The sequence below is a fragment of the Amblyomma maculatum genome, unplaced genomic scaffold (genome assembly GCF_055883805.1).
Source record: "Amblyomma maculatum isolate TAMU_Amacu unplaced genomic scaffold, ASM5588380v1 scaffold_18, whole genome shotgun sequence".
NCBI lineage: Eukaryota > Metazoa > Arthropoda > Arachnida > Ixodida > Ixodidae > Amblyomma > Amblyomma maculatum.
The window spans coordinates 6163264-6451621 of record NW_028146743.1 but is presented as its reverse complement, the minus strand read 5'-3'; the positions used below and the strand labels follow the sequence as shown (position 1 = coordinate 6451621).

At 47.1% G+C, this 288358-nt stretch overlaps 2 protein-coding genes, 1 long non-coding RNA gene and 1 pseudogene across 8 annotated transcripts in view; 2 read left to right on the top strand and 2 right to left on the bottom strand.

Annotated features, from left to right (window-relative positions):
• The first annotated feature begins 50704 nt into the window (after positions 1–50704).
• Positions 50705–181215, top strand: LOC146171820 (uncharacterized; annotated as a pseudogene). Its single transcript, XR_014702770.1, has 10 exons — positions 50705–51254; positions 158235–158402; positions 159378–159564; positions 162699–162804; positions 168680–168738; positions 169630–169846; positions 173148–173186; positions 174345–174447; positions 174689–174779; positions 175323–181215. The product of XR_014702770.1 is annotated as an uncharacterized LOC146171820 (transcript).
• Positions 181216–181338: 123 nt separating this feature from the next.
• On the bottom strand, positions 181339–253701 carry LOC146171819 (poly(ADP-ribose) glycohydrolase-like). 3 transcript variants are annotated; one of them, XM_084586305.1, is made up of 19 exons: positions 253554–253701; positions 252449–252608; positions 252310–252364; positions 252152–252220; positions 252003–252062; positions 251816–251893; positions 251639–251728; positions 251424–251558; positions 247127–247213; positions 237579–237653; positions 224032–224124; positions 223806–223966; positions 220113–220198; positions 213853–213989; positions 209914–210061; positions 203060–203138; positions 200009–200117; positions 190550–190784; positions 181359–181636 (listed from the first exon to the last, which is right to left on the bottom strand). In XM_084586305.1, the coding sequence occupies exons 1-19, from the start codon at positions 253579–253581 to the stop codon at positions 181530–181532; spliced, it is 1992 nt and encodes a 663-aa protein (XP_084442431.1). In that variant the 5' UTR covers positions 253582–253701; the 3' UTR covers positions 181359–181529. The 3 variants fall into 3 exon arrangements, with proteins under 3 accessions (XP_084442432.1, XP_084442431.1, XP_084442430.1); XM_084586304.1 differs by lacking the exon at positions 253554–253701 and adding an exon at positions 252687–253063 and having other exon boundaries at positions 181360–181636; XM_084586306.1 differs by lacking the exons at positions 190550–190784; positions 253554–253701 and adding an exon at positions 252687–253063 and having other exon boundaries at positions 181339–181636.
• An 8801-nt stretch (positions 253702–262502) lies between these two features.
• LOC146171818 (uncharacterized) lies at positions 262503–270828 on the bottom strand. Its single transcript, XR_014702756.1, has 3 exons — positions 270690–270828; positions 269190–269315; positions 262503–262813 (listed from the first exon to the last, which is right to left on the bottom strand). It is a non-coding gene; the product is annotated as an uncharacterized LOC146171818 (long non-coding RNA).
• A 5469-nt stretch (positions 270829–276297) lies between these two features.
• LOC146171817 (small ribosomal subunit protein eS24-like) overlaps positions 276298–288358 on the top strand; it is a 23544-nt gene continuing 11483 nt past the window's right edge. Inside the window, exons 1-5 of one of the 3 annotated variants that reach the window (XM_084586286.1) lie at positions 276298–276437; positions 276815–276883; positions 284255–284464; positions 285183–285299; positions 287776–287843. In XM_084586286.1, the coding sequence (XP_084442412.1) occupies positions 276435–276437; positions 276815–276883; positions 284255–284464; positions 285183–285299; positions 287776–287781 (405 nt within the window). In that variant the 5' untranslated portion in view covers positions 276298–276434 and the 3' untranslated portion in view covers positions 287782–287843. Of the gene's footprint in view, positions 276438–276674; positions 276697–276814; positions 276884–284254; positions 284465–285182; positions 285300–287775; positions 287844–288358 lie in introns of those variants that run through there. The other 2 variants (XM_084586288.1, XM_084586287.1) reach the window with 2 other exon arrangements.

The following is a 288358-nucleotide window of genomic DNA, read 5'->3' as shown; positions in this document are numbered from 1 at the left end:
TTAGTGACGACGCAATCGCTTTCTGGTCTTAATATGCGATGCTTAATTAGTGCCCTCATTTTTAAATCATGCCCCGCGGGATTAGCCGAGGAGATGGATCTGAACGTGACGATGACACGTTTCATAGCATGTATACTGCCAGAAATGGGTGAAACGCAATAGATAGGGCGCTTGCAACCTTCGATAAATTCTACTCTTCGTTAAACTTGTGCGCTTAGGTAAAATGACAAAAACATGCGGCTCTTAAGCACACGTCAATAAATGCATGTACCATGGGCTTAGAGCACCATATTTAATGGATTAAATCTGGTACCTGACGCTCATCATATACATCTTTACTTTGCACCTAGGTCCTATGAAATTACCTGAAAAACTAAGCGCCACAAAAATATGCAGCACTTCACTAAATAAACGAACCATTACAGGTTTACGGAGCAACCAACAAATTTTGCTTCCTTTACCTAAAAAATTCACAACGATGCGCCGATTTTCGATACAGTGCTTTGATATCGAAATATAAGACAGGAATTGCAAGCAACTTGTAATGCGAAGTGAACTCAAAGAGTACGCTCTCGTTCGTATTGCTTGCCGAGCTGGGACGAGTAAATCAGTAAATGCAATATACAGCACGTTTTTTATAGCTTTTGAACATTTATTTATCCATGAAAAAACTATTGCTGGAGATGCCCCGTAGTTTGTGTCACAGTGCATTGGTGGCGGATGCTGTTTATGCAACGATACAAACGCCGTGGGTAAACCAATTCATGACGTGTGACTGGATAGGAACACACGGCTAGAAGACGACGCGGCCGACACCGCTCCCGGATTCACTTGTCGCTCCACCACTAGTGGCGTGGCCATCGCTCTGGGCGGGGTGTGTAGATTACAGCTGCGTGTTAATGAGAATGTGTGACCCGAAGCCGGACTCAAAGCCGAAGTGAGCTCGCCTAATTCACTTTAGCCTAAACACGCTGAATAACCCGTCAGTTTTTGCTGCGCATCACGTATAATGAATTAACGTGCATACATGGTGTATTGATATCTTCTTGTCCCGCTGACCGCACGTTCACGTGTCTGTGCGTGCGTGCGTGTGCGTGTGCGCGCGCGCGCGTGTGTGTGTGTGTGTGTGTGTGTGTGTGTGTGTGTGTGTGTGTGTGTGTGTGTGTGTGTGTGTGTGTGTGTGTGTGTGTGTGTGTGTGTGTGTGTGTGTGTGTGTGTGTGTGTGTGTGTGTGTGTGTGTGTGTGTGTGTGTGTGTGTGTGTGTGTGTGTGTGTGTGTGTGTGTGTGTGTGTGTGTGTGTGTGTGTGTGTGTGTGTGTGTGTGTGTGTGTGTGTGTGTGTGTGTGTGTGTGTGTGTGTGTGTGTGTGTGTGTGTGTGTGTGTGTGTGTGTGTGTGTGTGTGTGTGTGTGTGTGTGTGTGTGTGTGTGTGTGTGTGTGTGTGTGTGTGTGTGTGTGTGTGTGTGTGTGTGTGTGTGTGTGTGTGTGTGTGTGTGTGTGTGTGTGTGTGTGTGTGTGTGTGTGTGTGTGTGTGTGTGTGTGTGTGTGTGTGTGTGTGTGTGTGTGTGTGTGTGTGTGTGTGTGTGTGTGTGTGTGTGTGTGTGTGTGTGTGTGTGTGTGTGTGTGTGTGTGTGTGTGTGTGTGTGTGTGTGTCGCCTATCCTCCTAATACATATCCTACGCCCAAAGTACTTAAAATTAAATGAAAAAATAAAATTGATGGGTTTTAGTACGGTCCAGCCTAGTTTGTCGAGCGCAATCTCTGCTCTTCATGGTTTTGCAATAACTAAACTAATCAGTGTTGTAACAATATGCTCGTAAATACCTATCCAACGATATATTGCGAAATTCACCATATTTCAATGCCAATTTGTTGAACTGATTAATATCGGTAATTAGTTATCTAAACAAACAAATTATACTTTCTCTCGCTAGTAGCTATCCAATGATATACTACATTACATATTTTAGATTTAATCGGCTACTGAACCGGAGGTTCATGTTTAGGTTCAAAGTGTTTAATGTCCCAGAGTGATTCAGGCTATGAGAGACGCCGTAGTGCAGGGTCTGGAAATTTCGACCACTTGGGGTTCTTTAACGTGCACTGACATCGCACAGCATTCGGACGACTTGCTTTTCGCCTCCACCGAAAAGCGGCCGCCGCGGCCGGGATTCGACCCCGTATCCTTGAGTAGTTTTGGAACCGGAGTACCCGGGTTCGAACCCGACCACGGCGCCCGCGTTTCGATGAATGCGAAACGCAAAGGTGTCTGTGTACTGTGCGATGTCAGTGCACATAAAGATTCCCAGATTATGGAAATTTGCCGCCGCCCTCAACTACGGAACCTCTTTATTTCTTATCTTTCACTCCTGCCTTCCCCTCTTCCCTTACGGCACGGTTCAGGTGTCCACACAGTAGTGTGACAGATATCGCGTCCTTCCTTTTTTATAAACCAATTTACAAATCAGGTGTCCGTCCAGAAGTGTAACAGATACTACGCATTTATTTTCCTATAAATCAATTTACAACCTACAAGTTCATTTACAGGAAAGGAAAGACGTAATATCGAGTTGGTCTTTACGGGCTTAAAGGTCAAAGCAGGATAGGCAGTTGATACCCGAATTCGCATGTCTGAAGTCGTTGAGCTTACGAATAGGCCCCACCCAACAGCTGAACGTTTTTTGCGGCCTCGGTGCTCAGAAATATGGGAGGTGGCAAAGAATCCCTAGAAAAAGTATAAGAAACATGATATAAGCACAAGAAAATTACGCCATAAAACTGCCGCACGAAGAGTCGCGAGATAAAAGGAACCAGGAGAAGATGGCAGCTCCTTTGGAGAGCTAGTCGATACCAATTGAACTGAACTGCTGTTGAGAGCTCGAACGTTGGCGCTGCCTAGTGGCGCAGCCCAACTGCCACTCAGGTCAACTGCGATGAATTCGACTGCCTTTGAAAAGAGCCTTACAATAAGTATATAAATAGGGTAACCAAAAGGACTTTTATCTCCTCCAAAATATACATATAGCCCAAGTTAAACCAACACTTCGATGCCGAATACTCTATGTAGATTGACTTCAGAAGACAGAACCGGTGAAAATTGACGGAAGAGGACAATAGCTGTATTCTATAAGGACCCAGTATGCATTCTTCATTTCAGATCCGTTTAATCATCTGGTATTGGTCAGTGGTCTTGGTTGACATAGATGCGGCTTTCGAGCGTCCGGCTATCGAGCGACCGTTGCATCAAGGGTGACCGGACCTCATCGTTGGATGTGCATCGCAGCCAGTGCTTAAGCAAGGATTGTGGCGAAGGCGGTCGTCTACACGGGAACTCGATATTTTGTGATTCCATGATTAGCCTCTCGCTGCTTCCGCCTGATGCCGCTATCACGCTGACTTCACTCCAGATGATATAAAAAAAAATGCATATCTATTTCAGATGGATCCTTACAGAGCACGTCTCCAGGAAAGAAAAAGCTTTAAAAAAAATAAAAAGGCGAGAAAGCAAGCGCCATTTCAAATTTTAGGCCTTGGCGTTTGGGGTACAGACCCCGGCTTTCTGCGTTTTACCCCGATTCGCGATTATTCAAATGCCCTGATGATGGTTTCCTAAGCAACATTTCATTGGTGCATGTCGCGCCGTTCATATATACTTTCAATGCCGCCATGTGAAAGCGATCAGCGCCACCCATAGATAACAATCTTAAGCGCGCCGTTTTAGCGACCACTCCTGCTATGTGAATAAATTTGCGCGCGCTTTTAGGCTGCTCATAAACCGTTGGACCTTAGCCACTAACAGCTTGTCACACGTCGTAGGACGCCCAATCGCAGTGGAAGGTATGACATGTCGGATAGCCTTGTTGTCACTGTATACTGCCACACCTTCATCCTATACGACGGGTAAAAAGTATACAGGAGCTCTTTTCTTCCTGCCGCCGGAGACAGGTCGTGCATTCTCAGTATCTGGATTTCGAAGTGTCCCTCGACCTTCCGCATGCGTAAGACTGACGTTCCCGAGATGGTAGCCAGGAAGTATTTCAACCAGCTTATGAAGTTGAGGTTTCACTTGCTAACAGACGACGGCAGGATTCGTGGCGCATTTGTGCCGGCAATTCCTCTGCTCTTGCGATTCTTCGCGGCGCAGTTTAACGACGTATAGAAGTCCCCCGTCACCAATCGTGTAAGCGCCTAGAAAAGCGTCCTCCTGATACGACCAACAGCGGGTTCTAGTCTTGTGCCACGACGGCCTTTTCCAAGAAGCCAAGGAGCCTCTCTCCAAGCTGCCAGGTTTGCACGTAAGGAAATGAAGTCTTCCAAAACACGATGTGGCATCCTGCTCGGAGAAACGAGAGGATCAACTTCGTCAGATTGTACTCCGGCCAACGTATACCATTATAAATTGTTGTGAGCGTCACTCGAAGAGCGCAACTCAAGAGACCGAGCTTTGACCCCCCCCCCTTCCGAGACGTGTATCGAACATCCTCTTCCCGATCATTTTCTCGGGCTGGTAACGGCGAGTGCGGAGACCAACTAAACGAGGTTACTCGTTTTGCGGAAAAAGAAAAGCTTTTTATCGACGATAAGAAGCTGTAAAACGAACGAACCTGGGCCGTTCGCCTGTTTTCATTTTTCTTTTGTAACGGCGACCTTAGTGCCAGTTCTGCAGGTTGTGCTCCTTATCGTCAACGACACTGTGTGTTTGTTACTGTATGTTACAGAGTTTAGGTTCGCGTCAGGTGTCCTTCCACTGCGACGCAGGCAAGTTCCTGGAAAATATGCGCAAACAAAAAGCAGGAACGAGAGCTGCAGAGTAATTTCTTTGGCGTTCAATGAAGAGCACGCGCGAGAGGAACCAGTGCAGCAGGGGAACGTACTGAAAGACACACGTGCAGTGGCAAGTGCTAATACGATTTCCTCCCGTGTGTTGGCATTGCGGTACTCAACGTATGCACAGGTGTAAGTGCTGCGCTCCTGTACGGGCCGCTCTGCCCAACAAATATGAAGTTGGCAAATAGCAGTTGCGTTTCGCTTGTCTATAATAATCCTCAAGCAACACGTTCGGCGCGCAGCTACCGGGGTGCAAGAGCTACCTGAGTGAAGCTGTACGACCATGGCGGCGATGAATCGTTTCTGTTCAGACTGTGCCTAAAACCGCCGTCGCACGGAGGCTCAACTCATCTGACATTCTTGGCTTTGCAGCCAGTGTGGATAAGAAATTTTACTGCAATGTTCGCCAGCTGCTCAAAAGCCGGGACTGGTAGGCCATAGCCGGGACGTCTATGGCCTACCAGTTCACCTATCGCTTATCATTGATTTACAATATGCTATCTCCCTAAAATGGGCATCAGGCCCCGTATTCAAAAGCAGCGCTCGAAATCTAGGTTCTATTGTCAGTCGTAAAAAAAGAACGGGAAAACGCCGCTTTTGTGTAATGTTTTTACAATCAGTATGCTTTTTTGTTAAGATAATAATAGAAAAGGGAAGGAGACGATTTTTGCCAACCTCGGCACCTACCATCGGGCATGAAGGAACCTCAGCTGCGCTGACGGAAATAAGGGGCAGCGAATGGTGTGTAAGAGGAAGTAAGAGGCAAATGACAGAGAGAAAGGGTGGGATATAAGTAACCAAAACCGACCTATCATAGTCGATTTTTTTTTTTCCGCCGCACAGCGAGGGGCCACTGCCGGCGGACGGTCATTGAAACCCTGTGATAGCGAGATAGAACGGTAGATGTATAAAAAAAAGTGCGGCCTTACATATAACGTCATTGCCGTAAATAAATGCCAGCATTGTCAGTCGACAATTTTGTCAGTTGACAAGGTATGCATAGGCAACATCTCTTCAACCGCGACGCCCCTCAGACCCTTCCTAATTACTCCCTATGCACATTTACAATCCTCGCTCTTTACCCATCGTTGAAGACAATGGGACCACCATTGTCTTCACAAGGCGATCTTGATTTGAAGTGCGGTTAAGGTTCCGCTAGAACAGGTGTTAACCGCGGGCAAAATGCGCCTCCTAGTGAGCGTATAACAGCCCGAAATCCGATAACAGTGAAACCTGCGATGATAAACAAAATGAAATCAAGTTTCTAAACTCCGTGATTTTCTTTATCCCTTTTTTAATGCTCAAGCATTAGACAGGACATGCTGCGGAGAATGTAGAGTAATCTGAATAGGCGAGAGGTGAAGCCCTACAGCATCACAACCCTATTGGCCACGCAGACAGATAAAAAATGAGGGGTTACATATCTAAGAGAGGAATGCAGGTGATGTGGGCGTGCACTGATTGATCATCGAATTGTGTCACGTCACGAGACCAACTCTGGCTGATACTTTGAGATGGGAGGCGGAGATAGAAATCGAACCCATCAGGAGGCTTGTATCCCGAGTAAGGTACTTCTAGGCAACGCAGGGCTGCTTTATATCTATCGAAGTCGGTCTTTCGCATCTCATGACATTTAAGTGGGATTCGGCATCGCAGCATTATACGCGTAGTCTACAGCGTAATTGACTCAGAACCGGACCAAGATATAGCGATGGAAACACGGACAATTTCAGATGACGGCATCGCAGTTCCGACTGTGTGCCAGAGTGACATCGAAAAAAATTGTGCGTCAAGTTTGCAAGATGAAAAGTAGGATGTGAGTAGACCAGCAGAACAATCCGAATAATCAGGAGAACGCAACAAAAAGATAGCTCATGATGGCAAATAGCGCGAAAGTACACGAAGGACAGAAGGAAGTAAGAGTAAGTAAGGAAGTATATATATATATATATATATATATATATATATATATATATATATATATATTGTCACGTAGTGGTGACGAGGTCGACGACACAAATGAAGGGGTCGATGAGTGCACTAAAGAAACCTTATTTGGGCTGACTTGCGCCCGCAACAAACGTGCTCGTCGATCGTCGAACAAAGAATGCTCGTCATACTCGTCAACGCTCAATTTAAAGGCTGCACAGAACAATCTAGATAACGTAGCAAACAGCTACCAGCACGGGCTGGAACATTGTGGAAAGACACCCGAGTGGCCGGAACCTTCGAGACAGATCTCGGTGCATCTTGCGCTACAACAAAACTGATAAAGGTGTGACTCGCAACATCGAGCATTGACAAACAAAGATTACGGAACTGATACGCGGTCCAGAATCAGAGTGATAAGCCTGTATGCCGGCGGCTATTAAAAAAACAACAAATACTGTTTTGAAGGTTTCGCGGCATTAGTCCCCCCTTAAAAAAACATCGCCTCGATGTTCCAAAACAAAGAAACTTAAACATAAACACTGCAAAGTTTAAACACCACAGATTCTTTAATGCGCGTAATATGGCTTCAGTCGTACAACATGTACAATTTCTGGGCGTGCACTTCGCCGTTGTGATGCTGACATTCCGTCGGGAATGACTTCATAGTCCAGTGGTCCAACGCGGCGAAGGATTTTGTATGGCCCAAAGTATTGACGCAACAACTTTTCACTTAATCCGCGACGGCGAATTGGTGTCCAAACCCACACTTGGTCTCCTGGATTGTATTCTGCGTGGCGTCGTCGTAAATTGTATCGTCGACTGTCGGTGCGCTGTTGGTCTTTAATACGCAGCCGTGCGAGTCGTCGGGCTTCTTCTGCACGCTGCAGGTAGGCGGCGACGTCAAGGTTGTCTTCGCTGGTTACGTACGGCAGCATTGCGTCGAGCGTCGTCGTGGGCTCTCTGCCGTACACAAGCTTAAACGGGGTCGCTCTGGTCGTCTCCTGGACTGCCGTGTTATACGCGAAGATCACGTACGGAAAGATGGCGTCCCAAGTCTTGTGTTCAGCGTCGACGTACATAGCGATCATGTCCGCGATCGTTTTGTTCAGGCGCTCCGTAAGGCCATTGGTCTGGGGATGGTACCCAGTTGTTCGTCGATGGCTTGTGTGACTATATTCCAGGATGGCTTGCGTCAACTCTGCCGTAAACGCCGTTCCCCTGTCCGTGATGAGCACTTCTGGGGCGCCGTGTCGCAAGAGAATTTGTTCGACAAAAAATTTGGCGACTTCTGCCGCGGTACCATTTGGTAGTGCTCTTGCTTCGGCGTAACGGGTAAGGTAGTCAGTGGCCACGATGATCAACTTGTTACCCATAGACGAAGATGGAAAGGGGCCGAGGAGATCCATCCCAATTTGTTGAAAGGGCAAGATTGGGGGCGGAATCGGGTTTAGTAGTCCTGCTGGTCTGATCGGCGGCGTCTTGCGTCGTTTGCACTCACGACACATCTTCACGTAGTGGGCAACTTCGGCAGGCAGTCGCGGCCAGTAATACTTCTCCTGGGTTCGACGCAACGTGCGCGCAAATCCGAGGTGGCCTGCTGTGGGCTCATCGTGCAACGCCTGCAGAATTTCTTGCCGAAGGGTTTTAGGCACTACGAGGAGCTGCGCGGTCTTGTTGGGTGCAAAGTTCTTCACAAGGAGGCCATTGCTTAACGTGAAGGATGATAAATGTCGCCTGAACACACCAGGAGGGGAAGCGGTCTTTCCTTCCAAGTAATCGGCTAGCGCTTTCAGCTCAGGGTCTGATCGCTGTTGTTCTGCGAAACTGCTGGCGCTTACCGGTCCCAAAAAGGCGTCGTCGTCATCGTCCTTCGGGGGAGCATCGACGGGAGCGCGGGATAAGCAGTCTGCGTCGGAATGCTTCCGGCCCGACTTATAGACTACAGTCATGTCAAATTCTTGAAGTCGTAGGCTCCATCTGGCAAGGCGGCCGGAAGGATCTTTCAAATTAGCCAGCCAGCAGAGCGCGTGATGGTCGCTTACCACCTTGAATGGTCGGCCGTATAGGTATGGACGAAGCTTAGAAGTGGCCCAGATGATTGCAAGGCACTCCTTCTCGGTCGTCGAGTAATTGACTTCGGCTTTTGTGAGGGACCTGCTAGCGTAGGCGATTACTTTCTCCTGTCCGGCACTCTTCTGGACGAGAACGGCTCCTAGGCCCGCACTGCTCGCGTCGGTGTGAATTTCGGTCTCGGCGTTTTCATCAAAGTGGCCAAGTACAGGAGGGCATTGCAGGCGGCGCTTGAGTTCGTCGAAGGCTTCTCCTTGCGGCGCTTCCCATTTAAAAGGTACGCCAGCCTTTGTAAGCTGCGTCAACGGTTCGGCGATCCGCGAAAAGTTTCTGACACATCGTCGATAATAAGCGCATAGCCCAAGGAATCGGCGCACAGCTTTCTTGTCGGCAGGCGGTGGGAATTGTGCGATTGCAGCTGTTTTCTCCGGGTCTGGGCGAATACCGTCCTTGCTAACGATGTGATCTAGGAACCGGAGTTCTTCGTAGGCGAAGTGACACTTCTCTGCTTTTAGCGTTAGCCCCAATGACTTGATGGCTTCCAGCACTGTCTGTAGTCGTTTTAGGTGGTCTTCAAAGTTTGACGAGAAGACAACAACGTCGTCCAAATATACCAAACAAATTTGCCACTTCAAGCCTGCCAGGAATGTGTCCATTACTCGTTGAAATGTGACTGGTGCGGAGCAGAGGCCAAATGGCATCACCTTGAACTCATAAAGGCCGTCCGGTGTGATGAATGCGGTCTTCTCGCGATCTCTTTCGTCGACCTCAATTTGCCAATATCTGCTCTTCAAGTCCGTCGATGAGAAGTACCTTGCATTGCAGAGCCGGTCGAGACTGTCGTCGATGCGGGGAAGCGGGTAGACATCCGTCTTCGTTATGCTATTCAAGCGGCGGTAATCAACGCAGAAGCGAAGTGTGCTGTCTTTCTTCTTGACCAAAACGACTGGTGCCGCCCAGGGGCTGTTCGATGGCTGGATTACGTCATCAAGCAGCATTTCCTCAACTTGATCGCGAATGGCCTGCCGTTCTCGCGGCGATACACGATAAGGGCTTTGGCGCAGAGGTCGGGCGTGTTCGTCCGTTATAATGCGGTGCTTGGCCAGTGGTGTTTGTCGTACCTTCGATGATGACGAGAAGCACTCCCTGTAGTTTCGAAGAAGACTGCGAATCTGGTTTTGCCTGCTGTGGGTCAATACTGGGTTGATGTCAAATGTGGGCTGACGGAATTGGTCCTGTGCGTCTTCCAGTGGTTGGTCGTGGAGGGCGAATACGTCTTTGAGGTCCGCTAATTCATCGAAAAAAGCGATGGTCGTGCCCTTGTTGAGATGGCGGTATTCTTCAGTGAAGTTTGTTACCAGCACCTGAGCTTGTCCTTTCCGCAATTTCGCGATTCCTCTTGCGATGCCGATACCTCGTTCCAAGAGCAATTGGATATTTCCTTCGACGATGCCTTCATCGGTTTCGATGTCTGTGCTACCTACGCTGACGACGACGCTTGATCGGGGCGGCACGGTCAATTCTCCGTCGAGGATGTTTAGAACGACGTGTTGCGTCGAAGTCGTCGTAGCAGGTATGGCTTTGTCTGCAGAGAGCTTGATGAGCTTGGATCGGAGGTCGATGATAGCCCTATATTCATTTAGGAAGTCCATGCCTAAAATCACGTCGCGGGAACACGGCTGCAAGACCACAAAGCTGGTGGAGTAAGTACGCCCATTTACGGTTATTCTTGCAGTACATCGTCCCGATGGAGTAATCAAGTTGCCACCTGCGGTGCGAATCAGCAGGCCATCCCAAGCGGTTGTAACTTTCCTGAGATGGGAGGCTAACGGTCCACTGATGACTGAATAGTCAGCTCCGGTGTCTACAAGGGCAGTTACTCTGCGACCGTCGATATCAACTTCAAGGTCATTTGTTCGCGTCCTCGCTTGCACGTGGGCCTTAGTGTCCGATCTCGGCTCCGTCGTTTCTTCAGGTCATGGCCGGGGCATACCGTTGTTACTTCGCTGGGCGGCGGTGTCTGCTTGCACTCTGGTCGTGTTGTCGTCGATGTCGTCGTGTGGAGCGGCGATGAAATGGTTGCGTCGTCGTTAGTGGTCGTCGGCGGCGGAGGATCTTCATCTTTTCGCCGTTGAGCAACCTCACCTCCAAAGGTTGCTGCCTTTAGTTTCCCCTACGGTGGCTAGGAGACCGTCCTTGCACGTAACCGCGGCCCGGCGACGTAAATCGGGCATTGTACGGTGATGGGGAGCGTGATAGACGCCTTGGCGACGAGTGCTCTCCGCTGCGCAGGAAGTCGTTGATTTCCTGTGGTCGCTCGCCAGGACGGGGTCGTGGGGCGTCGACAGCGAAACCACGGAGGCCGATCCGCCTGTACGGGCAGTGACGGAGGATGTGTCCTGCCTCACCACAATGGAAGCAGAGCGGTCGGTTGTTTGCTGTCCTCCAGGCGTCGCACTTTCTGGGGCTTGGGGGTCGTTGGTAGGCTTGGCGGGCGGGGACCAAGGGGCGGCTTTCGGAAGCAGGATGGTAGCGACGAGGACTTGGGAGGTCGCGTCGGGGTGCAGGACGACATAATGCAGCTGCATAGTCCATCGCTGCTGATTCATGCACTGGAGCCGTCGGAGTCGTCGCTTTAGGAACGCCCAGCGCCTGCTGAACTTCTTCACGGGCGACGTCCGCGAGCGTCGCCACCTGGGGTTGTTGCGATGATGGCAGCATTCGGCGGAGCTCCTCTCACACGATCTCTCGGATGAGGTCCCGAAGGTTCTCTCCGCTTGCAGATGCACTGGGGTAGTGGCATGAGTAGTCTGGTTGAAGTGGTCGCTCGTAGTGGCGCATCCGGGTGTCTAACGTCTTCTCGATGGTCGATGCTTCCCTTTCAAATTCTTCCACAGTTTTCGGCGGGTTCCGGACAAGCCCCGCAAAAAGCGACTCTAACTCCTCGCATTAGGAATTTCACTCTCTCACCTTCGGTCATGTTAGGGTCGGCGCGGCGAAACAGGCGTTTCATCTCCTCTACGTAGACCAGGACGGGCTCGTTTGGTAGTTGAATTCTTGATTGGAGGAGGGCCTGAGCTCTTTCTTTTCGGACAGAACTTGTAAAGGCCATCAAGAACTGTGCTTTGAATATCTCCCAATCCTTGAAAGAAGTCTCGTGATTTCCAAACCAAATTCGGGCATGTCCTTGAAGAACAAAGTAGACCTGCCTGAGTTTCGCAGCGTCGTTCCAGCCGTTGAAATCTGCCACACGGTCGAAAAGATCCATCCAATCTCCCGCATCTTCATCCGGTAGTTCATGGAAACAGGGGGGCTCACGGGGTTGGACGAAAACAACCGGTGCTGTAGGCTGGGCCATTGTCAGCGTCGATGCCTTCCGAGATCGAATGGGGTCAGGCAGCAGACCGTGTTCGGGTTGTAGGCCTTGAAGTCGGCGGCTGGCTCGGTGACCTGTAGGCTGGTCTTCCAGGGCGACAGGAACACGGCTCGGGTCTTCGCTTGAAGGATCAAAGGCAGCACCTCTACCAGATGTCACGTAGTGGTGACGAGGTCGACGACACAAATGCAGGGGTCGATGAGTGCACTAAAGAAACTCTTTATTTGGGCTGACTTGCGCCCGCAAAAGAGCTAAGCAACTCGGCGGCGGCGATAGAAACAAACGTGCTCGTCGATCATCGAACAAAGAATGCTCGTCAAACTCGTCAACGCTCAATTTAAAGGCTGCACAGAACAATCTAGATAACGTCGCAAACAGCTACCAGCACGGGCTGGAACATTGTGGAAAGACACCCGAGTGGCCGGAACCTTCGAGACAGATCTCGGTGCATCTTGCGCTACAACAAAACTGATAAAGGTGTGACTCGCGACATCGAGCATTAGCAAACAAAGATTACGGAACTGATACGCGGTCCAGAATCAGAGTGATAAGCCTGTATGCCAGCGGCTGTTAAAACAACAAATACTGTTTTGAAGGTTTCGCGGCAATATATATATATATATATATATATATATATATATATATATATATATATATATATATATATATATATATATATATATATATATATATATATATATATATATATATATTGTGGCGTCATCCCTCACCCAGCTCTCACGGAAGTCATGTGACCGTTCTGGCTGTATATATATATTTGATGGCTAAACATTAGAGGTGATTTATGATCAGGATACCACGAGCGTCTGTCTGCTTATCTGACACACACACACACATATATATATATATATATATATATATATATATATATATATATATCAGAAAGAGTTGATGACAACTGATTATTAAATGTAAAAGGAATCGCCAAGATTTTAAAAACTTAACGGTGGATTTACTTCGACGTTTCGCCCTGGTTCCGGTCTGTTTCAAGAATGAAGAACAGGACGTTACACGCATCTTCTTAAAAACCGTTCACAGAGAGGGTGAAAAGAGGGAAGGAAACGGGTGAGGCAGAGATGTTACCTGTCGCGGCGACAACAAACAGTATACACACGCACACCAGGAGAGGGAGAAAAGAGGGGAAACGCATTTCTCCTTTAAAAAAATGAAGAAAAGAGGGAGGGGGGCGAAAAGGAGGAAAGAAAAAGACAAAACAGGAAGGGGGGGGGGGGGGCAGCACTCTACAAAGAAGGAGGAACGGATGTGCCATTTGTGAGCGACCATGGAGCGACCGTGCCGGCCCCGTCACCGGTGTGGTCCGTCGCGGCGTGAAGACAAAATCACAAGACAAAAATATGTAGCATTGTTAAGAATAAAGCAGCGAAAAAAGTCCGGGAAAGAAACATGTGTCGGGTGAAGCATAACTTTTCCTATGTTCCATGCAAAGTAGGAGTGGTATATAAGATTCCGTTATCTTGTGATAAAGTGTATGTGGGTCAAACAGGCAGATGTATCAATGTCCGGTTACGAGAGCACGAGAGATCATTAGAGATTGGTAGAGGATCGAATCTGGTTGTACATTGTAAGAGATGTGACGGCTGCCAACCTTATCTAACACAAACAGTTATTTTGGATTCCCATCCGGCACAGATTAACCGGGAAATCATTGAGGCCAGGCATATCATACGATTGGGTGCAAATTGCGTTAGTGAACCGTCAATCGCTTTGACAGATAATGAGGTTGAATTTCTTGAACATGGTGTGTGTGGGGGGTTATCATGATTCTCTTGTTTAATGTGTGGTTTGGTGCTGCTTGGCTGGGCTATATATCTGTGTTTTTTTTTTTCAATAAACTTCAGTTGTGAGTTCAGCGCTTGTCCTGTCCGTTCTTCTCCTCCGTGCACGTCTTTTGCGCTGTTTTCTATCATGTCACCATACCAACTCGCCCAGCTGTCTCTTCTTTTACAAAATCACAAAGGGTAAAAACATCCAAAGTGGCTCCAGGTGCTGCCACACGTGACGCACGAAACAGGGCTAGTTCGCAGATAAAAACCACGTGGTAGGGCTTCAGGTAGAACGAAAGGTAGAAGATGGTTTGCACGGTATGAAGAAGGGCTGAACAAGGGTAAATAGGGTACGCCTCAGTTCGCAGATGAGCCAACGTTTCGACAAGTGGACTTGTCTTCGTCTGGGCATGCTAGACGAAGACAAGTTCATTTGTCGAAACGTTGGCTCATCTGCGAACTGAGGCGTACCCCATTTACCCTTGTTCAGCTCTTCTTCATACAGTGCAAACCATCTTATTTAGACATCATATATATATATATATATATATATATATATATAGGATGTCTAAAACGAGGTTTTAAAATAAGTGTAGTTTTATTGTTGTTGTTCTTTCCCCCATTTTGTTTCCTTCAATCCAATTCCACTGCACTATTTGTACCTTTGCCCCTACCCTCTACAATGCTTTTGTAAGAGCTGAGGGTAAAATAAATATACAAATATATATATATATATATATATATATATATATATATATATATATATATATATATATATATATATATATATATATATATATATATATATATATATATATATATAGTATAAAAAAATGGACGCACTTGGTTGCTAGATGTACGACAAGGAAACATGCTTCATACTGCTTCTAGTTTTATTTTTATTTTTGGTTGACATCTCGGCTAGAGCCCTGCCCGCGGCGATCTAATTTGCTGCGTTTTGTCATCGCGCACTAACCGTCATGTCATGGTATTTTTCTATGTTTCTTTGGGATTGCTGACAGGCTTTGTTGTTCATTTTTTACTCACTGTACTTATTTTTCTCTTCACTCTACTCGTTCTTTCTACGCCTCCCGCTCCGGTTTACTGAGATTTGCGTCACTGAAGCATATCGCGGCAGCTCAGCGACATTGGCATCCGGCTCCCGGCATCAAAGCTGTGAAATCGAACCCCTACCGCTGCGGTCGCATTTCGACGACGCGATATGCAAATATGCCTGCGTACTACGCAGTGTGGGTGGACGTTAAAGAGCCCCAAGTGCCCGGGCATACTCCGAAATCCTCTGCAACGACACCCCTCACAAACCACAAACAGCTTTCGGGCTTTAAACCTAGCACACGTTACCTGGGCTCATTATACAATACCAGTAACTCAGGGGAAAAAAACGCAGGCAATGATCTCCCAGTCTATATTAAGAGCAAGAAAGGGGTATGAATGCGAAGGAAGAATTTCATTGACATGATTTTTTTCCTCTGGGTGGATTAACTTGGTAGACCGAAATAGATGCAAACACACACCAGAGATAGAGTCAAGTGGCATTAAGAGGTGATGGAGCGATCGCAGCGGACATTGTGCAGGGTTCCTGTCGCGGAATTAGCTGGGACGATTATGATAGCCGCACCGTACAATGCGGTGCCCTTTCCCTGCTTCGCTCCCTTCCCCATTTCACGTTTACAATTATAATGCCAATAATTCTCGTAGTGCAACGCCTCACCAATCGTGCGTGCCAACGTGGTCAATGTCGACTTCGAGCGACAGGCTTATAACGCGCCCACCGATGAGTCGGGCGCAAGGTCGCCTTTCTCGGGCGCTTCGCACTCGCCAGGTCGTCTGCCGTGTCGCGCCAGAAGGCTACGAAGGCGCGATCGCGCCGCTAAGCCAGCGAAGGTGTCGTAAGCGCGTACGCGCAGGTGCGTCATCCGAGCGGGGCAAGTCCGGGCACGCTGCGAGGGCGGCTGCCGGTATCGGCAGATAGTCTTGCTCGCAGCCATCTTTTGTGAATGAAAGGCGGCGCGGTCACTCACCACGCGCGTGCTTATCGGCGCTTCGAAGGTGCTCAAAGGCGAGGGAGTGTAGTACACGCCAATGCATGTTCCGGCATCCCGCAGCTGCTTCGGCCGTATTCTTTTTTTATTATTATTTAGCGTGAAAACGCTACTAGGCTTTAATGCAGCGTCTGTCGAGCTGAGAAGGCCTCGCCAGAAAAGAAAAAAAGAAGTCCGTCGGAGCAAATTCGTACCAGGTAATTAATTCCTCGTGGGGAGCGAATGCGACACCTCGTAGCCATCGTCGCTTTTTTTTTTATTATTGCACTCAAAATATACGATATTTACACAGTAACCGTCAGCTGCATTTGACAGACGTACCAGGGTTAAAATTCTTTTTAAACTTTCAAAATTTCAATATGTGGGAGGCAATCAGGTGCTGGATTCACAAGTTTTATAAGTTCACAATATCTTCCAACGCTTTCCTTATTCTCCAACTGGTCGTGCATCAAGATCTGCATGACGCACTGCCATCCTGCTTCTCCATATACTGTGCAGGCCCAACGCCATTATAAATTCATATGGAATACCGTCCTCGTTTTCAGTCGGAAGATGCCTGATTCTGTTAGGGTCAAGCGGAAAATCCTTTTTAAGAATCCTTTGTCCTTTTTAAGAGTCCCGGAAGAAAACTGCGTCCCAGCAGTCCAACAAAACATGCTCTATGGTTTCATTCATCCTTTTTACATAGCAAACGGACTCCTCATGGGACAAAAATTCCTTTCTCTTGCAACCACGCTTTAACCGGCACAGTCCCGCTATGTAGTCGAAAAAATTAAAGTTTGGGCTGCAAGAGTAATGGCAATTTTTTTTTAACTCTTTTAAGGACATCTTGACTAGGGCCTGCACTGTACACAGTCCTATACAATGGTGGAGGGAACAGTGAGTCACATATATCTCTGCTAAGTTTCTTCCGTGTCACATGACTAAGATAATCCGATGACGACCGTGTATAAAGGAAATGACAAGTTTGAAAAACTTCTTTCTAATACCTCCAAATAGTTTGAATGCAGTAGGATGTAACGACGAATTCAGACAAAACTCTTCCCAGTCTCAACTGAATGACAGCACGTAAAAAGAGATCCTCAGTATCCTTAAAGAAAATAAAACGAGTAACTACCCGCACACAAATAAATGACATAAACTAAGGCCTCCAGCGCGTACCCTCTGAAACAGATTGGTTCGACTGCTCCTTTCCCAAAAGGAACCCCACACAAACACTTCAAACACCTTATGCAACTTTTGTACATTGTCGTGACGCTGGGGCTAAGTCGACCCGGCCTTCACTTGGTAGCGTGCAGAGACTCCGGGTTCATGAAGGATTGAATCTTCGAAGTTGGTAAAATATATACAAGCAGGTTTAATGGTACTTTGAGAAACTTATTTACATGATTATTTACATGAAAAAGAAGGGTACATCAGCAAAATGGCAAGCGTTAAGAGTTCATAGCGAGAAGCTTCTGGATGAGCCGTTTACCCAGGGCTCAGAGCGTCTTTTCGTGCTCTGCAATGTCCTTAAAACCCCCTATGTCCAGCCCCCCTCTGGAGATGCTGACCAACCAGTTCCAGGGCACGCCCTTCAGATATCGGCATCCAATCGAACACATCACTGCACTGATGGTCTGAGGCACTGACTGGTCCGGCATTGATTCGTTGGGCGTGATCACTAGAGTGCGGGAAAAGCTTGGGAACGGCGAGGAGAGGAGGTACATTTCTATTCTTCAGCAAAGAAACGATAGGCTGGTTCCGGCAAGTGGATTTCCTCCTCAGAAACCCAAGCACGTGCGCACCACATACTGCTCCCAGCATTGTCCCTTTTCGACAATTGCAAATCTTTCCTGCATTCCCGGGAAATCATTTAATGGCCGTATGCGTCATGCTCCTTTCTTGTCCTGCACGTCAGCGGACGTGTCACTCTGTCGTCTCCTTTGGACAGTAGGCATTCCTCCCTGGACGATAGGGCTTCTCGACGGGAAGTGTGAACAATTGAACCAAAGCACTTCCGGCTATTTCCCGCAGGGGGACATTTCTTTGTGTTTTTCTAGACGTTCTCTTGACAGGGTCAATTTGGCATTTGCAGGGTGTCCACAAAGCAAAACAGGCTTACACAAAAGGATTCCTGGAAACAGGCTCACTTAGCGCCCTTGTACCAACAGCACATATCCACAGCACTTATCCTATGCCCACAGGCGAACAATAGAGTGCGCAAGTGCGGATGATGCACGGTCGTAACAGCCTCCTCCCCCGCCAAAAAAGTCACGGAGGGTAGCAGTCGCAGCTGCTGCATGAAGAGACGACTTAATGGCCTGCACATGAACGCTTGAAGCTCGCTGTTGCTTGTCGCGTTGTCTTGATTGTCGTAAGCCAAATTGCTTGAGCTATCTGAAACGCAACCACATGTCCAAACAAGCACTCGGCTCCCGTCTGAAGAGACCAGGTTAAAAGAAAACTGCCATCGTTGTTCGAGAAAAGCCCAGACTCAAGACGTTCAGGACCCACGTAGGCCTCGAAAACCAAACGTGCTGCTTTACATAGTCACACATATACAAGCGCACGAGAAAAAAAAAACCTTATTATCAATTTGGATACATGGTGAGGAACACCTCGGACCGCTTAGAAACAGCGGCTAAGCGCGTCCGCATTCCCATTTAACTTCCCCTTTTTGTATCTTATTTCAAAATTGTACTGCTGTAAAATCAAGCTCCACCTAAGAAGGCGACTGTTCTTCGATGTCGCAGTTTGCAGCCAAGCCAGGGGACAATGGTCCGTCTCTACGGTGAATTTGGCCCCTCCAAGATAGCACTGCAATTTTTGAATGGCCCATACAATGCAAGCGCACTCTTTCTCTGACGCGCAATAAGCCCTCTCTCTAGAACTCAGTTTTCTGCTCAGGTAGAGCACAGGGTGCTCATTACCGTCGTCATCTCTCTGGCAGAGAACAGCACCTAGCCCTCGATCACTTGCATCACACTGGACCGTGAATTCTCGGTCATAGTCTGGAGCTCGCAATACCGGACGGCTAATCAGCACAGCCTTCAGGTTTACGAAGGAGGCTTCCTTTTGTTCGTCCCAGACTACATTTGTCGGTTCTGTCTTGCGGAGAGCGTCGGTCAGAGGGCTGGCCAAAGCTGAATAGTTAGGGATGTAGTGATTGTAGTACCCAGTCAGACCCGTGAATGCTCGAATTTCCGTCTTCGTGCTCGGCCGCGGGTAGTCTGCTACCGCAGAAACCTTAATCTCGCTGGGTTTCCTGAAACCTTGACCTACATTGTGACCCAAGTAGTCCACGGTCGCCCTTGCCAGGCAACATTTCTCGGTCTTTACGGTTAGCCCAGCTTGACGCAAAAGGCTCAGTACAGCTCTTAGATGTACCATATGGTCCGTCCATGAGTCGAAAAAAACCGCAAGGTCATCTAAATAAGGCACCGCGAATGTTTCACACCCCTTTAAAACCCTATCCATGAGTCGGGAAAAACAAAATGGAGCATTTTTGAACCCGAAACTCATCATTGTTGGCTGGTAGCTGCCCGTCGGAGTAACGAAAGCCGCGTATCTGCTGGCGCGTTCAGTGAGCGGTACTTGCCAGTATCCTCGAGTAAGGTCCAGCGTAGTCACATATGCCGCTCTACTGACCTGTTCTACTCTCTCCTCAATATTCGGAATAAGATACACTTGATCCCTGGTGAGAGAATTTAGCTTTCGGTAAACTACCACAGGCCTAGGGCCTTTACCTGGAGCTTCTACTAAGATCATAGGCGGAGCATAATCGCTTTCCGAGGGTTTTATTACTCCCAATTCCAGCATGCGAGTTACTTCCCTATCCAGAATTTCTCTTTGCCTTGCAGAGAATCGGTAGCACCTTGATCGCACTGGCACCTCTGAAGTCAGCTCAATATCGTGCTCAGTCAAATCAGTCCTGCCTGGCCTGTCCACGAAGCAGGCCTCAAACTCTGTTATTATCTCGTCCAGATCGGACAGCTGAGATTTCTTTAGTTCTCCTATCTGCTCCGTCTTTTTGAGAAACTCATGTATCTTGGGATCATTGGCTTGCTCCATAGCTAAGTCCTCTCGGGTTCTACTTAGAAGTCTCGTGAGATTACTAGACACTGGCGGCAAGAGGTTACTCTCAAGAACGTCCTCATTCTGTGTCTTATCAAGCTCACTTTCATGTTGACTTATCTGAAATGCCTGCTCTCAAAGTTTTCTGACCCGCTATCTTCCACATCGACCACTGTTTTAACTGCCGTTTCCTCCGCTGTGGAATTTTCTGGTATGAGCAGTGTAGCTAGTTCTCGCGCCTTTGAACGTGTTAAGGCTTGCACAACTCTGTCTCCGAAAAGGATGCCCCTCTTTCGCAGTAGCATGTCCGATTTGTTGGAAAACAAATACGGATAGCACTTAGGAAGCTTTCCTGAAACGGCAGCCTCAGTTGTTAACTCGCCGATAGGGCCCTCGATGACTACGCTCGCGATTGGCAAGCACACACTCTGTTCCTCCACTACCTGGCGGATCCATGCACACTGTCCTGTATAGTCGGAAGGCGACACATACGCCGGATGGACAACATCCATCGTTGCGGCCGAATCGCGCAGTACCTTGCAAGGTTTCCCATTGACTACTAGGTCATGCAGGTAGGGTTCCAAAAGCTGCATATTTTCATCGCAGTCACTGACATACGAGAAAGCAATCTTTTCTTTCCGGCAGTTGACGGCAATGTGACCCTGCTCATTACACCTAAAGCATGTGAGCGGCTTCCTAGCCCCAAGCTTATTCTTTGTGTTCTGCGCGTTGGTCACTTCCCCACTTTTCTCGCTGCCGTCCTTTCTAGGGCGTTTGCCTGAAGAAGCTGTCCTTTCTTCGTTTGCAAATCTAGCAAAGTGCCTTTCCTGACGGTTATTCACACTCAACTTGGGATTGCGGGGCCTATCCACTGCTGTGTTGCTGAATTGTCGGCGCGAAGTGTACTCCTCAATGAGTTCGGCAGCTTCAGTTGCCGACTTAATTTCGCCTCGGTCCTGTAACCAATTTCTTTCTTTTTCTGGGAGGCAGTTATAAAACTGCTCCAAAAGAATTCGCTCGACTACAGCGTCCCTATCACTGTAGGAATCTGTGCTCTTTAGCCACTCGCCCACATTGACTCTTAAATTGTACAGGAATTCAGGGTAACTCTCGTCCCTGGACTTAGTAGCGCTCCGAAAACGTTGTCTGAACGCCTCGGCGCTAAGCCTATACTTTCTCAGAAGGCAAGCTTTGACCTTCCCGTAGTTGTCCGCGTCCTCCTTGCTTAGCCGCGCAATAACCTCCGCTGCCTCGCAGGGCAGAACCGTCAATAATCTCTGAGACCAAGCGTCTCGCTGGAAGGACAGTTTTTCGCAGGTTCGCTCAAAGTTAGCCAGATACAGACCGATATCCCCTGATATCACATATGGCTGCATGTACTTTGACATCTTGAAATCTGCCTCCTTGTTGAGAAGAGGTACCGCTAGCTGGGGACAATTGCCCGACTTCTTGCTCAACTCTAGTTCTAATTTCCGGAGCTCAATTTCTAGCTCCAGCCTTTTTGCTTCTCTTTCAATTTCAATTTCACGCTCACGCCTCTTTTCCTCTTTTTCCCACTCTTTCTGCTGTCTGAGCTGTTCCTTTTTTTGACCGATGAGGTTCCATGCTTCACTGAGCGCCTCATCATCGGTTCCCAGATCAGTGATTGCCTTTATAATCAAGAGTTTTCGTGCCAAACCACTTGTATCAATTCCCAATTCCTCACACAATTGCAACAGTTCCGGTTTCTGCAGCTTTTGTAGGTCCATGATCGCTCCGAGTGTCGGCTACTTCCAAAACAACAGTGCAAACTACCAAACCTAAAGGCGTTTCAACACTTTTTACCAGTTCTAAAACCTAACCCTGTTCTAGAACCTGGTCCACATCAGAAGAAAAGCCAAGCACTCACCCACACATGCGATCGATGTTCCGAGCTGCTCTCTTGTTGGCCGATTGCTGCTCCTGCTTGTTGCTTGGGATGCCACCTCCGATCACAAGATGTTGTGGCTTGTAGCTTCAGATCCACCTCCAATCACCAGATGTTGTGGCTTGTAGATTCAGATCCCAACGCTGGTCACCAGTTGTCGTGACGCTGGGGCTAAGCCGACCCGGCCTTCACTTGGTAGCGTGCAGAGACTCCGGGTTCATGAAGGATTGAATCTTCGAAGTTGGTAAAATATATACAAGCAGGTTTAATGGTACTTTGAGAAACTTATTTACATGATTATTTACATGAAAAAGAAGGGTACATCAGCAAAATGGCAAGCGTTAAGAGTTCATAGCGAGAAGCTTCTGGATGAGCCGTTTACCCAGGGCTCAGAGCGTCTTTTCGTGCTCTGCAATGTCCTTAAAACCCCCTATGTCCAGCCCCCCTCTGGAGATGCTGACCAACCAGTTCCAGGGCACGCCCTTCAGATATCGGCATCCAATCGAACACATCACTGCACTGATGGTCTGAGGCACTGACTGGTCCGGCATTGATTCGTTGGGCGTGATCACTAGAGTGCGGGAAAAGCTTGGGAACGGCGAGGAGAGGAGGTACATTTCTATTCTTCAGCAAAGAAACGATAGGCTGGTTCCGGCAAGTGGATTTCCTCCTCAGAAACCCAAGCACGTGCGCACCACATACTGCTCCCAGCATTGTCCCTTTTCGACAATTGCAAATCTTTCCTGCATTCCCGGGAAATCATTTAATGGCCGTATGCGTCATGCTCCTTTCTTGTCCTGCACGTCAGCGGACGTGTCACTCTGTGGTCTCCTTTGGACAGTAGGCATTCCTCACTGGACGATAGGGCTTCTCGACGGGAAGGGTGAACAATTGAACCAAAGCACTTCCGGCTATTTCCCGCAGGGGGACATTTCTTTGTGTTTTTCTAGACGTTCTCTTGACAGGGTCAATTTGGCATTTGCAGGGTGTCCACAAAGCAAAACAGGCTTACACAAAAGGATTCCTGGAAACAGGCTCACTTAGCGCCCTTGTACCAACAGCACATATCCACAGCACTTATCCTATGCCCACAGGCGAACAATAGAGTGCGCAAGTGCGGATGATGCACGGTCGTAACAACATTTAGACGAGAACAGTATAACACTTACATCACGTACCACAGCTTGCTGATCAAGAAAAGAGTGCAAACTGTGGCACGTCCAAACATCGAGAGGTCCAATCAACTAAAAGCTGTTGTTCTTTTCCTCTTAATTCTGCAACCTTGATTCGCCAATAAGGCTCACTGTCAGAGCAGAATTCAAGATGGACACCTAAGTACTTAGCTGGAGTTGTTGTCCACGTTACATTGGCGAAGATAGCCGGGATCCGAGGCCATTTACAATGCCAAAGTCCTAAGACCACTTCCGAAATGTTTTGGTAATTAAAGCAGACAACAGCAACATCATCAGCGTATGCCACCACACGAACTTCTCTATGCAGTCGAAATCCTGCAATACAATTGTTATGTAGGGTACTTAAGTAGAACGGTTCAGTATAGATGCGGAACAACAGCGGTGAAAGAGGGCACCCTTGGGCTTTGGCGTACAGACCGTTCGACCCGAATTCTGTTTCCAACCTTTCTGTTGACGATGAGGCGTGTTGTAACCGCTATAAGCCATTTTCACTCCATTATGAATTATCTTCCCAACATTGACATGCTCTAGCAGGGAAAGAAGAATATTGTGAGGGATACGGTCAAACGCTTTTTCCAAGTCTACTTACAGCATTGCAACAAGTGCCCCTGTAGCATCACAACTCCAGAACACCGGGCCTTCTGTATGTTTGTAACAACACTGCACCCTTTGATACTGAAGTCTGATGACTACCCACAATATCTCTCATCACACATTGAAGCCTTCTCGCTAATACTTTCATAAACATTTTATAATTCACATTCGTTAGACAAACCGGCCGATATGATTTAACTTGTTTCAGCTTCGTCGGATCATCTGGTTTAGGTATTAGTACTGTTTGTGAGGACAAAAATGAAGGTGAACGGATTTCCACGTCATAAGTCTCCTCAAATAATTTGGTTAAAACGGGCGCTAGTTCACTTTTTAGGCTCTTATAAAACGCGTCAGGTAATCCGTCCGGTCCTGGTGATTTACCACGCCACGTCAGATGCGAGAGGAGGTCGCAGAGAACTGCGTTTGAACGGCTGGGTGGTGATGCCGTTCAGGTTCAGGGCAGATTCCGGCTTTTCGAACCACGCACCGGCACCTTAGGCCAGAACAGTGGAAGGAGGGAGTGGAGAGTCGATGCCATGCAACCAGCCGGGGAGTATGCCGTTGCCGTCTCTTTTTCGCCTCGGACTAAGGCAAGAAATGGTGGTGGCTCTTTGTTTCTTTTTGGTCTGCCGAAACTATTCACGAACTTACCAATTTTGTAACGAAGAACCAAACAATTAACAGTGTGTAGCCCAGCAGACAGCCCTTTAGTGGCGCCGCCACACTTCTTGCCCTTATTGTACCCACACGCTTTCACAAGCAAGGTCGACGTGCAGAAGTTTTTCCTGCTATAATAAATGCGCGCTTTGAAAGGGTGCGCTACGAGGAGCCTAATGAGGCTGCCGATACGTGTGAAGAGGAAATGAACAATCGGCGAGACTCGTCTTCTTCATGGAGGCCATAGTGTGATGAAGACCGCATACGCTAAGTAGGTGGCAGGAAACCTTTTGAATAGCGTCGGCAAACTTTCTCGCGCGCGAGAGAACGAAAGGGACAGATGACTGCGCAGCTCATTAAAACGAGCTCTGGCTCTTTATCAATAATAGGAGCCGAGACAGGGGCAGAGTATTACAGAAGGAGTACGCAAGACAGCCCCCATCGCTTGTAATAAATGAAGAAATAGGCTCTCCCTTCGCATGGATTCCTATATAAAGACTGCGACAGAACCATCGCAAAATGCTACATTGTACCTCGTGCAATGCTATTCTGTACCTTAATTCTCATGCCGCGAAGTACTTTTAAGACAGCAGCGAGTTTAACAGCTAAGAATGCGTCGCAGGTAGCAACCCTAGAAAATGTATATAGTTACGCTCGGCCGACCCATGCTTGCGTTTGTCTCCAGACAACATTCGTGGCTCACAAAATTTGTCCGCTAGCCCAGGTATACTCGAGGGGAGCGCCGAGGTACTAAGTTGGTCGCAATCGCAGATAGTGCCATCAGAAATGTCTGCAGCCGCGACCGCCTGGTCCCCGCAAACTTCTGAATTTCTTTCGCCCACCTACATTTCGTCGCCCTGAATGGGCTTGCCTAATAGCCAGTCATTCAAGATAAAATGCTGTGTGAAAAAAAAAATAATAAAAAGAAAAGATAAAGCCGTATACGCTCCGTGCACTGCCTAAAAGGGCACCACCCGTCAAGCGGTCGTTTCCAAAAGTACGCACTGGAGACAAGCTGAACCCCACTCAAACATCGCTGCAAGGAAAACCGACTTTCGCTGCTGCGATTTTTTCTTTTGGTTCCGCTCCGGTCGGTTTCTTTTACAAAAAGCTCCTATATAAGAGGAAGTATTCATGTCGCTGCACGCATCTGAGAGAAATTAGAGAGTTTTAGCTTAGTGAGATTCGCGATCCTTTACCGTTATCCGTCACCACGCGTCCCACTGCGCATGCCCTGGTCGCCTCGACAGCGCCATGGCGCCACGTGCTGGAAGTGCTGGAAAATAGGGCATTGTGGGGATACAACAGGTATGAGGTTTTGAGGGGTATTTGGAAAGGAATTATGGTGCCCGGGCTTACTTTCAGAAATGCGGTTTTGTGCCTAAAATCAGAGGTACAGTCGATATTAGAAATAAATCAGAGAGCAGTCGGACGATTAGCACTGGGTGCCCACGGCAAAACCGCAAATGAGGTGGTACAGGGAGATATGGGCTAGGCATCTTTCGAAGTACAGGAAGCTCAGAGTAAAATATTATATGATGAACGCCTGAGGAAACTGGACAGTAACAGATGGACAGCTAAAGTATTTAAATACCTATACCTAAAAAGCGTTGACTCAAAATGGAGGAAAAGAACTAGGAAACTAACCAGTAAGTATGCTGGTCACAAGGACGAAGAAACAAGGAGCGTTAAGCAACAGGTGAAAAATACAGAAGGTAAAAATTGGATAAATTCGACAGAAAAGAAACAGAGTGTGAAATTATACCGAAAGTGGAAAAGGCAGATAAGGAAGGAAGCTTTCTTTGATAACTCAAGAGGCAGTGCCCTACTTTTTGAAGCTAGATCAGGGTGCCTTAGAACACGCATCTACAAAAAGAAATTTAACAATGAAGATGGCGCATGTGCTGTGTGTGGTAACTCCAGTGAAACAATTGACCATATTATACTCGAATGTAATGGTATCCATCAGGAAGTCGATGCAGGCGCAGCCATTCTTCCTGAAGCTCTGGAGTTTAGAGATACCAGTGGCCGGGCGAATAAACCGGCGTTGGAAGCTAGCAAAAAACGACTGGAAGATTGGTGGCTTAAAAGCAGAGAGGTGACATAATGTTAGTAATGTAGAAACAAAAATTTCATAAATAGAATGATGGTATAGTTAACCAATCTAAAACAATAATTAAGATATAGGGAGAAAAATGAGCATGATAGCTGCTGCTACCACCCCGTTTCAAAGGGGACGCTCCTATATTCCATCCATCCATCCATCGGCACACTTCTGCCGCGTCTGACGAATCAACACGTACGCGGCCCGCAGTAGACGGATCGCGGATCGCGCAATGCTAAATCTCTCTATTAATGCATATAGGCGCCAGGAGCGTCATACAAACATCCTACAAATTGCAATGTTGAGCCCAATTTCACTGTGAATATCCTCCACCGACTGATCATATATCGTTTTAACATTGCTCACGAGTTTGCCACGAGCGCTGCCACAAGTGAGAATCACTGATGCCGGATATTGTGATTACCGAGACTGGTGTTATTAACTTGCTTTTGAAGATCAATATTAAAAAGAATACCGGTCCAAACAGCATCTCAAATGCAGTTCTTAAGCGATACGCGGAATAGCTGGCCCCGTTTTTGCACAAATTTCTTACACTTTTCCTTGCAACAAGTGTACTTCCTTCCGACTGGCTATGTGCAAAGGTTATTCCGGTGCACAAAAGTGGCAGCGACTGTTTTTTTTTTTTTTTTGACACGTATAGACCTATTTCAGTAACTAGCTGCTGCTGCTGCTGCATGCTAATAGAACATATCAACAAATCCATTACAAAGTATTTGGAATATAAAATAGCCTAATTTACGTCAGACAACATGGGTTTAGAAAAGGACTATCAACAGTTGCCCAGCTGCTGGAAATAACAGACGATTTTGCAGAAGTGATCGATTCCCAGATTCAAGCGGATGCCATACTCATTGACTTTGAAAAGCATTTTATCGTATTCTACATTCTAAATTAATCGAGAAGATTCACGCTATAGGCATTAACTCTACAGTAGTAACCTGGATAGCCTCTTGCCTCACAGGCCGTACACAATCCATCGATATGAACAATGTACGATCAGAACGAGTAAGCGTTTTCTCCGGGATCCGATCCGTCTTGAGACCGATCCTATTCCTGATGTACATCCTTTGTCAAATGTGTAGAACCTAGGGGTCTGCTTCTGATCCCTGTAGTGGCGCTGATTTAGCATGAGCGGAGGTTCTTCATATTGGGGAGGGTAGGACAAAAAAAATGTTAGGCGGCTCACCAGACAGCCCGAGGTTTAGTCGGCCGGGCGGTGACCACCTCAGCTCTGGGGACAGCCAAGGATAACCTGATATCATTCCCCGACTTAACCTGCCACTTCCGCCTTGAACGAAGGAAGTTTCCGTCCCCGCACAAGCGGCTTAGTAAAGAGCACGAAATTACCTGGAGGAGACTCCAAACTCCTTTCCAAACCCGGTAGCTCTCTCACATATTTTCCCCAGCCAATTTTCTCCTGACTGCACACTGTGCGAGGAGAGAACTACCCTCAACCATGTACCCTCAACCATATAGCGGATGCTCCTTATGTATAACGACCGATGCAAACGCCGTAGGAAAACTAATTCATGGAACAACGACTTCGCAGGAACACACGACGCGCAGACAGCGCAACCGGTTCCGCTCCCGAATGTACTTATCAAACCTGCCACCAGAGGCTCGAAAATCGTTTTTCTCACCGCCTTTCACAGAACGACAGGTACCCGCTACACATCCTTATCTTGTGCGCGCCGACCACAGCGCCGCCTTTAAAGAGGAAGTTCCATTGATTTTGGAGCTGGTTTGTGCCCAAAACAAGAGTCCCCAACCTGACGAGTCACACGAGTCATATTTTGCTGAGCGAGAAAAAAAAAACGAAAACGGCTGTGAAGGCGTCACACGTTTTACGTCTTATGAACTCAGTTTTCCCTGAAAATGCATGACATTTATTATCATAGATAACCAAGGGAATCAGAGGCACTTCTATCCTTCTTGTCTTGTCGCCGATTGCACCGGTAAGGATAGTCTATACACGCGCATGGGCAGCATAATCGGGACACAGCGCTGCTTCGTCGAAGTAAACGAGCAGCATAACTTACCAAAGCGGCAGTAAAGCGCGTGCACCAGATGTGCTATGCTCTCGTGCGTTTCCCTTTCTCAGCGTACGCACTCGTGGAAACTTACCGGTACAACTGTCCACTGCTCTCTTCACCCCCGTTGCTGCGCTGCAATGTTTCATCTTCAGGTAGGATGTAACGTCACCTCGACGTCATTACTGCGTCAAATTAAATTCGTTCTTGCGCGTCACTCTCAGAAGAGCGCGACGTCAATGTGACGTCATCACCAAACCTTTTTTTTTTTTTTTTGACGGGTGCCAGCCGTCAATGAGCTTCAATCATTCATCGTCAAAGTCAATCAGGCAGCTATGGGACGAAGAGGTCTCCCGCTGAGCTCATCTCGAAATGTCATATCCGGTCGCTGTTAAACGTCATTAGCATTGGAACAAGCTGCAGCTACAAAGGGAAGCGATGCGTATGTAAATGTATGACGGGATGTGTAATGTCGAGCAAGCGTCGCTTCAAAATGACAGTGAAATGAGAGTGGGCTAAAAGTGTGGCTCGATCGCTGTTATACGGTATCAATGAACAACCGACCTCCTCAACAGTTGAGCAAGCAGTCGAAAATACAAGCTATATGTGTGACGTGACCACAGTAGCAGTAAATAGTGCATCGCGGTCGCGGAACTGTGGCTGTTGACTAAGAGGAAGAGCTTAAATGGTTTCCTTCTAAGCCGTGTAGTGAGTATCTCGTATACAAAGTGCGCGGAGTCCCACCATTCGTACGAGCAAGCACGAGAGTTCCCTTTGCCTTCAAGGTCTTTGGACCGGGGTAACGCGCAAGGAACAACACGGCATGGGCCAGAAGCAAACACCTTGGACTTTAAACTTTTGATGAAGGATGTATATCGCACTAGCTTCTCACCACGAGACGGAAAGGTTCCTGCGTTTCTTTGCTATTCCTTGCGCACCCCTTTGCCTATTCCATCGCTGATTCCCAAGAGCCTTTTTGGACTTATTTATGAAACAAATGGTCCTCTTTGAAACCAGCGGCAGTTGCTCAATTGTTATTCCGTTCAGCTCCTGAAAACGTAGTTACGGGACCGAATCCTGAACTAAGTTTGGCGGAGGCGGAATACAAAAATATATGTTCATTGCGCAAAGTATGCGTTAATAAAATAAATCGAAGTGCCAAACTGACACATTTTTCTCTCTTCTTGCTTTTACGTTTAATACATATTAAGGCAAAAGCCTTTATAGCCTCATCGTTGTCGTCAGCAAGTGTCACGCTTTTGCAGTATCTCTTTGGTCAAGACGAGATGACATCATGGAGGTCTCGACCAATCACAGAGCACCACCACAGTATGCGCGAATGCGCGCCTTATATGGCAATATGCCAGTCAATGATGAGTTACTGATTAATGACTAGTAAATAATAATTACTCATTAGTAGTAGTTCCGCAATAAATCTTTATAATTTCTTAATTACTGAACACTCATTACCAATTACTACTTGCTGATTAATAATTAATTAGTAATTACTAGACAGTGACAATTTCGTAATGAGCCAATAATTTACAAATTAATGCCGCGCACCTCGCACTAAAGTATGCGCGAATGCGTGCCTTATAATGTCATATGTCAATCAATTCTTAATTACGAAATAATGACTGATTGATTAATTATTAGCTTAGTAATAATCGTTAATTAGGAGCTAATTTTTATTTTTAAATAACTAAAACAAGCTAAGGAGTCATTTTTTAGTCATACTCTTCCATCGATGCTAATAAATAACCCAAAACAATTTTGGAACGTGGTTAAGAAAACTGACCCATCTACAATCAATCTGAAAACTACAGATGAACAATTAATTCCTAGTGAAATGTGTGCTGATGTTCTTAATGATGTGTTTACTGCTTCTTTTACGAACAATTTAATTACCGAAATTCCTCATTACCCACCGCGTGACTTCTTTGTTATGGACCCCGTTATAATGGATCCTGTGGGCGTAGAAAAAATAATTGAACAACTGAAGATGTCATCATCATGCGGAGTGGACAACATTAACTCAAAATTTTTGAAAAATACTAAAGTGTATAGTGCCATTATTTTTGCCGAACTGTTTAAACAATCTCTTGAGTGTAGCTGTGTTCCTAGCGACTGGAAGGTGGGCAAGGTGGTTCCCCTGCACAAGTCTGGGGACAAACATTCTCCTAATAACTACCGACCCATTTCACTTACTAGCATCCCATGTAAGATCATGGAACATGTCATCTGCTCTCATCTCGCCAATTTTCTTGAATCAAATTCTTTCTTCAGTCATTCCCAACACGGGTTTCGTAAAACATTCTCATGCGAAACTCAGCTTCTATGCTTTTCACAAGACCTTCATTTCATTCTTGACCGGGGTTCCATAGCAGACTGTATATTCCTCGATTTCTCCAAAGCTTTCGGTAAAGTTTCTCACCAATTACTACTTTTCAAATTAAGTAACCTCAAACTCGACCCTAACATCGTTTCGTGGCTTCAGTCTTTTCTCACTAACCGTTCTCAATACGTGACAGCAAATAAATCGAACTCTCGTTCCTCTCCAGTGGGCTCAGGCGTTCCCCAGGGCTCCGTACTTGGGCCCCTACTTTTTCTAATTTATATTAATGATTTGCCTAACAGCATTGCTTCTTCTGTGTGTCTCTTTGCTGACGATTGTGTTATTTACCGTGAAATTAACAGTGACTCTGACATTTCTGTTCTTCAGTCTGATATTAACCAAGTTTCAGAGTGGTGTAAATTATGGCAAATGGAGCTTAACATTAACAAGTGCAAACATATGCGTATTTCTCGTCGTAACAATGAAGTAGCTAATTACAACCTCAATAATACTCCTCTTGAAACTGTGTCTTCGTATAAATACCTTGGTGTGCACATAACTTCCAATCTTTCTTGGAATCTGCATGTGGAATCTATTACTAACAATGCTAACCGCATGTTGGGGTACCTGCGCCGAAACTTTAACCTTTCTTCTAGTTCAATAAAATTGCTTCTTTATAAAACCCTTGTTCGTCCTAAATTGGAATATGCAGCCTCTGTCTGGGACCCTGGCCTTGCATCTCTAGAATCTGAAATCGAATCTGTTCAAAACCGCGCGTCACGTTTTATACTTTCCAACTATCACCGTAACTCCAGTGTTACCGTTATGAAAACAACATTATCATTACCACCGCTTTCACTACGCAGAAAAATTTCTCGCTTATTCCTATTTCACAAAATCTATTACCATAATCCTGTCCTTAAGAGCCGGCTACTAACTACCCCCACATATGTTTCAGGTCGCATTGATCATCTTCACAAAGTAGGTGTTCCGTCATGTCGTACTAAACACGCCTCTTATTCTTTTGTTCCAAACACTTCTGTCAGTTGGAACCACCTTCCTAGGCACATTGCTGATATTACGGACCCAAATTCTTTTAAGACTGCCGTATGTAATCTATATTTATAGATGGTAGTCAATTCTTTTTGTTCGTTTTCGGTGACATTGTTGACTGTCGGAAATGTTTTTTTGCCTCAACTGCTTTTCCGCTTTTTTTTTTTGCGCCAATCCTCTTTTTTTTTATCACTTTTCGCCGTGTTATTGTTTCTCCTATGTTGTTTTATGCTGCACTGTACCCTGTACCAATGTATCTTTCCCACTCCCCTCTTTAATGCCTTCGGGCCCTGAGGGTATATGAATAAATAAATAAATAAATTAATTATGGCTAATTAAGTAATTACTAATTTAAGTCATATTATTAATTATAATTACAGTTGCGGAATCAGTCGCTTAATTTATAATAATTACTTCCTTAAACGCTCATAAGGCAAGCAGCAAGCAATTACTAATTGTAACTAATTAAATTACTACCAATTAATAAAAAATTATTTATTATCACTAATTATTAACAAATTTGTGCAATTAATTAAATAAATTATGTCGCCTTACACGACCATATGGCTATCAATAATCACTCACTAATCAATCAATAATTAATCAAATAATTACTAATTAATGACTGATTAATTTATATTCCCAATCAGTGACAGCTGTGCAATTAACTAATTAAAATACTAATTAATGCTGCGTACCTGGTAAAATCGCGTAGCAGAACGCAGCACTCAGGCTTTCGCCTTTCATCATTTAGTCGCCAAAGTGTCCTCGAATTTTTTCCCTAACATCGCGGTCGAGATAACCAGTGGGAATGAAACAGTTGCTGCTTATTTTCTTCCACCATAAAACATTTGCCCTCGGCAGGAACTGCTCAGAGGACTATAAACGGTCCGTGAGCTGCTAATGACGCGCAGAACACTGTAATCAACCGGCACAAATTACATCGCGAGGGCACAGGTGAGGACGTGTTTGACAAGAGTGAAAAGTGTGAACGAGGACGTCGCGGAATCTACTGGCACCTCCACCGCCCGCCGACGTAAAAATAAGAGCTTTTAACTCTAAAATAAGCATTTTTGACAACGCAGGCAAGTAAATAAGCAACAAAAATTTGGGCGACTGGGGCGCCCAAAAGAAAGGGCACGTTCGTACTCAGGGTGCCCTGTTCGAAGGCGGCCCAAGGAGGGCTTCACTTCAAAACAAAATCGGTCGAAATCAGAAGACAACTGTGCAGGAGTTCCCGGGTTCGACCCCGACCATCGGCGGCTGCGGTTCGTTGGAGGCGGAACGAAGAGGCGTCAGTGTGCTATGCAATGTCAGCCTACGTTAAAGATCCCCAGCTGGTCGAATTTACTCCGGAGAGGTCCACTACGGTACCACTTTCTCTCTTTCCTCTTTCATCCCCAGATTCCCTCCTTCCCCGACGGCGCGGTTCAGGTGTCCACAGAGCAAGTATGGCGGATACTGCACCTTTCATTTCCTGTGAACCAATTATTATTATCCTTATTAATCAGAAAAAACCTGGATGCAAGCTAGAAGCCAATATGAGATAAAGAACGGCAGTCGTAGCAAGCGCTATGAGCTGGCTTCCTGAACGCATAAACAAAATCAATCCCGGAGCTCCATATATACTGCTGTGCACAACGGAAACACAATCACCCGTCGCTTGCATCTCCACACACAGACAACTCACTTATATATCTCTGCAAAGCCCCGATATATTTACGAGCACAAAATACACACGCGCAGACAGGCTGGTAAGTCAATCATAAGGTATTTAGGTGAGCTTGAGGTGAATAATAAAGGGGAGATGGCTTCGGGAGATTACGGGAGCTGCTACGGAAACTGTCATGAGAGAAGCGAGACGGAAAGTAATTTGAAATGTGAGGCCTAATATAAAGAAAGAATACTATACTGCATCCCATGGAGTGGAGTACGTATTCCAGCATGTCTAATAACCCTGGAAGCTCATTGTTAAATACGTTTCCGTTGTAGGGTATTTGTCGCGAGTGCCAGTTGATGAAATTTCGTTCTCTTGGTGCAACCTTCAGGGCATCTGCCCTGTCAAGTCTCCCGAGGAGGCCACATTGAACTTCGAGCTTTTTCTTGTCCGGGAGTGTGTACAGATTTTGTTTTTATTTCTCTCTCTTTTTAGAAAGCATGGTGACTTTCGCCAACGGCCAGGCACTGCCCTTCAAGCCTTTTTTGACTTTGGCAGGCCTTAATGTGTATCTTGTTTTGTGTAAAGAAAATAAAGATTATTATTATTGTCCACTTCATTTGCGGAGCGCGAGAACGCATCAGTGCGTTTAACTGCGGTCGAGGTCCTCGCTGGGCCACTTTTCAGCACGCACACAATTCTCAAGCACCATGTACTCGCTTTATGAGGTTGCAATGCATGCGACCATGGTTGTTATCGCCGACACGCGAGAAAGAGGCGGGCGTGTGAGAAATCTTTTCCCGTTTTAACTTCCACTTCTTGCAAGTAGCCATCGGCAGCGCGGGTCGACGTCGTTTGTGCCAAAGTACATCTTCCTTGTGTGTTCTTGGAACAGCAGGAAAAATTCGTCCGTAAATAAGACAGAAGCCGCTGCCATGCGGACATTATACGCTTGTCCGTGTCTCGCGCACTGCGGGACTCTTTGAGGTGCGATGGAGAATATGTCCGCCACAGGCATCGCTCAGGGGTCGTTGTCTCTTCGAGAGAGCGGACAGCTCAAGTTTCGCATCCCCGTATCTTCCGCAGCATAGCCTTTTCCTGAGAGAATATTCGTCCTATACGCTGCAAGAGCGGACAGCTCAAGTCTCGCATCCCCGTATCTTCCGCAGCATAGCCTTTTCCTGAGAGAATATTCGTCCTATACGCTGCACATCCAGCGAACGTACCAATTTTTGGCTTCTCCCCAGAAGTCGCGATCGTGAACTGTGAACAATACGGGTCTTTTGCCTTTTGTTTAATCTCTGCCAGCGGTTATTTGCGCTTTCCGCATGCACAGCATCTCGTTGCTGGTTGCTTATACGGCTCTGCTTATGCAAAGTCGGTGCATTAACCCAGTTCTCCTTTAGCAACGTATGTAAATGGCTTCGGCATGAGTTCCATGTAAGAGAAGCAGTTTTTTTTTTAATGTCATAGCGTTAACGTTCCCGTTCATGATGAAATCCAGCGTCGGCGTTAGCGTTGTGAGCAAAAAATCACGAGCATGGCACTGGCGGTAGCCGGAAACTGACAGTGCCGCGCAGTGGCTGGACGTAGGGTTTGGCTGACAATTTGGCTGACAATTTGGCCTCTACTTTCATATGAAAGGATGATATCAGAACCAGCCTGCCAGTACCCTTCCATTCACGTTACTCCTTGGCTACGCAGGCATGTTTATGCGCCATGGTTAGAGCAGGTCTTTATGTGTCGGGCAGTAGACTATGCATGCTATCGCGTCATATATTTAAAGGCAGCGCTTAAGTGTTCCCCGTAATTCTCCCCTCGACACTGGGAATAGTATACGCGCGGAAGCGTATAAAATGTCTAAAGCCAACCTTTACCGGTTGTCTTCCTTCCCGCTGTCAGTGGACATTTTCCCTCTTTGAGTTATGTTTTTTTTTTCCTTAGTTCTTTCAGCGACGCACAAATAAGCCACACTTACAAATGATTCAGCCGCTTGCTAAAAGAAGAAACCGCTACTTCTGCCGCAATTTCAGCGCCTGTATACCTTCTTCACTACTCGTTTATGTCAAACTTGCTCTAAACATTTATAAATTATAATTAACCGAAATAATTAACCAAATAATTAATTTTATAGAAAAGTACCATATAATTTGTCCACAACAACATGGATTCTGGTGTCACTCTTCCACTTCAACAGAGGTTCAATCACTAGCCCAAATCATAAACACTGCTTTAAACGACAACAAACGTGTGGCTGTAGTCTTTCTCGATTTAAAAGGGCTTTCAGCACGGTCGACCATTCCATTCTTTTGTGTAAGTTAAAGCACTATGGTTTTAGGGAACGCATTTTCGAGTTGATTTCTAGTTACTTTAATGAACGTTATCAGATATGTGTCATGAATAATTTCTCGTCGTCACCGCAGCGTATGCATGCAGGTGTGCCACAGGGGCCTCTCCTAGGGCCCTTGCTTTTATCTTTATTTGTTTCCGACTTGCCGCGTGCCCTACACTACGGAGATATGCTAATGTATGCAGATGATATCTCGATAATAATTACAGGTAATAACATCGAAGAAATACAGTAAAAAAAACAAACTTAGACTTGGCCAGCGTCTCTGAATGTTTCTCAGCTAACAAAATTTCTTTTCATTTCAACAAAAAGAAATACACTATTTTTCACTCCCGCAGCAAGCAAGTAGATCTTAACTCTGTGTGCACCGGTATTGATAACTTCAGAATATATACACTGCTTCAAATATCTTGGCGTAATTTTTGATAGACACGCTGGAAAGGTAATTTATTAGCAGCAGTAAGGGGGGCGGGGGGGGGGGGATTGCATCTGGGTGCTACAGCCTTCTTCAGGCCTTCAGGCACGTGATTTCTTTGATATAAATGCATTACGTATTTTATATTTTTTTCTTTATCCACAGCCATCTCTCGTACTGCGTAGAGTCATGGGGATGAACATACAACACTTACCTTGAGCCCATCCGAAAATTACAGAAGCGATCATTAAGAATCATAACGCATTCCAAGCAGGCCCAGTAAACCATTATTCGACGATCTACGTATATTAGCTTTTGATTCATTGCGTCTGCAAAAAACAGCAAATGTCGTTCATATATCCGTCTTTCGCACATCATCCCGAACCACGCGAAATACAACACTAGGAGGCTATCATCTGCCACCTACTGACAATGTATACGGAGAACGACGACTCTCTTTTAGAGGCGCAAAAATATGGAATATTCTTCCACCCCAAGTGAAACATGCTCAAAATTTTGCTCATACATCCAAACAATACTTTCAGCATTTTCACAATGTATGCTGATTTTTCCTTTTTACCTGCTGTGTGTACTCGTTTCTAATAATGTAATTTAACATGCCTGATAAGATACCGTGATTGTTCCTACTTATGCAATTTGACAAATTTATTTCTTGTATACAAGTTTATATATCGCTCTCGCCGCTGTTCTGAGTTTGTATTGTGTATGCGAAGTGTCTGCATCTTTGTATTTTATTTTTTGGACCCATAACTAGCCTGTGGCTAAGGGTCCAAACAGTGTTGGACACATTTTTATTCTGTTTTTGAATGATAAATAAATCATTTATATTTGAAATTCTGAATGCCACGTCTACGGCTCGAATTTCGGTTGCATACTCTTTTGCTATTCACCGAAAAGGTGGCAGCAGGACAGCAGGGGACGTACGTAACCCTGCAAAGGGATGCCGGCTCAGTAGCTCGGAAACCTTAACTACAGCAGTCACTGGGCGTACGAATATCAGCTTACGACTGAAAAGAAAGAAAGAGCGGTGCCAGCCACGCGGAAAGCCGCGCGCTTCTCTATACTGCAGAGTTCAGCGCTGCCTTGTACGCGCCATAATTTATTCAGCGCACCTTTTTCTCTCCGAGCCTATCAACGACGGCCGCAGCGTGCCCGGAATTGGCGATGAAGGCTCTCGTCCTTTGTCTGGTGTATCGCGCGTCTGATACACTGTTGTTGTATGGAGCGGCTTTTTCCTTAACCAACGAACGTTCTCATTTTTTTTTTTTTTTTACTGGTTTGATTTGGTTTATGGGCTTTGACGTCCCAAAGCGACGCAGGTTATGAGAGACGCTAGTGGTGGGCTCCGGAAATTTTAACCACCTGGGATTCTTTAATGGCCTCGCACGGCACACGGGCCTTGATTTTCGCCTCCATCGAAAAACGGCCGCCGAGGCCGGGATTCGATCCCACACCCTTGAGAACGGTGGTAGAGCACCCTAACCACTGCGCCACCACTGCGGGGCATTTTTGTTACTGCCAAGACAATACACGAGATCAACTTATGCCGCAACACTTGAAAGCTGCGCATTTTGGCAACCAAAGTTGCCGCGAGTAACAAAAGAACAAATCAAAAGGAGTATCGTTTGATACCTTGAATGTAGCTGTAACGCACTTAGGTATATTTATAACACTGGAATTTGCCCCCTGTAAAATGTAACGCAGGGCTACCGCTGTTGCCCGCAGACATATTTGTCTGAGTGGGCGCATTTTTTTAGCGCCGAGTCGCGAAAGTGACACGATATTATCGGGAAGACGGCATACCTCGCTACTTTTAGTGTTGGTTATGGAGTCATCGGAGGCAATGGAAAACTGCGAGTTTTGGCCCAACGTTTATAGAGCCTGAGGCAAAAAGAAAAATATAAAGGCGTGCACCCAGTGTCAGCCAATCTTTCAGCTGAGGTAGAACTGTCTCCTCCGAGGGTAACCATCATCATTCGGGGGCTAAATCAGTGCATACGTGCTGCGCAGCCTCCGCTAACTATTTATTGGCCTCGCGCTTATAGTTAAGGCAGGAACCGCGCGGACACACAGTGAAGAGTAGTACTCTTCACGGGGACTTAAGCACGCATTGCATACAATAATACTGCTGCGTGCACATCAAAACGAGTACTTGCATAATATTGCCACACCGCTGCCCATCTTCTAGTGCCACCAAGTGGCGCGTGGCTGAGCGTCGTCCTGGTCTGTCTCGAGCTTCGCTTGATTAAAAAAAGGGCAGCTCGGTTGTTCTTCTGTTTGCTACGTGTGTTGGTGACATTTGGTGGAGGTGCTGGGTACAAATCGGTCTGAATGGCTGTAGACGTCGCATTGTCGAGGTCTGACGTGCTGGATAAAGCGTACACTGGCCTGTACATTCTCCAAGTTCTTCAAAATAAGCGACGGTCGTGTTCGCCGTCAAATGTTGGGGTTCACACGTGAAGTTTGTCACTAACACTTCGGCTTGGCCACGGACAAGTTCGACAAGGCCCCGAGCTACACAAACTTGTGGAGTGAGAAGCAGGGACATGTTAGCTTCGGCAATGCCACGCGTGTCGGTGCTGTGATCGCATTTGACTGTGACGAACTTGCTCGCTTTCGGAGGGATTGTTATGTGGTCGTCGTTGACGCGCAAGATCGTTTTGCGGAAGTCCGTTTTGCTATCAACGGCTCGCTTGGTTGAAAACTATACCGTGAGCTGCTCCCGAAGGTCTATAACAGCACCATACTCTTGGAGAAAATGCATGCCTAGAATCAGATCTTTACAGCAGTCTTTTAATACGGCAAAGGTGCCAGTGAAAGTAAAACCGCAGATCTCTATTCGGCAAGTGCACATGCCAATCGGCGTCATGACATGGCCACCGGCAGTGCGCATCATTGGCCCAGATCAAGGCGTCAGAACCTTACGGAGTGTCGTTGCTAGCTGGCTGCTCATGACGGAAAAATCGGCACCGGTATCCACAAGTGCGGTCACATCCCAACTGTTGGCGGTTACAAAAATTTCCCCGGAAACAATGCGTTCGCAGCACGTCGGTAAGTTCGTCGGATCGGGTCGTCGCCGCTCGGGCCGTCGCGTCAAATCGTCGGGTGGAGGCTGTTTAATCTGAGACGTAGCGGCGGCCTCATCCCCGGAGGTCGCCGTGTTTAGTTTTCCCGGTGAGGGGACGTGCCTCTCAATTGCCCAGAGGAGGAGTATCGACTGGGTGACGCAGGACGCCTCGGGGATGACGATCGTGGCTGCCGTTGCGGTGACGTCGGGTGCATCTCGTTAGCAGCCAGGTATTCCTCAATCTCCTGTGGTCTTTCTCCATAGCGAGGTCGAGGAGCGTTCGGTGGAAATCCTCTTAAGCCCATTTTCCGGTATGGGCAATTGCGTAGAATGTGACCAGGCTCGCCGCAGCGATAACAGAGTGGCCGTCTATTGGGTGTGCGCCACAAGTGCGCCTTGCTGATGGCGGGACGCTGGTCTTGCTGCGGCTCAACGGGGCGCAGATCTTGTTGCTGCTCGACGGGACGCAGGTAGCGAGGCGGTGGTCCGGCAACGGGGCGGAATGAATGTGGCTCGGGGGCAGGTCGACGTAGGACATCACTATACGTCATAATGCATGGCTCTGGTTGTGGTGCTAGTGGTGGCTGCACCGCTCGCCGGATTTCATCACGAATGACGTCTCCGGTAAAATAATTGACTGCAGGTGGTGCATTCAAGTGGAGGTTCTGCAGTTCTTCGCGAACAATGCTCCTCACAAGCTCCCGCAATGCCTCGTCCCAAGCTGCTGGCACGGACGCGCAGTAGGGTGTGGCCGCTACGCTTGCCTGACGACCGTATTGAGTACAGCGTTCCTGCAGTGAACATTCCATGCTCGTAGCTTCTCTCGCGAAATCTGCGACAGTTCTTGGAGGGTCACGAATGAGGCCAGCGAACAACTGTTCCTTCACCCCGCGCATGAGGTGCCGTACTTTCGTTGCCTCGGGCATGGTAGTGTCGACCCGATTGAAAAGTCGCGTCATGTCCTCGACAAATATGGCCACGCTCTCATTTGACTGCTGAGACCTCGAACGGATTGCTATCTCTGCGTTTTCTTTGCGCGTACTCGAGCTGAACGTTGTGAGCAACTCACTGCGAAAGACGGCCCAGTTGGCAAAGGACGTCTCGTGGTTTTCAAACCACGTCTTGGCCGAGTCTTGCAGCGCAAAGTACACATTCATTAGCTTCCGCTCGTCGTCCCATTGGTTGAATGCGGCCACACGGTCAAAAGTGGCCAACCAGTCTTCGACATCCTCGAACCGGTCACCGTGGAATGATGGCGGTGATCGAGGTGCTAGAAGGACGTACGGTGGGGCGTTGCTGGAATGCTGACTTGTCTGGCTGCCCGTCGTAGATGTCATGACTCGCAGTGGTGTAGTCAGTGGTTCGAACTCAGGTTGTAGGCCTCGGAGGCGACTGCTCGCTTTATGGACGGGAGTGGCGTCTGAGCGTCGATGGGCAGCGTCACTGACGTCTTCGGGGGCAACGTACATGGGATCTTATCCTGCCCAATCCACCAAATGTCACCAACACACGTAGCAAACAGAAGAACAACCGAGCTGCCATTTTTTTAATCAAGCGAAGCTCGAGACAGACGAGGACGACGCTCAGCCACGCGCCAAGACATTCGGCCACTTGGTGGCCGGACGCGGAGATTCTGGCCGCTTGGCCTCACAACGGCTTCATTTACGGTACAGCACTGTCCAGCGCCAGGTCGATGGTGTCCGCACTAAGATAAAAGCGTGCAGCCTGATCCCTTACAATCACGACTTGTAAACGTTATAGCCTTCTCTGCTAATTTACCTTTCCTAGCACATGCAGTCTTTGTCAAAAGTGTAGAACCCAAGGGGTCTGCTTCTGAGCTATTTCGTGAAGCTTGTAATGCATTTCCAATGCGCCGAATTTCTTGATGGTAAGAAGATTCTTTTTGTTCTACCCGTTCCAATTGGAAGGACCTCCCCTAAGGCTAAAACAGCGCCACTACAGGGCTCAGAAGCAGACCCCCTGGGCTCTACACTTTTGACAAAGGTTGTATACGCCTCAACAGGCCTCGGGTCTTAAGTCAGCGCTTAATACCAATCACGGGCCTCAGCTTGTCCTTGAATGAAGAAAGAGTGCGCGATTTCGCAGGGAAAGAGTGTCAAGATTTACGGACGGCTGTTTTCTTGGTCGCGGAAGATATTCCGTGTGGCTTATGAACGCTTTGTTTCCTGGGGAGCTCTGAAAAAGAGGCGCAGGAAAAAAAAAATAAATTGGTATGGGCGTTAAGATACTTATCATTTGTTTTCATGCCAGCTCACCTCTGTGATTCTCCTTGCATCATATAGCAAGAATGAAAGTCGTAATGTGGAGATCCCCCCCAAGTAGGAAACTTTTTCAAAATTTGTGTTGAACGCAGAAGTATCTGTCCTTTCCTTTTTCCGCTGAACCTAGCCTCTATTTTCGCGGGACATATGACATTCATTATGTCCTGGTAAACTTAAGAAAAACTTTTTTTCGGGATTGCTAGTCTTTGAAATACTATTTCAGCTTGCCTTTAGTAATTGAGGTTGGTCTTTCTCGGGACTTGGGTACTGATTTTCGTGCTCTTAGGTTTGATGTGATGTGATTAGATGTAATGTGATGTGATTTGATGTGATGTGATGTGATGTGATGTGATGTGATGTGATGTGATGTGATGTGATGTGATGTGATGTGATGTGATGTGATGTGATGTGAAGTGGTGTGATCTGATGTGACGTGACGTGACATGACGGGACGGGATGGGACGGGATGGGACGTGACGTGACGTGATGTGACGGGATGTGATGTGATGTGTTTTATGGCGCATAAGCAACTAAGGCTATCATACGCCAACCGCGAGGTAGAAATCATTCATTGGCTTGGTAAGATGCGTTTAAAGTATGTTTGAAATCTCATGGTTTGTTGATAATGTTGGCTTCATTTAAAAATGTAAACACAAACAATACTTCCACGAGTGAATTTTCTCCTAAAAGCAAACTTCCAAAGACTGCAATGCCACACGTCACAGGCAAGTAGTTTTCACGCTTCTGGTGATAAAAGGAAGAAGCTATTTTTAAACTAGGACGCAAAAATTGAGGGGGGGGGAAAGGACGGAGAAAGTGTGTGTGTGAGGGGGGGCGGGGGATTATTCCCGAGCCCTCTTGGCACTACACCGGTCGTCAGGGCCACAGCGGTAGTTTGTGGGGAGAAATATTCCAGCGCTCATTAGTCCACAATCGCCTTCAACCAATACTAAGATTTATTTACTTATGTATTTATTTATCCTACTGGTCCTGACTCTGGCTCAAGCGGAGGGACAGTACAGTAGTAATGCAGAGAAACTAGAAAAAACACACAAAAATAGAAATTAGTAAGTAGTATGTAGCTTGAATCCACTAAAAGGCTATATTGTTGCTTAGTACAACGTAAACAAATGCAACAAGGAAAAAAAGAGAAGAACCGCACATATAAGACTACTAAAGTATGCAACTGTCTGCACCAAACAACAGAAACAACCCAAAACATCAGAACGTGCAAGATTTTGACTCGCACGTCAAGGAAAATTTGCCTGCACTGCTTAAGGCTGAGGTAATTTATGGCAAAAACGCTTTCCAACTGTTAAAAGAAGTTCCTTAATTGTAACACCTCAGCAGGAATGGAACTCCCTTCGTTCGTAGTACGCGGAAACTATTTTGTGAGATTTTGATTTATAATATATTGGTCCAAAGGAAAAGTTGTTCATGTCTTGTCTTGTATATACAAAGAGTCTTTACATAATAAGACAGCACAAGGATTTTTTTTTTTCATTTATTATGCTATATAAAAACTGTATACAACTAACTTTAGACCAATTTTCTAGGGTGCTGATTTTACTCACCAGCATCAACAAATACGAGAAATCCTCTCTTTTATATATTGCAAAGATAGATCTGATGGCCTGCTTTGCACACGCTCCAATTTCACACCTTCTTTAGTATAAGGATCCGTACAGCCCCCGCATATTACAATTTTTATCGCAAGGTTGTTTTATATCCTAAATTTTGATATTTACAGATGTCTTTCCATGTTTCCTATTTAAGAACCATAGCTTGGAAAAACTGCTAAACATTTAGGGAGTTACGTTCTGAGCAATAGAGTTTCTTATTGAGTGTCATACGAATATTTACCTTATTATTGTTTCATTAAATACTTAATGACGTTTCAATAAATATTTACGCCCTTTGTTAATGTTTTATTATATACATAGGAGGACACACTACCTACGTGTGTGTGTGTGTGTGTGTGTGTGTGTGTGTGTGTGTGTGTGTGTGTGTGTGTGTGTGTGTGTGTGTGTGTGTGTGTGTGTGTGTGTGTGTGTGTGTGTGTGTGTGTGTGTGTGTGTGTGTGCGTGCGTGCGTGCGTGCGTGCGTGCGTGCGTGCGTGCGTGCGTGCGTGCGTGCGTGTGTGCGTGTGTGCGTGTGTGCGTGCGTGCGTGCGTGCGTGCGTGCGTGCGTGCGTGCGTGTGTGTGTGTGTGTGTGTGTGTGTGTGTGTGTGTGTGTGTGTGTGTGTGTGTGTGTGTGTGTGTGTGTGTGTGTGTGTGTGTGTGTGTGTGTGTGTGTGTGTGTGTGTGTGTGTGTGTGTGTGTGTGTGTGTGTGTGTGTGTGTGTGTGTGTGTGTGTGTGTGTGTGTGTGTGTGTGTGTGTGTGTGTGTGTGTGTGTGTGTGTGTGTGTGTGTGTGTGTGTGTGTGTGTGTGTGCGTGTGTGTGTGTGTGTGTGTGTGTGTGTGTGTGTGTGTGTGTGTGTGTGTGTGTGTGTGTGTGTGTGTTAAAGAGAGAGAAAGAGTTTATTTCCTTGCCCCACGGTTTACACCAATCGAAGACGGATTTTCGTAAATGTTCGAGGTCGTTTCGAGCAGCTATTTTTCTAAAAATGACAGTCATTCGCAAATAAACATGCAGATCAGCAGGCATTTCATCGACTATATAATTAAGACAAGAAACAAAATTGGTCTCACTACGTTGCCATGCGGAAACTTGAAGTCACCTGACGGATATTGAAAGAACAAAACTTTTGCATTGCTACCAATATTCTGTTTATTCAGATTCAAGCTTTCAGATATTTGAGGAAAGAACAACGCACTCGAGCTTTTGAAGTACCGTATTTTCCGATGTATAACTCTCACCTCTGTATAAGTAGCATCCCCCTCCAAACGGTAGCATTTCTGATAAAAACTTAGATAAGTCGCACCGGTGTATAACACGCAATCTGTCCACTCGCAGAAAGCTCGTTGAGGATCACGCTGTGAGAAAGTGCGATGAAAATACATGCTTGCGCATATGCATATATCCCGTGATAGGTAGTGATACAGGTGCGTGCACCGTCTAAAGCCTAAACAGTGGTTTTCAAATTTTTTTTATTTTAATGATACGGATGATATGTGCTCAAAGATGGCGTTTAGGCAAAACCGTCTAAGCCTTCTTCTGCCGAGTACAAACAATTCAACGATTTCAGGTGAGAGTTCCGCAGGCACTTCATTGTCATCTTCCTACTCGCTGGTGTCCATTTCCCCAACATCGTCAGCAATCGGGAACGGGGTCAACACAGCCTTCGTGAATCTTGCTGCAACTGATTTTGTAGAAATGAAGTCCCCAGTGTCGGAGAACAATTTGGCCACTTCTCCAAACGTTGCGCGCGTCCTGTTTTTGTGAAGCTGCGGTCGCCCTCGGATATCGAAAGCATCGCAGAATCGCTTTAAAACGGCGGTTCACCGAAATGTCGAGCTGCTGAAGCATCTTCGTCATGCTGCTGAGTTATGACCACTTGGATGCAGTTTTTCGCATTTATATATATATATTTTTATTAAATCCGCGATGTGAGCCCGCATACGGCCCATCACGATCATTCCCTTGCTGACGTGAAAACATCCATCAGGTAGAAACGAAAAACACTGGTCGAGCCACACACTAATCCTAGCTTCGTATACATCCATCCCAGGCAATTGATCTGAACCATCACAGCGGAAGGAAAGGAGTCCTTTGATGGCGTTTTCCGCTTAAAAATTAACATGGGAGGAAGCTTCGTGCCGCGGGCGCAGCAGGTGACATCAACGGTGAAGTGCGATTTTTCGTGATCAGTTGTCCTCACCGTTTAGTATTTTCCCCTTTCGGCGACTCTTCTCCCAAGGAGAATGTCACATGTAAGTGGGACTTCGTCCATGTTGACAATGTAGCTCGCGCTGATGTTCTTGTTGACAATTTCTGCTTTCAGAAGTGGACTGAAGCTCTCCAGCTTTTCCTGAAAGTCGTCGGGAAACTTCTGGTATACGTTGTCGTCCGCGCTCGCATCACCAACTTATTCCGCTGCATAAAGCGGAAGCGTCACGCCCTTAAATCACCTCTCTTGCAAGGGTCTTCGCCTTGAGACAGAGCTACACTGTAGACAGGCCTTCGGCGCGTTGCGAGCCCGTCCCATAAGGGGTGGCCTTTGTACTTCAGCCCTCAGCGCTGCGACCCCACTCTCCATTCGCCCCTAACGCAAACAACGAGTAACGCACGCCCTGGAGCAGGGCTACAATGGCCTGTCTCCTTCCTTTTCCTGGCCAGCCTTCACTCCAGACTAAAGGAAAGTTGTCCGCGAAAATACGGAACCTAGCTGCTGCATGCCTGGGCCGACAGGCTCGACAATTAGCTTGGCTTCTTCCCCCTTCATTATAAACTTATCAAGGCGAAAACCTTTCTAGGCTCGTGAAACGAAATCCCGTGCGCGAGAGTTGTGCGCGAGATTTCATACTGCGCGAGATTCCGCGAGATGTGTTCTTGTCTAGCGTTCATGCCATGTGCAATGCCACACTTGAACGCGCGCCAAGGAACGCCACGCGACAGGAACGATGGTGTACAGTCCAAACTCACGCTTGCCGGAGAGTGTGGGACAGATATTACGCCCTTTGCTTTCATGTAAACCAATTATAATTGTACGTAACGCGGCAACAAAAGACAATAAGAGGCAAACGATGAGAAGCAAATGGTAGGAGAGGAAGGGTATAGGCTTTCGCTGCTCTCCCTCTTGAGAGACATCGAAGAGACGGTCTAATTTTTCTATTATTATTATTATTATTATTATTGAGCAGCACATTAAACAAAGATTGATTAATTGATTGATTGATTGATTGATTGATTGATTGATTGATTGATTGATTGATTGATTGATTGATTGATTGATTGATTGATTGATTGATTGATTGATTGATTGATTGATTGATTGATTGATTGATTGATTGATTGATTGATTGATTGATTGATTGATATTATTATCATCATAAAGCTGGTGGCTTAACGACACAATTTTATCATCGGGAACTCCGTCGTGCAGCCAGGTTTTGTGTATATAGCAGGCTTGCCCAGCGAGTCAACACTCGGGGTATATGGGAGGCGTATGTTGCTTAATGTAGTCAGTGTCACTGCTTCGGCGCGGACGAGGTTGCTGCAACGCGCGCACCTTTTCTTTAAGTGCTTCTTTCGCATCTATCTAGACGTCTGTAATGGTGGCCCAGTTCCCCAGGAACGCGTGATTTCCCCTCCCTTCATCCTTAGGTTTTATCAGCTAGCTACCAGTGGTCTCTGATGCTGCATCGAGTTCATCTGCGGTCGGGTCACCAGCGCCATGCCACCGCAGTATGCCCTTTCGTGCTGCGCGAAGTGCCGCCTTGGAAAACTGTCTGCTGCGCCTGCAGTCTTAAACATCGTTGCACACAGATAGTCGCCTGTAAGACGTTCTGTCCGGCGTCTCGCAGCTTACTACCTGGTTGGCCGTTTCACACCATTCACCCGTTTCACCCTTCCCCAATACGCGCGCGACCACACTCGAGCCATGATTGCATTGGATTGCAAATTTCAACAAATAGTACGTCGATACAATGCAGGAAATTCGAATATTCTTACGCTGGGCACCATAGAGAAATAAATATATGCTTAGAGATAAAAAAAAACGTTGTCTAGAAGTGTATATAATTGGCATCTGCTGTGATGAGCTGTCTAATGAGCTGATTTTGTTCGTAATTTTTGGCCATGACCTGGTCCTACGCGCGAATCGGGATAACGAGCAACAGCTCCTGAATTTTCAATCAAATACGTGTCTCTTACTATAGAAAAAATGGTATTTGAAAGAGTTATTGAAGGCTATATGACAACGTACGGCAGGAGCAAAGTTACCTTAGTGCTCGTGGAGATCATTTACCACATTTATAACATTTAACTGTCAGCGTGATACTAACTATCCTTCAACGCATTCTTTAACCCATAGGGAACTCTCTAACTATCCTGCAAGGCATCCCTGTGTGCAGGATAGTTCCCTATGGGTGAAAATACCCTACAAATCGCCGTGGTTATTACAACGAAGAAGACTTTCAACTTTGCCGCGATATTTTTTTTTTTTATTTGCCTTTTGTTCTCATATTTGCTCTACGTCCGCCCGCCTGCCTGTTTGCTCGTCCGATTTCCTGCTTTTTTGTCCGCTCGTAGTCCACCATCGATCTGTTCCTCGACGTTTCCCGAGAAGGAAACTGCATTTCGTGAACGCCTATGGAACGAAACCAATATTATCCGGCAGTTTAACGCTCCGCCCTCCTGGGATGGATGGCGAACAAGTTAGCGATCTAGCAATAAAGTCTTCACTTGACAGGTGAGCAATATCCGTGCCACAGGGACAGTCTTAACACCAATAAGTGCAAGTGTCTCAATTTTTAATGACATTCTCGTGGCACCACATCCGCCAATTTAATGGCATTAGCTTTACTGCCATTCGCAATTTACTGTGGTGCTGGCCACAACTTATTCACTCGTGAAAGCAAAACTTGGTCTCAGTTGCTGAGGCAAAAATGCAGAGAATTTTGTTAATAATAACTTCCATTTCAAGAAAAAGAAAGTTTATTCATAACTTAAATAATACTTAATAACTTAAGGCACCTTTTTTTTTTACACTTTCGATTAAATTGACGCCATTCTTACCTACAATTCTGACTGGTACTCTCGAGCAATTTATTGGAAATTTTCGGACTGGCTAACCAGGGACAACGGTATTTTCCGGAAATAATTTCAATACCTCATTTCGACAAGAGTAACGAGGTTTTGTGCTCATGAGCACTGTTTATAATTTGCAAAATTTTTGGCTGTTGCGCGGACCTCAGACAAACCCCTGTATATTGAACCATAATGTATATGTCTTTTTTTATGTTATTTTATCCTTCCTTGTTATTTCTTGCTGTTGCTCACCTCTTTGATTTCCTCTACCGCTACCTACTATTCCTGTATTCCGCCACCCCAGTTCAGATGCTTCAGATATTAGATAGCAGATTCCGGGCTGGCAAACATGTTTCCTTCCCGTCTTTTTTTTTTTATTTTATTTTTCTCTTTTTAATAAACAACCACTTAGCTTGACGTTATCGTCATTCTGACATACGTCAAACGGCATTAAGTCTGGACGTGTAAATGACACTAACAAGCTTACGGCATTACGAATTGACTGCAATTTGTTTTGCTACGTATGGCACGGACCAAATTCTCCCTCTCACTGCCTTCTTTTCTCATTTTCTTCTTTTCTTACTCGTTGGATATAAAGATAAGATATGCAGTAAATTTATAAGAGCAAAAGCTGATACCTACATCTGTATGTGAACAATGTGAGCACAAAAACTCATTTTGATGCGTGCGTAATTTTTCTAACTTATGATTATGAACAAACTTTGATTCGCGTATCTGTATTCGTGAGGACTGCATCTCCCTTATGTTTACTACGTAGTACGTACACTACGCATATTGGCCGCAAAGACTTGGTTTCCTGAGGGGCCCTGAGTAGATGTCATATTTTTTTGCTTTTTGCGCTAAGCATAATTGCCGTAAGAGTTCATTGCATAACGAGTAAAGGAGTAACAAATTCCAATAAAACTTTTACGTGATCACTGGAGAATCTACACTGGAGAAAGCCGTAAGCATGAGTGTTGCTGTGTTGTCAGCGAGATGTGTCAACGGGATTCAGCGAGTGACAGATACTGCACCTTTCCTTTCCTCTAAACCGATTATAGAACGCCGGTGAACTTTGATGCGTTCAAAGGAACAACAAGGGGCGTTCCACTGAGACACGTGGAAACCACTGAGACACCTGACCGGAAGCTGAGAACCGAAACCGAACGTTCGCTGGCGGCCATCTTGGCTCCCAACCCAATTACACACTTAATTGGTTCAAATTAATTGCCTAATCAACCCACATCAGCTATTTTGTCACTTGCACACCTTTCCTTGAAGGTCTTATCTGATGGTACCATTCCTTTTCCGCTGTACCAACTAGTTCCTCTTTTACAGCTCCGACAAGGTCACGCCATGCGGAACCCCCCTACATAGCCGTACAATGCTTACGGATTAAAAGAGGCGAGAGCCTCCTCAGCTCATTTCTTGATTAACTGACAAGGTCTTGCTAATTATGAGCTTACAGATGTGGTGTACGAATATGTAAGCTGCCTTTGTCGGTTAACAGACCGTATTCTTGTTTTTGTGCATTCAAAAAATCCGCGCAGCCCAAAGCGTCGCCCAAGTGGTCAGCTCTTCAAGGCGTCAGAAATATGCGCCCACATTCTCATTATACAGTTTCTTCGTATCATCACCTATGATCTAGACTTTGATTCCGACCATATAAATTGTATTTATTTTTTTTTACTGCTCTTTCTGGTCCAGGTGTTAGGAGCTGTTGCCCGTACAGGCAGAATGCCCCCATGGGGACTTTTAACGTAAGAAACTGAACTGAACTGAATTATAGATGAAGCTGGTGCAGAACGCTAGTGCTCGGCCGCATTTACGGAGAAACAGCGCTGACGTGAGAGATAGTTGTGCATCATCGTAAAGGATTCTTGAGTCACTCCGCTTTCAGAAGGCTTGATGGGTCTCCCCTTTCCGTCTGTGGCGTATCTGCAGCGCAAGTTCCGGCGGCAGGTGGCTACGGAAACAGGACGTGTCCTTTTTCGAAGCGCGCGCAGGAGGAGACTCCGACAAGTGTCGCGAACATGTGGGCCGGCAGCACGTGCTTGGCGGGGGGGATGCGCCGCCGTTGGGATGCGGAGCAGAGATGCTGGCGCCGCCGCCGCGGCGGCGGCGCTGCGGTCGTCTCGGGGGCCGGCGCCGCATGCCCCGGCGGCGTCCAGTCGGCTTCGCAATGCCGCCCAGGCTGCTAGCATGACCCGGCCTCTGCCGCTGCTGCTGCCCGTGGTGCTCGTGGCAGCGGCCGCCTCGGGCGCGCGCTGCCCGCAGGACCAGGACCGCTGGGACGCGAGCAACAAGGCGCTCACGGCGTCGCTCGTCTTCCAGGGCCGCCTGCTGTCCAAGTCGGTGGACGCGGCGGGCAACCTCCTGGCGCGCTTCCGCGTCCAGAAGGTGCTCAAGCCCATGCCGACGGCGGGCCTGCGACGCCGGCAAGAGGTCGTCGTCGCCCTGGTCAAGAGTCGGCCTCCGCCCGTGCACCAGAACCGCTCGGCATCGCGCGGCCCGCGCCGCGATGCCCTCAACGAGGCCCTGGCGCCCCGCCGGAGGACCTTGTGCCCCGTGTCCGTGCCGCAGGGATTCGTGTTCAACGCACGTTACCTCGTCTATGCCAACCCGGTCGCCGGCCGCGCGGCCCGTCGACTGCTGCTGCCGGCCGCCGCTAACTTCTCAGCGGCCGCCACCCCCGACCACTACACGCGCCGCGCGGGACGCGCCGTCAAGAAGGTCGTCTGCAACGGATGCGGTGAGTCTCCTCAGCGACCCGTGAAAGGCTTAGAGAGCGTCTTGGCCCACTGCAGTCGCACGTGCTTCTGTCCGGTCACGTTTCCTCTGCACCGCTTCCTGCTCCAGCAGTCACTGGTCCGTGTCGTCCCAGCGACGTCCTGCACGAGTCATCCGATATAAAACGCGAACAGTCCGATAACAACATTTTTGGGCGCGCTAGCCTAAGTTAGGACCTCTAACTTAGGCTATCGCCTGCCGCCAGTTCCTTTCATTCGCCCGCTTTCTGTTCTTGGTGGTGCCCGATCCGGCTGCTCTTCTCAGCTGAAGATTACAGAGAGGCAATGTTGCATGAAACTTTCTACTCCACTGTTCGCACTTTGCATGCTTCCTTGTAGAATCTACTTGCCCGCCGAAGATGCGGACCTCTCCTCCGCCCCTTTCTTTTCACCTTCTTTACTTCGCACAGCAAGTTTTCATTTTAGACTCCTACCCGAACAGTCCTCAAATTGCTAACGACAGAAGCGCCACCTCGCCTGCAATCCGAATAGTTGCAGGAAAAAGCCCCAATGAAATAGGCGCACCAATAGGTCCAGCAAAGCCCTCCTCAAAAGAGAGCGCGACCGCCTTGCTCGGGTTTTCATCGTAACCTTAAAAGGCTACCGAACGCTGTCTTCACCCTCCTTGTTGCAGTGTGTGGCCCCTCTTGTCACCTCTAAATTGCCGCTAGGAGTAACCACCGACCGGAGAATTACGTCCGCGCGAGCAGCGATAACAGCGGCCAGAACGTAGCTGACCGGCGTCGTGCGAATTCCTGGCGGATTAGCGTGCGCGACGGGAATACTCCGTGCTTTGTTCGCAAAGATAAACGTCCCGCCAAAGAACGCTAAACAGATGCTAGAAGAATGCGGTAATGGCCAATGCTTGTTTAGGCAAGAACGCTCTGTCGGCGTTGCTCGCTTAGGGAGCTCATATCCGCGGGACGGCTCCTTTAAACTGCTCCGAAAGAGTGCTGACGTGAGCGCCGGCTTTTTCACAACGCAGGCTCTTTGGAGAAGCTTTGCAACGCGCACTGCTCCTTCGAGGCCTGCGTGCAATGTTCGTTTCCTTCTTTCTTTAAGGTCCCTGGCCAAGCATGCGTACCCGCTCATTGATGCCGCCTGTGCTAACGAACATCGCCGTTTTTTCTGCTCCCTTTCCTGCGCTCTTCAATATTTGCCACGTGCGGGGAATGCGTCCGCTTTCGGCGTGCACTGCACTCGTTGGGAAAAGAGGCAGGGAAAGCGTTTGCTTGCATCCATGCGCGGTGCTGGAGATGTCTGGAGCGTTCCTTTCGAAATTTAAACTAGCGAAGTTGACCGAACGGCCAGCTGGTTTTGGCGCAAATCTCGTGCGAGGGGTCTCGTGTACGGTCTTCTTGTTCCGATGCTGCGTTTGCCGACAGCGACTCGGAAACAATAAAGAAAACAGAAACGAGCAGTGTTCGTCCTCGTGTGCAGTGACGGCAAAAGGGGTTTCGCGCAAGCAACATGTTTCTTATTCGTCACAAGGAAAGGATAGCAGTAACCATACAGACGCGCTCCTGTATACTTCGTCTTGAAGGCTCCATCTGCAGTTCATCCGATTTACGCTAAAAAATGTAGAGCTTGCCTTTCTTCTCTACCAGAGAGCAAGCAAACACACCTGGCAATCATGGCAGGAAAGTGAATTCAGATTTATGCGCAAAATACCTGCAGGTATTGTTCTATTTTTTTTTTTTCTTCTTGGATCGTAATGCAACATTATTCACGAGATTAGGCAAATATTAAAAGCGCGCGCTTGTTTTTCGCGGGATCGGTGAGAAATGCTGCAGATCGGACGCTGGGCAGTTAATCCGTACTTTTTCACCGGGAAACCCATTTATTATATCGTTAAAACCTGAAACAGCATTTTGAGCGGGTCTAAAAACGTTCGACAATGATCGTGAATGTCAACGCTGTTAGGCGCCAACTTATGCATGCATCAAAGAAAGCCCTATACAGAAGGATCAGAATCGAAGTAAACTGAGCTTCTGCATCACTGCATGAGCCTCCTGCGATGCTGGCCTTACAAAAGTTAAAAACACTCATGACACAAGAAGCCGCGACTATTTCAGTGATTCGACTGCGCCTTTTCCTTCTCTGTGTGCAAGCAAACATTTACGATTTGCGCATTAGTAGCAGGGTACGTGTGAAGACCGCTCGCAACTGAGCCTGCACGAAGGGATCACAAGTGCCATGATCTGACTTCGCTTTAAACGAGCATATACTCCTCACAATGAGGCACCTTTGATGGATTCAGAAGGCGTCACTAGATTATGACTCTCTGCCGCTCTTCTTTTCTTTATTTTTTCCTGGTTTGTGTTGAATGCTAGTGTCTTTTTTCACTTTCTTTCCAGTGCTCCTTTTATCCTAACCTCACCGTGCAGGGAAAAAAAAATATGCTGTGTCACGTTTTGCACCCTGCACCAAGCTTGCGCTACTCGTTCGAATATCGGGGCGTGTAACCATTGTGATGAATGCAGCAGCGTTTCGCCTTACTGGTTATACGCTGGGCTGCATTTTCCCTCTATTTCAATTCAAACTCAAGTGGCACGAAAGAAGTACAAGATGTGTATATAGCGAACTGGTCGGATTGGTTCGTCGGAAATTGTGGATGTAGTATAATTTCTCATTAAAGCTACATAGATTATGCAAAGAGGTAGAGCTAAATACCAGAGACTACGACGTACATTAACTCGTTCCCTGTCGCTTCGACAAATTCTTTCGTTTCAAAGCAACCGCTACCTGTCTAAGGTTTCTACACTTCACTGACACCGAGTCTCTGCTCAAGGCGTATTGAGCGATACGCATCCTCATCCCCTTCAGTTTGCTTTCGCAACAGTTTATGAAAAGCAAATTTTGAACCCGACGGATTGCTTGCATCTCAGGCTGCATAAACGTAAGACGGTCTTTGCAGTGTTACGCCGGTGCTATGAGGCAGAGCTCGCCAAACGTTGACGACGTCTTAGTGCTGTTTCGGCACCGTGCTCAGTCGGGTATCAGCAGTAAAGAAATACACCACAATTATTTTTTCTTCAACACAGCCGAAGGTTATGCGTCTTATCGTGACGACGAGTAATGAAGAATATTTAATGAGTGATACGTCAAGACGGAACTGTACCTGAGCTTTCGATGTACCCCCCCCCCCCCTCCCCTTTTTTTTACGTTAGCTCATTTGTTTTGCTTACGCAATTTCCGATATCGTCATTTCTCCTGCGCCAATATCACACGGGTTCTATTTCAGGAGTGTAGCTTATCGCTCCTAACAGGGCGCCGCCGCACGCCGTATTTGGCGATAACCCCGAAGGCGCCGAAGGAAACTCCGTCGCGATCTGTCCGCCGAACGATATCGAAGCTGCAGCCTGTTTTCGAAGCGCAGTTTCAATTCCTGCTTGAAATGACCTGCCCAGAGGTGGTGAGATGAATATTTATTCAGAAGTAATGGGGCCATTGATTGCTCCGGTGGAAACTGACTAGCCCAACAACTAGACGCGGCTTCTGTCAAAGAGTCACGCCAAGATACAAAAACAATACTTGACTGTGGGAGTAAATACTCATTAGAATTCACCCAATCGCATTCTTAAGGCGACAGGGGAAGTCTACACCCCCTCAAGTGGTACTCATTCATCTAAAAATCTCCTCCAGCTTTGGAGAATCCTCCCGGACACAATATGGGGAGTGGTCAACCGCCCTCTCTGGCCTTTTGCCGCACACTTGGGTGTATATGGGTAGAGGCGTAAACAGCAGCGAAGATGACAGCGAGCGATGGGGCATCGACTGGAACTACAAAAAAAAAAAAAAAAAGGAGTGATACAAAGTGGTAAATCGACTTAAAAGGCACGAATCGCTCACCACCCTTCCCATACTGAGAGTATATCGCTACCGACAATCACTGGAAAATGACCGCCAGTCGGCCGATGAGCGGGCAGCTCAGCGCGTGTCTGGCGCGCGCTGAATGGGAATCCGGGTACGCCCGCAGTGCGCTGAAGGCCTGTTTACCGGATCGGCCCCTTGGCAGAGGCGGTCGCGCGCATTGTGCCCTGACAGGTCCGCGTGACGTTCGCTGTCGCGCTGTTGTCGGCGGCGCGCCTTCGTTCCGGAAACGGCGGCGCAACAGCCCGCGTCACTTGCCACTGGTAGCGGCCGTCATACGATTAACCTTTCCGGACGCCTCTCCGGAAGAAGCCGTCGTAAGGGGTGGCTTCTGCGCAGCGCTTCGTGCACGCTCGCCTTTTGCAGCCGCGTTGACTCGTCCGGACATCCGTGCCTTTAGCTTCGCCATACGCGAGTTCGTCTTAATGGCGTCCGCCATCGCCTTCATTCTGTACACCGATGCAGTTCTGCAGCTTGAGCCGCAGTGCTTTAGGGGGCTCTCCTGGGGAAACCACTGAGGCAATGAAGCCCTCGTAATATTCGCCGGCGCGCGATCTCGTGTTCTGAGCATGCGCGACTATACAAGTACATCAACTTCCGGTTTCTCGCCTCCAGGCTAGCCTGCAACTGTAGCTCGAAACAATCACTGAATGAAATCTAAAAGTCAGCTAGGGAAACGGTGGGTTCTATTGTGCTCTCGTCCGTTCGCACAAATATGTTCCTGTTTTCGCGCATGCGCAGGACGAAAGGTAGTGCTCCGGCGACTGTCTGGTACGAACCCCTGAGGCACTGAAGCCTACCCGTAGTCGTCCTAGTCTGGCATGACGCGCCACGTGCGGGGCGCATAATAAAGAAACTACATTACAAGAACATAGCATACGACCCCGAACGTGACTCGAACTCACGGCAAAGCCCGCAGGTCAAACCTCCATGGGCGCTGCATTAGACAACTAATCCAGCGCCGTCTTCAGCTTCCATTCGTACGCGAATCAGTCCCAAAGCAAGACCAGACGGGTACTTGCAAAGCACGTGCAAGCGAAAATTTAAACGCGTAGCCGCATCCGCTTGAGCAGTCGCGCGGCAGGTGCGGACGGCTTTTTGGACTTCTCTACGCCGTTGCTATGGGAAAGGAGGTGGCCTTCTACCACTTAATACATTTCGGCGGCAAATGTCAATCAGTTCACGCTCAGCGTCATTTGTGCGTTTAGCCGCTAAACTTAGCTCTATAAATTATTTTCTTTCGTAGCGCGTGAACTACGCATTATCTTCAGTTACCGAGAACGCAGACGAGAGTGAAAAAATCATGATTGTATTCCTTGTGTTCGCGAAGGTGTGGCAGAAGATGTTACCGCAAACTTTGGCCCACTGCTCTTCCTCTCTGAACTGAAATTTCACTCTCGTTTCGCGCCCTTTATCCTCCTCCTTATGCGTAGGGAATAGCCAATCAGGAAAAGAGGTTCCCAATACAAACAGTTCTCGCGGCCACCTGAAAAAAAAAAAAAAAAATGCCTGGCTACATGCTTGCCATCAGACATTACCTGGTTTAATTTTTTTTTTCTTTCTTCTGTCACCCCCTCTGTCTCACCCGTTTTTCCCTTTCCAATGCACATGTGCGCTATGCCTGCGTAAAACAAAATAAGAAAAACTTTATTATACAGGCGCGTTTAGCATCGGTAAAGGATGTCGTCGTGTGTGCTTGGCATCTTGAACGTTCATTCTTGTTCTTCCTCTCGCGAGCGCCTGACTTCATTTCTACCACCAAAGTTGTTACTCTGCACTGCTTATACTAACCGCCGTTACTACACTATCTGACGTAAAATTAAACAAAAAAAATAATGCGAGCGTGAATACGGTTGTTTGTTGTCATTACAATTCTGCCGTTTGATAGTGTCCTGGACAATTTCACTCTTCAGTGCTCCGAGCAAGAATAAATAAACCGGAAGGGAGGGGCTGGAGAGATAGCAATAAAAAGTCCGAAATGTTACTTCCGCCCGATCATTGCGACGCTAGGGCTCGTAAATTACTGTATCCAGTGACCGAACTCCCATTGCAGCTTTAATAAACAATTTAGCGGGTGGAACTCAAGACCCTGATAGTTGGAAATGTCTAAATATTTACTCTGTTATTTAGTACGAGACTGGAATGGAAGTGAGCCTTGCGCTTCAGTAAGGGGAGCTGCGAAAGCGCCTTCCACTGTGTTGCAAGAAAGAGTCTCTAAGTGCAAAAAGCGAGGGAGAGGGCCACAGACATGTGCGTTCAACCACGCCCGCGGATGGGCAAACGATCCGTAGAGCTCGTGGGGCATCTTACTGCCTAATTAAATAAAGTTTCTACAGGAACAGATCTTCGCTGTGAATTTCCGTTTCCGCCCCTCCACTGCGCTTCGTGTGCACGCGGCGCTGCGCGTGAACTCCAGTGCCGTCCTGTCTCTGCGAAAGGCACCCGCGGAAGTGCAGTAAATCAGAACCCCGAATCGCGCGAAGATTGCGCATCCTTCCCGCCGGACCTTCATCGCTGGCGTGGCTGAAAACTTGCAGACGGGAGAGGGTGACCGCGTCAAGCCTTCCGTTGATTTCCGTCGTGAGATAGGAAAGTTATATCTCCCTGCCTCTTTCGCACCTCGTTCACGGGCTTTTCTCAAAGGTGCGGGGCGACGCGATAGACAAGAGGCGGAGCTTGAAGCTCGCCGCCGGACGTAGTGAAGGAACGGAGGGAAGGGGGGTCAGTCATTGAGCTTCTCTCGGCAGTCGGGCTTTTAAGAGCCCGAGCGCTGTTTGCTAAGTGGCTCGGACCGCGCGCCGGAGCACCGCGGACCGGAGAGACATCGTTCGTTTTAGAGAAAGCAGCCGCGGGGGAGAGAGGGGCCTCTCCGGAAATAGGAACCCCGGGAACCACGCGGTCGAGCAGCCCTGCTGCGCGACGCTGCTTTGCAGCAGGCCCGTTCGCGCCGCGCGGCACCGCTCCATTTTCCGACTCCCCGCGCGCTCTGTCGCGCGAGCCGGGACATGGACATCGGCCGTGTTTGGCAGCACCGCGAGGCCAACGAGCCACGAGACGCTTCTTTCTGCGGAGACAATGCGCGCACTGCTTGTTCGCGGTTACTACCGCTGCGCAACCTCGACTGCTTCACTGGCGCGTTTATTATTAGGCGAAAGCCTCACTGGCATCGTGAGTAGGGCGAGCGTGTAGTGTGTACAGAAAGTGGTAGCAAAAATATAAAGTGATTTCGTGTAGTCATTGTAGCACAGCCGTTCCTTCTGCGGCGCTCGACGAGGTGTCATGCCATTCCGAGCCCCTCTTAGCATCCATCTGCTAATTAAGCCGGAGGCTAGTTTGCGTGTGGGCATACGAACCGGCGACACTACCTCTAAAATTGTAATTGCAAGCGAAGGTGTCCACCGAGAAGGGAGGCAGATACTGTACCTTCCTTTGTGCAGAAGCAAACGTTTAACGCTTTGTCAAATTCTGTGCCAGTTTCTCAGTGCTAGACTGCCAATCAGAGCCATGTCAAACAGTGCTTTCGCCCCTTAATCGGTAAAAGCGGAGCTAAATACCGGCTAATTTTGTTCAAGCGCACGCTCCACTGGCACTGACCTGAGTGTTCTCCCTGTCGGCTGCGTGGTAAGAGCAAATGAAGAATCTTGGTGATGTTTTTATAGTCTCTCTCTTCCTTGAGTGCAGAGAACGAGCCTTATACATTGGAGCGTCTAAGTCCGGTTCTCATGCCCGTAATGATATCACCTCACTCGTTTACTTCGTGGCAAAAAGTTAAAATGGTGTCAGTCTAGAGAAAAATTAAAAAAAAAAAGAGCGTTAGGATGTGTCAATAGCCTCCAGACAAGCCTGGTGTTGAAGGCGCGACAAAAAATGCTGGCGTTTTTCCTCTTTCGGAGCTGATCCGCACTGACGCACAAGCAGCCGCTGAGCAACCAAAAAAACGCTATTTTTTTTTTTCTTCCGTATAAGTCAACCATCTAGAGTGCAACGAAGAAGCGCAATCATTCACGCGTGAGATTCTGGACAAAATTATAGTAATCGAGAACCCGCGGTGTAAAGGCAGCAATCATTTTCACGGTGGCCACAGCGTATCCGCAAGGGCAGTAATAGCTTCTTCGATTCGATTTGACGGTGGTTGGCGAATTGGCTTTCAGCTCTACCGCAGCAGCTGAAGTGGGCGCTAGGTGAGAAGCGAGATTCCAGTTGGAGAGGGTTCAAGAGCGTCGTGGTTCGTACCTACACAAGCACGTTTAGGTGAAAGGTCACAAAGAGTTCATGGTGTGCATATCTCTAGCTCATTCACTAAAAAAATAAGTCTAAAGGCGGGAGGTAGAGGGGGCACCTCAGCGCAAATGGTATGCCTGTTATGTCCAAACTTCGCCGGGAAGAGGGGGCCCCGAGTTACCGTACCCGAGTCTTCCGGAAACTGGCTCCGGTCAGAAAAACGTTCACTTCCTATCGACGACGCGGTAAGTTCTGCGGCTCCAAGGGTCATCTGGCCGCATGTAGAGTTACTATAGCCGCATGCAACTCACAACGCCACTGCATTCACATTTGCTTCACTCTAGAACGCAAGGAAACAGAACCAGAAGAGTCTGGCGCCACATAGGTACAACTGCAGTAGCTGAGAGCGCCTAGGTGTGAGGAGCCATGCCGCGGCTTCGCGACAGAATCGTTGTGCGTGTATTAGTAGCACGGTTTGCGCGGGTGCAGAGTGGTAGCTGCGGTCGCCAGCGCGGTATGCCGAGAAGAGAGAGCACGCAGTCAGCGATAGCTCACACCGTCCGCCGTGCGTCTTTCTCGCCGCGGCCGCGTTTGCGCGAGTGGCGGCGCGCGACGCCGCCAGTTATTGGCGCTCGTAAAAACGCTGCGCGCAGGAGTGAGTGTAAGCCTCGTATTTCTGCGCGTGGGACGTCCGCCGCTCTGCCTGGTTGAGCACTCCCCTTTCTCTCTTTGTGCTTTCTTTTTTCTTCGTTTTTGACCCGCCTTTTCCTTTGGGTGCGCTTGATGGGGTGCCTCGGAAATTGGCAATGACTGCGCCGTTCAGCAGAATCTACCTTCCAATTTGGAAGCGCAGATCGGACACTTTCTCTTAGCTCCGAGGAAAGAAGTAGGAAGAAACAGACGAACATCCGAAGAAGTGTCGAGAAAGCGACAAAACCGCCACACTGGCGGCGAGACGCAGTTAGAGACTTTCCGGTAGCGACAGCGTGTACTCTTCTCCTCGGCCCTCCCGCCTGGTCCCTGCCTTTTTCGAACTTTTCCCTCCTCTCCCTTTCGCTTCCCGGGCCGACGCCGGGGAAGCTATTTTTCGTCCCGCCTGGAGCGTGCGAGGTGTCTTCTCCCCGCTGCAAGACACGAATCGAAGGAAAACGCGTCTGTCGCCACTTATAAGCTCGGCGAATGACCCTACTTGGTGATCGCCATGTGTCTTGGCGGCACGAATCACCTCTACCGAGAGGGTGGATTTGTCGCGGGAAGATGTACTGCCCCCTCCCCCATGCTCTCCCCGGGTCGTCAGTGCGCAATCCTTCGAACGATAGGTGTCGTTTGCAGTATGTGTGGTGACTTGGAAGTGAATGAGCTGTGTACCCGGGGTCGGAAAGGAGAGCAGCTCCTCACTGCCGCCTTCCTTCGCTTCCCCGTGGTCCGGTTGATGGATTTTGTCGTTAGCGAAACGAAAGCAGCCGTCGCCAGGCTGTTAAGAATGTTAGACGGGGCTTTTGTTTATTTTTTTTTTCTTCCCCAATTGTACCCTCTTCATTTCTCTCTGCGCGAGGAGTCCAATAGGCCGGAATAGTTTCTTTGAGAGAGGTTTAAAGGACCACTTACCACGGTCTGAACATTTTCAACAAACAAGTACAGCGCTTCGATCACGTATCTCAGATAGTTCCTGCAAAGTACTATAGCGATTCACCCCCTGAAACGCAGCTACAATTCTAATCAAAGTCCTGTCCCGCTCCATCTCGGAGAGACAAACTTCCTTTACCCTGGCATCCAAACACCTGCGATGACGCGCCCGGCAGCAACAGTATCTATCGGTCACTCTCTGACTGCCAGGCTAATGGCGAACGTAGACCACCCATTGCGTCATCCACATGTTGCGCGCGCGCATTTCCATCGCCCGTTCACGAGGTGAAGACGAGGGATCCGGGGCGTCGTATCCCATTGTTTCTTCTCTGCTTAGAGGCGTGTCTTTGTACGGGTTTATTTTTTCGGACCATTCTTCCCAAGCACACACACACAATGGAGTTCATTTCAAATGCGAGGACGATCGTGAAACTTCCCGGCACCAAAAACGAACGCGTCAAAGCAGACCTAGCTGCCCTTGTAAAACCCTTTTATGCGCTTGCTCCTCGACCCGCTGCTTTTTTCCCTAGCGGAGAAATGCGACCCTGCGCGTAAGCAACAAGGAAGAAATAATTGCCTCATAAGGAGGGGCCATGACTCCGCGTCTTCCGCCAGCATCGGAGGAGGGGACTGAATTTCGCTTGCGGGAGCTAGTCGACAAGGCAGAAGAACGAAATACCTCGGAGAAGGGACTGTGAGAATTTAGCCGGCAGAGAAGGTTAATTACGATAGCCATAACTCAGCTATTATGTAGCACTTAAAAAAAAATAATTGCGGACGCGCGTTTTCGGGACGATGTCTCACAGACACCGCGGTAGAAAATGTTTTCAACGGAAGGGTGGTCAGTGGCCCTTTAAGTATCGCCTTGCCTCTTACCTCGCTGCACTCGAACCCTCATCCCCAAGGTTTTCACCGAGGCATCGAAATCACTGCACTGGTGCTTTCCAAGGAATCTTAGTTATCAAAGACAGCTTTGATCGGCAATGGACATAAAAGAAAAACGCGCTGGTAAGATTCTTCGCTGCTTGGTTCGGACCTGGCCCTCGCAGGCACCTTGCTTGTACCTGGAAAGAGCCACGTGCCCCACACATTCGGACAGCCGGTATCCAAAGACGGATCAACATGTCTCTCAAGCACTCGTGGATTTGATGTTCGGTGCCAGTGTCCATTGGAACCAGTCGTGAAGGCAATACTGCAGTTTTCCCGCAATGAAACTGTTCTGAGCTATTTCAGGATATTCTTTTGTGAGACCAAAAATTACAGGATTGCACTTAGCTCCGCTCAAGACTTCAATGGCGAAAGCCTTTTCTTCTTCCTCTTTTGTCTACCTCTCGTCTTCTTCCTTTATCTTGCGTGTCTGTATACTTGTTATAATTTTATTGCTTTCTTTGGCTTCATCGCCAGCGACATCGGCATATCAGGACTCCTCTCCTCGGCATGAGAGAAGGAATTCCTAACTTCAAGAAAGGGGAAATTATGTCGACGTCAGAACCTATTGCAACGTCTCACTGACACATCTCGCGGATACATCTCGCAGATGCGAGATATCTAGCATGAGCCTAGAAGGGCTTTCGCCTTTAGAAAATGCCAGCGACTTGTCTGTCCCAGGACGGAGAAACGACTCGCACTGCGTGGCATGACTCGCACGATGCCGGTCGTTTCACTCGTGCAGACGCTCTGCGCTCTGCCATGGAGCCTGCGGGCGTGCCGCGGGAGCCATCTTGTGCGAAGGTCCAAGATGGCCGCGAGGCGTTCTAGGAGCCGAAGACGTGCATCTGGTGATGGTTGTTGGCGCCGAGTGTGACAGCAGGTGCACACACGCATCCCGGAACCGGATGGGGCCGGTCAACGACTCGGTCACCCGTCGTCGGCGTGTCCATGTGAGGTGGGGGGGTTGCTCGTGGCGCGTCGCCTTTGTCGGCCTGCGGCTGTGCATGTCCCGCACGGTTACTTACCGTTGTCTTTACGGCCTCTTACTCGATTATTTATCGCTTTGTCCTCGGTGGTAACGACTTCCCTCTTAATTTCCCCGACACCGTTTTTATAGGCCACGCCTGGCGGCGAGTAACGAAGCCGCGAACCGGGAGGAACAATAGGCGCTGATGCAGGACGCCCCCTTGCGGCCGCCAAGGCGGACGTCTCCAAAGGGAGGGAAAATCAAAATGACCCAAGATGCCGCCCCCTGGGAGGCGCATACAAAGAGACAAAAATGGCGGCGTTTTGAGCGGAGCAGCCGACGGGTGATATATTAATTGCAGCCCTTTCTCTCGGCCGCCGCTTTCTTTTTCTTGCCGGAGGAGGTCTTGTTTCTGCGGCGCGCTCTAGTTTTCTCTTTCACGCCGCCATTGAGAGCCGCATTGCTTTGGTGGTTATTTATCGCGCGGCCGGTTTGTGCCACGTTGAAACATTAACGCTACCCTGGCCTCCGGATACATAGCCAGATAGAGGCGAAGCGCGAGCGTTGTAAATCTAGCGCCATCTGCTGGATCTAGAATCAATAACAGCGGCGCTGCCGCCCGCCGACATGCATGCCCCTGACGTTTCGGGTTCGTCCACCGGGCGGCACGCTCTTCTGGAGCGGGGCCGCCGTTCGCGCTGTTTTGTGTGCCTGGCCTTTGTCTCCTGCCGCTCGTGCATACGTTAGGAGGAGGGGGCCCGTCTGCGCCTCTGACGTCACGCGTCCACCTGGCGCTGCGCTTGAACGTCGGGCACGCGCTCCGCGACGGAAAGCCTGGCCGGATATCTTTCATTTCTTTCCCGCCGATGAAGAGACGCGCGCGCAAATTGCAGACTCCTGTTGCTCATGCCCCTCCAGAGCTACATCTGAGCTGACATGCAGTCCAACGCGAAGAGGTGCGCCGATGTATCCTTGGCAAACCACAATGCGAGGACTCGCCGCAGTATGGTGTCTTTTGCAGTGGCAGCGGAGAGTAGTGCGTCGACAAATATGACGGGTTCTGCACTTGAACGAGGGCTTTGGGAGTGGTGGCCCCTATAAAATAAACAGCAAGCTAATTGCAAGACTCCAGTGTAATATAGTTGCTTTCTTTTCTTTTCTTAGAGGTCATCATCGTCCCGTTACGTGGCTGCGTGGGTGTCCAAGACACAACGTAAGAGTCATTGCGCATTATTGCACAGCCCTACAGGCGACGACAGTGAGTGACACCTGTTCCAGTTACCGCTGCGCGAGTACGGCTAAAACTCCCTCGCCAGTGCGATGTTTCGAGAGCAGCGTAGCGCACCGGTAGCGCACCCAGCTTCGCCTCCGGGGCGAGCCGTGACCGCGTTAATGAGCCGAAGCCTTCCGGGGAAAGCCAGGTAGATAGTGTCTCGCGGACAGGGAGCGCCTCCTCGTTAGGCAGTGCCCCCCGCACGGTAATCCCTCACTCGGCCCTTGGCTCCCCTAAATGCGGCCACCCAGAAATGCTTGGAGCAAGACGAATCGCTTTCGTTCCGGGGCGTGGACGAGTGGCGGGGATTTACCCCATCCCACCCGCAATGAAGTCATCTGGGCACAAAGAAGTGTTTACTTAACTCCGCGCGCCGGCGGCCGACACGCCGACTGTCGGCGGCGCACCGGTAATAACCGGATCGGAGTTTCCGCCGCCGTTCGGGCGGTCCTCAGCTCTTTGTGGCCGGCGAAGAAGCTGCAGCCGTGCATCGCCGCTGCTCCCCGAAGGGGTGCGCCGGCATTTCCGCATGTATGAGCACGCCACCTCACGCATCTCCCCATGATGGCGATGATGATGATGACATCTGCCGCTCTTCGCGGTCGTGACCACCCTGCTGCGGCGGCTGTCGGCACCGGGTCTCTCCGCGAGGTGTCGTCGTCTGCACTCGTTTCAAAGCCGCGCCGCCACGGCGCGGTGTTGTCAACGTCTTCGCTCAACGGCAGGCCGTCGTGCTGCTGGCTACGGTAGCGTACCGGACGTCTATGGGGAAGCGACGGCGGTTTAGCTGAATGCTTTGTGCTCGGACAAATTTTCTGTTTTGTATGACATGCCTATGCGCGAACTCTGTGGTGAAACAAATTGCGTGAACTATAGAAACTTGCGTTTCTAGGCGCTTCATTTTTCTTTTTTTTTTATGAAATTCACCGTCTCGGCGGGACCAGGCAGTATTTTAGCTTTGCAGACCGACGTCAATTATGGACGCTTCCTCGCCGGATAAAATGGAATTCGTGAGAAAACGTCGTACCAGTCTGAAATGCGGACGGAAAATAAAATGGGAATTTTGTAGCCTTTGTCAAAAGTTCAGGACGTATGGGGTGCTTTCCTCCTTGGCCACGCCATGTGGCTAGTCATGTTTCCCCAGCGATAAGAAAAATGTTTTCTGATCTTCGCCCCACTTGTATAAGTGCAGACATTAATTGATAACATAACAGACCCACTTCAGTGCGCAGAAGCAACACTGGACATGAGTTTGGTTAATTCGGCGAATCGAATAAAGAATATTCGCTGATCTATGGAATATTCAAACGACTCCACTCTGGCGCCCTTCGAGTTCTTAACCCCCTAGGCTGCGGTTTTAAAGAAGGATGTATACGAACAGGGAACGCCATCATCTTTTTTTTTTTTTCATATCTAGCTTCCAAACTGATGGCGACGCCTTCAAGGGAAGCTGAAACACTTTTTCGAGAATTTGACGTGATGCGCCCATTAATTTATGTGAAACTTGTAAATTAAGCTCACGAAATGGTTTTGCGCCGCGTCCTAAAGATATGACGTAACCAACAATTACATTCGCGACAATTTTCAGGCTTGTCCTCGTAGCATTGCGAAAATGCAGAAATACTTGACGATTACGTCATTATTGGTGACGTTTCGAATTTCAACTGCTTTCGCCCAGTTCGAGTTCTTTTTGTGAGTCATCCTATGACGCCAAGCAGCGACTCGCAAGCATGTACCTTCGTTGGCGTTGGCTACCTTCCTCAGTGTAAGCGTTTATGCGTCGGAAAGGCTTAACCTCTACAGATGACGTCCTCATCAATCTCCTTACTCGTCACCGTGTGCTACTCTTGCATGATTTACCATCAGCCTTCACAGATCCCGCTCCTTTAATTTCGCTGAATTCTAAAACCGGTTCAGGTGCCTTTTGAATCGCTTTGTGTCGATGGTGTCAGGAGCAATGTTGCTGCTGCATATTTTTGTGATCGCAGCACGACTTGCTTACGGCCACCGGGCCCAACACAACTCTCGGCCATATCATGTGACCAATTCATCCGCCATCTGCCAACGCACCTGCAGCTCCGCCATGCCTGGGGCTCATCACGCCGCACACCATGGCAACCAATTAGTGCTTGGTCATGTCACCTGCCATACAGCTGCCAACTCGACCATACCACTTTGTCTCGTGACGTCACACGCCTCGCCGACCAATCACCATTCTGCTATGTCACGTGACCTTGTGTCGCAGAAAACTTTCAACCAATCAATGGCTTTTGTGTTTAATGCAGGCCCAAACGCATGCTATGAAGCGTATTCCATATCGCATCAAAACAACACCAACTCTGACTCCGTAAAGCGTTCTGCGGTGATCGCTCTGTGTGAGCGTTGGGGCCCAGCGCCACTGTGCAGAGCATTCGTATAGACCCTTTACAGCGCGAGCGCATGGGCGCTGCCATATTTGATCACGTGACCCTTCCGCCATCGCCGGCCTTCTGGTTTGACGGCTTCCGGCCCGCTCGTACTCGGCTGCACGGTGCGGCGTACCAGCTTTCGCTGGGGACAACGAGCTTGTAGACAGGCAATTAACTTCATGTGTATGCCTATAGTATGTGTAGGTGCTAAAAAATGTTTAATTTAACCACGTAGTTCATTTATTGCGTCCTCCTAAATGTCTGCATTGGCTAGAACGTTTCGACAAACCCATCAGCCGTCGACTCGGTTTTCTGTTTTGCTTTTTTTTATCAATTCCCTCTCTAATGCTCTTTGTGGAAAACGTGACTTTCTGTAAAACTGAATAGATTACAAACTGATTATTCCCTCAAACTTATTTTTTTTTTCTTGCGCAAAGGGCGAACGCAAGCATTGCTCAGATATGCTGGCTGAGACGCATTATGAATGTTCATTTAACATTGTGCCCAATAATTACTGCTCAGTATGGACGCGCGTGTAATCCCCGTTAATTGATAAGATATAATTTTATCTCCTGTAAACGTCCTGGCTTCAAAAGACTATTACGCTGCTTGAAGGCCGCATCAGACGCTCAGCGGCGTTCATCTGCGCTCGGGCGAAGGTGACTGGAAACTGCACCGAAATTCAGAACGCACAGTACGCAGCCAAAGTAAGCGGGGATATAAAAAAATCTTATCATGGTAAATTTCATCGTTGGCCCGTGCATTAGTTTCATAAAAGCAGCAGTTATTACATGTATTTCAGCAGTACTTGTCTAATTAAAGTTTGGTTTTGTGCGGTGTTACGTCCCAAAGCGACTCAGGCTATGAGCTGGAGGACTGCAGAAATTCCCATCCCCTTGGGGTTCTTTAATGTGCACTGATATCGCACAAAACACGGGCGCCTGGGTTTTTGGCTCCAGCGAAAAGCAGCCACCGAGGCCGATCGAGATTCGATCCCGCATATCCTAGGGAATAGTACCTAATTAAAGTAAACAGATGCACTTACATGCCCACACTAGCTTTCCTTCTCTGCGCAATCAATTCGTATAACTGCATAGACATTAATAGCAACGTCAAGGTACCTCTTAACGCTCTGCGAAAAAAAACTCGGCAGCAGTGCAGACGCAATATCCAATTCCTGAGAAAACTTCAGGGTCGTTCTCACATTCCCATGGCTACTGCCGGTGCTAAAACGAGCTGGGGCGTGAGGTATAGCCATTCTCTGCAATTCACAGGCGCTTTCTTGTCCCAGAAAGGAACATGAACTCGTGATACATCTCCCAGAAAAACGGTTGCCTAGGCCATGATGTGCACCTTATGTAGAAAGCGTCTTCTGTTCTTCCGCCAATAAACAACAGGGTCATTAGCTCTACTTCCTCGCAGAATACTTCGACAATACAGATGACATCTGCATCAAAGCAGCGCTGTACACAGCAGCAGTTAGCACTGCGCGCCGATGCGTTGCGAAGGCCAGCAATGACGGCCGTCCTAGTGGCGCCACCTGTTAGGGAAGAGTGAAACTACTCGCTGTAAACGGTCTATAGACTCTCTAAGCATTGCTGAGCGGCGTTGCAGCTCCTATCTCCTATCAAGGAACTTTAGCAGCCCCTGATGCGCAGCGCCATTTGTGGCAGGAAAGTAAAATTTGGGGCGCTTAAGGCCGGAATACATGCGGCGTTTTTTTCCACGATTTTCGCGCGTCGAAAACTGCCGCGCCGACGCGACGCCCAGCTCGAGATACATGGAACGACGAAGCGGCGCGAGCGCCGCCGCGGATTCCTCGATGCGAAAGCAAATGCAGCAGCGAGCGGAAATAACCGCAGAGCGAGGTACGTGAGAGAAGCGACGCTGTCCCTTGTGGTAAAATCCCGAAAGTGCTCATTCGAATGCTACTGTGCTAAATGTAGAAAGCGTACATAGGTACGCAAGATTTGGCTCGCTCGAATGAACGAAGATACTTCGGAATGCTTGCTCGGATACCAGCGGCACGGTTTTCTTTTTTATTTTTACAAATTTCACTCCAGGGAGCAAACAAACACACAACGATCCGAGAGTAGGTCGTATACTCACAAAAAAGCGACATTCCGTGCTTGATTAAGCGTTTATTTTTACGATAATCACATTTCTGCGACCAAACTGCCCCATACCTCGTCAGCCATGGTGGCCATGTTGACAGCGGCCGCTCAAACCGGAAATGCCAGCTTTCCGCGCTCCTATTGGCTCGCGTCGACAGTCGTTTCCGGTTCGAGAGGACGCCGCGCCGCCCGCGCGTCAAATATCTGGCAGGGCCAGATCGGTGGCGGCGCGCGTTTTTTCTGACGCGGGGCGTCGAGTGCGCGCCGTCGGGCGTAAAACGCCGGTTTGACGCGGCAAAAACGCTCCATGTATTCCGGCCTTTAAGGCCGGAATACATGCGGCGTTTTTTTCCACGATTTTCGCGCGTCGAAAACTGCCGCGCCGACGCGACGCCCAGCTCGAGATACATGGAACGACGAAGCGGCGCGAGCGCCGCCGCGGATCCCTCGATGCGAAAGCAAATGCAGCAGCTAGCGGAAATAACCGCAGAGCGAGGTACGTGAGAGAAGCGACGCTGTCCCTTGTGGTAAAATCCTGAAAGTGCTCATTCGAATGCTACTGTGCTAAATGTAGAAAGCGTACATAGGTGCGCAAGGATTTGGCTCGCTCGAATGAACGGAGATACTTCGGAATGCCCGCTCGGATACCAGCGGCACGGTTTTCATTTTATTTTTACAAATTTCACTCCAGGGAGCAAACAAACACACAACGATCCGAGAGTAGGTCGTATACTCACAAAAAAGCGACATTCCGTGCTTGATTAAGCGTTTATTTTTACGATAATCACATTTCTGCGACCAAACTGCCCCATACCTCGTCAGCCAAGGCGGCCATGTTGACAGCGGCCGCTCAAACCGGAAATGCCAGCTTTCCGCGCTCCTATTGGCTCGCGTCGACAGTAGTTTCCGGTTCGAGAGGACGCCGCGCCGCCCGCGCGTCAAATATCTGGCAGGGCCAGATCGGTGGCGGCGCGCGTTTTTTCTGACGCGGGCGTCGAGTGCGCGCCGTCGGGCGTAAAACGCCGGTTTGACGCGGCAAAAACGCCCCATGTATTCCGGCCTTTACAGCTCCGCTCGCTGCTTTCGCCGCGAGCTTTCGCTAGCACGTGTACGCGCGTCGCAATGGGCCGCCTGCATTTGTGCTTTCATGGTAGGCCAGACTGCCGCTCATTTCCGCGGAGCAAACTTGATTAAACGGGAACAATTTATTAATCGCGTCTACTCTGTAGGGCAGACGATTGACGACGACGAGTCGCATTTGAACGCGAAATGCATTTTCTCAACGAGAGACAACATCGTCTTCGACGTTCAAGTCGAGGTAGGTCCGCTATATTATAGTATTTTATATGCTTAAAATATGCGAACATATTATCAGCACTGTGAAATAAAACGGCGCAATAGTAAAATGCGACGTATATATACAGTTTGGTTTATCACATCATGAATTTACTATATATCGTCGAAAAGTAACTGTACGGAGCGAAAGGAGCGTCGCCTCACGGCTGATACTGAAAAGACTGGTAATGGTGTGTGGCGGACGTGCACGAGAAGTAAACCGAGCGTCTGCTCCGGCGGCACTCCACCGTTTGACACTTCGCCGCCAGGGGAGAAATGTGGCGCTGCCGTCGCGTGACAAAACTTGAGCTTGGTTTCCCTATGGTAGTGTCAATTCATAATGCTCGCATGCATGTTCTGCGAGGTTGAGCGACACGCAGGGTTCGGCAGATTTAGCAGAGCCTGACTTCAGCCTGATGTGGAAGGCCATAAAGGCTCTCAACTCTGCCATCAGCTGAGATCCGGGAGTATAGCTTGTTACCGGTAGTCACCAGTGAAATAAGGCAGTTTTTCTCTGCGTGTCACATGACAGGAATAATGCACTGACTCAATGTCGCATGTCGCAGAGTTGAGATCAGTTTTAAGTCTTTCGAAGACATGCAGCTGTAACCATATATGATTTATAAACGTCGCAGCTAGCGCTTCGCCTTTTCACATTAACATTCGTTTGGTCGAGCATTCGCGCAGGCATCGAATAATCGCTCCAACATTCTGGTTTCGGAAAAGCTCTATTTCGGAAATCCCTACGCCACGGGCGAGTACTGGCCGTACTTATAGCTGTACAAGACAATGAAGAACACTGTTCGAAGCGGGAGGCTTGCCACGTTATGGATGGAGAACTGGGCGTTTCTGTATACATTTCGACTCAGTCGCAGAACTGACGAATGCCCTTCCTACATCCAGAGCGGAGAACATATAGCAAGGATGTTAAAGCGAGAACAAAGGCCTATCCTCTGGCACCTCCTCGCCCTTCCTTTTTTGCATTATAATTAATAATTTATTACCTGTTTTATTAATTCTTTACTTTCTAGCGTCTGACGTCGTTTCTCAAGCCACTTGCTCACGCTGATGCTACAAAGACGCCGTGAGAGTTCCACTGCGTACGCATTTCCTGCGCCGCCGCCGAATCACGCGATACAAGCGAAGCCCTGAGACCCGGTGCTCTAGAATCGTATTTCTGGCTAACGATGTCTTCCAAGAGAAAAAGTTGCCACTCTTCTGCAAAGGTAGGCGATCGGCCAATATACAAAAAAAGGCGCGTGTGGTGAAATTTCGGCGCATTTTAATAAACACGGGTGGTCAAATCAATGCGAAGCCCTCGGTCGACCTCATACAGCCTACAGCCATACTTTCGCATGCAAAGCTCAGCAAATCATAAATCACACTGATAATGAGAATTTTTAGCATTAATCACGAATCAGGGCTATCTTTTAACAAGAAAAAAAATAAAGTCGGATAAGGCTTGTCCCTTGCTTTTCGAGGCCTCTGTGGACCGCGGGTGGCAAATAAGAGCGTCATTAGTGAAGTGAGCAGCGATGACAAATTACTCCCAGCAGCAAGCATTCAAATCAGCGAGAGAGAATACTCGGCAGTGCTTCGACAGCGGCCACTTAGCATGAGCCCGGGTCGCGATGTGAGTTGGGCATACGGTCCGGCGGACACCACCGCAATGGCTGTTGACGCGACGAGCAGGAAACGACGCTCGTTGCACGAGCAGAAGGTGGGGGTAACCCATGCGCAAGGTAGTGGCACAAGACGGTAACCCAATCTTGTCGGCGAGCCCAGCAGGGCGGCAGCACCATGTGGCGCCTATGGTGTGCCGCTCGGGCGGATTCTACCAACGGCAAGCAGCGGCGGCTTTTTTTAAAATACGAACGCTCTCCCCTACCCTTGCAGCGCCGTGGCGGCGAAGTTAAAACGCGGAGAAAGGCCTCCAGCGAGATAAATAATTCGCCGCTGGGGGGCGCTTTTCTGCTTCTGTTTCGCGCCGGGTGCGAATGGGTTGTCGACAAGGGCCCCAGACGGACGGCCATCGAACGGAATGCCGCACGGCCGCCGTGCGCCGATGGAGGTCTCTCATTGGCCGAAGCCCGAGGCGAGTGCGCACGTAAGCCAATGGGCAGCGCGGATTCCTCTCGGCCCGACGCGCAAACAAGCCGGACCGCACGCGAGGGAAGAAGCGGTACATTCTTGCAACCTCGCGAGAGCGGCCCTTCGCGCTGGCTCTTCCCTCCTTTGCGCAGAGAAGACAAAGCTGTCCATTGTGACAGCTGCAGCGCCTGCAGCCTCCCGGGGCGCACGCGACTAACACAAAAACATCTGCGGTGTGCTTTGGCCGACTCGGGCATTTACACAGCCACCTCAGTCGAAACGGTGCAAAATGCGATACATTCACGCGGGTGCGAATTGTTTGGTTTGTGGCACTGGACTTAAGGACCCCTCATATCTGGTTTTGTTTTCTTTTATTTAAATCATGTTTGCTCATTTGCCCAACTTGATTGACGGCGTTGACCGGGTCTCCTCCGGTCAGAGGCGATCTTCGATCAAGAGTGCCGTGTATGCCTGCATCCACTCTCTCTTGCGCACACGATCTCTATTTATACCACCGCTCTTGCTCACTCATACGAACGTGGATAACGTTGGTATCCAGTGCGGATGGATAGTTACGGAAGTCATGATACGCTACTGTGCACTATCTTTAGCAGAGACAATAAAAGTCCCCCCCCCCCCCCCGTACTTCGCCGTAAATTGTGTACGACATCCAAAAGTAAAACAAGCCCTGTCAAGATGCTACTGTCACTGAAATAAAAAAGCCTTGTTTACTATGCCATAAGGTCTCATAGTTCTAGTTCAGAGCATATTGTCAAGCGAAGGGGGATTGTTTACCGCGTGTAACGAACGCAGTGAAGTTTGTTTTGTAAGGTTTAACCTCCTAAAGCGACTCAGGCTATGAGAGACGCCGAAGTGGAGAGCTCCGTAAATTTCGGCTACCTGGGGCTCAGTAACTTGCACTGACATCGCACAGCACACGGGCGCCTTTCTTTCCGGGATAGCTACAACTGCGTCGCGAACATTACCCGGAACGGCGAATATCACGAGCGTTCATTCCCTTTCGGTTATTGTCCTACCACCTTTACATCAATGGTAGCAGTAACAGCTGTCGGTGCCATGGTATTTACACAGAAGTGATTCGCTACCGCTGCTGCGTGCGTCATTCTTGGCAAGCTAGCGCTTCCCGAGAATATGAGTGAAGGTATGCGCGACTCTCAAGACACGAGTAAAAACCTGGCTCTAGTCGAAGGGTCCACTATAAGCCGCAACGTCATAGCCTCGCTCTTTTCGTCATGCCTCGCACGTTCGTGACCACAGAATCAGAACGAAAAGACGACGAAAACAAGAGAAGCAACGATGAGAATGCGCTCACGCATAAGCATTTGTACAGTGACACAGAGAGCGAAGACAACTTGTTTTGGGTACGATGATAAATCGCGAATGAGGAGGCGTGCGCGTACAGGAGCTTAGCCGGGCAAAGCGCAAAAGAAGCATCGAAGACTCCCCCCTCCCTCCCGAGTCCTCACACCGGAGGCGCCTCTCTGCCTCTAATCGCGCGAGCTGCGTCTTCTCCTACCCCTGCACATAGACACCGCCGCCGTGGTGGGGAGTTTTCTGCTCTCGGCGTTGATTCATTATTCCGGCGCGCGCAACGCGGCCCGGCGAAAATACCGCTCGCGCGCATCGGCGCGATATATCCGCGCGCCAGAGATCCATCAAAGTGACGGCGCGCAGGGGCCCTCCTTTCGGTGCGCGGGAGGATGATGCGGCGGCGAGGTTATGTCAATAGAGAGGCCGCGAAATAGAGCCGTCTCCGCCGGGGGGCCGCTACCTGTCCGGCCCCTCGCGAAACAGGATTGTAGGCACAAGAACAAAAGTAGAGGGGCGGCTCTGCAAAATGCTGTTCTCTCACCCGGAGAACACGAAAAAGATGACGCCGCGGCCGGGTCCATTAATCACTCAAAATTACGATAATCGGCCGATTGGATCTTCCTCGGTGGTCTGCCCCGGCGGCTCGCTCTCGTGCCTGACCCTCATCGGCGAGGGGGCCGCCGGGGCAGCCGCGTCAACTGTCAGGCGCGCCGCCGGCGACGACGACCGCGGGGCCGGACGCTGTCGTTGCGCGTGCGACCCTGGGAAAGGGGTGGCTCACGGGAGCGCGCACCGAAGGTCGCCGCGGAGCCCGGGCCGGAAGTGACAGATGTTAGCGTGGCTTGAATTCGAAAATCGGCCACTGGCGACCGAAAACCGCACGCTTTTATCGGGTTGCCAATGATCGCCAGGTGCGGACATCCGCTGCTAGTTTCTGGGAATTTTTCTTTGTTATTATCCATACCCCCAGTCCAGGAAGGGAGAGTTAACCGGAGAGATGGTGCTCGGCGACGACTAGTCATGCGCACTAGCGGCCGCCTGACGTTGGGGGGGGGGGGGGGGGGGGGGGGGTTCATCAGCCACTGCACAGTGCAGTGAATGGGTAGAGACGTTAAGGCATGCGCAGTCGGAGTGAAGTGAGGCGATATGTGGGCAGTGCCATATATGGGGAGTGTGTTGATAGTCACCGCGAGGCGTGTGCCTGTAGTCCGATCAGGACGGTGTTCGATACAGTGGAGAATGTGCGGAATGAAAAGGGGGTGGGATCGGGCCCCGCGCCATAATGCAGCCCTTTTCTCTAGTGGGCAGGAAGCGCTCGCTCGCTTAAATGTTATTCGTGCAAGATGAGTAGCACCGCGGCGCTATCGCAGCGATAACTGTACGCGATGGCACAGGGCGACGTCCTCAGCCTGTTACCCAAGTATCATTGCACAGGGCTGCCGTCTAAATGACCTTGAGCATCAGTCGAACCATCGACGTTACACACTCAAGAGCTATACCTAAAAACATCGGCCGTTGATTCCCGTGAATTCCAGCCAGCGCGCGGAACTCTGTCGCCTGGAACCATTAAAAAGAGATAACCCACCACAGAAAAGAACCATACGTGTTAGCGCGTAGCTGCTAAAATAAATTGAGAAGACATCAGAAAGCCTTCCAAATAATGGCAGCTCTTGACGTCAGTGCAAACCTTACATTACTTGTTAAGTATTCGTGCGAATGCAGCGGCGAAACTGCATCTTACGCAGTTTACACAAACTGGTCTGTTATATGGATGTGCAGGCTTTCAGCTATTGTAGCCAATAAGCAGCTGTGATGTTAGCAGTATATATAGCGAATTAACAGTGCACTTGCAGACGAGCTGCGCCTTCTAGTGAGCACACGGGTCTTGCCCCGTCAACGCAAAATCATGTCAAGTGTAAAACTGTTTTAAAAAAATCAGGTAATTTTTGTTCATAAACTATGCTACCTCCTTCTGGGCAAGAATAAAACCATCTACCGCCATTTTTGCGGCCTGAAGGATACGCCAATACTCGTTGGAGCTCCTGAGCGTCGTGCATGTGGGCTCCTCCCACAGGTCAGAGTTGCATCAGGAAGCCAATCGTTGGTCGCGGAGGCCCAGTCTGCTTTGCAGTAAAGGAAGCGAGTAAAATTGATCCCTAGCGATGTTCGCCTATACTGCGAAACGCGGCGCTCTACCAGACGCCAGCGTCGCCAATAAGCGACGCACTGATGACGCCCGCAAAACAGGCCTAAGTGACGTTGACGGACGACGGTACGCTGACAGCAGTGTTTGTCCGAGGGCCGCCCTGCCCACGGCCGCAATCAATCAGGAACTTTGACAGGGGTCGCGCGTCTGTGGCGCGTAGACGCACGCTGGCTGCGCTTGCAGGCGAAGACGTATAGCGGAGCCCGATGCAGCACCGTAACGCGGTGTGCGCACTCTTATAGCCGTGACGAGATAGAACGATAGCGTGAGCGCTTTTTCTTGTCCAGCATGCTCCTGCAAAGTATATACTGACTTGCGAACAGACGCGACAGAAAAGCTTGTGTATAGCCACGAAAACTCGGATGAAACGTTGCTGGAATGAGCGTAGACACAAAGTGTTTGTTTGCGTGTTTTCTTTCAAATGGTGCGTTACACATTAGCATCTGTGGATCGCCCCTTCGTATTCTCCTACGAACGGTAAATAGTTCTCAATCAAATTTCTCGTTGATGCGCTCGTTTCGGCTCCACAAACCCGAACGATGCCTGTGACGCGTAAGGAGTGTTTAGGTAACGTGGAGCATAACAGAAATTGCAATGTCGTAATCGATGGTACGTAATCTTGATCCACCACTAGTGCTTAAGCCGGCCTTCTTCAAGAGCTGAAGTGCCACCGAAGGACGTGGTTATAATGCAGCTTTTTTCGTGTCTCAGTCGGCCCGAACTCACCTTATACACGTCACAGCTATTGCTCGGTTGACAAAACCCAACGCGAAGCTGAAAACAACTTGACTTTTTAAATAATTAACGGTCGCAGGCGACCACCACGCGGTGAACCATGTTTTCTAATGTGCTGTTCATCATTGCAAAGAAGAAAATCTGCAATTGAATTAGGTGCTTATATAGTCCTCTAACTGACGGCCGGAATAAAGACAATTTAGGCTCCGCTATAAAATGAGCAAGCCTCTTGAACCTTGTGCCTGAGCTTTCTTAATTCCTGGGTTTACTGGTTCAGACGCCGTATCTGAACGTTCTCGTTTAGGCGGGCAAATGCTATCCGCAAGTGTCCACGAACCGCAAATAGCGATGTCTCGAGTGGAAAGGTACGTGCGTTGTGCCGCGCCTGGGTTGTGTATACGCCGCAGCATGATACGCTGAAAACACTATCAAGGCTGCGTGGTCCTGATGATTATTTATCTAGTATGTTTAGCCTACGCACCGCCGTGACATGAGCGAGACGTCAAGAATACCTTGGGACAAAATTGGATCGAGAAATGGATGTCCATGCGCGTACGAATCCAGAGAGCGAGCAGCGCGACGGTCTCCGCGCCCATTGCGCATCAGTTGGCGAGAATCTGCCGGTACGCGACCGCGGTCGTCGCCTTGGCCCTGGACTTTGGGAGTGAGCGCCCTCGTACCGATGCCCAACGAGAGTGCGGCTGACAGGACCCCCGAGCGGGCGGAACATTGATTGGCGCGGCCGTGATGGGAATGCGGCCACCGGCGGCGGCGGCGGGGGGCGCATATATCTCGGCGCGCGCGCGATGCTCCCTTTGAAACCGCCGCGCGCGCGCGCCCCCGACGACGAGGCAGCGGAATTGAAAGCGGCGGGGCGTGGCGGCGGACAATCCGCCTGGCGGCTTGCCACGCGGCGCAGACGGGCCGCTGAATAATCTCCGCCGCGCGCGCGTCTACCTGTGGCAACGCCTTGTGAGGCCAGCCGCGTGGCCTTGGCGGAGAAACGGAGCGCCGGCTTGTGTAATTTTTAAAGCAGGACCCCCGCGCCGCCGCCGTCGGGAAAGGGGGACTCAACGGGCTCATCGACGACCACCGAGGCGCGCGCCACCCGCGCTCGCGGCCCTCTGCGGACAGAGTGGGTAAAAGCTCTGACGGAGAACGCTGGCGCGACCACTGCGCACGATGCTCGCAGCGCTCTGATGCTTCCTCGCAGTGGTCGAAATCTGGCTATCCTTAGGGAACTGGGAAAAAAAATGAGGGGGGGGGGGGGGGAGGGGCTAAACTCGTGTGTTTTACTTTGTTGCCGAAACAGACGAGGGCCGATGTGAGCAATACTTCGCAGTCACTGGACAGCAAGAAGCCGCCTCGTGTGCATTTGAAAACAAACAAAAAAGAGAACTCGAAGACCGGGTATATGCTATTCACGCTCAGTATTATTTCCCTCCGTACATTGAGGAGCAAACGTCTCAGTATGACGAAAGCTGTGTAAAAGCCAATCTTGCTATAGGTGCGTGCCGATTCCTGCGTGCGCGTATTCCTCGAGGGCCAGATGCTCTGCAACGCACACCGGACAGGCAGCAGCATATGAAACTGTTCCCCCGCTACCAGCAAAAGCACCGTTGGACATTCCAGGGGCCAAGGAACGGCCTCACATGGCCTCCAAGGAGACAGCGGGAAGGGACACATGATCGCCATCTTGGAGACGCGTGATTATCGCAAAAATTGCCGCTTAAATTGAACTCGATCGCCTAGCCCTGTCCTGGTTAATGCACCGAAGTCAGGAAAAATGCAGCCATTTTTCCCGACTTGTTCTCTTAAAGAGGTATTTGTTGTCGGAGGAATCTTATTCGAGCCCCTGCAGCGTGCTTCTTACTTTCACCGCCAGGGGAAGCGAGCGCAGTTGGGCGCGCCTCCTGTCGTAGTAAACGACCCGCCGCAACTGCCGCTACGTGCGACCATCGCCGCGGGTGTTCTCGTGGTGATCTTAGTGTGGGCCTGTTCGGAAAGGTGCGGTTCGGTGGGACCAGGGGGCAGGAAAGGAGACTGTGTTAAACATCCGCGATGCCGTTGTGGCTGCCCTCACGCCAAAACAGGTCGTCTCCTAAGAATAGGTGGAAAATTGAAAAGTGCGTGTTTGTTTGCAGGTCGCACTTTTCAGCGTCCTGTTCTTTCAGCTATGTGACAGGGCGTGTGCGCATCTGATAACAGCGACGCTGCCGTATTAGTGACGTTGCTTGCCGTGGATATGATCGTCATGGTATGTCGGCTGGCTATCAAGAGAGACAATCAAATCGCAGCCCGAAATGTGGAGAGAAAGCGCAGGAAAATGCGCAGGCCGCTTTCGCTCTAGGCATGGATGTGCTCTCACCGGTGCACGCTGCGCGGCACGCGTGTGAAACGGGTGCGCGCCGTTCGCGTGCAGCAGGAAAAGGGAGCGTCCAGAACCGATGACGGACAAGAATTCTGGCAGTCAGTTGTGTCGCGTCGGTAGCAGTGCTTCGCTGTTGAAGTCCCACAGAACACACGGGCCGGCTAAATGCCTCATAGCCTTCGCCGTGCTCATATAATGGGATTATTTTCATTCAGTCTGTTGCTGCTGGGTCGTTACTGTTACTGACTACTATACTGCCCGGATTTTCGCCGGCCATTGCAAAATACCGCTCTCGCAGGCATAGTAAAAACGCGAAATGAACATGCGGAACAATGGCAACTCGGGCATTGTATTTATTTTACGTAAAAAATAAATAGACCTAACTTCTTCAGAAGTGGCCATAAGGAGGTCTCCTCGTTCAGTAGCTTGTGTACAGAGTCAGTGCGGCGACAGCGGGAATGCTATTGGGTCTCTTGCCAACCGTCGTGGAACTATGGCCACCTTGATATGTTATCAAATTTCATGCCTTTTATGCAAATCACGACATACCAGACAGCTTAACGCATATTTTATATAATGTAATACGTATGTATTTGCATATATGCTGCATTCGTACTTCTATGCCTGCCTTGTTGGCATTATCCAGCGCAAAATATTAACACGTATACTAAATTGTTCAATAACAAGGTGAATGTTTGTGCGTTGTATGAGTTTGCTGCTAACTGTTGTCTGCGTGAAAAGGGTCGACGGTCTGATCAAGCCTGCTTGCGCTGTTGCCCCCGTGCACCCTCTACGCTTGCTTAAAACTGGCAAATAATTCTTACCTCGTAAGGCTTTCGGTAAGAGCAAGGTTCCTGCCAACCCGTCGAGTGAACAATCTGGTGGCAGGTAGGTAATAACTATTTGGTCGGAAGTGCACAATTGCAGTTATAAACAAACCACACAGGGGACCCCTCTCTCACCTTGCAGCACCCTGTTATAATCCAGCTGCACAAAACTATTGCAAACCTGAAGTGGAAAGTAGGAAATGACTTCAAGTTCGTATGCTTTTTTCGAGAAGCAGGCACATGGGAGAGAGCTAACTCGAGAGCTTTTATGAGATTCACTCATCGTAATTGAACAATTACTTCAGCCTCTCCTTCCCATCCTGATCACTTCCATCGATTTTGGCAATCATGCGGCAAATCGTTCTTGCGCAAAATTAATTTTAAAGTTCTCTCGTTTATTGCCCTCTTCCCAATTGGAGAGCAAATTTTGAAGGCTTAAATTAGGCCATCTTAGGCATTTCATAAACAGAGGCCTCGATGCTGGTCGTATAATTCCAGACATTCTGCGCGCGTGCCAATGCTTTCCCAATGGTGTGACGGCATCGCTGTGTCAACCGGAACATCGTCACCTTGCCAGAACGGATTTTCGGTTCTGGCGGGCCTTTTTTTTTTTTTTTTTTTTTTTTTTGCCGCTTTAAATTACTTGAACTTGGTATTTTGAACCGCGCTTTCTTGTGTTCAAGACTTGAGACCCCAAGGAATGTGGACTGGTAATTAACGGGGACTACAAGGCATGTGAACCAATAATTAACTCCAAAACGCCGGAAAAGCGCGCAGAGTTGCAAAACACACGCCTGAGCGAACGGTGCTGTCTTGCTGCATAGGCGTCAGAGAAACAGCCCACTGCACATGAGCCCGTCAACACGTTGCATATGACTTGTGTGGCATCATTCCTCTGCCAGCGGATTGGGCAGTTTTGCGAGCCACGGTTTGCCGCATTCCGTGATGTGTTGTTCCGCAGACCTTCTCAATTGCTCTTTAGACCGCGGAGAGCGCAAAAGCGATGAACAGGCTGTTTAGCTTATATAGTTAAATAGCACGGAAGGCTGCATTTAGGAGTTCGTCGAGATGCACACATGCGACTAATGGAGTAGATTGCCTATAACAGTACTGTAGAACCAGACTTGCATATATGCAGACTGCCTTAATGTCGGTATGCGAGGTGGTTACTGAAGCTCTCGTTATTTTTAATGAGCCAAACCCAGAAACCGAAACTAAGCAAGCTTATACTCCAATAGCAAGCAAGTTCATATACATCTCTTCAGAAAACCTATGGTAAAGAAGCTTCTGCTGTAACTCCTAGAAAGTATTTGCGCAAATTTCATCTTAAAATAAAGAAATCAGCCAGATCTTGCCAATTTATGAATAAAAATGAGCGAAGGCCGCTCATGACACACAAAAGCCTCCTTTCTCTGCTTGAGCATTATGGCTTGCACTGTTAAATTTCGACCGTGGTTTCAGTTATTCCTTCTCCAGCGCTATAATTTACGATCGACTGCGTGCAATATAGAAACAGATCGGCGGACCCCTAAAGACGGCAGTTACGACGGCGTCGTTATACCCAGTCGCCAAGGAAGCAAGGATGCGCCTCTGGTACAAAGGACATCAAAAAGCATTCAGTTGGGACATTTGGTATTTACTTCCTAAATTCATTTCGTGTTACTAGCGATATGGGAGCTGACTCTAAACGCCAGGACTAACGTTGTCCTGTCGTTTTGTGTCCTATCTACCGTTTCATCACTGAATACGGATTTAGAAAGCCTCAGTCGAGTAGAACAAATTGCGTAGTCGGATACAACTCAGGAACGAGGCAGCAAATGCCCCTCAACGGAGGTTTTTCTGCTAACGGCCGCTTCTCACAACAGCGTAGGAGTAAAACCTCGAAAGGCTTCTGCAAAGAAATAAAATGAATCGCCGGGGCCTGCAGGGGGCGAATGTATTAACCATGGTTAATACATAGATTTGTTGATTAAGGCAAATTGTCCAACGACATTGGCTCGAGCTAGGGCCTCCTTTGAGGAGAATTTGCCTTTCCGTTTTAGGGCTGTGTTTGATTGTAGGTTACATGCGTTTTATACCTGGTTTACTTTTCCGCTGCTGAAGTGGGAACACCCGAATACAAAGCTGTCACGTCAGCCCTTCAGACAGAAGCTTGCTATTAACATATTGCTGAAGCACATCACTGATTATACACTCAAAAAATTTCGAAGTTTTTTTTTTTTTTAGCTGAATGTATAACAGTATCATTTCAGCATTCTTTTTAGGCAATATAAAGAAAGCGTGAGTTATTTGTGCAGAAATGTTTCTTTCTTTAAACAAAATCGAGTGAAATCTAGAGTTTCATATACAAAACTCCTAAATGCAGTTTCTATGGTGATATTAACCAAATTATTTGTATAATTTTTAGTGCATGTTTATTAAATGTGCTTTAATTAGTTTAATTATTTATTTATTATACTGTAGGCCCTGCTGGGCTATTTTAGGAGTGGGGTTAAGAAAATACATACTAAAATAGCAAATTACAAAAAAAAAATGCTAAAACATATAGGGTACACACACAGACACTGAAAATACGAAAAAAAAAAAAGAATGAAACGAAAAAGAGAACGAAGAAAAACAAACACAAAATAAAGAAAAGAATCATGAATTTACACGCAAATCATATATATAACCGGTTTGAGAGACCTATAGTTAATGCTGACAAGAAACTTGCGTGTTTTTGTCAGTTCCTGATAGGTGGATTTCGCCTAATTAAAGAAAAAAAGCTACAGATAATTTCGAACAGGTTCATCTCACCCGATGGCAGATGCTGTTAAGGAAAGTGGCAATCCGCATAAATTTTGTCAGTCGCCCCGCCGGGGTGGCGCAATGGTTAGGGCGCTCGACTATACTGTGCCCAAGTACGCGGGATCGAATCCCGGCCTCGGCGGCATCTTCTCGGTGGAGACGAAAAGCTAGGCGTCCGTGTGCTGTGCGATGTCAGTGCACGTTAAAGAACCCCAGGCGGTCGAAATTACCGGTGTCCTCCACTGCAGCGTCTCTCATAGTCTGAGTCGCTTTGGGACGTTAAACCCCACAAAACAAACCAACCAACCAATCGAATTTTTTCAGTAGCCGATGGAATGGAAGTGAACGTGGTTTCGTTTCAGTTTCATCCTCCTAACCATGCACAGTTTACGAAGATGAGTGTTGCCCCATATGCTCAAGAAACGGCGGTGTGCAAATAATGGTGCCGGACACCTTTTGACACCCGTAGGTTTATGCTGTTAAGTCTGAACCGCTTTTGCATATCATACAATGCGAGCGGCGACACGATTGAGCATCTGAGCCCTATAGAAAAACTACCGAATTTTCACACTACATACGGCCGATTTTCCAATTTTGTCGGCTTGGGAGAAGCACGCAACGTTCTAGAGGCTTCTAGTGCTCTGACTGAAAGAAAAAAATCATAGCTCGTGACGCTATACATGTTCACTCAACTTCAAGAAACTTGTTGAGGAAGCAGGCGTATGCGATCGCGCGAGCTTTATTTGTTTCTTGAAGACATAGCGCAAAAAAGACGGCAACAACTAACACAGATGTAGACAGGACAGGCGCCTGTCCTATCTACATCTGTGTTAGTTTTCGCCGTCTTTTTTGCGCTATGTCTTCAAGAAACTGCTACCAACTAGCCCAAACCAAGCATCTGTTACTTTATTCATTTTTTTGCTTGCTACATAGCCAATATATCGAGACCCGCGCTTCACACGTCTCAAAAATGAATAAAAGAACCAAGAACTATTACCATTGACTGGACAAATTATACAACGCCGTTACGTTCCTTTCACACGCATACCACAACGCGTCTGGTTAAAAAACTCCTGCGCAGATCGAAGCCGCCCCACGAGTTCTCGTTTTCGTCCCGCTTCGCCTAATAGAGCTATGCATGGCCAGTTCACTGCACCGGAGCTGCAGGCGGTCACGTACCGGTCGATTACTGCGACGGCTCTACTAGGCAAGCCACATACTTAGGACAATGTTCGTGGTAAGACGCGATTTAGTGGCCCATTTGTTTGGACATGCATGAGCCGACATCGCAATCAGCGATTGCAGTCGAAATGGACCGCCTTTCTTTCTTTTTTTGGGGGGGGGGCCTTGGAGAATCTTTTGGACAAAGCCGCTCACACGTGCATCTACAAGGAGACAGTATCTGGCCGCAGGGATAAGCCAATTTGAGTGAGCCTGCCCTCGCTCAGCAATCTCCTCTTTGCTCTGTGCTTTGCTCAAACGAGCCGCAGAGCGAATGTCAATTCGATAAAAACGCGCCCACCTATACCGGTTGCCTCCCCCATAATGCACTCTTTCCGAGTACGGGCAAATATGCACAGCCATCGCCTGCAAAGAGCACGGACCGGCGGAATGTCCTTCGGCAGATTAGAGGCGGTTTGTTCTTTCTTGGAGCCCGTAATGATCCGACCGCCGAGTGGATACAGTCTTGTTTGCCCAAGGAGGGGGCGCCCGGGTGTTCAAACAGCGCGGCAACAGTGTGTTAGCGGCGCGGCCGATCGTTGGGAGGAGGATGCATAAAACGCGGCGACCGGGCAAACCCGGAAGATTCGCGCGAGGGACAACTTTATTTACGGCCCGGGAGAGAAAAGACGCGCGAAAACACTTGAGATGGGGCTCGCTGCGTGCCGGCGGCGAAAGGCGTGTCCAGCAAACGCGGCGAGAACGGCTTTATTGGCCGCCGCACGGCCGTCAGCGGGTACTTAGCATTTTGAAGCCTAACGACAACTCGCACGTATTATTACGGGGTGAGTTATGAGAGCGCCTCGGAGGCGGCAATCAGGGCTCTGCAAAGGGAGCCGACCGGCGACGCGGTAGGTCGGGGCCCGGCAGACCACCACCGGGCTCTTTGTTCGCCGGTAGGCGGCCGGGGGGAGTGTTTGTTTGCTCTCCCTCTAATAGCGGCGGTAGCGGCGCGCGCGCCATGTTAATTAACTTTTCGACGGACGCAGGAGTGCTGTCTTTCGCGGCCGTTTTCGGAGGTATGATTTTCAGGAGGGAAATCATCGCTTGCTTTTGTCCGCGAGGCTCGCCGGCAAGAGTGATGGAGTGAGGAAAACGGGGCGGCCGCGCGCGCCCCCGCGCGGCCTGTGATTTGCAGGGGGAGGCGCCGCCGCCGCTTGCGGTGGGCCCGTCCGCCGGTGACACGCGGTCGCTAGATTAATTGCGGCGGCGCGCTTGTTAGGCTACTAATCCAGAGCGGAATCCGGCTCCCCACCGGTAACGGCTGAATTCACTCCATCCGGTTTCGCCCCTCCGGAACAAGCCGTTAGATGAAGTCATTTGCTCGAACACCGCGACTCGGCTTCCCAAGTAGCTTACTGCCGTAGGATTCGGTGCAAGAACTTGTCTCGGTGACGCTGGCGGTCTTCCCCTCTCATCTCCGTTTCCCTCTGCCACCAGTCTCGTCGACGAAATAGCGTGGATGGCCCACTTAAACCTCGGCAGCCCTTGCCGACAATCCGCGCGACGCCTTGCACTTCTGCCGCATTACGCGCAGCGTGTTGCAAGCCCTCTAGTCGGCAGCCGGGGCAACCTGCCTGCAACTTAGTGAAAAAAGGGCATTTTTTTACAGCAAAACACTTCTTCTAAAGATCAACTCACAGCTCTAATTAATGGTTGCTGCTAAAGCAGAAATCTGTTTTGCTGAACTAAATAATAATTAGGGACCGATCAGACAGCTGATTCGGCAATACTGCGAAAACAGTCGGAGCTATACCTTCTACGATTATTTGAACGCTTTAATTGCAAAGAATGATTTCACTCTGACCTAGGCTTCGCACAGGCCACAGAATTTATCTAGGATAGGTAGAGGGACAGAATTGCGTGGCATGGCGGGTGGACAGCCCTGCTTCTTGAACTGGCTTTCGCCGTCGCATCTAATGCGTTAGCTTTGGAACCTCGTGATGGAAAAAATCCTTCCGTCTGTCTGAAGCCTCGGTTGGCAGATGGCAAAGTGGAGAGAGGTAAACCCACTCTCGAGTTCCGAGGAAGAAAGGTGAAGGAGAGGGTGTGTTTGATGGACTGGAGCACGCCACGGTGCTTGCATGGTCTGAACCAGGGCGCGGCACTAATGCTAATGCTAACGCATGCATACTCTCGCACTGACCGTTGCACTTTTTTCGCTGCAGCGTGTACTTCGTGTGCAGGCTTCGTGTAGGATAAGTGTATGGGGGTTCGTCATAGATGGCACTTCGTTAAAGTAGGAATGGATGGACGGACGGGTGGGTAGGTGGGTGTATGTATGTATGTATGTGTGGGTGTATGTATGTATGTATGTGTGGGTGTATGTATGTATGTATGTGTGGGTGTATGTATGTATGTATGTATGTATGTATGTATGTATGTATGTATGTATGTATGTATGTATGTATGTATGTATGTATGTATGTATGTATGTATGTATGTATGTATGACGCTTGTTGAGGGTGAAGGTGGGCAGGACGGGCTGAGGTGGTGAATCGAAATGGCAGATGTGGGCGGTCAGCCCGTGGTTATGGGGCGCGGTGGGAATGTGCTTAATCATGCTGTGTTAAAGTGGAGGTTCCTCGCTTGTGCTGGAGGCTTGACTTCAACAGACGTCAGACTTTTCCAGCGCTTACAGTAGCATTGCACAGTAAAAACTACAAAAAAAAAGTGCTGGTCGTTTTTGTTTTACCTTCTTTCGCGTGCACCTACAGTAACGAGTCTACAGGGCATTTCACCACCAGGAATAAGATTCATATAGGGTTTTTTTTTAAGGAATCGGGTGATTTGTGCTCCATGTTCTGGTCACTCAATGAGAACTTTCACTGTAGTGAAAAGAGACAAATAAAAATGTGCACAGATGTCTATGGATGTTTACGGTCGCTCACTTTCTATTTGCGTCTGATGTTCCCATTCATTAGCAGTGGGCCACCATAAAACCGTCCCGTAGACATCAGTTGCCGTTATAGATAGCACGGAAACTAAAGATGTCACTGACCTTGGTCTCATCGACCTTTAATTCTTCTTCTCCCTCAAGATACTGTTTGGGCATTTCGTTTGGGTTGAAAACAGAGAAACCTCCTCAGGCATCTAATAAGCGTAGACAAAGCGTCATCCCTAGCTGTTAGCAAAGTTTGGAGGTGCTCGAAGCTTTGCCATCCCGGTGAAAGTTTAGGAGACTCCGTATAAGTGGTACTTGGGGATTTTTAGTTGTTTTTTCACCCTATGCTTTAAACAAGCGCGGCTAAAAGGGAGTTGGGGGGCAAACGAGTCAGACCGAATGTGACGAGGTGTTTCCCAAGCTTGTAGTCGGGATATAAGAAGCCGTGCCCCAAAGGCGAGAGCAGGATCGAAACCGTCGGCCTGTGAATCAGCGTGATTAGAGACGCGGACACAGCAGCGGCGCGCACAAGGGGTCTCCGGGAGCGCAGTGACAGCCGCCGTCGGGGCCTCTGTCGCCACCATCGGCCGAGCGGAATGCCGCCCAGGGGTGTGTGCACATACCTGCGCAGCCTCGACCTTAGCCGCCGCACGGGGAATAAAAAGACGGCAGCGCGTCTTGACCGCCCGCTGCGGATGGAGCGACGTGGCGGCAGGACAGCCGACGACGCTAGCAAGCGCTGCCGTGCTGCATCAGCAGGCGCGTGCGCGCGTGCGGCCGCCACATGACGCCATTAGCATTCTGGTTCCCGTCGGGGACTGCGTGCCGCGTGGGTCATGTATACGCAGCCTCCTCGGTCGCATGCATGTGTCACTCCGGCAGACGCCCGCGCCCGGGGCCTGCAAGAGAGTGGCGTCCTCGGTGTCCTTTGCAGAGCTGTGGACGCCCCTCGGAGGAGGCCGATTCGCGCGCCGAGAGCACAGTCGTCGGGCGACACCGCTGCGGCTGGCGAGGGCTTTGAGGCGAGCTAAGGCAGCACGCGCGGTGACAAAACGAGTCTCGTCCGTCGCGCCCAGGTGGAGACAAGGCCAGGGCGGCCCCGTTGAGCGCAGACCGGGGGCCCTGGCAAGGAACTGTCCGCCCCCAACGAAAATAAGCCGCGCGCAAGAAGAAAGAGGGGCCGTGGCCTCCATCCTTTGCCGCCATCTCGCTGTGAGCGGATAGAGTCGCCAGCCGGCGCCCACTACAATCTCGGTTATGTGCTGACTCTAGACACTAGCTGACTTGCGAAGAGGCATCACTGGGCGCCGCCGCTGGTGGTTCTCCCTGGTTAGGATCTATCCGTAAGGATACAACTTCCCAGGGAGGGGTGCTATTCTGAAGAGAATCACGACACTGTATCGACTGTGGTGGTATGTTATAGGACGCAAAACACTATACGTTATTCTTGTAGTGCGGCCAGGCCGAACCCGTATACCTTTTATGAGGACAATAACTTTTTACGGGTGGAACTGCCGGTGCTGATCAGATAGCAGAAGTTGTTCCCGCGCAGTATTCCGTGCAAAGACTCACCTCTTCACTCCACTGATGCCCATCATATTCAAAAGCCGCTGATGCCTGCTGTACTAACGGTTCATAGACATCTGGATCCGCTTCTGTTTGCTGTGTGGTGCGGCGTTCGAGGAAGCGGCAAAGGAAAGGCGCCACACGGACGCCTGGATCGGACGCCCGGCGGGGTCAGCTTCGTATATGCATGAATCGCCTGGTGACGTTATAACCTGTCCTGACGGTACATGGCGCGCCCGTTGTCGAACATAGGCAACATTTTATTGAATGCATCAAAGTTCACCGGCTTTCTATAATTCGCTTGCAGGAAAAGAAAGACGCAGTATCTGTCACTCGCGGAATCCCGCTATCATCCTCACGGGCGTGGCGCAGTTGGTAAACTGCTCGGCTGGGGATCCAAGGGATGGAGGCTCGATTCCCGGTGGAGACAAGATTTATTTATTTATTTTTAACTATCTCCCTCGAAAGTGTAACAGCCTCTCCCGACAGCTCCTGCTGACAACGATGAGGCATTAAAGGCTTTCGAATTAAAAACGGAAATCCCCAGTCCACAATGCCTTAGGCACAATGGGCTTGACATCAATCATATATCTGTCAGTGCGAAACCTCGCTTCCAGCAGCCATGTCAATCTTTCTCGTGACCTCATGGCACTGAAGATGGTGCTGTGGAATCATGAGATAAATTCTCAAAGGCGTTGGTGCGTTAAAGCAGTGCAGGCAACTGGCCGCCGTTTGCGCTATCGCATGCCAGGCTATCACGTGAAGGGCCAAGTTACAGTTGCGAACCCGTCACCAGCGGTTCTAATCTCCAACAGCGGAGAGCGCTCCTGGCCACTCGCTCGCGGCCGCAACTGCAGTGACCATTTTACCGAGGGTTGGAGCCCAGCGAAGCGCAAGCGTTCCGCAGCCTCCAGACCACAGGACCCCTGCCCCCCCCCCCCCCCCCCCCCCCCTTGTCTGGAGGCGCGCAAGCAGGTACGGGCGCCGCCGACTCGCAGCAGCCCCGTGCCCGGTGCACACGCGCGCTGGCGGGTGGAGGAGGCGTGCCGTGAGCGCGGCTAAGGGAGCGTGACGACCGCGCGTGCGAACGCCGCCGGGAGGCGCAGCGAGGGGGCCTCCTCGTCGCTGGACGCCGCAGTTCACGGATCCGTGCGCGCCGAGGTTCGAGCCTCGAGGGCGAGGAGGCGCGCCCGGAGGCGTCTGAAATAGCAGCGCGCGGCTTTCCCCCGTCCCGACGGCGGCGCACTCTTGGCCAGGATCGGGTTACGGAGGTCTCCTCCCGCGACGGGGACGACACCCCTGCGCCGCCATTGTTCGACTCACGGCACGCGACGCGCGCCCACCGCCGCACGTGCCGAGGGTCGACCTGAGCACGGGGCACGCCTCCGCGGACAGCGCGCGCCGCACGGGTGCACCGCGCTGCCTCGGAGCCCCGGCGAGTGTTTTGAGCACTACGGCTACTCCTTGCCGGCCGGTGAGGTGCTGCTCGTTGTGTCACCTACAACGCAGGGTTAGAACTCTATCTGCCGCCTCCTCTTTGTTATCGCGCACAGGACGTCACTGTATGCTCGTCTATCATTTCTAACATACAAAATACACATTCAGGAAAGAAGAGAAATTGTTTCAAGCATTCAAGCAAGTTTAGCATTTTCCTCTTGACCATTAGGCTGTACCTTCATTACTCAGCCGTGACAGTCACATTCACAAAAAACAACAAAAAAAAAAAAAAACAAAGATAGGTAAAACTAGATTTCCTCGCTCGATAGATAGCCCTTTTTGTTGAATTCTTTTGAACGAGTATTCTGCACAGCTACGCCCAATGGTGCAGCTTTTGAATGTAAATAACTAATGGAACAAATAAATGTAGGGAAAAAGAGGCGCTCGTTATGAGGTACACACAAAGGAAGTGCGATACTGGCCAACACTTACAAGGACAGGTTGCACGCAAGATATATATCAAAGAAAGTTTAAAACTTAAGACCCGTCGACGAGCTCAGTCGGTAGAGTACCGGACGCGAAGTTTGTAGGTCGTGGGATCGGGTACCACCTTTTCTTAATACTATCTCTACTTTCTAGTCGAGTATACTTATGATCGCATTATCATTTCGCATTGATCAACACTAAACAAAAATCTCCTATGCTTGTTTGGTGTCAGCGGCTCTTGGCGCCCTTTGTATGTATGGCTCCAACCTAATGACATTCTGATAATGCAGTTTTCCAATTGTCCCTACTATTTCCAAAGTATATGCGTAACAACTGAGGAAGGCGCCAGGGAAGGGTGTTGTTGAAACTCGTATGTCACAAGATGTGGTTTCATCATTTCACTAGAATTCAAGTTTGGGGCTCTGCTGCATGAAATTATATATATATATATATATATATATATATATATATATATATATATATATATATATATATATATATATATATATATATATATATTGTTTTTACCCGCATTGCTATATTCTACTTGGGCCTGCTGTAAGGACCTATAGCATTTTCTAAAGAAATAACAAACTTTCTGTAACTTGCAGTCTTAGAACACTACAAAACACGCGTTTTGTAGTTTTGAACATCGCTCTTTGCTGCGCGCTGCAAAAAAAAAAAAAAAAAAAAAAAAATCGATATTCAGCCCAACCTTTCAGAATTATTCATTCAGGTATTGCCGTTGATTTTTTTTTTTTTGCAGTGTTCTGTATTTTACTGTATTTACTTTAAGCGAATTAGGTTGTTCTAGACAAGAAGCTTTTTGCTTCTCGAAAAGGCTTCAAAATCTGCAAAAATTTAAAAACAAAATAATCATAAAATGGACAATACTTATTTCCATTTAACAAAATATCTTCAGTTTTGATTAAAATCTTCATGAACAATCCTTAGTACTTCCTCCTAACTGTAAAGTACTAAAAAAAATGCATTATATCTTATATAGTATAAAAATGAATACAAACATTCGCTGCTTCAATTTATCCTTTAGAATTGCTTAATGCTGAGTCCTAAAAGAAGAAACTATTGGAAGTTGCACTAAATAGCAACTGAATGTGGTTGTATTACAGGCGGTTTAAGTTTATTGTTTTAAATAACGTGACATTTAAAGATAGTACTCCTTTGGCGTACAAGCTTAACTGCCGCCTATATACAATACGATACAATAAGTTTATTTCCAGGTTCAACTGGAGGATTTCCCGGCTAAAAGCTGCCTTGGCAGCTTGACAGTTTACAGGAAACCCATACAAGCAGCAACACACGAGTGGTGCAGGAAATTTTCAAATCAATCATACATGCTGTAATCACATTCAATAAAAGAAAAACACATGCACACTCACTAATAAGTTTTACACTAAATGGCACAAATATAAAAACAGTTAAAATGCGTACTAATTTCAGAGAAAAATGTTGACTAAGCAAACGTTCAACAATCTACAAACGAAGGCCAAAATATTTGCGCAGCTCGGCTTGCAGCCTATTTCAGTATATGTTTTTAGTTGTGTTGTGTGTTTCGTGATAGTTTAGAAAGGAACTCAATACACCCGTCGCTGCTCTTTACGTGTCATTAACGAGGCGCAGCCGCAGGGAGAGTCATTGTTGGCATCTGGCCCGTAGCTATGTGACGCCTGTGCGATCCCGATCCAGATAGCACCACGCGTGTTGCCGCTGCACGGAGACTTCAACCTCCGCCCCCATCTTTTTCCATTCGCGAGATACTTCTTCCCTGAACTCGCCTGACGCTAACTCGTCTAAGCTGCTACCTTTGATCCAGTCAGCAGAACACGCATAACGACCCGCCGATGGTTTCGGACATCGCGTTTCGCGTGCGATTTTCCAGGCTTGTGGACGGTTGATTCGCGTTCGAGTTGTGTTGTTTCGAGTTTTTCAGCACCATCAAGCTCCGTCGATAACGACACTCGGCACCTCTGTCTGCTCGTACGTGCCACAGCGTAAAGTTGTAAAGCTCCAACAAATATGAAAGCTCGCAAAAAAAATTTTTACTAAGTTTTTTTTTCTTTTTTCAAGAAGAATACGAAACATTGGAAAATGACGACAGTGCACATTTTCATTGAGCACATTTATTTTGCAACTGACACACAAGTCAAGCAATATATTTTTACACGAAAACTGATGCTGCCCTTTTCAGAAAAAGGTGGGGACGTACTACATACCATATAATGCGGTTTATGCTACCCATTCCAGAATTCTGGGCAGTCAAACGCTTTCTAGCGCACCTTTTAACTCCTTCTGTGAGGTTGTGCACTTAAACATTTAAGTTTTGCGCACCCTATCCCGCAAGCCTTGTGCGCAGCTTCATACGCGCGTTAGTGAACCGCTACAAGCTGCTTTCCCATGACGCACACGATGGGGGAATTAGGAATAACCGATTTGCGACTAATGTACCGGTCACGTGTAGAAAGACCTTGTCATCATATGTAGATGGCTCTGAATGCTTATTAGCAGAATTCAAAACGAGCCATTCACAACCAAATTTACAATGCGTAGTGTGCCAGAAACTACGCTTGGGAATTTTGGCATTCTTTTTTTTTTTCTTTTCCTTCGGCTGGGCAATGCCAAAGGCAGAAGAAAGCCTTATTTACTCCCCAAAGTTTCAAGATATTTTTTCCCAAATTCACATCTAAAGTGCGGATGAACAACTCAGGTTTCCACGCCGTGTGGCGTGTAAAGCGGGAAAGTTAATTATATTTCTTCAGAATATCCACCTTTTTGGAAGAGCAGCCCCTGAGCCCTACCTCCGTCACCTGCTCATCTCCAAGGCGCTCCTTGGGGATAAACACTCCAAGATAATCTATGCAAATGAAAGGACACTCAAGAAGAAATGTCAGACTCATGAGCTACAGCGCAGTGAATCTCGGGAGAGGAAATGGGTGCCTTCAGCTACAAAGCAAGGCAAAAATGCTTGCGACTGCCTTGGTGAGCTAATAAGACGTCAAGCACTGGTTGCGAAAATCTGCATGCGAGGCCATGCTGATAGCCAGCGGCGTCGTAGCACACGTGAGGAAAATGCTGTAGAATGTCAGCAATCTGGAGCTTCTGAGCTTCCGCGAAAAGAAAAAGGATGAGTGGGAAGCAGCCAGAAAATTTTCTGGCGTTAAGACCGCCCAGCTGTGGAAGCGTGTTCAATAAAAGGAAGGCAACGGCTCCACGGCTCATTAGGATAGGAAGAGCCTGCGATGTAGTAGTTGACCCATGCTGGACAATAATCCATTCAGACAGCGACATCACCGGTCACCCTCTATTTCTCGTTGACATTTTACTGAATGCATTTGTTAGTAGCCTCGTGTCTTAGAACCCTCCTCGATAAAGAGAATGGCTCCTCCGGAACACAAGGAAATTTCTCTGCGCTTCCAGCCCCCTGTAGGATAATATTAGGTTTCGAGACACTGGAGCTAGCAAAAGTAAGAGACCTCTCTCCGAAGTTTTGAACTACACCGCACTGCACTGTCACGCGGCGCCCCTGTGCATTGAGACACGATTACTAATTATTACCATGGTTAGTATTTATTAATACTAATTCCAATTCGTGTACTAACCGATCGATGGCATGTCAATGCACTTCACGGTGAAAGAATTACAGGGTATGGAAAAGTTAAACCATCATTTGTCTGGCCTTAAAAAATTATTTGGGGTAGCGAATTTATTGCCCGCAGGTATCATGAACCCTGCTAACAAACAAAAATAAAAGGGTTTTACAAGCATTGAGAAGGCTCTGGATATTGCACTATATAAATGTGTCTACATGCCGTTAGTATTAAATCGACCTTTGACAATTCCTCCTAAGAGGCATCCCTTATAAGCAACTCTAAAGAATAAATTAAAACACAACATAAATTTAGATTTTTTATAATCTTAAAGAACATAATGCAATACATTTTATCCCCTACTAGTAAGGATGTAATGAGGGTTATTTAGGGAAATTTTAATCAAAATCTAAGCTGTTATTTTCTTATTCTGAATCAAAAATTGTTTATTTTTGGCGGTTTTAAGTTTTAGCAGATTTGGAAGCCCCCTAGGAAAAAAAAACATGGTCTAGAATTACTGCCAAATTACCTTAAATGATTTCAATAAACTGCACAACGCTATATATAAAAATAACGATTCAAGGGCAATACCTGAATACATCTTTCCAGAAGGCTGTGCTGAATGTCGACTTTTTTGCAGCGCCTAGCTCTTGTGGCAAAGTTTCATTTTTTTTTTCTAAAAACAAAAAACAAGAAAATAACAACTCTTCAGCCAGAAAGCAAGTGATCTGTATTTTTAAGAGCGCAAGCTGAATAGATTTAATGAGTAAATAGTGATGCGCAACAAAATTTTATATTGCGTGCAGAGGGGCTCCAAACTTGCAACTATGAAATGGTAAAAACAACGCTTTTCACCTTTTGTGACGTACGTTTTTCCAAGAAAATAGCAGAGTATCTTGCAAGATCAATGTTCAAGCCCTTGCGCCGCCACATTTGCGAATCATATATAATAATTCATTGAAAAACTAAAAAAATATTGTACTTCGATTACCGTCCTTATCTGAACACCTCCACCTAACTTCTCGTTCATAGCGCCTTCTCAGCCGTTGAAGGCAGCTAACTGGTCCGCGGGATGCGATGTGGTGAAGGGGAGTGTAGCTGAAGCTGGGTCAAGGAAGTACCTTCTGAAAAAAAAAAAAAATGTGTAGACGCACAAAACTCAAAAAGTGCAACAGATCTAGCCGGAAGTGGCACCATCAGAATTGAACTGCGGCTCACGAAGTGCCCAGTGTGAGTCTGTCGTGGTCGTTCCTTCCGTGCTCACCATGATGTTAGGGTCTCTTTGCATAGACGCTACATTTTTTTTTTTTTCTTTCGTCGTTCGTTTGTCTACACCCAGAGGGGAATCGGCGCCAACAGAACAGAGACGCGAAATAAAAGATTGAGCAAAATGCATGGTCGCGTCGGTACAGCAGTTAGGTCCACCTAAGCGATTGCTGCTCCGACCCCCAAATATCCCCAGAAAAAAAAAAAAAAAGCTAGAAAAGAAATGTTTTTCGCAGCAGCCGCAACCAAGCGACTTGAAACTTGTGCTAAGAGCCTGCTTTTGTGACGGTTAGCCTGGAATTGTAGTGCGATAATAACAGCATCACCTAATTGATAGAAACTGTGCGAAATTTGTGCACAGGGAAGCAAAAGAATGAAAGCAAAGAATTGTAAACAATACAAAAAAAAAAAGGCGAGAAGAAAATTTCAAAGCTTACGAATGCACAAATCTTAATGCGACTAGAAATTAAAGAATTCTTGAAAACGTTACAGCTTGCCGAGCATCTCGCAGCGTGCCCCACCCGATGGCGAAGCGACAGCGGCAAGGTGTATATACCTTAGTTGCACTCGCAGGCGGTTGCCTGATCGCGGCAAACAGTTGGTGGGATAGGCAGCAGCTGTGTATACCAGTAATTTGCGGATGAACGCGTCGTGCTTGAAGGTGAATTATGGAGGACCTTCGATGTCGGCACTTTCGAAGCATTGAGACCAGTACCATTAGCACTGCTAGGACAGTGTCCGAAACGGAGCCGAGGCGAAGCTTCGTTGTCGGACTCCTGCCACGGAGTCTCAAACTCGCGGTAGAAGAACCGCAGGGAGGACGCGCAAACACGCTTCGATATGCTAAGAACAGAGGCAAGCATTTTAATTGCATGCATTTCGTACATGCTCTATATCATCGCTGCTTCCTCATGAGTGCCGAACGACAGTCAGTGGACCAGATAATCGAACAGCATGGATGCATTCCTGCGCTAGGTAATGTAAACCTAGTAGATTTTAGTCCGCAAAATTTCTGGTTGACTATAGAACCGGCATACGCGCACGCTGTGATAGGCGGCGTATATACCCCCTGCCACTCTCCCAGAAGGCAGCTTATTCAGTGCCCTTTGAGAATAATACGCGCTTAGTACATATAGGACGCCGATGAAAGTGGGGGGAGGCGGGGGAATAGGTCGACGGCTCAGCTCCAGACCAGATGATCAGTGTGAAATTTTCTTCGGTTTGCTACACGCTGGCAGGCAGGTGAGGGCTTTTTCTCGTGCGAGAAAATGTGTCAAGAATGGCAAAGTGTTGGCTGGAAGTGCTTCCGATTGAACCCGCCTCACCTTGCGAGTTCAGCTTCCATCATGTGCGCCGTTGAAGGAAGAGCGAGTAAAGGCCCCCTCTGTCCCACCATTCGTTGCCACTATGCCGTCGCGAGTGAGTGCTTCTGCGCTAGGGTTTCGTATGGACCTTTCATCTATATTGAATGCGACTGAATAGCGAAGCAAATTTAATCGGGACTTTCGCAGCTGTCACGAAGCTTAAGATGCCGTCGTTATTTCACCATGGCGGGCTGCGAGCTCCTCTGTGGCGCTCATTAGACCAAATTGACGTCCCATGGTTAAGTATAGCATGCAGTCATTCCGCGTCAACTCAGAAATAAATTTAACTGAAAAGCAATACGACTAAAAGCACAGCGGGAAAACGCCGGTTGGAGCTTTGCTTCCTGTACACTCGGTCCCCGATCTAATCGTACACATTCGAAGAGACGTGCTCTATGCCTTCGAACTCGCTGTCTCGCCTATTTCGGAGGCCTACACGCATTTATAGACATGGCGAACCAGGGAATCCTCGCAATGTCGACTGCAGGGGTGGCCGTGCGGTAGCAAGTCTTTAGCTGTGCCGCCTGGCGCATCATTTCGATGTTGAGGTCAGCTAACCGAGATGACTCCAACACAGGGTCAACGACGCGAGGCGAAGTGAGCAGAAAGCGATGCTTTTGACATGGGATACCACCATACCACCGAGTCGTTCGCAGGGACACATCGATGGGCGTGACCTTGCGCTCGTCGAGCGGCCCGGTCGCGGCCATGACCAATGCGACGCAATGCGGCGCAATGGGGCTCTGACCCAGGCCGTCGGAAGCATAATCGAGCGATGCGTGGGAGTCGTGACGGAAAGCAGTGTGCTGCTGCCGGCGGCTTTCCAGGGAAGCTTTCCCCAGGCGGGGTGCTTGACCCAGCGACCTGGGGCCCGGTTGCGCGCGCTTTGGAACGCGGGGTCCGGGCGAGCGCCAGGCACTTGGCAGCCACCGAATGGGGTCGTCCAATCGCCGCCCGCCATCGCGAGCCGCACGCCCGCGGAGCCAGCACGTGCGCTGCAGCCGCTGAATGAATCGCAGCGCCGCCGCGACTTTGAATCGCGCCAGCTGCTTCGCGGCTCGGTGAGGCTCTCACTGGAGTCTGCCACAGCGCCGGTCAGCTCAGGTCTGTCAAACCCGGACTGCTGCCGTAGGGCGACTTCCTTCGTAATTGCGTTGTTGGAGCGACTGGCACTCGGAGTCTGCATTGTCTCAAAAAATGCAGATTTGTTCTATTCACCTGAACGTCCATCCCCTAGGCCGATCCCTGCGCACCCAAGAGTGGGCGATGTGTGGCATCAGAATGTGAAAATATGTGGGTATTTGTTACAAGTTCTGCGATTTTTCTTTTTACATAGTATATGGTTTGGTGTATGGGGTTGAACATCCCAAAGCGACGTCGGATATGAGGGACGTCGTAGTGAAGGGCTCAATCTGATTTCTACCAATCTGCTGATCTTCAACGTGCACTCAAATTATGCAGTACTCTGGCGCCTTGCGCTCCGCCTCCATCGAACCCCCCTTTTTTTTTTCTTTAGAATGGCACTGTCTATTTAAAAGTTACTCGAAATTGTTTACCATAAGTTCCAGCTTGAACAATCAGTGAATGCTGGAGATATAATAGTTTTACAAAAACATTATTGCCTCCCGCTACGCCGTGCCTTTTTCGTATTCGTGGCTGCTAGTTCCGTGGCATTTCTTCCCTTGTCAGTGTCAAAACACAACGGCTAGAGATTGTTTAGTTGCTTCTACGGCTGTCATTTTATTGCCGTTTTTTTTTATATATATCTTCCGTGCATATCTGGTTCCTGTCGATCCTCATCTGCTTTTTTTTTTTCTCCGCAAATCGATAGTCACATCAATCCATGGCTCAGTGAAATCTTCATTCCGGAAATTCGTAGCACTGTGCACGATTCTACAGCAGTGATGTGAGGCAAGACGGCTGCAATCAGCGCGAGCGTTTATAATAGACTGTGCCTGCCGACGTCGCATTGCTTTCCTAATTTTTCCGCAGCAAAACACTGTTTCTGCAGCTCACTCGAAATCAAGAGGTCGGGGAAAAAGGGGCGCATATCGAAGATACTTGCAGGATCCTCAACGCTTTGGCACCGATATTCGACGAACTGTCTTATGGGCCGTTAATCTCGATGCACCCGAGTGTGTTACCAGCAGCCATTTTAAAATGAAGGGCGGATGATCGACTGCCTTGTCATAATGACAAGAGCGAAATTGTAGGGACGGTTGCATCGTAGCAGCGGTGAAGACGTCAAGAGCCGCCCCGCAGGTAGAGACGCGCGGAGCACCCAAGCAGCCCCCCAAACCGCCCCCCTTTTTTCCGAAGCGTCGTGCAGCTGGCGTCGCGGCCCCGCACCTCCTCGGGTGGACAGAAGAGGAGAGCGCCGTACGTGCTCGCGGGGCGCCACCGCGTCGGGCGGCGTGTATTTTGGACCGACCTCAACCCCGAGCTACGCGCGTTCAATTTGGAGCCTGGCTGGCGGGCGACAGCAGCGGCCCGCCGGCGCCCCCTGCGCCGACGATCGGGACGACGCCGGATGACAGACTCGATCGCGCACCGTGGTACCAGAGAGCCACACGCGAACGTACGCCGGACAAAATTTGTCACCTACTTTCTTTTTCTGCTCCCCTCATTTTCCTCGGCATCACTTTTCGTGTGTTGTGGTTTTCGTTGTCTTTATCAAATAAATTTGCCGCGTTCCGTATCTAATCTTCGGCAGACACAATGCGAGAGTAGACATACAACTCGGAGACATCGTAGCTGATGCCTGTTCGTATTGCGCAGCTTTATCCCTCACGCGATGCAGTTCTGAGCATTACTTCGCGTTGCTTTCATCGTGGGCCGCAGATCGCCGCTGGCTATCGATTTAATTCTAAAAATGTTCAGTGACGAAATTGCGTTCTTGCCCCACGGTTGAGTTGAATATAACGGACAGAAACTGAAAAAGGAACGGTCAGTTGTGAGCGAATAAATACACGTCACAAACTTGTCGGAGCCAACCAACGCCTTCCTCTTGTTTTACAGAAGCAGCTGGCAAAAAACGCTTATCTACTAATTTCCGAGTGAGAAATTAATCCCAAAGGTTCTTATACAGAACAGGAAAACCTCAAGAGCCGTTTTTGCGTATAGCTCAGCATTGCACAGGAGCCGCCGCCGAATGAATGTAAATAAGTTCACAATGTCTGGATGCAGGATGCGAGAGCCACCGCTGCATGCACTGTCCAATTCCGTGAGCCCAATGAAAAGCACCACAATCTGCTCCTCGTTAGTAAAGCGGACAGAATGAAATTGCGCAAAAGCGGCCCGTTTTCATCAGGCGAACGTTGAGCGCCGAATGCCTCCGGCGCGGAAGCCCGGGCATTCTGTGGGAGTCTGCTGGAACAGGAACACACGACCTGGGAGGCCTCTCTTCTTGCATCGGCGACCACTCGCGCGTGTTGGCCCCGTTTAACACTGATCTTGTTTTCCCAGAGCTCATTTTTCTCCCCTCCAGGTCTCCTCCTTTGAAAACCGGAGCCACGTTTAACACTTGCGAACAGGCCAAATCTTCTTTTCGCCGAGGATAAGCCCGTAAACACGCCCATGGTTCTCCGCGTCGCAGGCGTCCCCCTGTGACGCGCCTCCACCCTCCATTGAACCCTGTTACTGCACCGCTACACCTTGCCGGTGGGTCGCCTTCAATTGGTTTCAGTCGTTTCGTTGCCTCTTTTCACCGCCGTTCCTAAGCGCCACTAAATGGGAGATTTTCCGGCAACGAAGCCGTTATATACTCACGGCTTGTCTCCCTCCTCGCATACGAGGGTGGTGGACTCCTGGGAAGGAAGGGTCGTTCGCTGCGTTCCTTGTGCCGTGTTTAGGACGGGGTACACGGTAAACCCACTTGCTCTTTTGCGAATTTACCACCTCGCATGGCTCTTGCATGCATCGTCACCGTGTAAACTGCTTCTCTTGAGACCTGCAACTGTGCACTGGCGCTAGGCGCTTAGCTTCACACATAAATGCAAGGTACGGTACGTGGGGCTTAACGCCCCAAGTTGCCCGCGGGCTGTGAGAGTTTCCGTAGTGGAGTGAGTGATTTCGGCCACCTGTGGCGCATCAATGGGATCGCACAAGCAAACGGGCGGTTTCGCATTTCGCCTCCATCGATATTCCCCGATCACAATTCGATCCCACCACTGCGGGGTCCGAACTCCAAAGTCTTTGAGCCGCTGCGGCGGGTAGTACGCACAAGTGATGCCCTGAGGTGGTTGTAGTCGTTGTTTACTGCGGTCGTTTAGCGGGCGGGCAAGAATTATTAGCAGTCCAGCATTCAGTTGGCTCGTGACTCCCTTCTGCAACATCGCCTCATAAGCTTTCGGAATATAATCGCCACCGAGGCAGCGCGCTCCCCCTCTCTGGCTTGTTTTTATACCGAAACATGCCAGGTGTCCACTGCCCAGATGCGCGCGTGATTCCGCGATAGTGCCAGCAGCAGAGAAAGTTCCGAGGCCGCGTCCTCGGCACTGGTAGCCCTCTCCCTCACCTTGAGCGGCTATCGGAAGAGGGCAACGGCGACAGCAAGTGGGCCAGCCAACTGCTGCTGCTGCCAGCGCCATCCCGCCGAGAGTGGAGTGTCTAACGTCACGTCGCTCCAAAAAAGGGGCAGCAGCCGCCGGAAGAGCCCTTCCGCGAGGCGCCGAAGGCCGCCACGGAAGAGCGTCGGACGGCGGCCCGAAGGCCACTGTCCTTGGTGCTTACGCAAATGCTGTCGCCGCCGCGGAAGGCCCGGGAGCCCCCTTGGCAGCGCCTCGAAGGACGGCGGGAGACGCCGCGCAGACTGCCGAAGCCTCCGCCTTTAGGGGTCCTCGGCCCTTGCCGCGGCCGAGCGCCCTCGTCGCAAGTGGGCCAGAGGCGCGGCTCCGTGGAAGGGACCCTTCCAGAGAGAACCTCCCGAGGAATGGACAGCGTCGGGGTTTCTGCCGCCGATATCGTCTCCAGGGGATGCGAACTCTACGGCCTCTAGAGGTCGTTGCCTGCAAAGAAAGCGACGGAATTTGAGCACGAGGTATATCCCTACAAGATGTTTGGCCGCATGCGCTATTTTTTGCGGTTGTTCGGAACGCTTAAGAACAATGATACGTTTCGCAGGGCCGCGTTTACAACGTATGATACGACAGTGGTTTGTGGGGTTTAACGTCCCAAAGCGACTCAGGCTATGAGAGACGGCGTAGTAGAGGACTCCGGAAATTTCGACCGCCTGGGGTTCTTTAACGTGCACTGACATCGCACAGCACACGGGCGCCTTGCTTTTCGCCTCCATCGAAAAGCGGCCGCCGGGGCCGGAATTCAATCCCGCGTCCTTGAGAACAGTAGTCGAGCGCCGTAATGCGCCACCCCGGCGGGGCATGATACGACAGTGTATGCGACGTGGAAGCTGATGGGAGTCAACTGAACTTCCCTTATAAGTGACGACCGAACACAAACCGCGAAGGGGCAAGACATAAGGAGCACAGACAAAGTACTGAACAAGCAGTATACAGATCGCTGCAGTGAACCTAGTCGAGTCTGTCCTGTGTTCATAAATGTCGCGTGCGTGCACGTGCTGTTAGCTTTTCTCATTGTCACGCTGTGCTCATACATGGAACAATGAGTCGAGGCCATGTATGGGCACTATGAACACCGCGACACAAATTGACCGCGTAGCGGCGCTGAATCCTTCAACCCGCGCATTCTGATCGCCGCGCATAACGATGCACTGAGTTAGTGTATGCCCTGTTTTACTGCACTTGCACTATAGAACTTGCATACAGTAAACAGAACGGCTACGCTCGAGCCACTTTGACCATTACGCCATCGCCGCGTTCTCGTTTTCGTAACGTCGTCTTCATCAACTTCCATCCATGCGCAATGAATTGAGAACACACCGCTATCTCAGCGCCCTCTTACGGTGCGCTGAGGAGTTAAGAAATGTTATAGTGCGCTACCACTAATGCCCCCATTTTGCCGCTCTTTGCCTCTAACGTGCTTGAACTTGATAGCCAAGCCTCGAACCAAAACTGAAAACCTAGTGAAATCCGACATATATGTTAACGCACCTAGTTCGCATTTGCCTTAACCAGGCTATCGCCCGTCATTTTTCCGACTGTCGTCGAATAAAAATACTACGGCAGGCCTTATCCGAACCCCGTACGAATTATACGGTCGGTGTTCAATTCAAAAAGTATTCGAAATATCGGTAACATATTCGGTTCGGTTTGGAAAATTTCCAAGATGCACTAGTAAATGCACCAGATACGTTAGAATAATCGAATACTAGCATATTCGATTCGCTGTTCGAAATCTTCGATTATTCGGAAAGTTCAGAGCCTTCTCATTTGCGTCGTTTCACCGCACCCAGTACGATTGCCGCGTGCCGCGCAATGCCGACCTTTGCCGTCGTCATTTCCGGCGGCAATGGGCCCGCGAAAACAAAGCCGGCGATACTCTCCGCCCAGCGCGTGGCGTCATCGGGGGAATCATCATCGCGGGCGCTCCAGAAGAGGGCTATTCCGCGGCTATTTCTGGCCACGCTTTCCTTTTCCCTTGCCGGCTCTCGAAACAGTAACGGCGTCCGTTTGTTTTCACTGCGAGTCACACGATAAACAGTCGGCTCCCGGACACGAACCTTAAAAAGTGGCCGTGAGTCTCCGGCGGTGATCCCTCCTCCCGGCGGCGCGCTGAGCGTCGCCGTCTTATGCAGGGGGACGCCTTGTCATATCGCCAAGAGCGGATGGCGCCACGCTCTTGGCGAGACCCGGCGGTGCTTCCGGAAACAACGGCAGTGCTGGCACAGGTCTCCGACGTCTCGGCCGCTGGCGCGGACGCCTGGCGTCGTCTCGCCCAACGCTGCGGCAAGTCCACGGGAGGACGCGCGTGGCTGCATCTGTCGAGAACGAGACAGGCTCCCCACTTCTTAGCCACAATGCAGGATGGGCGGTCATGCGTGTCTAAACGCAGCGCTTTCTTCATGTTTTGCTTGCTAACCGTTCACTTTGATTAAAGACAACTCTGCTATGTACTATAAAATATTGGAACGAGAGAGTTTCAATAAACAGGCAAAAAAGACGACAGTACGCACATTTCGCATGCACATACATGCAAAGCATAGGCGCCACGATGCCAACGAAAAACAAAGCAAGTACTTTTTCATGTGACTAGACTCCCATTTTCTCAGGGTTACGAATATGTCCGCCATCGTGGATTGTTGTTCGTGCTTAAACTAGGTCGAGCACGAAGATGCGTCGATAAGATGCTGCTCTGCTTCTTCCGAAGACAATATGTAATATGCCCCGGGTCGCTGCGCAAAAGGCCGCACGGGGCCAGCCAGCTAAGCTCCCGCGTTATCGGATGAGCGCGCGCAGAAAACGCCCCATAACAAGGAGCACGACTTTTCGACCGGGCAGCCTCTTCCGCATCAATCGGCGGCGGCCGCAGACTCTCGGCCGTTTGTCCCCGCGGCGTCGTGGCCCCTCCGGCGAAGCGTGCGCTCCTCAAAGCCCTCGTCCCTAATGGACCGGTGCGCATTGTGCGCCAGGCCGGCCTGTTTACACGCCGGCTTACGCTGCGGCAGGTCGCTCCGGTCGTCGTCAAAGGGTCCGCCGCGGCGACAAAAACACCGCTCCATCGAGCCGCGAGATGCTGCGAGATGAAAAGGAGCCTTGAAAGAAAGACGCCACGGATTCCTGGGAAAAATGCGGCATCCATCACAGTGGCTGCGGGCAACTCCTCGAGTTTCCGACCCGACAATGGTCGCCCACCGGCGGCGAATCTGCATTGTCACCGCTGCGACCCACTGCCGCTCTCTCTCGACTCGCTGCGCCCGCCCAGAGGTGTGAAGAGGAGAAAAACGAACTTGCAAGTATTCCCTAGGGAGAAGAAGAAATGCCTCGTCCCCCTTTTCTACCGGTTCTCGAAAATCGCGTGCGCTGTCGGCTGTCTCTCCGTCCATGAATGTCGCGGAGTCTTCCTGTCACCCCTCTCGCGCGCATACCTCAGTGCATACCGCGGTCAGAGCCTTCTTGGGTTCCTCTTCAATGGCTGACCCACCCGGGAAGCTGCAATTTAGCACACGGTACTCGGTGGGCGGCGACGGCCACAATCATCAGACGTCCGCGTATGCCTCCAAGGGGGAAACATGCGCGCTCGGAAGGGATTTCGGCCAGTGCCCCGCCTATGACACTGTTGCCATTCACTATGACATATCTGTGCGCTCGCGTTTTTGCAAACACTTCAACGCTCACTTAAGTGACTACGCAGTTCAGTGTACTAGGCTGGCTGGTGGCTTATGTGCGCGGGAATGTGTGCGCGCTTGCGAAGCGCTTGTTGTGCTGTCGGTGCTTTTGATACTTGGACTCGTTATTTCTAGATAACATTCAAGCAGTGAACGAGATTCTCGGGAATCAATTATTTCCATAAAATTTGCTACCTTGCACATTTTTTTTTTTTTTCCATATATATAGTTCCTGCAAGCCGGCTTACTGCACAGGCCACTCCCTGCCTTCACTCTGGATAGCCTTACGTAATGAGAGACAGATCCCACCGGAATGGGACGAATCGAATGAAATACCTCGGCACAGAACACTTTAAAGTTGGTAGACCATAGCCTAAATTGCACAAATTTTGGAGACGCCCTAATTTCTAACTCGTATAAAAAAATGTGCTTTTTTTTTTTTTTTGCCTACAGGCTGGATAGCATATAAATCTGGCATTACTTCATGAACCGTACAGCGTTATTTATGTAGTTCAACATATCACAGGTAAGCAGCGTCTAATATGTGTAATGTATTCTTCGGTAAAGATGACATTAGCATGACTCAAAAGTCGTAACATAATGAACGAGTTACATATAGGTAAGAAATGAATACAAAAAAAAAAAAAAAGACATCTCGTGAACTATCTAAACGGAGGAAGTTGGCATGTCTGGAGTGCTCGCACAACACGCGGAAGCAGCCGTGCCGACCGTGGAACAAGCGTGCCATGCCGCTTGTGGCCGGCCCTTGCGTCTCGATCCGGTACTTAATCGACGAGGGGGGGCGTATGAAGCTTTCCCCGGCTGCTTATCGGTACTTGACAGCCTGTAGGAGGATACTCGTACAGATCCTTTTGGCGTGTACCCTCTTCCTCGGCCAGCTGCCGCAGGAGGGCCCTCGATCAAAGCAGCGAGAGGGGCCTCAAGCCGCGGTCGTCGCGCGCGCAGAGGGCGTAACGTCATTTGTCAGAGCGCGCGAGGTATGCGCGCGTCGGAGTCGTTACGCTCGCGGCGGATCGCGCATATAGGGAAGCGCACAATGAGCGCTGGCCTGGATGGCGAACCCTTTCTTCTTGGAGGCAGCCCACGTGATGACCGCCGTCGAGGCTGGACCCCTGTCGGCTCCCTCCCGCGGAATAAAACATCAAACGGTTCGCTTTGTTCCAAACCGACCCAGCAAGGAAATCGAAGAGAGGCGACTCCCATTGTGCGATGCCGCTTCTTTTGTGCGTCTTCGCCCACTGGGGGGACGCAGTTTTTCTTGCCGTCGTCAGGCTTCAAAGGGCCACCGAAGAGGTGACAGCGGGGACGAAGACGGGACCCGGTCTCTTCTTCTTCTCCGAGCACAATTGGCGTGTTCCAGGAACAGGGTCACAACGGGGACCCGAGGCAGAGCCGATACCGAGTAGGGAGGGCGGCTTAATAAGGCTGTTCCCTAATAGACAGCCTCGCTTTGCCCGCGAGGGAAAGGGGCACTGTTTGAGCTCGCCGCTGTCCATGGTGTTGACAGTTCGAGAGGCAGAGGTGTTGCTCGCTGCCGTTGGGACTCGGCATTTTCTTTGTCCAATGTGGTGAGAGAGGTGGAGGGGGGGGGGGGGGGAAGCATCGAAACCCGAAACGGCTCGCCCTCCGTTTTTGGGCCGAAAATTACTTTTCCAGGGGAGGGGGCCATGAGAGACGTACACAGTGCGGTCGCTGGGCGGCGCCGTGGGACGAGACGAATCGAGCAGCCTTCTGCGTGCTGCTTTCTTCACGAGGCTTTCCCTTTCTTCGGCTGCGTTGAGCCAAAGTGCGGCGTGTAACCATTCTGGTGAGTGGCGAATGGAGCTTGTCGGCAGCGCTTTTGCACCCTTCTTGTCGATGCCCACCAAAATGCAACGCCGCACGGAGTCACAAAATAAACGTCTCGAGCGAGTGCCACATAATGGCATGCAGCACTCGTCGAATTACATGGCAAGCTGCTTCTTACCAGGCGCAACTATAAGGAAGGAAATCGCCACTGCTCTTTGCCTACATACTCAAAGGGAGTAACTGTATGCAGTTACTAATCTTGTATCCACGGCTTTTTGATCATTGATGCTGGAAAGTGGCTTCTTTCGCCTGTGCTTTTACGTTAACGAAACGGGTGAATGTATACAGAAGCAGTTCTGGTTGGCTTACTAAGCAATTTGTGTACAGTCGAATAAGGATTGTTTCTGCGCAGTCAAGAGTGTCATAGAGGGAAAAGCCTGGAATTTTCTGCGACATGCGCATTCCGTGCGTGGAGCATACATAACCCGCTCACCGGCTCGTAAGCCAGGTGAAAGTTAAGCTCAGCAAAGCCAGGCCTTCCTGTCACTTATTTTCGTCCTTATGCAATGCTCCCGCTATAAGTATCTGAGAATATTAGTTTTGCCCTCATAAACCCTGTGGTGCGAATGTGGCTTTCAGTGTAAGCGGCGTCAAGCCACAGACACGGTGTTGTATTGCGCGTTTAATGTGTTTTCGTAATTGACCAATTTAGCTTTTCGTTTATTTGTGGAAATCTCTAAGTCAATTTCTAAGCAAGGCTTGTGTTCCAAGAAAAAAAACAAAACAACAGTGCTACGATGGGCAGTTTAAATACAAAACAATGAGTTTCGCAGATTATTTCAAATATTAGGAGGTCTTTAGCCTATTTACAGAGTGGATAAACTAGCCCAGATCACGCACAGAATCCCTGGAAAGCAGTCTACGTAATGTAAAAAAACAAAAAACAAATAAAAAGCATGCACGTCTAGTTTAGCCGCGTTTGAAGGCACTAATTCCACCATGTCAACCATTACCCCCAAAGCTGCAGCGCTGCCGGAGGAAGGTCTTCACTTGAACTTGCCAATGAGACCAAGACGACTGTGATGAGCTGAGAACGCTTCATTTCACCAGTCCCCGAGAGTTCAATTACTGAGGTTTACCATGGCCTAACGAGGGGTTGTCAGTCGCCAAACCCTTATTCAGCAGTTTGAAAATCGTCCGTGCCCAGTGGTGAAAGTATACCGGCGAGGTGGGGGGTCGAGCGTGGGGCTACGGCTCCGAGCTCCATGTGCTCCGTGTCTTAGGGCGGCCGGCGATCGATCTTGTATCGCCGAGAGAAGCTGGCCAGCCGCGCTCGACGGAAAGCGGCCGCCCGGAGAAGAGCAGCGTCGCGGCTGGCCGCCTTCCAATGAGCGCACTCCGGCGAGCCATATGTTTGTTGTACGGGCCCTTTAGCATGCTCTAATGTGCACTGGTGCGTCCTTGGGCTCGCGCGAGCTGCTACAAGGACGCGCGTTTTTCGCATTGTGTGCGCGCGCCGCCCCGGCGCTGGACTATTTGTCATGCACCACGGTTTCCCTCGAAGGAAACGAGGGCTCCCAATTTCTTTCCGCCTTCATTAACTGATGTGCGTCCACTTATTTTCTGATTGCTATCGCTCCGGGCACCGCAGCGATGTTGAGAACTTTTGTGAAGGAGCAGATTTTGGGTGGTAACTTCGTATTCCTTGGTTTAGGCAACACTACATTTTCGCTGCGCGTATACCCAGGGTCCGCATTCCACAAGCTTCCATTATACATTTCGCATCCATTTATAATCGCCTGGCGTTGGTCACTCCCTTTGAGGGACGAAGTCGTGGCTTCTAAACACCAGTGGGAAACGACCGGGGCATTTGCTCATTGCACCTCAGCATTAATTGCTTGGCCGGTGAGTGCGGCGAGTGGCGTTGGCTACCGCCGGCGGCGGGACCCGCTATGACTGGCATTTCGCCGCTTTCTTCTGGCGCTGTCGTCATGTTGCCGTCCCACATAACCTAAGAGAAAATAGAAAATGTAATCCCTGTAACTTTGTAATCCCTCGTGGTTTATGGTGCTCGGGCACATCTTGCCTCTGTTTCTAAACGCATCTACATCTGATCAACTTTGTACAACTATATCACTGCCTTCTTTTAGTAACCGTTGCTTACGGCTCCACCGTTGCTTCTTTTTCCGTTGAAGTCCACATTCATGCTTCTAACTCATTGCACAGGATGTCCAATACTGCTTTTTTTTTTTTTTTTCATCTTTTGTTACTGCCGTAAAAAACAGGCTTCGATAGTAATCTGGCGTGGTCGTGCCGACTATACATGTGTGAGTGTCGTAGTTTTAATACCTGATTGCAACTTGTTGTTTGTTGATGCTCAGGCCGGCGAGGCCCGTCAAGCAGTGTTGCAGCACTACTTTATTTCTTGCAATCCTCAGCTTTTTTTTTTTTTTTTTGAACTAATGGAAAAGCTCAATAAAATAAAAGCGAAATGAAAGACCACTAGCGCTTGTTCAAAGCAGGATGTATACATTACAGCCTGTCAAGCAGGGCTGCTGGTTTGTGACTGGTGCGAATAATGTGGGTGCGGGATGTGTTCCTAATTTGTTTCTGCGAACTCATTCGTGGTTTATTTGTTGGTACACAGTGGTATATTCGAGACAGCATGTGCGGAAGCCCCCAATTTGTTCGATCGGTTCGATGTTTATAATCGCTTTCACACATGCACACACCCCTCGACTTCCAGTCCACGTTGGCAGAAAAACGATGCTATAAAAACTCGGACAGCGAAGCGTCTTAGACATGCATCTCTGTGAGTGAGCCCATGGGATCGCCAATAAACTCTGTCAGTCCGTACGCCTACCATAGAAGCCGTATGTTTCTCCCGCTGGCCTCAAACAGCTAACATAGCTTCATCATGTATTCGTCTTCGTGTTGCAATGTCGCACACTTTCCCGCAGACGGATCGGCGACTGCGCTATACGAGAGAAATCACGGTATGCCTATCATATTGCAATTAAGCTGGCCGGTACCAAAGGCTATCCGCTACACTACAACCACCATGGACGACACCTAGCGTATAGATTTATCTTTTCTTTTTTGGTAAGTGTCATACAGCACTGAAAGTCTCAGTGTACTTCGCAAGGGCTGATAATGAGCATATCAATGCAGTAAACAAATTAAGTTGATTTCTCTGTACTGGGGTTGTAATTTTACCATAGTACTCCTTCATTGTACTGATCTCCGCCAACAGGGCCGCCCTTTGGTTTCGACTTTCACTTGGGGTATGTGACGAAACCAGGAAAGAAACTGTAATACACCGCCTTAGGTTGGAAATGGGGCAGTCCAGGGCGCCCTCTCTGCATTCCTCAGAAGATCATTCTTGGAATCCTTCGATTGGAGGGCAAAGTTCACGAAGACTGTTGCCCCTTCCGCGAACCCTTCCATGGGGCTCACGAGCTGCAATTTCCCGGATGGCGCGGACGCCTGTCGGTCTTGCCCACTTTCCAGAGTAAGTTTATTACGTGCATATTTCGCGTAGAATGACGCGTGTGCAGTTTGTCGCGTCAAGTTCTCTCACATCTTCATGCTCTCACTTTTCCTCTGTGTAGAACTTCAGGATCTATTCCATCTTCCATGCATTTAGATTGCTCTCCTTAGGATAAGCGCAGAAGAAAGCCAAAATAAAAATAGCAAGAAATCACACTATTCGCGCGCGCGCACGCACGCACGCAAGCAAGCACGCAGCTACAAGGCAGGAGCGCATGGCAAGGGGGAGAGGTAGCAAATGGTTACAAGAGTGGCCCATGCCCCAGTTTCTTCTTCCAGGGAGCGATCGAGGCGCCGTCCGTTTTCTTCGCTGTTTGTTTTACGACGCGCGACATTTGGGGGTTCTCGTCGCGGCGTTTTTCCTCTCTGCGGTGTTCTGGCTCGGAGGCCGCGCTCTTGTGTGCTTTGTGCTCTGCCGCGGGACCAGCTCGCACGCCGCCGAGGCTGGACCGCCGAGTTCGAATGACGTGTTTGCGCACCCCTCGAGGGATAAAAATGAGGAGGCGCCGAGTTTGTTTGGAGTAGGGGCGCGTGTTCGCTTGAAGCTAGCAAGATGTCGTCAGGCGCCGCCGTCCTTCCCCTCATGTTTTTTCTTTCATTGCTTTTCCTTCAACACCGCGACGGCACACGCTCCAGCTGGCCACTTGCAGCGCGAGATGTTGCGACAATAAAGAAAACACAGCGCTATCGAGATATGGCTCCTGTGCAGACCCGCGCGAACGTCGCCAACGCTATTCTGGCTGGCCGCGCTCATCTGTGTTGCGCTCGGTATTAAGCCTGCCTATGCGAAGGATGCGCGTCCTATGGCGCGATGACCATGAGCGCCATTTTTGCCCAATAAGGTAGACGCGCAAGGAATGAATGAAGGCCGGTCTGTGCTTTTTGCGAGTGCTTTGTGTCACTTCGGCGACTACAGGGCAGTTTTATGATCGCCGATTTCTCCACACTGAAATTCATTCAGGAGATGAGGCTTGAGATATGCGCGTCTGTCAACGTACGCACCGCACCGTCAGTGACGCAGTAATTTACTCGAAGGGCATGTACCATATCTCAAAGCCGTGGTAAAGGAAGCCATGACTATAACTAGACCTTCAGTTAACAACTTTTAACGCTATAATACACCAAGCATGCAAGCCAAGTGCACCACCACGGCCAAGTCCACAGGCGATGCAATATAATCGTCTTCCAGAGGGAGCAGCGTGGAGTCGCACTGCTGCTAATCTTGATTTTGTTACTATTAATCATAATAATGAGGTAACAATAGGTCGCGAGATTAGGTTGCAATGGGGGGCTCCAGTTAAAAAGAACGCGCCCTTAGTTTGATGATTTTGCTAACGTCCTCCCCCCGCCTTGAAGAATCAAACAAATGAGAACGAGCGAGGTGAAAAAGCTTGAGAATTGCGACGTGGGCGCCAACTTGTCAGCCTGTTCCAACGTGCCTCGTCAGCAGCCTTACTATGTGCGACATGTGCCTGCATGTTGCTGTAAGAGCGAGGTGAAGAGGAAAGCAAGTGCCCAATGAAATACTTGCGTATGCCCCTCGAACACGTTGTCGATGACACTCGATGCCGCTATGCGACGTGATAGGGGACCGCGTCGGAAACTAAAAGCGCGGCCGATCCGGAGCCCACACACGCGCCGTCTGCTCATCTCGGAGGGGAAGAGTCGCTCATGCAGTGCCCTCCCCGTTTCGTCGGCGTCACTCCCTCTCAGGGGCGCTCTTTCTTCTCCCCTTTTCTTTCCGGATCTGGCAGACTGTGTGACGCCGGGTAATTACGGGTCAAATACAGATTGCGTGCCGATACCGCGATCCACCGGCGGCGGCTCCCGACGATGGGGCTTGACGTGCCTCGGAGCGCGCGTCTGCTTTTGTGCGCGCCGCCGCGTCTTCATCGCCGCCCGCGTTCGCAGATTGCCACTCGCTATTTTTCTCCTCTTCGGGGCTTCGGGAGACGTCTTCGATCATCGCCACAGTGCGGCCAGCCTTTTCTCACACGTTTCCCCTGGCGCGTGAGAGCCTTCGGACGCGCGCTCCGAGCGATCCAGGCCCACCGCCGGGGTCGTCACTGCACGGTCGGTCGGAGTCCCCCGGAGGTGGCTCTTGGGCCACGCAAAAACATGGTGGATCACCTCGTACGATGAAATAGCGCGCAATGCCGCAAGCTCGCGGCCCAGCATTCAAGCCGCGTGTAACGAAGCAACGGCTGTACGGAAGACACACTACAATTGCATATCACTTGTCACGAGCGTCAGTTTGCTCCCAAGATGGGTCCCACTGTAATTTAGTCAGATAGTGAACCTACGTACATTCAACTCACGTGTTCAGTTCGGAAGGAGCACAGACTTTGTTCTGGCCAGCCAGTAGCAGCTTTTGGTCTCGCTCAGAAGCAAACGGAGCGCTGGAGTGTCAAATTCATCCCATCTACACGCAGCATGCACGCTCTCTCAACTCTCGGCAACCCACTGAGTGATGCGCATGCCTCGATTTCGTCGATGCGAACGATGCAAAGTTTTTAACTACGACTGCTGGAGCTGTTACGCCTGGGCCCGCTCCTGGGCCCGCTCCTGCCACCTTCCTGCTGCAAATGCCTCCCTTCTCTCCACCGACCCCCCGTAGCCACCAAAAGGTAGCAGCGGCAAGGGATTTGTTGTGACTCACGCCTTGTTGAACGTGTGAGAAATGCTTGAAATGCCACTGTTGCAGTTTTCGCCTTCGATCGCTGATTGCAGCTCTCGAAAGTGCCGGTTAAACGAACCGCCCAACTGGCATTTGCGCATCTCTTTTCCTCAATTCTCCTTTGTTGTTCTTGCGAGTATTGCTGCACCAAAAATGCCGACTTCGTGGCGCGCTACAAGGATTTGCGCCTCATAAATAAACTGAGGTATCTACACGCGGGCAGTTCCAAAGCGAGGTTTCTCATTTGCACAAAGCGCACACGTGCGATGTCAGCGCACGTTAAAGATCCCCAGCTGGTCGAAATTACTCCGTAGCCCTCCACTACGGCTCCTCTTTCTCTCTTTCCACTTTAACTCCCACCTCCCTCCCTTCCCATACGGCGTGGTCCAGGCGTCCACAGAAACAAATGTGACAGATATTGCGCCTTTCCCTTCCTGTGAACCAGTTATTATTATTATTATTATTACTATTCCTGCCAAGGGGTCGCCACGAGCGCGCACTGAAACTTTAGTGTCGCCGCTTCGAAACGTGCTGTGTCATCCGCGCCCACAGAATCTAGTCGTACAGTTGCAAGTGGAGTCTGCCAGACAGCTGGGAGCGTGGACGCGCACGATGAGCGCTGCATTCCGCCTGGCCTCGCTAGGCGGCGCTGCAATGCAGGTCCGCCGCTGCTCTCGGGCTCGTTTTACTTCTGTCTCCAGGGGCGGATTTATGGGACGCTCTTGGAGGGGACAGTCACAGAGGATGCATGCAGTCGTCTTGTTTACTTGGTGAAAATTGGCCCGCAGCATGGTTTTCCTGTGCAAAAGATTTTGCTCGAGGGGGAGGGGAGGGGGGGGGGGGGGGCACCACCCCTAGCGTATCCCCCTCAAATTCGCCCCTGTCTGTCTGCGCCTGTACTTGCTTTCTACTTATTTCTACTTATTTTTTTCTTCCCCCAAACTGCTTATGTTGTACTGAACGGGAGTCTGTTTGTCCGCTGTGGAACTTACGTCAGCAAAGTATACTAAGTTACTATACGGTGCGGAAGCGCGAAATTTAAACTTCCCCCTAGTTGAAGGATTTGGTCGCCACAGACCTGAATACACAAGAAGGCTTCTCGAAGGTTCGGAGGCACCAACGCCCAGAATTCGACGAAGTCTCTTCTTCGATTGGGACTTATGCTTCTCATATTGGTGGTTATTGAACGCGTACATGGGTGCAACGGATGATCTCCCTTAGCATTCTCTGGAAGCGGGGTTTCCATTCTCATACACAAATGATCATGACAGGCGTGCCCTTGCGCAACCCACTCAGTGGTCACATGCCTCCGGCTTGTGTTTACCGAACCCTCGTCTCTTCATTCGGCATATTTATCAGGCAAGTGGTTCCATATTCGCCTAATTTAGCGCCAATTTACAGTCTCTCTGGCAACCCGTTAGCAAACCGTGTCTTCCCTTTGCGCTTCTAAACCCCAGAACAGTCGTGCGAAGCTCTTTCAGCTCGTAGGTTCTTATTCCGTCGATCGCAGCTCTTGATGGGGACCCCTAGAAGCACGAAAATTTGCACCCCTGTGGAAGACGTGGATTCTGCAGACAATATATGAGCGAACATGCAGCCAGCGCTTTTTCGTTCAAAAAAAAAAAAATTAATAATCAGCTGCAAAACACTCATAAATGCCGCCTAGAGAAAATAAAAATGTTCAGACACTATACTCTTGTTATAACTTTCGTTTTGACATATTTAAGTCTTTCAGCAATGATGTCATAACGATGGCAGATATGAACTTCAACATCCAACAGCTCTTACAAAAAGCCGAATTTCATTTCAAAATATGTGAGGCCAGTTGCCGAATATTTTCGCCACAGAGGGTGCTTTTCCCACTGAGAAGTTATCGAGCAAGCAAGGCTGCGAGCAGCTGACGCGCAGGCTCTTGGACGCTCTAGCGAGCACGCACCATGCGAGGTAATTCTCACGCACATGATTCTTCGTTCGGCATGGTTGCGGCTAAGCCGTTCATGCGATGAAATCTTTTTTTTCTCTCTCTCTCTCTCTCTCTCTTTCACGCACCGAGCGCTTCGCGCAAGCAGCGCGATGTACGGCTTCGCAAAAAGAAAATACCTACAAAACACTTCGCATGTCGCATGTACGGGTTACAGTTGGAAAAGCAGTTGTAGCCCAGTTGTAACGTTCGTGGTACGGGTACTAAACGTATATGCATGAGCCCAAAGCCTTTGCATGCTTCGGTGGAGCCATGCTCCGGCTGTCTGTCGCAACCACGCGACATTGGAATTTCAGCAGACGCTCTCGACACTTTGTTGCATTCCTACCTCTCAGATCCTATCTCGCGCACACACACGCATTCTGGCAATATATATATATATATATATATATATATATATATATATATATATGTGAACACTCTCAAGGTTCGTATACAGGCAACATAAATACCCAAGCAAGTAGCAGGGGGGACAGCGGCCGATGTAGCTCAGTTGGAAGAGCACCGGACGCGTTATTCGGAGGTCGTGGGTTCGGTTCCCACTATCGGCACGTTGATTTTTCTTCTACTTTGTGTTTAATTATCTTTCCCCTAACAGATTACATTACTAATTTCTGTGATTATCCAAGTAAACATTAAAAAAATAATAAAAAAAAAATAATAAAAAAAGACAAAGTACCATCCCCAACGCTTTCCTTGGCCTCGCCGACTGTTGGCTTCTTTCCTTCATATATATATATATATATATATATATATATATATATATATATATATATATATATATAAGGCAATGCTACTATTTTCACTTTTATTTCGTGGTGTTAATGGCCGGGAAATGAGTGTCTGCGCTACAAATTCGCCAATTATCAGCACCACAGACGAAAAGCAAAAATAGTAACATTGCTCTGCGCTCTTCGCGTCTACGTGACTGTTGGCTTCTTTCGTGCGTACACCGTATAAAGGGTGTAAACCACCGCCCATTGAGCACAGAACGCGCCACCGAGTCGCCTCGTCACCACGCTGCTCCCGACCACGCCGAGTCGTGCGGGGTCGTCCTTCGCGGCCATTGGCATCGTCGGTCACGGCCGTCCGACGGCTCCGTGCGGGCCGCCGGTGCGCCCACGAGAGGCGGCGCGCAAGCCCGGGCCCGCCGCCGGGCGCTCCCCGGCGGCTACAAAGTATTCGGGGGAGCCCGAGGGCGTGTTGCTGCCCCTTTTATTTGGACGACGCGCCGCTCGACGGCCAACAGGATCTCGGCTCATTAAATGCGCGACTCTGGTGGTCAGGAAATTATGATAGGCCGCATACCGGCCCTCTCCCTCCCGGCTGACATGTGGCCGGCTCGCCGCAAACCTCGTCGTCGGTCGCTTTGTGCGAGCACGCACGTCCCTCGCGGGCGTGTGTCTCTGTTTGGCTAAACGGAGGCCGAAACTGGTTCCCCGCTCTCGCCCCCCGCGAGATGTCTTTATTGCTGCGCTATCGTGCTGCGGCCCCAGGTGATGCGCTGCCCGTTAGGCGGGGAAAACCTTATCGGGCTCCTCCACTTTGCGGCATCTTTTTTTTCGAGGCGGCCACCGATACGCCTCTTTCGGCGGGACGCCGGGCCTGTTCGCACCTCGGCCCCGGGCCAGCGTGCATTCTGCCCAAATCGATCATAAAAGGGTGCGCCACTCGGCGAGGTTTGTCACCTCCTGCGGGGCCTGTAAGTACGCGCAACAACAAAAGCAGCGAGGCCGTAACTCAAGCGCTTTTCCTCCGCGCATCCTGGTCCGAGACACGCGCGCGGACATTGGGCGCGATTGGGCACGCGCAGTCGGCCAGACACGACCGGTCGAGGGAGGACCACACAGCAACACTGTTTTCAGAGCGGGTGCTGCTGGGAGGGGCCCGGCTGCCCAGACGCAGACAATTTCGGAAATAGGTTTATTATGCCTCGCGCGGCTCTCTCAAAGTCCACTCGGGAACCTCGGATCAGGGCCAGCGGAACAAGTTCCGGGAAACGGCGGCTTCTTCGCGAAGGCGCTGCGCGGCCAGCGGAGGGGCCGCCGGCGCTTCTGCTCATGGGATCACACCACCAAAGGACACCGACGGCGCATGCGCAAAGGACAAGAAAGGGAATGTTAGGTGCACCACCGTTTAGTGCGCGTTTAGTGCCACTGAAACGCATAGCATCTTTCGCACTTAGCTTGAGCCTCTTTTATCTCGTCTACCTGGACTTGAAGAAACAAATAACCATCTCCTCTTGATGGACTTCGAGAAACAAAGGACTAGGCGCTCCACAGCTCCCTTTTTCACTATGCCTGATGGAAAACCGTATCGAATAAAAAAAAAACATAACTAGTCGGTTATTCGCTCAGTTGCTCGTGTGGGCATGGTCAGTATATTCTGAGCTCTCGCCCTCTAGTTGCCATTCGTCCCAGCATCGTAAAGAGAGCGGGTTGCCTATCGCAGCATCATTAGCTTTTGTTCGCACTCGGCGTTCTTGTGTGTCACATGCAGACCTTCACGGCCTCTTTCCTGTCAGCCTTCCCTGAACTTGGCGTCACGAGAGTGTCGAAACTGAGGCCTCCACGTCATCACCGTAGTGTCTCGCCGTGGTCATTCCGAAGACAGGTCGGGAGAAGCTTCGGTGGCCTTCCGTCGGCATAGCGGTGACGCCGCTCTATTGCTTGCCTCCCGCCTCGGCTGTCGGCCGACCGCCTCTGGCTGCGCTCTCGACTCGCGCGCGGCTCCCTTTTTTGCTGGCTCCGCTGTCGCTCGCGCCTTCCATCAATCACGGCTGGCGTCGGACACCGAGGTTGCTGAGGAATTTCGGAGCTCTGTGGTCTTCCTTCGCGATCCGTGCGCCAAAGGTCGCCCCCCAGCTGACTTCTGCCTGCCGGTCCCCGGAAGCCGGACGCCTGCTGCACAGCCGCGATCGCACGGGAAGTCGTCGGACTGCTGATCGAGACCGCCGGAGGCGCGTTCTCGACTTCGCGCGTTGATTGCTCGTAGGAGGCGCAGAAGCTGTCGAAAGCCTGCGGGGTGGCCTGTGCCGAGTCAGCTGCGCCAGATAAGCCAAGTGAACGGCGGCCCTTTTTAACGACTGCGGACATCGCCAGAGAAGCCGACGATTGAGTGTTTAACTTCACTGTTCTTCTTCGGCGCGCCTTTCTGCTTTTCCTCCTTGTGCGTGTGCGCGCGTGTCTGTGTTGTGTTGGCCGATCACTTTCTTAGGTAGCTTCTGCAAAGACGAAGTGCTTCATCTGTTACAGTTAACAATTCATGTTAGCGCTTCGCCCTTCGACAGCGCAACTTAATTCCACTTCCGCAGAACCCCGCGACTGGCGAGACTGTAAAATACAAAGTGACGGGCAGTGTCGCGAGATTACTTGCGTGACGAAGCAAAAGCTGAAGCGAGCGATGGACGTGCCTGAACACGCCGGTGAGGTGGGACCCAAAGGTACATGTCGCCAGTCACCTTTGGTGGCAGATGTCTCAGAATATATTTTGCCCTGCAAACGGCGCGAAATGCAGGGGAATGCATTGTACGTTTTGCGCGCCACATTTGCGCGTACCCATTTCCCGCGCATCATGAAGAACTCACCCGGCTAACAATATCGCGAGCCCCCGTCGATGTACCGTCTTTGCCAAAAGTAACCAGACTGCACTGCTTCTCAGTCATCTAGTAGAGAATTCATACCATTTCTGAAGCAGTATATCTCTGCAAAGTATCGGCGAGCCCCTGTTCCCACTTCTATAGATATCGTGATGTTCTGGGAATCATTATTGTCTTCATAATATAAGTGAGAAGAAAATCATGCAGCCTGGTTACTTTAGGCAAGGGCGGTACATTTACCGCTCACTATATAGAACACGCACTCTGGTGCACGGGTATGGGAGGGTAGTTGAACTCGCAGAAGGTGAGAAATGAAGACGATGTATGCTAGATAGACAGCATGGCTTCCTACGACAGCTTCCGCAAAAAGAAGGAGAACGCGGAGAAAAGGTGCAGTTATACGTCACCAGCCGGAAGCGCGTTCGGTAGGAGTTGCACCCGCCATTCCTTGAGTGTACTCTTGCTGGGCTGTAACCTTTCTCGCATATAGGCCGCGTGTTTCGTAGGACCGTAATTGAGTCGTGTAACGGGCCTGTGCACAAATATCTGCGCGCACCGAGAAAAGCTCATGACAGTTGAAGATAATCAAGAGCCCTCCGCTAGGGGGCCGCTCAAATGCAGCACAACCCTCATTAACGGCAGATTGACCCATAGACCTCGACTTACAAATGTTTGAACACGTACTTTTTTTTTTTATGTAGTGCACGAAACACTTATATCTCGCAGGAGCACGCAGCTTATCATATGTGCCTGCTATGGGCATTGCAGCCCTCCCAACCGGTAGGCATCCCAGAAACCATGCATCTTTTTCGTAATTTCCAACTTTTCTCGTTTATGTTGTATAACGATGATGTTAATATTAGGATATCCGTAATCGCAGCAGAGATTATTTTCGGACGTAGTTACAGCCTTTGTCCTGTGTGATAAGGGTAAACGCAGTTTACTCCCTGAGGTGACCTCTCCAACTTTGACAGTCGCGGAAGCTATTTGCAGATTTCAACCGATGCACCTGCAGCATAATACACGGGACATAATTTCATGACAGCCAATTGTAGGTGCCAATTTATAAACTAAACATGCATGTAAAGTGAAGTTGCAATAAAAGGCAATTGTGAAGAAACTTAAAAAAAAAAAATCGGGAATATTGTATGCCTGCTTACGAACATTAAAGACAAATAAATCCATAGAACTAGAAAGGTAATGATAACTACATCTAAATTCGTTATTAGAAGTTCCAGACAATATTTTTCCCGTAGAAAACAATCCACATGACATAAGCAAATGTTTCTTCTGTTCTTCCATAAGGCACATAAATATGACTCAACGTTTCCTTGATCCTGAGTTGTGGTGGGTCGGACAATAGTAATTCCAAAGCAACTGGATATCAATTCAGAAGGCTGGATATTTGTGTACGTAGCATCTTATCTTTATAGCTTGTACGTGACCTGGGCACTAGTGCTGCATCTGGAGTTCATGTGGGGCATTTTTTTTTTTTTTTTACAGTATTAGACCTCAAATATTCACTTGTCAACACATACTGACGCGTGATTTCGAGAGATAACTTCTAATGGAACAAGTTATTGATATGTTTTACTGATATAATTTAAGTCTTAAAGTTTGCCAACAAATTTTCTGTTTTTAGAATGTTTCCGATAGCTCGCAGCAAAGATGTTTAAGAGAGCCTGCAGATAATTAACGTTTCCTTGGGCTGTACCTGCGTTGTGCCGAAGCAACATTGTCGCCTGCGAGGAATACTATTTTATATAGGGGACTGCGGAACAAAAATGAGGTAACTAATAAAAAAACAAATCTGCTTTCTGATATGATTTTCGATCATTCGTTTTTGCAAACCTTGATATCTGCATGCATTAAACTAAAGCACCCGCGAGTGTCCAATTTGAGCACACCTGACACAGTAAGAAAACCGTCCCCGAAAAGAAGGATGCAAAACAACGTATTCTTCGCTCTGGTAGTTTTCTTTCAGGTAATCCCGCACCGAAGGCAGAACAGTCGACACATAAATCAAAACGTCGTTATGTTATGCGCCCAAATTTATTGTCACATATAGTATAGCAATCACCTCTTGTCTCGAGTACAGGAACTGTCCTTTGCGGCCTTGTTATTTGATAGTCATGTCGATGTCGAAAGGCTTTAAGAAAGAAAGCACTCTGCATCGCTTCGGGTGAGCAATGCGGAGCTTTGCACTGATAGCAATGATTCGAAGCGCGCATCACTGGCGTGTTGCTGTACAGAGTGATTGAGGGTTACCCATCATCACCCGTCGAAACTTGTCATCGCATTCAGGCCGTAATGCGGTGCAGGAGAACGTTTTATTCCCCGAAGATATCTTTTCGCAGTTAGTCCCAAAGACGCCTTATCCTCGAGGAACACACACGATGCAGAACGGAAACATCTGAGGCGTTAAGCGCGTCAAGTGATGCCGCTATCGTGATCGTTCCGCGCTATCGCCCATGCCCCTCAATAGCCACCGAACCTATTTGCATTCCACTTATAGGAGAGCCGATGGCCGCTGCGGCGCCTCTCTGGTGTCGGCCGCCCTTGTCTTTGCTTTCTTATTCGACGGTCAGCATAAATAAGCTTTCACCAGAAATGTGGGGCACATACAGTGACATATACAGAGAGTGGCTTCGACACGCCCCAGCGCGCGGCTGTGGCACGTCGACTAAATCCCTCTCTGATACGTGAACAGGTTCTGCCGACGACCAGATGTTTATGTCTTTATACACCTCTTCCGAACATGAAAACAAATTATACAACTTTGGCCACAACTCCGCCGGATCCGCGCGAGCGGTATAGGGGTCGCGATTACAGCGCTGTCCCGTTTCGGTCCTGTCCAGCACGCGCTTTCGGTCCATGGCTGAAGGAGCAATGCACTTTACGGCTAGATGCGTCCCGACTTGGAGCGCATCCCGTTTATTTGTTTGACTTCGCCGACCAGTATAGTTTGTCGAGGCGATAATGCATATTGGGCGAAAGGGAAGGCGGAACAACAAGAGCATCGCAGGAGCAGCCGTCAACAAAGAGGCGATCGTCGCGGCCTCGTGTGAGCGCCTCATCCTTGAACCCGCGGCGGCGGCCGGGCATTTTTCTGGACGCGCGGCGTTGGTGGGCGCGTTCCCAGGGGCCCGGGCGGCGAGGAGGCCCCGGGGTGCCGCCGGCTGACCGGGCCCTTGGGTGGTCGGGCACAAATCACGCGGCCGCTGACAGGCCCCCTCGAGCGGACGGCCCCACCGCAGACGTCTCTATCCCCGGCCTCGTTTCACGGATTTTAACCTGGGCGCAGGTAGGGTCACGTGCTCTCCCGGGGGCCGCCGCATATATCTCTCCCTTCCCAGAAGAAGAGGGCTCCTGTTTGCCAGCGACCTGTTAGCGAGGTGCTTGGCGATGCACGCGTGAAATTGCCTTGTCGAGAGGGAACGCCTAACGACTCTCTCGCCAGCGACACCCCGCTTTATTTTTCCATTAGCGGCTTCAATTAATCGCCGCAAGTCGCTCTTATCAAACTTTATATATGCTTTCTTTGTTGCCTTTTCATTTCCCAACGTTGCCGACAGCATCAAAGTGCGTAGTTTATGCCGTGCAATATGAGGCAGTGACATGGCCAGTCTTGCTCGCAAACGCCTGCGTCAACAAGGTGCCCAATGGAAAGTGTATGAATTCTACATAGTCTTTCCTCGTCACCCTTGCAGGTGACGCGAGATGAGGTATGGTGTGGTACGATACGGTATGGTATGGTATGGTATGGTATGGTATGGTATGGTATGGTATGGTATGGTATGGTATGGTATGGTATGGTATGGTATGGTATGGTATGGTAGGTTTGGGTGTGGGTATGGTATGGTATAGTATGGTATGGGTATGGATATGGGTATGGGTATGGTATTAGTGCTTAACGTCCCAAAGCGACTTAGACCAAGGAACGCCGTAGGGAAGGTCTACGATCATTTCAACCGTGCGGGGTTCTTGAACGTGCACTGACGGCATTCGCCTACTGCCAGCGCAATAGGCGAGTGCCCAACCACTGAGCACCCGCGGTGGGGTGTCAAAATACTTATCCAGCAGTAAATACCTACTTAGCAGTGTTGGCTCATACTCACGCCAACAGCAAATTATTGCTGATCGATATGCAACAACTATAAAAAAGGAACTAGAACGCTGCAGATAATCATATGTCAGAGATCTCAACAGGGATAACAGTGGCGAATGTTATATCTGCTCTGTAATGCGGCAAATATTGGAAACGAAATAAAATACGGGTGACGAAAAGTGACAAGTGGCGCATCCTGCGCAGTGCCGTAGGCTATGGGAACAAAATATATAAACGCAAAGCTCGATTTTTCAGCTGTCATCAGAAGCAGGATTTATTATTCCCCGTTATCTTCCTAACCGCGAACCACAGCAGGGCAGATTCTTGCAAACTGCCGGAATCGGAGTCAAAGCCCGCGCTGTAAGCCACGCCAGAGGGCACCAGGCAACATTGTCGACTCCTTGGTTCGCAGTGGCCGCTCCAGCGCAGTGGAGGGAGCGCGGAACGTGCTTCCTCCACTGCGCTCCTCGGCTGCAGCTCATTGCCCCCTCCTCGGTGGTTGAGAAACAAGCTCGCTGCTGTTGTGCCGACAACCGGCGCCGGCACGAGGAAGAGCTGCGTGATCGCGCTAATAAATAAAGACTCGCTGGCGGAAGAGGACAGCGGCACAAGATGGCGGTAAACAAAAGGACGAAATACGGCGGGAGCTCCGCGCGCGCACGAACGTTTCTGATTTGTTCGCGTTTTATTTTTATTCCCCCTTTTTTGAACTGAACAAGATGTTGCTGTATGCGGGGGCTGTGGCCCGAGAGGAGAGCGGAGCGCTCCCGTGTCGCCTTTATACACAACGACAGCGTCACATGTTTGCCCTTGCAGCAGCGACATGTCGTGACAGCGCGCTGTCGTCGTTCTAATTGCGCGCAGCCATTGTGTTCCCGAGGCGGAACCCGGAGGTCCCCTTGGTGAAGCGGCGGCGGCCGCTGCCCTGTAATTACTGCTGAGGCTGGCCGGAGTCTCGTCGTCGTCTGGGGGGCCATGAGGCCGAGCGCGACCCGCGGGTTCCATCTTTCGCCACGCCGTGGCGCTCCACAGTGCCTTACCCTATGCATCGAAATATCTAGAGTGGAAATAGACCTTGTATTTGGCCTTCCTGGACATAAACGGGGTATACGACAATGTAAACAGGGAACTCCTGTGGAACATATTAAAAGAAGAAGGTATCGGTTATGAGATAATAGAGTTCCTACAGGAAATATACCGGGATAACAAAGTAGAAATTACATGGGAAGGGATAAGAAGTACGGAAGATGTCGAAGTATAATGCAAAGGATTAAGACAAGGCTGTCCTCTACCACCGCTGCTGTTCATGATTTATATGATAAACCTGGAACGGAGGATACAAGACAGTAACCCAGGTTTTAACCTGTCATATAGATTAAGTGGAAAGGCGGTAGAGCAGCGTCTCCCCGGTTTGATGTATTGAGACGATATTGTGCTGCTAGCTGACAGTCTGGAAGAATTGCAAACTCTAGTTAAGTATTGCGGAGACGAAGGGGACGCTCTAGGCTTCAGTTTCAGCGCAGTTAAGTCGGGTCTGATGATTTTCAACGGCTCAACTGATCAGGGTCTTAAAATACAAGGCCTTGAAATACCTAGAGTAGCAGAATATAAATATCTGGGGGTATGGGTAAACGAAGGATTTGCATACATTGAATAGCATGAGCAATCCCTTAAGGCCAAAGGGCGAAGGAATGCCGGGATAATGAAGCATAAGGCATTGTGGGGATACAATAGGTATGAGGTTTTGAGGGGTGTTTGGAAAGAAATTATGGTGCCCGGACTTACTTTCGGATATGCGGTTTTATGCCTAAAATCAGAGGTACAGTCGACATTAGAAATAAATCAGAGATCCGTTGGACGATTAGCACTAGGTGCCCACGGCAAAACTACAAGTGAGGCGGTACAGGGAGATATGGGCTGGGCATCTTTCTAAGTACGGGAAGCTCAGAGTAAAATATTATATGAGGAACGCCTGAAGAAATTGGACAGTAACAGATGGGTAGCTAAAGTATTTAAATACCTGTACTTAAAAAACGTTGGCTCACAATGGAGGAAAAGAACTAGGAAACTAAAAGTATGCTTGTCACAAGGACGGAGAAATAAAGAGCATAGAGCAACAGGTGAAAAACACAGAAGGTAAAAATTGGATAAATTCGATGGCAAAGAAACAGAGTGTGGAATTATACCGAAAGTGGAAAATGCAGATCAGGAAGGAAGATTTCTTTGATAACTCAAGAGGCAGTGCCCTACTTTTTGAAGCTAGATCAGGGTGCCTTAGAACACGCAGCTACAAAAAGAAATTTAACAATGGAGATGACGCATGTGCTGTATGTGGAAACTCCAGTGAAACAATTGACCATATTATACTCGAATGTAATGGTATCCATCCGGAAGTTGATGCAGGCGCAATCACTGTTCCTGAAGCTCTGGGGTTTAGAGATAACAGTGGCCGGGAGAATGAACCGGCGGTAGAAACTAGCAAAAAACGACTGGAAGATTGGTGGCTTAAAAGCATGGAAGTGACATAATGTTAGTAATTTAGAAAGAAAAATTTAATAGATAGAATGATGGTTTAGTTGACCATTCTAAATCAATAATTAAGATATAGGGAGAAAAATGAGCATGATAGCTACTGCTACCACCCCGTTTCAAAGGGGACGCTCCTATATTCCATCCATCCATCCATCCATCCATCCATCCATCCATCCATCCATCCATCCATCCATCCATCCGTCCGTCCGTCCGTCCGTCCGTCCGTCCGTCCGTCCGTCCGTCCGTCCGTCCGTCCGTCCGTCCGTCCGTCCGTCCGTCCGTCCGTCCGTCCGTCCGTCCGTCCGTCCGTCCGTCCGTCCGTCCGTCCGTCCGTCCGTCCGTCCGTCCGTCCGTCCGTCCGTCCGTCCGTCCGTCCGTCCGTCCGTCCGTCCGTCCGTCCGTCCGTCCGTCCGTCCGTCCGTCCGTCCGTCCGTCCGTCCGTCCGTCCGTCCGTCCGTCCGTCCGTCCGTCCGTCCGTCCGTCCGTCCGTCCGTCCGTCCGTCCGTCCGTCCGTCCGTCCGTCCGTCCGTCCGTCCGTCCGTCCGTCCGTCCGTCCGTCCGTCCGTCCGTCCGTCCGTCCGTCCGTCCGTCCGTCCGTCCGTCCGTCCGTCCGTCCGTCCGTCCGTCCGTCCGTCCGTCCGTCCGTCCGTCCGTCCGTCCGTCCGTCCGTCCGTCCGTCCGTCCGTCCGTCCGTCCGTCCGTCCGTCCGTCCGTCCGTCCGTCCGTCCGTCCGTCCGTCCGTCCGTCCGTCCGTCCGTCCGTCCGTCCATCCATCCATCCATCCATCCATCCATCCATCCATCCATCCATCCATCCATCCATCCATCCATCCATCCATCCATCCATCCATCCATCCATCCATCCATCCATCCATCCATCCATCCATCCATCCATCCATCCATCCATCCATCCATCCATCCATCCATCCATCCATCCATCCATCCATCCATCCATCCATCCATCCATCCATCCATCCATCCATCCATCCATCCATCCATCCATCCATCCATCCATCCATCCATCCATCCATCCATCCATCCATCCATCCATCCATCCATCCATCCATCCATCCAAATGCAACAGACGGAGGATCGGTGGCTTAAAATCAGGACGGAGACCTAAACGAACAGGCGTTAAGCATCCAGAGCCGGGATAGGCTAGACCTCATTAGAAACATAGGGGCGACCCAAGATGGCGCTTTGATTAAGGTTGAAGCATATTAATAAAAAAACCGAATTCATCCAACTTCATTCCGCCGTGGCCCAGTGCTGTGACTTTGCCGCACCACAGCTTCAGTACCATCTAACGCCATGCACCATGTTTCGGCTCTGTGTAGTATAGAAGGAAACCTGGTTGGGTTTTATAACCAAGTGTAACTTGAATCTCCAACCAAAACATATTTTTCGGCTCCGAAATGTTGTGTTTCTTTAAAATAACAATAAAAAAAGGTTTGCTTGAAGATTAAGTTTCACTGGGGGATTATGTTAGCTGTGCCTTTTGACTCTTCCGTACTGGTTAGAATAATTCTGCGTTAGTCTGTGCGAGCACCCTATGCACTCCGCCTGAGGACTGCTCCGAGGCGCTTTCTGGGGTACAGCTGTTGTTATAGAGAGCATGCAGCATTCACAGGAACATAGGACACGCCGCTAATTGTGGCTACACGATGCTTGCTGTCATTCAGAGCGCGCGCATAAATACACCAGCTTGCGTCTAAATCGCAGTGCCGCGGAGATATCTCAATAAATCGGTTTCCTTCATGGCGCTCCGAGCGCTAAAGTCTCTCTCGATACGGAAATGGGCCGGCATTGAGACAGCCATGCAAAATGTCCGAACTAACGACGGTCTAGTCCTATAATTTCATGACCTGCCATAAATCGAGCAAAGTGATTTCGCATAACTTTTGATCGCCTGATGAACTGTGCACGATTAGGCGTCACTCCCCCCCCCCCCCCCCCTCCTCCCCCTCACAATTTGTTTTCTCAGTTTTACACACGTAGGCGAGGCGTTTAGCGAAATCTGCATGTCATTCAACCCTTTAATTTCGTGCGTGCCGTGAGATGACTGGGACGGAGCACCAGGATGTCTTAGCACGAAAGATATTTGAAAAATAAAGATGGATTTTTGACCCTGAGTTGTTGGGAAAACTTTCTGCATTCAGAGACTTGCACTTGATAGGCACTTAAGGCGCGTCCTTGAATTCAATTTTTTTTTCTCGGTGTTGTCTCATCATCTGCATACTTTGTTTTCACACGCAAGGTGGCGCGCTTTTCCGCCCGTGACGGAAGCTCAGAGTAAAATATTATACGAGGAACGCCTGAGGAAATTGGACAGTAACAGATGGGCAGCTAAAGTATTTAAATACCTATATCTAAAAACCGTTGGCTCACAATAGAAGAAAAAAACTAGGAATCTAACCAGTAAGTATATATGGTGGTCACAAAGACAAAGAAATAAACAGCGTTAAGCAACAGGTGAGAAACACAGAAGGTAAAAATTGGATAAATTATATGGAAAAGAAACAGAGTGTGAAGCTATACCGAAAGTGGAAAAGGCAGATCAGGAAGGAAGCTTTCTTTGATAACTCAAGAGGCAGTGCCCTACATTTTGAAGCTAGCTCAGGTGCCTTAGAACACGCAGCTACAAAAAGAAATTTAACCATGAAGATGACACATGTGCAGTATGTGGTAAATCCACATAAAAAATTAACCATATTATACTCGAATCTAATGGTATCCATCAGGAAGTCGATGCAGGCGCAGTCACTCTTCCTGAAGCTCTGGGGTTTAGAGATACCAGTGGCCGGGTGAATAAACCTGCGGTGGAAGCTAGCAAAAAACGATTGGAAGATTGGTGGCTTAAAAGCAGAAGAGTAACATAATGTTAGTAATGTAGAAATAAAAATTCAATAAATAGAATAATGGTATAGTTAACTGATCTAAAACAATAATTAAGATATAGGAAAAAAAAACGAGCATGATAGCAACTGCTACCAACCCGTTTTAAAGGGGGCGCTCCTATATTCCATCCATCCATCTATCCACGTTAAAATCATTGATCTAGAAAGCTCGCTCTCGTGACCGTACCAGGCCTGTATAGGGCACGCAGAAATAGACGCACTTTGGCGAGAATCTCCTCGTGCATGCGCCACAGCAGTGCTCCTGTTGAAAAGGGCTTCATGAGAAGAAACAAAGCATGCATTGTTAAAGGCTTGAACAGAATATTTGACCGCATAAATACAACTTGTTGTGGCGGTCCTACCTATAAGCATGCACGGTGTCATCTGGGCACTTTCCTGAATTTTTCTTGAAATGAAGCCGTGTTCTGTTTTTTGCGAAATCATGCGTGACGTCATTGTACGGGACCACCACTATTTTATGGACCGTTGAAGGAGCACTAAAACTTGTAAGCATAATTTTAACAAACTGACGTATTTTATAATTCAAATCAGTTACGCGATGTTTTGTTCGAAAAAAAAAAAACAGGGAAAAATACTGCAGTAATAGCAACACTCAATGTTAATTGAAAGGTGATGATGTTTATATATGCCATTACGGTTGGTGCTAAGCATGCTATGTCCTTTCAAGGTTGTTACGTTTGGCTCACCGTTTAGCACTCAGAGTTGAGTCACGTGTTATGCGGGAGCGGGGAAGGATTCCGGTATCACTCTCATTCTCGCCAAAGCTGCCTCTCCTATTTCGCAAGGTATACATTTTGTGTTGCCGCATCACGACTCTCGGATAGCGGCCCTATCAACCACCAGCAGGAGATAAGCCTTTCTTGCTGCTCAACTGCGACGACCACCTGCACTTTCAGAAGGTGCTGACAACGTTCATTCAGTAGCTCCATTGCCACGGAAACAGTAATTAATGCTGTCATATAACTAGCCCCTGAACGCCATTATACTTTGTATGGATTTCACCTGTACTACACGTCTACCCCGTTATGTGGTGGCATTAACGGTATGACAAATGATTATGAGGTGTGAGATATTTGAGTGTAATAAGTATGTTACTTTTCTCCGTGTGTTTTGTATAAATGCAATTGTTTTTTTTTTTATTATTATTAAAACTATGTTGATATTTATGTATGAAGGAAGCCAACAGTCCCTTACTTCAAGAAAGCTTAGGCTTATAGTGCTTAACGCCACAAAGCGGCATCGGCCATCAGGAAGCCGTAGTGGAAGGCTGAGCGAATTTTGACCCTTTAACGTGTTTTGACATTGTACAGTACACGGGTTCATTGCTTTTCGCCCCTGTCGAAACGCGGCCACCACGGTCGGGATCGAAACCATGTTCAACCATTCGAAACCATGGGATCGATAGACAGTTCAGAGACCTAACCATTAAGCTGTTTAATCTGTGGTGTTGTTGATCAATGGAAAATAAGTAACGGAAGAAGTTTATGCTTAAATATTTATTCATTTATTTATTTATTTATTTCACAATGGCCGTAAACCTCATTTACAGGCTTATACAGGAGTGACATACAAAATGAGAACAATGCTTCTAAATGCGAGATACAGTGCACAAACAGCAACAGTGATGATGACAGTAAATACGGGCAATACATACAACGCTAAAGCAGGGGAGATTAGACATGATACACTCCTCATAAACTGCCGCGCACAGAAATGGGGAATTTAGTAAGCATTTTGGGAGCCTTCATGCTGACAGTACGGACTATCAACATTTTGATCAAACACTCCAAATGTGCCCTATTCATTTACGCGGTTACCTATTTCCGCTCTTCAATGACTTGAAGAACGAAGAATGAGGGGTTACCGACACCTACCTTCACGGCGCCATCGATCCATTACACTGAAGTTGAAGAAAACACTGCTGCATTCATCGCTTTGAGACGTTATATCCCATAAACCAAACCAAACCAAACTACTACTTCCTACCGTCGGGATCCGAACGCACGACCTATGTAGCCGCCGCGTATTGGCGGCGGTTGTCCAACCTTCTACACTTCTGGGGGTATTTTAAAACTATAGTAATTTGGGACAAATTCTGGGACAGTTTTTTTAAAGGTTTTTTTATTTTCACATATTGTGTAATGTAACTGCACAATCACGGTCGGTAAACCGAACATCATGCCTCGACAGACTTGTATTTTTTTTTATTCTGTTTGTTTTCAGAAACGCGCCCCATTTGTTTTCTGCGGAAGTGTTAATTACGCGTCGTCATCGAAGGAACAATATTAACGTAAACCTTTTGCCACGCATCGCAAGCTTGGACCGTTCCCATCAACATGTGCACAGCAGTATTGCCTCACCATTAAAAGTTGTCCCAGAAAGCTTAACTTGTGTGTGACGTGTAATCTGTAACCTTGAGAGTGTTCATCGTCGCCCGCCTCTTTCAGTGCAGCGGACGTAAAACACCTTGCATTACTACACGTGCCACGTGGAACATGGTGGGACGATAAATGCGGCAGCTGTGCAAAAACCCTGTTACACTACCCGTGGCATCAAGACTGCTAGAAGCACCCCGCCGCGATGGCTCAGCAGGACGGTCGACTACTGAGCCGAGAGGCCCGGTTTAGATTCCGGTCGCGTTTCGATGGAGGCGAAGCCCAGGGGGTCGAAATTACCGGTGCCCTCCTCGACAGCCTGAAGTCAAGGAATCTTAGCCTATAAATAATCAGGGAAAAGATGAAAAAGTTAGGGAATTTTGAAAGACTTGCTCGTTAAATATATACATCTCGCAAGTTTCTATGGTCATGGAGGCACATATCGAATAATTTTTGTTTTTTTTTTTTTATTCGAGGATCCGAGGTATATTTTTGTGCCAGGAAAATGGGAAGAAGAGAGCTTGGGCTCTTCCTTGAATATGTGGCTTAGTGGAAGGTAGAACAGAGGGTCGACGCTAGCTAAGTCAGCTGTTCTCACAAGCCCGCGAGCTATAGCCGCCTACACATCTGGACGCCACCACCTCACGCTCATAATTTCCAGTCCAGTCCGAGAATTAGTTTGCTACATAAAGTGTAATATCCGTGTATGTGAGATTTAAGTTCCCAAAGCTGCACGCGGGATATGAAAGACGTCGTATTGGAGAACGCAGGACTATACTCTCGTAGCCTCTGGGCGGTTTTAATGCGATGCTTTAGAGCCCCGGCACACAGAAAACACCGCCGCTATGACAGAGGAAATAACATGATTGGCTAGCATCCGGATGACATCATAGAGAACACGTGACCACGAATGACAAACCACAGCGCATCATCTACAGGAGCTGAGTTCAAAAATGGCCCTTTCGGCCATCCGGTAATATTGGTGTGTATACCTCAAGTCCTTAACCATCGATGGGTGTCCGGTGTGCGTTGACGAACACAACACCGAAACTGACGCAGGTACATAAAGGAAATGCAGCTGAGAGCAGGAATGCTGTTGCTTTCTCTCTTCCGAAGTGTTAAATGGCCCCATAATTTATTTGCATTGAATCCTGGCCGCCGCGGTCGGGATTCGATCCAATCACCTTGGGCTTGGTGGTTGAACGCCGTTGTGCACTGAGCTGTTCAAGCGTCACGCGAGCACTGGCATACACTAAATAAAAAAAAAAAGAAAAAAACTTTCACACTATTCAAGGCTTAACTGAGCGCTCTGAACACTGAAAGTAATCCTTCGCGTTCTACTCAATTGAGCACACGGTAGTTCACGTGGCAGGCAGTGGGATTGAACCTCCTTTTTTTGCATAGGTTTCTCTAAAGATGCTGACAAACACGAAGTGGCGCAATATATTCCTCAAATGCTGTCAGAAATCGGAAGAACGCCATTCGCTATATCCATTTCGCCCGCGCCGTCTTCGAAACAAGTGCCAAACTCCTCTTCTTCTGGCCACGACCCGAATGCACGGCGCTTCTTCTCAGTGTTTTTTGTTCTTTCCCAGACGCGCACTACATAACGGATTGGCGGCCCGAAACATTCTCCTTGAGCCTTCGAGTGCAACGTTGCGCGCAACACTGGGGTTTTGCTTGGCAGCGTCTGCACTTGGCAGCCAGTCCCGGTGAAAGTATTGGAGCCAAGCGGACGATCGCTGCTAACGGGATGCTGCGTCCACCGGCTCTGATTGCGGCGGCGGAGACCTTGGAGCGGCATAAACAGACCGGTTCACGTGGGGACCCGCGAAGAGACAGATGCCTGGCAGTAAAGTGGGCCTTAAATTAGGCGGCAAAAGGCCCCCTTTTTTGGCCGCCCAGCATCACCTCCCGCCAGGGTTGGCACCCCGCCGCCGAGATCCGGTTGGGGGACGGACGCCGCGAATCGTGAATTGTAGCGCCCGCTATTGTGCGTGCGCCGCCGGGGGTGAGGGGGCGCTTCATCACGGAAATAGACCGGCTTCTCGTGCTCTCATTAGCAGACCGCCATCGGCCCGACGCACCCACACGGTACGCGACAGCTACCAGCGTCGCCCTGACGAATGCCGCCGCCGCAACGAGCCCGGCCGATGCGCGCCGACGGGCCGCTGCACCCATCACACGACAGAGGGCTTCGAAAAAAGAAGAAACGCGGCTGCGAATACTAACACAGCTCATAACGCGATCTTTGTAGTTGCATTTTTCGTTTTCTCTTCTTTTTCTAGTTTTCCATGTGTTGCTACGAAATTCGGTGCGCTATGCCGTTCATATTAAGTGACAACAGGTCATGCTGTGTCAACAGACGGAGAAGGGGAGCTACTTTTTTTTTTCTTTATTGCCTGGTCTTGAGAGATTGCATTTTACGAGAACGAAATCAACAAAAATCACTCAAATGCTATTTACATATGACACGCTAAAATTCACGCATACACAACAAATGCTCTAGCCTTGAGAGCCACTCGGGAGGTTCTGCTTTCTGGATTGCCAAAAACTTGTCCCCGCTTTCCCGAAAATAAATTCTGGCAGGCCGTGCATCTTTATCGTAATGGTAACCCGCCGTTCTTGAGCGCCATATACAGTGGAGGCCCATGAGCATAATTAAATCAAATTGTACCCCCCATCCTCACTTTCTACGCATAAGTACCGAATGCCATGCGGGAAATCTTTCATTGGCGTTGGTGCCTGATCGCAAAACATGACTAACCATAACGACACCGAAGACATGAACCATGTGCGACGTGCATGTGTCCTGAGGTTTGAGAACCGCGGAATTTTGAGCACCCGTGTTCTTGTGTGTGCTCTTGGCGCTAAAGTCATTTTATAATAACAAAACAAAAAATTACGAGATCACTGCAGAATCTGAACTGAAGAATGCGCAAGCCTAAGCGTTCCTGTGTTGTCCGCGAGATGTGCAAGCACGATTCCGCGAGCGACAGATACCGTGCCTTTCCTTTCCTGTAAACCAATTATAGAACGCCCCGCCGGGGTAGTGCAGTGGCAAGACGCCCGACTACTGTGCCGGAGCTCCCGGGTTCGAACCCGATCACGGCGGCTGCGTTTCGATGGAGGCGAAACGAAGAGGCGTCCGTGTGCTGTGCGATGTCAGCGCACGTTAAAGATCCCCAGGTGGTCGAAATTACTCCGCAGCCCTCCACTACGGCTCCCCTTTCTCTCTATCCACCTTCCTCCCTTCCCTTATGGCGCGGTTCAGGTGTCCACAGAAGCAAGTGTGACAGATACTGCGCCTTCCCTTTCCTGTGAACATATTATATATATATATATATATATATATATATATATATATATATATAGAACGCCAGTGAACATTGATGCATTCAACGGAACGCATGGTTGTGTTACAAGGGGCGCGCTATGTACAGTGTGCAGCAGCAACGCTCAGGCTTTCGAATTTCTGCACAGAGACACGTGACCAGAAGCTGAGAACCGAAACCGGAAGTGGGTTAGCGGCCATCTCGGCTCCCAAATTCACACTTAACTGGCTCCAATTCGCTACCTATTTAAGCTACATCAAGCATTCTGTCCTTTGCACACCTTTCCTTGACGCTCTATCCAATGGTACCATTCTTTTTCCGGTATACCAAACAGTTATTTTAGAGCTCCGACAAGGTCACGCCCATGCGGAACCCGCCTACGTAGTCATACAATGCTTGCGCATTAATAAATGCATCCCACGAGCTGCCGAGGACCTAAAGACGCTAATGTGCTAGAGCATCGCTCTGAGTGCGGTCAGTCGAGGCCGAGTGATGTGCGTCTTCCGCTGCCGTTTCGTATTTCCACCCCGGGGGTCATGCACCTGCAAGCGCTCTTGGACTTGAAGATTGTTTCGAATGAACGTGCTAGGGTCGATAAGATCTGAAGAAACGAGGGAAAAGCTCAGCCCAGTAGCGGCTTCCTTTTTTCGATGTCACCATGGTTGCGCCAGGGAAAGGGAATCATGACAGTAGGCGAGATGACAGAACAGTACGGGCGGTCATGTCGGAAAGAAGGAAAGCGAAGCCTTCTATTGCCGAAACTTCACCACGACCTTGACGCGCACGAAGAAAACGCCGGTCGTAGCCCCAGTTTCATGCAGGAACAAAATATACGCGCACGAGAGCTCCTCCGTCGTGCAGAAGTGTTTCACAGGTAGCCGACGCTGTCTTCATGAGAGCCCAACCAGACGCACCAGAGCGGAAGCATTCATAAGGCTGTATTAACGCGACTTGAGGAATCCCTCGTCGAGTAAAGGAATTAACCACTAATCTAGCATGCTGGATGGCGCCAGCCAATGGGGCCCGATTATCGAAGTGGAGGCGGGTGGTTCGGCGCCCCTCATCCGGCTGGGGCGCCGCAGACCCGGGTCTGCCGGCGGCGGCCAGCCCTCCAGGGGCACTGGGGCTATATTTAAAACCTCGGCACAGCCAAGACTAAACAAGGTTCTTCTTCGACTGCTCCCTTGGCAGCGTGGATCCCCCCGACCGAGGGTCTCTCGCGCGTTGTGTTTTGCGCGGGGACGCGCGACCGGGGAGACGGCCCACCGACAGACGACGGCCAGGCGACACCTTGGTCCTTTGATCTCGTCGCCTGGCTCACCGCGGGGGCGCCCCGCGGCCTTGTCGGGGTCTCGGTCAGCATCGCGCTGTGCCGTCAGAAACTGTTGACTGCCTCGAATGATGAAGCCCAGAATATTACAAGCGCCGCCCCACTCCGGGCGAGCTCGACTCTCATCGTCTTGGACAAAGATGCGGCTGGTTCGTCGTTCACCTTTATTTAAAGTATAACAACCGGGGATAGGAAAGGAAGAGGGGAGAGTGAGGCTGGGAATTCCAGTGCCTAGTCTAAAACGCCTCAAGGCTGTATAATCGCATTCTGCAGCCAGACCTCGGAAGAAGAGAGAAGCCACGCGTGCCTCGTGCGAGTGTCATGGTCCTGCAATAGCCCACTTTCTTTGCCCGCACCGTCCTCGGAACTCATTTGAGAGGAGAAATGCGCGCCGCTCTTAACGGGGCGAAGTCGAGCGGCCTGGAAGGGCTGCTGAGCCTCGGCTGTTCGTGGCAGTCATCCCAGCCGCGTTACTTGGGCCGCATGCTCGCCAGGATGGTGTGATTGCCTTTGTCCGCAGATTACAGACTCACTGCAGCGGGAGCGCTTTACGGCTCTGGGCTTTGTCGTTGTATGATCAAGTTCCGATACTCGTCCGCCGCCGAAACACGATAGGCGCGTATCCCGTCAACACAGTTGTATTGTTGCAGAGCACTGTCGGCATGAGTGATGCCACTGGCTTGCACGTATTTGGGAGAAAGGAAAAATTAGTTATGATTTAGGTCTGGTTAACCCTAGTTGAATTGCGAAAGCAACGGCGGAAGCTTCTTTTGCCAGCTACATTATTCCTCTATCACGCCCTATTAGTGTAAGCTGCTATATTAATGGGGACACTTAAGCTCATCATTTAAGGGTATGACGCGATAGCGTAAGCTACCAGCCCACATTTAAAGTCACGCTTCAACCAAGCCGTATGGACGTTGCTGCGTGTCGTAGGGGTAACGAGAATGCAAACGGTTCTAGCAGGCTGCTTCTGATATCACCCTCCCATATGAAATGAGTGACCAGAGTTGGCAGCTCCTGCCCTTGGCATAGGGGTAACGTGAATTCAAATGTCGTGGCAGGCTGATGTTTTTATGATGAGACCGTAGCTACGCCTCTTCACGGCGTAGCTGCGTCCACCCGATGTCTCGCATTGGCTGTCGTAGTATTGCTTTCGCAATAAAAAGTTCGGAGCAACCGGCATGAAAGACCAGTCACTGAAAGATGTTTCTTCGGACTAAGCAACAACTGCACGGACGTTAAATGCCGCGGCCAGCTGACGTCGTCCGAGTTCCGCACAATATAATGCGCATCCAGCAGTTTTAGCCTTTATTATTGCGAAAGGAATACTACTCTAGGTTTCGAGCCTTTAGCGTGGCGTGGCGGTAGCCACGTCTTACCCACGTGACGATGTGACGTCACACCCCACGTGACACTAGGGTGAGAGCTGGGCTACCAACTCAAGCAGTCGGCGTAGCGCGGCGGTAGCCACGTCTTACCCACGTGACGCTGTGACGTCACACTCCACGTAAGACAAAAGCGAGAGATGGGCTCCCAAATCAAGTGGTCGGCGTGGCGCGGTCGGAGCCGCGGCTCAGTTGGCAGGAGCTGCCAACTTGGGTCTCTTGTTTCACACGGGACGGTTATGTCAGAATCAGCTTGCTAGGACCCTGACATTCTCGTTACCCCTATAGGCCACTAAGGCACGTTCATACGGCTTGGTCAAAGCGGGGCATTATATGTGGGCTGAGGAAGAACAAAAAGAGGAGAAGAAGAACGCTTGGTAACCCGCAGCTAACGCCTTCGCTCAATATTTGGTTCAGCAGCGTTGAACAATTGTAATTTTTTTTATTGGCCACGAACTATTATCCTGAAAAGACGGATTAGTAAGGGCATTGACTGGCATGATAATAAACTCGACACATATAAGGGCAGCGTTTTAATAAACCTCAGATGCAGAAAACGAAACTCCCGTAACGTGAAGCAGTTATCACTCGTTCTGAGATAGCAAACATCACTACACCCGCTCGAACAAATGAGCTGGTAGATGTGTATTGGTGAAAAAAATACACCGAACCATGCACACCACAAAAAAGAAGAGATACAGGCGCTACTCACAACTAAATTTTATTGAAACTTCGAGGTATCTTATAAGGCGAAGTTCGGCGAATGGTTCGGCGCAATTATTTCACCAATTCAAGTATAAACCAACTAGCCCAAGGAGTGGTGTTAACGGTACACGCGTATCAGCTTGTCTACCTAGCTGCGAGATAGGGAAAAACATATTGGCGTGCTTACGTTGTAAAATAGTGTGCCTTGCGCCGGGTGCCTTGGCATCGGCTTTCCCCGCCAAAATGCGCGTTATTGTTTTCTTCCTGAAGTCACGGGCGCACCACGAGTCGTGTACGGACTGTTATTGTTGCAGTCTCGCTTTTTTTTTTTTTTTTTCGTGCTTCGGTAGCTCACAATCCTATGTGGACGCGTAATCTGCCGACAGCTACGGCCGCAACGTCGAGCTTTCTCGGGGCCGATGGCCGAGTCGTCATGGGCTGCGAATGACTCGGTGACGTCGGACCGTTTGTATCAGGTGGAGCCACAAGTCACTCCAGGAGTGCCGCCATGACGTCAAACCGGCAGATAAGACGGCCACGCAAAACACGCGCGTCATTCGAATCGAGTTCAACGTACAGTCCGCAAGGGCACGGGACCGAAGAAATGCGTGGCATGCAAAGCGATGTCAAATAGACGCAAACGCGGCCTTGGTGCTTCGGTTAAAGCTGTCGGAACGTCAATGTATCCAGCCTGCGGGTGAAGGCTTTCATTGGTTTGGTTTGTAGGGTTTAACGACCCAAGCGACTTAGGCTATGCGAGACGCCGTAGTGGAGGACTCCGTAAATTTAGACCACCTAAGTTTTTTTTTTTTTTTTTTTTTTCTTTTTCTTTTTTTTAACGTGCACTGGGGACTCCGCACAGCACACGGACACCACTCCGTTTCGCCTGCATCAAAACGCAGCCGCCAGCGATCGAGATCGAACCCCGTGTGCTAAGGCACAGCAGTCGGACATCTTAACCATTGCACCACCGCGGCGGGGGTTTAAGGCTTCAGTTTACGCGATGTTAAGCTGGTCTGTGAAGACACGCCACCTTCCGTCAAAACAGAGGCTTGGTACGCAGGAGTGGTGGCATGCTAGCTGTTTTGGGTCACAGCATTCGAAGAACACAGCAGATCAAGAGTTTTCGGGACCGTTTACGTAGGAGACTGGCGCACGCGCGCTCCCACAATGTCACGATTTTGCCATTGTCTTGAAGCATATTCGAGCAGTGTTCCACTGAGAAAGCAAGCAAATCTGTTGTTTCAGGTGATGCAGTGAAACGGCACGAGGAGGCGAGAGAAGAGGACAAACACAGTACTGAACTGACATCATAAGTTTATTCAGGATGCCATCGCTATATATATTCTTGCACAGCACTAAAGAAAAAAAAAAAGGAAAATAAAGACTAAGCAGGAAGGTGAATCCATATCCCTATGATATGCAGACTTTTCTTAAGTCCAACGATACAACAAATCAGATGATTTTGCTCTTTCGCCGTTATGGCACTGAGACAGACGGTGTGGTGTGCTGGCACATTTCGCACCAAGCTTCATAATTTCTGATGATTCGATTACATATCTTGTTAGTTTATTTTCGTGGGTGGTGACAATCTGGCTTTTTTTCAATAGTGGAAAACAAGAGCAGTCGCGGCAGTGGATATCTATGCGGCAAACAGCATTCTTAAAGTTAGTGCTATGCTCCCTAAGCTGGCCATTTTGACAACGGCCGGTGTGAATCGAACACCCAAGATTATTTTTGCAAGACACATACTTGCTCTGATTATTTTTCTTGCAGCTAGGAACATCTTCTTTTGTACTTTTTCCAGTTTCGTTTACACGCGAGCACAAGGCATTCAACCTGACAGGGGCCGAAAACCCCACGTCAATTCCAGCTCTTTTTCCTACTCTTTTCAAATTATGCGGTAGAACATGGATATAGCTAGGGTGTAACTGTAACATTCCTTTCGGTGTTACTCTGGTTGACTCTCTTGCTGTATTTACCGTTATGTCTGTTGTATTTAGTGATCACGCCAGCACTACGCCTCCCCTTCCCTCTCGCCAATTAGGCTTTTATGTGCCCAGCGTATAAATGTGACACCACCGGAAGACTTTTCACGCAAGCTAATTTTACGACCGACCGACCACTTCAGCGCTTTTAAATCGGTGCTATTTCACACGATGTTCCGACGGGAACACACGCACGTCAACAGAAAGGAGTGATATTTGAGTTCCTTCGTATAAGTTTAAGATATCTTGTCAGAAGAAGGCCAAGTTGATATTCGCGAGTGTATTTTGATGCAATAATGCCCCCTCCTTCAGCAAGCACTTGAGAGCGTAAATCTTTGGCCTCAGTTTGTTCTTCACTTTTGTGTTTTCATAAGCGCTTCCTATTAGTTCTGTGTCCTGAATTATAATTACCCCATTGTCTTTTAAAATGAGGCACGTATTCTGCTGGCACTTGTATTATTGCACGTTTGTATAGGCAGTGAGTGGATTGTGAGGTGAACGTAACGTGTTGACTTCACGTGGCGATTATCCGTGGTCTTTACCTAATCAGTAATTAATAGTAAATGATAATTAACCAAGTTTTAAGTATTGTCGTTAGGAACAAAGCCTCAATACGGAAGTTGTAGGTTGCCTTGGAAAACCGCTGGCCGAACCGTTCGCAGCAAGGTACCGTCAGGTAAAAAAGCTCAATTGTGCCGCCCTTGCAAGAAAGATAATAATAATAATAATAATAATAATAATAATAATAATAATAATAATAATAATAATAATAATAATAATAATAATAATAATAATAATAATAATAATAATAATAATAATAATAATAATAATAATAATAATAAAGATCGCAAAATACAGAAACTTCGACGTGACAGCGATGCTGCATAAACATTCCAATACTCGTATCAGAGCACAAAATCCTCTTTCACTCTCCCCGACGGCCTGTGCGCTGGGCGAGAGGTATATGCTCCGGCAGCAAAAGTTTCCAGTTGGTTTCACATGGACTAAGAGGTCAATCCGTCTTCTCTAAAAGCGTGGTTACTGTTTGCTGCGGCTCTGGGCGTATATGCCAACCTACGGTATGTGGCGCTTCACCGCATTTAGAACATACGTTGTTATGACGCACGAGTTAAGCGACTTCTTATAAATACTTCTTTTTAGGACTGCCCTCGCCTCGCACGAGCTTACGACCCCGTACACCATGAGGCTCTACGTGCGGGAGCGTCCTTGAATTTTTTCCTGAAAGTATGCTACCCCCTCATATTTTCTTTATTTTTTTTCCTGAATTTTCGGTCATGACAGGTTATATATCGCCTGAAAGTAATAAAAGCTGTAAAGCGCCCACCACGACAACCCGCTCGTTCCAGCTTCCCCCTTCGCTCTGAGGTGCGTGACCCGCAGAACACGGCGAATCAGCAGTGAAGCACGCTTCTCGTGCTGATGGCTCTGGGCGCTCAATTCGTGCGGAGTTTTGAAAAATGAAATAAAAGTGCTTCTGTGTGCAGCATATTGCTGCGTTTAGACTTCCTTGTGCATTGGATAAAATCATTTCCTAGTGGAATGTTTCAGAAGCAATTAAGAACAATAATAAAAAGGAAAAATCACAAAATATCCTACACACGGAGTAAACCGAACGGAAAATGGCGAATCGCATGATCATATAACGGGGTAAACAGCTCATGCAGCGTATATACACCACCACAGTCGTCGCTATGTAATGTGGCTTTGAAAGAGCATTAATTTTATTAAGACAAAATTATATCTTCAAGCAATTTACGCTTTGGCCTCCTTTGCCAGCATCGCAGGTATAATGATGCGTTCCCGTACAACCGCAAACAACGACAGGAAGAAGGCGGTATATTTCCTCTCCAGGCTTGAAGTCGAAGCTTGCAGTCTACAAGAAACTAACTGTTCTCTTGCAATATACTTAAACTGAATCAGGTTGGTTTTACATTTCCCTCCTTTGTGAGACTTATCTGCCTGAACGTCATTGCCATCGTAGCGCCTTTCTTTCCAGTGACCACGTGCGGTGTGGCTGTGCCCAGATCAGACTTGGAACGCAGGCAGCCAGGAAACAGTTAGCAGCTGCAGACGGTCTCCAAAGGTGTGCCCAAAAGACGGAGGGCGACACTCACCCTCAGTGTCGGCTGCTCGACTGGCACTTCGAGGCGCGCTCTCTCTCTCTCTTTCGCCCTTCTCCTCGCGTGCTCTAATCCACTGCCGGGAGTGACCAGACCGTGGCGGCTACTATTTTGGTTCCGTCGGACACCTGCAAGCCGGACGTAGAGAGGGTGGTGCGAAGAGAGGAGGGAAAAAGTTGCATGCGTGTCGTCTAGCCTGTTGGGTTATGAAACTGGAGCAGTTTCGGCGTAGCCTCTGCGCGCTGCTTTATCGTCTTCTCCTCGGAATAAAGCTTGACTCAGCTGCTCCCCTGCACCGCTTTTTCTTGTTCTCGGCGGCGCGGCTACTCTTTGCAGCTTAGCGAAGAAGAGCGCAAACGGCAGGGTTTGTTTTTGTCTCCCGCGTGGGGGCAGGGTGGTTCTTGCTCAGACGACGCGGCGGCGGCGGAGGTGCGTGCGAAAGCTTATGCTAAATTTGACGAAGCTTTCGACTTTCGTTTTTCTTCTGCCGGCGGCGAGTTTTTTGGTCGTCTGGCGTGAGAAGCCGTGGCGGAGGGCGAGCCCTAAAACCGCTAAGGTCATTGCACCTGGAGAAGAGGGAAGGGGGGGCGGAAAGGCTTTAACACGCCCTTGGGATGTTGCCTGCTTTCTTTGCCGGCTTTGACAAATTGTTGACGACCTTCCAAAAGGCGAGCGCCCAGCGCCGTCTGCGACTGCGAAGAATGCGTCACGTTGGGGGAGGCCCGGCTCCTGTCACGCGCGCCATCTGTCTTTGCTGCGCGCAACTGATCTTCCCCCACTTCTCGCTCATTATGGGAAGGAGAGCGCCGGCGCGTCGCCGCGGGCGTTCGTGAAGGCGCCTGAAATTTGCGTTTGCCCCCCCTTCTTTCTTGCTTTGTTTTTCGGGATCGTTTCGTGCTCGTGATTCCCGCGACGAGGTGTGCACCACTCTGGTTTCGCTTCACCGGCTTTCTGTTATTAGGGCTTCATACGTCCCATTAGCACAAGAGTGTTGTCCGCCGGCGATGGCACAAAATTCCAAGATAATTCAAGCAAGAATGTTCAGTCATCAGCCCGGATATTAATAAGCAACCGTGGCCAAATTCGAAAGGACTTTTCGCCTACGTGACATCACGGGTAAAATATATTCGGATTGCCGCCAAATTTTTCAGGGACTTTCCTGTCACCAGTCGAAAGTAATTGAAGTGACAAGAAAATTGGGATAATTCGGATAGGGTAGCAATCAAATCAGGGCCTTCGTATTGCGGTACGGGCACGCTACCCATAGGCCACGAAGGCTCGTTCGGTACAAGCTGAATAAAGGTGGACCTGCTGGTGCGTGAGCGGTACACTCAGTCAGTATCTGCAATTGTCAGCGACAGAGAAAAATATATAAGTTATTGAAACAAGAAAAAAAGAACAGTGGGACATTCGCCTTCACATTACGCAAGCAGTGTTTACGTGCCGTCCGCAATTTTATTTCCGCTGAAATTTCACATTCGCACTAGAGCAGGTTGCTATTTAGAATGAACTGCGTTAAGCGTCTATAGGCCATTTTTACAGTCGCAGTTCTTGCTGATTGTAGGCTATCGTCGTCGTAATAGATGCAGTAGTAGACGTAGCATATAAGTAGTAACGCTATCAGGAGGAGCACAAGCAGGGTGTACTAGTAGTACTAGCAGATGGCGGTAGTAGTATTATCGTGTCATGGTTCGTGGTGCACTCAGTGCTACAAAAGTGGACTTTATTCGAATAGTAACGTGGTGAGCCTTATGTTGGCACGTAGGTATTTTCCACTCCCCTATTCTGTTGGATTATACTTGCGCGCTGTGAGCGTGGATGTCTGGACAGAACGCGTTAGATGTGGCGGTGCAACGGTCCGTGACCGCCGCGTGCAGTCCGTGAGTCAGTGGCGCTACGACGCAATCTGTGACTCGTGCCGTGCGCGGCGACGAGCAGTCTTCTCGGCGGAGATCGGAAACTGTGTCGCAGAGAGGAGGGCCTCCTTCCAGCGAAGCGGTGAGGCTTCCGCGCTGTCCGGGCGGTGCGCAAACACCCCCGGCGTGTCAGAGGAGCAAAAGAGTGGGATAAACATGGTTTCAGCCGTCGCGAGGGCCCTTTGAGCAGAGCGGCCCTTCAAGGCGGCGGCGCGCCCGGGTTTGTTTTTCTCTCTCCCGACGGCCGCCGCTCCTCGGGAGCAGCCCACTGAATGAGCACCGTGTCATCAAGTTTTATGGTGTGTTGCCTGCTCCACATAGGCTCTGGCCGATCGATGGCCCTCCTCTGCATATTCCATTTTTCCCGGCGGGTCTGGACGCCGAGGTCGTCGACCCTGGCGCGAGCCCTGCGGACGGAAGTCTCCGGACGGCGGCCAGCGACGACGCGGCCTGTGCACAAAGGCCGTTTTACGGCGGCGGCGTGCGTCTCGTCCGTCGGCCGCGCTGTTTACAGTCGCGGGGACAGCACTTCTCCTCCTCGGGAAACTGGGCCTCGAAAGTTGGACGCCGCTGGGGAAGAACCGCCTCCTGAGTGGGACTCGTAACAGCTCCTCTTCCTGCCCATGGTGTTTCCTCCCGCTGGTCGCTGCGCACAACATTCAGCACGCACTGGCCACAGAAAATAACATTTTATTAATTCTGCGGGATCATTTAGGACGCACATCTACAAGAAGAAAACGCGAGGCATCCGTTTAATAATAGTCGCAATAACTAAGCCATTGTTCCACTCACCAGAAAAATTTGTTCCGTATAAGCAAATAAAAAAAGACCTATGATCCTGTCGGTTGCTTGTTTGTGCTACGCTCGCAAGTCCTAGTGTCCTTGCGCGTTCCCAAATGCATACACTTGTCGATTTTCCTGAATATCAATCGCTGAAGCTGAACAACAGCTAAATTACGTCAAAGTTTAGGAAAAAGAAAACAAATATGTAAAAGGGAAGGAAGACAATCCACAAAGAAAAAGAAACCAAAAAGAGAAACCCTGAACGACCGACGTGATGGGGATAGGCGCGATCCCGCGTCTGCCCGTGGGCCGTTTTATGACCCTCTGGGTGAGATGCGGCCAAGGTCGCGGGGCTAGCGGCTGTGGCGTCGGAGGTTGTTCTGACGCAAAGGCGCCGGCGCCCACTCGCCCTCTCCCTCATTACAGCGCCATAGTGCGGTGCCCGACTTCTGCGACGACTGAGAGCCTTCAGCCCAGGCCTCCACAGGCTCGCAGGGAGTCGCCGAAGTATGCAAACAGTGCGGGTAGCTGAATGGTACAGAAGGGAAAACGCCAACACCTCCTTTCAACCACCACCCGTCACTGAACAAGCACACATCTTCCGAAAAGTCCACACCAACAGCCTCCTCACCACGCTATGCTAATCTTCTGCAAGTTTTACGAAAAGGTACAAGCGCACACGAGTGTGTGTGTGTGTGTGTGTGTGTGTGTGTGTGTGTGTGTGTGTGTGTGTGTGTGTGTGTGTGTGTGTGTGTGTGTGTGTGTGTGTGTGTGTGTGTGTGTGTGTGTGTGTGTGTGTGTGTGTGTGTGTGTGTGTGTGTGTGTGTGTGTGTGTGTGTGTATGTGTGTGTGTGTGTGTGTGTGCGTGCGTGCGTGCGTGCGTGCGTGCGTGTGTGTGTGTGTGTGCGTGCGTGCGTGCGTGCGTGCGTGCGTGCGTGCGTGCGGGTCCTGTTCTCAGTCCAGTTGGTAGCGCGCTGTTTTCGTTGAGCTCTGCAAGTTCAGATGACGTCACACTCCAAAACGTCGGGGTGTCAAGGCAGACACGGAACACATTCTACACACGTGTAACGTTCTTTAATAGTTGCTCAGGTTCCCCGATCATTCGCCTTCCCCCCCCCCCCCCCCCCCCCGCGTATTAAGCGCTCAGCTCCTAATCGGGGAATCATCACGGAGCCCTGCAGGAGCTAGAGCTCCTTTTCGAAGGGCTGTTTTTCGGTTAAATTACTCCTACTCCTTTCCGCTCCCTGGTTGGCGACGTGTTCTCCTGTTTGCCGGTTTGCTCCTGAAGAGTGACACCTCTGACATACTGAGGGCGCCGTTCTGACGCCGCTCCGTGACGCTGCATCGTCGCTGTTGGTACAGCGCTTGGTCAACGCAATATTGGGTGCGTTTTCCACGCGCAAAGAAAAAAAAAACAGATGTTTCCAAACTCCTTCCCCAGTCTCCCAATGATTTCGTCATCCATCCCTTCCTCGAGAGTAGCGACTCGAAGAATCTCAATTGGCTGGTTTGACTCGTTTAAACTTTTAATCGGATGTCCTAACGATGAAGTGTAGGGCGAATAAATGAGGACGGAAGGTGAGGCAACGTCTGCGACGTCGACCTTCGGCAACGAAAGCAACGCCCCCGACGTTTGTGTTCCGACGCACGTGATGCGGACGTTTATTGCCGCAACCCATTTCTCTTCACATTGGTTGACAATAAAATAAAAAAAAATATATATATGTATATAAACTCTGAGCGCCCGTGCTCCCAAGATTTTATTAAGGGCCTTCCTTTGCTCGCAACTTTTCCCTCTCGCGCTGCTCGGAGTCCGCTTGCAATCTGGTTTTGCTCAGTACATACAAAGAGCCTCCTTATCGGTTTGTTGTCTCGCGTGAATTGATGCTGTGGCGCAGTCCACGAACCAGACGGCTTCTTTCATACAGCTGTTCATTCTTGTTGTCGCTGGCTGCTTAGAGCCGGGCGCGGCGCCAAAGGAGGCGATTTGAATTTGTAAACTTAATAATAGCTCCATCGGACGCCACTGTGCGCAATTATACTGAGAACCTCCCTGAGTTGTTTCGCTCTGGTCCCGCGCTATTGCAGATGAATACGTCACAACGGCCGCATGAGGGCCACGTGAGGGCTATTTGAGGGTTACACGAGGCCTGCGTAATGAGGCCTACATGGAGGCTACATAACAGCTATCGCGAGAGTCACCGAACAACAATGGAGGAGTTAAATCTACACATGGCGACATTGTGGACACTCAGCGAATAGTTTACAAATACAGCCAAGAATGAAGGACGACATGGCTCAGACGTTCACAGCCGCATATCCCGGACTATTAAGGTTACGTTGCTGTGAAGAAAGTGCCGGAAACATGAAGACTAATGACAGCGCGGAGCGAAAAAAAATCGCAGTGGCTTGGCTGCGAGCCAGAGCTTTGACAATGGGGCTTGCCTGCGTCCGGTGAAGGGCTGCAGATGCTGATCATTAAAATCTTGTTTTGTTTTTCTTTTTTTTTACAGCCGCAGAAAACATTGCATAGGAACATTTAATGGATATTATTTTTGGAACCACTGCTTTACGCGCTATCACTGCGAGAGCAGTAAATTGAGGGCAAACCGCCCAATAGAAGGCAACCGCCCATCTCCCATCCTCGAGCAGCCTTCACCCATGCAGTAAAAAGTGAAGGCGATATAGGGTTGGAAGATGCAATGGAGAGACGATCAATACGAAGCGGAAAGAAAAAGTCCTGTGCTGCCACAGCTTTGCTGCATCATAAAATCGTGCGAGAAAAATGCGAGAATTCCGAGAAAAATGCTCGGAATATAACCAGCCCTTATACATAGCATTCATTGATTACGAAAAAGCATTTGACTCAGTTGAAACCTCGGCGGTGATGCAGGCATTGCGAAATCAGGGGGTAGACGAGCCGTACGTGAAAGTGCTGGAAGATATATATAGTGGCTGCACAGCAACCATAGTTCTGCATAAAGAAAGTAACAAAATTCCCATAAAGAAAGGTGTTAGGCAAGGAGACACAATCTCTCCAGTACTATTCACGGCTTGTTTAGAGGAAGTATTCAGAGACTTGGAATGGGAGCAGTTAGGGATAAGGGTAGATGGAGAATACCTCTGCAATCTGCGATTTGCTGATGACATTGCCTTGCTAAGCAACTCGGGGGATGAACTGCAAATAATGATTGATGACCTAGACAGGAAAAGTAGAAAGGTAGGCTTGAAAATCAATATGCAGAAGACTAAGGTAATGTTCAACAGCCTCGGGAAGGAACAGCAGTTTGCATTAGGTAGCGAAATACTCGAAGTAGTGGACGAATATGTCTACTTAGTACAGGTAGTAACCGCAGATCCGGACCATGAAAAGGAAATAACAAGAAGAATAAGATTGGGATGGAGCGCATTTGGCAAGCACTCGCAGATTATGACTAGCAGCTTACCGGTATCGCTCAAGAGGAAAGTATACAACAGTTGCATCTTGCCTGTACTCACCTATGGGGCTGAAACGTGGAGGCTAACCAAGAGAGTTCTACTTAAGTTGAGAACAACCCAGAGGGCTATGGAACGAAAAATGGTAGGGGTAACATTAAGAGATAGAAAGCGTGCAGAGTGGGTCAGAGAAATAACTCAAGTTACCGACATTCTAGTAGAAATTAAGAAGAAGAAATGGACATGGGCAGGACATGTAGTGCGAAGAGAGGATAACCGATGGTCGCTGAGGGTAACAAACTGGATTCCAAGGGAAGGAAAGCGTAGCAGGGGGCGGCAGAAAGTTAGGTGGGCGGATGAGATTAAGAAGTTCGCAGGGGTCAAGTGGATGCAGCTTGCACAGAACCGGGTTAAGTGGAGAAATATGGGAGAGGCCTTCGCCCTGCATTGGGTGTAATCAGGCTGATGATGATGATGATGATGAAAATCGTGCGATCATCCGTCATTTTTTTTTTCTTTTTCATATTCGTGCATTTGAAAGGGTGTTGATTCTAGTCAGTGTTTCGAACCCGCTGTTGAGGGGCGAATAAATTGTTGTTTACTAATGGCTGACGTACTACTATGTGCGTGATAAATAATTTTGAGACCTTAACAGCCTCTTCCTTGCGCCCACTATACTTCGTGCAGATCTCAGGGACAATCAGCTCTTGAAAATGTTTGAATATGTTAACACCCAAGCTTTAATTAGATATCCCCAACATTATTAAGCGGTGCAGTAAACACGCACTTCTCATCAGTCTGGGTAAATCTGGGTAAAGTGTGCGGCATTAGTTAACTATAATTGCGCAACAGCCACTAATTAGTAATGATTAATTATTTATAATTAGTAATTAATTGATTGATCAATTAAACATCAGTTAGTAATAATTAGTAATTAATACCTTAGTCATTAATCATTAATTTATCACCGATTGCCATATGGCCATATAAGGCACGCATTCGCGCGTACTGTGGTGGCGCTCTGCGATTAGTCGATACCTTCATGACGTCATCCCGTCTCGACCAACCAGAGCCGCCGCAAAAGCGTGACACTTTTGCTGACGACAACGATGAGGCAATAAAGGCTTTCGCCATAAAAAACAGAGTTTATTTGACGGATGATTTCATCCGCACGAGAGGTCGTGCTAACTGCAGAACTGGCTTTTCTCAAGTGCCGAATACTTTTTTTTTAATCGATATTTATTGCCTCAGGGCATCAGTAGGGTATGAGATGAAGGATGAATAAATGAATAAATGAATGGAAAAAGGTTGGCTGATTTTATGTGCCTTTTGTTCTCTTTGAAACGAAAATGTTGCTCCTATATTTATAACTACTGATATGGTATATAACTGTTAACCTGTATATTCATTCCACGTGTGCGTGCGCGCGCGCGCGCGTGTGTGTGTGTGTGTGTGTGTGTGTGCGTGCGTGCGTGCGTGCGTGCGTGTGTGTGCGTGCGTGCGTGCGTGTGTGCGTGCGTGCGTGCGTGCGTGCGTGTGTGTGTGCGTGCGTGCGTGCGTGCGTGCGTGCGTGCGTGTGTGCGTGCGTGTGTGTGTGTGTGTGTGTGCGTGCGCGCGCGTGCGTGCGTGTGTGTGCGTGCGTGTGCGTGCGTGCGTGCGTGCGCGCGCGCGCGCGCGCGCGTGTGTGTGTGTGTGTGTGTGTGTGTGTGTGTGTGTGTGTGTGTGTGTGTGTGTGTGTGTGTGTGTGTGTGTGTGTGTGTGTGTGTGTGTGTGTGTGTGTGTGTGTGTGTGTGTGTGTGTGTGTGTGTGTGTGTGTGTGTGTGTGTGTGTGTGTGTGTGTGTGTGTGTGTGTGTGTGTGTGTGTGTGTGTGTGTGTGTGTGTGTGTGTGTGTGTGTGTGTGTGTGTGTGTGTGTGTGTGTGTGTGTGTGTGTGTGTGTGTGTGTGTGTGTGTGTGTGTGTGTGTGTGTGTGTGTGTGTGTGTGTGTGTGTGTGTGTGTGTGTGTGTGTGTGTGTGTGTGTGTGTGTGTGTGTGTGTGTGTGTGTGTGTGTGTGTGTGTTACCCCAAGGAATAAAAAAGTATGTACGAATGGATGTAAGAAAATGGTGGTTACATAAATGGAAAAGATTGGCCAATGGAATAAAGACGAGGCATGGGCGATGACCTGGTGCCTGCATCCAAGCATCTTGGTTGACCAACGATTGTTCGCGACGAGCGACTGGCTGTCTCCAGAAGGTGCCATATTCTCGTCAGCTTCAACGCAGAGCACAGCAAGTGGTGGATATCTGCTCCAGTATTCCAGGACTTGCACTCTGGACACACTGGGGTTGGAATATAACTTACGAAATCGAAGCCATTCTCGATGGAGAGAGGGCAGGCCCGTCCCGGATCTCCCGAAGTTCGACCTCCTCTGCGCGAGTAAGAGGGTTACCACGCATGGTGGGACGAGAGCGTAATTACGGGATCGGATGTGCTGCTCTCTTTTGGAACTGAGGAGGTGACATTGGAGCCACTTAATGTGAATTGGATGCGAGATTCGAGCCGCCGTAACGATGGATGATTTGGAATTCCAAAGCCGTGACTGACGCATCAGATTAGCCGTGTTAGTGCGGGCCGCGGGGTACACAGCAGTGACGGCCACTGGCAGAATTGCCCGTTGATTAGCAATCAGCTCAACACAGATTGAGGAAGGACGTTCCGAGAGTCGAAACCTGGACGTCGAAATAAGATCACAATTGCAAGAGCAATAAACTGCAGCTACTGTTTCGCAGGACTATATGCGTGGGACCTTCGTAGATCGCGATGGAGCTGTGTATTAGGTGGACATCTTGTTCCGTCGCGAAGACACAGCGCTTCATGTGCTGATGCTGGTCGACGCATTCCGTTAACGTATACTATAGCGCTTTTCTTCAACTGTTTCAAGCTTTGACATTTTGTAGTGTTATATGTAATAGGTTGTTTTCCTCTTCTAATACATTCAAAAAGGCGCTTTTAAAGCTTTGGGCCTCATGCATCGACATTTTTCGTTTATGCGCAACTCGTGGTTTACCGTCCCAAAGGGACTCGAACTATGAAAGACGTCGTAGTCGGGAGCTCCAGAAATTTCGACCACCTGGGGTTCTTTAACGTGCACTGACATCGCACAGCACACGGGCGCCTTGCCTTTCGCCTCCATCGGAAAGCAGCCGCCGGGACAGGGATTCGATCCCACGTGCTTGGGTTCAGCAGTCGAGCACGCTAACCGCTAAGCCACCTCGGCAGGCTTGCAGGAATCATAGTAAAAGAAAAAAAAATATGCATATAATGTTCTATTTTAAGTAAAACTGTCATGGAGTTCCGCGCTCTCATGCGAGCAATAAAAATGTCTCAGTCAACTGTGGATAATACCAACAGGCATAGCCGAAGGAAGCAAGACATAAAGGGGGAGTTGAAGCAAAAGCAGTCGTAAAGCTCGTCGTCTCGCTATGTCCACAGACGTTTAGCGCTCCTCCTAAAAATGGTCCCGCTTTACCTAATGCATGCTCAAGTAACTTAAGTTGTAAAACGTGGCCACGTCGTCTGATTAGGTTCCTCCATGTCGGAGGCTGTTCAGGCGTGACCCCCCGTTTGCTGCAATGGAGTTCTCTACAGAGTCCGCTTTCGCAACCCTTTGGCGACCCCGCCGCTGATCATGCTGGCGTCTCCCTTTTTTACGAGGCTGGCATCGCGCAACACCGCCTCCTCCCGAAATCTCATTCGCAGACGCGCAGCCGCTGCATAGACGAGGGAGCTCTGTCGCTATTGGGGAGCCAGACTTGATTTGAGTCGGCCGCCTCTTTCAACATGCGCTGTTTTGCATTCGCGGCCTGCTGCCGTTCCGCGCATGGCTACGTGCCGCCAGTGTCGCCACGAGTCTTAACGGCATTGCGAAAGCGTCCGTCCGCGACTCGGCGGGGCACATTGGGCGGTTGTTGCACCCGCTGTCCGGCCTTGGGTCCTCGCTCCTTGGCTCCGAGTGGCCAGACTATGTCTGGCCATCCAAATGACCCCTAATGCCTGTCGCGCGGGAAGCGCCTGGAGAAACGGTTTGGGGAGTGGCCAACCCTTTTACGAGCGCCATGTGCACTTACTCCGGCGCCGGAATTGAAAAGTTGGACATATGGGCGAAACCAGCTCCCAATACTTTGTGCGGCCGCTTTTTTCTTTCTTTGGTCAGCTTGTTACGAAGCATCCGTCCGCCTCCAGACAGCGAGCCCCTAACGACACTTCTTGCAGTAACCAGCTTTCAACGCAATGACTTTGCTCATATGAGGCGGAAACCGTAAAGTCGTATCTCACGTGTGGGCCGATTGAATGCGCTCATGCGACTCGCGATAACGGTCGCTTCCCTGACAAGCTGGCGCCGTATATATGTTGCTTGCTCTGTTCGCCGTATACCTCAATGTCGTTTTCTACCGCGCGCAATTTCTGATAATGCACCATATATATATATATATATATATGTTCAGGCTTAAGAATTGTGGCTATCCGTATGTTCCGAGTATTCGGAAAAAAAAGCTTCATCAGGCACTTATGTTGGGTATCAAAGCTCGAACGTAACCAATTTTTTTTTTTTCAAAGAGAAACTAGGTTACATTTAAGCTGGTACACCATATACACCTTGTATACATGGTTTATATGGTTTACGTGAGTTGGTATTCGTGAAAAAGTTTCTAAATCGTCATTTCAAGAACCGTTGATTACTGAGGCGTTGCGTTTAAGGTTTAAGCCCTAATTTTGAAATGAGCCTCACACAGTACCAATCCTACGGACGGCATCTTCCCGAGGCATGCTGGGCCGTGGACCGAAAAGGAATACGGCAGAAATCAGAAAGTAGATGGCAGCTGCGTGTGATATAATGAAGGCCTTGAAATCATGTTTCTAGCGGACTCAAGGAATAGTAGCGACAGTGCACTAAGAAGCGAGCCACGCGTTTGTCATTAATTTCAGACGTGCGTGACTGCATTTCAAACGAAAGAAGTGCCCGTGAAATATTAGCGTATGCCGCTTGCCGCGTGAACACCAGAGCAGGAACACGTGTTTGTGACAGAAAAAAGAAGAAAAAATACGACCACAAAAGCACGAAGCTGAGTTCCTTTCCTCTTTGCCGTTTCATCTCTTGTGCTTCGACGTGTTTGTGTTCCTTTGAGTGTTCCATTTGAGCGCGGGGTAAAAGGGAGCGGCGAATGAGTGAGAATGAACAAGAAAAGATACGCACCGTAAAGCGGAGGAAAGCAGGGGGCACGTAGCGTACTACGCAGCTGCGGACGGAAGAGCACGTCCAGAGGTGTAACTGCAGCGATGCAGTCTCTTTTGTCATCCAGAACGAGAAGCTGTCAGTGACGTTGTTTTTCTCCACCAGTTCGCACTCCGCGGTAATCGCTGTGACCCGAAAAACCACTGGCGCCACTCGCCTTTTCTTGACGCGCTTCCGTGACATTTTTGCCCCAGTTTAAAGTCCCACCCTTCCCTTCGTTCTCCCCTCCTTGTAAGACGTCTTCCCTCGCCGCTCGGCCAGAGAAGCCGGGCGGGTCCCGAGCCAGCGGGCTCGATGAGAGCGCACCCCTTGTCGCGGCGAAGAATTCTCGATTCCCAAGGCTTGGCTTCGAACCAACAAGCCACGGAGGCAGCTCAGGCGCCGCCGCGTGTCCCTTCTTGCGGCGAGGAATTTTCGCCCCTTTCTTTTCTGCCTCACTTTTATTTTCATTTCAAGCGGCTAGTCTTATTCTTATCGCGCCACTTTTCTTTTTCCCGCAGTTCTGACTTTCGCACGCAGGCTTTGTGCAACTTCTTTCTGCTTGCCCCCCCCCCCCCCCCCCCCCCGCCTTTCTTCTCTCAACCTCTTCTGACGCTCGTGAAAAGAAGATGGCACAAAACTGTGCCTGTAGCGCACAGCCTTAACTTAGGCGCCTCCTTCAGATCTGCGCATCGCTGCGGTTCTTGACTCGTCAAGATTTTTTTTTTTTATTTATTCACCCTGCAAGCTTTGCACCCTTCCGTGCCGTGCACCCGCACGGCACTTCGGCGCTTCGTATGCACCAACTAACAGCCTAGTTATTTTTCGGGGCGAAATTAACGCGCTAAATCTAGTGATTTCATTACTTCTTTGGCCCCGCCGCAGTGGCTCAGTTTAGGGCGCTCGACTTCTGAACCTAAGGTTGCGGGTTCAATCCCGGCCGTGGCGGCCGCTTTTTGATGGAGGTGAAAAGCAAGGCGCCCGTGTGCTATGCGATGTCAGTGCACGTTAAAGAACCCGAGGTGGTCGAAAATATCCGGAGTCCTGCATGCACTACGGTGTCCCTCATAGGATGGTAAATCTTTTAAAGCAAATAAATAAATAAAGATAATCATTACTTTACTAGAATCGAAAAAGTCAAACTTTAGCAAATTACAAAGTGGGTTTCATATTAAAAGCAGAGTCCTTCAACACTTGCAAAAGGTGTCATGAAAGGGGGCACACCTGCGATGCTGCTCCTCCATAGCGCAACCGTGCCCAAGGAGAAGTACCCTTTGCGGGAAAAGCACGACCAATGGTTGGCGTTTCCGTTTCTTTCCTTTGCACGGTTACATCGTTCGTTTCAAACAAACAAACAAACAAACGAACAAAAAGTTTATTAAAGCACCACTTGCAATCATGGACGCGTGACAAAAAGAGGGGCATAATGAAAAAGTGTCAAGGGGCGCTTGGTGGTTGTTATGCACGGCTTCGTAACTTAGTGATTACTCGACTTCGGGGCCCTATCACTATTGTAAAAATGACAGCTCAACGCTTGTTTTTAACTGGTACGTGTTGCACTTGTTTGCCTCAAAGGGCCCCCTTCAACCAAGAGCCCGATGGTTTTACTGCGCATGCTTACATTTAAACCGACAAGTTTATTTCGATCACCCAAGAACAACACGTTTGCTCGTGCAGCGTTTTCTGGCTTGCATCTTTGGAACGCTCATATCACCGGAAGTGCTGCTTACCATCGCCTAGAAAAACTGCAGGGGGGGCTTTAAGATGCCCCAATCGCCGAGCGGCAGCCTAAACTATCTCCCGTGATGGGGCCAGCTTGTGCCAAAAACAAAGCAGCTGGTCCATCTTACCCAGAGCCGGAGGGTTTACGCCCAAACAGGGGATGCTAAACCTAAATATTTTAATCTGATAATTATCCCTTTTCATTTTGTTTAATGCTCTCTGAAGAGGAGCATCACGACAGGAAGCACGGGGTGCACACAGGTGCATTGACTTCCGTCGAACTACCAGCCGATGTATTTTCAGACCAGAGGTCCGAAATATACAATCTGCAGCTTCTTAAGATACAAGAAAGGGGGAAGTAAAAGGAACAAAAATTGTGGTACTAAGCCGTAAGGAATCATAGAACAATTTTCGCCTCCTCAAGGCGCGAAGTGCTTTCTACATATACATCATAATGCCCAGAAAACATCGCCGAGCCCACAGAGAAACTGTGAGAAACGAGTTCTGTCAGTCGCTGAAACAGGATTGCAAAAAATAGCAAGTTCTAGGGCCTTCGTGGTATAAAAACTATTTCGCGTGGAATTCATAAACCATTCACAACATATGGCAGGCAGTGAGGGCACTAGAAGGTATATTAGTTTATATTGGTTTCACCGCGCTAACACATTGAACGACAGAAAAGACAAACACCACGGAGCGCGCTCCGTGGTGTTTGTCTTTTCTGTCGTTCAATGTGTTAGCGCGGTGAAACCAATATGAATAACCAACTAGGCCCAATTCTCGCCATTTTATATTAGTTTAGTTACGCTCTGGTGACAAGGCCCGACCATACCAGTGAAAAGACGATGTTACGCACACATGACTGTACTCAGTCACTATCAGAGCTTGACCGCTACCAGGACAGGCGGCAAGACAAAACCCATGACCCTCTTACACTTCGCCGTACATCCTGAAATAAATATAATCGCTTTCGTACACACTGAACTTCGCCAAAGCAAGTCGCAGGCCATCGTTTTTTCGAAAAATAATATTTGCAAAATCATCATCAGCATGCGACGCTGCGGAAGATAAAGAGCGCGTGCGCGAAGTCGGCGCTCTCTTGGCGACAAATGGGGAAGCTGGTACAAAACTCTTAAGACATGGCACGCCACCGCAAGGTCGTTTACCGTGTACGACACTAAACACTCTCGACAGCAGATTGAACAAGAGCCTGCGAGTGGGCGTTGGTTGTACCCATCGATGCACGTCTCTGACTGAGCACAATCTTTACGTGTCATTCTTTTTTCCTCCCTTCTTTCACCACCCCACAGTGGTGGCGCAGTGGTTATGGTGCTCGGCTGCTGTACCTAAGGATGCGGGATCGAATCCCGGCCATGGCGGCCGCTTTTTGATGGAGGCGAAAAGCAAGACGCCCGTGTGCTGTACGATGCCAGTGCACGTTAAAAATAACCCCAGGTGGTCGCCATTTCCGGAGCCCTCCACTATGGCGTCATTCATAGCCCGAGTCGCTTTGGGACCTTAAACCTCATAAACCAAAGCAAACCAAACCTTCTTTAACCAGCAGGATTTGTTTCTGAGTTAGTTGGTGGAACATGATTGTAAGAAACTACAGCCAACGAGTAACTCCACACAGAAAGGAATGCGCGTACACAAGGCTCACTAACAACTGAACTTTGTTGATGGAAAAACAGGCACATATATAGTGAAATGACGGAGAGGAGGGAAACAAACGGGGGGTTGTATGCTGTGTAATCCAGGCAAACATAAGTAGTCTCGTCACAGGATAAAAAGTACAGCAGATAGATAAATTCACTAAAATAAGGGGGGTGTAAAGAGCCACTCTGAATAGCTAAAAAACCGAAGATAAAGATATTAAAAGCAAATAACAGGCGAATGAACCAACAAAAATTAAAAGACGTTGAGCTCAAGCGCGAAGGCGCTTGCGCTCAACTTATTTTCACCCCCACCCTCAGCTCATCTTCTTTCTTCTTTCACCCCCATCCTATCTTCCTCTTTGCCGCGGCACGGTTCGTGTATTCACCCGAAGTAGGTAGTTACTGTGTCTTTTGTTGCCTCATAACCATATCGTCCGCGTATATGTCTGAACTGCGACAGGGCCCTCATGCGCGCAGTTTTGTTCAAGTTTATCGTTATATATACAGTCTGTAATAGGTTGTCCCTTCCTCCGTCCGTTTCCATCCGTCACACATTTCCCATCTGTTTGGCTTCCTGTAATGTCTCTGGAGTACAAGCGTAGCAAGGCGTGGCAGTGAGTGGGTTGGGAGATGGGGATAAAATGTCTGCGAAGGTGGGGTGTGCCGAATTGGTACAGAACAGGGTTAATTAGGAGGAGAGGCATTTACCCTGTGGTGGGAACAATGAGGCTGATGATAACTGTTCCTTAATTCTGCTCCTCGCCGGCCGCTGCCATTTACCAGAATTTATCGCGAACTTATTGCAAGATGACCGGCTTGCGGCGTTGGCTCGGCAAACCAAAACATGGGGCGAGTGAACAGCAGTACATATTACTTACAGGGTACAGGAAACACACCTTTTCGGTTGATCCGAAATTCGTTTTTAGCGACGCTGTCCCGTAGAAAAACCCTCTCTAGAGGATTTTTTCCCCACTGTCTTAAGTTGTAACAGCAAATTCAGTTTGACACGGTGCATGAGTCACTCTCCAATTTGTAACTAATTTTGGTCTCCATTTTGGCGGCTACTTTTTGGTTGTGCAAATAGGAAGGGCAGAACAGTCTTTACCTGACCAAAAAAAAAAATTGATTCTGTGATTTTTGGCGTCTTTCAGCTGCCCGATTGTTGAGAGGACGGACGCGACACCGTTACGGCACGAGCTTCAGGAAGTACATCCCAGGCGGCAAAAATCCGCCCAATATTGGCACTAGGCTGGCAATACACTGGTCCTATGCTGGGCCGGACATTGCCAAACACAGTGCCAATATTCGGCCGATGAATTGTGCTGCTTGGGGTAGCACTTCTTGCCTAGCATCAGAACGCGCGAAACCGTTAAAGAACACGCAGTCTGCGTGAGACGGCATCTTCGAAAGACTGAAAAAAGAAAACAGCCTTTGCCGTTTTACTTCTGCCAAGTTCGCCGATGCCTCGGAATCGCCGCTGTCCGCGCTTTGGATTGCCGGTTGATGTTTCGCCTTTCTTTATTGCCGGAGTCCATTAGACCACTCGCGTCGCAAGTACTGCTGCTGCAGCTCGTTGGAAGAAAATTGTCCCTTTCTACTATAGGACCGCATAATAAAAACAACGTTAAATGTGAAGCCCTTTTTCAAAAAAAAAAAAAAGGGAGCCAACGCTCGCAGCTAAATGCTAGCGCGCATCGCCGAGCTTCATTCGTTCCTCCTCGTGGCCGCCACTGCTCTGCTTGTTGGTTCACCGTCTGCACAGAGGCGCGGCCATTTTTGTTGCCTCTTATAAGCCGCTTGACAGATCGGTTCGAGTCTAGCTCGAAGACAAGCGTTTGCGTAGAAGCAGCACCAATTCGGGAAGCGCCTGGGCTTGGTCGCGCTGGGAGCCAAGGGAGGGTGCAGGCCTCTCTTTCATCTGCCTCACATTTTGACGCTGCCCTTTCCGCTTCGCTGCCGCCGCTTTCTTTTATTTTTCTTCTTTTTTTTTTTTTTTTTTTTTCACTCCTTTCGCGTGGAGAAGAGAACATGAAACGAGACGTGGTTCCAAAAACGTGCGGCGACTTCCGAGTCTGGAAAGGTCGTTCGCAGCCCGCGTCTTCGCTTCCTGCATCTGCAGCGGCGTACGAAAGCGTGCTAATCTGCCCAGCCTCCGGAGACAGCGTGCAGAAGCGTCAACGCTCTAGCGTGGATTTGCGTGCTTCACGGACAGAAGCGGTTAGTTAGCAAACACTTGCCGGAGGAATGCAACTAACGCAGTGGTCCTCCCTTTCGCAAAGAGGAAGGTCCAGACCGTGTACCTCTCATTGCTCTGGCATGGCGGTCAGAACGACAGCCGTCGGCGCGTTGGAAAGATGACGAGCTTTGTAGCCGTTTCCCGAAGCTTTGACAACCAAACGTGCAAAGCAGCAGCCACTGCCCGAATAATGGTGGAAACCTTAGCGAGGGCAATGCGGGAACGTAACCGACCGCATGTTTCCGCGATACTATAGGTGGCGCTGCGTTGCTTGTTGCACTGTGTTGCGGGTCTCTCTGTACTGGCAGAGTCGTTCTGAAGTGGCGTTTCGACCCCGTTGCAGTGCTGAAGCCAGCGCAAGCCAAGTGGCTGCGGTCCACGTCTCGGGTGGACGCGTACCGGCGGTTACAGCTGCGCTGCAAGCTCAACGGGAACCCATACCATGGGTGCAGTGGTACTTCATGGGGAAGCCTGTCACGCCCAACGCCAGGGTGCACATCGTCACGAAATGGTGAGCCAACGCCTCACGCCAGCGCGCAATTGTTTAGTGTACCTCCGGCGACAGTCGCTAGAGACCACGGCCAGACGTGTAAAGCAGTGAGAGCCAGGGAACGTCCTTGCAGTATGTTATCACCAACGCGCGAGCGTCTATCGCGGAGTCGATTGGCACAGCGGAGAAATGTGCTAGAATACGAGTGTGCGCTCAATGAACTGTCCGGTGCAAATTCCCCCTATGCTAGGCATTTCCGGATAACGGAGCCAACTCCACTTATTTTGTGACTTCTGTGAATGGCTGCTTTCGTCTGATGCTGCCGTCGTGCTGATGATGACTTACCAAACGATATGTAAAATGGAAGTTTACGGAATACGGGCCTAGATATCATTGCTGTGTAGCGATTCACATTATGTAACAACGGCATTGCATCCGCTTTCTCCTTGGTGCGGTGCGGCTGAAACGCACTTAGCATAATCAGCGGATGTTTATCGAATCTTCCCCTTCAGCTCCAGCGCTACCACCTGGACTTTTATTTACATCTTGATGATAGTTCACAAAAAAAAAAGGACAAAGAAGAGACAACGTGTATAAAATAAATGAGAGTTGGGTCTGTTATTTGGAACAGCTTATCATAGGACACTTGCATCTGGAAATGCATTGCGAACATGCCATTAGCTCGCACATTTTGTCGCTCGCACGTTCATGTAAAAAAATAGGAAGAGTTGCATCAGAAAAATGGTGACTGACTCCCCAACATCTTTTGAGCTGGCGCTATAAATTCCAAAAAAGAATTATTACCTCGTCCATTTTACGCGCGAGACTGCTTTCGTACTCTCTCCTCAACGGTGTGAATAAGCGGTCGGTCGGCTTTGAAGGTTCGCGCTGACTGGCCGACCTTTCTAAGAAACTTTTCCGCCAACGTAGCGCAGTAATGAAAAGCGCCTGCAGTCCTCTGTGGACGCCCTGTGAGTGGCAAGGTGCGATACGCAGGCGCCGGTCTCGGCTGGAGATCAAGAGCGCCCGGCGGCAGGACTCCGGCCTCTACGAGTGCCGGGCGTGGAACGTGCTGCGCAAGGAGCCGTCCACGGTCTCCGTCAGCGTGGCGGTCCGCGACCGCTACCCGCCGCCGCCGCCGCAGCCAGAGCCCACGCGGGCCACCGCGTCACCACGACCAACGGTAGGCCCATGGCGCCGCGCCCTCTTTCTGCATGCCAAGTACAAACCGCTTCGGCTGCTGTGTGTGCTTCCAGAGCTGCGTGCGCATGCTTCGTGTCAAGCGCCGATCTCTGCATTCTCTGTCATGCTCAGTAATCAGAAGTGAATGAAAAGACTGTTAAGCGAAACGCTACGTGGTGGTCCAATATACAGGATATTTCAGAGAAGATTCTTTCTACCCCCCCCCCCCCCCCCCCCACACACACACAGTCAGGAATTTTTAAAGCTATAGACATTTTGATTTGTGAAGGCGGCGAACGTCTGAAAACTTTTGAATCCTGTTTAAACGGTTAGCTGGTTAACTGATTTTTTTTTTTTTATCACTGGGGCTGCAGTTAGAATAACTACACTTTGGTAGTTACACATTTGTAGCCTAGAACTGCCGATATCGAAATCAGTTCACCGGTTTTCGTCAGTACTTACCAAAACGCCCGCTTCATACACACTGCGCAGCAACCGCACCAGCAAAAGGCACTGGCCAGCGCATTGTGGCATCTAGTCCCGAGTGAAATAGGGATGTTCGCCGCCAAGTGACATGTTGCGTTACTGCACACGCTCCGCAGCAGCGCGGTTTCCGAATGACGCGCGGTATGGCCAGATTTTGTTGCGACACAGTGCTGAGCGTAGCCGTGTTTTCGAATGTTTAAAAACCTTCATGGGTATTACTAACATCATCTACAAATATACAATCACAATCTGAGGCCTAATTGTAGTGGTTTAAAAGTTGAACACTAAAACTCAGCTAACCAGCTTACTAGTTAGCACAACTGTTCTATTTTTCTATTTCCGCTGCACCACTGGTATTACTATACGTGGTATTACCAGTATTAACTCAAAATCAACCCCCCCCCCCCCCTCCACCCTGCCTATTTAGTTTTCTTTTTTTTTTTTTTTTTTTTGAAAAATATTACTGCCGGGTTCCGCTGAAATAAAGCCCATTGCAGGCACACATGTCCATATTTTTAGTACTGGACTGCTTATTTTATGCGCTTAACATTTAATTATTACTACAGCGGCATAATTTCGACGATGGTTATTTTTCATCGTCCATTAAACAGTTCTGCTGCGGAGAAGCCAGCTACAGTCGCATCCAACAATTTCAAAAGCACCGTTAAAAAGCTAGCAGGGAGTTCAGTTAATGTTGTTTTCAACGTGTAAATGTAGATGAATTAAGTAGACCGATTCGCCAACGGAAATGCATACAGTGTGAAAGCAATAACGAACAGTGCCCGCGCTGGGCAGCTCTTGTTGAAGCTCAGGCGGAACGTTCTTAATTGCCTGAATTCGTGGGCCTTCAGACAGCAGACCAACTCGCGTGCTGATGAAGCGCGCAGTGCTTTTCTGCACATAAACAACAAGATAATAGAAGAAAAAAAATTGGTACCCTCGTGCCAATGTCTTGATCTCGCTGATATAAGCAACATCCGTATTATTTACATATCGTTTTGGTCCCGCATGCGTTTTTTTTTTCTTTTACGCCATGATAGTCATTTCTGTCCACGAAGTCCGCAGCTTAATTTAACCACGTAAAGGTTAACGCCGGTGTGATAAGGTATATGCATTTGCATAAAAGCGCACCACGTACTGGAACAATGCAGGGCTGCTTTGCACGATATACGTGTGCATGTCGATATATCGGATAGCGCGTCAGCCATTTGCGTATCTGCGCTTCAGCACGGCTCGTGTATTTATGCTGCATGAGAAGGACGTGCTGCATGGCCTTCAATTACAGTGCTATTTAATGAGCTGCAATAGTTCCAGGCATGCATCGTGGTTATGCAGCGGTAATGCTCGGCATTGTTAGCCGATTATGCGTCCAGAATCGTTCAACACTGCGCGCGTCGCAATAACCATGCACGTAGCAGCGAGGGTGTAATATCTTCATTCACAACTGAGGACATATACAGTTATGTTTACATTCCTGAACACGGTTCCTCCGTTTTGCGCTTTCTTACACCTCTTACTAAATGCCTGTTCGCGAAGAAAAAAAAAAGCGATATCGTTTATGAATCAGCCGCAGTGGCACGTATGGCTAGTGCCTTCAACGGCACTTGTTTATCTGGAGGCTAAACACCGCGCCGATTGGCAAAATGTTGACGTAAAAAGAGAAACAAATTCCAATCAGACGTAGAGCGTTCTGTCCCCTCGAAAATGTGTGCGACGCAGCGCAGCTTGACACGCAGTCGGCTAACAGTGTGCAGGTAGTAAAAAGGTAGGATGAAAAAAAAAAAAAAGAAACAGAAGGCATTTTGTGCATCGGGTAAAAAATCTTGGTGGATTGTGCCGATTTAGTCAGTGGCCCAGCAGGATGAATGCGACAGTTGTTTTCCCGGCGGAGCTACGCAAAATGAAAGGTTGAACGAAATGTTGTTCTGAGTTGAAATATTGCGAGACAGTCTTCACTTGTTTATAAGTCGGGCTAAAAAGCCGCCGAATTATCGTGGGCGACGTAACGCAGACGACCTAACTGTGCTGTATGCATCCTCAGGCAACGCTGACGTTGGGCGCACACTCTATATGGCGCGGAAGCCAGTGCAGCTTTGCAGTGAGTGAACCGCAGGAGCAACAGCCATGTACTACAAAGCGGCGGAGATAAGTGTATACCACAAGGACGTAACGTGGCACCACAGCCGTCCTCTTTTTAACTGCTTTACTTGCACAAGTAACGGTGGCTGAAGGTTGTCGCTTTCAAACTATACAAAGCTGTACAGAGGGGGGGGGGGGGGGGGGGGGGGGGCTGTATTTCATAAGATTTTAAAGTGAGGTGCAGCATTTCTTGCAATGAAGCGACTGAAAGAGAAAGGAGGATTTCCCGCTAGAGAACTCCAATAATGCATTAATGTGCGGTCGGTCACTAGAGTTAGGAGAGGGGGCACACTCCACCAAGACGACGTGGCGCGCGCATCCGCAGTATAGCTCTCGCGAGTCGAGGTGCAGCGCGCATGTCCCGCCTGTGCACGTGCGCCTGTTGCCGCCTCGAAGACGCTTGCCTGCACCGAGCCAAAAAGAGAGCAAGAGAGCCTGTCGGCGCAGCGCGAGTGCCCACTGACGTTGATTCAAAAACGCGCCCTTTTGCTGTCGTTCGTGGCGTAATAGACTCTACACTATGGCCCTTGAAAGGACGGCCCTGCCCGCTGGCCTCCTACTGCCTCAACGGAGGGACCTGCATCTTCTACGAGGCCGTCAAGGAGCCCGTCTGCCAGTGAGTGTTCACAACTTATCGCATGCAAGATCGAGGGTCGGAACTCGGCTCCCATGGGCGTTTTTCGGCCCACATCAGGTGTCAGCGAGCTCAAAAACAACGCGGGTGAATGCGACTGCAGGTCGATTGCAGGGGTCTCAAACTACTGATATTGCTATGCGAGCCACGTTGAAAAAACGTCGTCTCTCGTGGGCCAGGATCCAGAAATTATTAAAAAGAATAGAAATCATAAATAGAAACTATTCGAAAATAAAAAAGCAATAAATAAATTATAAGTAATAGTAAAATAAATATCAATCAAAATGTCTCCTCCCCAGACCACACACTCCCATTCTTCAGGGAAAAAGAAATCGATGCGTGCCCGACTCTGCCTTACTTCCGGACGGCTGCCACTTCTGGATGGCTCGGAGAGAGCTACTGAAGGGTAAAACGGTCCGGTCCGTAAGCACCACAGTCACTTATTCTCGAAAGAAAAAACCAGAACTAATGTACACTTGAGGATGAAAGAAAAGACGGGTTGTCCGGCCCCTTACTCTTCAAGGCAGCTGTTGACGTCCATTTGAAGTTCCCGCAGATTAAGAGGCCGCTGCCTCTTTTCGTTTCCACAAAGTTTACGGTCTGGAGATGTGGCCTTTTAGTTGACTTTAGTCGAAAATGAGTCTGGTTGTAAAGCCGATTCGAGCAGCTGGCAGATGCTTCGGAACAAAGGATAAATATTTGGAACGGGCGGGCCGCTTCCCACAGCTCCCCGTATCGTACGTGGGCTGCGTGTTTGAGACCTCTGCCATAAGGAGATGCATAATGCGAAAGCACTCATACCCTACACTGACCAATAATCTTGTCCGATTTTTCTTGTGCCGCCTCTCTGGTTGGCTAAGCTGTTTCGCGTGGTCACAACCATGTGGCCTCGCGCGCGTAATTCAAACTAACTCCAGCATAGCGAAAATTTGACCTCGGCCGATTCGGACCAAAATCGATGTCCAACCTAATTCGACTCGGGCGAACACGATGGCAGCCTCCATATTGGGCCGGACCACTCTGAAACATTACTTCCGCTAATTTGGACCAAAATCGATGTTCAACCTAATTCGACTACAGCAAACACGATGATGACCTCCAGGCTTGGCCCACACACCTCCGAAATTTGACCTCGATCGATTTGGACCACAATGTCTATTTTACTACGGCAAACACATGATACTGGCCTCCAAATTTAGCCCACCCACCTCCGAAATAATTTGACCTCGGCCGATTTGGACCAAAATCGATGTCCAACATAATTCGACTACGGCAAACTCGATGATGACCTCCAAATCCCCCCCCCCCCCCCCCCCCCCCCCCCCGAAATTTGATTTTGGTCAGTTTGCACCAAAATCGATGTTCAACCATAAATGACTGTGCCCGATATGCAGGTGACCTCCACATTTGGCCATGGCCAATTCCAACATTTGGTTCGGGCCGCCCCCGAAATTTGACCCAAAATCGATGTCCAACCATAAGCGACTGAGCCCGACATGCTCGTGGCCTCTAAACTTGGCCATGGCCATTTTCATAATTTGGTCCGGGTCATCGCCAAAGAAGCCAGTGCTTTCGCACTATAATCCGTTTAGCAGAGATAACCCCTGTCAATTTCAGTTTCCTAATCGAATTACCGACGAATGAGATTGTTCTTATTTGGATGCATGCTCTATCTTCAGCGGAAGGGCAATTTATTGCGCCACTTTTCCATCATCGTATGCCATAATGGGCCAAAGTGCTTCGGCACTACGGTAGTACAGACGAGAAGAAAACAAAACGAAGCAAAGCTTGCCCAAAAGTCATGTATTTTCTTGACAAAGCTAGCACAATTCACTGGATTTAAAATGAACGTCTGCTTTCTTGTTTCCACTGGCGTGACTGTTACGTTCTCATGCGTATGGCATTTACCGAGTGTTTCGGTGAAGCCCGCCACAAAGTTTCAAAAGTAGGCTTTTTGAGGTTTAAGGCTAAATGGGGGTTTCTGTGACAGAGCAATAGTAACTGCAATAGTAAGAAGCCTAGCTCGGTGTAGTATAAAGATTCTGAAACCAGTGCAGCTTCGTTTTTTATTTACCCGCTTTCGCCACAAGGAGAGGCATTACTGTAACTTGTTAGAGACTTGTAGCTGTCCACCATTAATGCCCTTATCACTTTTTAAAATTTCGAGAACGAAACGCGGTTACCCTTGGCCATCTCGCACGTCATTCGGAAAACTTGCGGTTGTGTAGAGTTCTTTTCGAATGAAGTGTGAAATGGCCAAAATGTATCGGGTCACAGTGCTCAAAGTTACCACGTTTTCGAAATTCTGAGAGGTGATTGTGGGAAGCGGGCCAGCTACAAAGGTCTAATTGCAATCAGGCACCTGGTTGGAATAGCTATAAAGGTAACTATTTAATTAACCAGCTAACTTGACTCACCTTTTTCTTACGTTCGCCGACATTAATATCACCGCGCTGAAAAAGCCATCCTTGTACATCAAAAGTTTATTTCTGAAACCTAGCAACAGGCTTCACTGAAACACTTGGTATAAATGACTGGCAGCAATTACCACGATTTAGGTTAATGTTTCATATTTAAGTGACGATATAATATATATATATATATATATATATATATATATATAACATTTTTAGAATGCAAGCGGTTTCATCAAATGAGGCACTGTTTGTTTAAAATCAGTTCTTCAAAGTCTGATGCGTATTAAAAGAACCTGGCGGGAGCAAATGAAGATTATTTCAGCGAAGCCTTATTGAAGTAAAGATATGGCCTTTTCGGCAGAGCGATTCCAGTGCTTGCCGGATGTCAGAAAACAAGTAAATCATGCTAACTACTATATCAGCTTAAACTTGAAAAAAAAAAAAAACAGCAGTTGGTAACTACGGGCCATGATACGCAGCGTGTATATTACTCCACTAAACAGTAAACGAAATCAATTTTTGATATTTGACTCTACCAAACAAACCAGTGATCAAAATCCTTGAGCTCATAATTTGGTCGGATGCTTAATTTTGCATTTAGGCAACAAAAAAACTTTATTATCAGACTACATTCTGTCACGGAAGAATTCTGTGTGGCGGTTACTGCTGACTGTATCCGACTGTAACATGCTGGTTAACGAACTTTTAGTTTTCAACTGGTAACTAGTAATACAATTGATCCCGGATATATATCGAATTATTGCTTATTTCAAACTCTCAAAATATTTCCTTCAAAACCGCGCGCAAAAGTATAGAAGTGGTGTTTGCCTATATTGAACTCCCGTTCAGCGGACCATTCGCTATATCGAACTTCGCACCGTGCCCCAGCAAGGGGTCCTTCTCCTTATGTTCACACACGGTAATTTTCGCGCGCGGTGCCAGGCCAGCTGTGCATAGGCACCTGCTGGTAGAGTCCATATGAAAATGGCCTTAAGTCGTGCACGTTGATTTTTTATAGCCCGACACGGCTGCCGTACAGGGAAGTCGGGGTTCGAAGCACAGGGTGTCGGTGGTGAAGCAAGCCTTGGCGACCGAAGGCTTGTGGCGGCTCTCGCGTGGCCTGCTTCGCTGCTGAACAAGAAATACAATGTACAGTATATGAACGGAGTAATTGTTGCATTTATAGTGTACCGGTAACATAATTAGCTCTCTTATAATCAGCAATGGCTTTTCCCAAAGCACCGTCTGCAACAGCGTTGATGACAACACTGACCCCAAAGGCATTTGTGCCACGAGCCGCAATATGTGGACCCTGACCTGTTCCTATGAAGTGTCGAGAGCGCGGCATGTAGAGGCGCTCCCCATTTTTCAACGCCTGGCGCGAAGTGACGCTCGATCGCATGCACCTGGCGAGAAGCTGCATTCGCGGCGAGCGGTAGGCTGCAAGTATGCAAGCGGGACGTCCGTCGTTGAAGGAAGCGCACCGCTAGTGTGGGTACACGGCCGTATGCAGGATTCTGGGTTATAAAGAAGCTCATATGTTGGTATATTTTATATATCGAATTATCGATGTATCGAACTATTCGCGATCTCCTTCGAGTTCGATATATCCGGGATCGACTGTATCAGTTTTGCAGAATTACGAAAACGCTTTTACACTCGGCGCTGTGATGCGCATCTCGTATGAAAACCGCGCGTCTTTGATACACCAAGTAGCACCCACAATATGCAAGTCACTGCATGGCGAACGTCTGGTGTAACCTTCTCTTTTCTGTCTCGGCTACTCCTCAGAGCTCTGGTCCCCCAGTCAAGGTGGAACCGAGAAGGGCATGCGACACAACACGTGCATTGATGAGTGAACGTTTGACTGTGGGTGTGCCTACGTGCGCTCACGGCCGTGCGATTTTCGACTGATGGGTGGGACGGCCAAATTTCGTTGTGGCACAGCATCGAGGGCAATTGCGTTCTCAAAATTCCACAATATGATAACGATATTGCCGACAGACAGCTACAGATCTAATTGCACCCAGGTGTCGTGTAATATAGTATAAGAGTTATCTTAGACTTCAGTTTATTAGCTAGTTAACATTATTTACTTGCTTTCTGACATCCATAACCACGAGTATTACAGTGCTGCAAAGGCATCTTTATACTACATCAAAAAGTGTATCTTTAAATGCTCCTGTCGGGATTCACTGAAACACCATGATATGGGCCGGCCATGGCACCTTGAAAAACTCATAAGCGATTTCCGACGCAGTATTGCTGCCATGGCATTGCCTTTGATGTAACTACATTCCTAGACAATGATCTGCTGCCTCGGCGTACAAAAAAGTAAATGGCATTTGGGATTAAAACCTGGCAGATTTTGTACAATATGACTTGTGCCAAATTAGCTTCAGATGTTTTTGGCGTACTGTGTCCGGTGACATAAGACAATTCGATGCAATCAATGCTTTGCCTCCATCATCATTTGCAGCAGCGTGTAGTAGCTGTATATAAGGATGTCAAACAGCTGGCACCTCGACAACAGCTATGCTGGCTTTCACATTGTTCTCTGGCGTGTTTCCAGGTTGTGGCTGACACACCAATGAATTACCAATGAATTGGATGCAGAATTTGCAGTCTATGATTCTTAGCTTTTACTTTTTTTTAAATAGTTTTCCAGAGTCATGTGTAATATTCTATGATGTGATTTCACAGAACGTACATTAAGTGAACTTGATCCATGATGATATGAATTCCAGGCAATTCTACATTGGCGGTGAACAATATATTTCCGTGTACTCCTGTGGCTATGGCAGTCATGCATAGATATGATAACTAATGTATTCAAATTACTATTGGTAGAGCTAAGCTAGGTGGCTTTGTGCACTTAATCAGCATGAGCTGATTGACATTTGCTGCCGAGATGTGTGGAGCGGTCAAAGGCTTCGGATCTAGTGCAGGAGCACAGACTTTGCTCTCTATCCCTGTTATTCTCCATAACAATGACGGAGAGCAGTCCTGCACCACCTGCATCTAGTTACATCTGCGTCACCCTTCTGCAGAGCACTTGAGCAGCGTGTGCCACGCAATGAAAACAAAACTTAGGAAGCAGCGTATGGTTTCCGTGCGAGCTTTTAGCTTTCAAGCAATGCGTGCTTTCAGGTATATTTGGCTCTACTTTTGCACAGTCATTGCCTCTCTAAATGCTAGAGGCTTCCAAGAGGTGCTAGTTTCTTTAAACAAAGTGTGCCACTCGAGCACTCTATGTAAGAGCGATACAAACTGTACATAGCAGACTGCTAAAATATGTTCACGCAGCACGACTCTTGGCCAAAGGAAACATGGAAAATGCACAAAAAGCTGCCTACGTTTGTTGCTCCTGGTGCATCTAATTTATCAGCACAGTCCAACACTGATTAAACTTGCGCTGCTGTTTTTTTTCCTTTTTTCAGATGTGCAGAAGGATTTATTGGGCAGCGCTGTGAAAACAAGGACACTGCATCGTTGAAAAGTGAGTTCACATTTTGTTCCTTCCGTTTTTTTTTTCTTGCAACATTTTCTTTCGCAACTTTTCAGAAATGCATTGAGATAGACTACATAGGAATAAAAATTAAAATCCCTTCAATAATGGTTTTCCTTCCGCTACTGTCTACTAGCATTTTTTTTTCCTACGTGCTCACTGTTGCATTTACATAATATATCAGTCTCATCTTTTACTCGTATGATACATGTTTTTGAAGCCTTTTTTAATGCAGCCGGAAAGTTAACATCAATCTATGCTTCTTTTTTCTCTTTCCAACTACGCTCGATTTCCCTGTTATCTGCTAAGATACCGAAGGTATGTCATAGCATTTTAGCTGTAGGTTGATGCTTTGTCTTTAATGGTTCTTGGCTGTGTTGCTTTGCTAGCTTTGCTGTACTCTGCTGCTTAGACTATGTGCACTGTTTATGCTGCAGTATCCGTTTTCCTTAAGCGTGACACACTTATAGGCCGAATATTCAAATTAGCAAACCCTTCGTGGTCTCCACATTTCACATAACCGAAGTGCCGTACACATGTGCGCCTCGGGCACACCTGGCACACATTGGTAAAAAAAAGAAAAAAGGAGTATAACTGTGATATGCATAGTGTTTCTGGCCAAGAGTGAAGGCCGACTGCACAGAGCATGAAAGAATCTATTTCTGTGCTCTTTTAGGAAGGCGGTGTACATATTCTACAGGTAGTGGATTTCTTTTCCCTGTCTTGCTAGCACCTGCACACAGTGAGCAGGCATGTACTCTGCCCATGTTAAAGTGCCTTGTAGAGCACTTATTTGTAGGTAGAGCTCTGTCTTCTTTTGTTTTGCCATGCAAGCACTTCCATTTCTGCGTGCCTCACTGTGCTCCCCCTTTTCCCCAGCAGCGCCTCCTGAATTTGATACGACGATCCAAATGATGCAGTCCTACTGGATCCGATAGGCGTCATCTGCTCTAGGAAACTATTTATACATATATATATATATATATATATATAAATATATATATATATGAGACGATGTATGTACATAGGCTATTTAAAACAAGCAACAAAAGATTCGCTGGAGAAGAAGAGCCAACGAAAAATCAAAACGCTTCGAAACGTAGGTTGCTTTTTGTGTTTTGTTTGCATCTTCTTTTTTGTGTGCATTGTTTTGCAGTAGTCTTTTTTTTGTTCTGTTGTTTATATTGGTTTTGCTTTGTTGTGCGCCGAGTTCCAAGCAAGTGCATGCATGAATGTGTGAATGCCTGCTTAAAGAAAATTACAGGTTAACAGCTACCTTCTATTTTCGTTTTCACCTCTCAAACATGAAAAGTTGCACATATTAAAACATATCCAGGAGGTCTAATGCTGTAAAACATACTGCCAGAAATGCAGGTGCTCTGACAGTGATGCTGAGTCACATGTGCATCCTGCAAGGGCAGCATGTTCTAAGGTGCTGTCTGAAAGCGAGCGGCAAAACCTTCCAGTGTTCTGTGTGATGAACAAATTTCAAACAAGTGTCTTCTCTCTAACTTACTGAGCGACTATGTTGTATAGTCTATTCACATTGTATCATGTGGTATGCTCAGCTAACACAAGACGCAGCCTGATTAGAAGTTAAGGTGAATTGTACCTAGATCCTGTGCTCCTAATAATACTGCAGGGTAAAGGAAATGAAAGGCCAACTCCTCTGATGCATTCGCTTTTGTCGGTAATATAAGATAAAATGGTTCAGTTCAGTTAGACTAAGGTGGAATTGATCGCTTTAAAACTAATTCAGCTATAAGTTGTACTTTTGCAAGCAAACAGTCAACTTGAAGTAAAAAAAAAAAAATTCAAAACTATATACACATCCAATATCTACACTAACTGGGGTAGTTAGTTTAGATTAATTGCAACAAAGCAACATGCACGGGTGACAAGCAAGAAAGGACCCACAACAGGGCACATTGAGGAGCCCCTTGTTGTGTGTCCTATGTTGTTTGTCATCTGTGCATCCTGCTGTGTTGCAATGAGTCACAGGCTACTGTGTGAGGACAGAGCAGGGTTCTCCCAGCCTATGGCATTGATGCGCATATATAATCTGAGCGGTAACCAAAATATTTGTCGGTAGCATATGTGGTGCAGCGAAAGAGGCAATGAGGCATGAATAAATGAGCAAGTAAAATGATCAAAGTGGGTATTTCTGCATACCAGGCCCTTCGACGTCAGGCTGCTGATTAATGCAAAGTGTCAGATTGAAAAACTGAGATGGAGCAAATACACCATGGCATCAAAAAAAAAAAGCAATCATAAAAATAATCTGGCAGCCATGAACATATGACTGCACTGCCAAAGCACTTGTTACTCTTTGACTAATGCAACATATGCTTTAGATAACGTATTCTGAATGTCACTCGCCACAGCAGCTGTCGTTCAGAATCCACTTTTTGGGCATATGAAAAAGAAATTGTTCCTCAAATAGTGTTACACCCTAGCTCAGCATCATTCTAACTGATCCTCGCAAACAGGTGATTGTAAACACTATTCACTCCCAATTAATGACAGCAGGTGGCTGGACTTTGAGGTTTAGTTTTGCAAGTTCTACTGTCAATAACTCAGCTTCATGAGACTTGAACCATCATAAAAAAAGACAAGAAAATGTGTGTAGCATTCAAATAATATGAAGGCAACATTTTTTTTGTTTGCTTCAATTGCAGTCATGCACAAAGATTTTGTAAATCAACTAACAAAACTGTACTATATATTATTTATGTCACCTTGTAATAATTACCAGGTGTTACAGTCGTGTTGTTTCTAAACCTCTAACAGAACTTTTTCCAGAAAGAGGAAGTGCACTTTTCTTGAAGAATCATCTTATTTTTTAATTTTTATTGTTTTTGCAAAGAATAAAAGCAATCAACAGTATAAAATAGTCGGGAGCATGATTGCAAAGCCCATTTCACACTTTAGCTTACCGAGGTAACTTCCTATATAGCACAAACTTAGAGCCACAACAGGCACCGATGCAGCAGCTGATGAGGAAGAAAGGTTAGCTGAGGCCTGGAATAAAACCGAATAGTTATGGGCACTGCAGCATAGATGGGCTGGTATGCAGCGAATGTGACTGGGAGTAAGAATTGGGCCTCACAAAGGAAATGAAAAAAAAAAAAAAAAAACAAATCCAGTACCATCAGTTGTTTGCTTTGAGCCTAGTTTATTGCTCAGGCCTGCACATATGGCCATATATTCCTGTAAGCTGATTTCACTTGCCTCTTTGGGTGAAAACTATTAGTAGAACATAAATTTGAAATGTTCATTTTCACCCAGTAGGTATGCATTTTGTACTATTTAGTATGAAAGCAGTTGCATTTGTGTGAGAGAACGATGTGTAGCAGTTTATCAGTGCTACCTCGGCGAATATTTCTTAAAAGCCAGATATATGGGTGGGTGCATGAAGCATCCATCATATGAAACGCTTCGTTTTTTTTGTGAAGTGAAAGAAAACAAGTGCGTCTATATTATCTCTTCTTAATTAATAATGGTGACCACCTGCATTCACTTGACTAATAGGCTACCAAGAATAGTATCCAGCACGGGAATCTGCTGAAGGTTCTGAACCTCAATGAATAGCTTAAAACAAGCAGAGTGAGAAGAGTTGTGCTTTCAAGATAAAGTAATGTATATTTCACTTGCACAAGAAAAACTAAAAAACAGAGCATAAATATTACCAGTTAAGCTTCGATTGGTGCCAACCATGCTTTTCAAATTGCTTTGCAAATTTCTTTAACCCTTGTCCTATATTAAAACGTCCCCAGAGGCACACATGGCAGCAAGTTATTTTTCAAGCAAGGTTCAGAGCTGATATACAGTTGCCGCAGGCTTTAGGATGCCACACATGCATATTACACCAGTGAAGACTAGCATTAGATGGTGTAGGCAATGATGTCCTATGCCTCTTGGAGCACCAGATAAAATATGCAAGACAGACAAAATAAGATTAGGACGGTGGACAGGCACGCTTCGGAGTGCTGTCATCATGGCGAAGAGGAATTGTCCCATTCACATTGCATTCGCATTACAATGCAAAGAACAGAGTTGGCAAGAAAATTATTCCCTTTGTGCTGCAATTTACAGGGCAATTTCTTTATTTTTTTAAACGGCTTCATTGTTCTGTCTGGGTGGTGTGAAACAAGCTGCATTTTCTTGTTTAAAGTCGTCCAAAAAATTTAGAGAGCACTGAGCTTTAGTAAACAAAAACAGTTTGTATGAAGCAAAGCCCTCTTATTAGTCCTGAAAAATGTAGAGAAAGGGTGCATAAACACAATGAATTGTCGGCTTTTATCAGAAAAAGTGCGAGCACGTGTGACATGCTGTGTGTGTGAATGTTCAAGCTAATTGTGCTTCTTTGTTTGTCCTTTACCCCTGTTTGCTGTGGATAGGGACAGATATGGAAGCAATGATTGAACCGTGAACATCGTGTAAGTTATACCTGGCATGCTCTTTACGTGTGCTTGTAAATGTTTATGTGGGTGCTTGCTTCGAGACTGTATAGTAACTAATTCGGAACAATGTTGCTTTATAGGTGCACAAAATTGCTTTGTTTAGGCTGTGCCATGCATAATTTTACTGCACTATGTAATCCTGTGTACTGTAAACAATACAATAATTGTAGAAATAGCCATCATTACCCTGTGTAGAATTATTATCCATATGCTACAACGTCTGCATTTCGTTTTTCTTTCTTTTGGCCATTGTGTTGCGCGCTTTTCAAAATATTTTGGTACATCAAGCAAGTGTTCTTTCTACTAGACAGTCAGGCTACGGGACCGAACAAGCTTTGAGAAGCTTTATTTAACATGGTGATAAATATGAAAAAAATAAAAATAAACAATACCACCTCATGCCCAATTAGTGTTAATATTGTTGGTTAACGTGAAGATTGTTACAGCTTCATCTCTAACACACAGCTGTAATAATCAGATGTGACAAGCTTAGTGTGAAACATAAACAAACATAGATGCAAGTCACACTGATAAGTATTTCAAAAGAAAAAAAAAATGGCTGCTACGCCTCCCAAAATATTGCATACCTCTAATTGATCGCCCCAGACTAATATCTAGCAGGTGCTGCTCAAAGGGCCATAAAAGGTAGAAGTCCTTTGCGAAGTCATGAAAATCACAACCAGCCAAGATTGATACAAAGTTAGTTGCGCACCTCAATATTGTGATCTAAAGAATACATTCCAATGTCTGCTGCTGGCCCCTGTATTGAGAAATTACGGCTGGCCACAAATGCAGTTGTGTGAAAATGATGCATTGTACAAAGTCCGTGCCTCATTATTAGTCAGCCAATGGCAGGCTGAGCCTTTCAGCCCTTCTAGGGGCATGAAGGCGAAATGCACTCGCCTGCTATCTATATTGCAGTGAATTTCATCTGTTGTAGGAAAGCTTGCATAACAACACCCGAGATCAACTTTCTGGTGTGTCGAAAAACACTGAAACTGTCCGTTCCAGTGGAGTGAGAATTTTAAATGTTAAACGAGTACAAATTCGGTTTTTAGGAGAACATTCAAGTTTTTATTCTGCCATGCTTTTTTGAATTTTTTTCACAGACTCTCTTCATCTTTTTCTTTACAGCTTTACAGGCAGGGAGTCATGCTTATATAGTATTTGTGGCCATTTCTATGGGGGTGGTGCTATTCCTGGAAAACTGCCTCCTGGTAGCCTGGACTGCCAAAAGGTAGGTCTACCTTTCTTTTCAACGATGCAAAAGGAATCCTCTGCAACATTAAACTAAATAACCAAGTTACAAGTTAAAACTAATGGAAATAATAGCAATAGAAAAGCACCAAGCTAAAGTAGTATGGTCTAAACTACATTCAGCTGCTCCCTGGCCAGCTTCATATAAAAAGGCCTACCCTGTGCAATAATTTTGTATTTCTTCCCTTTTTTCTAAACCACATTACATTTCTTTTTTTTAGGCACATGAAAACTCACAAGAAAAGGAGGCTGTGGGCCACATCTGAGCACACATCTAAATGTACCGAAAAAGTTGCCATGCTGCCAGCAATGGTTAGTATAATAACCTAACTTATACCAGTCTCACTTTTCGTAATCCACAGTTCTCATAAAGCAAAGGTATCCCTAAATATCAGCTTTGTGCGTGTTTCTTTTTCTGTCCATTATAAAAGGGCTTCATGTTATTAGTTTCTTACTGAACATTCTAATGTCAAAAATGGTGCAAAATCAGATTTTCTAACTGGCACGCATAGTAATACACAATATGCTTTGCACTTCGATAGCAGAGGTTCCTGAAGCCATGAAACTGATCATGAAGCAGGGCGATTTCACTTCGAGAACCACGGTATACAAATGACGTTTAATCATGTTGTCACCAGCTAAATGTGGAGTTTTTGTCATTATTTTTTGCACAGCAGAAATATCCAACTGCTTCTTCCATGATTTGCCTCTCCTATATAGTACAGGAAAGCTATGTTCATGTGGCCGTTATATGAAAGTAGGCTTTAAAATGACTACAATGAAGTAAATACAGTCTGTGCACAAGGGCAGTATTGTTTGGCAAAGTTACATTCTCTTTGCTTGCTCGTATTGCAGACGGACTGTCCGCCAGTTCCAGTTTGCAATATCCCTTGGGATGAGTGATTCTCTCGAGGTCAGCGCAACAGCTAACAGCCGCCCGCAGGCCTACAGCCAAACAAGTCTGGCCGTTCAAGAAGACTGAACATTGGCAGCAAGGGAAACTGGACCAGTTCAACAGCACAGCAGCAGCTACAAGCGGAGCATTCCAGTGCCATTAGTGCAGTTCGGCAGTGCAGGAGCTTAGACTCATGTGCCAGGGCAAGTCTTTTTGACGAAGAACTTGAGCACCACGTGCACAACGTTGTCAGCGAAGTACAGCATGCGTTTGTTCATGCCGGTACCAAAGAAATAACTTGAACAGTACATTGCATTGTTGTTGTCCTTGTCATCAAAAGCTGTGCCTCGCTGACGACGTCTGTGACCCCCCCCCCCTCCCTTCCCCCAACCCCCTCTCCCGATGGCAGTTCGTTTCTGGGCAGATCTGAAGACGGCCAAGCAAGCTCTCAACAAAAATGGATCGTGCTTCAGCAGTTTCCTTGTTTTCTCTTCTCGATTCATGCCATTCCTGCATTTATTACTGTCGTGTGTTTACGTTCGTGCAGCGTACTTTTGCAACATGCTGAACAAGTGAACAGTAGGTTTTCTTTTTTATTAGTTTAATGCTTGCTTCTCGCTGTTGTTGAAATGCGATGCATTTTGCACACATCGCGTTGCCTACAACAACAAACGATGGTGCACTGCGGACTATGTATGTATTTATTGCAGAGAGTCAGCAGTTCACTAAGCTGTTGGTGTGACTTACATTTGGGAAAAGTGTTGTGTTTGACTTTGCCCCAGAATGTTTGGTCACATTACGTGACGAAAAAAAAAAATGCTTGCAGTCGGTTAGCTTTAGCACAGTTTTGTGCTGACTGCATGTTGCTCGCTCGTGCTGTGTTGTGATTTACTTTTTTAACTTATGAGTGATGTGTGTCTGGCTGGCTCTTGTACTTACGTGGGTCTAATGTAATGACTGAACGTGTCTCGTTATTAAGAGACTTATGTCTGTTTGAACTACTCGCTATAGTTGTTGCATCAGTACACTACTGCCATAGTCTCTCGGTGGCCTAACCTGTGGTTACCGATAGCTTCCTCAATGAAGAGCCTCATGCACAGTATTATATTTTTGCTGCAAGCTGCAGCACAGCATTTTCTACTTTGTACACGCATTGCTCCTCACAGCCTCCCAAACTCACAGGGTTTTGCCCATTTTCATCGGCAGCAACCACCACAAAAGGGGTTGTGCATGCATAAATGATGTTTCTCTCTCCAAATGTACTTGGAAGACAAACAAGCCAAAGCACAGTAGCATAATGCACTAAATGCACTAAATTATGCACTGAATTATTATACTGAGAGCCAAGCGTCTACAAAATTCTAACAAAGTGCACCAAATTCTTTCAGAGAAAGCCTAAAAATGTTCCGCCGAATTAGTTTTGGCTTAAGAGTTTCACTGATTTCTGTGCAGGTAGTGATCATTGCACTAGAATGGCGAAAATGAGGACTAATACATGATCCATGCAAAAGCTGAAGAAAAATATTTAGCAATTCAATACAGGAGATTATTGCTAGTTTCACAGATGTTTATAGTTGTAGGCTTCCTTGTGAAAAAATGGCCATTTGTCATACAGGGCACACAGGTCCGTATGCCGCATTCCTTCCGTTTAGTTCTACAAATCAATTAAAGGTGCACTAAAGAGAATTTTGAAGACATGTTTTATTTGCGGGAACTCGATCTACACATTCTGAGCACTTTTATTAACACCGGAGTATTGCCCTGTGTGGCGGATTTTGCTGTTAAAATCAGCTGGAACGTCCCGGCTCCTGCCATTTTTTCTTAACCCACCACAGAACCACAGAGGGTAGGAGGAGTCATCCAACACGTGGAGCTCGTTTCAGGCAATCGAGTGGCGGCTTGCTGCTCTGCCATCGGCGGAGTTATACACAGAGTGACATGCTCTCTGAACCGCAGATATGCATTGATTTGGCCAAGATATTAGTGTTGTGTTCAAAGACACCATTAAAATTTACTTTGAGTATCTTCACAGATTAGAGGAATTTCATTGCCCAGCACAGAGTGATGAGGTTGAGTCTCACAAAAGTGAAGAGTGCGGGAGTATTTCCGTTGCCGTAGGCATTATTTATGACTGTGTTGTCAGCGAATATAAAACTATTTAGTATTCAAAGAAAGCAAGAGAGCAAAATAAAAGAGAAAATAAAATTTTGCAGAACACTCTTTAGTGCATATTTAAGAATGTAAGAAATCGGGCACTTAGTTGCAACACTCTCCTAGAGCACATCTGCTCAACTAAGTGTATTGTACATAAGTTATAAACAGGGAAGTCAAAAACCCTGCTTTTCTAATTTTCTAAATGCCCACCGAGGTTAAGTTTTATAAACATCCAGAGAAAGGGTTAATCTTTTCAATTTGCCCAGGAAAAATAGGAATTTAGTTGAACGTAAAGCAGCATGTTAAAAGAACACCGCGGCAATCTCAGTGTTTGCCACAGCAAATGAGATGCAAGCCCAGCCTTCCTTTAAACTGCGCTTTTCCAGCATGCACAGCCCCTTTTCAACCAACCTTAATGACAGCACAGGCAGCATAGTGTTATTTACAAGCTTATGCTAAAAGCTAATCCACCTTTTTCACAAAATGTGGCGCCCTCTGGTAGTGGTTGAAAATTCATCTGCTACTGGTTGAAGACGTCCTTGGGAGACGCAGCTATAACGCAGCCGCCTGCGAAATGGCGATGCGTATTCTTGACAGCTACCACCATCTATCGCATACGCCTGTCAAGAATACTAACCACGCATGGCGTCCGAGATCCACTCTGGCTCCATCGATCATGGAGGCCGAAAACAGCACATGCGCAGCTGAGGCTGGTGGTTCGTTTTCAACCAGGGGAGAGGCGTGCATGCATAGAGCGACCTAGTGGAAAAGGCACAAAGCTTGTTTTTAATTTTTAATGTTGTTGCTGTCAATTTTTCGTATGGTTCCGCTAGAAAGTGCAGCTTTACTGTAAGCCAAGCTATATTTAACTGATGTGAGAAATGAAGGTGTGGTTTTCCGGCCACCGAGAGACTCTGCTACTGCCAAAGTGGGTACAAGGTAAGCTTCTAGAGCCATGCCACAAGCTTTTAGATTGCTATTTGTGAGAAAGTGTAGCACTGTTTCAAGATAAATGTAAACATGTGTACGTGGCCTTGAACATAACGAAGCGATACAATGTTTCACTTGTTCTTTCGTGCTTTGCAAAAAATGGTGCTTGTTCAAAATGTTTACGCCATGAACCAGAGGAAAATGACGAGATATGTGCTCTCAAACACAACTTCAGGTAGCTCTCATACAACCAAAGACTGTGTGTTGACCTGTTCTGCAAAGTGTCTCGCTGATGTGGCATAAGCCAACTCGAAAGTCTGAAACTGCTAAAGCATATTTCAATTTACACGAATGTTAAGCAGTGTTATGAGCAATAGAAAAGTCCCTTTTCTTTCACGAGGTCTGAACAGCGGGGTCCAGAGGTCCCTTTTCAGAAAACTTGGCCCTTCTTACACACCTTGATCTCATTTAGTTCACTGTGTCCATGTAACATACTAGTGTGTCACCAATTAGTCAGTCCATAACGCAAGCAGACAGATTATTTCAAGTGAGAAGTATGTTTACTGCAACAGCACTTTGAGGTCACACAATGGTTCAGTCATGAGACTCATTACAGTCACTGGAAACAGCCTCTCTTCATTGCAACAGTCGTTCCTAAACTTTGCCGATGACTTCATTGTATCTATGCTACTCTCATTTCTTTCAATGAGCAACACTGTTCGAGCTTTGATGCGAGTCACTGTTTGTAAATGCTTTTGATTGCTTGTGATGATTATGCAGCAGCTTTGTATGCTTCATCAACGGTGCTGAGTGAGTTTGGTAAGAAAAGGAGGTTCAGAACTATAGGAGTGTTTTTTATGAAGATTCCACAGCTGCCAGTGTGCATTTGAAGCGGTTGTACATAGAGTGATGCAGTTTGGTTTTTGTACATACAATATTTCTTTCCCCGAGACCTTACAAACACAACTTTCACTGCTAGACTGTCAGTTTAATATAAACACATTTGGGAAAAAGAAAAAAAAGTATTAGCCTGAGAAGCATGGACAGTCTAAACACACGAATGTGAGTAAGATTTAATAGTGGCTCCATTCAGAATGTTTGTTGTCAACATGCCTCACGAAATTCAGCCTAAATTGGCAGACGATCCGTTCTAGCATCTACTGGAAAACCATGCAGTGATCATGGCGTCATATAAGCATAACTGTGGATGGATGAAAAAATGCAAGGAAGGAGTGCAACGGAATACAGGGTGCCAATTATATTTGTTGCTCTGCTTTCCAAAATTGCCAACTTTTTTTTTTTTTGTAAACACTGTATACCAGCTCCGAAGACTGTCTTAACACAGGAGTATGAAGTTTTAAACTTGTCACTTACCGTAGCATGCCCTGGCATGGTGTTCCAAGTGTTCCACAAAATTTTGTGCACTGGAAAATTATGGCAGCTTTCTATGTCCGTTCACAAGCAAGAACGGTGAAAATGGAGTCACAAATACACCACTAAAATGTGGTGCTTTAAAGGCATTCACAATGACATTTTCAATGCACCCTCTTTTCCTTGTTCAGATCTCGAATGGCGCTAACTTTACATTCACCTTTTGCTTAGCAGTGACAACAGAAAACTTGATTATATTCATCATCTCCACAATGATGTGACATGAAGGCTATCAAGAAGCCAAAAGTGAATAAGCTGATTAAGCAACATATTTCCAATTTGAACATCAGATAAAATCAAGAAGTACAAATGCCAAAAATGCTGCCTTTTGTAAGCTGTTCTGACACATCCATAAAGCATTATTGGAGTGAACAAACAAAATAATAAAAAGGCACCTTCACCTTTAGCATGCGGGCATATTCTCCAAGGGCCTCTTGTTTGTTATTCTTTCCATTTTTGTGCGAAACAATTGGCAAAGGCAAGGTGCAATCCGCCTTTTTCACAAAATGTGACGCCCTCTGGGAGTGGTTGAAAATTCGTCTGCTACTGGTTGCAAACGTCCTTGGGAGATGCAGCGGCCAGCGAAATGACGGTGTGTTCTTGACCGCCATCTATCGCATACGCCTCTCACGAATATTAACTCACATGGCCTCAGAGATCAGCTACAGCTGCGTCGATAACTGAAGTCAATAACTGAGCTTGTGCAGCTGGGGTTGGTGGTTTCTTTTCAACCAGGGGAAAGGCGCGCATGCGCAGAGTGGCCTTGTGAAAAAGCCGGATTGCGTGTCCAGCTTAGTAGATGATACTGCTCTGGGAGGTTATTGTGTATCACCGATTTGAAATGCGAGAGTACTTTTTTCTTAATTCTGAGCAGTGCCAACGCATTGTATTTGTGAGCTCAGGGAGCGAAGGTAGACTGCCTTCATTGTTGGTGCTGTGTAGGGATACAACCACTTCTGGTGGTGTTTCCAATTTTTTAACTGATTCTGAATGCGTGCAAATCTTGAAAGGCAGCTCAGTCAATGCGCTGCTCTTAATGAGTGACAAAGGAAAGACTTGCATTCACACCACTGCATCTTTTCATTTCCTTGTTTACATTTTAAAGACCACTGAGTTGCACTGTCAGTCTCTTTACTAGCACAGTGGCGTACACTAAACAGAAATGTTGAGAATGGTGCTGTCCCTCCTACTACGTTGTTTCCTTTAAGTTTTTTTTTTTCAGATGCAATCACCTACACTTGTTACAGTATGAAACTAAAGTGTCATTCACTGTGGAACTGTGTGCCATATGTTTCATAGCACATTCGGATGCATTTTATTTATTAATAAAATAAAAGTCGGTTATAAGAGTTGTATTCCTGGTAGCAAAGTGGCCATCCTAGGTGAACACACACCGGCACATGCAAGCATGTACGCAACTGAAAAAGCAGCCCACACTGACCAAACGTTAGTCTGGCAGACTTGACAGAAAAGAGAAATTGAAATGCCGAAACTGCTTTATTTACACACTGCAAATTCATCATGGGCCAAAATTTAAGTTACTGAACCATCAACAACACTCAGACTTGTATTGACATACCACTGGTGTTGATAGTAATGCTGACCACTGTTTAAATTTCAGCCAAACACAGAAAACGTGGTGGTTGAAGTTTTCACGACGAACATGTGCTGAATAGAAAGTCAAAAAGCTGTCGTTTGGGCTTGCCACTTTGCAGCATCCGATCAGTGCCATACTGGACCAGAAGTTCATACAGGTCACCTGCAACAAGATATAGGAATGAAATTCGTTAAAACAGATGCTTGGGCAAGTTGGTAACTCATTTTGACCGGAACAGCGCGCACTAAGACACAGACAATAAACACCAAACAATAAACACCAGTTGGAAGTCAGCGCTCGTGTGTGTCGTGTCTCTCTTCTTGTCTGTGTCTTAGTGCGCGCTGTTCCGGTCAAAAAGATATAGGAACATGGCTATAGAATTGCACATCATGGACTCATTCAGACGTCATCGAAAACCATGTGGCAGTTGTGGAGTGGGAACTATTCAATGGGGCTGCAAGTTTCAATATAAACCCAGTCTTCATGAGTGGACTGTCTTTCAAGAGCAGAGAAAATGTGCACATTTTATCAAAACCAAAATTAAGTCACTGACAGTTTTTTTGGACTTGGCGAGACCAGGAAAATGGTCCGAATAATCGAACAGTCCGAAAAATCAGCTTTAAGAGTCACGAACTTTGCTGCTCCCCATGTTTCGTTTACATGCCAATAACAGTCGATAACAGGGCGTTATAGCAAAATGTGATCTGCTACTGTGATCGGCTTTCGCGCGCCGCCCATGCGCATGCACTCGTGATTCGACATGGCTGGCGCAGCCGCCAGTGCGCTCGCGCTGGCTGGTGCAAACGCAGCAGATGTGCGCGTTGTCAGGAAGCATGCAACTCGCTCAAGGTGGTCACTGCGTGCGCAGTGGTGCCCCGCAGAAGTGGATGATGCTAAGCTGTAACCGTTATAACCCTCCATTTAGAATATATCGGCCAGCCATGCCTTCATCATGTCCATGCCACTTCATGACGCACTGCGACGCAGTCAATCATGCCACGGACGAATGCACGCACCGGGCGAAGCAATAACATTCAGTTTCCATGGTTAACGACAGTAGCCAGGACCTCGAGATGGAACTTGCGGAAAAAAAGCAAGCGGAACGAGAGCTCCTATGAATCACGAATGCACCCCCCCCCCCCTTTTTCGCTCCCCATGGGTGACGGCGGCGGGCAGCGTCAGAGCGAGCCGCGGCGGACAGTGGTCACGTTCCATTTTCAATCTAACTGCACGCTCTTTGTATGCTGCTGCGATGAAAAGGTCGAGCGTTCACTCGTTGTTACTGCTTTAAATGGCGATGATGAACGAAGAAGCTAGTCCGTCCGAATGACTGCTTCACCTAGCTTTCACAGCTATGCAAAACCGGTTGTTTGCGAAAATGACGCCTGCTCAAATCTGAGTGATGTCGAAAAGACGAGCTTTCGGCTGAAAAACTATCTCCACAGTATTGCTTGCACCAAATTTGGTCCGAAAAGTTTAACTTTCGGACACCATAGGGTCCGAAATATCGGTCAAATGTACACACTCCAATGGACTGCGTGGTGGTTCCTGAATAATGTCCAATATATTGCGCAAGTCCAAATTATTGGATTCCAAAAAATCAGTCGGCTACTGTAATTTAATTCGCTTATAACGATACCAGATATGACATATTACTTATAATGATAAAATTCTTGGGATTTATCAGTTTTTCCATTGCCCCCTATGTAAATATAAACCATAAATAACGATCAATTATAGACGCATATTGGATACAATAATAGCTTTCTGGCCGCCCGGATGATGTGGGCATCACATTCGGTTAGGAAATGCGTGCTACCATCATCGCAACCACTGCCACGTGAAGGGTGGAGCCGTTTTTTCATAAGAACCACTCGTTCATTACAAAAGGGAAGCCACATATCTAAGCCTAAGCCCGAAAATTCAAATCATCCACGGAAGATGGCGCCCACCAAGAGGACGGCAATAGCCTTTCAGGTGAGACAGGAGGACATCAGGTTTTCCGGCAAGGTTGCAAGGTTGGAAGCCTCGCGAAAAAATACAAGCATTTGCACTCTATGATTTTAACGATCATCAAGGCTGGGGATGTCCTGCAGCTCATCCAGCCACTGATTGGTTTAGTACACGCCAAAAGGACTGCTGCCAGCGCATGCACTACTGGAAGCGATTCTCGTAGCGATTGTCAAGCTTCAGCTGCCACTCAAACACAAGCAGAAATTTCTTACTCTTAAAGCATGTTTAAGTTATTTTATTGCTATTGATGGTCTCCTGTATAAAGTGTTTAATGCTGTTTATGATGACTAGCACTGGTCAACCCAGTTTACTCATCTTCGGTAAGTAAACAACCCTATATGCATGGAAGAATATGCGGGTGTGTTATTTTATTATTTTTTTTGTCACAGGTTCAGGTAACCAGCTATATCGATAGGATTTTCCAGTTTTCCCAACATCAGTACAAGTGGACAGCACTGCAATTTGCAAGAACCTACTGTAAATACCAACTACATATAACTTGCCTACACTTAACGTAACACTTTCCTTCAATACGAGTAAGACTGCTTCTGAGACAAGCAAGTTGATTGGTTTAACCAAACGTAAAAGTTAGCTTCAAGGACAAAGGGACCCTTAAAATTGATAAAACAAGAATGCTTGCTGAGACACTGGAATAATAACATTAAAAGTATCGGCAAGATAAAAATGATAAATTGTCAACCCTGACAGTACAAATTTAATATAACAAAGCGAATTTTGTTCCCCTCATCCTTTTCTAAATGCTCCACTCGTGACTGCTCAGTGTTATCTGTGGTCATAATTAGTCAAAAATGCAATCCACCTTTTTTGAATAACTGCTTCAAAACTGCTGCTTCACTCTGAGTCTGATTCACCATATATCGCTGATAAACTGGCACTTCGAATCGTGATCGGTAAGGATCGTGATTGAAGTTTCAAGCACATGCACCCACTCAATTCCGATCAACAAGTCAGGCTACATGAGAGATGGCGCTACGCGCACAACATTGTGATTTGTAATGTATATAAAAACACGAGTTTGATTAAAACTTTGTTCACCTTTTTCTGACCACATCTTCTGTGGACAGGAGCAGTTGTGTCATCCATTGAACATGCAGGCAGGGCACCAGGCAACTAGCACACGCGAAAACATGCAAATGTGGTCGAGCCTACAGGTTTGATTACCACTGCCAAACCACATAGGTTGTGTCCATAGTTTGAACATTGTTTTCCAGTTCAAATCACAAATTTAAATGCACAGCTTTTTATTTTATAATAAACCTTTTGAGTGACCCTTGCGAGCGAGAATGGCAACGACCGCGGTCGAGAGAGCAGGATCGTGGGCGATCGCGATTGAATTCGCCGTGTAGTAACGCCGGATCCGCATCGAGCTCGATTTCGATCGACTTGAACGCGATCCAAAGTACCCATGTCACAGCAGTATTATACTACACAGTGTAGTTCTAAACATTTTGAGACACTGAAGGGGAAATTGTGCAGCGACGCCTGATCCCGTCGCTTCCCCTTGTGGTGCACGTCACAACTCCACCGTAGCATGATGCCCTCTCTGGCAGCACCCTCTACACTCCTCCTCTCTAAAAACACTGGCTGCGCTGAGTCACATAACTGGAACTGTGAGGTGATTAGGGCATACAACTGGAGGCACATAAGCAGTTCAAATCCCTATTGCTAACTAGACTAGCAAATGCATGCCAATCAGGCAGCAACCAGCAGCAATTAAGCACCACCAAAACACAAATAACAGTCTTGTCACATATATTCTGACACGAAGGAGGAGAAATCTGGTGCCACATGGAAGTCAGTTAGTGATGCCACAAGAGCAAATGGCATGCCACAGGCCACAAGGGGGACGAAGGGCCCTTACACAGGAGTATCTCTTGTGCATGCCGTTGTCCCACCTGCAGCTTCAGTGGCTGGACAACCGCTGATGTCGCACTTACAATTGCAACTGTGACGCGAGCAATCCACGAGGGATGTGGAGCGAGGCATGACAGGATATCTAGTGAAACCTTTTTGGTGCCCACAGTTTGTCTCAGGAATTCGATTCAATGCTGCAGTTCAGGCTTTTGCATTGAAAGAAATGCTGACCCCTTAGATACCGCCACTGTCTAACAAGATATACCGTACAAAGCAGACTACCTTTTGTGACTGTTATGATGTTATGTCTTGTTGTTATTTAAGAGAGAGCCATTTTCATGCTGGAGGAAGTACCTCAAGATTGTGAACTAACTACAAATACCCAAATAGGCCACCTTGTCGTCAAAGCATTTTCCCGACCCAGCAAATTTTAAGTTTCGAGAGCTGCTGCACAGCTTCTAATATATTCAAACCATAAAAGCAAAAGTGTTACTGAAGAACTAAACAGCATGCAGAACAACGGTGCTTTGCATGACACTGTGTCAGTGCTCCATGCAACTTCCTCATCACATGGCGCCGGCGCCACAAACAACAGCTTCATGGCTTACAAGCAGTTTCTCAACATGACCTGACCAAGCCTGCCACAACTGTGGGCATGGCACACAGATTCTTTTTTTGTAGCGAAAGCTACACTGCAGTAGGTTTTCAAGCCGTTGGCGTGGCACCATGTTACCGTAGCACCGTGGAAGATGAAGGAGACGAACAAGAAAGAGAACAAGAATAAGATAAAGGAAAAGAAAAAAGAAAGAGAAAAGAAGAGAAAAGAAGAAAAAAGAAGAAAAAAGAAGGAAAAGGCAAAGAAAAGTAGAAGAAGAAGAAGACAAATAACTCTGTAGTTGGTAGAGGCGAACGACAACAATCAGTTACTAGGACAGAAGGTTTGTTAGAATGCTGTGACAGCAGTGTGCCCCGGAGTTCGACGTAGAGATGACGTCATACCACTATACTCCGTTTCATACATCAAGCACAACACTGCCAAAGCTACAGCTCTTGTTTGCGCTCTCCGCATCCGCAATGAAAAATAGTGCCTGCTCTTGACGAGAGGAAATAATAGTTATTTTGTCTGCAAGCTTAATACATCTTACATTTGCCATCAACTTCATAAAGAACACCATTTTAGGGAGAAAAGATCGGATTCGGTGAATTTGTATGTTTTTTACGTCGTTTTTGTTCGTGTCGCGTTTTCACTCTCCCGCAACCTTGCCAGCTGTGCCACTAGATGGCGCTGGCGGTGCCCTCCGAGCTGCGCATCTCATTTCGAGAAAATGGTTCTTCGGTGCGAATTTTTTCTATAAGATCTGCACTGCGAAGATGTCTAGGCATGCGAAGCAAGTTATTGCAAACGTGTATGCTCAGAATAGAGCCAGTTTCCCCAGGAACCACTCGGCCATAAAACAAGCGCGTAGTAATATGCCTCTTTTTCTTTTTCTTGCGGACTGCTTGCGCAGCTTTCGCTACGTTGCACCTGATGTATGAAACGGAGTATAGAAGCCTTCTACACCCAAATGAGAATGGTCAACGACGAGAGGCAGGGGTGCTCATATGTGAAGTGATTCCCCTCTGGCATAAATAAAGATGAAACCATACAGTAAATTACTATGCGCAAAAGCCGAGCCTTTACTTTGAAGCCGAACCTAAGCGTAGCCATGCAGATTGCTTTCGCATAACTCCAGGTTTAACCACAAGCTAAACCACAGCTATATTTTTCCTTCCCCCACCCCCCCCACACACACTTTAGACTGCCACTGCACAGCTTAATGCATCTAGAAATGCTTCCCCTAGCACAAGTTGTTTGGGTTGGTTCTCAATTTTTCTGAGGAAATGTTTAAAAACCAGGTTGCAATTTTTCAAAACCAAGCGATGATGGCAAGAACCAATAAAATGAAGCCATTTTCCATGCTGCAGAGAAGCAGCAAAATTAAAGTCCCTTGGTTAAAAAAGCAGAAGAAAAAACCTTTCATTTGCTTTCAGTTTCAATCAAAGGGTAGACAGACTGGCCCCGCTGTTTGGGCGCATTAAGGGAACGCAAATAAAAAAAAATTAGTTAACAGTCTCACTGTCAACTGAGATGAGTCGTAGCACACATAAATGGGAATGGAAATATGCTCGTGTTAGAACGGCTCAAGTGAGACATGGAAACGAGTTCACAGAGGATGTCAGACTATGTCAAACCAATTCCGACACATTTGTAAACAACGGCATGCCAGCGGCCAGTCCTCCACTTGAACAACTTGATTAGCGGGCACAATCAGAGCTTGGACAGAGAAGTTGAGCCAAACCACGCTCTGTGCTGACATGCTGCACGTGCCACGTTCTGTGCTACACTGACAGTGACACAAGCGCAACTGGGAAGTCCCTACAACGGCTGCTAGTGCAGAAAGAAGTCGGCCAGAGGTGTCCAGCACACAAAACAGGCTGCTTTGAGCTAATGCAACACACAAACACGCCCTGTCATTTGTATATCCTCTGCCCCGTTCTCAAATAGATCACAAAGTGGTTTTTCCTTTACTGGAAAATACACTCTCCACAGTGAGTTAGCAATCTCCACCGGGTGTGCGAATGCCCAATTTTCGGTTGTGGAACTTACACACATAGTAAACAATCAGATGCGAACTGAATATTTTCAAATATAGTTAATATCAATACAACAATATGAATAAAAAATGCTTTCCCACAAGACACAGCTATGATTAGGGCAAAACATTTTCACTCATCAATCTCTCAGGCCTACAAAGCATTCAATAAGGGAAGGAAAATCATGTAGTAATAACATAGTATACTCTCCTTTGCAGACAAGTATGGGCAGAACATTTTTAACTTAATTGCGTTCAGTGAGAAAAGTCTCTTATGGCACTTTTGTCTTAATGCTTAACTGCTTACGAAACAAAGAGAAGCTGCTTTTCTTTTTTTTCTGTCTTGCACATTTCCAGGTTTTAACAGGAGCAAGCTGAGCAGCACGAAAGCTGTCGTCATGAAACAGCACATGTGCAGACTGCAGCTTCTGTCTTTCTGCCAGACTCCTCTAGTGCTTTGTCCCTTAAAAAAGTGACCGAAAACATCACTGGTGATCATGTTCTTTCCATGCCAGCTCGTTTGGATTCAGCTGTCGAGCGCAACACAGCACAGTGAAACCACAGGAAAAGAAAGACGCAGTACCTGTCACACTTGTTCCTGTGGACACCTGAACCGCATCGTAAGGGAAGAGAGGAAGGTGGGAGTAAAAGCGGAGAGAGAGAAAGGGGTGCCATAGTGGAGGGCTATGGAGTAATTTTGACCACCTGGGGATCTTTAACGTGCACTGACATCGCACAGAACACGGACGCCACTTCGTTTCGCCTCCATCGAAATGCAGCCACCGGTGGTCGGGATCGAACTCGAAGGTTACTGCCATTTTCCCGAAGTTGACTCAACAAGGGGGGAAATGAAGTCAAAGAAGGTTGTAACTTGCGAGCGTTGTTCGGAAGCACTGCAACATTTGGCCAAAAGTCGAGATGAACAGAAATATTTATTTATTTATTTATTTATTGGTACCTCAAATGCCCCCTAGGGGCGTTACATGAGGAGTGGGCTAACAAATCATATAATTAATTTGGTGATGAATGTCTTGAAAAATTCATGGTCAGGATTGGAGGTTTGATACTTTAAACTACAATAACAAATTACAAATCATTTGAAACCATTCAAAGTCTTAAATAATGGTGCTTTTGATAGACTACTTTAAATCCAGCATCAATGCTTTGGAACTCGAGAGGCTATGGTTGTTGCCATACGTGGCATTATAAATAAATGGGCAAAGTTATTCTCCATTAGTAATATTATTGGCTACCCTAATTGCAAACAATTAACAACCCTCTAACTAATTGGCAGACAGTAAGTCAGTGATGCAGAACTCCTCACGAATATGAGGGCAGGAAAGCCACACCGACACATCTAATGAAGAACAGAATACACGGGGTTCACCTGTGGTTCCCCAGCACGAGTCAAAGTTCACTGCAGAAAAAGCACATCAGGGTGCAAAAAGGACTAACCATCTTTAAGCCTTTGACTGTTTTTGCCGTACAGGTACTCCGCTGAGCACATAGCGTGTAAAAAAATTTGGCACTGGGGGTGAACTTTTTTTGGAATATTCGACAGTCAAAGGGTTAACTTCTGTTTCAAAACTAACAGGTAATAAAAATACAACCGGCTTTTCTTCCCTTAACACTGCTGTCTTTTACTAATGCTATTTTTGCTTTTGCTAATACATTTTCAACATACAGTATCCTTACCAGATGCTTTTGCCGCAACACAATAAAGTCATGGCAAGAAAACAAACCAACTGCAGCACAAAAGCTATACCATAACAAGACGTAAGGATCAATATGTTACTTGTAATGCACTTTAATTTTTTTTTCTGGCCTAGTCACATGACAGGACCCACGGGCCACCCAATACAAAAAGCACAGTCAACATGCCCATCACTGTGCAGTGAGCTACTTTAAACAAACGCTAAGCTCCATGGCTATCTACACAAGTTTTGGGCTTCTGCCTAACCAAAATTTCCCGACTGCGCAAGTTTCTTTCCCTGACACAAAGATAGGATATCAAGTGCGACATCCATCGTCAATAGATCTTTGAAAGAGTGAATATAAGTTTTCTAAAGATGATATTTGATTTGAAGCTTGGTGATATGATGGTGTGTGTACCATGTGCTGAAAAAAAATCAGCTAAGAACTCAGTCAAAATGGGGTAAAAACCAATCAGAAGCTTCAAGAAAAGCATTCAAATACTTAATCTGAAAACTCAAGTGCGAGCAAGGCATATCAAGGTATTAGGTAAGTATGGTGCACCCCGTAGATGCATATAAACTAGTCCTTTGGCAAGTGTGAGTTCGCTTCCGACTTCCAGTCACCACAATTTGCTCCCCCCCCCCCCCCCCAAACCTAACCTTCCAGGTACAGCATTCAACTTTGAAAGACATCCAGACAATATTGAAATGACAGCCCCCAACTTCTCAGATCAAATAAAGATAAAACAAATGAAACAACCAACAAAGGCTGTTACCAGAGACAACACTAACCAGTAAGACGCCAGTTCATCGGCCACTTAATGCACGTGCGATGTACAGACTAAACCCAATGCTCTTACCTACAGTGATACCCCGCGAAGTGAGGAACTCCAGCATAGTCTGCAGGCTTAGGCACAGTCGCCTGTCACCAAAAGTGAAGTACACCAGGTCGCGGCCTGCTGCCGACGCTGCCATGACCTGGATAATAGCCTTCAGCTGCGGATCCCCCCGAAAAGCGCCACAGCCCCAATTTCCAGTAGCAACGGCCGAGCGCTGCACGCGAGGTAGCTCTGGGCACATGAACCCACAGTACGCCTGCAGAAAGAGAACCCTCTTTATTAGGCACATTTGCTAACCCTTTTCACCCCCTTCCCCAACACCCATCCATGGTAAGCTCCAAGCAGATAATAGAAGTGCCCAAGCAAGACATCTACTCATTCATTTATTCTACTTATGTACCACAAGCGGCTTGCTGAAACAACTGTGACTGGCCCATGTAGAAAACACATAAAAAGGTGCATCACCTCCATACACACACAAAGAAAACAACAAAATGATAGCAGCAACAAAACAAATATTAAAAGATGATTACATTTAATAACAAATGTCTCTGGGAAGTGCACATCTCGGAAAGGACCTCTTATGAAGGGTCTTACGCACATGGTCTATGTGCCCAGACACAGAGGAAAGAGTGGAGCAAACGCAACATTTTGGTACTCCGCACACCACCCACCCCCATCAGGATTCAAATGTATAACCAAATTAATTTTATATTTATGCGAATTTTCCTGCAGCTCGATTTGTGGCTAACAAGACTGCCTGTTTCGAGCGGAGCAAAGAATTGCCTCGAATGAAGAAAAAGTGGTAAAAAAAAGCATAAATTTGTGCACACAATTTTTCCCATGCAGCTCGACCATCCAAGTGTTCTAGATTACTAGCTGGTTACTGGTCTTCTGGGAGGTTTAAAAATGTTCGCGCCTTCGATTCTTACAAGAACAAGGGTACACATAGGGCAAAGGAAGACAATTAATTGTTTTGTGAAGCCTAAAAGTACCTTACTGCTAGCTCCAAAATCCTGCCCTTGTCTTATCGCTTTCCAGGTGGATCATCCAAATGTGCAAAATAAAAGTGATGAGTGCAGACTGGCACAAGCACATGATTCATAAAAACTATAGTAAGCATCAAGCAGCACAAATGCTCCCAACGTGATGAACTGCAAGAGATTCCCAAGTGCACCTTTTTCAGTGAGCAAGAGCAACACTTACTGATAATGAAACAAGCCCTGTCCAGTCCGATTTGCAATCGCGTTCATGCACTGTGGATCAAAATAAATTCCACGTCTGTTTGACAAGGCCGAGGCAGAAAATTTAGAATGACCATTAGCTAGCCCACATGTGAAGCGTGGCTACAGAAGTGCCTGATCTGTAGCGAATCATGGAACAAAACTGTGCTGGGTTCTGTCTGGATACAGCGTTGAAGAGTGCCTTGGTGCCCAAGCAGCCAACTTCCTGTGCATTCGTTGCAAGGATGAGTAGCACCTAATTTTTGAAGGATTCCTCATTTTGCCCAGTGCACAGAAAGGGACTATGAAATGGCTAGAAAGGCCACTGATAAAACGTTCTGATTGTTGATTGTGTAAAACAAATGCTTCCGAGTATTCTCCCAAAGTACAACTCCTTGGAACAAAGGCAGCGATATATTAATTTTTTAAAACAAGGTTTTTTGAATTCGTGGGCTGCTCGGTTCTCGCGTGGCGGTGAGATTTGAAACTGTTTTGCCATGAGTACATACGTCACAATCACAAAGAGCAACAGACTGCCATTAGCGACAGCCACTACGTCAAGGACACACTTCCAGTAGCTTCGAAAGTCGTCTGCTCGAGTGCTGCATGCACTGCATGCATGCACCCCTGAGCTTGGCGCTTCGGTTCGTGATGTTAACAGAGAAAGTGGTGGCAGCATCTGACTGAAAGTGCGCGTCGGCGCCCGAGTGCAAAAAGCGCACGAGCTCGTACAATTCAACATCGTACCGATTGTACACTTCAGCTTCAGATCATATTTCAGGAGCAGCAGCATATAAAATTAAAATAGGTGGTGTTAACGTTTGTGTACCGACTGAAAGCACAGCAACAGCATACTGTAGTCCCGTCTAGTCTTTGCAGCATCGATCATTTGTGCGGCGTGTTGATAATTAAATGGAACGTGCGTCAAAAAAGGTCTGCCCTCAGCTGCATCCCAAAAGTACACAAATTCACACCAGTTAAGTGCAGCACCGGATGCCGCCAGGTAACCACAGTGATGCCGTCCGCGAGCGCTGCGGCTGACGGCAATCCGGCCGTGCGTTGCTCAGTGGTCGTCGCTAAGCCTTGTTTGTCTTGCATTGAAGCCATGGCGGATGGCATTTGGAAATCGGCCGCTTCGCCGCGTCTCCAGCGTAGCCGCTCGCGTGCTCCTGTGCGCTATTCTTGTGCGTAGCTGCGAAAGTCGGCGACAACCTGCGCTGCCAAACTGCATATGCCGAGCTGCTTTGCTGATGTTTTGTGCCGTTGATTCTGGCTCGGACGATGCATACACGAGATAAAACACGTGTACACATTACACATTGGCACTTCCTTAACAATGTGTGAAAGTACCCCCCCCCCCCCCCCCCCAAAAAAAAAAAGAAACATTGAACTACCCTTTTCTTAATCTCAATTCTTAAGATTCTTAAGATTGGTGGACGGGCAATTCGTGCTCATCTGTAATCCGATATCCAAACATTGCAGTGACCTCTTGAAATGATCAGTTCGTGCTCACGTCAATGATATTTGTAGATTCCACTCGTTATGCACCACAAGAGGTTTTTTTTCACCGACCATCGTAATAGCGCTCATTCTGGCTAAGAACGATGACAGTATGTTTGCACACGTGTAACTCACACGCCCGTCTGCCAGCATCCATGCAGAGGCTTTGCTACCGCGTCAACTCCGCGAGGAGACCAGCCACCATTAGTCAAACCGCAGAAGAGGGCACTAAAGTACAGACACAGTAGACTGACCGGCAGTGCGAGAGAAGAAAGGGGTCTTGTAGAAAGCCATACTTAGCAGGAGTGCATGCTAATTTGCACTAAATGTGATAGGGATATGAAGAGAACTGTTTCTCCGCGGCGGCTGCCGGTGTGGACAGCAGCCTGCTCACCTGCCGGCATGCGCTCGCAAACGAATGGCCCGGGTCGTTCGGGCTGCTGTCGCACACAATTCCGAAAGGTCAAGAAACTGCAGAAGCAGTGGCCGAGGAAGACACAAGACAAGATTGAAAGCTATGCAAGCGTAGAAAGGAAGAGAAAGGCAGACCGATGAATGTGTGGGCAACGCTCGGGAAAACCGGGGCAAGAACCGGAAGTCTGCCATCCGATGACGTTTCATGGGTAGGGCGGCGCTCCCAAGCTACTTTCTTCGTCACCCCTTTTCCCCCCCCCCCCTTGGTGTCTCGAAGTGTTGAGTTGAGGGAAGAAAAGAGGAGCGCCATTTTTAATCGCCAATATCTCCAGTGTTAATGAAGCTAGCTGAAAAATTCTTGCGATGAACTGACTTGTGAGAGAGTACCTATCTATCGATTTGCTTTACCTCATTTTAGGCATTTCATAGTCTCTCTAACTTTTGCAGTGACAGTTGGGGCAAAATGCGACATTCTGAGCTTCACAGAACCGGATACCTCAAACTAGCAGGATATCTTGAAATACAATATGCAGAAATGGCTACAGGTAATTTTACTTGCAATGCGAAAGGATACATTGCACCCAAGCTAGTGATGCGATTCGTGAAGTAACGCACCGCTGGTTGTTGGCGCGCGCACTGGCAGCGCACCACCCGTTAATCATAAAACATTGCTAGGCATACCCTGCTTCACGTTAAAGCTACAGCGGACAGTGCTTTAGAACCAGCCACTGCCCATCATAAGATGTCTAACTGTGTCCCCAGTATGCTATAAACTGGAGAATGTCACAGAAATTAATTTACGCTTGGTTTCTACAACACCTTTGGCAACAAAGGAAACAAAGTACGCGAGGAAAGGGCCGCAGCCAGAGCTTTAGTTAGGCTTGTTTCGCTGCCTGACGACGATGCTGCGTTGAAAAGAAGTAGGCAAAACCGAAGAGTTTTCTGAAAAGCACACCCCAAATTCACCTCGTCCCACAGTTTCACAGAGCCAGCACTGCTAACAGGAACCCAAGACCACACAGCCAGTCTACCTCTATAAGCTAAACGATACTGAAGAGCTTTTTTTTTTTTTTTAAAAAAGCAGCACCTGCAGAAGTGTGGAGCACTATTCCAACGTATCCAGTGACTCGCTTGGCCGAAGTCACTTTGCAGCTGCCAAGTGTGCCTCTTTGCAGAGATATATACTAATGCGTTTTCCTATGTATGAGTTGGAGTTTTCTTCTGTGTTTGTCACCGGTGCAACCTACATATAGCAAAAAATGGTGTGCCACCGCACACCATCTTTTGCTGTTCCCAGTAACCATGTTTAAAAAGAAAACGGACATGTGACAGAAAAAAACAAACCGAGTTATTAAGATAATTATTGAACAGCGCGATATGCTACCGTGATTTGCTGCACTGGGGACTCAGCTGCACCCGTGCTGTGACAGTTTTGCTCTCCTCAGAGTTCCCTATGCATGAGCGGACAGCTCCCCATGGAAGCGGTTCATAGCAGCCAAATGCAGATCGTGCTACGCTAAAGCTATATTTTTCAAATGTTATTTTATAGGTTTATCAAATCGCATAATCTTACAACAGCCGGAATGAATGCGGCAGCGGTAAGGAGCGGGCACTACCACCACTGCATCCAGTCAAGTCACAAAGTTTCGATTTGAGCGTCGCATCTGTATGGCTTTGCACACATCCTGCCGTGTTCTTGCTCAAGATGACGATGCACGCGAGACAAAACTATAGTGTAAAATGTCGCTTGCCACTGAATATACGCTGAAGAATGGCAATCGGGCAGAAGGAAGAAAGCTCAAAGCTCAGGCTCAAGCACGACCACCCGTCTTCTGGTTCTCAACAGCGATGCGACCAGTAAATACCGCACACTCTCACCGCCTTTCGCGGCAAACACCGTGGTATGGCTTTGTCCGAAGAATGCGGCGCGCACGGGAGATCCCGGCCGCCATATTCATGGCACGTGCAAATGTCCACAGCCGAAGTCGCACCACTGATCCCCAGCAGGTGAGTCAAAAGTCCTTCTTACGTAGCCTTTGCCCTTCCAAGGAAAACCTTGTTGATGTATAGCTAGCCAGCATGCTCTGTATTATTTGCAAGTGCAATAAATAGCATTCGAGTATCAATTCTGTGTCGTCCCCGTCCTTTGTCCCCGTTGTTCCCCTCCGCGGGTCGCTAGCGAGAACGTTGCACCTGCGGAGTGTGAGCGGGGTGGAATACCGTCCACTAATACCCCCACAGTATTCTGCTTTCCTTTCCTTTCATACTGCAATGTCTCTTCAAGCCTCACAACAACTTCAAATCATACTGTGCACTTAAGGCTGCAGCGATCGCGAAGAACCGCGCATCCCTCCGAAGCACAGCGCGCTGCGGAGGATGAAGGGGACAAAAGTATTCCTTCTCCTCCGAGGATGAGTAACCCAAACGGGTTGCTCGATAGCGCCGCGTTTCCCTCTTCCCTCGCCGGGCGCAGGAGCGCACCGCCAGGCGTCGCAGACGCGACGCTGATTGGCCGAAAAAGGACTAAGGGCAAGATGCGCCGAGATTGGCGGGAACAGGCCGCCGCCGGAAAGAGACGACAGCAAGCCGCGACAACAGAAGGACGCAAGGTAAATACCTCCCCGCTATACTTCTTTGTTGTCGCCATCTTGCCCTTCGAAGTGTCAGGCCCCATCCAAAAGGATAGGGTCGCCAGCAAGACCTTCACCAGCGTTCTTTTTGGGAAAACCCAATAAACATCTGGTACCGGTCAAAGCCCTGTTCTGTGTTGTGTCGTACTTCGCATTACCACTTTGCGGCCGTGAGAACGTGGTGTGTGATCATGGGAGCTCTGTGTTTGCGGCCTAGACCTCAGAAGAGGCTCGACGGCTTAGTAAGAACCCCCCCAAGGCAGACTTTGCAGCAAAAACCTGCGAGTTTCACCTCTCGCATTGCCAGCTAGAGCATGGGCATGCCAAAGTAATGCCTATCCATTATGACCTTGCCTCGACGGTGCGTGGTTGTCATAGTGACAGGCACACGTCAAAGCGCCCTCGGCATCCCAGAAGCAGAGAGGGGAAGGCTAGCATGGTAAGTGAACCAGGGGAAAAGGAGGACAACTAGATGTGGCAGTCGACGCACGAGTGACACACAGTATCGTCACACTTTCGACATGTTACACAACCATAGAAGCAATCTGTAGACAAACCACTTTCCGCCTATTTCTTTATCGCGTTGCAGCAGTCGGTGCCCAGTTTTCAGAAGTTGGTTTACCGAAAATTCTGTACAGGACGTCAGAAGTGTGGCATTGCAATGATGATGACGTCCAAGCTTGGAGCCCATGAAGTGTACCGGAGGTGCAATCGAACCAAAGAGGCCATCGAGATGACAGACAATGCAGATACCACTGAAATGCCAAGACAGGAATGCCACTTGATACTTTTCGGTCGCTGATTAACGCACTAAGCCAGTAAGCTTAGCTTTAGCATTTGTTTCTCTTTGCCTAGGATTTGTGTAACCCACATCCATTTGACATTCTTCACTTGGAAAGCAGAGGGTGTTGTATCTGCAATGTTCACATATGTCCACAGCACACATTACATCCGTTACAACTTACAACTATGCCCCAATTTGATAAACGCTCATTCCTAACTTAGACTTGGTGTCCTCGCCCCCATGAGCCTCACCTCCCCTCTATGGAAAGCGCATTCATTTTATTCGTACCAAGTCAGTTCCTATTATATATAACTGATGTCATTAAAATTGGGCTCACCCCCCAATAACGAAATTACCGGGGGCGAGAAAATTTTTCTTTCTCGCGAGAATTTCGTTATCGCAAAAACGGGACTGTACAGATGAATAAGTACGAACTTGAACCTGCGGAAGCGCAACTTTATTTAAAAAAGTCTGTAATCGACGTTTGCCTCTTCTTGCTTTGCAGCAACGTCAAAACTCTGCTCTCGCAACTGAGCAGGCTTTCCATTGCAATATCGTCATCGTGAGCACCGATGAACGAACGTAAGGTGTCGAGAGCATCGAGCACATCCCGCGGACTTGCCTCCTTTTTCTCGAGCTGATCGTCGTCGCCTTCGTCGTCACTCTCCTCAGTTATGCTGCACACATTCTTGATGATGGTGTCATCTGTCAATTCCTCATGAACAATTAATCTTCATCCACAAAGAGGAAGTCGTCCAACGCCTCCGGCACAGTCTCGTCGACACCGCGCAGCTCCTGCCATGCGCTAACCAGTGTGGCCCTTTCTTCTGGCAGCTGCGACCCTGGCGATGCGGCGGGTGCGAGCTGCTCAGTAGCGAACCCTGCGTGCTGGAACGAGTTTTGAACAATAGTTGCTCTTGTTGCCGTCCACGCCGCGGCCACCATTTCCAGGGCCATGAACAAATCAACTTCCAACAGGCGCTTCATCTCAATGTTCAAGAGCAGCCGTTGAAGAAGCCTCCCTTGGTACGCGCACTTAACACTTCGTATCACACCTTGGTCCAAGGGCTGAATCACGGAGGTACAGTTCGGGGGAAAAAATATCAGGCGGATGTTGGTCAAAGCTGTGTCATCAACGTGATGTGCACTGCAATTATCCAAGAACAGGCACACAAACCTTCCTGCCTTTAAGATGGCGCGGGTCATCCAGGATTTATGGTTGGCTGTGTATTGCACGGGCAGCCTGCGACCCCCCTTAAAGCAACGTGGCTTTTTACTGCGGCCGATGATGAGGAGCGGACGCTTATCGGAGCCGTCCATGTTGGAACACAACAAAATCGTGATGCGTTTCTTGCTCTGCTTTCCATCATGGCATCGCTGCCCTTTTAGTTCCAGTGTTTTTGACGGCAGCATTTCATAGAACAGGCCAGTTTCATCGGCGTTGTAAATGTCGCAGGGCTTGTATTTGGCTTCGATGTCTTCGTACGTCTTTCGCATCCAAGTTGATGCCGATTCCGCATCGACGCTTGCAGATTCACCCGAAAGTACTTTGGCAACAATATTATGCCTCGCCTTAAAACGGCTCAGCCAACCGGCACTCGCCTTGAAATTGTCGTGCCCTAATAGGCAAGCGAAGCCGAGGGCTTTTTGCTGCACTAAGGCCCCGGACAGCGGCACCTTGTTGGCTCTCTGTTCTAAAAACCAGGCATACACAGCCTTGTCTACATCTTCAAAAGTCGCTGTTGTCACCGTCTTGTGCTGCGCACGTGCTCCATTCTTCAGAGCAGCCAAGATGCTGTCTTTGCACTTCAGTATTGTCGACAGCGAACTGCACAGAATTCCAAACTCTTCTGCAATATCCATCTTCTTCCTTCCTTTGGCAGCTTGTGCGATGAGTTCAGCCTTCTCCTGAAGCATCAAGAACTTCTGCTTTTTGGTCGGAGGAGGCATCTTGTCAGCACGTTGGTACGGCAACGTCGGCACGCCAGACAAAGAAACAGTGAATGCGTGGCCTGCTGGCATGGAGAAAACAACAAACATCCATAATGGCGATACGATGATGGTGATGGTGGCGCTGCCCTCTGGCGCGGCAAAGCGACAAGTTAAACATAAGAGAATAAAAAACTTAAAGAAACAAAAACCATTGCCCGTCATCGCACTGTACAGAAAAATTTTGGCAACAAAAAAATAACTCATCACGGACGTGCCCATTTGAACTGGTTGCCAACAAATCATAGCCCGCCAAATTAGTTTTTTTTTTTTTTTTTTCAAACGACAAGCGCGCAGTCGTCATCATCAGCAACTTGTAAACAAACATGGCCGCGTGCGTAAATGTGCTTGTTGGTAGCGTGGAAGCGCCAAAAATGTTAAAACTGGTGTACTAAAACGCATTCCAGTGATTTAATTTCCTGCAATGGCTTACGCACGAAAAAAATGTGTGGACTGCTACTTGAGAAACCTTCGTTGTTACGGGATTGAAGTCTGAAAGCGTTTCGTTGTTGAGAGAGATGAAATGCATTGAATCTTATGAACGTTGGCCGGGGCCACTAAACTATTTCGTTCCATCGAGAAATTCGTACTTGCGGTTTTCGTTATTGCGGGGTTCAACTGTATATGTTTTGCATTATTTAGTGATGTATGTGGTTTCATCATCAAAGAATTACTATGCTACTAAATTCTGTACTCCTTCGAACTTGCCCCAAGTCGCCTTATGTTGGCAGCCAATAACAGTGTACTATAATGCATAAATATTGATGTCGAAGATGTGATGCGCTACAATACATGCTATAGCAAGCCTCAGAAATGAGCGACAGGTTACCCTGTTTGTTACATTCGCTACAGGCAGCGACTTCTCAAGTTCCGAATGACTGCGGGCTACTTTGCTACACCCACAGCAATGAAAGGGGTCATGAAGAATGCCCTCTGTTACCTTGTTCAGCTCCCTTCGGATGCTGGCAGGTCTATACTGCTGGCGCGGCTCAGAAAAGCAGAGCGCATCCATGGCAACCACATCTGTGCACTTCCGTTCCCACAAGTCCCTAAAAAAAAAGAGACAAAGCTGCATCAAGAGAACTAAAAATCAAGGCGCGAGAACAAAGAATCAAAGAACTGGTTCCAAAACGCACATAAGCAATTTTCCTTTAACACAGTTATTTCTAAGGGGAGATTCTTCCAGCACTGCCACTATGTTGCAGCTTCTCTTTTGGGACATCAGCCGCATCACGGCTGTCTTGCCGTCATGTCGCCGCATCAATCACAGCAATAAGCTGCCATTTTACGTTGTTGCCGTTACACAAAACTTGCATCACATGCTACCCTTTCGAGTGCTAACGCCAAAGCAACATTAGTTGGGCAGAATTTGATATCACCTGCACCATGACAGGTTCACCCAACCGTTTCAGCCAACAGCGTGCCAAATTACATTTCATTTTCCATGAGATGCTGTACAAATTGTGATGGGAAAGCTTTGGGAGATATTTATGACAACTGAAGCACTTCTTTGCCTTCCCTCAGCCATGCTAGCCATGATACCTGACCTATTGCTACACCAAGTAAGCACAGATAGCATCACCAGGGCCCGTATTTCGAGTTTGCGTCGTTATCGAAGTGTCGCTATCTCAAGTAACCTCGAGTCATCTAATTGGTTGGAACGCCAGAACCAGGTGTTGCCACTAAGGAACCGGAAGAGGTGGCAACATCATGTTCCGGCATTTCCACCAATCGGATGACCCGAGGTCACGTGAGATAGCGACACTTCGATAACGACGCAAACTCGGAATATGGGCCCAGGTTTGTATCGGCAAATTTGCTATTTTCTCTTTTTTTTTTTTGCCTCTTCAGACCATAAGGACACAATGCTAGCCTAGTGCTCAATCACCCACCTTGCATTTGATAAGAAATACTCACTCTAGAGCTGAGTGTTGCGCGTACCCACTGATTGGTTTTTTCAATCAGCGCCAGCATCTTACAGTTAACAATCTAAAGAGTACCATCTGTACACATGACCTAGTGAATGCAGCAATACCAATAGTGCCCTTTCCTACAACAAGCAACCTGTTATTACTACTAGCACTGCCATACAGGGGTCATGATTTTACACTGCCCTAACTGATGATACTGCTACGTGGTTCAGGCTAGGTCCAGGGCTCAAGACAAGGCATAAAGCAGAAGAAGACTGTCCACCACAGCACAGCACTTCGATACGCGAACGATACGCGCAGCACTTCGTCCTCTGTGCTCACCTTCTTCGTAAAAATACGAACTGAACCTCCGCTGACACTAATATGTGACATTGTTTTGTGGCTTTTGCCACATGAGGCTGAAGCATTCACTGATTTCATAGTCTACTAGCAAACAGTGGCAACCAAACAGCCCCAGCTAAAGGCATACAATGAAGAATAATGGTGAACTATTGCAAGTTCTAGATATTTCATGCCCAGGGTATAATAATAATTGGTTCATAGGAAAGGAAAGGCGCAGCATCTGTCACACTTGTTCTGTGGACCCCTGAACCACGCCGTAAGGAAAGGGAGGAAGGTGGGAGTGGAACAGAAAGAGGAGTTGTAGTGGAGGGCTCCACAGTAATTTCGACCTCCTGGGGATCTTTCACGTGCACTGACATTGGACAGCACACGGACGCCTCTTCGCCTCGTTTCCATCGAAACGCAGCCGCCATGGTCGGCATATGCTAGTTTCATTTTTTAAATTTATGGTAACCAAAACCACCACTACCACCTGCAGACATCAGTATGTGCGTTTTCACCAGGAAGAATAGCACAAGGCATCTCAACACAACTTTTCACTGGTACAGTTTAGCTTAAGGTGTAGCGTTTACAGTCATTTAGAGTGCTCATTCACATTACCAACCAAATCGCTCATTGTAGAAGCATCAACATCATGAGGTAGTATCACTAATCAAAAGGGCAAACATGACTCAGCTCAGCCTCATTTTCATGAACAGACAAATGCTGCATTCTAAACCACAAAAAAAGCAACCATGTGTGCACAGGCCTTCAAAGTATCGTAACATGTGATCTGTCTTCGTCTTCTACCATTGTTTCTTAATGCAAGGATAATTATGCTATACAGTGCACCTTCACCAGCAATCAAAACCAATAACTGGCCTAGAAAACTTGCAGGTGCTCACTGCTTTCAAATTCAGCTGTAATGTCACTATCTACAGGGTCTTGAATATTTGAGACCCGGGTTTTAAAAAAATCCTATGCAAAATCTGCTGCCGTATTCGAGCTGAAATAACGTTCACAAAGTAGCAAAATATAGTCTACGTTATTTGATAAGTGATTCAACATCGGTACTTGCCTAGATTTTCCAGAATCGACGAAAAGCTGCTCTCAGCGGCGTGCACAATTTTTGCAGAAGAGTCGAAAAGCTGCTCTGACATGGTGCGCCATCTGCTGAGCAGCGAGGCAAGCGCCATATTCCGGAAAATCTAGGCAAGTACCGATGTTGAATCACCTGTTAAATAACGTAGACCATATTTTGTTACTTTGTGAACGTTATTTCAGCTCGAATAGTGCAGTAGATTTCACATAGGATTTTTTTAAAACCCAGGCCTCAAATATTCAAGACCCTGTAGAAGCCCTAAATCAGCCAGATTTGCCTAATTTTCCTACATGACATGACAGGAACCTTGCTGTCATTTTGGAAATGAAGTAGCAAAGGATAAGCTCTTCTGGGCGCAGCCAGTAAGAAAAAAGACTAATCAGCTGATATGTGCGCGCTATACGCCCGTCACTCGTTAGCTGAGGGAATTACAAGATATAGTCAGGGTTAGATACTGAGCGAAAAAATTGAGACACAGGAAACAGAAGTTGCAAATAAAGAAGGCCACATGGCTTGCCCTGGGCCTCCCCTGAACTTTCAAGTAGATAAGAAAAAAAGAGTAAATATTGGCCTTCTAGCAAATATGGTTTAGAGTCACTGGAATGCGCGTTTAGCACAAACCACACTACATACTCACCTGGCAACTAGGTCTTTGAAGTCACCTTGCCAAGAAAACTTGTCTGCATACCCAGATATAGAATTGAACTGCTCTGCACCTGAAGGAATAAAAGAAAATAAAAGACGATTTTAGTACTATACACTCAAAATAAAAATAAAAACCTGATACTGTTGACGTTTGGTTCAGGTGCATACAGAAATCTTAAACAGCTTTAACAATTTGTTTAATTTCTTGTGTCTGTCATCCTTACTCAAACTTTGCCTCAATCCTGTACTAGGCCTCTTGAGATTTCTTTAAAAGTAAAGCATATCATTGCTATATGTAGAGGAAGAATGTAACAGCTCCTATAACGTTTGCTACCTGACAGGGCATAAAAGTATTTACCTGTTCACCACAATAATATCAAAAGCAGAAAGTGCAAACACAAGAATTACCAGGTACATTTTAGCCGTACTTGTTCTACGTTAGATTCTGCTTGTAATTAGTTTGGTTTAGTTTGGTATGTGGGGTATAGTGTCCCAAAGCAACTCGGGTTATAAGAGATGCTGCAGTGCAGGACTACAGAAATTTCGACCACCTGGGGTTCTTTAAAATGCACTGACATCCGACAGCCCATGGACGCCTTCATTTCTGCCTCCATTAAAAAGTGGCCGCTGCAGCCGGGATTCGATCCCGCATCCTTGGGCACAGAAGTCGAGCGCCCTAATCACTGCACCACCGCAGTGGGTCTGCTTGTAATAGACTGGCTGCGTATTCAACAACAGCCTAAAATCTAAGATAGGTGATCCAAAAGTACACAGATATCACTTTGCTTCTCACCAATACCAATAAAACAATAATGCTGCCAGTAAAACCAGAAACAACATATTTTCTGCCTTTAAAATGCTTAAAAAAAAGTCATTGATAAAGGTGCCTTCCTCACCAGCCACACAAGCAAAGCACGAAAAAACATGTTGCCCAAGGCCTAATTATATTTGCCACCATTATTAGGCACTTTTGAAGTACTACCACATGTACATATGCATGTAGCTGTCCGTCAGCAGTATTATAAATATAGAAACTGTTAATTTCATCCTTGCTGATACAAGCTCTATGCAAGAGTACTTGAAATACAGAAAAGGAAACAATAAATTTATAGAAAGTACTAAATGCATGACTGACTGAAAAAAAATGGAAAAAGGGTCCAGAGCACAAAAGCGAAAAGAAACCTGAATTTTGCAAAGTATGCTCTGTAACTCTGCAATTTCAAAGTGCCTGGTTGTTTTATGATGCATGCATTAACTGCAGAAAAATTTAGTTGTATGTAGTGTCCTCTCATTCCACATAGTTTTGGAGCCGTCTAATGCTTGCACAACCCAACCTGTGCACAATAAGCGAATTATGTATGACGCGACGTCCATCCACCTCCAAAATGATTACAGCAGACTAAAAGCCTACCCTTTCATCATCATCATCATCATCAGCCTGATTATACCCACTGCAGGGCGAACACTAATTATAACACTTATATCATAACACTTATATCAAATTATAACACTAATATCATAAAATAAATAACGAGCTAATGAAGTGCTTTACTAGCTAAGCCCCAAGTAAACCTTTACGATGCATCTAAGTATGCCCCGAGTCCCGCCGGGGTGGCACAGTGGTTAGAGCGTTCGACTACTGTGCCCAAGGATGCGGGATCCAATCCTGGCCTTGGCAGCCACTTTTCCGTAAGGCGAAAAGCTAGGTTCCCGTGTGCTGTGTGATGTTAGTGCACGTTAAAGAACCCCCCGCATTCGAAATTTACGGAGCCCTCCACTATGGCGTCTCTCATAGCCAGAGGCGTTTTGGGATGTTAAACCCCAACAGCAAACCAAATCAAATATGCCCTCATTTTTGCATGTTAAACCCCAACAGCAAACCAATCAAATATGCCCTCATTTTGAGATGTTAAACCCCAACAGCAAACCAAATCAAATATGCCCTCATTTTGGGATGTTAAACCCCAACAGCAAACCAAACCAAATATGCCCTAAGCACGACTGCGACAGCCGAGATGAAAAATATGGAATGATGGTCAGCAGGTGAATGCCATAGCCACTGAACCATAATATAGGTAAGCGATAACCAAAATAAATGACAGCATGAAGTGTGACTGCAAAGCAGCATACACTAGCAGCCTTATTTTCCTAGCAGACACTCCCTAATTTGCCCAAGAAAATGCACAGATTGTGCAACCAGCGTTGTAAGCATGGCAGATAACTTTGTGGGCACCGATGTGCAGAGACCATCGTGTACTGTCAGGGGCAAAAGTGGTATGCTCTACATAGTGGATAGCAGAGCAAAGAAAACCTTGTCCAGTCCTTTTTGCAGTGAACTTCAACAGGTTGTAAAATAGCATTACAATACAATATATAATTATATTGTAATAACCAATATAATATAAAGTACTTCCTACATAGTATTCTTGGTAGTGTTACTATCCAGCCACGTGTTAATAAAAACTTTCTAATCAGGACCCTTCTTTCTATTGTTTTTGCAAACAATGCAGTAGAAATGTCTAGTACCCTGAAAACTAATTAACATATCAGAAAAATGATTGCATATTCGAAATCAGTGTAAGAAACTGCCCAAGAATGCACACTTTCCTTGCATTTAGTCCAAAAATAAATAAAAAGATCAAAGAGCCCTCTCTCCCCTTAATACAAAACTTATTAGACCTGTCAATTAGTGTACATTTATAAATAATAGAAGAATAAAGCAAGCTAGCTGAATAAACGCTGCACCTTACACAACTCGTTACTAGAAAAACAAAACAAAAAAAAAATCAGAGTTAAGCAGACACTGGCACATGACTCCCATTTGGTATAAGACTGGTCGCAACAACCGTCTAGAATGGCACTCTAAATGCACAACCAGTGGCCAATAAATACTAAAGCAAGGTGGCTCTTGCGTGGCCTGCTTGTCTTCTCGGACATCAGTAGAACAGCATTTTGATAATGTTCGTTTCACTCCATCTGGTGCAAGTGACTACATAGAGGACAAGCTGCACAGTGGCAAAGTCATCATATCGGATGAGTCAGGGAAGCCCGCCATTATTAAAAACAGGCTTTTTCAGGTATAAATGCAGTATCTGCGGCACAACAATACCAGCATTAGTGGACATCAGAAAACAGCTGATACACTTAAGCTTCTCCTTTAAGATCTGGTGCAAGTGACTACATAGAGGACAAGCTGCACAGTGGCAAAGTCATCATATCGGATGAGTCAGGGAAGCCCGCCATTATTAAAAACAGGCTTTTTCAGGTATAAATGCAGTATCTGCGGCACAACAATACCAGCATTAGTGGACATCAGAAAACAGCTGATACACTTAAGCTTCTCCTTTAAGACGGTATGGCATAACAATGTTGATGGCTCCCATGTGGGGCTCCCCGTGCAGATCCTCCTTCACCTACATGCACTGTGCTTTTCGCTCAATCACTAATCCCACAATTTGTGCCCCCTTAATATGCAGTCTTAAGCCATCACATGGTGTCAAAAACCACCCGACATAGATATAAATCAATGCTTTAACCAGGCTGTACAAACATGCCGGCATGGCCTACGGGCAGCGCCTCTACTTCGGGACATGAAGGGTCCTGGGAGTCTACACTCTGATCTCATCCTCCCCAGTTGGTAGCTCCTGCCATTATAACCGCATAACAGCCATGATAAGTGGTCTCCTGACATCACACAACCCGGTGACCGATCAATACCTAGCCACTTCAGCTGCCAGCTACCTCCTGCCAGAGGCATGCCTGCAATTTTAAAGTGATAGCTATACTAAATGTAAAAGTCTATCTCCATATCAATGTGATCCTTGACCTGAATGACCTTGATAAGCCAGCATAGCAACAGAATCAATTTATGCCAAATTGCACATAACAGGGGGTACGCCATGGTGTCATAACATTTGACCTTGACTTTTGACCTTCGAATCTGATTGTATGCTCGCAATCAGTGACAACCTTGTTGCCAAGACTACTGATCATAGAACTCTTTGAACATGTCAACAAGTGCGAAACCAAATAGTAACCTTACGCAATAAAGAATTTAATCCTGCAAGCCTGTGTTTAGCCAGATCACAGCTACTGCTCGACCTCTGCGCATAGCCATGGTTAAAACAGTGCCACTTTTTGCACTCACAAAGCTGACGCCGACAACACTGACACTGGATTTTCTGAAGAACTGGGCCACTAACACTATGACCTAATGTTAAGTTGGCCAACTAACTTTCGATAATCAAGCTTTTATCTAGTATTACAATTAGGCAATGATTGGGATTTTAAGCCAGCCGTCAGCAATAGCCATATCAGCTGTTAACTTTTGAAAACATGAACATCCTTGCTTTAGTGGCCCAACAAATTTTGTCTATTTCACATCACAGCACGAGCAAGCCTTTTAAAAGCTCGCAAGGTGAACTTCTTTTTCCTACATGGGCAGAAGCTGCAAGCAGCAGCGAGCAGCACAGGCTGGATTGAGAAGGTCACATGCAACCTGTGCAAAGTAATGATGTGGTTAAAAGGTGTTGAGGTGCGGGCTTTTCAAAAGCACATCATGCGACCCAAGACATCCAAAATTTATTAAAAGTGATGGTGCCGAAAATAATCACATTTTCGACATTCTAAAAACTTGTGTGGCTGTTACTAATGGCCGGCTGCAAAAGTGGAATGGGAAACACGCACCCAACTGCAATATGTACCAGCAGCTGAAAAGTTAATTACCAGAAATCAGTTCATCAGTTCACTAGTTAACATTATTCCCCTGCTTTCTGATGACCACCAGCACTGGCTCCTGCATTTATACACGCTTCTTTTCTCAACTCAGCAGTTCAAAGTGAATTTGTATAACGGCTAAAGCAGACTTCAAAAAGCCAATCATACAAAAGTTCATTAACCATCCGCTTCAAAAACCAACCTCACGTGACCTTGCGATGACAATAAAAAAAAAAAAAAAAATCCCTCCACCCTTTGTCACCCCCGACACACCACTTGCTCATACGGCATCACTAAAAGACGTTCATGTGCTGATTGAATTCCCTTCTCCAGTATCAAAAATTGTGATACAACCGTTCTTCGTGCAGTGTTCCACGTGGTGTCATACCATTTTGCTGCTTAACAGGCACGCATCTGCTGGTCTAGTCTGCAACAGGGATTTGATCTGACGACATGTGTGCTACCTCCAATTGTACACCTTAATCACCTCCCCACATCAAGTGATCCAGCGCAGAAGGCGTTTTCAGAGGAGGGTGAGTGGAGAGGTTGTTGTCAGAGAAGCAGAAAGGGTGCTGAAGGCATCACACTACCAGTCGAGCGGTGGCGTGCGCCTCAGGAGGAAATGTGGGAAGTGCGTGTCGCAGCAAAGCATCACACGAGTGAGCTTTCGCCTTCATGAAGTAGGTGGTTCTAAGTGTATTTGCTCAATTTTTTATGAAACTTAAGTTGGGCTTAAGGGGGCCACTAAGAGTGGATCTGTTTCTAAAACATGTTAGGCAGCTGAAAAGTGAAAAATGACCAAGGCTAAGGGTGAGCTGGTTTGTGAATGCAGGAGGAGCCTGAGCATGACAATGCATCACTGGCACGTTTGTGCTCAATGTCACAAAATGCGCAGAATCAGGGCAACCACTAGACGATTCCAACATGCATGTGTCCTCTGCTTGAGTAATACGAGTATGCGTAACCCCATTGTCAATGGCAAAACACCTCCTGACAACGTGGCTTCCACGCTGGTTTCCATGCTTGCAAGATGACAATGAGGGTCCATGGATTAGGCAAATGCACAGAAAAAATTGCCCGTTTTGATTGGTCGGTTCATTCATTACGTGAGTAAATACTATAGGGAATACTCAAAAAATGCCCAATTAAGAATTTTTAGATTCATGATTGAAGGGACACTGATAACAAACGGAAGTTGGCCCCCCCGTAATTGATAGGCTGCCATATTCTGGACCACCTTCAACTCGAATGAAGCATTTAAAAGTTGTAAGAAGAAACATCAATGTAATCAGAAAGAGCCAGAGAATCAGCCTTTGCTGAACAATATTTGCATGGAGTTGTCCTCGCCGTCCCTTTAACCCTGCACGTGACACTAGGTTCCTTTTAACTATTGGACAGCCTACTTTAGCAAGTACAAGATCTCTTAGGTGCACAGGCAGACAGGGTATGAAAAAATACCATAGGCTGAAAGTTAATTGTTACCATCACTAGACTCACACAAGTCTATATATGGCACATTGCCATAGCTCCCTAGGACATGAATGTTGCCAGAGAAAGACACCAGCTGAGGAAATACCCCTAGGGCTACTGTCAACGTTGACTTGAGTTCCATCAGTTTTTGGTGCTGGAACACCAGGAGGGCTACTAGAGACAACCTTCAGGCACAATGACAGCAACTGCCAATAAAGCACAGCTCATCAATTAGTATTATAAAAGCTTGCCAGTATAAACCCAAGTTCCTGTGGTCTTTCCTACATGACCGTGAGTCACAAATGCTACGATAAAATGCACATTTTGTGCAATGTTATGTACAGCTTTCGAGGCCAACGTCTCTGGCTCATGCATGATGGACTTCCAGGAGGCTCATGTTTCCTCCAATAAATCCGCTATAAGCTCAGCATTGTCTCGCTAACATCTCTTCCGTGTGTCAATCCTTTCCTACCGATTATTTTTCCATAAGAACAAGAACAAATAAATGTGCCTAGCAACATGCTCTATTAACAATGTGACTTATCTGAGCCATTAAAAATGACAGCTGCAAGACAACAGTGACTTGCATTAGCCAAGATCCACAAATGCCATGCTGTTTGCACTAATGTGTACTTTGGCCGTCAGTGAAAAGATCTTTACCTGTAATAAGCAAGACTTCTTTGGATCCCAGAGCTTCAGTGAAAAGACGAGCAACAATCAGCTCAGGGCACATCATGAACCTTATCTCTTCTTGTACGCAGCCGCCGCCCAACACTCCACCGCCAACAAACTTGTTGGCAAAGTCGACCTACAATAGAAACAGACAAAAACATTTCAAACTACGATGGAAAATGCACTGCTTCAGAGACAAGGAGAGACACAAATCAACTCGCCCAAACATCTATGCTACCTTGAACTTTTCAAACCAAAAAAAAAAAAAAAAAAAAAAAAAAACAGGCACCACAAAAACTGAGAAAAAAAAAAGTTTATAAAACATCCAAAGTTAGGTTAAACATGACAGTGATACAAACTACAGGGGGTGGGACTGCACAGTCATTTTGGAGCAATTTGGAACAAGTAAAATTGTGTTCTGGAGCAATATGGTTCAGGCGAATTTGCATAATGGAGCATTTAGGCGCAACCAAAATTTTACTTTGTAGCCTCTTTGAGCAAATTAAATTTCATTTTAGAGAACTTTGAAGCAGATAAAGTTTCATTTTGAAGCAGTTTATATAATATTCCTTGTGGTGTTATGCGTCAAAACAACATTATTATTATGAGGCATGTGGAGTTCTTTAATGTGAACAGACATAGCACAACAGAAGTGCCTCTATAGCACTTCACCTCTATCAAAATGTGCCGTCCCGCCGGGGCGGCGCAGTGGTTGCAGTGCTCGACTACTGTGCTCAAGGATGCGGGAGCAAATCCCGACCTCGGCGGCCGCGTTTTGATGGAGGTGCTGTGCGATGCGAATGCACGTTAAAGAACCCCAGATGGTCGAAGTTTCCGGAGCCCTCCATTACGGCATCTCATAGCCTGAGTTGCTTTGGGACGTTAAGCCCCACAAACCAAACCAAACCAAAATGTGACCACCAGGAAAGCCTGTGAGCAGCCCACATCACTCTGTGTGCAGCCTGTAGTTGTACTGCTGCAAGCCAATCAAGATGTGGGGTGACAGACTAGAAATAAAACAGTGGGTCAAACGGCAGCACAGGCGTTCCTGTAAAGCCGAAAATATTGGTGGCGCTATCGACCACCACACCGCGCTGATACTCATGACGGGTGAAAGTGCTCCCAAATGCTCAGTCCGATCGACATGGAAACATAATATCAGTCACCTAGACCCAGATAGCCGCAATCGAACACGGGTTGGTCAACATAAAAATTAGAGGGTCTCTTAGATATGTCTCTTGAGAGGAGAATGATGAAAGCCTACCCTTCCTATTCTATAATTTGCCTCCCATTTAGCCTCTTGTCGGCATTCGTTGCAGTGCTACATATAATTATAATTTGTTTAAAGGAAAGGAAAGGCTCAGTATCTATCACACTTTCTCCGGCAAGTGTGATTTTGGAAGGTACACCATTGCTCCTGTCGCGTGGCGTTCCTTGGCGCGCATTCAAATGAGGCATTGCAAATGGCAGGGACGCATCCCGCCTTGGCCAATCAGAATGCCGCAAAAGCGGAACAAACTTTGTCCCCGACAGCATGAGCCATTAAAGGCTTCCGCCTTAAAACTGTTCCGATCTATATTCTAAACCCTCATGCCATCAGAACGAGCATGGCTCAGCCCCCCATTAGCACCAAGTTTGCTTGCACCACCCTCAGCCTCCCTTTTAATGTTTTTTTTCGCAAATTATGAAATGCCAAGCGCACTTGGCCACGCTCCTCTGCCCACTCAAGCCCATTCAGCTCCTTGGCATCAGCAGCGACGACAGCCGGGACTTCGGAGTGATACGTGCACCACCACTAGCTGGAACCGCCTAAAACAGCACGAAAGTTATTAGAAGCTCTGCGGCTTTTTTTTTTTTTCTGAAAAAAAAAAAAAAAAATGGCTGTGGTTTATCTTTGGTTAAACCTAGTGTGAAGCGATAGGTGACACATGGTTACACATGGCAAAGCTCATTATTCAGCATGTGTTAAGCTGCTTCCCACGACAGTTGACCTTTGACCTTGACGTTAGGTGGGAACATAGCTAACCAAGGAGGTTGCGGCTCAAGTTTCAACTTGATCTTAAAGCTGTTTGAAGTCATTGGAAGCACACAGCGACCTTGGCTTTAACTCGCGTAGCAAAGCTATCGCTTCAAAATGAATGATCGCGCTGCTCGCTATTACTGCCGGAGCGCTCATATGCCGAAGTCGTTCTGGCCATTCTGGCGCAAAGTGGCACAATTTTCGTCGCTTCTCTGAGGTTGGTGCAGTTTGGTGCAAGGAGTTGCGTTTGTATCAAAATGACACAATTGGAGCTGGCGTCTCACTCCTGAAACTGGCCTTTGCCTACACAACGTGCTGAAAGATTTCATAGGTACAATCACTGCACGGTCACTCCACAACTGATACACTAGAGCCAGAAACAGATTAAACTCTCTTTCAGCACACAGCAGAATGTGGACAGCAGCCAGGCAAGGTCGACGCCCATGCTGCACCAAATGCTGCAACATACTTGCGCAATCTGTCGTCCTATTTGTTTCCTTCTGCAACAACCACCAAGGCAGCTAGCTGTTTGCCGTACCCTCACTTTCAGTTAAGCACCACCTGGCCCTGCACCTTTTTACGGTGCAGCACCATTGCTTATGCCACAATGGTTCTTTGAGAATATTACTTCATTGATACGTTCCCGGATAGCACGATATCCCGGGTACTACGTTTGAAAATTTGATAAATTCTGGTAGTATATTATGTTATGCAATCGACCGAATGTGTGCTAACAAGAACTCGGGACATGAAAAACTGATCAGCGGCGCTCATTCGGCACAGTTCTTTCATCCAGTGCCGAGATGCAAAGGAGCGAAGAGTCCAAGAAAGCCAACGAGCTAGCGTGCTCGCAGCTACCTGCTCTCTGTTACGCGTCACCTCTAAGCTCATTTATTCAATCCCCGCTAATTCACAAATACAGATAATCTTAACGTCAGCATGATTCCAGCCAACGCCCATGTTAGACTATGGTGTTGGACAGGTGCTAGATAGCCCCTTAACACCGCCTTTTCAATCTGGGATTTTTTTTTTCCTTTTTTTTTTTTGTTTACAGGAAAGGAAAGGCACAGTATCTCTCACACTTCTCGGTGGGCACCTGATCCATGCCGTAAGGGAAGGGAGGAATGTGAGAGTGAAAGCAGAAAGAGGTGCCGTAGTAGAGGGCTACGGAGTAATTTTGACCATCTGGGGATCTTCAGCGTGCACTGACAGTGCACAGCCCACGGAGGACTTTCCATTTTGCTTCCAGAGAAAAGCAGCCGCCAGTGGCCATATTTTTTCTTTAAGTCAGGTTTTGGAAAAAGGAGAGCACAGTACTATACTTTTGGGTAGATTCCATGGAATGTGGCCATTTACACATACTTAGGTCAAGGTTATACCACCTTTTTGAAGGTCACGCGGCTGGACAGGTTCACACGGCGTAGTGAAGCTCTTGCCTCAAAAACATACACAACCAAAATTTGGTGTCTTGCTCCTTTAACTGACCCAAAAAGTGCAAATAGTGTCATTTGGAAAGGTAGCATGCTTTGCTGCAAGTTCAGATTCATAATTTCTGAACATTGATGAGATGTTAATATAGTGAGGTGTGAATTGAATTAAGAGAGTTAAAATCTCTGAAATAGCAGCTTCTGCCTCGGTTCTCTTCGCTTGCCCAAATAAGCGAAATGAAATTAAACAAATAAGATATTTTCAAGCTATTTAAAATTTTGAAGACATGAAAACGGACAAGTATAAGGTATCTGTCACATTGTGTCAGATAAGAAATGTTATTTGCAAACTATTTAAAATTTTTAACACTCAAAAATAGCCTTAAGGTATCGGTCACACTGCGCAAAGGAAATAAAGAAAAGAAAGCGGCAAACGCAAAGTCGTTTAAAATTAGCATGCAAGTTCAAAGAAACGTTTACCTGGAGCATGCCTTCTCCTTCACGCTCAATGAATCCAGATGCAGAAACGAAAACACTGCCCAGTTTATCGTTCGAACTAGCCCACTCAAAGGGTTGAGTCAGGCCCCGCCGACGAAATGTCATCATTCCTGTAGGCTCTGTGCAGTAAAGAAAAAATAATGCTGTTAAATTCATTTCAAAAACCAAACAGGCTTTTCAATATGATGCGTAGCCAAGGTTGCAAGCACTATCGCGATAAAAAGCTTATGGAATGCACGTGCATTTTAATCGCATAATTCACTTGCTGAAATGTGTCAAGGAATGAAGCGGTAACTGCATAAGGCAAAAATCCTTGGCGATCCATCGCGCGACATCGTTGCCAATGCCTGCCATCGGTGAGCACCACACGGAGCGACAGGACGCGGCGACAGAGAGGCGCGTTTAGTGTTGCTCTGTTGCTGGTGCCCTAAAATGTAGCACTATACCTTGGGTGCGATACAACTTTTCCTCAGGCCTCACGTACGCGTACTGTATTTACTTGCGTAATGAACCCACCTCTCACTTTTGCTGCCGAGAACATGAAAAGAAAAAGAAGAATGTTAGTCATTAGCGTGTCCCTTCGTCGCAGCCAACAGCGCATTTCTTGGCAGCGGGCCAGGACGCTGCAACACCACGGTGTGTCTCCTGATCTTAGCGCTAGCGGTGGAATAAAGGGAGGTGGAGACTTTGCAGATTGCCAGCGGGCTTAACGGGAGAGACGGCAGGGCTTGATCGGCTCGTCTGATTGTGCAAGCCTGATCACGCAGCGATTGGGGCAGGTGCTGTCCACTGCCACAAAGTCATTCGTACGTAGAGTTGCAGCAAATGCCTTTTAAAGCGAACTATGCTAAAAGCCAGCATCATGATCGCGGCTGACCGCATGGTTTCTTTTATGACTGATGGATGGAAGGCAGCACGACTCACAAAAAATCAACTTCTGCCCGTGTATTGAAGCCTCCCCTCAAACAGATGTTAATTTTTTTCCTTAACATTACGCGAGTAAATACGATATTTCTGGTTAGCGTTTTAGCGTTCCGACTGGCCAGTGACATCATTATTATGGCGTAACGCGTCCCGAAACTTCCGCACCACGGGCCTTGTATGCACATGACAGATGGCACGCTGGTACACCCCTACCATCATTATTTTGTTTCGCTCGCAGATTCCAGATTGCCGGAAAAATTGGCGCGTAAAAGGGCAAATACAAGGTGCGGCCTGTCTCAGCTAAAGCTTTAGTTCTCAAGCGACTGTCAAGCTGGCCTCTGGTGTATGCATGCAGTGCACGAGGACTTCATAAATAGAAAGTGCGGCATAAAATTAGTTCGCTAAATTGGGGGGGAAAAAAATTACACGGTTTTCAATAAGGAAAAAATTGGGAAATATAAAAAAATGAGTTACATTACGAATTTCGTTAAACTGAGGTTCATTATATCGAGGCTCGACTGTATATGCATTTCCTGCTACGTTTGTTTTATTTTTCTCAGCACCATTTCCTGCAAATGATTAAGCAGAGTTTCTTTTTTCTCCTTAAGAGCCTTTTACATTCTGCTTCATTTACAGCAGCAAAACAGCCCATAAAATGGTGAAATATACACTAAAACCTGCCATTTAGTGAAAATTGCTATATTTTAATAACCTCCTCAGGCACTAACTACAATAGATGCGCACAGTACTGTACTAGGAGCCCCAGCTAAGTGTAAACAAGCCTTTAAAAAAGACTGAGCATCCTAGGCGATTGAAACAAATTAAACACTATTGACAGCCATGTAACCGGATATGTAATTTTTAATTCCTGGCTTCAAGAAAAGCTCCATTCAGAGGTTGTAGATCATGTAAAGAAATAAAGGGGAGCAAGTTGAAATGTTTGGAGCAAGGCACCATTCATGTAGATTTTAGGTGAAGCACACCAGCTTCGTTGTGCCGAAAAGCCGTCGCCGTACCACAGTTTGAGAGGGAGCCTTTCAAGGCTGAGTGAAGAAGCTGCCGGCGCAAATAACTGGGTGGCACCAACGGCAGGCATGGGATGACCACCGGAACTCGGTACCTTATACAGTAAAACCTCGTTAATTCAGCCCCCGTTAATTTGGAAATTTGGATAACTCATTCTGCTCATTCCTTCCCATCAAAAATGTACAGAGGAGTATGGCAACAAACTCTCGCTAATTCAGCGCTAAATTGTGTGTGCACCGGTTAATTCGGACTGGAGACTGGCTGAGGCTGCCATCGAAATTAGTTTTCACAGCACGCGTTGCTATGGACATCATTCTTCAAGGATTGGAAACGCCAGAAACCACTATTTCAAAAACGTATGGGAGGCGGCTCTGCTCTGCATTAAAAAAAGAAAAAAAGAAAAGGTGGGTTTAGAGCGCATTGCTAAAGACATCATCTATCCATTCATAACTGCATCCCACACTAACGTACAAAAGGTAGAGCTCGCTACTGCAGTTTCTCTAGTTTCTCGGGTGACGAGAGCTTGGAAGGTTGGATTATGCGGTCAGAGCAAGGTGATTTTTGTCATGTCCGTGTGTGAAATGTGTGGTGCCCGGGAACTCTGGTCCTGCTGCCGGTGCTACTGCTTTCTGTCGTGATGGCGGTGCTGGCAAAGCGTGCAAAGAACTCGGCAGAGGACCTAGCGACGAAAGTGAATATCCTTAAAGCGCTTAAGGACAGCACTTCCAGAGAACAGGTGATGCGTCGATGCCAAAAGAAGCAGTCTATCAACATACATCAAGAATGAAGCACAAATAATGGAAGCTTTTGAAGGTGAGAAGTTCCACTCAAGTTGGAAGCGTTTGCAAACCTCAGTCCACCCATCCTTGGAGGACGCATTGTTGTGGTGGATCGCTGTTGCACATGACGCGAAGCTCCCGTTAAGTAGACCACTGATCTGCGCACAAGCCGAAACCTATGCCCTCCGAATGAATATTGATTCATTCAAGGCCTCGAGGGTTGGTTTGCACGTTTTAAAACAGGCATAGCCTTGTTTTTAAAGCCGTGTGCAGTAAAAGGGCGGAAGTGGATGAAAACGTGATTAGACTGGCAGAGCATCCAGCGTAAAGAACACGTGGCAGCCTACGACCCGAGCGACGTTTTTAAAGCAGGCTAAACTGTGCTCCTCTTCAAAGTGCTCCCAGACAAGAGAATTACATTCAAAGGGGATGCAAGGAGCGAGTGACCGTATTGCTGGCAGCCAATATGACGGGCATGAAGCTCTCAGCACTTCTGGTCACCAGCAAGGCGCGCAAACCTAGATGTTTTTACAGCGTTAAACACCTGCCCGTGGAGTACCGAGCAAATAGTAAAGCAAGATATTCCGTGCCTGGCTGCAGAACCGTCTCCACAGACGTTTCAGCGCGAAAAATACAAGGTGCTATTCGTTGTTGATAACTGCACTGCACACTGCAACGTCTCCAACCTGCAGGTGATCCAGCTTGTGTTTCTGCCTCCTAACACTACCACCGTGCTTCAACCTATGGAGCAAGGCATTATCCAACATGTAAAAAGAAAATATTGTAAGCAAGTGATGCAGCATATGCTTTTTTGCATGGATCGGAAGCAGGCATGCGTCCTCATGCTTCTGAGCGCCATACATATTCTGACTCACATGTGGGCACACACAACAGCAGAAGTGGTCTCCTATTGTTTTAGGCACTGTGGATTTGTGCAGTCTGACACAAGTTTGGAGCCTGCAGTGCCAGCAGCAGAGGAAGGCGACGATGATGAGTCATTTGTCGGCCTATACTCCCCACCGAAGTGAATCTCGCCAACTACACTTCCATCGATGACAGCTTGTCGCTGGCCCGTTAAGCGATGATGAAATAATCAGTGATGCCCTCGGTTTGGCGCATGAGGCGTCCGACGAAGAGGGCTCGCTCGATGAGCATGGCTCATGTGATGAGCCCCCGGTGTATCGTACTGCTAGAGAAGTCGCGAATGCTCTCGCAGTTTCAGAATACTTCCGTTATGATGCTCCTGGCAACACGCTTGCCCTACAAAGGTTGTCCCGTGTCTGCAAACTGGTCCTCACTGCCCAGTTTTCCGCGAAAAAGCAAACGAGCATTTCTGACTTCTTCACGAAGTAAAGGTATGCAATAGAAAAAAAAAAAAAATCACATGCAATTTTTGTTGCTCATTCAATAATTCGACATTGATAAGTCGGACATGTTTTTCACTCCAGTGAGATCCGAATTAACGAGGTTTTACTGTACATATTTGCCGACACAGATGGCACTTCTCCAAGGAAGAGTCAAACAGTGTGCTAAGAAAAGAGGGACACCTTGCATGGGCTGTATATGATGGTCGATTGGTTTGTGGGGTTTAACGTTCCAAAGCGACTCAGGCTATGAGAGACGCCGTAGTGGAGGACTCCGGAAATTTCGACCACCTGGAGTTCTTTAACGTGCACTGACATCGCACAGCACACGGGCACCTTGCTTTTCGCCTCCACTGAAAAGCGGCCACCGAGGCCGGGATTCGATCCCGCGTCCTTGGGCACAATATGTGAAGCGTTGGTTGAATTGAATGGGGTGGTTGATAGTGCATGGAATGACTGATTGATCAGTGAGTAGTGATTGGCAATTAGGGAATGAAACCAGCATGGTGTAGCCGAATAATCTCACGTGTATATGTATGTATGTGTTGTTGAGTTTGAACATGCGTCATGGAACCTGTGGGTGGTGCTAGTATGGCAGCATCTTCTCACATTGTACAAATACGTGCAATAATGCGGGGGTCTTGTTTAAGGATGTGCCTTCTTGTGACTGTGCTACTTGATGACGAGTGATATTTCATTAGACAGATTTCGAGAAGGCGAAGAAGAATGTGCAGTATGGCAGCTAGATGGTTGAAGCAAAAGCAGGTTTGGTTTGGTTTGGCTTATGAGATTTTAACGTCCCAAAGCGACTCAGGCTATGAGAGACACCGTAGTGGAGGACTCCGCAAATTTTGACCACCTGGGTTTCTGTAGTGATTGGCAACTAGGGAATGAAACCAGCATGGTGTAGCCGAATAATCTCACGTGTATATGTATGTATGTGTTGTTGAGTTTGAACATGCGTCATGGAACCTGTGGGTGGTGCTAGTATGGCAGCATCTTCTCACATTGTACAAATACGTGCAATAATGCGGGGGTCTTGTTTAAGGATGTGCCTTCTTGTGACTGTGCTACTTGATGACGAGTGATATTTCATTAGACAGATTTCGAGAAGGCGAAGAAGAATGTGCAGTATGGCAGCTAGATGGTTGAAGCAAAAGCAGGTTTGGTTTGGTTTGGCTTATGAGATTTTAACGTCCCAAAGCGACTCAGGCTATGAGAGACACCGTAGTGGAGGACTCCGCAAATTTTGACCACCTGGGTTTCTTTATCAGCAGGATGCCAAGCTACAAGCATGAAAAATGAAGCAATGAGTGCGCACGCTGTCGCATCTACTCTTAAGGTGAAGCTTGAGCGTCATTTTTTTTTTTTACCGGCCTGTACAGAAAGCCCTTGAACTGCAAAACCATGCCATTTTAGGGCCGAAAGAAATGCTCCCAGAGGTCAAAATAAGGCCATCTTTGCAGCCCTGTCACCAAGTAGGCCTCGCGTTTACAGCGGCTGCAAACATATGTGCCAGCAACTGCTAACCTCTGGCTGGCTTTCCTTTGCGCCAGTAAAATAAAGATTGGCATCAATGGTACCTTTCTGTAAACATTTATCTCTGTTCTTTTTATCTACAACCTTCAGAGCGATACCTTTTCTTTTTTTTTTTTTTCTGAAACCAATTTTTAAAATAATATTGCAGACTGGATCACACAACTCTCAAAAGCACTCAGTTGGTTTCGCTCGTGTAAGAAGCTCCATCTTTGAAAACTTGATTACATTTAGCTGGGCACCCAGTATGCAGGTTCCGTATGTTACACAGCAGATGCCACAGAGAATGATAATTATGAGACTAAGAAATTTCATACTCCATCTTCAACTTTGGTCCTCTCACTGTTCAGTAGAGGATAAAGCAGATACCGATGAAATGATGCAAGTACCAAAATAATTTCTTTTTTCTTTTCCAGCACAACATCCAAACTGCACAGTGCCTAAGCAGAAGCAAACCGCTGCGCATGTTCAACTGGTGCTGATCTACTCACCATTCTTAAGCAAAAGAAATGCTCAAAGAAAGGACACGAATAAAAAATCTGTCTTTTTTTGCGCATTTCTTTTGCTTAAGCATGTACGACCGACTCGCCCAACAACGTGCACTCCTACTCACCATTCTTGGTGATTCTTCTAAAATAGTTTATGATGCATTTCAGTTTCTCTATTTTTCGAGTTTCATCACTTGGACCTGAGAATAACCTGAAATAAATAAACGTCAAATTTAACATTTGGTACGGGCAAGACAAAACAGCAAAAGGTGAAAAAAAAAAATAAGAAAAGAACTGTTTTCAAAGCAGATTTCGCAACCTTGGGACATGAAAACTTTTTATGCATCAAGAATAGAGGCTGAATTTTTATTATTTAAACAAAAAAAAATTTCTGAAATTGTTTTTACTGAAAGAAATGTCAGCCCACCTGAAATACAAGCCACAGCCAGCTGGCTACTGAGCAAGTGTTATCCTATTTCTCCCTACTTTTATTTCCTTGATTTTCCACACCACTCCCATTCCGTATTTCTCTTCGCAATTCCCTTTCCTACGCCATGTAGCATGTCAGTAAATTCTAAACGCTGGCTAAATTCTCTGCTTTTCATTAAAGTGTTTCTCCCTCTCTCATTAAGTCAAAAGAAAAAAATTGATGAAGCCAAGAGGATGGCGAGAAGGCAGTACCAATGAATTTGGAAGTACAATTCTGTAGGGACAGAACACTGGTCAAATTATGTCACAGGATTATGGTGAAGGTGAAAAGACCTTGCCTCATATAGTACAGATCGAGCACTAAAATATCAAAGAAAAAGGCTTTACAATTTTAATTTTCCATTGCAAATCGCATAAAAACCACCGAGGCGCTATCTAGCAAAAAAACCCTAGTACTTTCGGTGTAGTACCCTACGTGACTACATGTCAGCAAAATATTGCCGATTTTCGTAAGTGCACACTGTTCTTGTTACTTCTAGGAGTGCTTGTCATAATTTATTATATTTTGCGCTCTCTGCACAGCGTCCTTAAATAAAACCACCCCTCATTTCGCACCGCAAGAGGCATTCTTTCAAGTTTTGCCACTAGATGGCACCACAGTGTTTAGAATTACGTGAGCGAAGTGATGATAGTGCCCACTAAACCTTTCGTCGACAAGGCTTGCGTTGTGCCGTAACAGCCCCGAGTGTGAAACTGAAAAGATTGTTACACAAAGCAAAAAATGTCTGATTACTGTCTTGCGAGCGAAATTTATATTTGTTTTCAGTGCGTCCTTTTTGTCGACCACCAGCCGTCATCGCTGTCGCTGCTCGTGGTTTCCAGCATCGGACTACATAAGAACGGGCGCATGCACTGATCAAAAAATTATCTAAAAAAATGTTCTACAGCTTTTCTACCAAAATTGCTATGGAATTGAACATTTTTGGCATCAATATTTCCATTGCGCTAAAAAAAACCCGAGACATAAATTCCAGTGTTCTGTCCCTTTAAGGCTTCGATATCATTTCATTTCATTTTTATTTCCTTAAAGACCCCTTTTCTGGGAGTATTACATAAGGAGCTCACTGTCATAACTCGCTAAGGCAGTTACTTTCGAAGGGGGTTCTTTTAATGCATTCAGGAACATTGCTAAAAAATCAAAAACAACAAGTAATGCTTTGCCTACTGGAACAGTTTGGTAGCAGTTTCATTACAAGTGCCAACACACACACCACATAAGGCCATCCCGTCTTGCTCAACTCTGTGCAACAATCCAATAATAATGCGATAACCAAGAAGTTTTATAAGTAAACTGTACTTTTTTTGCAATGGCATTTCTTTGCACAAGCACAGCCCTAAGTATGATCATTTGCGCTCCAATTGATTAGGAGATCAATTGGCCAAGCAGTGCTGCCACTGCCAAACTGCACATTAGAGCGATTTGTGCATTATCAAAAAATGGACTTTGGAGTACTCTGCCGCAAAGTAATAGGGAAATTTGGAGCAGCTTCAAAGAGCTGTGTGCTATTTTTAGTGAAGAACTGCCTAAGAAACAGCCAAATTTAAAGCATAATTAAGCTGTAAACAAACCAACATATCGAAAACATATTGCAGTTACTCCTCTGACCATTATTTGAAGCTGTTTTACAAGAAAGAACAGTACAACAGCTTTATTATTTCTATCAGTGATTCTCGAGCACAGTGGAACCTCATTAATATAATCCTGCTTAATATTTTTTCTTCATTCAAGCCAATGCCCTATAAATGCAATGCATTTTTGTATGGCTAATACGATCCCATTTCCAAGCTGGTTCGGAAAATACAATTGCTAAAATGTATGAAAAATCCGTATGGTTTCCAATTTCCTTCCAAGAGGTAGCGAAAAAGTCCTAGCAGAGGGCGATAGTAGCCGCTGTAATGGTAACACTCATGGTTGGTGTTTCAGTATTCACGGCAAAAGCATTACTTGCCTCATGAGTGGCATGAGGAGAAAGTGTGGGCAGGAAGTGGCAGCAAATACTATAAAATGTGACCTCATATCAAAATTGTGACGCAACCGTTGCAGTGTTAAGACTGGTGTCATACCATTTCACTTCCAAATTACCACTCATCTGCTAGTCAAGTTGAAGGCTAGTTTGCGACAGGGATTTGAGCCTATGTGCCTCCAAAGCCGGTAATTTCAAGTAAAGGTGTCCACCGAGAAGTGAGACAGCCTTTCCTTTCCCCAAAAGCCAAACCAAATGAAGTCATTTTGACACCATGCCAAGCTCTGCTTCACTGGCATAATGACCCCCTCCCCCCCTGCCATTTTTTTGCTGTTGAGAATTTACTTTCAAATGTTTGTACCAGGCCTCCAAGTTTTGCTTTGTCTCTGTTGCCACCCTCTGTAGCACTGACTTTGGCAGTGCGTCAAGATGTTGCAAGCTAATATCTTTCATTGAATTTATTTGTCAAAGAGCTAAAAGGTTTGATAAGGGGGGAGGGTCATGTGTACAAGTTGGGGCAGAAGCAGGAACAAAAGGAGGAAAGAAACAGAACAACACTAAACTAACAACCAAAACCAAAGAAACAGAACCAAGCCTTCAAGTTCAAGGCAAGGTACAGCTAACATTTCAACACTGTGGCATGGTCTACTGAGCACCAAAGTCAAATAACGCACAGCGCCAAGAAACCACTCGATGGAACTATGAAAAGCACGTGATTATGTTATCGGGCAGATTATTCTAAAGTGTCATGGTGGTAAGAAAAAATGAGCTGCTCATGGTGGAGGTGCACACATTGACGCGTGCGATGAGATGGCTGTCCAAAGTCGAACCTTGGGCCACTCTGACCCATTTGAAGGCTCGGCATCATCATCATTGCCCAAACCTTAATTTTCAAGCAGTTTGGAGCAATTCAGCACAGTTTCATCTATTTGCATTCGGATGAAGCAGCAAACCTCACTTGGAGCAGGATTAAAAGCCTTAGCCAAAGTAAACTATATATGGCTTTTAGCCCACAGGAATTCCACAACTTATCATCAAAAAAAAAAAAAAAAAAAAACTGCAATTTTCCTGTACAAAATAATATTCACAAGAAAAAAAAAAAAGAAGAAAAGAAATGGAAACTGCATTCTCATATAGACACCAAAAGAAGTGCACCAAGTTTCCAAAAAAAGTATACCGGAAAGTCCAATTCTAATCACGAGGAAGCATCACTCCCTTCAGCTTTTTTATGCAGGACGAATGATGCAGATTGTCACTTTGCTCAAGGTGTTGCTCTGCCAGGACAATATGCCGGGCTGCTGGTAAGTGTCTACAACAACTGGCACAGATGCACTGTCACCAAGATCTGATCCACGCAATGCTTACCTATTGAAATTGATGTCAGGATAATTTGCATACTCTGAATTGCTTTTATGTGTATTTCGCCTTGGAAATGTACAGAAGAAGGCGTTCGCCAGCAGACAGCCAACCTGCAGCTGGCTCATGGTGATGATATGGTCTTGACCCGACTTCAGCAGTGGGACTGGCTGAAAGGTGGATGCAATAGACATTGTCAAGGGTTGCACTTAAGTGAAACAAACGAATTCCTCACCTGAGTAATGAGAGCAGGGAGACGAAGTGCCAACGCAACCATTTTCGGCAGCAGCATTTGAAAGAAGCTGCTAGACTCCCTGGCATCGAGTTCCTGAAGAAACGTTTGCCATCAGTTTTGCCAACTGTCTCCCATAATCACGCGGACCATTCGTTTCATTCACTGTTTACGGGAAAAATTTGGAAATATCTTTCCAGCCAACGTAGCCTACCAAGCAACACAAGCTTCAGTTTAAATCAATATTAGCAAGCGTTTTCTTGAAGCCTTGTACAGTTTTTCAAGAGGCAATTTGACAATGACTGTAAGCCTTATACAGATAAACCTCTATGTAACGAACCTACATGAAGCGAATTCCTCAATACCCCCATTGAAGTGCATGTATTTGAAAACATGTAACGAACAAGTTGCGCAGTTCAACTTGGTATAACAAACTTGCGGCGCCAAATGTGCCTTAGCTAGTGCTGAATTACACTGAAAGCTTGGCAAAATCCCACAAGTTTCATTACGACATAACAGAAACTGATGTGAGAGGTACATGTACGATTACGAGTGACTGTAGTTGATGCATCGTATCATGTCTCAACACCAATGGCTCATTTACGTGGCAAACACTGTAGTCTTCGCTGCTTTCGCTTTTGCAATATAGCACCACAGTAGTTCATGCTCGAAACCAGCAAAAAACAGGACAAAAAAAGAAGATACTGAGCAAGCAGTGTTCTCACATGATCGCTCACAAGGGCTTGCCCCGATTCTCATGCCTGATTCTTTGCCTGGAGCTTGGCACGGACGCTTGGTGTTCACATCAGCTCCGCAAATTTTCGACTGTGAATGCAGAATTCTTGACTGTTCCTGTTTCAAGCAGCCACAAGCGACGTATGCAGGTGCTAGGCACCTGTCCACCCTCTTTTCGGGTTCGTCTTCCCGATTTTACGGCGAAACTTTGAGTTTGCTTTGGGAGCCAGCCACACTAGGCCTAGGCCTAACCCCAAACGCCCGTGACTCCCCCGACTTCCCTGCCCACCAACAGCGGCATAGTGCGCCCTGAAGATGCGATTGTAGCCTCGCCAATGACTTCTGATTCTCCAATGAGATGGGACCGGGCCATGAAGGCTCGACGTATGATGGCGCACCCCGACGTCATCTCTGCCCAGCAACCTACCACGAGATAGACTCCTCAGCCACTGGCCGACACAGCCACACCGGAGCAGCCTACGCAAGGCAAGTCCTCTTCCATCATTTTAAAGTGTCTGCCACCGTTACCCAAGCTCCAGACACGAGACCTTAAAATCGTATTCCGGCCCAGTGCAGGCCTGGACCTCGGTAAACACAACGGACGCTATATACAGTCTCTCGTCACCACCGCGCTACAGCTACCGATAGACGCAGTGTGAATGCAGGACGCCATCCGAATCAACTCCAGACACAATTCCTTCTCCATCAGCACGCCAACCGAAGACCGTGCCCGTAGATATGTAGAACTAAAATCTATCAAGAGATCATTGAACGAAACTACCCACTGAAAATGTACATCGCTCCTCCGGAAAACGCCATCAACGGCATCATTTATAATGCCATCTACGACCAAACATCCGAAGAAATCTTTACAGAGCTGAAGACATTCAATCAAAGCCCCTCCTATGTCATCACCGATGCACGCTAACTCGGCCGCACCAAATCAATTCTGGTCACCTTCATCAATACCAAGTCAGTTCCTAAACAACTACGCTTCTATGGAGCGATCTACCACCGCCACCCTTCCTTGCAAAAGCAGAAGCTTGCTTCAACTGCCGTCGTGCAAGACATCGCAGCGGCGCGTGCACGACACTCAAAAAGGACTTGATGTCAATGATGTGGAGACACCAACGTACTGACTGACCCTCCAGCACCCCAGTGCATTCTATGCGGCGGCCCCCATTTTACGGGCTCCCGCGATTGCTCAGAGCGTTTCAACAGACCAAGCAACAAGAGACTGACACCCTTGACAGCTGGTACAGACGCCGGGCAAACAACCCGGCAATCACGGTGCAAGCACTGGACAAGTTCCACTAATACGCGCCCGCTCCAGGTTCGACGCGTCTGCCACTTCAACTAACACCAGGAACCACTCGCCGTCCTTCCCGTCCCTGTCCGACCAGCCTCCGCCGGATAATAAGGTGAGTTGGGGCCCGCGATCTCCCTCTCTGGTCCAGGAAATAAGCAACTTAAAGAAAAGCTAGAAACCCAGGGCAAGCAAATTCAGCAAAAGAATAATCAAATAAAAAACTCAATAACCATATTGCAAAGCTCCCTCAGCAAATGCAAACGCTAATTCAGAGGCTCTCCCTCGCAGAGGGAATGGAAGTTTCTTCCACTCCCCTCCCAGCTCATCCCACCCCACTTCCTCCTCCTCCCACATGCAACAACACTGCATCTACCACTAACACTCATACACCCACCAAACGAAAAGCTCCTTACAAAGATATTTCTACAGAGGTCGAGGCCAAAAACCTGATCTAGTCGCCTCCATAGCTTTACTCGAAGAGAAGCTTGCTGAAAAATTTGAATCTATGACTGCTAGCACGAATGCATGGGCAGCTGGAGTAGACGCGCGGATAGCGGTGCTCGAGCAGCAGATGCAGCAGCAGCAGCTCCAAATTCATACTCTCGAGAAAAGCTACTCTCTATGACAGTATCTCAACTGATCCCACCCACATCCCAGCCCCAAGATGGCAGGACGTCAACGGGACATTAAGGTGTGACAGTGCAACTGCAGAGGCTTTCACTCCAACTGTAGTAATCTGCAGCTCTATATTCAATCCCGGCCAGCCGATGAAACACCAACGGTAATCTCCCCCTCCCCGCCCCCCCCCAATGCAGGAAACAAACTCCCCTATAAAACTGCTCAATTACACCTCTCATACACCAACAAACTGTCCTCAGTACAGAGTGGCGGCACTGGTTCACTGCAACTGATCTCCACATGGACGTTGCAGATATCGACTTCTATTTGATAGAGCTGCTTCCCAAAGGATATTCATTCTAAATATTTACAGCCCCCGAAAGAGAAAACTGCTCCTCTAATGGCGGCCATGAAAAATGCCCTTCAGCGCTAACCAACCGTTACTAGTGGCATGAGACTTTGATGCCCACCATATCACATGGGGATACATAAACGAACTGCACTTAAGGCACCCGACTCTGGACACTTCCCGAAAAAAAGGCCATAACCCTCGTCAATGATACACAACATTACACGCGCATCGGCAACAGTGTACACAACACCAACACCCCTGATCTCACATTCACGAAAAGCATCACACAATGCCATTGGACAAACACACAAACTTCTCTCGGTAGTGATCACTATATAACTGAGACCTCTCTCTCACTAGCCTCCATAACCCCCATGTAAAGCGGAAACTCGAAATCATCAACTGGGATCGCTTTCGCGATCTTTATACTGTGGCCACAACGCAAATAGACCACCTTACGAATTCGCTGGCTAACCTCAACAAGGTCGTAAACATTGCAACATCAGAAGTTCCCTTCACGCAAAACTGAGAGGTGATTGACAGCCGCTTACTCCACATGTGGGAAGCCCACTCAAGCTTACAGAAGCGATGGCTTAAAAACAAACACAATCGCACCCTGAAGCTATGCATCTCCGCTCTCATTAGAGAAATGGAGAAGCACGAGGCAAAGCTCAGTCACCAGCAATGGGGTCAAGTATGTGACCGCCTTGCTGGAAACCTAGGACTTAAGGACACGTGGCGATTTCTATGATGCCTTCTTGAACCCAATCACGCCAAGAATGTACAGCAGTGAAATGTGACTCTGACTTATCCATGGCGTAGACATAAGGTCCGTTCGTTTCTCCTGCACTATGTGAACTGGTTCACGTGGTGCTGCACTTCGCCATTCGTTTCACCGATTCATTATGGTGCCCTCTGCACCACGCCGTTCGTTTCAAAAAGTACAGACGTCGTGCAGGTAGAGTTCACGAAGAGTTCAGTAAAACTGTGCACCTCCTCAGCAGTCAGTGCCGAAATGATGCAACTGCAGCCGCCGTATGAAAGCAGACGACAGCTTGCACGACGATGGCCTGCGTGTTGTGATAAACAGTGAAACGACCCTAGCTATTCCGCTTGTCAACGAGAACGGTACTCGTGCTCGCCAAGAAACAATAATGCATGCTTCAAACCGTGCCTAACAAGTAAGCACGTACATGAGTTATATGGTTCATGCTGATATCGTGATCGAAGTTGCTTGTGCTGCCAGCTGCTGCATACGTGCACATACAAGGGCCATTTTTTTTTAACATACACCAGCTACACCCCATTGTAGAAAATCTCCTATACCTCCAATGGTTTTTAGGTACACTAGTGTAGCTGGTGCAGGGTAAAAAAATGGTCCCACAGTGTTCTGCAACTTTACTGAAACCGTCTTGGAAAGTTTTCCCGCCTCGACCGGTGAGAAAATTTTCCAAGACTGTTCCGATAAAGTTGCAGAACAGTGTACATCGAGGCTGGTTCGTGTCAACGCTTCATTGTGATGTGCTATCTGAAAATTGATCTTATGCGGCATGCTGGCACCGGTTGATGTGAGTGGCAATATATAATTCACAGCTAGCTGACCACATGAATACGGTCGGCTTTCGTGCATGTATGCATCGCATAGTATTCGCGAATGAATGAATCCGATCGCCGATGATATGCCGCTCAGATCAACGGCGCTAATCATCCCAAACATGAAGATTTTCAAATAGCTCATCGCATTAATTAAGTGTTGTGCAAATTGCATATATGCACCTTTTGCGGCAGCCGGCGATCGAAGCGCACATGGTCACGACTGAAGTATATAGTCAGAATGCATCACACCGCATGCATGTCTACGTATTGTGAGTACACGTAGGCTTTCCTTGGCGAACTCGATCGTGTTCTCGTTGACAGGTGCAATAAATAACATCGGGTGTTTTCACCGTTTATTACAACGCACAGGCCAAAAGCATCGCGGCTGGATAATGGCAAACCTTCATTGTCATGTGCTATTCGAAAATTCATCAAATTAAGCGGGACTTTGGCGTTGGCTGACGCGATGTTGCACACAGCTGGCCGCAGCTTCGCAACACCAAGGCTAGCAGACAGCCCGGCCTGCACTCTACCATTCGTTTGGAAGCAGCTGGTGCCAATGCTGCACCTGAACTGCTGGAACAGGCACTGCACGCTTGTGGCACCGCCGCAGAACTTTACGGAACTGGTGCAAAGAGTGCAGCTGAATCAAATGGACCTATGGACAACAAAATTATCCAATCCTTAAGAGATACATACCTCACAACCACACCAAATACACCCTTACTGCGGTGCCTTGAAACCCAAAATCACAAACTAGACGAAGACATTACAAGTGTGAAGTCAGAGCAGCCATGCTCCAACTCCGCACTACGCCTGCTCCAGGAGCCGATCAGATCATGAACAAAACATTCAGAAACCTTGATGAGAACTCAATTCAGGCAATAGCGAAACCCTTTAACAAACACTGGCATGACAGAATGCTTCCCTAAAAGTGGACGCATGCTCAGGTTACCTTTATTCCTAAACCCGGAAAACCACTCGCTCTATCGAACCTTAGACCCATCTCGCTAACTTCATGTCTTAGTAAACTTTTTCAACACATCTTGAATCGGCTACATGCACACATGCAAACCCGCGACCTTTTTCCTCACACAATGCTGGGTTTCTGCAGCCACCTATGCACCCAAGCAGTCATGCTACAGATATCCGAAGGCATCCTCCATCCGCAACACTGCAAATGTACAAGAGCATTGCTGGCTCTAGACTTGCAAAAGATATTTGACAATGTCTATCACTCCTTTATATTGGATGCATTATCCAATCTGGATGTGGGAAACTGAACACACATTTCAGCATTTCTCCGGGATTGCACAGCAGAAATTTGGTTCGGCCCTCTAAAATCCCCAATTTTAAGAAGACATCTCGAGCTAGTTGGTTCATCACAGAGCAAAAACAGCGCAAACTTCACAATGGACAGAGAGCGCCTGTGTCTCGTCTGCCCTTCTCTGTCCATTGTGAAGTTTGCGCTGTTTTTGCTCCCCAATTTTACCCTTGGTAATAGGAGCACCCCGCAGGAATCAGTCCTTTCCCCTTTTTTATTTAATAACACACTCATCCACATGGCAAAAAGCTGTCACAGATCCCAAATCTCTCCCATTCTCTATATGCAGATGATATCATCCTGTGGACCACCACTGGGAATATCGGTAGCATGGAAGAAACTCTTCAGGAGGGGACGGACATGGTATCGAGATGCGTAGCTTCAATAGGCCTTGCAAGTTCCTCCAAATCTGAGCTCCTGATACTCCACCCAAGCCCATGGAAGCACCATCACCCCCCTATGCTCATCACAATAGATGGTCAGTCAGCACCACAAGTTCACTAACTTTGAATATTAGGTATGTTCAAGCAAGACAACGGCCTTAACACAGATACACTCTCCAGACTCACTAGAACAACACATTAGATCACCCGCCTCAAACGTATAGGGCTTATAATAAATGCCTGTACTAGGCGTCCGAGGTCATGCTCATGATGCTTGTGAGCATGACTTCGGACGCCTAGTACAGGCATTTATTATAAGCCGCATTCTTTACTCGCTTCCGTACTTATATCTAACAAAAACAGACACAGACAAGGTGGGTGCTCTCATCAGACAGGCTTATAAGGCAGCCATCGGCTTACCTAAACGCACCCCAACCTCTCGACTATTAATTAAGCACGGGAGTTCACAATATCCTCAGCGAACTGGTGGAAGCCCACCGCATCGCCCAACTAGGACAAATCTCCACTACCCCAACTGGTCGCCACATTCTTTCCTATCTCCAAATTAGGTCGTTAGGTGCCCCTTCAGCAGGAACTTATGCAGTTCCAAAGACAGTCCACGATCACTTCACTGTCCACCTACTTACTAAAAACATGCACCCCCTTCATAGCCTGGCACCCCATTCATAACCAGGCCAGACGGGGGGCGAGAGCACGTGCCCTGCACAGAGCACATGCGAAAGAACCCAACACGGTTTACATGGACGCCGCAGAATATTCACACCGCCCTGCTCCTGCTATATGCGCAGTATCCAGCCACTTTGAACACATCACATCAGGCTCTATCATTGCCTGAACGTCGTAGAAGTGAAAAAATCCGCTATAGCCATCGCGATAGTCTCTTCCACTTACAGCCTTACCCTCAGCGGTTCTAAAACTGCCATACAAAATTTCGCCCGCGGCCAGCAACATACTGCCTCCCACAAAATCCTAACTACTGTAAAGAGGAAGATGTACATTCGAAGACGAAGAAGTAGCTTCTGTGCACTGCCACCAGTGACATCGCTATCGCTGTGTACTCTGGACCTACTTGTATGTGGACTGTTCCTGACAGCCTTTTAGATTGCCCAGTACCTCTAATAAACCTCCATCCTACATTTGATGGAGTCGCAGGTTAGAAACATCGGTCTTGGAGCTCCGTAGCCACACTATTCCTGCACCTGCGATGCCAGATGACGTCCAACATCAAGGCACGCAGGCTGGTCCAACTGTCATCTGCGCCAGCTCCCTTCGCCAGCGGGACCCGGCTATCTTCAGCGGGACCGATGAGCACGATGTCGAAAACTGGCTCACTTCTTACGAATAGGTGAGCCTCTACAATAAATGGGACGACGAAACTAAATTGAACAACGTCATAATTTTATCTCACAGGCGTGGCAAACTTGTGGTAAAGTAACCATGAAAGCGACATCAGTACGTGGGCTTCATTTAACCCTTTCGCTGTCACCAACGTACCGGGACATTTTCGTGCTTCGCCCCCACAGTGTCACCGACGTACCAGTACGTTCTCCATCATGCATTAAAAACTTCGCGCCTGAGCGTGAAGCTGACGCGCTTGGACAGGCTGCGCCATCTGTCAATTCGTTCTACAAGTTCGTATTTTCGCGTCGCGTTGTGTTGATACGTATATACTGAAGAGTATGGAGCGACCGCGCCCACCCCCGCCATGTTCTTTGCTGGGGGGCGCGGTCGCTCCGTGCGCGCTACTCTATCGCGTTAAACGATCTTGCGACGCACGTGTTTCGTGGCGCGTGCGTACAGTTACGGGTTCAAGGGTTCTTCTGTTTGCAGGTTTTTATTCTGTTGGCATGTCTGCTACGACGTGTCACGTTCAGGGGCTCGTGCCGTTGCCTCTAGACACATGACTAGATCGCTGCTTTCGCTCTCTCTTGTCGCGTTCTTGCTTGCGGCTAGCAGCAGAAAAGGAGGCTGTTTTAGCCTTTGTCCATCTCCCTCTGTCATCTTGATTTCACAGTGTGCCGTTTATCTTCGTTATGCGGGTGACCGAAAGTACGCCCTCCATGCGCGCGGCTACTTTCGGATAGCTGACCGCGCGGGACCTTCAACTGCGGACTGGAGCGATGGCTCTTTTGATTATAAATACGAGTCGAGCTTGAATTCGGCCTCTAGAGAAGTAACGATAAGTTTTTCTTATATTATCCTCATTTATCTAATTTATAATCAGGCTGATAATGATGATGATGATGATGTTAATTAACAACACCTACAGAACACTGAAATGTGCATATTCTGTTGGTTGTTATTTGTACAGCAATCATAATCAAAAATAAATCGCTATGCTCGTTCCCAGATATGCTAGTTCCCTGAAACCAAGCCGACACTGGGGGTGCGTCACGGCCAGAAATGACCAACAGCGAAAGGATTAAAACAACGCTCGCCGAAGTTTCTGGTCTTCCGGCTGTCAGGAAATTGCGCGCCGAGCAGCGCTTGCGTGAGCTTTTTTTGAACGGAGTTATTTAGTCCCAGCTACTCTGCTCCTTTTGCATGTAGTGCCCCCAGCAATGCGCAGGGCGTAAGCGAGGATGCGTCCTTCCTTCGTCGCGGTTTATAGCCCTCGGACATGTGCTCTTTGTTTCCGCCTGTACCCTTTCTCATGTTGCTTCTGGCTAAATAAACAGCCCAAGAGCGATCCCACCAGCAGGTCGGCGAAAGCTTTAAAAGCTATATCGAAGATGTCATCGACCTGTGCAAGTGTGTGGACGCCAATATGTCAGAGGCTGCAAAAATCAAACAAGTCTTGATAGGTATTGACGATGACGCCTTCCAGACGTTATCAGCACGTGTCTTGCGTACCGTCAATGAAGTCTTCATGCTCTGCCAGAGCTTCGAGAAGCTGCGCAAGCAGAGGATGTTAGCGCGTCAGCCTCAAGCACAGGTTGAATAGCTTGCCGGACTGACGGCTGCAGCTGACAACCCATCGTTGCAGCAGCAAATTAAAGCATTTATTCGTGAAGAGGTGGCACATCAACTTTCCCTGCTTCCTAGCCCTCAAGAGCAGCCACACCATTTGGCTCCGGCATTGCGGCAGGCTATCCAGGAGCAGGTTGCTGAGGCACTTCCGCCTCTACATCTTCCTCTTTACACTACCAACGTTCAACCAACCCGACCCATAGAACTTGTCTGGGCAACCCCAGTAACGAAGCGACCCATTCTGCTGCTTGAGCATACATCGACCGAGAAAAGATACCGAGGACCTAGACAGCGCCAGAGATTGGCTGACCAGTCATGAGTAGTCTTGTCTAGAGCGCACCGACGGGGCTGTCCAGAGCAAGTCAGCGACATCTAACGTTAGGCTCTAGGTTTGAGCTATGCGTCCCGTGCGCATGCGCGGCAAATGAGAAGGATGCCTGCTCATCACTTCCTCATCCAACCCCTGCCTTGCGAGTACCTTTCTTGCCGCTAGGGTCGCACTGCCTGCATTTGTGATAGGGTGCCTCAATTCGCGCCCGCTCTCTGCATCGAGGCACTCTAGTTTGTGAGGTTGTGACGGTCCCCAGAGCGTCGCGATGACGCCATGTTTCTCGACTGCAACAAGACGGCCAGGCAAGCAAGCGCGACTGACAGCGGATTAATGCGCGTTCCTGCATACGCACCACTCATCGCCCCTGTACTTTATCGTGGAGGTATTCAGCGCCTATATCTGTAAAGATGCCAAACGCTGTGTCCCAAAGCTTATAACCCGGCCCAAAAACACGCCATCAAACGAGACGCCTGCAACGCATGGTTCGTGGTCATAACCTTATATGGACAGGACGAAAACAGATACCAAACAGCCAACTAGGCCCAATTCTCGCACTATTTGCTAGGGTGTTTGAAGCGCGTGATAATCCGCTATCACTTGCAATTGCTTTTGAACTCAGCGATCACCCGATATGACATTGCACTTTCCTAGCCAAGAAATGCGTTGGTTTTCAGGCCGCTGTTACATACCATTAAGCGCGTACCTGGCGGCATGCAGCGCAATCACTGAATGAAAATGAGGCCGGGAACCCATGACCAGGCATTGCTTTATTTTGACCGCGCATGCGCATGAGACACAAAACTCAAACTCAGAGCCTAACGTTAGATGGCGCTGACTTGCTCCGCGGAGCACTGTCGGCGCGCTCTAGACAAGGCTGCTCAGACTGTACGACATTACACTACATTACCGGTCTGAAAGACTTCCCTACCCTCCCCCACACACCTCCTTAACTAAACCAGAACAAATAACGTGGATACACCTTCAAGCTCGCACCTTTCCCTCCCCAGCATTGCTGGCATTCTTCTCCACGTCTAGTCATCAATCCGAATGTTCCCTTTGCGGGGCCTAAAGAGCTACATTCGAACATATTATGTTCAGATGCCCATAGTTTCAACCATCAGCCAAATGGGGCCTTACGAACGAGGGTTGGGCGATCGCGGTCTCCAGCTAAGAGCCAGCTTCACAAAGGAGACTGGTCAACTGGGCTGAAGCGGTTGCCGTCAAGCACGGCGTGCCGGCCAGCACCAGTGATCAAGAGCCGGCACAGCCCTTGTAACAAATATTTCACGGCTCCGCCAAATAAACTTTTTCACCACCACTTCAGTAGCAGCAACAGTGGAGAGTGCTAGCTACACAAGGCAAAACTCGATTTCCCGGGGCAATGGTGGTGGGCGAGTGGGAACAAATGTGAAAATGCAGGCACCTCTTTGCACAACGGCGGCGCAACCACATGCACTCTCTTCCAGACTCTGACTCCTTGCCTCCCCCTCTCCCCATCCTTCTCCCCACCTCTCTCGCAGACACCTCGTGTGAGCCGCAATGAAGGTGGAGGCTGCTGCCACAGTCGGACTGCACCCTCAACACGACTGCAAAACATTTCAGCGTTTCTTTAACTTCGAATAATTCTGGTTTACTTAAACACTATCAAGGTGGTGTCCCTTACAATCAATTAATTAATCTGGTTTCCATTCTGCATTGTAATTTCGAGTCTTCACACGAAAACTGCACGTAACGAAAACCTGGATGCAAAGAAAAATAGAGGACAGTTTACAGTTCCCTTACAACCAGGTTTAACTGCATTGCAATCGGCAATCTTATCATGGATTTGTTTCAATTTCTCGGCTTCAGTGCTAAATATCTAAAACTAGATCAGCATGCGACACCCCATCGGTTCAGAAGTAGACCAACACAACTGGGGCAGCACTTTGCCACTGACTGTGCACAACATGCAGGACCACTGGACCACACACCGGACATTTACTCTCGTGGTATAGCGCATTTTTCAGTAACAGCTAGGTTGATGTGAACGCTGATGCCAGACACACGGTTCAGCAACCCCGAGCATGGGTGCGCGTGGGCACTGAGTTTATGCAACTGCACTCGCAATGATGCACGCATACTCATCTCCAGTGACTTCCTTCTGTTAAGAGTCCTAAATCAGCAGAGTACAGCAACCAGTTAATGACGTGGGGGTACCACCATGGAAAGTGCTTAGACACTGATGACTATCTAGAAAGATTAACCCCTTACTGCACAGTGTATCGTGTATGATACAGTAAATTTCCTTTGTGCTAAATTATTCTGAACAGCAAGAAAATGAATTTTGCATATTTATTATCACATTGTGTACTGTCTGGAACCCATGTGCACAGCAACTGAATCTTCGGAATAAATTATTTTGTTATTTTAATCGCAAAGGTGCAAGGAGGTAGCATTCTTTATTTCTTGCAGAAATTCGCTAGGTACAGGGAACATTTTCTTCATTCGGACTGGAAGCAGCAACATCACTGAGATTTATTTTGCCTTGTTACAACATCACCTGTGCAATAATCCTTCAGATTACCTTGTATAGGGGTATTTACTCGTGTATCAGATATGATACGCCATGCAGTTAGGGGTAATTTTTGTCACTTTATGGAGTTTCATAATTTCATTAGCACGAAATAGATTTCACTGCACTCAAATGGTTTTACATACTTTTGCAAGTTCTGATTACTTCCCCTTCCTTATTAGTTACTGATTGTAATCAAAGTAAAGGTATTACATTATATGGCAGATATAAAAGTTGGCTCCCACGCTCATTCAACACCCTGTGGTAGCCACGGTGAAAGTTTACTAGAGGTCACTATACAGTGCACTGACTTCCAAGGAAGAAGACAACATTCTCTAGTTAGTAGGAGGAACAAAAAGAATTGCAAAGGCCTTGCGTTGAGAAAGCGTTGCAGAAAATACCACTGCTGTAGATAGATGCCGAGTGCTAGTTATATTTCTTCAGATCCATTCTGTCTGGATTTCTAAAAAAAAAAATGTTTTTGCCATGAAACTGCCGTTTGGTAATCCATAATGTAATTCTCAGTCAGTTAGAGCCACTTATGAGCAATTTTATATTTTTACAAAAATACTACTAACTGCATGGTGTATCATATATGATACAAGACAATATTTCGCAAAAGTGTCGCAACCGCATAGTTTTCCTCAAACAAAGCCTGATATAGGCCTTTCCTTCAGGAATCGAGCACACTGTAAATGTTTGGGCAGAGAAAGAGAATTCATGCAGTAAGAATGTCAGGAGTGGACTTGAACCAAATGTATTATGGGTAAAGGTAACTAGCGGTCCACCAAAATGACATCAGTGGAACGGAATACAGCGAACAGCAGCACAAGAGTGGGAGGAGCGATAAGATTTGGAAACCTGCACAGGGCTGTTGAGCAGAGCAAAGGCCAGAGGCAAGAAGAAATGATTAGAAGAGCCATTTGTCATTCAAGGACACCTGAAAAGGTAATTGTAATATTCTAATGCGAGAAATCCACTGAGATGGCCTTTGCGAATATGCGAGTCCAATTTAAGAAGCTTTATGTGGAGCCTATGATTTACAAATTATTTTTAAAAAGTGTTCCTGGCGACCGCTCTCGAACGATTTGGGTGACACTTCTCTGCACACTGCCTCCCCAAAGGCGTTATCGGGACCTTCTGTGTGTGCTAGCTTAAACATTTTTGCGCTGTGGAGAGGATTGATGGGATACTTATTTTCACACGCATTTTGTAGTTTTAGTAAACAGCTGCTGCTGTCAATGACAATGTTAGCGAATAGCCCCTGTGCCTTACCCCACGCTTGTGAGAACACGGCCAAAATTCATAATAAATATTCCCTAAAAAAAATTTTACTCGAGTAGCCCTGCTTCTGCATTACCTGATCGAGGAACTTGTGAAGGCTCCTAAAGTTCCATTCAGCCGAAGCACGCCCATTGTACTGACGAATGGCTTTCTGAAAAGATAACAAAAACACATTGTACTTATATGCCCCATAACTTAGGCAGCGCTTCAGGTTATGTTTTCATTGTAATGATTATGCATTGCAAGACATTTCATCTCTATGCAGCTTTATATTTAAAGCAAATTCTCCAACCTTCAAAGCCAGGAATTGAAGCAGCTCTGCTTTGTGGTAAGACCTGCAGGCTGTATAAACCACTTCCAGATGGCCCTTTTCACAGGCCAGATTGCGAGATATTCAGCCCCATGAAACTCTTCCTAGATAAGCAGCAACTAAAACATGGTACCTGTTACTGGTTACTGTGTAAAACTGAAATACTTTCAGCCGAACCAATGCTTCAAGATATGCCAGCTCGAGTCAACAATAGTTCCTCCTAATTTACGCATCTATACTTTCCGAATCATACACCAAGGCAAAAGCAGCAGTCTCCTGAGTATTTTTCCTCATGTTGTTACAGCAAGCATGCACACTACTGCTGCATATGAAGACAGCATTGGTGCCAAATGATTACTGTATGTGCAAGCAGCAACCAATAAGCAGTTTCAAAGAAACAAAGCCTGCACGTAAACCCGAGGGATTGATTGGTAGCACAAGAAAAGCCAGTAATGGCATCTCTAATGATCGCTGCATGGCACTTACGGCTGGAAGGACTGATGCAGAAGGCATAATCAGCCTCTTGACCAAAAATCTCCAACTATTGGCAATTTACACGAAATCGACGCCGCACTGCAGCCGAGACACACTCCAGTCAACATACTTGCTTGGCACATGAAAGCTCAGTAATACTGCTACATGTTCTTTTGTAGGTCAACAAGATGGAAAAGCCACGAGGCATAATTCCATTATTTTCCCCCTGACAGCACCCCAAAGAGCAATAGTCTTGGGTGCATATACTGTGAATGGCAAGCGTGACTAGCAAGCCAGTCACAGTTTTGAAGGTCGTTCGTGCGTTTCTCAGCATTTTCAGGGAGACAATGTTTTCTTTCCAGGTAAGGATTGAATGCCATTATAGATTTCTTTCTTTTTAACTGGATGACTATGGTCACTGTAATGATGGCCTTAGTGCAACCAAAAGGCCCGCAAAGTTGCAGCTCGTCACAACCTAAGCCATAATTAAAGCACCGGCACTTCGTTTTTCTTCTCTGCATTCTAAACTTTCCCACTGGTGCTTTTCATCCTATACATTTGTGGTTGACAGTACATAAAATAAAACAGCAAAATAAAGAGACCGGCAAGGAAAAAAAAGAACGTAAAGCAGTGAGGCAGGTCGACTTAACTCTTTCTACCACGCCTATTCAAATCGATCACCGGTGATCGATGCTTTAAATCGTTGATTTTTACCGGTTGGAATAGTTTCTTGTCCACCAGCACCACCCAGTGGGTAGTCTAAGCACTACACTTGTAGAATCAGTTTAAATTTTCCTACTCTGGCGACGTTCTGATTTTTTATTAATATTTTTGAGAACATGTGTTGTTGCAAAAAGAAGCATTGCAGCCGCACTCTAAAAAAAAAAAAAGTGTGCTGACATCGCACAGCACACGGACAAAGAGGCGTCCGTGTGCTGTGCGATGTCAGCCCACGTTAAAGGTCCCCAGTCCCCAGGTGGTCGAAATCACTCCGTAGCCCTCCACTATGGTTCCTCTTTCTCTCTTTCCACTTTAACTCTCACCTTCCTCCCTTCCCTTCAGGTGTCCACAGACAAAAGTGTGACAGATACTGTGCCTTTTCCTTCCTGTGAACCAATTATATATACATATATATATATATATATATATATATATATATATATATATATACATATATACAAGCAGATCAATCAAGGGGAAATGAGGGTGCTCGTTTTTTTTGTGTTCCCTAATAAATTCTTTGCTTTGTAACTTCTCTTTTTGGAAAGAGCATTCCATTATGTGCAATTTTGTATGCTGCAAGGTGTGCTGCAGTATTATTTGTACTGGTAAAAAAATATCTCCCGAGACCTATGAAAAACGGCCGTTTTCTCGTAACGAAAAAGTCAACTGGCTGATTAACCAACCAGGAACTGCTTCATCACAAGAACTGCGCTGTACAGATAGTTTATTTTTTACAGTGTTCCTGGGTCATTGATCTTCAAAATATAAATTCTAAATTTTCTTCGTTAATAATGCATCTGTAGGTATCGTGCCTTTTCTATTTCATTTTTATCAACTCTCCACAAAAATAGCAATTCCGAAAATTTTTTTTTTGTGTTCCTTAATAAATTCTTTGCTTTGTAACTTCTCTTTTTGGAAAGAGCATTCCATTATGTGCAATTTTGTATGCTGCAAGGTGTGCTGCAGTATTATTTGTACTGGTAAAAAAATATCTCCCGAGACCTATGAAAAACGGCCGTTTTCTCGTAACGAAAAAGTCAACTGGCTGATTAACTAGGTGTACCAACCAGACATCATGGGTGAATCACACTTAATCCATTCCATGTCATGGAATTGAATCACAAGCGAGAGCTAAAAACACAAAAAAACACAAGGCAGGGCTTTAGTATAGTTGAACTGAGTGGAACATGTGAAAGCTTTCGTGCACAGGTGGGAGCTGGTGGAGATGATAACGGGTAATGCACAGCTCGAGAGTGTGTTGCAGTTTAACACGAAGGGTAATCGGCTGCGGTGACAGCGAAACCCTGTTACGACAACTAGGCAGAGACACAAGATAGTCAACAATTTTCTTGCTGGGGGTACAAGAGGAGGGCTGGATGAGTACTTTTACACTAAAACAACCCCACGTCTACTCCTCACACCGCCATACATCTGATGGCACACCTCCATTTAATGGCATTGAGTTCACAACACACAGTGTAAGCAGGCTTGTCTCGAAGCACTCCATTGGTCCTCTGCAGAGCAAACAAAGCAACTTTTACACCAGAAGCTGGGTTTCACGGCGAAAGCTTGTGCCGAAGCGAGGCTGCATAAAAATGAAGGCAAATAGCAAGCACATTGCTTTTAACATAGCAGTTACGTGCCGAGGTTTGTTCTGCACCGCACCACTTCAATACTATTAGCAATGTACAATCCTCAGCAAAAGTGGTATACAACACTTAGCCAGTGGCAAAGTTTGAGAAAACTGCATCGAAACCCCATCTAGCGACAGGGACAGCGACACATGCATGTTGATAAAACAGGGCACCGTCCCAATTGTCTCAATCCAAGATAGCTGCTGCTAGGTGGCGTTGCAATGAAGTTTTCCTGGGCTTCTCCATCAGCTGAGCTCTGTGTAGCATGACTGTCCATACAAGAACATTGCTTGCAGGACTGAAGTGATGGGTACATGAAAATGGTATTGGAGTTAAGCCTGTTTTCAGTGTGCCCTGAAGCCTTGCTTACCTCTAACAACATTTGTTTTAGAGCAGTCACATCATATTAAACAGACAAAATCTTTACATCATAAAAAGCACCCTCCTGGAGAGGGGCAACGATCATGTGCCATTTTAGCTGCACAGCGTACATATGCAGGCCCAGGCCAACAATCCAGTTCGTAATCAGTTCTTGTTGTAAAGTTTCTAATACAAAACATTTAGCTAAATCTATGCACTCATCTTCAATGGAACAATGTGATTAAATTGTGCAATCAAGGAAGCTTGTTATTACACCCAAGCTGATCACATACGAAGTCCTTTTTACGGTCACCAATTTGGTTCAACTGCAGCACAGCATACAGTTTGTGAAGAATGTATGCATTCTTAGAGCAGTCACAAAAGTACGGCCCCAGAAAATGTGAAACTTGCAATATGTTCCATGGGGCATCAAGAACAATAACCCGCAAAGCTTGCAAGCAGAAAATCCTTTCTAGTTAGATATGGCATATTTCTCAAGGCGGTCAGAAGCCTGTGTGCAGTACTGAGAAGGTGAGACCTGCCAGCGTCATGGTGCTCACAGAAACTGTGAGCATGCATATGACTGTAGTGGCTGTCTATTTGCTGTTATCACTCTGCTACATCCACAAACACGTCAAATTACAGCATAACATTTGTTTTAAACAAATAGTTATAACTCCATTCAGTTGGATGGCAGTTCAGCTTTCCGGATGATGTCAAACTAAAGAGCGGTTGGCTGTAATGGTTCACATTATGGATTCCAAGATCATGCCATGTGCTGGTCATTTATAAATGAAAACTACTTTCATTTCTGAAGCTTAAAAATTTACCCAATACATCAGTTCAGTGACCTATGATTTCTGTGCAAAGTTTTTGCTCTGAGAATTTAGTCATTGCTATTTGCAAAGTTTTTGCTCTGAGAATTTAGTCATTGTTATTTTTTTGTGGCATTTTGCGGATCCACACGTTTGCACTCATTGTAACATTTGTAATTGCCATTCAGTCCAACTCAACTTGCAACGAAAATGCTTGTGTAACAGGCGAAGACAAGTCCAGATGAAGACAAGTCCACTTGTCGAAACGTTGGCTCGACGTGCGAACTTAGGCGTACTCCATTTACCCTTGTTCAGTGCTCCTTCATACCGTGTAAACCATCTTCTGCCTCTCGTTCTACCAGGAGTATAAGACTGTCACATAATTACACCAATCCTCAAATGAAATGAGCCACCGAATTTCCCTAACACAACTTCAGCAAAGAATGCAGAATAAATGAGGTGCTCCATTAAGACATACATAAGAAGGAGGCCAAAAGCCACAGAGGAAAGCATAAGGGATTGTTTTTTTTTTTTAAATCAATGTGAAGAATTAAACGTTGAGATGATTGACTAGAATGCAGAAAAAATTACCACATGCCACCGATTGGGAACCGAACCCACGATTTCTGAATTTCGCACCGGACATGAAATCCAGAGGTCGTAGGTTCGGTTCCTTGGACATGAAATTCAAAGGTCGTGGGTTCGGTTCCTTGGACACGAAATTCAGAGGTCATGGGTTCGGTTCCTTGGACACGAAATTCAGAGGCCATGGGTTCAGTTCCTTGGACACGAAATTCTGAGGGCATGGGTTCAGTTCCTTGGACACGAAATTCAGAGGTCATGGGTTCAGTTCCTTGGGCACGAAATTCTGAGGGCATGGGTTCGACTCCCACTGGCGGAAAGTGGTTGGTTTTTCCTCTACATCCTAGTTAACTATCTCCGCATTTAATTAACACTTCACGTTGATAAAAACAAACATCCCCTATGCTTTCCTTCATGCCAGTGGCTGTAGGATCCCTTCTCATTATCCAACACAACTGTAGTTACACTAGTACGTATACAGCAATTCACACAATAAAGGACTATACACAGCTAATTTTAGTTGCATGTTTTCTTCTCGGCAATGATTTGCACGACATTGAAGGACATGAATTACCACGTGGTATTCATTTATAACCACTAATTAATTTTTAACTAATTTTTTCTTGACACTTATTCAGTTTCAGTTTCAACAAACCAAACGATGGCTATGACATATAGCGTTTGCGCAACTACATGTGTGCTGCAGCATGCTTCTGTTAGAATGCAACAGAATACTTCTGTTAGCGAAAGCAGCGGCGGCACTCCCATGTAAATCCTCTTCACTCCTTTGTTAACCGTGTGCACAACCATCATGGTACTTCGCGCATGATAGCCAGCACTTTCCAGGTGACCTTTCGACCAAATCTAGTGCAAATATACCAGCCTGGCAGCATTGACAAAACAGGGTCAATGGAAGCCCCGTGCATCACAGATCGCAGTACATGCAGTGCGGTTCGATGCGTGGAATGGTGCTGTGGCGCAATTCAACATTGCTAGTTGAATATTTCCCAAGTTTAGGCAACTGAGCGAGTAAGGTTAGCCAAGGTTGTGGCGACCCGTGCGAATCATTGTAGAAATACAGCCGGTAAAAAAACCCAGGTGAGGAGACATGCCTGTATGAAGTGGAACAAAACAGAACGGTATTCACACATGAAGCAAAATGCCCAATTCCTTTCGACATCTTATTTTGGGCACAATGATGGCATTGTGCTGAAACTCTGTGACTGAGACAGCGGTAGATCGCATGATGCGGATCGAGCTGCAGCGTGCTGCGTGCTTACTGTACCTGCTGGACAAAACAACTGATGAGAAGTAGATGTGAAAGTAGATGGCTGTGTTGGTTGTTTTCTTTAGTTTTCGAGCGAAGGTCAGCCACTCTCACATGGCCCACTGACTATCTACACGAACGTTAGCTCCTCTGGCGGTTTAGGTGCCCGCTTGGACACTGGGAACGAGCCGCAAAGCTGCCAACGGCTACAAGAATAGAGTTTATCACGCACAATCGACCGACGCGCCCGTAAAAAATACTATCAACCATAGTGTGCACAGGAAACTACTCACGCAGTAGGTGCTGCATGCAGTTTATAAAGCGTAGTACATGTAGTGCGAAGAGAGGATAACCGATGGTCGCTGAGGGTAACAAACTGGATTCCAAGGGAAGGAAAGCATAGCAGGGGGCGGCAGAAAGTTAGGTGGGCGGATGAGATTAAGAAGTTCGCAGGAGTCAAGTGGATGCAGCTAGTACAGAACCGGGTTAAGTGGAGAAATATGGGAGAGGCCTTCGCCCTGCAGTGGGTATAATCAGGCTGATGATGATGATGACATACAGCAGACATACCTGATTGGCATGCCAACGGTATATAATGGAGTCCACATCCAGAATAACGCGGTACGAATATTCCAAGCACATAGAATGAAAAGAATTTTCAAAACACTGCATGAAGTATTCCTTTTTTTTTACGAAAGAGCGCAAGACTGCACTACCAAGGCTCTTATTTCGGCTCGTTGGTTGCTAGGACTGGATGTTGTGGCTATTGCACGTCCACCTATCTTCTGTATGCGTCTCCCACGTGTGCTAGCCACTATGTCCGAAGCGAGATTGTAATAAACTTACCAATAATAATGTATATGCTAAGAGCTATGAGTAATTCTCTCTGTTGTCTCAATTGCTGGACTAGCGATGGTAGGTATGCTGTTCACATCTTTTTTCTCTGCATTACACATGAAATATCATGTGTAATGCATTTTTCTAATTTACTACTATGTGTGTACTTTTGATCTGAGCGACGCACTCCTATCTTAGACCTGCATAGGACTGATAGTACTGTTAAATTAAATAATTGTGCTTAAATGGTACATAATAACAAATCAAGGTGGGAGAAAAATTCCTTCTGAGCCGAGGTGGGCACTGTTAAAGTACTGGCAGAAGCAAATGCTTGGTCAAGAAATTTCTGGCATGCCATCTTAGTTAAAGCAATTGTGCTCATGCATGCTGAAGAGCTATGGATTACAGGGATTTTAAATACAGCTCCAGATTATCAATTAGCTCTTGAGGCAAGTTATTTACTTAATTACGCACAAAGAGACTGCCCCCGGCAATTATGCCACAGGAACCTGTGTCATCAAGGCCAGGAAAAGAAAAAAATCTACAGGATTTTCTGCAATAATATTCTATTGAATAACTCATGGCCGCTCTCCATATATTTATGGAGACGAAAAAAGACGCTTGTTTATTTTGCATAAATATGTGTTAGAATACCCGAAGATTCCTAATGCAATACGCTCTTATTCAATGGCATTTCTTAGAGCATAGAGATTTTTTTTTTTTTTTGGAGGGGGGGGGGGGGGGCAAAGATGGCTGCTTGCCGAGCAGTCGCTATAAGGTTCTTTTCCAGTGGCTCTTATGAGGCTTCTTAAGTCCAGTCCCCAGTGGTGAGACGAAAACAAAATGATACAAGAGTGTCTTCGGCTAGATACGACTAATTGTGCTCACTGATGGCTGAGAAAACCCAGGCTAGCCGAGTTGTGCACTGTGGTAGGCGCGTGCTCATGTAAACGAACCGCGTGTCATCCGTTGCAGTGCTCCATAAGACCTGCACTGTAGCAGAGCATGATGCAGGGTTTTGCGCATTTTCTTTTCACTCGCGTTGTTGAGTGCCGAGAGGCATGCGCGCCTAAGTTACTTGGACAGATCACTGAGTGCAGCTGGTTAAACAGTCTATAAATGAGCTTTCTCTCATTTGCCATTAAAAAATGTACTATTAGTGGTTTATTCATAAACCACTTTAACCATTTCAGGTGCTTCATTCCCGAAAAAAGCAGTGCACAGCCAGCAAAAGCCCACTCGGGCCCACCACTTCCAAGTCCAAGCCCGGCCCGGGCCCGGTAAAGCAGCAAATTTCAGGCACCGAATTTCGGGCCGGTCCGAGCCCATGCAGTGCTCTAGTAGAGAGTACAAAAATAATGTTCCTTAAAGAAGAGCAATGCTATTTTTAATTATTATGCACACTAATATATTACTGTATAAATTAAAGATATAAATAAATAACGCTCGTTCATGGGTAGCTCGTGAGCAACCGTGTGGCAGCGATGGGGGCGCGTTGCTCGCCCCGCGTCTTTTTCCTGTTATTTTTTGCCGCTATGAACTATTGTAGTGCCATGTTCCGACAGCAAAAGCAGCGGAGACTGCTGCGTCTGCCAAGCAGATGCGGCGTCGGCGCTGAAACGCGAAGCGCTGGATCAACTGCGGTCGCTCGTTGCTATAGTAGGCGTTCCTCTCACTTCAGTTCGAATTTTGCGGGGTTGTGCCAAATTTCCAGTAACTTGGCACTAGCTAAGAGGCAGTTGGAGCCACGAGTTCGTCAAAGTCAATCGCCGCGACATGTTTGTTACATGAAGGTTTCAAATACATGCACTTCAATGGGGGTGGCATTGGAGATTGAAAAACTTCATAATATCGAGAAATTCGCTACATGAAGGTTCGTTGCATAGAGGTTTAACTGTATCGGCTCAATGGCCATTGAAAATGCCCATGTGGCAGTGTTCGAAGGCCTTCGAGTCGATAGACAATTGGTTCGAGGGCCTTTGAAATGCCAGTGTGACAGCAGTATAATTCGATCAGGAGTAGGAAATTTGCATTGTCTGCAGCGCTGGTGTCGCCCTCTTGTTTTGCTTGTAGTAACACTGCAATAGTAACTGTAGTTGTAGTAACTTCAGGCAATGGAAGTTATGTGAATTAAATTGTTTTGTAGATGGTAGATGGTTTGAAGAGCTTTATCAACTGTCTTATCAAAAATAATTCCCAAGACTCCATTTGACCAAAACTGTACTAAATATGAACAGTTTTTCTTGTGCATTGCAATAAATCTTTTCAAGCTTGGAAGGCAATGAGATGGTGCCACAGGTGCCATCGCTGGGATGGCGGTTCGTTTTGCTTCGCTGTCGCCGCAGAAGATGTGAATATCCAACTTTTCATCGTATTAGTCATTACACTACAGTCTTTTTCATGTCACAAACGATGTAAACATTTCTTACAAGTCATTTAAAAGACAAAAACATGCAAGTAAAAATTCTGTGTCTACACTCCTTCAATAGCATATACAGTCGCCCCTGCATTAAGCACGAGACAAGGTTAAGGCAGCGGGAAAAGCAGAATAGTTACTACAAAACACGACACATGTGCTGCTCAACACTCGGTACATATATTTGCCATGAAAACAAAACTTACCACCAAGCTTTGCGAATCAACAATGTTTCCCAACAATGAGTTCTCTATCAGTTCCCATCGGCTTCGAAGAACTGATGCACCATTGCACTGCAACAAAGATGATGTAACCAATCAGTATTAAAACACAAGACAAAAAAAAAAAGAAAATAACAATCAATAGCACACTGCCAAATGACAGTTAATGTGACAATAAAATTAACGGGGCTGAGAGTTAAAAAGCATGTCACTCCCAATAGCATGCACTGCTCTCATTAATTCAACTGCTGTTAACTCGAAAATTTGGATAATTCGAACTAGAAGCATGGTCCCGGCCGATGCCCATGCAAGAAAGTTATGACATCAGACGCTTGTTAATTCGGACATGGCCGAGATCACGCTGGTTACTTCAGACAGAGGGTCAGGTCATGTAAAGGTATGACTCGTGAAACCAGTGATCATCCTAACACGTGCCTATGCTCCTCAGGAATGCACACTATGGCATACATGACAATGATTGGAAGTTTCCCATTACCAAAATATAACTCAACAGCTTAGTTTGCTTCCCTTATCTTACACATCTGTCACATGAACACTTCCGATCCTCAGTGAACTCGATCCGCTCAGTGCAGACCGCAGGTGTCACACGGCAACTTTCAATTGCCCGAGCCTGTTTAGCTGGAAGCCGCCTCCACAAGTGCCCTTGAGTTTTCAAACAAATTCAAGAGTGGGAGTTGATACCCTCGTCGTCACCGAGCGTAAAATAAAAGCGAATGAATGCATTAAAACCTCAAATATTAACAGAAAACTGTATTAAAAGGCATCATGATACAACATTTTTAAAGCATAATATTTGTTTATATTAAGGTATTTTTATAATCACACAACCAGCTAATGCACATGAAGGAAACTTCTCAATGGTCATTCAAAATGCCTGTGCAGCACCAGACGCTTCATTTGTGTTCATCTGACAAAGGCATTAGATTCACGCCATCGCACTACTGCCATTGGGGACGCACATTGGCCAGTTATGCCATTTCAGACACTGCTGTCTACGTCACTGGCCTTTTATCTTGGGATGGCATCGCGCTGTTCTAACACCTAGGCACGATTCTCCCTCCAGCATTCACGTGCTTCTTCCCTTTTCGAGCATGCTGAACTACTACGTTTTGAGGATGCTTCACAGCACACCCACAGTCACTGCGAGGAAGCCTCCTCAAAACGTGACAAAGCACCGCATTGCAAAAAGGGCCCTGGAGGCACTTTCAATTTTGCAGCAGTTCTCCGACACTCCCAGCAGAAAGCAAAGTTTTAATGGAACCATGAAAATCATTGTTGATTTAATGTGCATTGACAATTAACCATATTCCAGGCCCTCGTGAGATAGAATTACCGTAATGCAAACACTTTCTGGCAGTTTTTGAGGGCCACTCGATAATTAAAACTTTTGGATAATTAGAAAACTTTTCCTCGTCCCTTGAATGCCGAATTAGCGAGATTTCACACTTCGCAAGCCAAAAGGTGGAAAACGCACGCATGCTTGTAAATGTATTCTTCTTTCTTGTTCTGATGTGGCTTTGGAAAGTCAAATTCCTGTTTTGCAAAAATGCCCCTTTGTTATGCAATGGCAGGTGCATGTTGACAAAAGCCAGGTAGAAGAAATAAGTCAAGAGCCCTCCACCACAGTCCTCACGTGCCACACCACACCTTTTCCCTTTGCAAGGACGCCAACCAATGGCAAAATTGTTCTTTGAGACGGCCGGCGACAGAACAAAGTAACGCGCTAACACGGTAAAATATGGCAAGTATGTGAACAAGTCTACACGAAATCACATAGGGTGCTTACACTTTCAGGCGTCGCTCCTGTAGGCCCCTTGGAAAGCAAAACATTCGGAACACCTCGAGGAGATGCCAAAGAAATACTAGGCATTTTCTGAATGCAAATGTGACGTGCTACTTACTGCTGCACCCCCCCCCCCCCCCCTTTTTTTTTCCAGGTTACTTATTTTCAAGCGAGTAACTAATCAAATCACACATTTTCACTCACTTTTCCCATTATTTGGTAGGAAAAAGAACTCATTACACCACAGGTTCAACAACAAAGGCAATGCAAAAAAGAAAAAGTGCACCACCATAAATAGATATGTATAGGCTGTATATACAGATATGTATAGACGGTATAGACTAAAATCTCAGTCAGGTGGTTTATCAACATTTTTCAGCAATGTTAAAATACTTAAAGCTTCCAGCAGCATGCAATGCTTTTATGCTCCCATAAGAGGCATGTACAGTCGTGAGCAAAAGTGGTATACCACGCTCAGTCGGTGGCGGAGCGCCGGAAAACTGCATTCCAAGTTCATCTAGCAACAGCCATCTCAGATTGAGGCAATAGTGATGGCACCCCATTTTATCCACATACATGTGTCGCTATCGCTGTCCCTGACGCTGTCGCTAGATGGCATTTCAAGGCGGTTTTCATGAGCAGTGTCAGCGGCTGAGTCACTAGCATTTAATGACTAACTCCAGTGGTGAATATGCTGACAAATGGCTGAGCTAAACAATTCCAGCTCAGCCAGGCAATAATGAGGTCCTTGAGGCTGGCAAAATCTGTGCATGCAGTTTAAAGACTTCCATGCAGAAAATTCATTATCTTTATCGGCCTTGCTCTGTTTTGCAGCAACTTCAGAATGTCACCCCTGCCAGCATGCAAGTTATCCATGGCCACTTCATTACCATGGTTGCCAAGGGACTACTGGATAGTGCCAAATGCATCCACTACACTGTGGCAGCAGCTTGCACTCTACTTCTGGCTGATCACAATGTTTCTGTCATCAGCATCACTATCTCCGGCCCCAACATCTGACAATAGTCAGACAATAGTATTGTCGATAAATTCCACACTAATAATTAAACCTTCATTTACGTGCAGAAAACTATAAAAACATAAAGCACTTTTTTCTTGCCCCTGACCTACTAATTCCTCCCATGTTTGGACCAATGATCTCGACTGGGGTATGGGAGAATACCCATCACTATCACTATACTTTCTATAATGAACAGTCATGGCTGCAACTGCCAACTTTTAGCAGCATGCAAGTGTTTCTGGGGCAATGAGCATAAGGAGAAAATTTTAGCTCTCTGTTAGGCTCAGGAGTCAAAAAGATATGATCTAAAGGGCTTAGCATCCCAAAGCGACTCAGGCTATAAGAGACGCCGTAGTGGAAGGCTCCAGAAATTTCGGCCGCCTGGGATGCTTTAACATGCATTGACAGCACACAGTACACAGGTGCATTGCTTTCTCCCTCCATTAAGAAGCAGTCGCTGTGGCCACAGTTGAAACCACATTTTAGAGGTCAGCAGTTGAGTGCCCTAACCACTGAGACCCTCCAGCAGGGTTCAAGAGGTAAAAGAACTCAAGTACTGCTGTATCACTAGCCATCTCTATTGGAGGATTCCACAACCAACACATCCTACCATTACGAAGGCGACGTCATATGCATCGAAACGTCCACTTAATGAACATTGACGAACTCAATAACTACACTGTAAAGAAACCTAAACCAAGACATGACCATCCAAGAACTTCCTAAAAAGATATTAGTTATGAATTAAGAGGGTGCCTTCAGGGAAACATGAAGGTGTGTAGGGAAAACAGTGCATATGTTGCAAAGTGCAGTGGCAGTAGATCTGTTTGTGCCGATTCCCTGTTTGTTGCTTTTTGAGCTAAGACATACTGATTTTGTGCCTATTTGTTTTGTAAACAGAGACACGAGTTACTCTGTGATTTCAAGCCGAGGATTCAGGTCCAGCTAATGTCAAATGTGCAGATAATTCACCTCCGTTCCCTATACCACATTTACTTGAGAAAAATAAATTTTGCTGTTAACATTAGATCACTACACAATGTCTCAATTTTTAAGGCCAGAATTAAATGCGCTGAGAGATGTACAACATGAAGAAATTTATACTCACTAGCCATCACTACTGCAGGACTCCTCAAAACATTTTATCATTACAAAGGCGACATCATATGCACTCAAACGTCAACTTAATGAACATTAATCATAGAAAAGTCACTTGCACATTCATCATCTTGCAAGCTTCATTACTGCAACTTTCAACTGTATTTCATATCGCTGCCTACGAAAATGGCATGTGAAGATGGGCCCTTCCTGAAGTCACCTTATCACAGAAAGACCTAGTTCCTGGTTGTGAAAACAAGTTTTTTAACCATGGGCTGCACATGTTAGGGTTTCACAACTTGGAGCACCAAAAAATGGGCAGTAAGCCCACATAATCATAGTAGCAAAAGTGTCATTACTCCCTGCTCAGTCGGGTACTGGCTCTGTGGTGAACATGGCATCCGGACATGCATGCCATCCCACTTGTCGACAGGAACACATGGGTGAGGAACCCCTGGCCAAGGCTTTAGATGACCAATCCCATTTTGTGTCACCTGAAATTTGAAAAAAAGAAAGCAAGGCCTTATGAATCACAATACACAAGAACAAACAACAGAAAAAGCTCGATTCCAACCTTGCAAAGAATTGTGTGACTATGATCCATCTTGGGGTAGAAGACTCCACAATTTGGTGTCCGTCTGAAGATTTCTGGGATTGTGCTCTCCTAAAAAAAAAGCGGAAGCTGATGGGCAGGCAACACAACATGCACCCAAAACCAAGCGAATGAAAAAAAAAAAAAAAAAACACTTACATTTTCTGGAATCTCCTCAGATTGAGATGACTGCTGTGAGTCAGGGGTTGCTTCGCATTTGTCTGGTACTGCTCTATCCTAGAAATAGACCGATTTCGAGAGGGAAAAAAAAAAAAAAATGTGCTCTGTTAATTTGCAACTATCAATAAAAAGTTGAGGATTTTGGAGAATAAAGCAAGAAACTTGCTTTTATGTGGGAACTTTGAGAATTCAAACAAACAGTTTCGCCATAACTCGCGCCGTCAGCCTGAAATGTGAGGTGCATTTATAGTGCAGGCAACACATACGACAACCAGTAAAATATGACGCTACACCGATGTAAACGACTCAACTCACAGCACGTGTACTTTCTGGGCCCAAATTACGTTGATTGCCCTCAATGCTCTCTGCCACATTTTCATTACCCTGAAATGAGAGCCAAATTCATTTAGCTTTGAGAGCAACAGATGAGCTATAAAATACGGCATCGCAAGAGACGTGAACACACAGCTTACATCAACCACTGTGTTTTGAGAGTCCTCTGAATCTTGCGAATTAAAAGCACCAAGCCTGCATACGATGAAAACCAACGTGCTCGTGTAATAAGATCCCGTGAAATAAGGGAAAAACGCGCGTGCAAAATGTCCAGCATACTCAGGAAAGAGTTCCTGCGATGAGTCGAGATCTTCAGCTTTGCTCGGGTCGAGCTTTGCCGAGGACGCAGACGACTGCTCGGTAGACTCTTCGCTATTCGGAACACGAGAAGGCTGCTCATTTCCTCGGGGCGTGCTTTTCGCAGTCTTTTCGTCCCCGACTAAAGAAGAAAAAAAAATATAATACATGTTAACCTTTCATTATACACAACCATAAGAAACAGTGCAACGAGCCGTACCACTGCAAGAATCTGCCGTGTCTCGCATTGTTCCCAGAAACGATCTCAAATCCACCTGCTTAAAGCGCTTCCTGCTTGGTCCCAAACCATCACACATTTGCACGCGTCAAGAAGTGATCGCAAAAAAAAGTACTACTTGACGGCGTTGTAAGCAGACCCCACTTCACGAAAATCGAACACCAGCTTCGACACTTCTAAAGAACTACACAAAGAACTGCACAGCACATTCTCAAATGAATCGTTTTCGCGTGTACACAAACACACGAACGCTGCACACACGCTGCACGCGCCATTCCGTCATGCACACACAACGGCGCAGCCTTTTCCCGCTGTTCACCTGGTTGTTCACCGCCCACAACCCACCGTCACGCAGAAATCCAGCGGGTTTTCTTTCTAGGAGTGTCTAAACGAGCGCCACCCAGCTGCCGTTTACCTCGTGGACGCAAGTCGTAACTCCTAATTAGGAATATAGTGCTAAGATAAAATAAGATAATTTGGTGGTCTTTGTAACCTAGGCCACAATCATTTTTCGCGAAAATATCATGCAGTTATCAACTTCTACATACTCATTCTGTGCTGCGCAGATCTGTTAAGTCATTAAATAATTACTAACTCATATTTTCCAGAGTCCTCTGCACCTGAAGAAACAGCCAAGACTTCTACATTCTCATTCTGTGCTGCGCAGATCTGTAAAGTGGACGTGTGTACAATGCTCCAGATCGTTGTCATTAAATAATTACTAGCATCTTTTCCAGAGTCCTCTGCACCTGAAGAAACAGCCAAGCTAAGTGACACATATGCACAATAAATGTAGTTCCTACAATTATGTTCATCTACACGTAAGTTTTAAATGCATGTGAATATTACCTGAGGATCTTTGCAGATCCAGAGACATCCTGAGGACAGTCTGTCGACAACGTTGCGTAATTTATTGCAGGGATATATTTATTGGGCCCCTCCCCACTTTCGCGCAACGCTGCTGCTGCTGTTGGCCCCTGCAGAAACGGAACTCGACCTAGAAAGAAGACGAGAATACAGAGTCTTGCCGATAGCCAAGTACATGGTACCTATACCGCTTCACCGCGAAGCACGGAGAAAAAGCAAGGAACATTCAAAACGCAATAATTCGCGAACCTGCGAATATCCTTTTCACTGACGCGAGCAAGCAAAGAGGAAGGAGGGCAGCCACCGTAATGGTCACGAATAAACACGGCAACGAATTAAAGAGTGCAACCATATAAAGCATCCAGGAAGCAGAAGAAACCGCTCTCGTCTTGATCAAAAACTCCTCACGGCCCACGATACTATATGCGACTCTCAGCACGCATGCCGAGCCTTCCTGGACGGCAAAGTGTGCAGCCAGGCAGGGCGTGTCATGAATACAACCCGGCCAGAAAACCACCAAAAGCATATTCTGGATTGCAGCTGACGAGGCGGTACTGGGGAACGAGATGGCAGACAGGCTAGCTCGCGAGGGCACCTTTACCGGGCTCCTGACGCTTCCATCTGAACACGGTGCATCTGAATTAACCAGCAACCCCAGGTTCGCACGGAGAAATAATAGAATACTACAATTGTAGACGCCGATATTCAGCGCCCCACAAAAACTAGCATGGCTCGCTGAAGGTAACGGAGGAAGAATACAGACTGGTACCCTCACAAATCCAGCCAGATATAGTACCTGGCCAGATCAATACAAATCCGACAAGTGCACAGCGTCTGAAGAGATCTCCGATTTCTTACATATGATATGAAACTGCCCCGAACTACTCGACTACTCAGCCATGCACAATGGGAGAAGTTGGTGTAGCTTAAGTCAGGAGGTTTAGGGGGTCTGAGACCACTCACCAATATTTAAGAGGGATCTGGACCCCTCGCACTTGAATGTGACTGGCAGCCATTTTTTTTTTTATCCTTTTCAGTGGTAATCGGAACATTTATTCTCTATCGTTTCGAGTTTCGCAGTAGTCTTAATAAAAACAATTAACATGTTTTCTATCCTGAGAGGCCTGAGAAAAACAATGACCTGTCATCTTTGCATAAAACGATGTGCAGAACATACCTGAACATACCAGATACCATGGACTAGCCGCTTCCTCTCTTCCACTCTTTATTTACTTTTCCACCTGTGCTCTGATCACTAGAGACCCCCCTGTTGTTGTTGTTGTTGTGGCTGTAGGAAGGAGGAAAAGAAAATGCACGGGCCTGCTACTGGCTCTGTAGCTGAGCCACCTCCGCTGCCTCGTGCAGACAGAAGAGAAAATAGAAAAGAAAGAAAAGGAAGAGAGAGAGAAAGACGCACGCCGCAACAACAGCCGTCGTCCACCACCGAAGCGTTGGCAGGTGCAATGACGGCCTACAACAGATAAAAATTCGGTGGCAGGCAAGCCTCCGCCGCAAGCAGCGCGGTGATTTACCTGTCCCCATAGAGATAATACAAAGACTCTAGAGGGAAAGCTGCCCGTTCACCCAATGCATTCGAGGGGTTACCGGGGTTACCGCGTGATTGCCGCCATTATCCCACTGTTCATTGGTTGCCAGATGAATTTTACTTGCTAAATCTGGCACATTAAGATGGTTTGAAGCTGGCAACTTAGATCGTGGGAAGATGGCGGCGTGCAGTTAACCGGCGGCGGGCGGCTACTGTTCAGTAGGTGCTGTAAACAACGGCAGAATCGTCGCGTGTGGAGCATTTCTTGTGATATGTTGCGTAGCGTACCTACTGTAACATCACATAGGTGTCCTGATTCTTCCGAGTTGTTATCGCAAGGCCGGCTATCCCTGCGATTGTTCCGCGCTTCGCATGCATTTCGTCCGTCGAGCGCACATGCATCTCCTCTGTGCCCGATCACCTGAAAGTATGTCAGAAATTTGCTTTGGCGCAAGACGACGACCACAGTATATATATAAAAAAAAAAACAGTGATGAATTCCACAGCAACGGCCCTTGGTCTATCCGGGATGGCTAGTGCTGCATACAGTAAATGTCAAAGGGTGCTCGTGTGTGTTTACTGTTGATCTACTACGTCCACTACGTCTGCTCGCAAACATGGTTTCCAATTGTTCTACATCATTCCTTTATGGCTAAGAAGGTGCCTGAAAGATTATATAATATGCTTGAAACTTGAAAACAATGTATAGAAATTTCCTACAGTTGTGTTATCGGCAGCGGTTTTTAAAACTTTTGTTCAAACCTTTGTTCATTTTTGACGCAGTGAGCAGAAACTGTGCTGGCCACAAGGATAAATTTGATGATGGCGGCGAACCAGTGAGAAGCACCGTTTTTCCTTTTTTATTACTGATGCTGAAGTGTACATGCTTCTCAGATGTCTCATTCACACAGCTGTAAAAATGAAAACATGCAAAATACTGTAAACTTGAGGCGATTACGGACGAAAGGTGATAACCGGCTACAGCAAACGAAAAACTGTGCCGTTACACCTGTTGTCTGTAGTCACTAGACGAGGAAACCAAAGACAACTTGTTTTAATAATGTACAGGCACAAAAAAATCAATGCGCAACAAGTCGGCATCGTCAGGCGAGTTCGTTCTTCCGAGATTAACTGAAAATCCGCGGAAGAGTTTGCCACGGCTACTACAGCAAGATAGAAGCACACACGTGCGCTGTGCAGCAGCCGTCCTGACTCCCGGCGAGGTGCGACGAGTTCGTCGATAACATCAAGACTGAAGCAGACTGAAGAAAGTCGTCGACAAGTTAAAAAAAGAAGACCAACAGCATCCAACGCACGCTTTCCTCTTAGCGCGGTAAAAGAATCTGCAGTGCTATATCTCACGACCATAAAGACAGCTAAATTAGCCTCTAGCTAGCGCATACATTGACGTAACAACTCACGTTTGAAAGATCGTTCATTATGCATACTCCGACGTTCGCAAAGAGCACGACCACCGTACAGCTACTGCAACCACCGCACGCGCGACTCACTCAGCGCGAAACGCGCTCTGTCCGCCATGTTTAGACAGCAAAGTAGTCTGCATCGATGTTGACTTCGGCGAAGCCGTCTTCGCGAGACTGCTTCGCGAGAATTGGAACGCGTCCCAAGATGGCGGCTGCTCGCGTAGCCGTCTAAGTAGACGTCTACGAGGGGGTATTGGAACGCACCCTTTATTGGAATGCTCCGTCGCTTCTGCGCATGCGCCAGCTGAAAGAAGTGAGGAGAAATAACTTTTCAGATGTGACGTAAAACTTGTTTTATGTTTTGTTTGTAAAATGTCTGCCGCTTCTCGTCGCTGTTTCTAGCGATAGGCCGATAGCTGGTCGCCAGTGTCGCCGGCTCCGTGATCGCTCGCAAGCCGGACTGTGCGACTTGGCTGTGGCGATGGTGGCGGACGGGTTTCTTCGCATCGTAGTTTGAATATCGTAGCCGAGTGGCCGTGTTCCTTTCCACTTGTTATAATACTCCTTGAGCTTCGGCCTCGCGTACTGCTGTTCGTCAAGCGGCATGCTGTGATATTCCCATGCGTTCTCTTAGTTACAGATAGCACCATCTCCGACCTGTGGACTCTGCGACGCTAGTTCTGCACTGCGTGTCCCGCCCTTGTCGATGGAACATGCCTGCAGTATGTTGCCAGTAACTGGTGTGGTCTGCATTCCATGTACTTACTTGCATTTCCCGAAATTTATACGAGTCACTGCCTTTGGATCATCCGGAAGTACGTATACAATTCGGACTGAGGTGTACAGCGCAAGCAGCGCAACACATGGGATGCGAAAAACTCGTCTCCGATCGAGTACTTGAATGGAATCTCGCTGTTATTTTTATCGTTGTCCTCGACTTCGACACCACTATTCAGCAGCAGTGGTAAACTTTAATCACCTCGAAATACCAGTATAAAAAGGCCGGTTGGAGCCTGTAATTTGTACGAAATTGCCTCGACTCTATCCTGGATTTCAAGAGGTCGGTTAGTGTATCCGCAGGGCAATTGTTTTGCCATTTTCGTTGCCTATATCGGATGTACAAACAGGAATTCGGTGTCCAATTGATGCAGGCAGCTTGGCACAGCTAATCTATTATGAAGCTCCGGTGCGATAGCCAGCCCGGGACTAACCGGGAAATAGAACCTCAACCGGGAAGGCCAGCTATTCATCACAGCTCGCAAGCGACTCACTGCCCGCCTACTGGTCTAGTCATGCAACCGTGGAATTCAGGTATATTTTCAAGTAAACTTCTGTACTTAGTGTACTTAGGAGTGCCGAGAGGTAGACCGCCCGCGCAAAGAAAAAATGCTCTCCACATCTCCCGACGCAGTCCTGCCTCTAGTTTTGCTCCTAAAGTTGAAGGCTCGAAGCGCAAGCTGTGAAAGTCCTGGTATTTTTGCACAGTATTTATCTTCCAGCTGCTCTAGCTCTAGACAGTTCTTGTATCGAATTCCTGCATTTTTTTTATTTTTTTATTTTTGTCTCAGAAAACATCCCACGACGTCCTATTCGATCGATGTTATTTCTACCTGCCCTGTTGTGCTTATCATTGTAGACAAGCATGTAGACTAGTGTCAAAACAATAAATAAACAGTGCTGCGTTCGTGATTCCATCTTTGTCCAGTCATTGCCCTTGCGACTAGTTGCAGCATGCACCAAAAACAAAGTTTGCCAAGTAATTATTTCCTCTGCCTTTGTCTCTTTAAGATTAGAACACTGTATCTTAGCGATACAGGAAAACTGCTTTGCATCCTCCTTAGTGTCCCTTCAAAGGAATCCGACAATAAAACACAATTCACAATAAGTATTTCAATATGTATTGCCATTTGCCTACTTTCTGCCTGTGGCTACTTGGAGCTTGTTTCACTTAACAAAAGGAGCTTTGTTTAACAAAATAAATACAGTGTAAATTTCACTGGATGACTAAATAACCATATTAACAACTCCATCTTGTGTAAACTCGCTGAACATCTCAAATGTGTTTCGTCAGCACTTCATTACTTCTGGGCTGCCATGAATGGCAGCTATGGCATGTAGGTTTTATGGTAGGCAACCACCTTGGCAGGAATGTTACTTTGTGAGCTGCGTCGATTAGTGCCTGCCCAAGACTTGGACATCACTTAGGAATATACACGGTCAGCAGTGGGACGGTGTACATCGGATCTGTGTTGGCAGTCACTTTTTCAGAATTGCAGTGTTGGAACCAAGGACCATATGGCATTACCTTGTCCTGCATGTATGATAACACAACAAAAACAGGACATAACTCCGCCTAACTGACAGGATTAAAATCTCCATGCAGGCCTTGTGCTCAACACATCACTAAAGGCAACAAGCACTGTTTGGTCAGTCACAGCAATGGTTCTAGCAAAACTACTTTCACTGTGTAGTGTTTAATATTTTTAACAGTGCAAATTTATGCAGTTTTGTTACTCTTGCAATGATTTATGTCCCTATACCTTTTTTTCCCATAGCTGCAGCTGGCTATCATGACAATTGGAGTATTTTGCAACCACCCGAGGGTATTGAATGTCCTGAAATCGAGATGCATGTGTGTATTTTGACACTACACAACCAATATGCAGTCCGCAATAAATGTTCCGTCTTGCGCTGGCAAGCAGGTCTTTGAAAATACAACACATCATTAGCATGATTGTGTGAAACAATACGAAGGGATATCAGTCCATATCTTTGCAGTTTCCTAAGGCAGAGGAAATAATTACTTGGCAAACTTTGTTTTTGGTGCATGCTGCAACTAGTCGCAAGGGCAATGACTGGACAAAGATGGAATCACGAACGCAGCACTGTTTATTTATTGTTTTGACACTAGTCTACATGCTTGTCTACAATGATAAGCACAACAGGGCAGGTAGAAATAACATCGATCGAATAGGACGTCGTGGGATGTTTTCTGAGACAAAAAAAAAATACAGGAATTCGATACAAGAACTGTCTAGAGCTAGAGCAGCTGGAAGATAAATACTGTGCAAAAATACCAGGACTTTCACAGCTTGCGCTTCGAGCCTTCAACTTTAGGAGCAAAACTAGAGGCAGGACTGCGTCGGGAGATGTGGAGAGCATTTTTTCTTTGCGCGGGCGGTCTACCTCCCGGCACTCCTAAGTACAGAAGTTTACTTGAAAATATACCTGGGTTCCACGGTTGCATGACTAGCCCAGTAGGCGGGCAGTGAGTTGCTTGAGAGCTGTGATGAATAGCTGGCCTTCCCGGTTAAGGTTCCATTTCCCGGTTAGTCCCGGGCTGGCTATCGCACCGGAGTTTTATAATAGATTAGCTGTGCCAAGCTGCCTGGATCAATTGGACACCGAATTCCTGTTTGTACATCCGATAAAGGCAACGAAAATGGCAAAACAATTGCCCTGCGGATACACTAACCGACCTCTTGAAATCCAGGATAAAGCGGCAATTTCGTACAAATTACAGGCTCCCACCGGCCTTTTTATACTGGTATTTCGAGGTGGTTTAACAAAACTTCAACAAAATTTTCGAGGTGATTAAAGTTTACCACTGCTGCTGAATAGTGGTGTCGAAGTCGAGGACAACGATAAAAATGACAGCGAGATTCCATTCAAGTACTCGATCGGAGACGAGTTTTTCGCATCCCATGTGTTGCGCTGCTTGCGCTGTACACCTCAGTCCGAATTGTATACGTACTTCCGGATGATCCAAAGGCAGTGACTCGTATAAATTTCGGGAAATGCAAGTAAGTACATGGAATGCTGACCACACCAGTTACTTGCAACATACTGCAGGCATGTTCCATCGACAAGGGCGGGCTGACACGCATTGCAGAACTCGCGTCGCAGAGTCCACAGGTCGCAGACGGTGCTATCTGTAACTAAGAGAACGCATGGGAATATCACAGCATGCCGCTTGACGAACAGCAGTACGCGAGGCCGAAGCTCAAGGAGTATTATAACAAGTGGAAAGGAACACGGCCACACACACACGGCCACTCGGCTACGATATTCAAACTACGATGCGAAGAAACACGTCGACCCGTCCGCAACCATCGCCACAGGCTACAGCCAAGTCCGGCTTGCGAGCGATCACGGAGCCGGCGACACTAGCGACCAGCTATCGGCCTATCGCTAGAATAGCTAGAAACAGCGACGAGAAGCGGCAGACATTTTACAAACAAAACATAAAACAAGTCTTACGCCACATCCGGCAAGTTATTCCTCCTCACTTCTTTCAGCTGGCGCATGCGCAGAAGCGACGGAGCATTCCAATAAAGAAGGTCTGGTTTTTGCATAGAGTCTTTGTATTAACTCTATGGGTTTTTGAGAAGCTCGTTTCCCTGCCCAGCTTTCCCTCTAGAGTCTTTGTATTAACTCTATGCCTGTCCCTAAGGCTCCTCTATTTTTTAAAGGTAGCGACAGGTCTTGATCCAGCCGCCCCTCCCTCCGATAGGCCGGTTGGCTGCACGTGACCTCGTCGCCGCCAAGCTCCGCCCAAAGGGTTCAGCGGTGCTCGCTGCGCCGATGAAATGCACTGCGATCTGCGCTTGTCAGCGTGATATTGGCCGATTAGTTAAGCAAAAAGTACTTCACTCACCTCTATTGCATTTTTATGAGTGCACATGCAGTGCTTAATGCTGAAGCTAACGCAAGAATTACACCTCTGAACTCAAATTTTGAAGTGCACGCGTGACATATGCGGCTGCGTCGGGCTGCTGTGCTTTCGGCGCGAAACAATCATTTTCCATTCCTCGCGGTGACGATAATAGCAACAGAAGGAAGCTATGGCCTCATGAGACTGGGCGTAAGATTTCCATGGCCACAGAAAACACCCGACTATGCGAAGTGACTTCTGTCTGCTTAAAAAGCCGTTCGCTTGCCCGGAATGACCTCAGCTGTTTGGGCATATGCTATATTTCATCAGCAAAATATCAAGGACGCTATGGCTATGTAGCCATTACTTGTACTGTGGGTGTCTAGTGAAAACTCACTGCCGTTTCGCGCCCCCTTTCCCCGAATAGATCAGAATTGCAATATAACGTGTGGAATCAATCGTGTCAAAATGCTCAGAATGAAAAAACAATGCTTGATAATGCTTATTATGAAAATTTATTCCGAACAATTGATCAGTTAATTGATATAAATGGAAAATGAAACATTGGAAAAAGAGGAGGGTGCAAATGTGTCAAAATGATCGAAATGGAAAGTCAGTATTTGCTTATGCTAAATATCGATGTATAAAAGTAAAAAAAAAAAAAGCATTGTACAATAAAAAGTGTAAAAACACCCATGTGTGTGAAACGCTACTGAGCTATCCTTTTAACGGGGGAGTCTCGCGCAGCGTTGCACCCCAGACGGCCATAGACGTCCGACGGTCGACCGACGGACGTCCGTTTTCGGACCTTCGGACATCCGACGGAAGTCCGGATATGTTCGATATACGTACAGCGGACGTCCGTCGGACTATCGTTCGTGGATCCGGATCGCGTCCCACGGACGGCCGACGGACAGCCGGAGGCGGACATTCGGACGTTTCCCGGAACTTGCTTGCAGGGCCCGCTATTGGTGTAAAAATTTGCCAATAACATTTGTGTAAAGCTCAGCAAGCATGTGCCATGGAAATTTCAGTCACATACTAGTGCTCAATGCCTTTGTCGTGAGAGTAAAGCAGACAATAGAATATGCAACAGGTTCAAGTTTCCTGTTGTCTGCTTTGCTTTCACACACAAAGCACTGAACAGCAGTGTGCAATTAAAACTTCCATCAAAGAGGCACATATGCTAGCTGAGCTTTACACAAATGCACCATTCCTGAAAACATGCGAAGTGCATAGGCATACCAGCATATGAGGTTGTAAAAAAAAGCATTTTTTTTTGCTTTATTGCAAAAACTGCATGCATAAATAGTCTACACTAAAAAAATATCGATGTTAATGGCATGGTAAAATGCAGGCCAACTGGAGTATTAAGAATCTACTTGAATAATTTTTTTTAATTATCCTTGGCCGTGACAGCTCTTCCCTTGGGGAGGTGGTGGAGGAAAAGGTATTTATTGGAACCTAATATTTCGGAATTAGCGAGGAGATGCTCGAGTTCTCTGTGGGCGGCCTCCGCAGGCCGGGATTCCAGGAGCAGTTACTATCCTGTGCATTTGCTCGATCAGCTGTTGCTGGTCTTTCAGGCCTAAGATGGAAAGAGCAGGTTGGGCTCCTCCTGCAATAGAAGGGAAAATGAAATTCAAGTTATCTGTGTTGAACTTTGATTACACATCTCCAAGGGCAACTGCCAGTTTCTCTCAATTGCTTTTTCCAGATGGCACTGTACGCATGCATCTCCATTCAGAACTGTCACATACTATATAGAAAGGTCATATAACTGCAGCAAAACCCATGCAGAATAACAAGATACAAACGTAGTTTGACCAGAACCTGGCATTCAGTATTTTAATGTTTTTATATCGTCTCTTTGAACATGCCACTCTGGCCAAACATGGCATGTTATGCTTGCTGCTATGCGCCCTCAGCAATGCAAAAGACATGGAGTGCACATGCAAAGAAACTAAGCATAAAGGATGCTGTATATGAATATAAAGCACAGCCAGAGCATTGCAGTATTACACAGGTACGCATTGGCGGCAGAAACCTGCATTTTGAGCGGTTTAACAGGCAGATTTCTAAAGTCATTGTTCCTGCTCTGAAAAGAAGTGATCAATAATAACATCATTTAAAATTGTTACCTTTTTGTTTTGTAAGCTGCACATTTCGCTGGTTTCCATGTACCCTCTACCGAAGACATTCCCTGGGCGTGTCAGGGGTATATCGACATCAACATCTAGGCTACAAGCGTCTAGAAAGCGTCTCCTTAGAGCAGCTACGACGAAGTAACTTATCTGATAACATGCAAGCTGCTGCAGCAGAATAAAGATAGACATTTGACATGTGGCTAAAGCCCAATGTGGAAGCATAGCCCGCCGCAGTGATTGCGCAGTGTTCATGCTTCTACAAGAGTTAAAAGTAAAGTTATTTGTTTACCCACAGCGCGATATGTGACATTACAATAGCAAGGTTTATAGTTACACAAAACACAAAAAGCTGACAACCACAAGCTCCTGATGTATTACCGGCAGCATGCAGCATGGATGTTAGTTACTGAAATATGGTTGCATAATTCTGGCAACCAGCTGTGCATGTATGTCATGGATTTCTCAACTACGCACAACAAATTACAAAAAAAAAATGGTATTTATAAATGCAGCCAGCTGTTCACAAGAAACACTGTAGCTTTTTTATGGGGAAGGTAGTGGGCGCCAAAGAAACTGCCCCTGTAAAGGCGCCTAATTTGCCCCTATGTAACATCGGGGACAAAAGTGTGTGGACTACACAAACTGCAATCAAAGCACATAACTTTCACATCGACCAGGAAACTCGGACCATACTTGTCGATGTGAAAGTTGAACGTTAGTTCTTTCATGTGTGCAAGAGAAATGAGGCCACAATTCGTTTACATCGCGATTCTAGTCCAAAATCTCCAGACATACTGTTCAGAGACTTTCGCCCCCGCAGTATAAGCCACCATTTGGGTAAGAGATTAGTAAAAGTGTATAAAAGACATTAGTGCTGCTGGACAGCCATAGCTATAAAAATGGTATTGAAATTGGAGTACTGCCTTAAAGGGACACTAAAGACAGCCAAAGATGGTATGAAAATCTAATAAACTACATTTGGTGACACTGTCGGCGCATATCCGGCAGCAAAAAATCGAATAATTGCTGAGATATTGCGATAAGAAGTTGAGGTTTTTTCTTGTTCCCGCCGGTCAAATTTAAACTGTGGCCTCCAACTACGTAGTTGGAGTTGAGTGACGCACACTATGACGTAAGCGGAGACTCCGTGATAGATAGCGAGCCGGCGCGGCCCGCGGCGTCGCATCTCTCAAGGGCCAACTTGGCAACAGCGTACTCGCAATGACGGCCTCAGCCGAAATAAATAAAACGATGAAGAGAGTAATTTACCGAGCGATGGGCCCATAAAGGAAGAAAAAAAAACATAGAGCGCTTGTAATGCACAATACATGTTTCTCAAGCTTTTGCGCTCCTTCTTGCACTGTGTATAAACAAACCGAGCCCTCGGTCATCGCAACGCTTCCTGACATGTTTACATACAAATAAGATTTAGTTACCAGCAAAATAGTGTCCTCGCTGCTGCGCTTGTCAGTTTTGAAGCTTCGTCGCACTTTTTTTCAGTCAAGGTTTGTGCTACAGCTCCGTGTTCAGCGAAAATTACGTCCACGGTAGCAGAACATGACCGAAGTGCCGGCGCCACTACATTTGCCAGCGCTGTGAAATTCCACATGTTAAAATGGATCCAGTGCACAATATAGTGCGCATAGGCATCTAGAACATTAGTTGTAAGACGTAAGAGCAGGCAGCATGCGCCGATGATCAAGAAGTTGTAATTTTTAGACCGGCAGCAGAAACACTTTATTGTAAATGGGACCATGACATAAAAACTAGAAATATTTCCAAGGTTCTTGAGGCGCGGCGTAGCCGAGCGGTTAGCGCCGAACGTTACGGAGCAAGCAGTAGCGAGTAGTTCGAGTCTTACCACTTCTGGCGTTTTTTTTTTTTTACAAATCATTTTTTTAACCTTTTTTAATGTATTTCTGGTGCTTCGTTATTTTTAGTTTTTACTTTTTACCCGAGGCCCTTTTTTTCGCCGGGCGACGAGCGCAATATGCAAGTATGCCCCTTTTGTTTACGACGCCTGCAAATAGCAGGTTGAAGGTCTTGTTGACGCAGTATATGTTGGTCAGATGTGCCATGATTTAGTGAACAATTGAATGATAATGCGTTTTTCCTTCGGTACTTAGCATATGTATGCTTTTCGTGGCGTACGTAGCTGCAGTCAAGCGGTCAGGTCGCAGTCGAAGCGGCACCGGCGGCGATATGTTGGAGCAGAAGTGTGAACGAAGGAGTGTGTCGGCGGTAGCGGATTTCGCTCGCTCGTGCCTCCGAATGCTCAAATGGGAACCATCAAGGCGCATCTGCTGCTCCAAGCTCGTAATTCAGGCGCTGCAGGTTCAAACAAACTTTCCGAGTGCGCACGAAATGCCTGAGCCGAAACATAACCAAAACTGAAGTGGGCGCCTGTGGCGCCTCCAAGTATATTTTTGTATTTGCCTTGCAACGTTTACGTTGTCTTTTCGCCTTTGTTTACGTATGATAAAAGCATGTTGTTATATTCGAGACAAAACCTACTACCGCATTCAAACATGCAACGTAATTCGCATTTGTCTGCCTCCGGGATCCCTAGCGCGTCACGTGATTTGTAGTTGCGAGCCTCGGCCGTTTGGCTGTGGTGGCGATACCTGTATTTCTGTTATTCTTCTTTACTACCTTATAACAGCTCTGTTTTCAGTAAGAGTGGTCTTTTTGTAATCAGGAACTGGCATTCTATCGATGCAAACCCACTTCCTTTCTCTCTTTAGAGTCCCTTTAAGGCGGGACCTAGGGCATTACAAAAGCAAGAGTTAGTGTCCGCTGGTCCTCATTTGAACGAACAAAAAGAGGGGGGTGGGGGGGAAGAAATCTACCTCAACTACATGTTTTGAGTGACACCAAGCCGCAGTTAGCATTAAAGATATCACACAGTTTTGTGGAAGATTTGGGAGCGCTTTGCTGCTTTCTTACAGGATTGGACAAAAGAGCTCACCATCTTCAGAAAGGCATGTTATATAGAAATGAAAATAGTGAATTTACTGCATCTGGCCACAACAACTTGCACACAGAGAGGAAGATGAACTTAAAATTTTATACATGAATGTACGTATTTACAACAGGTGAAACAATGACCATGATCTATGCCGAAGAGGAAAGAGATCAAAATCTAGCTCAGAACGAGTTCTCCAGGACGCGGGGCCGTTTCATTAACTTCGGGACTCCACCCACATTTCTCATCCCCAATGACAACGAACTCACACATGACTGGCTAACAAACATTTTGGCATGTCTTTCCACTTTCATAAGGTTCTTCACTCTCTCCCTAATGCAAGCAATGCAAAAGGGACAACAAATTCGTTTCACAACAAACGGAATTTAGAGAATGGACCTCGAAATGATTGCCTCACTAGGTCACATGCCAAACTCTCTCCCCTAGGAAAAAAAAAAGAAAAAAAATTAGAACCCATCAAAACGGTGTCCCACGTGCGCAACCATTGCCCAAAGCTTGCACCCTTGGCGGCTCCTTTTGCAGGTCAATTATTGAAATTATTAGCGTCAGAGTCAGCACCATTGCGGACCACATCAGAAGAGCCAACCCACATCCTCCCGCTCCGCATCATACAGTCACTGTTACACACTTGCCCTTTTTCATAGCCGCCATCTCCCACCATTGTTGACATCCAGGGTTGGAATCCTCAACGAGACCCCACTCAGCGCGCCTGCACTGAATAATTGTCACTTTTATGAGCTCCCCAACAAGGAAGAGGGCCTTACACCCTTCAACCTGACAGTGTTTTTTCTTTGAACGTTAAGCAGTTCTTCCAAAAGAGCTGCTCGTTTCAAAGCTGTGCTGCCTCCGGGTGATGGGTCCAGTCAGCGTACTAAGGACCCCTTAGTACGCTTAGTACTAAGGACCCCTTAGTTGTATACTGTTCGTAAAGCTCCTTAAATAAAAATGAGCCCACTACATGACACAGCAACGAGAACAAACTGCCTGTCCCCGCGTCTTCGAGTGCGACAGCAAAGTCCTCGGAAGAGGGGACTTCTTTCCCTCTCTGCCTACGTTTCCGTTAAGCACTGTAGCTGCTGTAGCTGCCTCTCCGCCGCAGCTGGGCATTGAACAGGTGACCCAAAAAGAGCAGACTAATAATGGTGCCTAGCATACCCACCGATCCCTTACAGAAATCATTAAAGAAATGAAAGCAACACATCAGATAACGCTACAATGTTTCTAAGTGCAAAGTCGACAACTCCAAGTCATATAAATATATCTACATCTCCGCACATTAACTAGACAGAAACAGTGCAGAGTAAACTAATAACTCAGTGTCTAGCAACACTATTAAAAGGGGATAAAGGCCACGGGGGGCTGCGATTATTAGTACCGTTTTGCCTTTAAACTACAATAACATACTTGTTGCAAGCTTAAAATCAAAGATTCACACCTGTCCCACCCACAGCAATGGAACACACATCTGACTCAAGTCTGCAGAGAAAGAGCAAGCTAGACTATTGCAGACGCACCCTTGGTTATTTTTCTGGCATTTTTGAGGGTGAAGAATCTGACTTGTCAGTAGCATGAATATGAATAAGAATCCTATGACAGTAAATGCATCAGATTTTCTGGAGTGACTTTTCTTTGCTGACCACATATGAGGTGAGCTATAATTTATCCAACTTGGCCTAGGTTTATTCTATGAATAACAAAGGTATAGCAGGTACACATTCGTCCACTCAGGCTGAACATGCGAGTGCGTGGCATGCACTTTTTGAGATGCCACTGCATCCATCGCAGCTGCACACCGTAGCGAAGAGGCAGACAACGTGAAGTACCAGCCTCTATTCCCTCTACCACCACTGGGGTCCCAAACTAGGGACCCCTTGTTTTTGTCAGGACAGGCCCCCTCAGGGTCAGCTAGTGAGTAACCTCCTGTATTTGTATCTGATGGCAATGTTTTCCACCACCACCCACAATACGCAGCTGCGCATCACAGCAGACGGGAAGCAACAGCTCCTGGTCCTTCTATGCATACGCCACTTTGCCTTGATGCATGCCTGCGCACCATAGTAAAGAGGCAGACGACATGACGCAGCAGCTCATGGTACCTTTACACATGAGCCCCCCCATTGTACTTAGATAGCACCATAGCAAATATACAGACTACGCCACACAGCAGCTCCTGGTCCCTCTATGCATAAGCCATTTTGCCTTAATACGCACCTGCGTACCTGAGCGAAGAGGCAGACGTGAAGCTGCAGCTCCTGGGCCCTCCATGCACAAGCCACTTAGCATCAATGCACGGCTGTGCACTGTAGTAAAGAGGCGAAGGACGTTAAGCAGCAGCTCCTGGTCCCTCTACACATCAGCCATTTTGCCTCGATGCGCATCTGCACACCGTAACAAACAGCCAGATGTGATAAAGGAGCTCCTGGTTTCTCTACACATAAACCACTTTGCCTCAATGCCCGTCTGCACACCGGAGCAAAGAGGCAGATGACGTGAAGCTGGAGCGGCTGGTCCCTCTACGCACAAGCCACTTAGCCTTGATGCATGGCTGTGACGGATGCATTGCTATTTTGCAAACTGCATGCCACACATTCCCATTCAAGCTAAGAGTGGACGACTGTGTAAACGTAAAATACTGGTTATTTACTTCAATGGACAATGACAAAAAGTAACATGGTGGACAATGTAAAAAGAATTTGCTGCATAAAGTTTGTTGAAACCAGTTCTACATCCTACATGTAAACAAGCTAAAACCTTAATGTCGAAGGGATGTCCTGTGTGTTTAAAATCATCACGCTCAAACAACTTCAACACTGACAATCATGATTCAATATTAATAATATAGATAACGATACAATACTCACTTTTAGCCATACCAAAGAAATGAGAATGCAAAGGGATGTTGCTGTTTTTCCCCCGTGGATGACAGTTTTCCATGTTCAAAGTGCTGCTTCCTGTTGGCCTATGAAATCGGCTGCAGCAAATGGCATCTGAAAAATTTTTGGAAGCCTCATGCTAGTCTTCAATGAGAAAAGCATTGCCATACAGAATCAGAACACAAATACTTTTACAACACACTAAAAGCACCAAGTGCGGTGCTGTTTTTAGGATGACTAGGTAGAGGTTTTGCTGTAGCAAGCCAAATGTTAGCCATCAATAAGGAAAGCATTCCCATACAGAAACAGAACACAAAAACAACACATTAAACACATTAAAAGCATCAATTGCACAAATGCTTGTAAGATGACCAGGGACAGGTTTCTGCTATAGCCCACAACATGTGACCAGCAGTTATCAGAAGCCTTGTATGTGAGCATGATGCCCTAGATTCAATTTAAGGCCATCACTGTATTAACAAGCATGGGTTTAAAGCTACTTTAATATGATAATCTAAGAACATGGTAAGAGCTTTCAGTGCGAGACATAAGCTCAGTATCATGCACTATAAGGTGCTGCATGGCTCTAGTGTAGTTTTGGCATTATCTCGCTGTCAATACTGCAGTGAAGTTCTGAGGAGCCTTTGAATATCTGTAAGGACAAAGCAACAACAATTTTGTTTTCATCTCACTTTTGCTCAACTCGTGTTTTTTTTTTTTTTTTTTTTTTGAGCCCGCGGCTTGCATGGCCTTCCAGTATGCCTGTTTTGCACAAAAGAAGGCGTTGCAGGCACCAGAGCTCACAGCCCAACTGTATCGCGGCGGCGGTATGTCAAATTCGTGCCAGAACAGCGCAGAACAACGGGCCAAGAAAAAGACAAGTGCAGACTTTTTTTTTTTTTTCTCTCATCTCCTTGTCCGGTTGTTCTGCGCGGTTCGGTCCCACAAGCATAACCAACATGCGCAAGGTGCTGTCCTGGTTTGTCAAAGCTGAAGGAGAGTACTAAACCCTTAGTTATTTAGTAGCTACAGCCGTTCCTTCTAGAAACTGTAGCTGCCGTAAAGCTCAAGAGAGAAAGATCAGCGGCTGTCCAAAAAAAAAAAAAAAAAACCGCGACGTTTTTACAAGTGTAGGCATGTCGCACGATAGGCTCGAGGAGTGCAAACGTTTTCTCGTATAGTTTTTACAACTCAGCACGTTGAGCATGGTTAACAAATTAACTCCTTTAAAGCTCGGGCAGGCACTCCTTTATCAGAGACAGAGAAGTTGTGCGGCTTACTGGCGCAGCGTCCAGTAATGCCGAGAAAGATGGCCCTCAGACTTGAGGCTGCACTTTAGTTAGTCGGCGCGGAGCCATCCTGTCAGTCTCGCCTAAAACACTCGACCGTTCGGCTGCTGTACAGAGCTGTTTCCTTACCCAAAAGCTCACCACTATCGGTGCATCGAAAAGGTCCACTAAAGAAACAAAAGTTCGGTGAAATACTTACTTTGGAATCGGCGGGTGAACGAAGTGTGCCAGCCGCACCAAGCCACAGCAAAAACAATGCTAGCAGTGCATTACAGCCGTAGGTATTTGTAACTGCGCAGAAAATGCAGAACACGGAAACGTGAAGCCATCTTTCATGACTAAACTTCAACTTGTCAGGTGGATTGGATTGGCTCATTTCAGATTTTTTTGAGGATAGGTTCGGTTTCGTTTTTTTTTAGCTTGCTGCTTGCTGCGTCTATTCAGCCACTGATTAAAATTTCACCGAAGCATCATGATAGAAAAATGTTTAATGGTCATTTAACTTTTAATTTAAAATTTTTGATGAAAGAATTCAACGATGAAACATGCAGAAAATAAAAAAATCTGTTTAATGGAAACGCTTTCTATCGCATCGATTCGCTCTGGCATCATATAATGCAGAGTTGACGGCATTACTGATTTATACGCAGTTCAGACGAGCACGACGACTACAAACTATATCATAGCTGTGTAAAAGCAAATCCAGTGGCGGACGTACGGCGGCTGTCCGCTGGGCGAACGGATTCGACCATCCGCTTTCGTACGTACGCCGGAATTCCGGCGGACGTCCGAAATCGGCCGCCGAGTTGCGGCCGAGTTCGGTTGTCCGTCGGACGTCAGTGGCCGTCTGGGACCTAATGCAAACAAGTTCCGCTGAACGCGCACAGGGACTCGTCAAGTTTCAAGAAGCGGCATCCAAGCTTACTGGTGACATTATTGCCCGGCAGGCTATAAGGAAGACAATATAAAGCAAATAAGAATAGAAAAGTGAGTTAACATTATCCGTGAGCTTTGTATCACATCATACCCGATTTTTTTTTTTTGTAGTTGTTGGAAGATATACATGCGTTGGCAATGCACAGCTGCAGAGAAACTGACTTTTTCTCCAAAATAAAGCTATTGAAATACTGTGTAAATGAAGTAAACTTGAGCCAAAAAAGTATGTAAATCGGAGTGTACCCGAACGGTTACAAACCCAATGACGCCCATATTGCATTAGAGCTCTATGCGCAACGACGTTCCCAAAAGTTGCAGAAAACTCGCAGTCTACTTATTTTTTAAGTAAGGAACCGAGCCCAATACGTTTACTGAAATATTGTTTCTACTTCAAGTTCGCTACTTATTTCAACGCCTAATTAATGAACAGTTTCCTAACCGCTGTACTGAGGCGAACGTTTGCGAAGAATTAGCTGACACGTTTAACGCACGCGTTTTTTTTTTTTTTTTACTTTTATGCTGCACACGCATGTTTACGTTATTATTCCTGTATTTGGAATGCTTTTTGAGCAGGATAGTACATTAATTGTGTGCACCGAGCACGACTTCATGAGTACGCGGTATGCACATGGTATGCACGAAAGACTGCGGCGCGTCGTCTGCTAGCGCTGCCCCATGGACCCCTCGAGAGGGCGCTCGTGTAGTTGTCGCTACCTTTAAAAAAATGGAGGAGCCACTGCTGCACTGCCCACACAGGTCTTCCCTGTCTGTCAGCGAGCCGCCTTCAACGCTGGTTTCCCGGACCTGCTGGGCGAACCACCCGACTAAATTCACAATGACAAATAGTTTATTCTATAGACAAGCGTCATGTTTGTAAACAAAGGTGGCGCTGCGATCGGCAGCGACATGGGGTGTAGGTAAAAACGCAGCGTGCCTACACAGAGCCAAGCAACGCTGCCTTCGAAACCAGTTCGCGCGTGCGAATATTCTGAAGCGTAAGCTTCGTTTGTGCGTAGAAATAGTTTTGTTTATGCCTGGGCAGTAGTTCAGCACTTTATCAGCCTATTACTTCTGGAATTACCTGGCGAAGAGCGCTGAATTGACTTTCTTCTCCGTGGCTTCAGCAGCGCGTGGCTACGGTGGGCGACTGTAGTGACTAAGTTAAATGAAAACTAGAAAGCGCAATGTATATGAAAAACTAACAGCCAACGTTGTTCAAATCCCGTGCCTACTGCTAGCGCATGCAAAGACGGTGAATGAATGACTGGAGTGTGTTTTTCATATGACATCTTAATTGGCTTTCTGATGCTCACCTTCGCTCTAAAGAACAATATATTACCGACAACTATAGTGAACTAGAAATCATATTTCTAGCTCACTGTACCGGCAACTTAAGTCAGAATTTCACTGAATAAGAACTCAATCTTTAAGTTCTTTGTAAGATATTCGCCTTTAGTGCGCGCTGCCAATGTTTTATCCTGCTCGATAAAAAGACGTTTGACGTCTGTTTCATCATACATACGTAGCCACGGTCATTCAAAGGTTAATATAGATACATGAAGGCCCGTAAGAATGTTCTATTTCTTTTATTTTTTTTGGAGGAGGGGGGGGGGGTCTTTAGGAGAGGTGCACGAACGGAAATGCAACGTTCTCCACGATCGCTTGCAGCGAACTTTGCAAGATCTGTTAAGCTTTTTTTTTATATATACTTTGAAACTGTTTATTCAAAAGTGCGTCCTCTTATCTGCTTATTTTGCACCCCACATTGCCGATTACTCTTTGGGACATTAAATTGCATGTACCATATATATGCCATACTTAAATATATCCTGCTTGATCAGAGCTACGTTGTACGTGGATATTTAATTCGTTCGTCAAAATCTTAATGACCTTAAGAAAGAAAGTTTTGAGAAATGACGCTGCGTGACTTTGCCCGGATCCTAACAATGTTTACTTGCTTTCTATAGGGCCGGTGATGAAGTCACATCGTAGAAACTCGCGAAAGTGATATAAGAGAAAAGCTGCTTCACAAGTTCAGGTCTGTTTCGGCAATATCGCGCTGGAGTGACCGGTCAAACTAACAGCAGTTACCTTCGCAGCAACTTTTGTGTCCTTTTCTGTACGAATATATGCACGGGCACAAGTGAATGGAATTCCTCACAGGGCGGGCGGTGTCTACTTGATATATTACGTAGAACAAAACGTGCACGAGCTGCAGTCATTTGCTATTGCGCTATTCATCGCGCGGCCGAAAAGCAGTCACGACAATAGAGAGTTGCAAACGAACCGATGGAGTTTCAGTGCAGAATTGTGCAACGCACGTTAGCCGCAAAGGCAATCCGTCTACTTGTCGCGCTCAACGCTGCTGCCCATCGCTCTCGATCATTTGTCCGACCGCATGTGAAAACAGGTGCTATTTTCCTTTTTGTACCTCGTGGCGAAACCAACTACGTAACCACGGCTTGCAGGAATATTGGGAATTATGCCCGAAAACACAGCAAGCGCCGCGCATCCAATGCAGACGACCCGAGCTTTTGCCTACACCACGAAAGTCACTGCTGTCGTCAGCGCCGCCGCATCTCCACTGACGTCACGGGCTGACGCTTGTCTATAGACCAACACCGATCTGTGACGTGAGCACGATGCGGTGGCGTTTTTATCGCCAGCGTGGTCCGACTGGGGGTGAAAAATAGGCTTACCGCCCTAGGAATACATGGAAGCGAAATATTCCAAAGCAGTTTTCTAATTTCACGGGTCATCTGTGATGTCGTTATTCGGTACAGAGCAACCATGAACATGCTAGAACAGATCACGAAAGTATCAAATCTCATTAATCGAGGCGAAGTATTTTTAAAACACCGCGAAACGTGTGTGGGTGCGAGTTGGGAGGGCGACCCATAGAAACACATGTAAACACAACTTACCGCAACAATTTACTCGGTTGAGCAGCGTTGAACCCTTCTCATTTTTTGGTGAACGTCTTGTATCACGCCCTGACATATCATGTTGCATGGCACACTACATTCTTGCAAGTAATACAAGTCTGACGACTTGCGGGACCGCTCACAGCACGATAAACTGACCGCGCACAGTTTCAGACGACCATTCGCCACCCGCTGTCGCTATCAGACGCTCCGGAGCTGGAGGCGGCCGCGGTGGGAATCGCCAGCTACGCTGTTGTCTGCTGCAATGCGCGAATCTCGTTCGGTTCATCGTATGGCGTTTGACAACTGCTTTTTAAATGTAATTCTGTCTAGCACGTATCACTGGAGCAACTGTATTATCAAGCTTATTTACCCTATGCTGCAGCATATCAGACTGTAAGCAAAACTGCGCGATTCGTTACACCCAGCTTGCCTTTTGAGATCTGGATTCATAACACGTACAGGTTATTCGGGGAGTTTTAAAAGTAGACTGCCTCCGTATGACGCACCATACTTTATCACACACTTCCTCAAAACGCTGGTCAACATTAACGACCGGTCACCACTTCTGATGCTCTGCGAAATGAGAAAAATGTTCCGGTAAGTGTGTTCCCATGTTTTTCTACGGGTCGCCCTCCCAACTCAACATCTTTCGGGGTATTTTAAAAATGCTTCAGCTCGGTAATGAGATTTCATATTTTGACGGTCTGTTCTAGGATGGTTATAGTTGCTTTGTACCGAGTAACGACATCACAGGTGCTCCGTGAAATGAGAAAACTGCTTTGGAATATTTCGATTCCATGTATTCCTAAGGGCCCTAACCTTATTTTTCACCCCCAGTCGGCTGCGGCGCCGCGAGCGCCGCCTTTGTTTGTAAACACGGTGTTGGTCTATAGACAGGGGACGTAACATACCCACTGTAACCAAGCTGTACCCACGGACTTACCATGTTCTTCTACCATGGACTTACGGCGCTTACGGCCTCACGGGTGGTGGTTTCCTCAGGAAACCGTTGTTATGAAGAAACGTCAAAACAACATGAGCTAGATCCACTAGATCCCATTGTTATGTGACAATTTTATTTTGTGTTATTATTTTTGGCTTCAAATACCTTTTGCCTAACCAAAATATTTATTATGACATCAAAATGTTTGCAGGCAGCTAGCGCCATCTGGACTTGGTCAAGAGGTACTTTTTAAGAGGTGGAGGATTAGCCAGATTAGCTCTATTAAGCCACCATAGCTCTATGGGTGAAGGTCATAGAGTTCCTTACACTAACTAGAGGGAAAGCTGAGGGCGCTGCACTTCAGCCACCATGGGCGCGCTAAGAATCATGGGCCGGTGTGCTACTTGTTGCGGGACAGTCGGTTTTTCTCGAGTACGTGGAGTGGCGCTACTGCAATGTTTTTTTTTTCGTTATCATCATCATCTGAAGGTGCGTACATAGACCGCGAAAGCCATAGTAGCGAAGGCGCAAAAGCAGACGTCGCCAATAAATGGTTTCTGTTTCCCGAAATGCCACTAAAAACTTCCTTAAGTGATGGCACAACGATAAATATTTTCATAACATTTTTTTATTTCAAAGTTTGCCTATTAAGTGCGAAATATTGGTATTTGTGCTGCTCAAAACTAAGCCAATAGGAGAAAGAGCCATCGCTTATATTGGATAAATATCACACAAACATGCTGTTTCTCTCTCTCTTTGTAATTTACAGTCACAATATTCAATCTTAGGACATTATTTACGGTAGAACAACGTTTATCTTTGCATTAGTTTTGGCCAAAAGTTGTAGTTCTGCACTCGGTAGCTCACCGGCCCATGATGCTTTGAGCGCCCATGGTGGCTGAACTGGCCGTCTGGAAACTCCATGTAAACGCCCATAGACGGCAGCACAGCTTTCCCTCTAGGTAAGAGTAAGAAACTCTATGGTGAAGGTGGGTATAGGGGTATAGGGAGTTTCACACCCCTGGTGGAGGTGCCCAACGCTACTCTGTTGGCTTCGTCACTTCCGCTTTTCCGTCCTGCAGTTTCTTGCAGCCATTGGCAACCTCCTTTTCCGGCGCCGTTCCTGATCGGGGTGAAAATGGTGAGTTCGTTATGCCTTTAATATCGCGTTTAATCTTCAGTTTTACGCATTCAGAATTGGTAAATTAGTTATGAATGGCAGTGCGACAAGGATGCGTGTTTGTTTGCGTGTTTATTGCTGTTCAAAAGCTGTGAAGTGCAATTTTTTTCGCCCCTATGTTAGACGTTCGTGCTCCCTAGGTGCTGTCCCGTTGTGTAGTGTGCTGTGAGGTTTCATTGTGAATGTATATTTTTAATACTTTCTGTAGCCCTCTACTGCAGTAAGTCATTTTTACGTAATATGGAAGCAATGTGCTTTAGTTGTGTGGTATTGTGCAGTAAATTAAGCACGCTGTTGTAATGCCGGCGCTTGCACCAATTGCTGTATTTTTTTTTCAGGCGGACTCTTCAGTTACAGTGCGCACCCGCAAATACATGACCAACCGTCTGCTGTGCAGAAAACAGATGGTAAGAATGACCCTGTTGCAGCTTGGTAGTGTTCAGTAAGCTTCTAAAGTTGCAAGTGCTCTCTGGCTTCGCGCGGTTAAGTACACTTGTCCTGGATGAAGCTAGCACGTGTATCGTACTGCGAGGAATTGCTGGTGGTGGCTGCTTGCTCACTGCCGCTGCTGACTTGCATTGAAGTTGTTCAGTGCATGTCGGCTTTGCGATATTCAGGGAGCTTGCAACTTTAATCAAGTTTTGAGGTTGTAGCAGTGACTGCGTTTGCTGTTGCTGATGTTTTGGACTGGTGTGTTGAACCAGCTTATTGAAGCATGTAGGGCCAATAAGCCTAGTGCTTTTGCAGCTAGCGATTTCATGATCTCTTGGGTAATTAATGTTGGTGCGAGTATATTTTGCCATGCTTTGAAGGGTTAACTATATTTATTCTGGTGTTCAGGGAAGTGTACTAGACGTTCTTTTGAAGATGGTGTGCATTATGAGTGAATGCAAGCTTTTTATGACAACACAACTGTCTTTGCTTTTTGCCGAAGAAAGGTAGTGTTACTTGCAGTTGCATGCGTATCACTGTAGCTGAGCATTTTTCTGTAGAGCTGCTGTGTGTGGCCCGACCAGTCTCTTTGAAGCTGTCTGAATTTTATTCACTTTAGGATATTTTAACAGTAACAAGGAATAATCAGAATACAGATGACATTGATAGCTTGTGAATCTGGCCACTCCACTCTAGTAATTCTGCTCATCAGTGACCGTTGCAAATGCTTTCCTTACAGTGTGAAATTTTTTTTTTATCAGTTCAATTTATTTAGCTTGACGGAAAATTTGTTACATTAGCATGTAGCTAATCAGAATGCAGTTAAATCGATATTTGACAGCATGCATTTCAAATATAAATAATGAGGCTGTGATCAGTAATTTTGCATGTAGAGTACAAACTGATTTTCTATATTTCTGTATTTGACTCGTGACAAGGAAAGGTAAAAATATGCCTAAGTTATTCCACTGTAGGAATGCATGCGTGCTGGCCATGTTTTGTTGGCGTAAACAAAGTACAAATTGTGAGGAAACATAGTTTTAATCGCCTTTGGGCTGCTGTGCTATAAGTTGTTACCCCAAGTAGTTTGAGCGTGAAGACTGGCAACCACTGCAATTTCTTAGCGTTGACATTAAAATCGCCGCAGCTAATGAGGGAAGCATCCAGCCTTCCGTGTTTAGTGTGCTTTATCTCTCCTCTGAAGGTGGTCACATTCTCGGTCATTTTTTACGAAAGAGCTCTGTGCACACATATCTACTTTTACGAAATCATTTTGTGGTTGACATGCATTAGGGAGTAAATGCAGAATATCTTTCCAGAAAAAAAAAAAATTGGCTCTGTTTGTAGGGTTTAACTTTCCCAAGCGGCTCAGTGTGTGACGCCCTAGTGGAGGGCTCCGGAAATTAAGACCACTTGGGGTTCTTTAACATGCACTGACATCGCACAGTACATGGGCGCCTTGCTTTTCGCCTTCATCGAAAGGCGGCCACTGTGGCCGGGATTCAATCCAGCGTCCTTGGGTTCAGCAGTCAAGCGCTGTAACCACTGAGCACAACGGGGCTTTCCAGAGTGTAAAGTACAACGTTCATTTAGTAAAACTAGCTTTTGGGCAAGTTATTCTTGCACATAACTGCAGCGCGATTGTTCGTGTCGTGTGTTTCCTTTCCTTGCTGATCTTTCTTTTTTTATGTGTGTGCTGCAGTTATGTACGACATGAATGTCCAGTTGTTTTTAAGCACGGCTGTGGTAGCTATTTGAAAATGCATTTCTAAGGAGAAAGCCTTGCAAGATTATAATCAGGTGCACAAAATCCTTTCAATTATTTACCAAGGTTATACATAGAAATATTGTACTTGAATGTTTTAACTAAGAAGCCTTCACTAACCAAGGCTTACTTGTCATGGTGTGAAAGTTCCTTGATGTTGAAAGGTATAGTATACTAATGTCTGTCTAGAGCGCTGGGAACACCTCCTGTTTGCACAAAGTGAAATTTTTTAGCAGGTGTTTAGTGACGGTGATTGTGCTTGAACGAAGGCATGTAGGTAAACTACTTGCCTCGACAACTGTTCTATGCCACTTGTGGAGCAGCTTGGCCAAGATGTCAGTGTTTGCTTCACTGCACACAGCTCCAGTGCTAGGCAAGCACATACTGCCACTAAATGCCTTGTGGAAATTACTCTGGGAGCAGGAAGACTAAAAACGCGCTGGCATTCCTCCAATGCCCCATACCTGGAGCCTTTGAGGTATAATAAGTAAAATAAATAGGGATGCTGTTGTAAGAGCCTGATGCATATGAGCAAGGAATCTCACAGGTGCAACGTTTCTGTGGGTTATTGCCTTCAACTTGGGTTTCTTTGGGGTGAGCATGCAGACCTACTATACTTCGTCTCACAAGGTACCTGCAGCACTGCGAAAGGCAGAGGGGTCCTTGCAAGTGTGCTTCTAAGTGCCTCTTGCCCCTGGGCACTATAATAGAGAATTGGGCTCCTACTGAGCAAATTGCCTATTGTAGCGCGTGGGATCCTGATTTGACCTGGGGGCCTTTGCCTTGCCCAGTGCTGCAAACATCTTGTGCGACGAAGTATAGTTTGGTTTGCCTCACTGCAGTGGCTCAGTGGTTAGGGTTTTGGCTACTAAACCATTAGAACCGTGAGTTGCTATTGGGACATCAGTAAGCTAAACAAAACTTCAACATACTCACTGCAGCACGGGTTACTGGTAAGTCGTGTTGTTTATTCATGTTGTGTGACCACAAATGGTGGGTCACATGGTGAAGCTATGAGACGTATTTTACTGTGGGGGCTTAAGGAGAACCTCTGAAATCTCAAATCAGGTTCGTGTGAGTTTTTTTGTCTGCATAGCATGAAAAAGTGACCCGACCCATGGTGGCCTACAATGCAGTTAAGTGAGGCAGTGTGTTAACCATATTGATGGAAATTCTGTTCCACAGTGCTGCTTGTTGGCTTACTAAATTTAGGTGACAGGGCTACTTTTGGGAGCAAAATTGCTTTTCAGATGATGGGACAGAAGCTTGGACACGCAGTGGTAACAGCAAATAACGTCCACAGTGCTAAATAGGTCCCAGTTACATGGTAGGCAGCAGAAAAATCTGCAAACCAGCATGTTAAGTCAAAATTTTAGTTGGCTCCTTGTGGTCTTAGTCATAACTAAAACCAGACTGTCTGATATTATTGAGCCTTGCTGGTACTGTATCAGCATAGATAAACCTTTAATGCCAAAAATAACTTTAGGGTCATTAGGCAGATGTCTGGAAGTTTACAGTGCTCGCTAAGGAAAGCCGTGCTGCCAGTTTACTAAACAGGAAATGAGGAATGGACTCAAAGATTGAAAACCCCCAGCAGAAAAATGAAATTGGACAGATTTTCCCAGCAGGGATGTAAATTAGCTCGGCAAGTTTCCAATGAAATTGAAAATCTATTCAAAAGTCTTCATTGGGGTAGTGTCCCTCCTTGAGCACCTAATCACAGGAACGCTCGGAGGCTAAGGTTTTGTATTTGGCTTGGCTATTGTCGAACTGAAAATATGGATTCTGCTTAAGCAAAACTTGTGTTTGCCTGGCGTGCATCTTGCAAAGGGCTTCTTTATTGTTTGTTACTAGAAGATAGAACAAGCTGATTATGACTGAATCCACGTTTTATGGTCTGCAGTAGCCTAGTCAAATACACGTCATCTTCCCGTCATTCCTGCATCTGGCATGGCAGAAATATTATTCTTTCACTTCTCTTTTCCATGGCACACACATCTCTGCCTTTACCTGCACTAGACGTCTGACATTCACGCTGGTAAAGGCTTAGACTGTGTGCTTTCCTCTCCTTTTAAATGAAGCACAGAAATCTTGTATAGTGATGCAGGGAAGTATGAAGTAGCTATGCAGGATCATTTCAGTGATAGCCTGTTTTCAGAGGTAAGGAGCTCGAGAGATTTGCTTTTAACCCATGGAGTAGGGCTCTTGTGACATCCATGGAAGCCCTGAGTACTGAGTAGGAGAGAGTTCCTCTTTCAAGAGTTCAAGAGGTTTCGAATGCTGCCAATGCATAATAAGCATACATCGTGTTCCATCCACGTGCATCTTGGGCTCTGTAGTTGTAGCATAGGCTACGCATGCGCAAGCATTTGCATAGCAACTCCATCTTTGTTTGCATTCCTTGGTAGGTTCTTAAGGGTTCAGCTTTCTCAATCTAGGCTTATTCTTTTTGGTTTTGGTTGTTTTATACTATTTGTGCATGGGCACTTCTGATCACGACCAAAGTCAGTTGACATTATTTAGTAGTCTGGTCTGGCATCCCTCATGACTGATTTTAATTGCAGTTGACCCAGTTCTGCTCAAAAGCAAGCGAGTTCTTAAAAGGTTATAGACATCTAATTTTTAGGTTGTGTTTTATCATTTGTAACGATGCCTAGGACATTACTGTACATGGATCACCATGTCACATTCGCCTACGACTGCTGAATAATTTATAATCGAATTTCGTTTCTCACCTGTTTCGGTTTCAACAGCCAAGCGATGGCTTTGACGTCAGTCAGGTCTGGGTCATGCGAGGGATAAAAATAAAGCGATATTATCATTGCTGTGTCGTTTGAACTCACTACAGTGATAAAGCCAGAACAGGAATCATTGCAAGTGAAGAATGAGCGATTATATCGCTGTTTTTTTCATGTCGCACATGACTGACATCACAGCCATTTTTCCAGAGAATGAAACCGAAACTGGTGAGAAAAGAATTCAATTGTAAATTATTTAGCGGTTGTAAACGAAAACTGTGTGCGGATTGATATGCAGTAATGACCTGTGCATCATTAACAAGAAGAAAAATGCCACCAAAATTTGGTGTCTTTAGTCCTTTAAAATATAGTGAAATCTTATACGAGGGGTACCCAAAAGAAACCGAACTTTTTTTTTTTGAACCTATTTATTCACATTTTAAGCACACACCTTCAATCTCCTTCAAAGTACTGTCCACTTGCACTGATACACTTGTGTAATCTTTCGTTCCATTTTTCGAAACATTGTTTAAATTATCGAAATTATCGTTTGTAATGCTTGACAGTGCCTCCGCCGTTTTTTTTTCATTGCCTCCGCATCAGCAAAATGCTTTCGTGTATATTTTAATTCTGGGAAACAAAAGTCACACGGGGCAAGATCCGGTGAGTATGGAGGGGTGAAGAACAGGGTCATACTATTTTTGGTTAGGTATTGTCGCACAGACAAGGCTGTGTGAGCAGGGGCATTCTCATGATGAAGGCAGCCACCAGACTGCCACAAATCGGGCTGCTTCTGCCGCACACTGTTGCGCAATCTTTTCAAAACTTCCAATATAAAGCCTGGTTAAATGTGTTACCACGTGGAACAAGCTGAATGGACAACTCCTCTCACGTCAATGAGGTTTGATTTCACCTGACGAGCTTTCTTTTTTTTGGTGCGAGGTGAACTTGAAGTCTTCCACTGGCTTGATTCAGGATCGTAAGCATAGCACAGTCACCAGTGATGATTTTTGAAAAAAAGGTTTGAATCGTTTCGAGACTCAAATTTGAAAGCATGGCATGCTTCCACGAGACTTAGTTTTCATTCAGGAGTCTGCAGTCGTGGGCACGACTTTGGCAGCCACCCTTTTCGTTCTCAAATCTTCTGTCAAAGTTCGCTGCACTGAACTGTCACTCCCGACAGCTCCTCCACAATTTCTTCAATCGTCCGTCGTCGATATTCGTTGATGATTGCACGAATGTTTTCAACATTTTCATGTGTTAAGGATTACCAGAACGAGGTTGGTCATCGTTGACATTTCACCATTTTTGAAACTGGAAAACCACTCCAACACTTGAGTTCCCTATAGCATCATTTTTGTATGCCGTTTTTAACATTTCAAGGGTTTCAGTTCAATTTTTTTTTCTAGCAGAAACAAACCGCCACACGCTGTTTATGAAAATTGGCCATTGCAAAAACGACGCTCACAAAAAACAGTTGTCACTGTAAACTCTGCCCAAACTAGTACGTCTGACACCACTCGGCTGATTGACTGGAATGTTCATTCCATGCGCCCCTAGCGGCAAAACACAGTACTATGAAAGCGCTGCCCAGTAAACAATTAGTTCGGTCTATTTTGGGTACCCCTTTTCATATATAGACTGCAGAGCTGCCGCTGACTTCGTTTTTCAGGCAACGTTCAAGTGAATAGTAAAGGCTGCTTTCTTAGTTAAAACAACAGTACTTTGATCAGACAGGTTTCTTGCTCCTTTTGAAAACCCCTTTTTGTTGGGTTTGCTGCTGCAGTATTCTATTCAAATTGACGGGTGGCATTGTGAGGGTTTGCGCGTTGTTTGCTTGTAGTAGTGGTCTTGAATTTACGCTAGTATTGTGACCTTGATCTCTAGTGGTTGCTTGCCATAATGCCTTAATATGGACGCTATTGTAGGGTTGTGCAGCACAGTTGTTGCGGGGCAAGAACCCAAATTTAGTAGGTAACCTGCAATTTCTAGTTGGCTCTGCAGCTACTAAGGTTGTGTCAGAAATCACATTTTGCACGTGTGCCTTGTTTCATTCTTGGCATACTATATATGTCTTTGGTGGAGCATGAGCACTGTTGCTTTGAACTGGGGATTCATCAAACATTGTGAGGGGCTTCTGCTACAGAAGTTAGGCTACTTTATTGCCGTTAGTCTTTTTAGATTGGTGTCTTGTGCAGTTTATACATTTATTTATAGCGCCCATTCTCTGCACTGTTTGGGAAGTGCAGTAGGTAGAGTCCATAGGGCTCAATGCAGAAAATCGCATGGTGTCCGTGCTGTACTTCCGAGAAAAGAATAACGGTGTTTCTGTGCAAGAAAGTGCATCCCCACAGGACTGCTTTCATACACCCTTGATTTGAGGTAAACTGCAAGCAAGCTTTCGTGGCAGTGTGGAAAATGCAGGAAACAGCTGTGCCTTGCGCTTTCAGTGTGACTAATCTGGTGACTGTGGCATTTGGATGTTAGTGGTGTGCAGCTATCCTGGCCATACAGTATGTTTCTTTACGTCCCAGTTTTGGCTCTTAACAAATATTGTTCAGTGAAACATTACATCTTAGCTTAGGTCCTGTCCTTCATCCTGCATTATGTGCTGAATTTTGGCCGTGAACGTAAGCGCACTTACGGTGTTTGTTTATACTGAGGAGAAAGGTTTGGAGTTGCTGCAATGCAGGTGGCTCTTGTTAGTTGCTAAACACAGTGCTGGAAGAGTATGTGTTGGAAATTAAGTTTAGTTCTTCTGCAGTTCAAGATGGAGTGACCGGTGCACAAGGAGCTTTTTGTGACTGTTCTCAAATCCAAATGTGTGCTTTTGTACTTGCCAGGTGGTGGACATCATCCATCCCAACCGTGGCACTGTTTCCAAAACAGAGGTGCGGGAGAAGCTGAGTGCCATGTACAACACCACACCAGACGTGGTGTTCTGCTTCGGCTTCCGCACCCAGTTTGGAGGTGGCAAGACCTCTGGCTTTGCCCTCATCTATGACACCCTGGACTATGCCAGGAAGTTCGAGCCCAAGTACAGGCTGTGTAGGGTATGGAAAATTTTTCTTCTTCCGTGCAGTTCCACAACATTAGCTGCTGAATTAAAATAAGTCGTGGACAAACTTTTTCACAGTTTAACTTCAATTCAAAAGGGCAGGCACGCAGATTAGTCCTCAGAACATCTGCGATTGTCAAGTGGTCGCTGTTTACAGTATGGCGTGCTTAAAACACATATCAAGGGGGCAAGGCATCGGCCACTACCATCTCTGTCATAGCTCGCACAATGCCAGACGGGGCGACGAGAAGGGCAGGGTGTGTAGTTGCTTTTTTTTTTTGCTGTGCCCTGACATTTTCTACTGTTTTTGAGCACTGATTCTAGTGCAGCTTAGAGTGACATTCCTACCGCAAACAAGCAGAGGTGCTGCCGAGTCTGTGTCCGTTTTTAGCTTTCCCGGCCGCTTTTCGATGGAGGTGAAAAGAAAGGCTGCTGTATGCTGTGCTATGTCAGTGCACGCTAAAGAGCCCCGGAAGTTCGAAATTTCCACAGCACTTCCCTACGGCCTCTCATAGGCCGAGTTGTTTTGGGACGTTAAACCCCACAAACCAACCGTTTCCCAGATTGCTGTTCACTGTAATTGGTATAACAGATGCCCATTCTTTGCAATTTAATTGCCTAGCTTCATGAATTGTGGATTAGCTGCAATTTTAATGTGCTGTGGTATAAAAAAATGCACCTTTTGTAACATGTGAAGTGCTGTTTGTGTGCAGAATGGGCTTGGAGAGAAAGGCAGGACAGGTCGCAAGCAGCGAAAGGAGAGGAAGAACCGAATGAAGAAGGTTCGAGGAACGAAGAAGGCTAAGGTTGGGGCAGCCAGTGGGAAAAAGGTAAGCTTTTGAACATTGGTGCATGAGGCGTGATGTGGTTTCTTGCGCTTGGCATTTCATGGCTGCAGTTAGTATTGGTCTCATTGGAGTTTTGATGCTCTCTGGTTGATCCTGTAAGGTTTCTGTATGCTTTTTGCATCCTGGTGACTTCTGTAAAACACCATTTTTTCCCTTTCGTAAGTTAAGGACTTAAAATCACCATGCACCTGGGCATTTTCTCCAGCTCAAATCCTTCATTGTGGACAAAATGCTGACTGTTGCTCCATGGAAGTGCTTGCACACTGGCTACTGCATTGAAAGCTAGACAATGAAGCGCTCACGACAGTGTGTGGTGCAAGGGAAGTTTTGATACGGAATTTTATTGTTTTGTTCACTTGAAGCTTTTTTTTTTTTTCTACACAAAGGTAGTTGAAAAATGCTGGATGCCAGTGATCTTGCGTGTACACAAGTCTCTTGACCCTCACTGGTGTGTGTGCTTCTTTGAAAGCAAGGCTGTATACATAGCACAGCTGCCAGATGAGTGGCATGCTAGTTTTTGCAGGCAGTGTTTTGCTTTTTTTTTAGGTGGATGTTTTCATTAGAGGTGTGCGAACATCTGAAATTTTAAGACGAATGTTATTTCATTTGTGTTTGAAAAGCTTCACAACTTTCTGAATTTCAAGCATTCTCTGCACTGCATGCTTCACCACAATGCTTGAGCGCATACGCTGTGCGGTGAAGCATCCTCAAAGCGAGACAGCACGGTTTCTGAAGAGGGCCTTCCCTGTCAGTGTGCGTGTAGCGAAGTACTTGATGAAATCGGGAAATTTTGTCGTTCTCACTTCGGTTTCATCTCCAGTGGAGACAACCGTGGTGCAGGTAAAATAAAATTACTGGGATGCGAACGGTTTTCGGCAGTTCCTTTTTTGTCAGGCCCATATTTAAGCTTCTCATTAATTCGGACATTTTTTTTTGGTCCTCTGAAGGCCGAAATAACGAGTTTACCATATTTAGCAGTGATATAGCAGCTCCACCAGGCTTTAATTTTTCTGTAGGGTTTCTGCAATTTGTTTAATTTCATTTACAAATACCCTGTCAATTAGTAGTGTTTGCTATTTTTTGAGTTCGTATTTATTTTTTACTAATCAGATACTCTGTAGGATTTTTTACTCATATTCGATTTGCATTCCGAAATTCCAATATTCGCAAACCCCTAGTTATGAATTGTCAGAAAACTTCGAATCACATTGGTAGATAGAAGCCATCATGAGACTAGATCAGTTCAGCAGTGCCAAACAGCCTAACATTGCAGATATTGTGTAGTCATGCATTAGATTAGCCTTGCTTAGCACTTTTTGGAAAAGTGAGTCATCGAAGAAGAGCTTTTGAGGCTTTTACTATGGATCTTTTGTTTCTAGAGTGCTGTAAGGAGGTTGTGATACAGTGGAATCGTGATTCAAGCTGTAGGTTTGCCTTGTGGTCTTAAACGTATAAACCGGTGCTTGTGTGTGCTGTGGATGACCCTTCATGTCGGGACGTAATTGAGACTGGTGCGTTAGCGCAGGGTGCTGTTCACAAAAATGCCACGGCTGGAGCTATTTAGCTGTAGTAACACCTGGCAAGGCATTGCTTAGTGTAGGCACGTCTACACTTGTGTTAGATTTAGTTATTGAGCAAGTACAAGGCATGCTCGCTATGTGTACTTGTCTTTGGACTGTCTTGTGTAGACATAATACCCCTGCAACATGGCTGTGCTGGCCTACATTGTGCTTTTAAAAACCTTTGACCTGAAAGTAGGTGTGTGCTAATCCACATGGCCAACCTGCTGGGAACACTGCCATTACCATGTGGCAGCTTGTGCAGTGTAGACTGCACTGGTATTTGAAGTTTTTGGAATTAAGACAGGTGGTTTGCCAGTGTATTTGAGTGCTTGCCGTAATGCTTGTTGCTGCTAGCATAAAATGTTTCATCAGGGAACAGAGTAGAGTGCTACGAGAATTCTTGCAAATCAAGATTCCACTGTATGTGCTTCCTTGTTGCATTTGTTTTTATCTTTTGCAATGTGGTAAATGTGTTGTTGCTGTTATTATTACAATTGCTTCTTAGTGTCTGTTATGCTTTGTGGTGTAGTAGCTTCTCTGCTCACACATGTGCAGCATATTTGTTCTTTAGGTGCTTTAGTAACTAGGTGGGTATCAATTTTGCTGCTTGGTGCAGTGTAGCCTAGACGTAAATAGCCCGCTAGGCACAGGCACCACACGAGTTTATACATCCGTGGTATTTTGCACATGTATGCCGAAATAAACCAGCTCCCTTGTAATCAAGTGGTTAACTTCTTGGCAACTCTGTAAAGTGGCATTGTCTTGCACTGCATGTTTGGCATTGGGCACAGATGGTAAGTGCAAGGAGGCTGGCACTTGTGTTATGAAGGAGCTGGGTGTACTTCCGAGAACAGTGCACTGGTGGTTCTGACACTTTTCTCTTGCTTGTCTTGCAGCGCTAATGGGCCCTGGGCTCTTGCTTTGCTCTGCTCTCAATGGCTTTGGCTGGTGTGGTGCTTTCAAGGTGTCTGCTGCCTTCTCTCTCTCTCTTGAACTGCACTCTCCTGGTTATGGCTTGGTCACTTCAGAGATTTTCACGCACTCTTGCACGCGTGCACACACACACACACACAAACACACACACATTGCTGAGAGTGCTTTCTGCTTTGCTTTGTTGCCCGGTGCTGTCCACAGTGGCTGCATGATTGGGGGATTGTGCAGAGTTGCCAAATACAGTAAAGGCTCGTTAATTCGAACTTACACTTGGGTCCCGGCACGGCCCTATATACAGTCGAACCTGGATGTATCGAACTCGAAGGGGGATCGCGAAATAGTTCGATATATCGATAATTCGATATACAGAAATCTGCTTGAGAAGCCACTTGTGATCCTGAAAAATGATGCGGTATTTGTCGCGTAGTCAACCCACTCGCATAATGAATCCACTCTTCATTTTCGCCCTTGAGAATTTGAAAAAAAAAAGCATTCGGTGGCGCGTTCCTCTGTTTCGACCGTCGCATCCACAGCTCATTTAGTGGC

What these genes read in the sequence shown, in the direction of transcription:
- LOC146171819 (XM_084586304.1), bottom strand. Translation starts at nt 252,783, where the DNA reads ATGTGTGATGGTTTGGGACCAAGCAGGAAGCGCTTTAAGCAGGTGGAT. An exon ending in AGTACCCGACTGAGCAGGGA is followed by an intron (nt 247,214 to 251,423) that starts GTAATGACACTT and finishes TCTTTGTTGCAG; the next exon opens with TGCAATGGTGCATCAGTTCT. An exon ending in TCCGAAGGGAGCTGAACAAG is followed by an intron (nt 190,785 to 200,008) that starts GTAACAGAGGGC and finishes CTCTTTCTGCAG; the next exon opens with GCGTACTGTGGGTTCATGTG.